Below are 288,358 nucleotides of genomic sequence, written 5' to 3'. Positions count from 1 at the left end.
ACGACGCAAACTGCAGCACATTGAATAGCTTGAAATGCAAACTAAGACGAAAATAATCAATGACTGTATGGATCTCGATATTTCCGTTCTTCTTGTTTGATTTTCGTTCTCGTCGTCGGTCAGCTGCGCAACTGTTTAAAACATAAACACGTGCGGGACGACATTACTGCACTACGAGATATTTTTTTTTTAACGTGCGTTTCGAATACGTTTTATCACAACAATAAACGTTGGCGGTGAACGCGGAGTGGTGAATATACGTCACAAGATACGTCGTACGCTCGTACCTCCGCGCGTATTTACGACATTGTTCCGTTAAAGATTTCACGAATAGCAGCAGCGCTCGTCCGACGTTATGAATGACTGTTATTCATCACGAGAAGACTGTTTTGGGCCCACAACGAACGTCTGTTGTATTTTTTTTCCCCCGTCAGAAACTGTCAATTGAAATATTTGATGATACCACGCTAGTTTCGATTATAAATAGCTCATCGTTGTATGTTCTAGAGAATGGCTCTACGTGTCTACAACAATAATATATTTATAATATTTATCGTACGTACTGCGCAATGATGACCGCCGACCCACGACATTGTGCAGTATCGTCGAAAACAATTGAATAACCAACAATTATGCAGCGTGTAGGAAGCGTGTAGAAAACGCCGTGCTCGAAGTCCCACCACGTATCAAGTCGTCGATTTAGTGTACCTACGTGTGTCGTCGTCGGACTCATCACTGCAGGAAACGTATGGGATTCGCCGCGGAAAAGTTCGAAACCATTGTCTGCGCAATGACGCGCTTTGTATTGCAAACGTCAATGTTTTTAACCCACGCCATAGCGTTGGATAGAAAGAATTCCTGTTGTAAACGTTTTATTTTTACATGTAGATCATAATCGCTGGTCGATTCGACCAACTTTCTGATCGCAAACGACGAGGAATGCGAACTTGTGCCGCACGCGATGTGGGCTCGAGCAAATCGCGAGGAGAACTCACTGGTGGAAATGTGGGCGGACCATGGAGGTGAAAACTTATATTGTGGTTATTTCGTTTGATACAGATATAAATTGTGTACGTATTGTCTCCGAACTCGTGAACTTGTCGTGCCGGTGCACTATACCCGTAGATTGATATAGAGATGCCCTTAGATTTATTTTTGAGGCGAAAATTGCCTACTTGTGATCATATAACACGGAATTATTGTTGAATTTGGTTTTTTACGATTTTTTTCAAAATTGTTTGTATTAATTTTTCGAAAGTGCCCACATCACCCTTTTTTAATTTTTAAGTCATATGGGAAAGGGGGCTCCAATGTACACGTTTCTGACGAGGGATGAAACTGGTCACTGTTGATCGTTTTAATATAGTTGTTGAATATTTTTGAAACAGTGATCTTATTAGACGCTTCATCAGTTTGACCGTAATCCATTGTCATGTAGTGTCTATTTGCAGTGGCGGCACAATGCGAGTTTTTTTGAAACAGTTTTTTCATGACTAAAATGGGGTGGATAGGTAATGTTGTGTGACAGAAAATTATAATATATAGTTTGCACGTTTGACATAAAATATTATTATATACTGTTTTGTTTGGACCTGTTAATTTTAGTATTTATGGATAGAATATTACTTGTGATAGGTACTCGATACGCATTTCACGCCGCTACTGTCCATTTGTATTCTGTTTTTTTCGGATTGTATTTATGATTAGAAAATATTAAACTATTAATTAATCATATAAATGAATAGACAAACTAAATCGTATTATGCGGGCAGTACAATATTTTCGTCGCACATGTGTTTTGTGCAATTTTTACGGTGAAAACGTTTAAAAGTATCCGCATTGCACCACCCGGAAACCCTTAACATACCTATGCTCGCGATTGTGTATTGTTTTGCCCTAGAAACAAGCACACATATTTCTGAACACTTGTTCGATTCGTCGAGCGCATTGAGTTGCTCGGGCGCTTTAAATGTTGACGCGTTAAGGTAGTAGCCGTTCGCCACCGATCCTTGGCCGTTCGTTTTTGCGCGCGTGTACTACATTTTTATTATACAGGTAGTCGATGTACTCACGGCGATACGATGTTCTATTCTTCGCGGGACGCCTTGTATCGTTTTCACGCGAATTCGTGTTATGGAATATTTTTTTTCAAATATTTTTTTTTTTATTCAAGAGCGCAATGTAATGCAACGATCGTTGGGCTCGACGCATAACCGGACCGAGTGGAAAGTCTAATATAAGTATTACGGATCGGCGGCGCCACCCGTGCGGACCGAGATGACCCGGAAGGACGGTCGCGAAATCGGGTTAGCGCGTACGGTATCGGCGGAGGGCGTGTACCGCGGATCGACGCTCGGGCCGTAGCCGCCGGGCGCCTACGCGACTTTGGACCGCCGGACCGGACTGCCGGCGCGACCTTGAACCCTGTCCACATCGCCGTCCGTCCATCGCGAGCGTACGGAGTCGCGTACTTTATAATACACACCTTGTACAAGAAGGACCCATTATCAATATCATGATAATTTTCAGGAGTAAAAGCATTAAATTGGCCAGTTTTTACATAACATTTTTTAATTCAATGTAGGAACTCAAAAAATGATGTTGATTGATTAAAATTGGGTTTTTCTTTTTTTATTGTAAGACTCATTTTGCGTTTGACTACAATAACATTGGCCCAACAATCTCGATCACGTTAAAACGTGACATCAACCCTTCAACATCGTTGGTAAAGCGCAATTTTCACAGTTTTTTTTTTCGAACGTACGAGATGATTTTCGTAACGGTTCGGTTTGGTCATTCGACGAACGCGATTGCGAGTCCCTGCGATACGAGAACGAAGAAGAATCATTTATTTCTGAATCCTAGCGACCGACGCGTTTAAAGTATTCGTACATCATCTATATCGTTGCTATATTATTTACGCTTTTTAAACATTTTTAACGGTTTACGAGTATTCTCGTACACGGATCGGTTGGTAAAAAGTGTTCAGCTCGTTTTACCATAACAATACTCGTAGGAGACGAACAAGTACCGTCTGTTAATTATACACGAATTCTACTATAACGTGCGCGCCTATAAAAACAGCAATACGCCCGCGTGCAAGTACAAATATTTGTGTATATTTTTTAAATGTACGCTTTTACAACACCAACACGAACATTTTGTAACGTTCGATTCGAGTGGTGTACACTAATAATAATATATAATATAATTTCAACAACCGTCGTCGTCGTATAATAATAATAAAACGTTGTTGAGTGTATAAAAATAAAACTGCTACTTGTTTGAGTCTTCTTGCTTCTTCTCGACTCCGCGTGCACCTAATAGAAAAATAAAAGAAAACAACACGCGGAATGTTCGGATGATGGTTATCGTGTGCAGTGTGACACGAAATTATAATTATTAATTTTTTTTTAACTACATACGTATATAAAAACGTATAGTGTCCTATAATGTTACGTTCGCAACGTTCCACGGTACCTATTCTATCCCGCTTTTACTGTACGGCGAACCAAACAATTACAATAACATGTACACGCCCATATCATATCGTATTTACTCGTTGTAGACAAAAAAAATAATAATAACGACAAAACATTAAAAAAATTACACAAAGATGTTTTTATTAAATTTTTATGAAATCTAATATACCAACAATACGCATACATTATTCGTGTATTCGCACGCGCACACGCAAAAACAGGCATGCAAATTGAACTGGAACTCGTGCATCGTATGTATAATAATAACAACGTACACTCGTTATATATTTATTTAGGTTAACCAATGACGCTAATGTCATGATTCGTTCATATTTACGGTAAAACGTTACACATGATCGAAATGTGATTCGACGCCGCGTGTATAGTTTATGTGCGCCTCCCATACGTCATACTACTATTATCGTATGCATTACAAGTGTAAAAACGTGTAATTTAATGACCCATATACGTTTTTAGAGTATTTCCAGTTGCCTTTAAAATCAAATAAATTGACGTACATATCGTCTGACAATATATATATCACCGGTATGGACCAGTATATATACTTTCACGTTTTATTTGATATTAAATCATTATCATTATCTGTAGCGCGGAAACACTTTTATCTAAAAATATTATTTTACACGCCAACCAATGGAATTATTTCGAAGGGCGATTCTGGAATCGAATTCTTATACTAGCGATAGTAATCAAAAACACACCGAGGCTCATAGGCGCAATTTCAGTTTTTAACTTAGAGGGGCTTAACATATTTAAATGAAACAAACCCGTGGGGGGCTCTGCCCTCCACCCCCTCCCCCCATTCACTACCGACTACCGATATAATATAATATATTTTTTTATTAAGTATATTATTATAATTGGAACCTTCGGTTAGAAATTGCAAATTTATTTAATATTTTTTCGTTAGACAATTCATTCGATAAATCTCGTTCTATATAAATTAATGACAAATCTGTAAATCTATCTTGATTCATAGATGTTTGAAGCCAATTTTTAATCTTTTTTATTGCTGAAAATAATCTTTCACATGTTGCAGAGCTAATTGAAATTGTTAAAGATAATGATAACAGTTTATATAAATTAGAACAAAGCTCTGCATCCACGATTGATTTGATATCTTCCAAAGTGAAACTGGGGTTTCTACGAGTCACACAGTTTTTTACCACAAGCATTTCTGATTGAAGTGTATTTATATCCACATTTAATAGGTCCTAAAAATTAAATCATAAAAATTGATTGATCTCGTTTGCTGTATTATGTAGATTAGACAACTAATGAAGAATTTAATACTTTAATTTAAATATAAATTTTTAGAGAAGTTGATTTTAACATTGGAGGGGCTAAGCCCCTCCAAGTCCCCCCCCCAAATTGCGCTTATGCCGAGGCTACAAATAATTATCGTAACGATTTCAACTATATTTTGAGAAAACGCAAGTCCTACTGTAACCACGCCAACTCTTATGTCAATTGTATCTGATATCCAGTAAGCGGTGTCCAACTTTAGAAATACTTCAAGTTATCAGTTTTGAAATTTTCTTTAATTTTTAATTACTGTGTAAAATAAAAGTACAAATTTGTTCTTATAATATTCGAGTAAACTCCGTTGTTGCTCTTGTTCTATAAAAAGTTATAACGTTAGAAACCATCGGCGAAATACCGAAATATTGTAGTCATACATTTTTTGATTATGCAAATGTATACGGACTCGATGGTAAATAAAATAGCAAACCAATCGGTGTACACCAACACACGACTACTGTTATTTATACCTTTATAATATTAAAATCAATCTCGAACTTAACACACTAATGCTTTCACGTTTGTGTTCAGAAGTACATAAAATCGTACTCGCCGCGCACGTGTAGGTCGTACGACGAAGCGAATTCGATTAATCCGCTCGTATTACGCGTGTGTACGATAATATATTATAATTTGTAGGTAAGGTATTACCTCTCTATTCCAGATTTTATTCCCTACCGTCAGACAGTCACCTATATAATATACGTTAACATATTCAATGTTATAATAACTGGCATTACGTACCGGCCCACCCCAAGTACCTAGCTATACGTATTTAGTTAATGAAACGCTTTTACGAAAGGATTTTGCGAATAATGAGAAAATCGACCAACGCGAACGCCGCTCGTTCCTCCGGAAAATTCAGGCCAACTGTCGTCTCGAACTCACTCGCGTGTACGTTTCGTCCGTCAAAGTCCGGTGACTCACTGTATTATATTACATGTATTTATCCATAGTACTATGTTCATATAACGTACGCATGCACACGCATATACGCATAGTTGACCACTACTAAACAAGTCGTGTGAATCAAAAAATATAAAAAAAAAAACGAAACATCCGTAACGAATGGTAACGTAGCGTGTGTGCGTGCATGAGTTTGTGCGAGGTTTGCGAGTGCGGAGACTAAGATGTACATTCTGCGCCATGCGATGTGTGTCCATTCATCCGCAGTGACACAATAATATTACACGCACATATACGAATTTTGGCGAGAAATACTTACACCTGTGTATAGCTGTTATATAGATGTATATATATTATATAAGTAATGGTACGCGGGCAAACGACCTATCTACTGCGCGACAGTGATGTATCCAGGAGCAGGACAAAGGAGGAATCTAACATCTCCTCTCCCCCCCTCCCACTCATCAAAAAAAACGCTCAATCGTCGTCGGTCCTTAACCGATTTTTGTTTATAATTATCGTGCGCTTTCCGAAGGCTTGTTTCCGAGGTACTTTTTATATGGGAATACCTAAGCCTCAAGAGTGAAAGAATTCGAAAAAATGATTGAAACAAATACGTCCATGTAATAGTATTATAACGACTGATAATAAAATTATCTTTACCGCGGTTATGTGTGTCGATATAATTTTAGAATTACTATACTCCACATTTTTTTTTTTTTTGACGAACGACAAACTCCAGACAGAATAAATGACGATTTCTAAATTATATTTACTTTATTTAGTATAATATTTAATTATACTCGTAATATTTTTTTTTGGATACCAATATTTAATATAATATATAATATATCTTTTTTTTATTGCTTTTATCTTAACGACATTATAGCATAACAATCATTAAGTATTTAAGATACAAAGAGAAAAATAATGGTGATTAATTTGATAACAATTAATAGTAAATACAATATTTTAAATGCGGAAATCAGCGTTGGAAATAAAATTAATGATGAGTGCGATGATGATGGGAGATTGAGAATTTAGGTGATGGATTACATCAGAAGAGGAGTAACCTAAAGAAGAGAGTTGTGAGAGTGTATCATTATAATGAATACGATATGATATGTAAGAGTAATCAATACGATTTAAAAGCCACAATTTGATAATGAACAATTTCAGATACTTGAAAATCCATATCAGCAGTAGGTACTTAACAATAATGTTAATGTTAGTTAAATTAGTCAAAATTAAATATTTCAGTTAAATATTACTTTTGAAAAACCACGAATCGAACGGCAGTGGTTCTTTCATCTCTAAGTTTCTTAGACCTATCCGGGTTAATTAAGACGATGAACGAATACTGAGCGTCTGATACGTGAATATTCCAACTTTTACCTGACGCCGTATGACGGTGTATAGTACACACTGTATACTATACAATAGCAATCATCAAACCATCCATAGTATCAGTAGCCATAGTAGAGTCAACAATCGTATTGTTAAAATTACCTCGCAATATTTTCGTAAATAAAAACTACAATATAAAAGCTATAATCGCCTGGCTTTATTTTTCGATTTTTCTTAAGCCAGCAGATTAGAAAGCATCGTAGTATAAACTGCTACCACAACGTAATTGTTGTAACGCTGAATAATGATTCTTGCCTTAATCCTTATTTGAATACTATATACGGAAAATTATAAATACCAATATAACTATTAAAGGTAAGAGTTTTTTAAGTCATGGCCTAGTTGATCTGGGCCGCTATTTCACTTGTGTTAATTCTTATTGCATACAATGATGGTTTACTACCCTATTAAGACAATAGATACGAACATATGTACGTAAATGTTTAACACGAAGTTTGTTATGAGCGCAAAACAGTAAGTGGCCCGCATATAAACGTCCTTAAAAAGGAATTCTTGAAATATTAATTGCAAAATTGTTCAACCCCTCTCTCTCTCAGACGTTCAAAATCGTAATCTGGGTTCAATCACTATAATACAGCTGTAAGATAACTGTACGTTTCACAGTTTTCATCGTAATGAGAACATTACATATAACAAATGTAAACAAAAAAAATACGTTTATTAAAATAGGATTTACATATTGAAGCGTTCGGGGTTGATCCTAATCGATGTCTTTATTATACACACGTAGTTCTTTCATTTTCGTTTTTTCGGGCGTGTAGTCGTATTGTTTTGATGAACGGCGCGTTTCACCACACGATACGACGCTTCTTCGTCGCCCACGCGAAGATTGCACTAGAAAAAAAAACAATCCAATAGTTTAGTATTTCATTATTATTATTTATTTAGCATAATGTACTCCAACGTCGTCAGATCACGACTCTTATACCATTTCGTGTGCGATTGGGTAACATACATGACAGTATATATAATTGCTTGCGCACACCGCGCGGTTGTATGATGTAATCGTGTTCTTTGCGCGCGAATTATTGTTTTCCACTCCTTCCCTCACGAAGAGCTATATAATATGTGTGTGTATGTGATACATATATATTATCATATATAATACAAGATATATGCTCGAGCGTCCGTGTCAGAGTTTGCTCATCGTATATTATTACATGAAATTATTGTAATACACTTTTAGGCGCGTTCACTTATGAACCTGCGATTTTGTATAGGCCATCGAAAGAGTGTAAACCGAAGCGGTTGAAACAATCGCGCGGAGAATGGCCGGATTTCCGTTTTATTCGAAAGAAAAGTAACGCGCTCGATTCCATCGAAATCGCTTTGCCGCGCCCATTTCATGACCGTCTAAAAACCGATTATAAAATATAATTGGTGATTCCCCGTGTGCATGCATGTATCATAATATAATATGAGATATGTTTATCGTGTCATCAATTACTGTTGACTTTGAATATGTCCGCGTTTTGTATCCGACGCGATGGACGCACATTTTTTAACGTTATCGTAATCAGCTTATTTATACGTGTTTCTATACAATAAATATGTCATAGGATTACTTACTATGCTTAATATTTCTTATATTTCTTAAATGACGCGCGGTTACGAGGTGGAAAATCGAAAACATATTTTATTTTTTCCACGTGCAGTACCATCCAATGATGTTCTATACATTTTGTATTCAAATTGTATTCATATTCAAAATAATTTGAACGTTCAAAATGCTCTTACAGTTGAATTGCACAGTGCATTAGGAGACGTACGGGCGGGATGTGAGATCGATCACGCGAGATCCGAACGCTGTGCCGTAGGAGGGGAGGGGGTGCTATTCGTGGTGTTGGTCTGCCGCACGGTGTCCGTCACGCAGTCCAACCGGTCTGAGAAATCTGACAGTACGCGCGCGAGTCCTTCGGCCGCGAGCGTCAACCCCCGAAATCGTGGAGCCGAAACGCCCCGGGTTACCCGTACGCCGGCCATCGCACCACGAATGCTGTCGGTGTACGCAAGGCCGGCGTTAGGGGGAGGCAAAACGGGGACCTGTCCAGGACCTCGCCCTTAAAATTTTTATTGAAAATCATTTTGTACGGAAATCTGATAAAATAAAACGTGAAATGTGTGGATCGCCTGGTCTTACCACCGAACACTTATGATACTGGTTCGTTCGTCCGAGGAAAAAGTATAAGCGCAGCACTTAACACTTTTCATGACAAGTTCCGCTTGTCGGTATCAAGGAGGCCACTTTATGATCATAAACTTCCATCAGTCCTTCGGAAAATACAATGCTGAACATTGTACGCGTGTGAATAGACGATATTAAAATCATTTGTTCTAACACTGATTGAAACGCACTTACGTAGTTGCTGCAATACTCGATTAAAATAAATAATTCGTCGAGAAAATGCGAGAACGACCGGCTCATGGTTCGGATTCGTCCAGCTGTGCAAAACACGTATAGTTTTATATTTATATTCTCAGGTTTCCTCTACCACAGGGGGATTCACAGGTTCGCACCGTACAAAATAACGTGCAGTTTCCAGTCGACTCCGCTGTCGACGATCGCGTATACGGTCCACGTCAACAAATAATATATTTACCGTGCGAAAGAGCAATGCGTACGCCCAATCGAGATTAACGTATCGAATAACCGTGAAAATAAAAATGCTGAGAATGTAGTGCGTTATTTTTTATTTTATTCGTCGACATAACTGTCGAAAGTGTTTGGTTTTATTGGCATAAGACTTTAATATTCACTTCGTCAAATTTGTGGTCGTGAGACTTAGGTTAAGAGTGCTGTGTCGTTTGTTATTGACTCTTTTGCCGTAAACTTTATACTACGCGTACAAAATGAACACACGTTAACGACTACAGTAATTTATTTTAATTTCATTGAGCGAGATTGGCTGGAAAAAAACGAGTATTGGTTATTTCTAACCGTGTTTTGTCGAAAGAAAAAAAACTTGTACACTTTGTTTTTATTATCCGACGTCGCGACGCATTGTCTTAGAACTGCGTTAGAGTTACTATACATATAAACCACTGTTGTTTGAACGCCATCCCGCAGAGTTTTCGACTTGAAGTAACACACGTAAAACTCATATATACTTATATACTCGTATATATATATACATGTGATATCACAATTAGTCACTGCACGTCGTTAACTACGTTATAAACATTGTGTTATAATTATTATAGTATTCTGATATATCACGTGTAACCGTCATTTTTCTTTTTTTTTTTGTTTCAGGTGAGTTATTCGAAAATCATGTACGCATATTATATTATGTAGATATAAATTCTAGCTGTAAAAATAAAAAATAAAAATCGACAAACAATAGAGAAAGAAAAAAGTCGAACCCGGTATTCGGTACGTACCTACTATTTATATTATTTATTATTAACATATCGACCGCATATGGGCATTGTATAGGTGCATACATTATGTATTGTTGACGATCGTGATGGAACGATCATCAGAAACTAGATCGTACTAGAGCCAAGTGCAGTTGTGGTGATGTAATCTTCTTACACTCATACACCCGCACTCCTCCGCACTTGATCTTAGGGTGTGTGTGCGCGCGCGTGTGTGTGTATGTGTGTATGCGTGCGTGTGCCTGTTATAGATCACCGGCCATTGATCGCGATCGCTCGCGCGGGACATTGGAATAATAACAATTAAACAATCGGATTCTATACACACTGGTGCACTCGGCAGCGGCGGCAGTGATGATGATGATGATAATAATGTAATCCCATTAATAACGACCAACGGTCGTCGTCTTTGGCCAAGGTCGTTAGCCGCCGACAACCGCGGTGTTACGCAACGGCCCCCGATGGCTATTTTCGAAAAAAAAAACAAATCCCGTGCCTACAATGTATACCTACGTGTACAACATTAGTATATTGTACGACGAAAAATTAGTTGTGACGGGAATTTGACACGCACGCGTAAATCGAAATGGGTTTACGGTGAAATTTCCAACAGGACAGACGGCGGGTCTTGTGTGACAATCGAATTTCCGGACACGTAAGCATACACACACCTATAATACGATATTGTGTGCACGTAAGTAGTGTGCGATCCGCGAGAGAAAGCGCGTAACGCGACGACGAATTCGGCTATCGCGCGGTTAAAATGCAAACGGTCCGATGCCGATTCCGCAGACTTTAGAATCGATCCGTGAACTGCATTTGAACATAGTACTGCTACGACGTACCGGGGTATGAAATGTTGTGTATTGCGACACTGCATTTGGTGTTGTACAAGAAGTAAAACATAATACTTGAAATTTTGAAAGTGTGTAATAAGATAACTTGTTTGTCATCAGAGTCACGAAAACGGTTGCTTCCGTTAAGATATACCGTGGAGTATTCCAAATGGTCAAGTAGTACACAAATAATCACATAATTCCTAGATTTTTTAGTTGTTATTTTTATTTGGTTTGTTATTCGACCTATTACTTTCAAACCGATTTTTAAAAGTTCATATTAAACTGCTGATACATATCACTGGACACATTTATTTAACATTTAGTTTGTGTTGCACAAAGAAATAAGAACCGCAAATTCTAGGCCCTGCGGGGTACCAATAACCCTGCTTACAACTGTATATGTACATGTGTGTGAATTTATACGTACCTATAAGGTACCTTCACGTACGTAGTCCATTATCTAATATGTCATTGCGGTAACAATCATGGTATGAGTGCAAATCCACCTGCAGGGGTTGTAATGATGATCGAGTGCCGGCCAAAATATTGGTGTGTATAGAATCGTGAGAAAGAAAAGTTGATCGTACTCCATCTATACATTATATACTACGGGTTCCGATACAACCTGTTGGCTGCAAAACGATATTCAACCTAAAGAAAAAAAATAACAATGTAAGTGACTTTTGTTTCAAAAAATGTTACCAAAACAAGATGATATCAAAATCATAAGCGTCTTCTTTTGAACCAAACAACTCCTTCTATCTGAGTCCTCCTGTTCTGTGGAATGCCATGTTGTTGTGGCCTACTTGTAAACAAATCCTCGTACCTACGTATTTAGTCAGTACACACTATCATAATATCCGATGAAAGAGCGACGTGATTAGGCACGACTCAAATAGGGGTCGAGGCTGATTATTTAATATTCTTAAAAACTGCTTCCCCGGCACAAGCTTTGCTTATCGAGTGTGCTGCAAAAATTGTATTTTCGTTTGTATATTTTGATGTAAAATCTAAGATGTTGCAAAAAATAAAAATAAATATAAAATACATAAATAAATGATGATAAAGATGCGGGCCGCACGGTTATCTGCGGTGCGCAGCGTAGGTTAGGTTAGTAAAACGTGTAACAATGGCGTACAATGCGTGTAAAAACGAGAAATCTGTACCCCCGCGTGGAGTTCGCGAAACAGGTCTAATAACACTACCCGTATGAGTACGTAATAAATATACGGGTTTGCCTCTCAAATCTGACGTAGTGTCCAGAACAGGCTCGGGACGTTTCGGAAAACTGTATTATTTTTTCATTAATTTTTTTTTTTTAATGGACAAGTCGACTCGGCGATAATCCATGGTATTATTAAACACTCTACGAGAGAGAACCGTAACGGCCTCCTCCGCTGCTTCCTTTTCGACAGGTTTCGCGGCTAACACGTTTTTTAATCGTCCAAAAATCGCGAACAGTGCAACAGCTTTGACGGCTACTAATTGTTGTTGTTGGGTTAGTGTTATGTGCGTGAAAATACTTTTGCGTAGTGTTTGTAAAGCAATTTTCATTGTTAACAGTACTCGTTTATGTATATATACATTATGTACCGTAAAGTAGGGGACGAGTAGCGGTTGAGTGCACTAAACATGCGTTTCTTTCTTTGGGTATAGTCGACTGTCCAAGGTAAATAAATCGCTATCCTCTTCCGTGGCAGTGCAGAAGGTACTATTAAAAAAAAAAAAATGTCTAGGTGATCGACATGGACAAAAATATTAAAAAAATATGCATTCCATAATATCGTTATGACTTAACGGATTGCTGGTTTTATTGTTATTACAATAAATACAGTGTAGACATGGACAGATAGTCCATGGATAGATAAGTACCTCGGCCGAATTTATTTTCGAAGCGATCGCATTCTGTTTTGACTGCATTGCGGTTTCGGTAAACATATTATCGTAATAAATATTTTTCGAACAATTATCTATAACAACTGCACGGTGAACACGGCACAGTAATGTTATTGCGGATTTTCGGGAAAAAGTGATTTTTATTTATTTCCACAACGATTCCAATCGTCTATTGCTATTGGAGCGAAACATAATCGACATTACAAATCGTTCGGAGGAATTGCATTTATTGTCATTATACGATTGGATTACTTAAATGTTGCACAAAAATGAACGCGTAATGTTGCGCTTCCGGGTTCTTATGGTTTTCTATACTTCTGTTATTGGAGTAATATCGCGTCCTGATGAAGTGGTCTTCCGTGATAATACATGATATAATATCGTCGTGTCGTCGAAGATTTAAACTGATTTGAATCTTTTCCCGAACGCGCCGTTCTACGTATCATTTTTCACGTAATATATACGTTACGCGAGCGACGTTCAAACACTGTTCTCGGTTCCCGACGGTTTTTGACGTGTACGCAGGAAGTACCTTGAGGTGTCGAGCAGAGGATACGACGTGGACACAAAAAAAAACGTGGCGAGAACAAAAACTATTCGACGGACACGACGCTTTTGTTCGGAGCGTTTTCTCGTTGCACGTGCGCGTTCAATAAGGGCTCCAAATAAAACAATATTGTACTATTACGACGTAACCGCGGCCGCTGGAAATGAAAACAATCCGCTGCCATCTCCCTCGGACAGACGTGCCCTCCATGCTGGAGACCCGATGACGACCTTCTTCGTTCTGGCCGCAAGGACTTCGCTGCATGATTACGATTATCGTTCTCTCTTCCTCCCCATCGTTGACTGCGATTTTTCCGCCAGTCATTACTGTTTTTTCGGGGACACCCGTAGCGCGATCGGCTCCCAGTTTCTACTCCGACGACCACTTGTCCGCGTACCGAGACTGTATCCGTCGAGATGGTGACAGCGCATTTTCGGCCCCGTTACAATACACGCGTGTGACCGGCCGCGGGGCCGTGGTGCGTGAGCCGTCAAGGAATTCCGTACCGCCGAGGTCTCTCCCGAAACCGTCGACAAACGTTCTGTTATTAATTATCCATTCGCTACGTGGTGCGTGCGCGCACAGTAGTAGTAGTAGTAGTAGTAGTATGTCGACCACCTTGACCGGCGGACCGAGCGGATTCCGCGCGTTATTGAACGGATATTACACGCGCGTTTGTCGGATCCGAAAGTCCGCGGCCTTAACGTCGTGTTCGCCGTACGATGTTGTTATTATTCACATCTTCGCAACAACAATAAGGACACGCGTGTAAACACGACGGAATTGCACTAACGTATATATGTGTATGTGTACCATATTACTCCTTGCGATTCGTACACACACATAGCATTCGACTCGTGTGTTCGTTACGTAATAATAAAGTAACTCCCGTAATAATTGACATTGATGTGCGTGCGCGTGCGTATAGTAAGTAAAGATAGTGCCTCGACCGGTTGGTGACGGGGTGTAAAGCCGTAGGCATGAAATGAGATCAACGTAGAGCAACTAAATAGTGAAGTTAGTGTTTTTAGTACGTGTAAAAAATTACTTGCGAAAAACGGACTGAACGCAATCACTTACGGGCGTCGACGTTAACGTGTACGTTTCTGACTTGTGAAAGAAAACACGTGCACAATTAGTATCACGAAGATATTATGATCAATGATTTCGGACGCTAGAAATAATGATAAATAAATAAAACGTTCGTGATACGAATTTTAATGATTTTTTATTGTACAAGCTTCGCGATTCGGACCTCATTGACTAAAATGTCGATTACTTTCATCAGTAGTTGAAGTCTAAACGCATTGGGCCTCGTAGGTAAAAAAAATTGTTCAACACGTCACCGTGTGTGCGCGTGCGTTAACGAAAAACGTGTCTGTTCACTTTCGTTTGTGCGACGGGACCACGCGTGTACAATAATAACAGTGTTGGTGAAACGTGGATTTCCGGTCGAGCATTCCGTTGCAGTGGTCGTCAGGCAATAAAGCGTGCGCTAACGCGTGTTTGGTTGCGTCCACTTACGCGTGTTATCTTTAGGAGCAAACGTTATGACGTAGACCATGTTTAAACGCCCGTGTACGAAGTTTGCAATGTTTGCGTTCGACGGCGTTAAAACCGTTTGTTACCATATCGTTTATCTGTCCATCGTTGAAATGTAAAGAAAATTTTTGTTGTACGGTCCATAGACGACGGGACAACCGCTAATTGTTTTGAAGACCGAAACACGATGTCCGGTACCGCCTTTAACCGTGGTCACAGTTGCTACGATGTTCTCGGTCGAAATGTTGGCGTCACGCACGTATATCAAGTTCTTCCCGACAGTTTGGAAAAATGTAACGATTTCCTGTTGAATGAACAGGTCGTCGTAATCGACGCCGCGTTTTGCCGTAAAAAAACCAACAACTAGGCGTGGTTTCAGAGAGTAACCAGGGGGAGCATTTTAAGTTTTAACTGATACTAGTTGTTTCCTCAAATTAGTACTGAAACATAGAGTACGGCTACGTTTCTATATTATGATACACACCTCATATTAATGTCATAATATGGTTTTTTGGGCAAAATAAAATTATTAGGTAGGTATCTACTAAAATAATCTGGTTTTTACAGTTCACAAAAACAAAAATGTATTAAAAATTTGAAAAGCCCAGTGCCCTCCTCTCTTGGAGACGCGCCTGCCCAGAACGCACGCGTTTCGAACGTTGACGAGAAAATATTTCTTATACCACTGCAGTGGTATTTTTGGTTATTCGCGTGATGTTTTGGCACTTCGATCCCGTTCCGTTATTGGCCCTGTCGTCCGTGAGCTTTTCACGTTTTTATTTAAGGACTAAGCGGCGACCGCGTATCGGTTGGAAATGGTTTCTTGCCGGACGACGACGGGCAACACGCGAATTTATTTCAACAAATCGTTCAACCGTCGTCCGACCGCCACGTTTTCGCATGCGTATTACACGTCGGTGAAATATTACTCGACCGATAATACCATACCGTTTCCGCAATAATTTTTCGTTTTATTTAGTGTATTTTTTTTTTTTCATTTTCCGGCTCGTCAGCAATTAAACGCTTTCCGTGGTGCACGCTGGTGCAAGTGCAATACGGATTACGCAACCGTTTTTCTGCTGATTAATCGCATTGCTTGGGCTCGGAAACGAAACGCAATATTCGACACGTATATTCAAATTGACTGCAGTGGGCAGTAAAACGCTACGTGCTTCGCTCGACGAACACGATAAAAATGTACAGAGTGGATCCACGGTTAGAGAACTGTGGGTCAAGCTATTTTCAAGAGGCTACTTATTAGGGTTGAAACTGGATTATAACAGTATACCTTGTAACAAAAAAAAAAGATCATTTAATATTTGTTTTTAAGTTTATTCATAATTTTCATTGAATACATTCATAATTATTTTATTTTACGGAGTCTTACATGGCTTAGAGATGTTTTACTGATTATATAATTAAATTTGTGGCGTCATTTGGGGGATGACAACTGGGGCATTTGTCTCAGTCTAGTATTAATATCGACCTATAGTCGGCGCATTTAAAGAAAAATTAAAAGTCTTTAAGAAGCCGATTTTGCCAACTAATATTAACTGTGGGTCAACTAACTTCCTAAACCCCCATATAGATCCGCCCCTGAATGTACACCGATACGCAATGTACCTGTTGCGTTTCGTTGATCAGTGTAAGCGAATTATTTTTCAGTCGAGAACGAATCAACGATCATGTCGCTTCCACCATAATATATTATTATATATTATTATTACATAGGTATATTATATATGTATATGTCTACCGATGTTTCTGTGCGATATTACCATTTTAAACACATTTAACCGAGTGTTAAAGTATAAACATGTTAATTTAATTAAGCTATTGGCGAACGGCCGTAATAAATTCCGGTCCGTTCCGTGTGCATCTCGGACGCGCTGCAATTATAATAAAACGCGAACGCTAACTCGTATCGTAAATTCGCGCGTTACGTTCTGGCCGTGCAATGCACACACCCTGTGTAATGTATGATTTTTCGTTAAACGTTCGACGACTAATTAAACACGCGGTCAAAACGGTCGAACGATTGTGTTGTTGTGAACGTGTAACGTATACATAATTTATGTCCGTACGCAGTCGACGTCGTATTTAAATTCTTTACGTCGGTTATTTTTATTTTTTTTTTTTATACCTTTCACTCGCGAATCGACGGCGGAAAATATTTTCTCGACGGAGAACAAACAATCGTACAGAAATTTACCATTACCGTTCGATTTCGTTTTATGGGTTTCGTCAACCGGAGAAACACGTGCAGCGTATTCAAGTGTACGCTCGAGTGTACAAGAGGCTCCGTTGTGCCCGTTTAACGATTTAACGAACGCGGCCGCGTGTAATCGAGTGGCAGAACGATCGAAGAACGCGGAAACAACGACGTAACAATGCTCTTCGGAATACGACAACGACGATAACTAGTAGTATTCTACAGCCGGTATATGTGTGACCGAAAATCTCGTCGAGGTCGAGATGCTGCCGTACCGTTAATCGCGCAAGATTTGCGGAAGGATAACAATACGTTGTCGTACGTGTGTGCTGCTCGGGGCTCATCGATTGATTCGTATACAATATGTTTGTTGCACTGTTTTGCTGTTGTCGGTTTTGTTGTTAACGTCGTCGTGTGCGTGCGTGGTTTTCGATTACAAGTCTGACCTTGGCATTGGTATGAACACGAGTGCGTGGTGCCGAATACGCGCGTTCTGTAAATAATGTTATTGTATTACACGGGTGTTTGCGGCGACAGCGATCGTTTCACGCGGTACACGAGAAATCGAATGACCGCGACGGAGGCGCAGATAATTCACTGAACGCGGTCGGGACGCCGAACGAAGCCGCACCGCGACGCGATGGCTATCTGTTATACTCCGAATGGGATAGGCTCCCATTACCGTTCAAAGTGTATTTATACATCGGAGCTACGAGCGCGTGTGTGTTTCGTGGAGTATTACGATATGACACGAGAAGTGGAGAGAGGAAGAAAGAAAAAAGATTGTTTTATTTTTCGATTACGACGTTCGCCACGCGAGTCCTGGCGTGTGCGCGCATTCTCTCGCCACCGACACCATCGCCGCACTCGACCCGTGACCAAAAGTAGCCGTGCCCAAAGCCCGTTTCAACGCGCACCGGGTTAAGATGCGACAGTCGAAAACTCGACTGAAAATCAACACGTATTTGTGTATCACATACGTGCGCGCGCGGTACGCACTACGCGTCGGCAATGCACCACAATGCGACTAACGTGCGTGTGTGGTACGTGTCGGGCGTGTGGAATCGAAATAGAATATCAACATCGGTGATACGATGTCCTTCCGACAGGGTGGACGAGGTTTTTTTTTACACTCACCCTTATCTGGACGGCTTTCGGCCCATCACGTTTCGTTCCGATACAACTACCTCCTCCCGGGGTCATCCGGACGATTAGGCGACATTTTCGAAAAGGTCTTTTGTGTACGCGCGTTCATTGTACGCTTCGCGTAGTGAATTAAATTTATATCCATGTACCTTCACGCGCCTAGACGGTACGGCGGCCGATAAATGTAGGTCAAAATCGGTGAATAGAAATACAACCCTCGCGTTTTTGTGAACGAACAAAGGCTCGGTGGAACACAACAAACACGTTGTATAATAAACTCGTGAGTATCGCACAAACGACATTTCTTCGTCCATAACATCATATTTTCAACACCGCGTGGGCGTCACTTTAATTTTTCTCCGATTATAAAGCGAGCTCTTAATGATCGATCCAATGCGTCCCCGTTCGGTAGTCATGTTTTATAAAAATATATAATTCACAAAGCCAATTAGTGGTCGTACACAAAAGAAATAATCGGATAAATTGCTACGTAGGTTTTGTGCAATATTATTATATATCATGGTAAACATCGATATCAGAATTGGATTTACTATACATGAAGAACCGCCTTCGCAAAACTATACATCTCATTGCCAGAGTAGGTTTATAAATAAAAATGTAAAATCGTGTACATAATTTTATTTTTAACAAGAACACTATCTCAATTTTACTACGATATACAATGTTTTTTTATAAAATCACACGATTTAAACAATACTAATATGATTCACAATAGCGTGCTCTGTGTCCAACATAAAACGAAAGCGTTTGTTTGTGCACGCGCACATAGAACGCGAAACATGAGGGCTGAAACTGCAATCGCATTACATTTTTACAAATAACATGTGCAGATTTCACGTCGGCAGCGGCGACGGTTAGGAATAGGCGGGATTTATTATGCCCTGTTCTACTGCCCTCTCCCCTTTGGATCCACTCCACTCGCTGACACTTTGAGACGCGCAGATAAAAAGACGACGGAAGACAGCGTATACGTATTTTTCATTATAATATATTCTACACGAGCGCCTGCATACAGTATATTCCTAAATGTACACATATAAACCGTGTACGTTTATATTATGAACATACTGAGGGACTTGTCGCGGCGGTGTTTGTCTGCATAATGACGATTAAAAACAAAGAACGCATTCGGAGAGCATCATAATTCACCGATTACCATCGACCGATGTTGTGCTCGGGTGCGTGCGTGAGTGCTGTCTTGTCGAAAAGATAACAATCGTTATTCAAACCGATTAATTCGATATATTGGAATTTGACCCAGACCTTGACAGGAGTCAACAGCTCGGACGTGGGTGGTTCGATGGCACGTTTTATAAATGATCCGGCGGCGGTGTGCACTATTATTATTATTATTTATCCACCCGCTGCGTGCAAGCGCGCAGCGACATCACGTCCTCTGGATGCTGCTCGCACCTCGATGGATACGACAACCGCTGTACATAACATTCAGCAGTCTATCAATATACGTCGTATTATTATTATAATAGATACTTGTCACACACACCGTTCTCCGATACAAATAGTAGTTCGTCGATGCAGTCGATTATTATATTACTGTTGTTGCGCCGTCGTTGCCATTCCGCACGGCAACGTTGTATCGGTCCGTATATCGGTGCGAAATTCGTCGCACGAGATTTACGGACCGCGAACTCATATACTACACTCATTGCTCCGGGTCGTCGAATAAGCTCCTAACCTAACCTGTACGGCGACAAAACCGATAAAACGAACGGACCAACAAAATCGTTAACGATTTAATCGCGATTACTTCACGAATACGTAAGTATGTACATTAGCAAGACGCAGTGCAACAGCACACGTAAAAATGTTTATTACACTTACGAAATGTGAACACACGAGCGTAATTTATCTGAAAAATGTTTAGGATTATTATGTGCACCAGATAGGTTTAACAAATAAAACTGGTTCCTTGTAAACGTATGGTGTGATGAACAGATGTATGGGATTCGGCGAAACACTGATTTCAAATACATTTAAATCCGAAACAACGAAACGCGATTCAGTGGAAACTCAAACAATACGATAGTTGTGTTGGTGCATGTGATTTATTTTTAAAACATACGCACCGAACAGAATAATATTTATACGTTTTTTGAACACCCCGAGTTCGTCGGTATTCGTTGTGCGTACGAAAGAAAAAAAAACAACCATGACAATCCTACGGACACGTTGTATCGACACCAATCAATGAAATCGGAATCTGAGGATTATCTACCGATTATGAGAACACATCGAGAGATATCGAATAATATCGGTTGTTGTATACGAAATAATATTTAATAATTATAATAATAACGTGTATTATATTTCGTGTGCGTGTACGTGTGCGGCGCGCGGTTTACGTATAATAGAAATAAATTCGACGATAACGTTTTCGTGGCTAATGGCCACCGGTCTATGGGAAACATTCGTTTTAACACATGTCTGTCATATTAGAGTGCGTCGGCATCACGAGTTTAACAGTCGGTCGGAAACTCGTTCACATAAACACTGCCGTCCGAAAGCGACGTTGCCTTGTAAAACGGTCCGTAAATATTTTTCCCGGTCGCATATACAGACGATGATAATAATATGTGCGTAATAACAATATATTATATTGCGTTTCCGCGGCGGCGCTGCTGCTACGTGTAATGTTGTTACGTGGCTCCGACGCGTTCGGAAAGATTTCGTTTAATCGACGCGTTTATCAGGTGTCACGTCGACGACGCGAACTGAGTTGGAAGATGAAACGATACTGCTGCGTTTCTTGCGCACACGTAATACATGCATATTATACGGTTGGCCATCGGATGAGTAGAGAACGCGCAGTGTTTGATCCCGACGTCGTTACGAGCGCGCGCGGCCAATGTGGATTCTACCGGAACGATCGTGCGAGATAAATGTAAATCTTCCATGTATCCGTTTAGCCTGTAATGACAATAACGATATCATATCGTGTCGTACGCGCGATTTCAGACGAACAAACGTTAGTGCCGGTTGTGACGGCCACCATAAGGACGTAATCACAGTTCGAACTCAAACCAACTCGACCTACCCGAGTGTGTACTAGAAGCGAATACAACACTGTGAATATATATATATATATTATACGCACGCGGGCGGATTAAAAGCAATGCGTGGTCGTATGTCTTTGCGGACACGTATAATATTATATAAATGGTGTATACACCGAGGCACATATCGGGAACCCGGGTGAAAGACCGCCTTTATCGTTACTTTTTTCTCTCTCTGCCGCGCGCGCACACACATGCACTCTTCCGATTTCCCGTTGGCCGATAATTTATTCGAGTTTTACGTACGACGAGGATCTGAAGTAGGAACGGAGTAGGAGAAGGTCGGGCGGGCGGAGGCTTTCGTAATAAGACCGGCCAGCCGGAGGTTCGCCCGTAGGCCTAATCACGGTTATAACGTGTACCCGCAGCGGCGACCACATACCGACTTTGCACAGCACCGCGTGATTTATCGCACGAAAAGCTGCCAAACTATTTGTTACGAGCCTGCTGGTGCAACGTGCACGTGTATATGCTTACACGGATATTATATACGTATAAACTCGCGGTTGACGTGCAGACCAGCCGCCGACTTGAATGGCCGGTCGAGCTACGCGTGGCCGAAAGCGAAAACCGTGTAGTGGGATTTTCAATGCTCGTCTATGTCTCTTCCGGACCAGGGGTCCCGTGAACAAAAAAAAAAATCCGAGATTACTTAAACACTATTGCGTAACGACTCCGGTCACAATATTTATACGGTTTTTGGACCTGCGACGAGTGTCTTACGTATTAATTTTACGCTAGGCGAAGGTCGCGTTGACATTTTCTGGTAGCGAAAACGTGCAACCGTATCAAAGTGCATTTGTTTGTAAATCATGTGAATGGAACGCGAGTAGCAGTGTTATGAAAATGTATACTTTGGTTTCCAATAATCTTAATTAAAAATCATGATTCACACCTTCGAAGATAGAACAAATACTCATATTTTTTGTTCATTGCATTGCAATTCGATGTCGAAAACGGAAGAATTCTTTACGAAACACATGAGCAACAGTTGTTTTGAGATAAAATATATTCGGTATGTATATCAATCTAAACGTATACAGTTATGGACCTTTGTTCTTCAAATACTATGATAATTTGTCACATTTTTTACATAGTATAATACGTTTATCTCGCATTTTCCTGCGACCTACGCGAAAATTGAATTATGATTATGGCGCATGTACAGCAACAGCTTGTTGCAGTATTTGCTCATTTATCCACGGTATTTCGTGTCGGGATCGAAACTTCTATACTCAGGATCGCGAATACAACACCGGTCTCGTAGGTCCCTTTACTCGAATGACGTATACAGTTACCATCCAGCCAGATGAACTTTCGTTATACGTTCATCCGCGCGCTTCTTACCTAACTAATTTAAATAATTATGCGGTCTAGTGTACTAGCGTCTAGCGTAATCAAGGTTTGTTTTCCCAGGGGCGAAGGGCCGTAGCCCATGGGTGTTTCTCCCCCTCCCCTAATCTCTCGACCACAGTACGGATCGTGTTCACGTGTGTGCAATCGCTATCTCATATTGTGTACCGGGTTATTATTGCGTACGCGCGAAACTTGTACACAGACGATATCCGTCTTACGATCCCTTCGACAATGTGTACAACCCTCCGAGACTTGACGGACACGATAAACATATGACTACGAGTACGAGTCATGCACGGTAGGTGTACGCGGTACAGGTAAATTCGCATGTTTACGTGTGTGTCAATGAAGCGATTGTGAACGGACCCGTTAACCGCCTGTTAGGTAACTTTCTAAACAAATGTATCTCGCACACGCACGACCTTAACATATAATAACGCGAGCACGCGTACATGTCGAGACGCATTTGAATACATACGATGCGCGACCATTGCGATTCCTGCGGGGCCCTGTGCTTCAAGTGCCAGAGTAATGGGTGAGTATTTTAACTGATGGTTTTAAAATTAAATTAAATTTATTTTAAAATATTTGGTAGAAAAAATGAATGATGTTTAGTGTTAGAAAAAATAAAACTAAATGTTCACGTAAAAACTATTGAAAATTGTTGCCCGCGAATCGCCCGTTGTGCGACGACCGGTTTTTAAGTAGTGGCGTGGTTAATCTTAATCGTTCGAGTAACATCTATAACCCCGTCACCTCTATGTTTGTGGTCGGACCGAAAAAGGCTGCTATATTGCCTATCGCCCTTATTACAGTTTTCTGCGACATTCCTGTGGTGCACATTAGTTATGTTTATTTAATTATTTATAAATTATAGTTTATTAAATATATCTATACGTTTTGTTAAGATAGGGACTATAAGTATCGTGGGCACCCCCTGAATTCGTATGGACTCCTGCAGGGCTGGATTAAAAGTTTATCGGACCTGAAGCTTAGTAGTCCAAAGGGCCCTTAATCCTTATAATATTTATTACCAATAACTGAATTTTATTTCTTTAAAAAAATGATACAAAGTAATTGATTATACCGAAATATCTTTAACAATTTTTAATATTTGTCAATTCTCGTTACATGCAAATATACAATATTATTCTTTTAATGTAAAAATATAAATATAATATTTTAAAACTAACTTTATTCTCTTATTTTCTCTTCTCTTTTTAGAACTGCACAATATTTTCATCTGTATTTATTTCTTTTAGTAGAGATCTCAATTACAGATACAAATAATACTATTATGAAAATTAAAAAAATGTATAACCAAAATAAGATTTAAACTTAAAAGATTTTGAACTGGGTTAATGATAGATGGCCCCTTCGGGGCCTTAAATGTTTTAGGGCCTGGAGCCCGGACTCCTAGGCTCCATGCTTAATCCAGCCCTAGACTCCGGTCCTCTTCTGCGCGGTCGACTCCGCGGCAGACCTGTAGCCATAGGGGGGGCGTTCCCCCCTAGATCTGATTGTTGCCCCCCAACAAAAGTTAATAATGTCATGACATTTAGTAGTTAGCATGAACGTAGATAGTAGGTTTTTACTATCTACAAACGTGGTAGTTAAATATAATATAATTTATTGCTTGATAATAATTTCATCGGCAGTAGAAGCACTATTTAATATAAGAAATTATTTTTAGCAATATTGTATAGCATTTGCACTGGAAAATACGATGGCATCTGATTGATGTCTGACGACAACACCGAACAATAAATATAACATATCGAACCCATAACATTCACCATTTCATTAGATCCTAAAATTCTAAATTTGGATGTATTATTAATGGAATTCAACAAGCAAAAAGATAGAAAATTACAACTGTTTTAGTTTAAAAAAAAAACTGGTAAATTCAAAAAATAATATATTATAAAAATATTCAAAATGTAATTATATTCACTTTATTCTAATTCTTATTATTTTAATTTAAAGTACCTATTATAAAAATTATAGTATTAATAAATTAAAAATAGCATTAATATTGATTTTTTTCTAATGCCCCCCAACAATTTTGTTTGCCCCACCTGAAGATTTGGCCTGGCTACGGGCCTGCTTCGTGGTCTGTGTTCCGTCGGCGGTTCAGATGAATATTACTATTACGCATCGATGGTGTTCACGTGACAGCGAAAGTCGTCACCGGACTCGATGAGTGTATAATTATAATAACAATAATAACAGTATAGTAATGCGTTTTATGTATGGATTCTTAGTTTTCTTCTACTTTTAACTATTTCCCTCTAACATTCTTCCCGTTGTCGGCGAACATATTGATATTGTCAAAAATCTCTGACCTTCGAATGAAAATCGAATGTCGGGCTACAAACGCGTGTGAAAGTCCTGTACGATGGCTCACATAAACAATGCAGTGCATTATAATGTTTGACAATGACGATAATATTACGTGGACACATTAGGCACGTTCTGTACAAAATTAATATCGATATCAATATATCATAATTTAATTGTTTGAAACCAGTATTTTTTTTATTTTTTTTTTTTTAATAAAATAGCTATATTTAACCAACTTTTATTTATTTTAGTTTAACATATTTTAATATTTAATTTCACCATTATTTTTAATTGAAAATTCCAATATTTCTTATCAATTAATAATAAATATGTTAATGTATTTTTCAATTTTATGTTTTGGCGATTGACGGATGTTATAAACGTATAAGTGTATAAACTAGAATGGAAACTAAGTCAGAAAAAAATGGGTGTAAATGGATAATGGATCCCAATGGTATATGTCTATCTCTTAGGGATAATCCACAATAACTCTTCAAAAGTTTTTCATGATGGACGAGAGGTTTCAGTACAGCATTACGTTGCTGAAAGACAACAGAAACCGGGTGGTATCCAGTACCACGTCGTTTTCCTCATTCGTCGAACATAACTCGGAACGTCATGTCGAGTTGGACACGGTCAGCTTTTCTTCTGTTTTCAACATTTCTTTCATGATGTTCTTCAACTCCGTGCCCTCGTGGCTCATCCTGTATGACACAGTCACTTCTTCCAAACATTTCGTCAACAATTCATGGACATTTGAACGTTCAGTCACTGATCGTTTATTCTTCCTAAAGCCTACAAAAATATTCCTCATTGTATTGTGCTCGAATTGATATTCAATCATTTTTGGGAATACGCCAAACAAATATTGATAAAACGGTAGAATCTATGTAATATGAATCATAGAAGAGCTCTTATTCACTAAATCATGTCTAAACAAATAAATAATATTTATGTATTGCTGATTATCGCTTTTACTATCGCTCTAAATCGTTTTCTTATTAAATCGTTTCTTTGAGCGGTGAAACCATTGGGTTATCAGGAATGCACGTGAGACGCTAAAAATTGGAGTAGTTCAAGGTTTCCTCATTCCTTGTAATTTTCATATTTCCAGAAACAAGACTTATAGTATTTTGTGGGTTTCAGGCTGTATACTAATCCGGAATTCGCATTAGACTTGGTTTTAAATTCCAATTAAATGATATGTTATCAAATAAATTATCGTTTATCTTATCAAGGAAATTTCTAAATTACATATGACATATTATAATAATGAGCACATTTTCCCGCGTCAAAGAAAATAATTTTTATATTATAATCATTAAAAAAAGACGGAGATTGAACAAAGAGTGTGACCAAAACAAATAATTATCTAACGATTAGATATGTAATTTAAATATGAAACAAAATAATAGTTGGTAAATGTGAAATAATTTTTTCTAGCGTAATAAACAATTATAAAATAAATGTATTACGTGGACATGCAGTAGACAATTCGATAAATTTGGATAAATTATATAACATTTTTATTTCACTGTTTCTAATTGTATTAAAATCAAGCAGTTAAAATTAACTACAAGATCATATAAAAAATAAAAATTGTGACAAATTGCTGATCGACGAAAGTAAAAAAAAAAAAAAACTCAATTACTCAATAAATACTCGTTTACCGACAGAACTAAAACGTGATTTTGGTCAGTAAAATATTATTCAACGCTCGGTGTTGGTATGTATAGTATACGTTGTATATGTAAAAAAAAATTAAACTCGTAATACGTATATACATTATAACATAATCGTAAATAAACCAATTCACACTAGTATTTTATTCAATTCATACGTATATAATTTTTCTCGAATTGTCAAATATACAATTGGAAATGCAATAGTGAAATCAAAAGAGGCGGTTTTTTCGATAAAACGATCTTTTCATAAATTTTCATTATTTCAAGAGTACAGACTCATGGGATCTATTTGAGGATAGACCTCACACACAGTTAGTGTTTCCATGCATTCGATAAATTCACGTAAGATCCGATTAAAACGAAGAATAAACTGATTTTCTAATAAAATGCGCGTTATTATTATTTTTTTTTTCGATTTTAAGCATGAGTATTCTTTTGTAAGGACTTGTAGATACCGAAACATTACAAAAAAAAAAAAATGTACGAAATCTTTTATATTACATATGACTTAAAAATCTACATCAATGCAAACCGACAACTTTCCACAATCGATTTATTATTGTTGCGCGTGCATTATATTGTCAGAATACGGTGTTGGATATATTTGTGTATACATACGTACATACAAATATAGATATGTATATTATATCGTTTTAATCCTCTGGGTATACGCTCTGCAGTCTCTATTTCGGATACTTTTCAATATTCGTATTTATTATTTTTTCCTATGGATTTTAGAAACCACGGCAATCTATCAAATGCGAATTGACAATAACCTCTACCCGACAACGTTATTATATAACATAGGAGGTAGTCTTATACCTGCACATCATCTATTGCGAGGCAAACGGATGTATCCTTCGTATTATTCGTGTGAAAAAAAAATCCGTTGAAATTTCAAATGAAGACGTTCACCATTATATGGAATTGCGTTTCTTTAAGATCACCCACAAAAGGAAATTGCGCACATAATAATGGACGTGCGCTTTGGAGATGTTTATTTTACACATATTGCAGAATCGTATATACGCAAAACAAAATTAATTCGTTTGCAAAATGTAATAAATTCGTCAAGTAATATTCACATAACGTTTTTTGGGTCCACGACCTTAGAAAAAATACTGGTTTTGAATACAACGCAGTACATAATATTTGTATACACATGCATATTTATAATCCGTAAATTTTCCAATACCGATTAAACGTACCATGTTGATCGTTGTGATTTTACGAATGTCTGTGGATTTCTATCCCTTAAAACAATCCGCGCACCAACCGGTTTTTCGTAGGTACATATTTATTCGCCCGCGCATGCGTGTAAGAAAACGCATAATGTAAATAACGTATTATATTATTGTTCAAATAGTATATTCGTTGCGTAGTGCCGTAATGAAAAATTCTTCAAAACGTAGCACAGCGGCCCGAGCCGGGCATGACGGAAACGGTTAAAATTTATGATCGAAAACAAATGTAAAAAACAATCTTTCACGTATCGACTTCGTATCGGTTGGTCTCTGTCAATGGAATTTTTAACCAACACGAACGTACGTTGATTATTACGAGACGTATTGTTTTAAAATTTTACATACAAGCTTGTGTACGTACAAAGTAATTTTATTTTTTTTTTTATTCCATCGTGATTCGAATTGTTTTACTGGTCGTTTTCATCGCGAATATTAACAAAAAACCGCGCGACGTGTACAATTCTTCAATTAGCACAGGATGCACGGTGTTGTGTCGACGCGTGTCAGTCTCGAATACAGAGTGCGACCAACACATGACGTCAAACGGTTAAACATACCACCCCGCCAGTACCTCGCCATTTATCGCAATGTCCAACAAACGTACCTGCACTTTTAGCTACCTATCGGCCGCGTTACTTAGAAAGAAATAGTTCTACTTCGTTTTGTCTGTTTCGTTCTGTTCGCGCGTGCCGAATTAACAACATGTGATAAAATGTACAAGCACAGTATATTACTACAAGAATATAATGTTGTAGCTTAATTTTCTGAACTAATTTTCGTTCCGTATTCAAGATAACGCAGTAACGCACGTACGTTTCGAAGTATGCCCGTACGACCTAAAAAATTATTCATAATAATTATCAGAACTCGCGTTTTTAACCGTAATATCACCTCGCATCGGTTTAAAATCATTCGTGTTCGAGCGAAAATTCACATAGTTTATTGAATTCTCGAAATTCGGCTACATACTCTAAGAGAGAGAGAGAGAGTGAGAAAGAGAGAGATGGAAACGGAACACTTGACGTAAACACGATTACAACGAAAACGGATAACCAGTGAAAAACAATAGTTTATCGAAATCAGAGTGGTATTACGACAAAAACATTCTTTCGAACGCTAGAAATATTGTACTGAAAACGAAACGTTGTATTAAAACTGGTCGAAAGCGAATTTTCAGATAACTCCCAATAAACACGGTTATAATACGCTTAGCCAATATTATATTGCACTTTTAATTTCCGTTTTTCTATAAAACCGTAATGCGTTTGATGGTACGGCATGAACGCAATAATAGTATATAAACGTATTGTACCTTCATCGTATACGAGGACGCGTGTTACACAATGTCACTGATTTTACCATTTAAACGTAATTACTTTCTTGACTAACGACGAATATTTCACTGTCCGTAGAGGTCATTAAGGTCGAAAGCGTAATTAAAGAATTAATGTGAACGATTAAATAAAACTCCGCGAGAATACCTATGTGGCGAACGTGTAAAAATACTATTACAATGTATCGCATAGTGCATACGATTCCGACGGCTTTTAATATAAAAGGTACATCACGATTGACACGATACGTTATTATAAAATATGCGCGCACCGACTAGCGAGAGATGATTTATACTTTGTTCCAGTGGCGTAGTAATGGTACGGCGAACTGTGTCTACCGCCAGGGGCGCTAAATTGTGCTAAAGCCGTATTTTTATCCTACAATTAAATCGACATTTTTCCATTATACTTTTTGAAATACGTAGATTTTGTCTATTTGTACACACTACGTGCGAATTTTATGATGAAATTATGAAAATAATAAATTTCATATGAAGAAATTATCGATGAATTTGCCAATCATAAAGCGAGAAAAGCAAATTTTCAAAGTTGAAAACGAACACGCAGTAATAACTTATAAGTATAAATTGTGTACTTAAAAATATTAGTAAAATTAATGGTTCAAAAAGATATCATGACATCAAATTTTAATGGGTTAGAAAGTTAACTTATTCCAAGTTAGCTAGGAGCTAGCGAGTCTTCCTAAGCCACTACTTTGTTCTTGCGCATCGATACCGATGTCTTTAGTGCGATTACGCGTCCCGCGAATATCGTCGACGACCTGTCCGAGGTTGACTCGGAAACGATTTGGCACGCGTACCTTTTAATACCCGTAACATAAACATACCATCAATGTTTATCATTGGCATTCGTAATCGTACATACGAATCTTGAATTTCTTTCGAAGAAACACGCATGCGACATCCGTTCGGAATTCGTGGTGGACGGTAGAACAGCGGCAAACCCAATACCCGTCCACGAGGAGAGTGGAGCGGGAACATTTTACGTCTTAAGATACAAATTATGAGTATGTTTTGAGCGTATGATTAATTTTGGTAAATATTTTAACCGTAGAACGTTTTCGATAAAAAATTGCGGTTAAATTATCGTAAACATGTTTACTGCAGTAGACAACACGTCTTGTAAAAATAAGTATGAACGTTCAAACACGAAGAGTAACATCGTGTAGTAAGGATATTCAAGTTGCACCATCAGACGACGGTTTTGTTTGATTTCTGAGCATTATTTTCATTACAAATATCTTTTTGTCGACTATGGCCACTATACATCTGAAAATGCATTGGAACACGGGAAATTCGTCAGTACGTCTATCAATAATATTTCTACGTAATAACGTTCAATATGTATGTGTATATTTACTTGATACGAAACGCGCCGACATTGTAAACTAAATAACAACGCCGTTTGCGCACGTGAAGTTTCGAATAGTATTAATTAATGATTTAGTGATAAAAACGAATAAGCTCGAATTATATTCTTAATCAATTTGCGTTATGGCGTTTGTTTGCCAAGTAAATGGCTATTTGAGTTATCATTCACGATCAATATGCGAATATTCAGTAAATTGAAACATTACGTGATCATTTCATTAATTTAAATTAATAAAAATCATAAAAAAGTATACGCGTGTATAATAAAAATGTAATTTATTTTATTATTTGAACACTGTGTATAGTAATGAGGTGCATTGCGAGTCGTGTACAGTAAACGCTATTATACCTATGCACCTATATGCTTCTTTCATTGTTTCATGTTTTTTAAGAATTTAAAGCGCTCTCGATCGCGTACTCACCTAATGGTATAGTAATAACCAACAATTAATTATCTGTGATTTTCGATAAGGCATTTGACCCCGACCCGAACTGCACATATCTTACGCGCATATTATAAAGAAGGCGAATGTTTGATATTGTAATTACTGCTCTATAATATACTTATCTGCTATTTCGTAAACTATTTGATTTAATTAATCATTTCTAGGCGATGCGTGCTGACAAATTTTATGATATTAATAAAAATGCGCTTCACTAACCATTACGAAGCCGGGACGTATTTTTTCAATTTCGACGACGATGATGATGATGATGATGATGATGATGATAATGATGATGATGGTATTAACAGAACGCGGAACATATTATAAACTCGAAAGAATAAAAAATAAGCCCATAAAAAAAAAGAAGATATTCTGGCGATGAAATATTGATTACGTGCCACGGAGTTTATTGAATAATGAATATATTATACTACGTCGTGTACACGCATTACGGTTTTCGAGCAACGAAATATTAAAAACAATAATATTTCGTATTTTTTCTTCAACCGGCCACTTGAACGTTTCGTTCAAAAGTTATTATACACGTGTGTGTGTGTGTGTGTGTGTGCGTATATCGTATGTTATAATATGATTAATTCGTTTGGTCACGTCGTCCAATGCGTTCGTCTCGTAACATCAACGTTTCGGTACGTACACCGCGCGACATACAGGACGCGTAACGACAACGCGTGTTGAACGGAGTGGATATGATTTATCGGATTTTGAGTATTCCGGATACCCCCGCGCGGGAACACTGCCGTAGCACGACGGCATATTAATCGACCCCGAGTAATCGGTGTATTAATCGCATTCGTATTGGATTATGTTTACCCTGGAAAAATACTAGAAAAACCACGGTGACAATATGTGTTCGATGACAACGTGGACGGCAAGCAGAGTATGAGGGCACATGTGTTCTGTCATTTTTGTCGTTGTAAATTATGACCCGTCCGGTGCGTAACGAAAACCCGGACAGATGCAAACAACATTTCGGTGTATTTTTTAATAATGAAAAAAAAAAAAAAGCAATCGCGTGGACTGATTCGGGGACAAACGATGCACGTACTGCGAGACGACATTATTGTTTTATTTTAACGGGTCTCTTCGAAGAGTGTTTACACGTGTACAAACTGCACTGATATAGGCGCGTAGTACGAATGTGCAGTAGGTACGCACTGCGCACACACGTGCGAACACTAAATCGCTTCTGAATTGCTTTTTTCTTTGGTGCACGTGGAATCCGTTGTATTACCGTTTGGATTTTTTTTCTTCGATTTTCAATGGTTTTTACTGTACAATACCCTCGTTTGAACGTGTATGTTTAGAGGGGGCTTAACCATTCTAATATAGTGTTTTTATATGTACACTTATAAAAAAACATATTAAGTGCTTTCCGTCGGATGGAAATAAAAATCCATAAAGCGGAGCCCGGGCGACACGCGGACATCATCTTATACTCTTTACACACGATAAAAACCTCTCTGGCAACGGCATCGTAACGGTCCAAACGAACCACCAGACCTACGTGGCGCGCGATCATAGTCGAGATATCACTGACGTTTAAGAGATTTTTTTTTTTCATTTCACGAGTATCCGTATAGGTACACGCCTTTCCATTGACAACATACGCGTTTTAACGTGCACTTGTAGTGCATTTTATGTATAATACGACTGCTTAATAATGTACGCAGAACATATTATTATTATGTATATTATACGTTTAAACTTAGGTACTTGTACTGGTTGTATGCGCCTTGCTCCAGATATACATAATATGTGTGTCAGTATTTGCGCGCGTTATTATTACGATTATATACCGTTCGATATCGATAAACCTGAGTTTGTAAACGCACACGACGTAATGTATTCGCGATATTACGTATACACACAAAACCGTCCAGGTTTTAAATAGGCGTTTGTTTGCATTTACGCGTACATAATAAACGGAACAGATATGTAGAGTGCATAAAGTACATAACATCGATTACGGTTTTAAAGTCGTTTTCGAGTCGGCACTCATATATTGTCTCATATACATATATATTTGTCCGAGAATTAATTTACGTATTGTACTATTACCGAACACACATATTATCGTCGTACACCTGTACGTTTCTCGCAATTATTCTTATGGGAAATGAATGAGAAAAAATCGTGACATTTTCGAACGTTGCCAGTGTTGAACGAGTGCGCACGCTCACGCTAAATCATCGTTACGACGGTAATATCGCGAGAAGCGAAAGGTTAAGGCCGATTAGAAAAAAATACGATCTTATTAGACAAATAACCGGGTGCGATTTTTCGGTGCAAACGACCGTCCACTTATAAATATAAATATACAAATGTAAATACACACTCGAAAACCACCCGAAAAACATACGTATTTACGTGCACGCACGTTGTTCAAGACAATAATAATAATAATAATAATAACGAGAATTTGTACGCATAATATACAAGTATGGACGCGTGTGCGTTGTAACGAGCAAAGGTGGAGATGCAAAGGAGAGAAACAGGACGACGCAAGGCTGTAGTAGGACGAGGAGCGGCCGTCCGATCGTCAATCATCCGCTGTATAGAAGCACTTATTTTATGCGCGTGTGTATGTTATATTACACACGATATACCAAACGACTCGCGTGCCGTTTACACACCGCACCCATACCTATATTATACGCGTCGTACATAATATTTCTGCGCGTTTTTTCCCCTTCGTCTCTTCCCCCCCCCCCCATATTATTTTATTTTCTCGTCGTACTCGCAGTGTTTATATGTATATTATGCGTGCATTTATATTATAATATATTATGTGCGCATTATAATATAATATACGCGCGCGTACACATGCGGTGCACGTGTATCAATGATAAGGAAAAAAAAAATTAAATTAAATAAACGCACACGCCGGCACAAATTTCAAATATCTTTTGCGGCGGACTCGATAGCGGTTCGTCGCTATTCGTTTGTTCCGTCTCCGCCGAGCCGTACAATCGGATGCGTTTGTGCGGATAACTGCTGCTGCTGTTGCGGTTGCATGCAGACTTTTTGCCGTCTCTGGTAGATCGCAATCGTTTCACACGGCCACGCGACGACCGTTTACCCGGTGTGTTCATGAATAATATGATAATAATATTAATTAACGGAGTGCGTGCGCGTGCGCAAAAAAAAGATCGTCTATAGTATCGCCTAGGACTCGCATTATAATATATTGCAGTCAACAACGAGGCCCCCGTTATCCGCTACACCGTCGTCGCCGCGATATGCCTCGCGAACAGGATATTCTTCAAAGTTCATCGCAATCCGCAGCGGCTGCGTAAACGGTAAAAAATTCACGACATCGTTCGGCTCAAATACATGCGTCGATTGTCTACCCAAGTGCTGGTCATCTCGACCGTCGCTAATACAAATAGTAGTTTTGAACAATTTAAACGGGAATCATACGGCAGAGTAGACCGTTAACCGTGCGAAAGAGTTAGTAAATGAGACCTTTCTTTTCCAAATGCGTGCAGACGTGCGCGTACGTTTCGGTATCGTTGTGTCCAGTGGCGCCAAACAAAATTTTAAATAGTCTGGTCAATAGCCACCCAATCTACATCTTAAGACCCACCCCCTCTTTTTTAATGTATTTGTTTCACAATGACGATATTTAATAATAACCGTTGATGTATCATAATTTCCATAATACTTACCTTAGAAAAATAAACAGCTCAGTCCCAAGGGGGGGGGGATGCTATTGTCCCCTTAGCCACGCCCTTAAACCCACCCCTGGCACGCACCGTCCACTCCGCCCGTACAGCGCGCCGTCATCGTGACCCGCAGACGTTCGGCGTTGCACTGCGACTATTGCAAGAAAGCCCGACTCGTCGTGATCAATTCGTAACGTCGAATATGTTATCGAATAATATGTATCGAATATGCAACGCGCGGACGTGTACGATTGACAAACGTTTGATTTATTAACACTACGTACGTAAATATGTGTATGTAAATCGTATGATTTTCATCGATCAGAATTTGCGTAGTACCGATAAAACACTGCCTACGCTGTCGAAGTGAAATTTGCAATAATTATATGAAAAACCTTCGCGCTCGTATACATATATCGTACGTTAATGTACCGTTGCGTTTGGATTTACGTAATGTGATACATTTCACTACGAATTTAGGCGGTGCCATGACTGATATATTTTATGTGTAATAAATGTTTACATATTATATTCTTATCAAAGTTTCTCTATTAATGGTTGTGTATTGACTCGGTGTTGCAAAAACTGGTTGTTGCGGTTACATACTGGCCGCTATTAAGTAATTATGTACGTATACCGTACATAAAACAAGCTCGTAATGAGACTTGTACTTACTAACGGATTGGCAGCGGCATGGTTTAAGAATACGTTATTTCCAATATTCGGTCGTATAATATACATGAATCGGTTTTTAAGCCGTGAAAATATAAGCGTTTGCACACTAATCATATCTACTCAAAGTTACACGGATTATGTTGACACCATTTATTGTTGATAATTACTTTGACAAATTATTTTATTTTTTTATTTTTTAAACCTATCAAAGGTCTGCGACATGTTAAATACATATTGATCCCTGGACGTTGTTGACGTGTAATAATATATCAGTTTTATTAAAAAATAATAATAAAAGTCGTGGTAACAAATAACGTCATCAAATATCGGCTGCAATGATAACTGTACGAATACGACGTAGACCACATTATTATTACTTCGGTTTTGCGGCCATATATAGATGATAATAATAATATTAATTTACCAATTATTTACATGAGCTGGGGTATGAATGCTGATTCAGACAGCTGTAATAAGTAGCGTGTCGTTGTTTTTTCATTAGTTTTTAATTATTGTTTTCGTTTCACTATTATAGTATTTATAATATTTTTATTAGTCAGTGGCAAGTATATATAATACATACCTGCCACTGACTAATAAAATTTCAACAAATATTTTAGAAACGAATGAGTAAATAATATTTACTACAATATTCTATTGAATACTGATTTTCAGTAACCGTACGAATACATTTTTATCTAAACTAACCGCATTCCATTCTCGATAATTTACTATAATCTGCGTCATCGCCACGTCGTGTACCTCATATCATTTTATATCGTAAACAAAAACCCCATGATAATACGCCGTGTTAATTCTGTTATGATAACCATACTGTTTACTGCATGATCATTTATTTTCTCAAAAATATATGCACGTTAGCATCTCGGCGACAACTTAGCGGTGGCATTACGATCGTTTTCTGCAGATTTGTTCCTTACGCACAACAAGACGTCACCTGTACAAAGTTCATGTACACCATCTGATCCGATTGAAATCTTATACTTCTTACTCACGAAAACCGATCGCAAAATATTTGCCCGCCCGCTGTTTTCCTTTCCTCTTCGACGCGAACGATTAGAAAACGCGTAAAATAACGTACGTGAGTACCGCACCGCGACGACGCGTCGTCAGTTTCCCGACTGAATTGTCTGAATTTAACCCTGAACTTCTCCTCGGGCTACATGCTCGTGTCTTTGTGATGGTTCGACTGCATGTTTATAATAATAACAATAATAATAACTACGGATAACTTGAACGTAATGGACGTTATGAGCGTGTTGGTATATATACGAGTATATATATGCTTCAGTTTCGTGCGTATACGGTATTATACGTATAATTTTTTGTCGAGGGCCCCTTGTTATTAATATTATTACTTCTTAGACCAGTTTTCGCCTGCGTTCAAATCTGGTTTACACGCGCCTACCCGTCACTCTCACGCACATACACACACACACACACACACACACATACACACCCAATGCTGCTGCCGTTGTCGTCTACGTGCCACAACAGGAGGAAAACCAGTGAAGTATTATATAGTGTGTGTTTGTTTGCGGCGTAATTCCTGTCGGTATTTCATATTTCAATGTGGCGGTATGTTCGAGGGATTACACAGTCCACCGCCGTTTTGTATAAGGGGTGGAGGGTGAAAACCATAAAAAATAATTATACGCCTCTCTCTCTCGGGTCGCATTTATATATATAAGTATATACGATTCAGGGTGTAATACAAAGATTTTACGATTTATTTTACATCAAAATTACATTTAAATATGTCATTTCTACGTGATATACTTACTCCGCATGTATTGTTGTATAATATATATATATACAAAGTGCTTATATTATTATACACTTCTACATATAATGTGTGTATGATAATGCACAGGAGAGAATTTGATATCGAACACAGAAAGGATTGGGAATAAGCAATGACAAGGTCAAACAAGCATTTACAACATACTCGTATATATTCATAATCGTGTGCATCGTACAACAAGAGTTTGTGATTATCGTCCGGGCGTCTTTAAATGCGTCGTCGTTTTACCGAGCATTATCCTTTTTTTTTTTCGTAGATATATATGTAATAAGCGACCGGCGACCAATGTCCAGACGTCTGAATATCTCGAGGCACCAGACCCCATATGTATATTGTATATGATATTTCTTTTCTTCCGACTAACGCAGTCCCATCCCTCACGCCGCGCCGTCATTGTCGGTCTTATCCGTTTTGGGCATCGTCGCCGTTTCCGATATATTCGCTCGGCCGACACACCTTTGGCGTCAGCCCTGGGTGCCGTCCATCCGTCGTCGTCGTCTTTCTAGTTGCCATAAAACGGTTCGTTTTGCCGCTAAACAATATAGGTTTTATGGGGAAAAAAAAAATCCAAAACAAAACCTTCGTTCCTTCGAACGAATAGTCAATGTCAGTTTACTAATCGTTTGGTCGAACTCTTCTAATTCTTTATTTTTTCGAGAATTAATGATTTTTGTTGTGCTCGCGTTTTAAAGTATCAAAACGTATTGGTTAAAATTATATGCCATTGAAGTATAGCATTATATTACAACATATTATACAGTGTACACTGTACTCGTCGGATTAAAAATTTTAAGAAATTAATTTACTTCGACCAAATGTTGGACATGTGGATTTAATTTAGTTATTTGAATCGCTCGAAGGTTATATGTACGAGTATTCAAACTACCTACTACGCAATGATTCAGTAACCGATGGCAAAGAGTCAAAACCGTTTTACCGTTTATTGTAATAATTATTATTTTCATCTATATACACGTTCCTACAAATGACAGCTACACCAAATATAACCCACTCTCGACAATGAAAATCGTATAAAACTTGTAAAAGCCTACACCATTTACTAACTTTATCGATTTTGTTTATATTTTGAAAGTTACGGTTGGTACGGTCTCGAGGTTTTTTCTCAGATTTTAAATAATTTATAACATTCGAAATTCCATAAAAACAAATTTTAATCAAATTATTCCTTAAACTCTATGGACTGTAATATTATAACATAATTTATTGGTAATTTGTTTCGAAATTGATTTCAAATGTATAACTCTGTGTATCTCTATGCCATTATAGATATTAAATAACTTAACAATATATTTTTTTAAATAATTGTACAGTTAATGTAGGCTTGGGTAAATAAAAATATTACAAAATATACAATATATTACTTATTGAGTTGGAACTATGTTTACCTTGAACTGAATTCAGTGATGAGAATAGATATTCAATAGTAGGTTGTTATTTATATTTTCATTCATTATTAAACAACTATACATACATATATTATATTATATTTTAGTAATTTGTTTATGAAATAACAATTTACTATAAAATATACTCATAAATGAAATAAGCTAAAATTATATAAAATAATATTTCAGATAGTTTGTTGTGAAAATCTTGTTTGTCTTTTTGAATTTATTTATTGACACACCAATAATTATAAATACTCAATGATAAAATGTGTATAATTTTATACTTCATTAAATAAAAACCAAGAACCGACCCAACGATTGATATTGATATTTTAAAAAAATATAATTCCCAAGTGGCATTTCGATATTATTATTATTTATTATTAATATAATTTTTATCTCTATCAATCGGTTCAATGGTTATATTATATTTTGTGCGTGAACACGTCTGGAATGCAAATTAATTGTATTTGGACGCGAGCCGCATCGTCAATAATAAATATACAACCCTCCTTGTTTCTCTATCTCTCTCTCAATTTATATGTACACAAGAGATTTATATGATGCATATGGATCGATGGGTTGGTTAATATGCTTATGGAATATTGATAATCCTATCTCACTCTTTATCATCTATATGTGTACGTATACCTGCATATACTAAACATAAATTTGCGTATAAACAAGAAGCTCTGACGTGGTACGTGGTCGTAACCATAACCACTGAAAGTGAATATTAGAAACAACAGGTTGCGGTTAATTTAAAATATATACTTAAATATGTATAACATAATTTTATACTGAAATTATACACGATCTCGATATTTCTGTTCTTGCCCGTTTATCGTCTCGTCATAGTCGAAATACTCGATGTGCATGCCTAACTGTTATAATTGAAGGTACTAATATATTTATAATTTTGTCGAATTGTATATAGACGTTTTAACAATTAATCGTCTGTAGCCGATTTGGAATCCAATACGTACAAACAAACGATTTACCCCGAAAGAAGGACTATTAAAAACGAATCACCGACCAGGAGGTGAACTCCTCTGCGATGAGGGTATAGTGTATGTACACACAGCCAGACGATCGTTAAAATGTTATATCCTGGTGACCAATTACACTGTCATTAAATTTCAACTAATGCGGAGTACAAATAGTGATAAAAAATAAAAAAATAAACGTAGATTTTATGTTCACGGATGACCGTGAACTCGAGAGCTATCAAAGGGCAGGAGAATAGATTGATGTGTTGGTACATATATTATTGCTATACCGTGGTGTATTGGAACTTACTTCACATAATTTAAGGAAAAAGGAAAAAAAAAACGTTTAAGATCAGCTCCCGCGTTAAAAATTGTAATTTGAAATTTATTTCAACTCACCTGAATATTTCATTCTAATCCAGTTGAGTAAACACGCACACGCATTATCTAATTCGTTCTGATGCTGTCGAATCGTCCGTATAACTCTTACGTAGAAATTATTCTCTTGAAAATATCGTTGAACCGGTTGAGCTGTTGTTGCGCACGATAATAATATTTTAGGCACTTTGTCTCGTATGCGTTTGTACATATGTGTGTGTGTGCGATCTAGGTTTGGCTTGAACATATTTTTGCTGTTACTCGTACACGTCTTCGACTCGAGACGAACGAAAAATCAACCATGTAGTTCTGAGGTTAACGTTAAACACAGTCATTATGTAATGCCCGTGTACTTTTTGCCTATGCCTACTTTTTAAATAATCCCAGTTTCCGAAACATACATTACACACACAAACACATACATGCGCGCGCGTAACAGATTATCCTATTTTGTATAGTATGGTCATTACAACGTTTAACCACGGGAATTATTGTGTACTATATAAAACGTTTTTTTATAGTCGATGACGCGCGACGAATGCAATGGCTGAAGCGGATTCGAAATGAATAGAACTATAAAAACAATTAAAATGCCGTGAATCGTGTGTACGCTTGCATCGAAAACGGCTATTTTGCATAATAAACGCCCGCGTACACAGATACTTCAACAAATCGCCGCATTACTATTTGAAATATCCCTAACAATACCTACTTAAAATAGTTTTATTTTCCATTTAGATTAGAAATGTACGAAACGTCTGCGAAACGAAAGATAATGAGCCGGTCGTTGGCATATCTTATCTGTTTAATATTTAGTATACAATTTAATCTATTTTTCAAATCGATTGCCCTCGTTTGATCGTTGACTTTTCTAAGAACAGACTACCTGCACTATGCAGAGTACAATATTAACATGTGTGTTCGCTGATATACGTTCATAATATTTCACAAATGAAGTGACCAAGTATTTTCTACGTTTTATGTCGGAGGGACCAGATGATTCTCATAAGGGTGCTCTTTTATTTACTGTACGTGTAGTTAATATATTTATAAATATGTGTTTCATTTCCGGATTTTAGTGAAATTAATTTCGAAAAGAACCTACTGAGAACTCTTAAATTTACTTGAGAATTTTAATCTTGCAATGTTTGAATATCCTATGCGAGCGATTTGATGGTAAAAAATGTATGATATTTCAAAAACTTATGATTAACATATAGAAGGGATCGAGAGTTGTGCAACAGCAATTACATTATACAGTTATAATAAAATTGTATGTGTAAAGTGCGGACGGGCAAACACACATTCGTTGGGGATTGCTCACCTACATTAATATATGTGTGTGTGTGTGTGTGTGTATGACGAAAGACGATTTCGGTAACGTATAATAATAATAATACAATATTACGAGTGTGTTGATATTATTCAAGGGCAATCGGGCGTATTACGCCGCTAAGATAAATCGAATGCGTGTACGACGTCCAATACAAATACGCGCACGTCCTATAAACGTTGTGTTCTGAGACAATACATGAATTGTGGACCAAGACAAACACCGTTCTGCAGAAGTTCCGATCTCTTCAATACACACACAAATAGCGATGGCATGTATCGGTTATAAATATACGTATTATCGATTTCTTAATATAATTGAATACTTCATTACACGACTCCTACGTATAGCAGCGGTGGTGGATAAGTATTATACGTATATAAGATCAAGTCATATACAACATTCCACATTCCGCGTACGCAGAATCGATAGGTATATAAATATATGTGTGTGTGTGTGTGTGTGTGTGTGTGTGTGTGTGTACGTGAGAGAGAGAGTATAATATAATATTATATAGCAGGTAGCAGCCATAGTTCCCTCCGCGAGAGGTGCGCCTCACATTATAATATACGATGGGCCCCGAGCTACGACTCGCCGCTGTACCTACACTTCTTGTCTTCTCCAGAATAATTAAAAATTCGACCTGCTAGCCATCAAGGACGCGGAATTTTAGCGATTAAACGCATAATACGTGTGCACGTATGCATATATATATATATATAAGATGTCCATCTATATGATATGTAATAATGCTGTGGGCACGTGACGTGCATAAGTTATAACCCACTGTCAGATTGGCAAAACAAATGATGTGTGCGTGGTTCGGTGTTTATTCGCAGCAACTTCTGCAATAATATTCGTAAAATGTATTCGATTCGTTCGATTAATCGCTGTTAGTACGCAGTTCTCCTATGTATACACACATCGAACGATATGTGCCAGGTTCCGTCACACCCGCGACGGCAACAAGTCTCGAAATATCCGTCCCACTCGTCGTACGAATAACGATATGCGACTGCTTATGCTAATCTCGATGCGCCCAAAAACCACCCTGATCTTGTACATAATACGTATTAAATACTCGATAAATCGCGGATAGATACCATCTGCTCCGGAAATAGGGGAGGGTTTTTGCTCAAGATTTTCGACCGGAATCGCGGATTTTGCTTCTTTTGTGCATAATTCCACAGGAAGTCTTAGGCGTGCAGGAAAGAAGCTGCGTGCGCACGTACCCGATAAAATGCACATTATTTATTCCTTCTATGTATAATATTCTTATTTATATTACATGTATACGATAGTTATCTCCAATGCGTACACATATTATACGCGCGACTTCCACTCGTTTATTGCGTTTAGATTTGCCCGTCTTAGTCGTCGCATATTTGCATTGGAACCAGTAATCTTCAGAAACCCGTAATTATCGGCTCACCATATATAACATATTATACACTATCGTGGATATATTACATGTCTACAAAAGCACGTACATATATATTGTGCGCGCACGAGTTAGAAGGAAAAAATGATCTCGGCCTACGGAGTAAGCATTACGGGGCAACGCGCTAATAGATTCAGCTAATTCGTTTCGTACCGTGAGATTATTTATATATATATATATATAGGTATTTATTAAATCCTTCGTCGCTGCGGTTGTAGTTAAGTCGTTTTAGTCGGTCTTCGGGTGCACAGCGTTGCATAATTTCGTGTTTGTGAAGTGTATACCCCGTCGTATTCGGGCCAAGTTCATTCAAAACGCCGTACGTACGCTCGTAGATTCTCGTATTCATTCCGTCCATAGCACCATCTTATGAATACATAAATATTATAATTTTATAATAAATACATATACTACATAGTCATCGCACACGCACAATACTATAAATTATTTTGTTTTTGTAAACAAAACGCCCTCGGTTTTACATTAAAATATAAAAAACACGATGTGCATTCGTTTTTTCGAATCGTCGAACAATGTATCCATTGTCATACCGTACTATCATCATCGTCTACGCACCACACTTTTATTCGACGTACGCGCTCAACACAGTATATATAGGTATTTTCCCCGTCGGGTTAATTGTTTGACGCTCTTTTTATTGTTTACACCGTAAGATTATTATTAACCGAGTACTTTTTTTTTTTAATGTATCGTATAACCCTATTTTATACAGCTGGCATGATAATTTTTTCAAAACAATTATATAACTGAAAAACTTCATCGAACAACCATCGAGGGATATAAACTATTTGAACTCATATATGTATTATATAGGTATATTTTTGTTCAGATATAAAACGGTTAGCGAAGAACGTAACAATTATCTAATAAATTTATTACCGTGGAATATCTAATAATAGTAAACACTTACGTTAAACGTAGTTATAGCTCATTGTGTTTTTACATCCTACGGGCCGGTATTTATGACTCGGTAATTTTGTTAGCAAACCGGCGGTGTGCATTTCGGTTGGTCGAACTCTAAGTAAAAAAGTGAAATAACAAATAAAGGCGGCACCGGTTTGCAAACAACTGATGATTATCTACGCGTTGACCGTTCGAATAATAGTCGATTAACTACGAAATAAATGTCTTTAACTGAATCGCAAATTGTCCGCACTTGCGTCCGTTTAAAACACACAAGTGCATTGGGTACAACACAAACATGTCCTGTGCTGGGTGGCGGTAAATATCGCGGTGATGTAGAACATTAGGAAATGCATTCCAATTTTAGTGTATAAACGGTAACAACGGTGCAACGGTAAGGGTACAAGTACTGTATGTGAGTAAGTTATACGATACTTGGTGGGGGGGGGGGCGAGATGAGGCAGGAGAAGAACGTTTAACGAAAAACCTGTGTACATATATATTATGAAGTAATTCAACCCGATCCATTAATATCGTAACACTCTTATTACAATGAAACAGACATTATACATACAGTGCAGCGTACAAATGTTCGCTGGTGTAAAATATCGCAACGCGTTACTCGATTTTCGATATATCATATTTAACGTAACATAAATATATAACATTATTACGTGTATATATAATTACATCCGTTTGGAGTGTAGTGTTTCGGTCACGGCCGATGACGGTGTGCAAACATCATGTAAACGTACCGTGCGTTGCTCTACTGAGATTTAGGCCGTTTACATACACACACCGATTTTATCGGAAACGAATTCGACGATATGGGATACTGTAGTTTCACATACACTAAACCTACAATTTTCCGTTTACTGCCTATATCACGATTTTATTTTATTGTTGAACAGATTTGTTTTCATGATCTTTCTCTAAATACTTTTAAATCTCATTCCGTTCATTCCTTTTTTTGATCCTATCTTTATATACGTCCGTCGTCTTGTTCTGAAGGCATGTTCTTGACTCCACCAACTCAATAAGAGTACGTATGTTAGAAATAAAACTCATAATAATGATAATAATAATACTGCTAGAAATATTAAATAATAATATAATAAATAATAATAATCAGTTTTATTGAAGACTAGTATTCGACTTATATCGAAACGAACCAAAACGGTATTATCGGTTATGCGAGAAAACGAACTATTTATTGTTATTAGACAATGAAATCGGAACGATAAGCCACCGTATACGTCCGATTTACACATCTATATCGTCAAACGATATTTCCATCGTATCGGTAGCAATGTGAAAACTATTCCTTTAAAATTATACAAATTGAGTCTTTCCGACGCACGAGTCTAACCGGCACCGGTAACATCGGTGTGTGTGTGAAAACGGCCTTACCATCGAAAACGAGCACGTGACGACTGTGTGAGCAATGTAATTTTATAATAGAGCCGCGCGGACGGGGAGGTGGGTACTTGCAGCAGCAGCTGGACCAGGTGCGCTCGTCCGCGAGAAATCGAACCGTCCTACACGGTCGTGATTATCACACACGGTAGGCGCGTTCGGGCTACTAACTGTACACGATTATTATTATTATCTTCGTCATCGTAAGTAGTCTTATACAGTCTCGTATAAAAAATCGTTATTATAAACAGCGGGTCGCAATTACACGGTTTGTTTTGCATTCGCGCTCGATCCACCGGTTGGATACGAATCGGAGGAAAGGAAAAAAAAATTAAAACGCAACCGTTGTATACCTAAGCATGGTGATAATGATTATAATAATATTATTATAACTTCGGTCGCGCGTCGCTCGTCCGGCTTGCGAAAAAAAAAAAAATTATGAACATTGCATGATGTAGCTACTCAGCCCGAAGGCTGTTTTCCGTACCGGCAGATATTCACGGAGGAGCCCCCGCGGTAATCGGTCAATTTTACGAGTTGCATAATAATAGATACGACGTCGAGAAGACGACGATGACGGTGTATTTTATTATTACCATTATTAGTATTATAACTATTATTATTATACAACGAGGCGCGCAAAACGGACGGTTTTCGCGCATTCGTCTTGGTTGTTCGTATGTGCGCGTGTGCGTGTGCGCGCACACAGACGCGTACGAACGTGTGTGTGTGTGTGTGTGTGTGTGTGTGTGTGTGGAAAAAAGAGGCGTCGGATTACACGACAACGGTGCGGCGACGAGCGTTTACCCACGCGGACCGATAGGTAGCGCTGGTGGTGCCGAGGACACGGCGCGGTACAACGAGGAAGCGGCTGGAGTGTTCTGGACGACTGCCGCTGCCGCCCGGTCAGTTCAAGTTCGTGTGCCATATGTTGCGGTCCGCGCTCTGTCCGTCACGTTTGTCCGTCGCATTTACGTTTCGTTTTTTCGAGTGCGTACACCGTTGCCTCGTACATCTATACCGCTATCGTTACTGCTGTAACCCTATGTGCTCGCTCGTATCGTGCTGTGATCGTATTACGCGTGTCGTCGAAGTGGTCGAGTGATATCCTGAAAACACGTCCGTCCACGACCGTCATGCTTTTCGGATGGTTCTCCTAACGAATTCGGTACGTTTCTAAACCCTCGTACACTTTTTTCATCCTGTAACATATGCTTACATGATTATTTTAATATTCGCTCGTCTCGGCCGTACGTTCGATTGAGATTCACGATAAATCACTCTCGCGCATGGTCACTTTCAGGTAACCCTGTTATTGATTTATGCTGTCGTGATTAATACGTCCGTATTACCGTCGTTATTCGTACGGTGTGGGAATTGCGTACCGAGAAACATCTCGAAACCGATAAACACATGACACTTGTACGTTGGTTTTTTGGCCGCCGCGACATTGCAGATATACCCACCTGTTACTGGCCATTGTTATTCCTTAAGTACAAATACTACGAAAAATGTTTTCTGGATAACACATGGTCTGAGCCATCCGTTCCTAGAATAGAACATTACCAAGTGCTCGTTATTAGGCAGAAACCGGTCGGTATTTCGAGTTCAAAACGTTCGAGCAATCCTTAATCATAACATTAAAAATTCTACTGAGCGTTAATTCATTTTTCATACGTGAAGTTTATGACAGGGTTATCGGTTAGTGTTTTTAACCACTATGGTTCGGGAAAAGGGCTCAGCACCGAAAAGATTATGATCTTAATAATGCATCGCACGAATCGACGGATAAATAACCTAATTTCACGGGTACAACTATATAGTGATTTGTGTGACGACGCAATAACGTTTTATGAAATTCACTCTCGTTTTTATAAAGAATTCGTCATATTATTTATCTGTGTATTATACAGTTGTACGTTATTTGATATCTGATTGATTTCACTTTTTTTTTTTATATGGTCGAATACGATAATTTTTTTAGAGTGCTTGGGGGGAGGGTCAATCGTGCTCTAAAATACGTATACGTGTAACAATTTAGGTACGTGCCTTTACTGATTTCATTTTTACTTTCGATGGTAAACTAAATTATACATTTGGACCTTTTATTTTACCAATTTATCCGAAGCACGTATATAGGTTTACGATAGATAAACATTACTGTATGTATTGTATGGGAGGATGTTATTTTGACAGATTCCAAACACTCATTTTAAAGATTAAAAAATTAAATGTACACACATTGATGAGGGTTAGAAGACTAGAAGATTTACCGTAATTTACCTTAATTTACTACTTCATCAATAAATAAATCTACTTACCTCCTTTTTTTGACCTATAGATATTTTCGGTAAACGTATGAATAACGGTCCAAAAAAATAGTCTAGACGTACGCAACTAAATCACCATTATATTTGACAATCCAAAATTAGCAAATAAACTTCAAGGATATCACGAATAAAATTTGTATGTTCAATTTCAGAAGCATAATTATATGCTTACATAAGATGAAATTTAAAATCTTTCCATACGCCGAATCGTTCAAAAATATTAAAATGTTATAATTAATGAGAAATTAAATACGTTTTGGTAAGCGATGATTATGTCTTTTGTAAATCTGCTTACACCCGAAAATCGAAAATCAGTCCAATTCGTACTGTCGCACGATCATATGTTTCAAATAAAAACTTCCTGTTCATGTTCTGTGTGTGATAATATATGTGTTAAGATACGTAGCTGTCGGCATGTAAAACCGGTAAATAACAAGTATTTTGGCGTTTAAATGAAATTGTATTACATCATTTCCGACTCATAACCACGTTCGGCAATTGGCCGGTACCACTTTCCACCAGAGTTCATTCAGAAAAGCCCAGGGCTACATTAAATATGACATATTATTTTTAATTTCCGAGTTAATTTCGTTAATGAATGAAAACCTGAAATTTGTATGGCTAGGTGTTTAAGACTTATGGGTACTGCAATTCTGTTAAATGGACATTGACCTCATCTAAGTATCAGACGTCGGTGTACAATTTTGAAAAAACAAATGATAGGAATTATTATGTTTGTCGGGTAATAATCAGCGCAACGTAAATAATAACACTCGTATTTTTAGTTAGATGACCAACTACTGTTACCAAATCTGCACACACATGTTAAATTAACAACACGTATTTTTTTTGCGCATATTTGTGTACAATATTATCACTATATGTAGTGATTTAACCGTCCATGAAATGTCCGACTGACAATTGATTACATGATTTTGTTGTTATATATTATGCATTTAACAAACAACCAACAAATTGCGTAAAAATTATACATAGATCTTATAAAATATTAGTTATGGGTTTTTTTTTTTTTATAATTTTACTTTTTCGGTCCATCCATTTGTGAAATTCGAGAAAATTCTTCTACATCAACTCCATATTTGATTCTTAAGTCATTATTTCTTCATGGATATTTTAATGGGTAGCCCGTGGTAACATTTACACAACAAGTCACGTGAAAATTCACTTCCGAAATGATATTTTACCGAATGCTCATCGCCATATAATTAATTTGTTTCAATATGCTTTGATATATTCAAAATACTCAAACAAGTTTTAATACAATTTGACGAATGGAGATGTCCAAAGAAATGTTAAAAAATGTCCACGTGTGTTTTCTTTCAACTACTAATTTATATAATTTATATGATGTCGGGTGCGTCATCTGTTCAAAGAAAAACGCTAAAGTACATATAAAGTGACACCAATAACGACTGTTGAAGTCTCTACCGACCAGTTTCGATAGTTCTTGTTGGAAAAACACTGAAATGAAACGATAACTAAAATTATAAAATTACGACATTTTAAAAGATACTATGATTTATAGGAAATGTAAAAAGATAATAAAACTAATAGAAATACCTATAATATGTAAATGTTCTTACATTAAAATATTTTAGTGTATTTATTAAATGTATTTTAACGTTTATTCGAAATATGTACAAAATACGAAAAAATAATTAAAAAATTTAAATAAAATGTAAATACATACGCTTATATTTCATAGTTTTATATGTATTTTTGTTTAAGTCCTCACAATGACCTAATAACAATAATAATGAATGTAAATAGCATTATCGAATGAAAAGAAAAGTCAACTCATGCACTTGATTGATTTGCAATAGTAAAAATTCTTGGGAAATAAAAATGTGCCCCATATGTTGTGCGCGATTTACGTGCCGGAACAATGAATACATAGGAATTTTTTTTCATTATAAAGGGCAGCACACCTGCGACAATTATTCAGAACAACATTCCGTTGATGGAAGAAAATCATACGAAATATGAAAAAATGCCCTTAAATCACGTTTGATGGCTGAATAGACGAAATCAAATAGCTTTAATATGTAGGTACCTACTGAGTTGTAGAAACTCGTAAAGTATAAGTTTCTCAGCTATTTGTATTTTCTGTTTGTCATATTGTATTAAAATATACTGTGGAACAAATAATTTGCTTAGAAAATAAAATAAATTGGTACAGTAGGCCGTGTGTTCATCACTTTCCCGACTATATCATGTATCTGTATCGGAATCTTTCATATTGTATTATGTTTAATGTATGTAAGTATAAGTGTATATATGTATATATATATTAAAACATGTATTCATACTTAAACATTTGTATTTATATACATATATTTATTGGAAATAAATCTTGTTTCCGTTTTATTGTGAAGTTAAAGTAATCTACACTGAAAATCCTATTTAAACTGCATGGGCTATGGTGGAAATAATTGATTTCAACTAGATTTCAAGTAGGGGTATACGCATTGTGAACGAATAAACCACAAATGCAACTGCGGTTATAATGCAAAAAAGCAGTCCAATTCGGTTGCTTATAGTAATTATAAAACAAATAGCCAGATCAGCATCTGTTTTTATTTTGAAGTCGTTCCGTTTTTATAAGAGATGGGTTGGTCTTCTAACTATCCTCTGTTGACGTTAACCCTCTTTCGTTGCACGCATCGTCATCGTCGTTGTAGTTTCCCGACCGAGAGTTCCGGACGACCGACAATGACGACGTCCGGAGACCTGTAGAGAGCCGAACACGCCCAGACAAATGTTACGCTCCATTAACTTGGCGGCGGCAAACTATATGTACGATTATCGCTATCGTCGTCATAATAATAATAATATGTAATAATATATCGCGCGGGTGTGCGTGTGTGCATCATATCAACGACCTCGTTTGCTATAAAGGCGCGGGAGATGTGAGAACTGAAATCGAAAACCCATTGCGTAACATATAGACGGACTACGGTTTGTATGTAACACGGGAATAATTAACGTCGAAAACCACTCCGGGGTAAAAACGATCGCATCTATTGTTTGGGCGCGACACAGGGGAGTTTTTTCCTCTTTCTCCAAAAGGGTATTGCGTAAATCCCTCTTCGAGCGCTGTTATCTGAAGCTAGTTTGTGCATACGTGGGACATCAAAACGACAAAGAACCGAAAACTCTCGCACTAAATCATAATAACACAATATATAATAGCTGTTCATTATATTAAAAAAAAAGAAAACTTGAAAAAAAATGTATACGTCGTGTATAAGACGTGGTGTTGTATTTTCGTACCCATCATTATGATGATAATTTTTATTAGCTACATTATTAAAAAGTATTGTAAAATCTGATCTTATTGTGTATCGGTTCGTTTACATAATCAAAAAAATGTTGATAGTATTTTTTTATTTTATTTTTTTTCATATAAAAAGTACATAATTATCCACACTTGTTTGTAGCGTTATGTGTGTAAACATAATCAATCGGTCAAAGAAACGCCGCTTCTATACGGAACACATTTACGGACCGTCGTATACTACTCGGACGCCGCTGCTGCAGAATACGAGATAAGAGTTGTTTGATCCATCGCGCTCCTGCGAAATTACTAAGCAAATAAATTTATTGCGCTTGGAGCGAATTACATTTTTCAAATCAAGCTCGATCATTATGTAATGCGCGCGTAGTATATGCAAGAAACAGTCTTATATAATTTGACCGCCAACGAAGTCTTCGCCGATCGATGACCGGGCTTGTACACATCACGTTCCTTTTGTGCAACGATCTCGGTACGCTGTCCAGGAAGGCGCAGTGGTAGTGACACTGCGAGAGGACGAAGTCGGATATCCGATTTGGACCAGTCGTGTTAACGACGGTGACGTTTCCGATCGAAAAAAAATGAATGCCCGCGAGTGGATAGTATTATCGCGTATTTCTGCGGAACACGATGACGTGCGGCGACGACGATGATGACTCACGGCTGAACAGACTTTCCGGCGACTGGAAGTTTATAACCCCCACACAGGATTTTATGCTGCGAGGAGAGCAACAAGCTGCGCGCGAAAACTGGAACCGTCGAGTGCGTTCGTCGTACCGTACAATAGTTGTGCAGACGTTGCGACGTTGCACGTTCCTTGTGCGTATTTTATAGGACTACCACATCCGTTTCGCGTACATGGAAACGACTGGTTCCTTTTATGCCCCGGTTTCGTAGTCTAACCCCATGTGCACTCGTCGTATGCTCGCGCACACGCATCGGTCGGCCGTGCGCGTCCATGTCCTTTTTGTACGAGGCTCGCCGCGTTGTAATTAACAGGAAACGCGGGCAAATCGCGAGGATGAAAAAAATAAATAGAATCGTAGGAAAATACGCGTTGAACACGATACGTGTACAATACATGGGGATAACAATAAAATCTAAACGCGTTTTCAAAAACGTTTGTATGTACGTATCATACGGGTACCTATAATAATATTGCGTTGACCTTGGAGGGTAAATCACGTATCCGAAATGTGTATATACGCTATACATGTAATTATTCGGGCATACAGCCAGCAGGTGCCTAATAATAATAACAACAACAATAATCGCCGCAGCCGTCGCTGCCCGATACATGATGGGGGGTAGTAGGAGTACTCCTTTCGTGTGTGCACGTCTGCCGAATAACAAAAAAAAAAAAACTACCACCGCCTCAACTCTTCCCTACGCTACATGAATAATATTATAACGTTCGCACGGACGTTTTGAAGTTTTTATTCGTCAAACAGTCGATTTATGACCGTTTATAAATAGCTATATGGATACAAGTAAAATTATACGGCTCGATTTGTTTTGCTAACGCAACGTTTTTCAATTTTTCGTCTTGAGACCTCTCAACAAAAATATTATTTTTAGCCTTACGTCCAAATCGTTTAATCGAAAATACTCTTAAGATAATTATATTATTATGATTGGGATGCGCAGCATTGACTACACATTACAGTTGATTTATTTGAAAATATGATGATTTTTTATTTGATAAAAAAAACGGTTTTTGCTTATTATCCATTCACTCGTGCATTTACGTAATTTAATTAACCATTTAATTTCCGTAAAGAATAGTTTTCGTGATTAATATTCACCTACACATAATATACGTCTTGTATTCTATGAAGCTGTAGGATTTGGTTTCAGGTATATTGGCAGTTTTATACACACTCGATAAGGATTGTGTTTCGAATAGGTTTATTTGAGAACTCGAATCGGTAGGCGAAGTATGTATTATACATTCATTCATAATTATACCATTAGTATGTAGCGTTCGTGTATATTAATAAATACCGACCGTGTTCGGTCCGAAAAACACAGACTGGATTTTAATGCGATAATATATTTTAAACACGGCACAGTCGTTTATATCGTTCTTAGCATATTTTTTACACGTGCGTGTATGTGTGTGTGTATGCGTGCGTGTTAATTTTATAAAACCTATCGGTGTTTACGAACGAATCAGTGGAGTTTTTTGTTCAAAAAATCCCCCGCATTTACTCATTCTCGTTTCACAGCAAACTGTGATTTTACGACGCGAATGCCGATTATTATTAAGATTTTAATAATAAACATAATGTGTAGAAAAATATCGTACATGTGGCACACCACGGGCTACCACCTCCGTTACGATTATACCTCCACGAGATGCGTGTGCACGCGACAATTATAAAATATGTTTTGTATACCTCTTCTACGGTGTATACCTATACGGTATAATACGTATATTATATACAGTTACCGGGTTATGGTGCGTCCGAATTAGTTGTCTATTCATATAGGTAGATGTAGGTACATAATATAATGGCAGTGTGTATAACTGCGGCGTACATGTTCACCGGGCAATATGTATACAAGATCCGTAACAACCCAGCACAACGACGTTCATTAATTTACATGACGTAGAAATCCGCACGCGTTTTCGACACATATGACCCCGTTTATATTATTATATTATAATAATACGTAGCCGCAGATAGCCTCGTTTTCGCGCCATGTCGATTTTGGGCATCGTGCGTGTGTAACGGTGATCACACGTCGCTGTTATAGATATAGCATTATAATAATATATCTTAGTGCGCCGGGCCGTGAATAAATACATAAAAACTATGTGTAAAAACAACGCGTATAATCGCTATTAGAATATTACGTGTCGTCTTAATCGAGAAAGATGATACCGTTTTTCAACATGAACTCGAAACGCAGCCACCGCTCGACTTGAAACCCTTGGAAGTCGTAGACGACGGCAATTATGATCGTAATGCTAATGGTTAACGTTAATGATAAGTATATCATAATAACGTAGGCATGGCGCGCAGGGAATGCATTCCGCGAGAGGAGTGCGTTTGGTTGCGGAACGTCGCACTGAAAGCGTTTTGCTCGCGAGTGGAAAAATCTCGACACAGCAAACTGGTTCGCGACCCACAGGTGTTTCAACCAGCGAACACCGCGCACCTATACATACCGCCGGGAACCGTTACATATACATCGACGTATTTATAATATGCAAATATGCGCGACCTTTCCGTGTATGTGTAACATTTGATCGTTCTTTCCCGTAGACAACACGATAGTATTCCAGATAATAATCAATCGATATCCGACACGGGGTAGATGAAGCCTAGCCGTTTATCGTCGTCGTCGTTACCATCATCAGCTGTCTCTTCGATCCCGTTCGACCCTCCGTCGTACTTGTATTATTTATTCGACTGTGATATTACAATCTATTAGGGGTTCCGATCTACCGGTTTTATACATCACCATCTGAGGAAACGCCTACGCACTCATAATTACTTACACGGCGCGACGGTATATCCGATACAAGTGTAGAATAAAACGCGATACTGTGTAGAGATAGTCGTACGATGTACGCGCAGAACATGGCTTCGTATCGGGTGTATTCGACTTGTGCATCGCGAATAGCGAATAAATGGTTTTCGCTTTATATCCGGCGCACCCCTTCCCTTCCCAACACTTAGCAACAGCGCGCATGTTGATCCGTCGGGTGGTTTTTTTAAACGTTTGCTACACTATTTAAATAATATATGATTATATTATATACGTATAAAGTCGTATAATATCTTGAGAATTTTAATTCGATTCGTCGGGTTTTCTTTTATGACTACCGTATAAAATATAATGCAATGTACCGACGTGTGTCCAAGTATATATTATTATACACATACTTACCCTATCAAATAATAAAAACCTACGACATTCGAACGTTAAAAATATCGACTTGGATTTGACGTTGCTGCGGTTAAAACTTGGACGGTCTTCAAATTATTATTTTATGTAAATACGAGACGTAAATGATTTTATTTAAATTCACTGTTAATATTTCTGTTTTGAGTAATCGTTTTATTTAATATATAGGTTCGAGGAAATAAACAGATATATTTTAATGTTATAATAAATATTTCCAAACATTTTTCCACGTTTAACTACTAGGTTCACGCAGACACGTTTACAATAATATTCTGCGCGTACACTAAAACATTTCGTCGTAGTAATATTACAATTAAATGGACACTTTTCCTTATTTTGTTTACACGTTAACAATTTTAATTACACGTGATTATCGTTAACGAATTTAATTAATGACACGTTCAAGAATGCTTTGATTTATGACGAAATACATATTTTTTTTCTTTAAATAATTATTTATATCCACGCGTACATCGTATGTGTTGTCATTACATTATAATTAAACGTATATTGTATTGTAGTTAAAATTGAATTTTAATTTATAGATTTAAAATAGTTTTGAGTAATTATTTTGTATCCACAACATCGTATAGGTATAACGTACATATTATTGAAATAGACAGTTGCGACGCCCATTGACGATCTCGTCTTATTCGTGTGCTAATTATAAGCATACTTCCATAAGTTAGTATTAATCGCCTAATTTCATTGTTTGAATATTACATTGTCATCAAATTTTTATAATTTATTCAATATGAGCTTTTACTATCAATGAAACGAGATCGATTTTAAATTCTCTTCCGATAACCATGCGCATGAAACTTGATGTATTTTAAACCGTTTTTTCCCATCGTTGTCGGAACAATGAAAGAAGACTCATGCGTAAATAACAAAGGTGATGGTGTTTTTTATTTCACTTGTTTGCCATATTTTCCTCTGAAACGCGTTAATTGCAATAATTAAGATCAGTAATTTTTCCCCAGAAACAAGAGGGGATTACCTTGAAAAATTAATAGAAATTTTGCGGCGTCGATTTCGCAAGAAAATATATAAAAAAAAAAAAAAATTATACACGTTTATCGTATGACTCAAGGCCGATCAAATTATCTGTACTTACATAAACTACGATATTCGCGTGGATTAAAATGTATATCGCATCGGGATTTTATTGTGGATGTTTGTAAGTGTATAAAATGGGAGGAAAAAAGAGGGTTGTATGTGAAAACCCATTCTCCGGCAACGCGTAAAAAACACAACATGATCATCGTGGCGAATACGTTTGCCTTGTGGACGACACGTGATGTATGCGGGATGGCAGAGAATTTCCTGAATAATGCGCGACATGTACGAAGTACATCTTGTTTGACGCACAATGACGTCCGAGTGGTTGACCGACTTGTTGAAATCAAAAATGTTCACGTGTGTAACAATAATAAAATAATTATTGAATACATTATAATGTATCTAAAATATAACACGTTTGAAATACCGTACTCGAATACGGATGATGGGCCAGGTTAAACGAAAATCGTCGGGCAGGATGTACAAAAATCCAGGGACGGTATGTTCGCGAGATTTAGTGTCACGTTTCCGTCCGTTCGTCGATCTCTGTCCGTCCGTCTCTCTCTCGATCTCACCCACGGTGTCTCAGCAGGAAGCTCATAGGATATATCATGTTACCGTATATGCGTGTACGTGTGTATGGTGTGTATCCTATGTATGCAGACTATAGGTATCTTGTAGATTTCTGGGAACGCGCATGCCAGAATTCTACAGGTTTTTCGGGGTTATATTATTATTATTTAAAATGCATACGTGATGATATCGCACATCGACCGACGGGTCATGAAATAATTGTGTAACGTATACCGGACGACCGCTGGGCCGTAACCGTAACGCGTGTATCATTAAAATACGTTCGCGACCGTTTCCAATACAGCGTGTATCTGATAATTGTTTAGCTTTTACGATCGTTCATACGATCACGATATCGTATACGCACAAGCACATCCGTGAACCTTGGCGTGAAATCGCCCACGTTTTTTCGTTAAACGCCAAAAACGGTGTCCCTGTACACGGTAAAGTAGCTGGTCAATGATATAATTACAAATCGCAAACATCGATAGTTGTGTGTTATAATGTTGCGTGCGAACGAGCGTTTTGTTTTTCAACTTTACCCCTCGGGGTTGAACAAAAACACCCAAGTGTTACATTTGAAAATCCCTACGAATGTGTCCAACAGCAATAACGTCTTGTAACATCTCGTGCGCCTGCCATTGAAACGGCTCAACAACGGACGTGTGTGCAAATATGCATATTTATGTTTGTAGCGTTTAAACGCGGCGCGTTAGTAGTACCCATCATGTTAAATAATACGCGAAGTAGACAAAAATCATCCGTTTAATCGTGTATCACACGACTTGCGTTCATCGTATTGTGTTAGAATTACTCGCGCCGGTGCACACTCAGTGTCGGGCAGATTTATTACGCGCAAGTAATAATATATAATATGTACGTGAGAACGCAGCGTGCGCGTATATATACAGCCGGTGCTATGTACGTGTGTTATTATATTTAGTATACCATAGAGGAGCTGTGCAGCGCAAAGATAACAACAACAACTGCAGTGATTTATCAACGAAAATATTATAAAAATTACCATCCCGTATTATTACACTAGTAACGCATAATAAATAATGCTGCGATCGAGTTATAGGCGCGCAACCTTCGACGGTATAATTATTGCGATGATAATTCCTGTTCCGAAGTATGCGAATAACTATATGTCCGTCGCCGTTTTTTTTTTTGTAAATCCCTTGCGCGTCTGGGGTTTCCGTATCCGCATGGATCGCGAAGCGAAAACTCGATTGGCCGCTGCACAAAATCATCTCGTGTATCATTCGAATAATGTGTACGTTCTTAAATGCGGTGTAAGGCATAGCTTATTATCAGGGATTTAAAAACGCTAATACCTGGTTCTTGTTAAAGTAATCCGCTAGAACTCTGTCGACCGTCGTTGACTTGTTATTAGGAACGACCTAATCCAGCAAATGACTAACCCGTAGCTGCATTTAAGAACATCGCGTAGTGTAGGTAGTCGTACTGCGGGGTTCGACGTCGTCGTACGGTCTTGTAGGTTCACGGTCAAGTCGCGCGAGCCCTCCGACGATCGCCCAACAACGTCATGTGTTAACATATGTTCTATAACAATATCACACGAAGGTCACAAACTACGTCTTGTATTCATGTTCGGTTTCCCGTTTGATTCACAGGTGCAAAGACTGTCTCAATACGAAACGTATTTCCAAGATTTTTTGAACGAGACCAGACCGGAACATGGAAGAGGCGCCGAGTACCACGATCTGTGTATGGTGACCAGCGCTGTTAAACAAGTGAGTCTCTTCATTACTATTTGTGTTTTACATTCTAATAGTGTTGTTGTTTTTTGTTCCTTCTCGCTATGTATTTTTATTATTCGTTCAAACGTCCTCCGCCGCGCTGCAACGAGACTCGTAGGTGTGTAATCCTCCTGACGTTTGCATCGGATCTGCGTCACCGTCGTCGCCACCAATAACTTCGGCGCGTACACAACGTACAGCGGTTATTGTCCACGCCGCGTAATAGTGAGACCCACTTTCTTCGGTCACCGCCGCACAAAGAACCATATCACTTTTTCTCTCGCCTACTATAAAAATATTGTTTTCAATCGAGTATAATAACGTCTCATTGTGCGGACCTTTGAACCGATACGCGCGCTCATTTCTTCGATAAAAACGACCCACTTGTATTATATTTATTATTATTATTACTTCGTTTTTTTTTTTTTTGATATCCGCCACAATGGAAGCTGTCTCTCGTTCGAAACGGATCTGCTGCGGCACACGATATTTTTATAATATATGCGCGCGTCGTATACATACCGTACCATCATTTATTCCTTAAAATCTCCATTGATGGAACGCGTTTTATATATTGTTGCGTACACAACAAATATACGGTACGCGCACGTGCACATTGTGCTATTATACATCATCGTTATAATGTATGCGGTCCGCCCGTTTCGCCATTGCTCCGATTTAAACAATGTGTATGATATATAACAACAATATATGTATGATATATAACGTAGAGCGTATAATTAATTATCATTAGAACGCTGCACGCAGTGGTTTGTACGCTGTAGCACGCGAATTGATTTTCGAGTGTGAACGACACCCAACGGTCACCGTGGTCGAAACCACACCCAAACCCGATACGATAAATCACATACCGGCAACGTGTGTGAACGCGCACTATGGTAACGGGCTCGTACGGGGGCTAAATGTGCCAAGGAGAGACATCGGCACCGCGAATCTGTAGAATGACCATATCGGTGCGGTGCCCCCGCGTTTTCGCTGCACTCGGCTACGTTCGTATGGGCGAAGAGGCGTTGAGACTTGAGACACTTGCGCGCGCGCTCGGGATAAACATCGACGTTAACTTAATGAATCGGTTAGTTTTTGGTAAACTAAACGTATTCTATTTTACGCGTTGCTGCTAGTTTGTTGCACTCGTGCGGTACAATTAAAAAACGATTTGTTCGCGTGTTTTCGCGTTTTCCGGCGCCATAAGTCGTTCAAGTCACTGTACGACAGCTATTATTGAGATAGTGATGAAGGCTATTGCATTTGCGTTCGATAATTTCAATGTAAATTTACTTATGCGAGCGACCCGTCGAACATCGATACGACAAAACTGCCAGGAAAACGCCGCGAGACGAATATATATGTAATACTACTAATATTATGTTTCTCCGGAGTTCAGTTTGTGTATATATATACATTTCCAAATCATAAGTATATAATATGTATACGCACGCGTTATTATAATCATCGCAATATCTTTTTACGCGTATAATATCTATGACTGGCGATATTAATATCTCGTTTGCGTTTATCGTGGACACCGATACTTAACATTTGCATACAATGAATTATACCTTAGCACTGTGGTAGTGTACACACATACACACATACATATGTATATATATTTAATGTACAAATAATGTCGTAGCAATATAACACATGTGGTATTCAAAATTTTTTTAACTCTAAACGAAAACAGAACATACCAGTGAGCATATTGATAAGTTCTGTTTTGAGTGCTGCATCGTATTCGACACGAATGAAGTACACTCCACGACGATATGCTTCGACTGTGTCTGTTTTCGCTTTTAATTAACTTGAAAACGCGTCAAACCCATTGTACTCGCACGGACAGTTTAATAATCCTATAGGATTATATTATATATATATATTATATATATAATATATATTATATATATATATATATATTTACGCCTTTGAATCGGTTTAATGACATTTGTGTATGTACATATTATGAAAGTTAGCTCCCTGCAAACCTGCATATAACGCTACCTGCATGTACGACAATCGCCATAGAACCGTATTTTATCAATTTCACTTCTAATTAAATTAAAATTGAAAAAATAAACGATCGTCATTGTTTGCATTGCAAATGAAATATCCTGTTTGGAATAAAAAACATTACAATAAATTTGTTGAAAAAAATATGTATTAATAAAAACAATATATGTATTTTCTTTTGCGCAGACAATAAAACGTGTTCATGAACAAAGTGACTTAGAACGAATTCAAGATGTATTTCCCAACGATTTTCTCAGACTGTATGACAAAGAAGCTCTAACAATGGTAAGCAAATTGCGTATATTTTGTGCATAAACTACAGTAGTCCAAATAAGATACCTACACCATATTAACACTACATTTATATATATTAATAAGTGTATAATAAGTTTAATAGTTATTCATTAGAACAATAACACTTGGTGTCAACAACTTTCTTCTTGTTATGCAATACTTAAAATAAACCTTATCAGTACTTAACAATGTTTGTTATCAGATCAGATTTTTTTCAAACTATTTTAATATATATATATAAGTATATGGTATAATTTAGTAAGGTTTATAGTAGGAAGCATATTATTAACTACAGACATTATCATTTTTTAAAACATTTGGTTTGTATCTATTCAAGACAATAGATATAAATTGGTGTTAATGATTTCGTATTCCATGCTAAATTTTACTGTTGTTCAAAATGTGTACGCTTTTTTTCGTTGTATAGAAGATGAAAGGACTAATCCGGAAAAGAGGAGGAACCGGCACTGCCGCGTTGAGAAGAGCACTATCGTCAAAATCTCTGCGGTCGGAATCGCCTCCTTCGACTCCTAACAAAATCCGTAATGAAAGCCCGAGGAAGTTCATAATGGAAACTCCCGTTCAATTCGTCAATGTAAATAATTATAATAGTATAATACAAACGTTTTTATATATTATTAATGTTCGATATCGTGTAACGTTATCTCGTTGTTTGTAGGGTGTACACTGTCAAGAACGCCATTTGTTCTTGTTTGACGATCTGTTGCTGGTGGCCAAAGCAAAATCCGGTAGTAACTTCAAGCTTAAGGATAAGGTCAGAATATCGGAGATTTGGCTCAACGAATCGCCCGCGGTGATCGACGAAGTGGCTGAAATTCCCAAGTCTTCGGACACGTCTTTCGTCATCGGATGGCCGACTACCAATTACGTTGCCGTGTTCAGGTTAGTGCTTACACCACACATACATCACACATCTCGTAGGACGTCCGATGGTGTCCACAATTTGTTTACTGTTGTGTATACTTGGGATGTGGTCCCTCAGCGGGGGACGCTCTCGGGTCTTATCATTAGTGACAAGAGGTTCTTTGAACCGACCACATTGTACGACAACGTTCCAAAAAAAAAAAATCAAAAAAAAACATATACATTCACATGTGTGGATATTATAATCTCTTACGTGTGTAAGTTGATGTATATAATAGTCTTAATAATAATATGCTCATCACCAGAACTCATCACTGGGACAAACGGCATTGTATATCGGAAAAGGAGGTTCGCTAACGGTACATATTATGTATAGTAAAGCGTATGGTAGACGTATAGTTTGCCGGCATAAACGCAGCTCTTAATTAGACAAAAAAACGGCCTATTGTTACCCATAGGTATATAACAACTTTTAATACGATATATATATATATATATATGCCTACGATCATTATACGATGAACAATAATTTTTATTATTAAATTGTGTATGGGTCACGGATGACGTCATGATAAAAAAAAAAAAAACATCAAGTACCTTTAATATACCTACGCGTATTGTGCTCCGATATAATATTATGATTGTTGATAAATTAATAAATTTGATTTTACGGTATTAAGTGACTAATAATTATGTGTACAAAATACATGTCTCAGAGACTTTAGGATTATTTTGTTGTTTAACAATACGTACCTACATTCAAAGTTGTTATAAAATTACAATTATGAGTATTATGAATAAATGTTTTTAAAAAACGGTATAGTAATCTGTTAAAAATATATCCAGGCTGATTAGTTTAAACTATTTCATTCAAGTGATTCGAAATTAGAGATAGACTCCCCTCCTTATCTCAATAAAATATGAAAAACTAAAAAAATATTCCTTTACAAATAAGTAAAATTATTTTTTGTTCGTATAGTCGTCTCATATGGAGTAAAAATTTGATTGATTCCACAACAATAAAATTAACACATAAATATCAATAACCGTATTGTTTGTTTTTTCGCATTTTTTATGCTAAGGTCGCGTCCTTGACGATCGGTCGAAATAATTATAATGATAATTGTATGGAATTCCCACCTGGAGTATATTATAGTTTTTAGTATATACACATGAGAGCTTTGAAGAATTTCGTCTTCTTGCGTGTACACTTTTTAATTACACAATAAAATAAGAGGAACTGAATCAAAAAAATCGTTGCATTTATGATTTATATAAAAAAAAAATATTTTTACCATGTACCTTCGTATACTTATAACCTAACCGAAATATACTTGACATTCACCTTAACATACTCACACACACACATATATATATGTTATAGCAATTATATGGGTAATATTAGCGTTTATGGGTACACTGACACATTTTTAAGCCTGTATACTTTTATTTGGCTCTGTATCGTTGTACATTGAAGCGAAAAACATGCCGGATCATGATAAATCGATATTGACGTTGTCGACACACAAATAAAAATGGCATTTTCTAGGACGAGTTGAAAAACGGTCATTTGTCATTATATAACTCGCTCAAGCTTATCAGCTCCGATTTAAGTGTGTGCGTTTATATTAATAATATGTAGTTTAGTGTAGTATATACAAGACCGGTTAGCGCTGATATTTGACGAAGTCTGAAACCCCAGATCGTTCATGTATTTTGACGTTAGTATATATTTACATAACATATAATTGGATGAATTTATCTTTTTGTGCGTATAAATATGTGTTTACTGGAAGAGACTATATAAATAAATATACACATTATATACATATTGATATATGCATAGATTAATAAATTAATTAATAGTAGTTTGGTATTCATAAATCATCCGTATTCCGTAAGTAGGTTATATATACATATGTATAACTTATATCATTAAGCCATAACTCAAATTAAATCTATTAAATGAGCAATATTTTGATTAAATATTATACTCATTGAAGTCTTCTTAGACTATTAATATACCTATTTTTTTCTTTTCATTTGCTTTTATTAAAAAAAAAAAAAATTACATCATTTATATACCTATAATTCATATATATATATATATATATATTTGTGTAGATTTATATTAATAACGTGATGTTAGAATAATATTTTTTTAATAAAATGTTTTTTTGAACTATCGAAAACATTATTCCGATAGTGCCCCTCTTATTTTTATTTATTTGTTTTCGTATTCATGCATTGTTTACACAAATAATATTAGTAGCTGTAGAGGTAGTGTCAATAGTTATACAGGTAGTCCATATGTTCAGTCTTCAGAATGTAGTTAAAGAAGTTAGACGTGTTTGTGTGTTTGTGTTCTAATTAGTGTTGTAAATGTTTAGTTTAGTTATAATTTTGTACAAAAACTATGATAAGACCTCATTCAACTGGTCAATTATATTTCACGTACAAGATTAAAATGATCTTTAGGTATATAAAAAAGTTTTTAACATTTGTTGGTTTCAATTTGGGATATGATAAAAAACTTCGCGTTAAACTTTTACCACCCGGCGTGGAAAGTGGGTGGAATAATAACGGTAGTTTTAAATACAAAAACTTTGGTGGAGAAAGTTGTTCGTAAGTAATCTTTTATTTTTCATTAAAAAATATTAAAAATTAATAAAAATTATTATAGTCATAAAATATTAATATTCGTCAATAGGTGTTATAATTATTATATTTGCACTCTTTGCAAAAATATATAAATTAAACTCAATGATTATAATAATTTATGCACCATGGTGTATATAATATATACATCATGTCGTAAGAATTTAATTACAAAAAAATTGAAATAGTTTTTGATAAAAATTTGCACACGCATTCATATTATTATTCGTTTTAATTAGTTGTTAAATTTATGTAATACAAGAATTTACATTTTTATATGTAACTTAAAAAATGAATATTTTTTTTTAATACCAAGCAAACTTATTATTTATATTATTTAACGATTGATGTGAATTTACTTACCGTAATGAAATTAAATTCGTTTAGATTAATTTCTCGTATGTTCTTGTGCCAAGTAAATATTTTGTTTGGTCTATCATTACAAAAATAATGTATAAATATTAGAGTGTTTACGGGTGGTTAAACCAAATCTTTTATCAACTATAGACATAAAATGAATTTATATTCTCGTACATTTTTGTACTTATTATCTGAAAAAATGCAAGATGCTTGTGTTGCAATTTTTGATACTGCAATAAAGAGCATTATTATAATAAACGTCTGGCGCCTTTTTATTTACTATACGTGGAACGCGTCTATTTATCGAGTACGGATTAAAATAATATTAGTATTTATCTCAAAATATTGTACATAATATTAAAAAACTGCTCTCGTCTAGCGAATCATAGTATATGTTAATCTTGGATCGTTGTTGCGTACAATATAATACGTTCATATTCGCACTAATTTCATCTAATATCGATAAATAATAATAATATGTATTATGTGTTTTTATGTGCAGTACCCAAGCCACCAGAAACTTGTGGTGGTCGAAATTGACGGAAGAATCTCAGGAAGAAATCCGCAAAGAACCTCCGACGACCAATGTCCAAGTGTTTTACCAAGATCTCACTACTGGCATAGAATATGTAAGTTCATACAAATATTGTAACGTTGCATTACCAAGATTTTATTATCCCGACGTAAGAAATCCAAAAAAATTGCCCACCCTTCGAGAGACACATCACCAGCGTGTTAGAGTGTACATCCTGCGTATACTGGCTAATAAATCCATAACATTTCGAATTTCATTATAAATACTTGCGCTACAAATATACAGCCTAATAACGTTGTGTAATAAGCTGTTTATTATAACCATAACGGGTAAGATTTACACACTTTTGCATGTATGTAACATTTTGTCAGCTGTAATTAAGACAAGTTAAATCGTGTGCAGGAATTCCACAAAAAAAAAAAATTCCCGTTTCTAGAAGGGATGTCGTATCTCAATTCTGCATATGGTCACGCCGATGCGTATTTTCCATAGTTATATATTAAGCGATTTTTTGATCAACTCCTACTACCTATGCGAGGGTGGGAGATATCCGTGTAAATAATTTTGTCTTATCTTTACGTGTTATTACAATCGTGTTATTGTTTTAGTGCAAGACATTCGCCATAGGGCCGGACGAGAGTGCCAGAGACTGCGTTAAAATCGCTTTGGACCATTTGGAAATGAGAGATGCGGACCCGAGCCAATATCAGTTATGGGCCAAAACGCCGCGGGAAGAGCCGCCATATCCGTTGTTCGGTCACGAGAAACCGTACTCCGTCAAGTTGAGCTGTCTGCGAGACGGGATCAGCGCAGAAGAGGGATTCGACCTGGATCACTGCAACAATGTGCACGACAACCCGTTGGCGAGATGTCATTTCATTTTAAGGTACGTCGTCGTCGGATTATTGTAATATTTTAATAAGAAACAAAATATAACGCATAAATTATTATTATTAGACAATTGTTATAAATATCGTTGTTCCCTGCCAGTTAGTTCCCTATCAATGTATATCGTCTAATTACCACCCATATGGGTATACATTTTGTTTTTACCTGCACTTCGGGATTATTTTATCGTCGCGGTAGATTACGTAACGCAAGAAATTCCTGAATTTTAAAAATAAACATCCATATATGTACGGGCTCTTCATATCATATTTTTATTAGCGACATAATAATGTCGTATATTGTATGATCGCCGCACAAAGTTCACTGCGTGCACAGTACTGCGCACGTGTCTCTTGTATTTAGTTCAATTTTGTATGTGTGCGTGACGCACATGCGTGTGTATGTGTCCGGCGTGTATTTGTATTGTTGTTTGGAGCAACGTCCGTTTTTTTTTTTTTTGCAGCGGTTTTTTTTTTTTTTTTGTTCTCTAATTTTGTTTTATGTGACATAAATAAATAATATTTGTTAGGTATAGTCAATGATTTAACGATGTTAACGATCTGTAGTCAACGCAGGTGATAATTATTGTTTTCATTTTTATTTTATTTTTGTTATATTCCATAAGTCGATAATTAATTATTTACTACCCATCGGGGCTAAAGTGTAATAAAAAAAAAAACTAATACAAAACTAATACACGTAAATATGCGATTGTTAATGGTTTGGTCGCGGTTAGTTTTGTTATTAAAAATAATATCTCCTATAAAACCGAGAGAAAAAAATATACCGTACGCAAACAAAGAATCTTTCGGTTTGATAATGTTGAATTTATTTTTAAACGTCTGCAATGTTTTCTGTTTTCCAGGAGTGTAAAAGCCCAAGAGAATGAAACAAACAAAAAGACCCCGAAAAAATCTTCTGGCCGTATGAAAATTGGACAAGTTTTCAAGAAAACTCCAACCAAAGAAAATGGAGGCAACTTATTTGGAGTGCCACTGAATCGAATTTGTGATGGCGAAAACCTTCCGAAGCCAGTTATGGTTAGTATATAGTACTATATTTTACCAATTCGACCGTAGCGCATTCTCGAGACATTATCTTTTTCGCATTTACTTAAATGTAAATAACTTAATTATTTACGAGACATTATGTAACGTCATGTTTCTCACGCCAAGTATAAAACGTATGAATGTTAATAATTTATAAGTAACATGAATAGATCGACTATGATAATATTTGTGTACAAAAAGTGATTTCTTTTATCTTACTATTGAACAAATTGAGTACCTATGTGTGCGTACAGTTTAAATCCGATTCCTGGTTGTGAACGAATCTCGTGGTGTAACAATCATAGCTTATATCGACAATTAAAAACCAATAAAACCTATTTCGAAAGTTATATTTTTTTTATTTTTTGTTATAATTTATTTGTTCGAAAACATTACGGATAGTGCTTCTTTTTAATTTGAAGCATCATTAAGTGTTTAATTGAACATTTAATTATTAATATTTATAATGATATTGATAGTGCATCATCTTTCTTTTTTTCTCTTAAAATAATTTTGTTTACCAACTTTAATATCATTAAATAATGAGGCAGTGACATTCATAACTATATTTATTGACTGTATAAAATAAATACTTAGTATTGTAAAGATGCTATGATTATAAGCAGTGCTATCTTATGGTTCCATGTGCCTGTCTCTTATGATTCCGGCTAAATGATAATTTAATTATATTTTCTGATTAGCACGTCAGTTTTGAGATACTCGTGCAATCCTGAATAATAGTTTTATAATGGATTTAAAACACCTAATCAAATAATTAATTTTATCGCATGCATAACGATTACTAACTTAAACTTATACGGAAAAGTTTGGATCTCATGGTGCGTCCTTATGTTTACAGGCGATGTTGCATCAAATATTCTCCAAAGGTCCCTTTACCCAAGGAATATTTAGGAAGTCGGCTAACGCCAGGTTGGTGCGTGAACTGCGCGAGAAAATGGACATTTGCGAAGACGTTTGCCTGGAGAATGTACCAGTTCTCGTCACCGCTGCTCTGTTCAAAGACATGCTGCGCTCTTTGCCCGACCCTTTGCTGTGCACCAATTTGTTTCCGAAATGGAGGTCAGCTCTGGACAGCCCCAACCTGCACATGAAACTTTTCAGAATCAAAATGTAAGCATCTGATTTCGTGTAGTGTACTTAACAATTTTCGTCGGTGGCCTCGATTTATCGCTTGGCCGTATTATTATGTTTGACGGATTTTTCATTATAATATTGTCATTGTTTTCGTCTTAACAGGATTATTGATCAATTGCCCAAACCGAACTACCTTCTGCTGTGTCACTTTCTGTGCGTCTTGTACCACATATCTCGGCGTTCCACTCACAACCTCATGTCGGCCGCCAACCTGGGTGTATGTGTGGGACCGTCACTACTGTGGTCCGACTCACCGGCCATGTGTCCGACTGAAGACTTGCGCACCGTGCCCGCATTGGTCGAGATACTGATTGCTCACTGCGAACTGCTTTGCGGACCACATGTGCCAAACCTGTTGGGTGACCCCCGAGATTCCGGTACCGAGGAATCGGATTGTAAGTGTTGTTCGAGCCGGTATTCGTTAACGCCCACAGGTGTGATATTGATTTTTATCAGGGGGTAGAGACGATAGGGGTTGAAGAAGAAATGTGCTTCGAACACTTTCTGCACGCACGTAAAATACCATCTTGAAAATTTGAATACTGCGTTCGTTACTTTCGCCTGTCAGATAAAAATATGAATTAATCGCAATTTTTTTTTTTTTTATTGATATTATTCATGTACGCCACTTAAACTTAATTCGTTGGCAAAAATTGTTAGTTTATCGTTATCGTCGATGTAAAAATAATATCACTTATAAGAATAATGGAACGATTTTATGGATTGCGATGGTATATTTATATTTACGTCCTATCGGTAAAACTATATTCGCACCCGTGGTACGGTCGATCCCTTGTATCGTACTAATTTTACCCATATCCGTGGTTGTACTTTAACAACGGTCGTTTTTGCCCTCGCAGCGATGAGACGGGACGACAGCTCCATAGACAGCCTGGAAGTGAGCCCGCCGCCCAGGAAGGATCAGATATCGTTGAGCCGGGACTCGGGGCTGACGCTGTCTGACTCGCAGCTGTACACACCGGACGAGGAGGAGAGCGGGTCAACCAGTTCCAGCGGATACGATCCGGCGTTCGACCAGGCCCACTCAACCAAGGCAGTGCCGCAGCCGCCTCCGCCGGTGACACCGACAACGACACCGACGACACCGACAACGGCGGCAGTCGCGGTGCCTACGATGACGGGTGATTACGTGCGCGTATACCCGGGCTGGGAGGACCGGAAGAACGTAAGCTTCCAACGGCAGGCGTGGTTCCGGCAGCGGTCCAAGCGGCTGACGGCCACGGCCAGCAAGGAGGCGGTGCGCCGCAGCGCCTCGGAGGAGTCCGTACTGGACGGCGGCAACGTACCGCCGCCGCCCACGCCACCCAGGCGCAGCAAACCGGCTACGGCCGCGGTTGTGCAGACCAACAGCGGCAACCTGGTGCCGGCCCCGCAACAAGACCACCAGTACCGGAAGATGAGCGCGGCCGACTATTATAACGTGGTGGTGGTCAAGTCGGAGGTGGTGGTCGACTCGTTGTACCCGAACAATTACAGCACGGAGCTTACCATCAAGCCCGTGACCGCGTACGATGACGACGAGCCCACCCCTTCGCCGCCGCCCCCGTCGTCGACGGTGCGGCGTCCCTCCGAAGCGGTCGAATTCCAGAGTAGATACCGGCATCGCGTACAGACTGCAGCCCGGGAAGACTGCCGCGGCGACGATAACGAAGAGGACTCCAGCACGCTGTCCGACGAAGACTGTACGCCGCACGTGTCTCGGAGTAACTCGCGCGGCAACGAGGTGGTCGCCGACTCGCTAAAGCTCAGGCAACATCAACCATCGCAGCCGTCGTCGTCGGCCGTACAGCAGCAGCAGCAGCAGCAAACGCCTCCCGCGCACGTGGACGGCACCGTGGTGCGGCTCCGAGGGCGGTTGAAGCGCAAGGAAGAAAAAGCCGTGGTCTCCGCCTCCCGTTCCCGGTCCCTTCCGCCGCCTCCGCCGTACCGCCCGCCGCCGCCAGCCAACCGTCGCGCGCCCATCACCTCGTATTACCTGGGCGAGTGCAGTCAGGCGCAGCAGCAACGGTTCGTCGTCACCCGCACGTACGCGGACGAAGAGTCTTACGTTTAACGCCGGCCAACAGTCGTGCTCTGTGTGTGGGTACTCGCGTTTTGTAAATAATATTTTTATCATTTTTTTTTTCCCCCATCATCATTATTATTATTATTATTATTATTATTATTATAATTATTTACCCTTGACAATAAAATATAAAACTACTTAAGTTACCTGTCGACTTAAAAAGATAGATGGGCGCCAAGCTGCTGATATTACCGAAGTTTTTTTTTTTATAATAAAATGTTCCTGATCCATATATTAATATTATTATTATTATTATTATTATTATTATATGATGTTAAGTCTACGCGCCTACGCGTTTAATTATTATTATTATTATTATTTTTTTTTTTTATTATTATTATTATTACTTTTCATATGGAGTATAATTTTATTTTATTTTAAGTTTTTTTTTTTATTACACTTATATGTGTAGCATGATAAGCAAAATGTATTCAAAACGCTCATTGTAACGATCAAATAATCTAATGTTAAGAAAGTTGCACGAGTACAAACGTCGTCGTACCTACACACAACAAATATCAGTGTTGTTGAAACTAAGATGTTAATTATGTCACATCTTCACTCAACACAATGCCATAGTTCAATACTTATTGTTATTTTTTAAGTTGACTGTAATAACATTGTGAAGCACTGTGATCTAAAATATGTACAGTACTGCATATGTTATTATAAAATTTTAATTTATATGGCTATTTAATAATTTATCGTATCACATAAGGGTAAAACAAGAAAAATTAAATTAAAAAAATAAACCCCCCACAAAAATTTCTATGCAAACTATTATACTGAAGTAACATTTAATATTTTTATTTATATGTATTTAATTATATAATGAATTGAAATTTAGTATTCAACATTTACTAAATTTGTGTATCCTTAAAGACTAGTTTTAATTTTTACCGAACGCTATTATATATTTTATATATATATGAATGTGACAAATAATTTTTTAAACTATATTTTTTGATGTAACATTAAAATGTTGAAACGTTAAGTTTTCTAAGTGTTTATTTATTTTTGTTTGTACATTTCCATTGGTTTTTATAAAACATAATTAATAATGTTTACTCAAAATCATGTCATATTATATTATCGTGTAAAAATATAAATATAAAAGAAACACTATATTTTCCGATGTTCATATAAAATGAAAATAATAAACTTTATGTAATTTTGTTTAAAACGTGTCATTTATTAATAATTAATTTAAGATGTCCATGGTCTGACTTAATTTAGTGCCAAAAAATAATATCAAGTTTTAGTGGTTTTTCTAACTGATTAAATTCAAATACATGTAAAAATGTATAGTACTATGTTTACAAATGTTAATAGTTCAGTAATTAATCAGTATATATTAAGGGTTTAACAGTTTCTAAAATGTCTAAATCTCAAACTGTATTTTTTACTTTTGTCATTTTAATAAAAATATAAAAAAATAAATGTATTACAAGAATTGACTTAATAGTTTCATCGTTATAAATTGTAATTTTACCTCTGTGCACATGTGTTCAACCAATTAGATTTTAAATAAACCGTCATCCACAGTTATAACTCAAGTTCAATTATTGGTCAGCCTCAAATTACTAAAACCAAATTGATTTATTCTGTGTTGAATACAACTAATCTAAATTTCATATTTATTTTAATGGAATGAAAACCTAACAATATAAATTAAATTATATTATTGTACAAAACTTTACACTTAAATTTAAATTAATTTAATTTTTAACTTATTATATTATTATATATTAATTAATTAACTTTAAATTAAAGATAAATTAATTAATTTGAAATTACTAAAAATGCTCAAGTGTAGTGCTCACCATTATCAATAGTGATTTAGAGACCTTTGTCTAATCCTACCTACCTAAAATGTTATTTTCGCTATCTAAATAAACAAAATATTTCTTTAAGTCGTTATGATTCATGAGCTCTTGGTTTTTTAAATTGTAATAAATAATATGAACTTTCATGCTTAGTTATTTATAATATTTTCGGGTTCGCCTGTTAAATATAATCTGACTAATTATCTCTAAAAAACTCTTATGTAATCAAAATAAATAGCTATGTAGATAACTTGCATTGATAATATATTTTTATTTATTAATAATTTGACTCATAAATAATTTATATTGTATAAAATCTAATACAAATTATTCTAATGTTAAAAAAAAATTATAAAAGAACAATACTAAAAACATAAATTATAGATACTTAGTAATTTTTTTTAAATTATTTAGAAATTAATTACTATGACATAAAGTTGTTAAAACTGCAGACATAGTGGTAGGTAGTTTGAATAAATTATTAGGCCCTTATATTTAATGTCACAAATTTGAGCACAAAAAGTATTTGATATTTTTTCTGTGTAAACAATAAATATTTTTATAACTATGTACAATGATATGATACAGAGCCTCTGCTATCCCCTTCCATATGATTATAAATGTTAGTAATAATTATTAGTCATTGTTCTATTTTATTAATTAAATTGCACATAATAATTAGGTATTAACTACCAACTTGTTATTATTTTTTATACTAAAAATATACTTTTGTCTGGTATAAATCTGAAGACTATTTACAAATTATATAAAATAAGTTATTCAGTTATTTATATTCTTTGATGAAATATAGATTTGTGAATTATATTATATTGAATCATATAAATCAATTACAATAAGCAAACGTAATTTACAGTACATTATAAATATTATTTAAAATCTATTCTGTTGACTTACATCAAATTTTTAAAAATAATTTTATCATTTGCTATTATGTATGTACATAGAATATTAAATTAAATAAGCATTATTATTTTTATTTTATAGAAAGTATTGATTGAAAACATTTTTTTGTGATAAAACAACAATTGTATTTGGTGCAATAAGTGTGACATTAAAGAAACGTTAATAATTAACGTATTATTATTTGTTAATGTTTCAATTATAGAATAAAATAAATGTCTAAAAAATGGTTGAAAAAATTAAAAAACTGTTTAACCCTTTCAGTCCCTATGGCCCCCACAGAGGACATTCTTTTGAAATAATTCTGATATGGTTAGAAAAAGGTTATAATAAATAAATAATATTTGTTTGCCATGCTAATAATGTAAGGAATACAAAAAACATAATATTTATAATGTGAGTCTTATAATGTATATTTTATAGTAAAAAATGTCTCCAAAAATTTTTGTCATGAGTTTTTGAAATAAATAGATAACAGAAATATTTTTTTCTAGTGGATGAAATGGTTTTAAAAATCTGAAATTTTTTCTTTGATAAGATAACATCATAGTCAATATGTACGAATGACCATTATTTCCCCAAAACTAGTATCAGTGAAGTTATAACAGCTATTATGTATGTCCCTCGTAAGAGACATTGGGCTGTTATGGAGTCAAATTATGATAAAATATTATCATTTCTATATATTATCAAAATACGAAATAAGTACATATTAATTTTTTTTTTACTCATTTTTGATGCAAAAATGCCCCATGTACATTCAGAACACATGTTTATTGTGACAAATGTAATATACATTTATGTGTCATTCCTGGGAGAGAATGTTACCGTCAAAAACATAGAAAGTAAAAAACTAAAACAATTTTTTATTATTTTTATAACTATTTTTAATTTTTATTATTATACATGACCTAGTCAAAAGGGATAAGACTGTTATGTTAATTTTTTATAATTTAAATACATAATAAATAATAGCATATAATATTTGTTTTTATTCTAATTATGACTGCGTAAGAACCCAATGTCCCTCACAGAGGACAATCCAATATCTCATTAGGATATAACCAAAAAAATTTTTTAAGAATTTTTTTAGTATATTTATACCCCGTTTACTACATATTTAGTAAAAAAAAAATTCTTACTTGAAATATTTAATTCTGGGTCTGAAAGGGTTAATCCCTCTAAATTAATTAAATCTGAATAATATTTTAGTATTTGGTTGAAATTAAAATATTATTAACAGTCAATAATCGCGAATTGTCCACAGCAATGGATTAATTTCATTGTTTATTATTCTTTTGATACTTCACTCCTGTTTTAGCCCTCAACATAAAAGGTACACACTATTTTTTTATGAAAAAAAATCAAAAACACATACTATGGATTGATTTTTTGGATATCAAATTTTAAGTATTAACTTGTTTAATAAAGTGTTATTATATCAATGTTCTGAAATTGCATTTTGTAAAACACAAATACAGTGCAACTTTCCTAAATTTATGTCTAAGATGGAGTATAGATAATACAGAAGTCGATGCTGAATGTTCAACTTTGAACCAGACTCAAATTGTGTATTGCACTGTTTTAGGAAATTAATTAATTAACTGAATATTCATTTTTTTTAGCACATTCAAATTTTAAATAAATATATTTCAACATTTTTTCCATAAATTTAACTTATTTTTATTAAGTTTATTCATGCTTTGTCCATTTTTGATAAATTTTAAATTTCCATTAAATAAAATATTATTTCATATTATATTTATAACTAAAATATTTTTTTCAATCATTATTTTATAAGATAAATTTTTTACATCTAATAAAAGTCAAAAATATTAAAATATCTTTTAAATATTATAACAGTGTAAAATTAAAATATGAAAAATATTTTATCTTTCTATTTTGAGTGTTTAATAATTAGTTGAATATACATGAAATTACAAAACGAGTTATGTAAAAATTCTATGTTGAAATCTCATACTCAAATCAGTATTAAATATATTTTCTATAGCTTGTATATCATAATTTTATTTTTAGTTTTTATAAATTCTATCATTTATAGAAATACCAATCAATTATTATTTCAATAATTATAAATAATTTTAAATGAATCTTCTATTCACGATTATTCACAAAAGTAACTTAAATATTAATTGATTTTTTCCTCGAACGATAAAGTATTGAAACTATTCGTAAATAGTAAAAAACCTATTATATGGTATTTTTGCATTTCTAAAATTTTTTTCTAAATAAAATGATAAATCACCGGAACTTATACATATAGTATGATAACAACAGATAATTGTGTAATAAATAACATTCAATGCAATTATTTAAACAATGATAATAATGAGTTGATTATAATTTTTAATAAGTTATAATTTTATCTCATAGATAATGACGGACTATGACGTAATTACAGCGGTACGTCGTTTAATGTCGCGAGTCCAATCTTACTGTCAATCAATACTGTAAATAATACGTGGATTATTCTTGCCGCTCCCTCCGCTTTAGGATGAGGCTATATACGACGTTCGCCGTCATGAATCGTTCACCGCGTGTTCCGTTGCCTCTAAATTATATTATTTTAGATCAAAGTGGCAATTACGATTCTTCGCGATTTTGATCGTTGCGGAAACGCTGTTCAGACAGCGTTTTATGTCGGAACGCCGAAGCAATAAAAACGCAAACCTTCAATTTTCTATTATTTTAAATGACTCCTGGCTATACAGACGGCGGAAAAAATATTAAAAAATAATAATTATAGTAATAATAATATTTACGAATGATTCTAATGATTCTATATTTTAATTATAATTTATATAATTTAACTTTATTTTTGAACATTTATAAATGATTCTATACTGAGTTACTAATTTCTAAAATGACTCAAGTCAAAACCTCTTGGTATATCACATTCAGAGTTTTATTTTGTGGTGTATAAAAGCATATATGGTCAGGTCTTCCAACTCTAGAAAAAGTTACAAACAATTTTCCATGTGAGAAATAGTTATTTTCCATGTATTATTATCACGATAAGTTTAAGTCCATTCTTGTACTTTGTTTATTGTCAAAACAAAACTTATAGGTTATAACATATAGGTTTTAATATCAAGAGACTATTAGAGTATGGCACTGCAGGCTTGACCCCGATCTTCTATACTTGCGAAAAAAAATCTTTACCACAATACTTAGGTTTAGAACGTATTTTATTATGAGGTAATTTACCATTAAAAGCCTTAATCATCCAAAGTTCCCATTTTTGGTTTATTACACTAGACCTATAACATAACCTCGGAGAATTCAAAATTCTCATAATATGATTGAAACTCCATCTTCAGTTATATTTTATGAGGAGATACACCAGAATGTTTGTGAATTTAAGAACTCCGAAGGAAAATGTACCGATTCTTCATTATCAACAACTGTATCGATAGAAAAGTAATCTATAACGATTATAACTGAAATGAAACAGTAGTAATACACTGTTGCGTGCCAACCGTTTGACCATTGATTTCAGTTCTAGTAATCTAGTCAACCGCTTGGATGTAGATGTAATGGAGAAATAATTAATACTCTTTAAGATATGTTAGTTTATTAAACTGTTAACAATTATCCTAAGTACAATAAATTTAAGTTAGTTGTAAATATTCTAAGTTCAAATATTTAAACTATAGAAAATATTCTAAGTCCTACTGTTTAACTATAAAAATTATTCAAAATATTTCCAAGTCCAGACCATGACATACACTGACGTGAAGGTGCTCAGTGCCGCATAGTCAAAATTCGTCTGATTTGCCCTTGTTTTCGGGTCTCTTTTATATTTGCTATATACAAGTGTGTGTGTGTAAATCCCAAGTGTGTGTGTATATATGAAAAATGATAATGAAAATATGATAATTTCCTGTAATATCTTTATTTGTGAACTATCTCTCGATCAGCTCATATTTAATGACGCAAAGATCCAGGATGTGGTCACTATTGTTTTTATTATTTATTTTAATTTCCTGTCCAATAACCATGTGAATTTAATAATCTAACTTGTCCACAGTTGTGGTTTTGATTAATTAAATAATTGTAATAGAATATGTGTAGTTTTGATTAGCTAAGTTATTGTGATAGAATATGTGTAGTTTTGATTAACTAAATTATTGTAAATAGAATATGTATTATTTATTATATATTATTAATTATTTTTATAGGTACTACATTAGTTGGGTTCTGAATTATTTTAGGTATACATTAGTTCCTGAATATTTTTTGGTAAGTACTACATTATATTAATATTTTCCTTCCCATTTTAACAGACTTAGAACTATCTATAATCTATTTAGATCACAGGTATGGTTAAAAATGTTTTTTATAGTTTTTTTTTGTTTTTTAGTTTCTTTTCCATTAATTTTTATTTATATTATATAATGATTTTAACATTTTTAATATTTTTTCATTTACCTATATGGCTATTATTATATTATATAATATGTATTTTTATATTTGATTTTTAACATTTTTAATATTTTTATCAACATAATTCTAATAATTCATATTTTAATGGCAAAGAAACTAAAAAACAAAAAAAAACTATAAAATTTTTTTTAACCATACCTGTGATCTAAATAGATCATAGACAGTCCTTAGTCTGTTAAAATGGGATGGAAAATGTTAGCATAATGTAGTAGGTAGGTACTTACCAAAAAATATTTAGGGACTAGTGTAATACCTAAAATAATTCAGGACCCAACTAGTGTAGTGCCTATAAAAATCCGGGACCCAACTAGTATAGTACCTATAAAAATCCGGGACCCAACTCAGATGCTCCGATTTTTTCATATTCAGCCACGATTTTATTAGCTCTGTATATACATGAAGATGATTTTTTAATTCCAAACCGGTCGTACTTTACAAATATAATATTCCAGGCTAAGCATTTATTTATTCTATATGTATATAAATTATTTTTTTTTATGCAAAAAAATATTGTTGAATATGCACATATATATGTACATGAAAATTCAAAAATATGAAAATTTTTTTATTATGTGCTATAAAAATAATTCCAAATATATTACAAATAATTAAACAATTAAAATTTTCTATTATTTATAAATTACGAAATAAGTAATTCTTAATCAATTATTTAAATTCAGAATTTACAAAAAAAATATTAATTTTGGAATAAATGCATATATAAAGTTACGAAATATGATTACAGATTTTTTTTAAATAAACCTTTTACGGTTATCACGTAGCATAGATTTATATTTAAAAATACTTCATTATACATCACTAGACACTATTAGCGCATATTTAAAACAAGATATGTCTTCTAGTAATAATTCTGTAATGCCTTAAGTTTTATCATTTATTTCTCAACTTAATGTTACACAAATTGTTTTGATTTGATAATACCCTGGATATTTGGAAAATACCTGCGATAGCTTAAGTTTAACAAATTACACGCCTATTTACCTTTTTTTTTTTTTTTAATAAACAAAATGTTTGATTCGAAACAGAAAAAATATAGATAGAATATTACAGTATAACACCACTGTCATTAAGAATATGAAAGTACAGTCGTCGTCACCTAATTTGTTGTAATTTGTTTCCGTGTTATCGCGTTGCACCACCGACTTGTGCCAAGTTATATGAACATTGGGTTATCAATTGGCCTCAGTGCCGACAATAATCGTCAAGAATAATTATTATTCCTTTAAATAATTTTTACAAGAGTAATACTGCAGATAATATGAATTTGTAGATTGTTAAAAATAAAAATATACATTTATGAATTTGCATAAAAAACCGAATACAAATTATAATATATACTGTGAAACGCACTACGGTTAACTAAGGACCATAACGGTTTAAATTAAACACATGCCTTTATTATGATGCTCATTAAAAATATAAGCGAGACTACAATTATCATTAACACATAACATTCACTGAAATATGTGCAAATTTATTAATTATGTGCAATTTTTTTAAAAAACATTATTAATTAAAATGTAATTAATTATATTTTGAAAAAAAAAACAGCAAATCTGCAGTTTTAAATGACGAAAACAAACTAGGGAATAGCGTGAAAATAATTAGTACTTTAAACACACACTATAAGAATCATAAATTTGATTAATGATCAAAGATAATATAAGATATCAGGGATGTCCAAGGGGAGGGGAACGAATGGGTCAGTCACACCTTCTCATAACCTTATTATATTTATTATTTATATTATATTAAGAAAATACATAAATATAAATACATGTATGAAGACTAGGGACGCTACTGTATGATATAATATATCCATCGTAAGTTTTATCAAAATAAATCAGTATACACAGCCCATATTATAAATATAAATTTCGAATGTGGCCTGTAAATTGAAAAAGAATGACTGCTTTTATAGGATGAATATTACAATATTTTTCTTCCCAATGTACCACAAAAGAGCGGTTTGTAAGATAGGATTTTAAAGTGATGTTTAATGGAGTGGTTTAAAAAAAGTGTTTATACAGGAGCACATGATAAATAATAATGCCAGATACGATAAAATATTTAATATGTCTGAGAAACGTCATAAAATACACTTGAACAAAAGTATTTTTGTGCAAGGGATAAGACTATAATCAAGATAGTATATTGTCCTGTTACGGACTATCGAGTGATAATGCCGTGCACAAATAAACAAACACTCTCGAACTAGTTTTACTTTTATATTTGTACTTGAAAAGAAACTTACATTAAATAAAATACATTAAATGTTCTGAAGGCTCCGTTATATTAATGCTCTGCACCAAAATTACGACTGACTGCTACGTGTGTGAGCCCTTGTGTACGAGCTGGTCGTCCGGTCGAAAGGGTTTATTCAGCAGATTCCTTAGACCAGTCGTATGGGTAGGGAGTCTCACTCGCCTTTCGTCGCACACGCATCAGTTTACAATATTTAACATAATATATTTAAAAACACAAAGTGTTTCCCAACAAATACAATATAATATAGTGGTTCTTAACACCCCTACCCTTAAATGGAACATGGGGGCTTAATAGTCCCCATTTTCCACTAACATAAATAGTTTAGTTAAACATAAATTTAAATATAATTAATTGATTGATTTCTGAAAGCTCAGTTTCTCCAAGATCTGGCTTGTACAATTTTATTTTTTTGTTTCTTAATCTTAATACAATAAATATACTTAGACTAATTAGAATAGTTATAGACATATACAATATCACTATGTGTACATGCATTATAACGAATATTTGAGGTTCTGAAAATGAATGACTTTCTAAAGTCTTCAGTTCCTGTAGGTTATGTGTAAATTCATTTAAATCTTTTATGATTTGTACATTTGTAATATTCTGAGGTTTAAAGGAATTTAACAGATTCTTGAGAGACTTTTTAATACTAAATTTAGGATTTTCTGGAATTAAATCAGTATGAATATTTGCTCTTAGATAATTGGAGGGTGTTAACAATATCTTGTCAGTATGTATGTTACTAGTTGTGGAAATAGTCAATCGGCCTACTCCAGAAATCTCAATACTAAATTTTCTGGCTGGATTTTCACAAAAAATTGTTATAGTCTTAGACTGTGTATAAAATATCCAAGAGTTTAAACGTGGAAGTCGATTCTAAACACATGCGTTTGTCGATACCATTTTGATTTCACAATTATCTGGGAGATTCTGGGGTTTTGATAAAAGCATATTACCTCGCATAAATCGGTTTTGGATTTATGATGAGTAGGTTGACTATTTATACAAAGTGTATATGATTGTAATTCCTTACACATCTCCCATTGTTTGTTGGTCATAGAGAAAAATTTTTCTGTATCATAACTTATTGCTAAAACTTCCATGTTGGATTCAATGAGGACAAGGTTTTGACTATCGTATGTGATAGGTAAAGGTATTACATTATTTGCATTAAAATCAATGGTCTGCGCTAATGGAATTTTGACTACAAAAATAAGGTATTTATCTTTATGAACAATGGTTATTTCAGAAATTTTTATAAAATCAGGGATAGATTCTGCCGATATCTCAAGTGGAAGAGTTGTTCCTACTGGGATGATCGCTTTAATTTCACGAAGTTCGGTTAACCAACGTTGAGTGTGTAAAATGCTGGAGTGAACTTTCCCTTGTAGAGCGGAGTCTACGATCGCTAAAAGGTTCTGGGTTTCATAAGCGTATTGATTTAGTAATACTTCAAAGAAAAGGGTTTGTTCTAATAGCATCGTTCTGATCTTTAATTGATCAATGTTCTGTGAATTAAGCTTGGCTTGTTCACCTAATGACTGTATGTTCTGTTCAAGCTTCTGTTGATATGTTAATATCTGATTTAAAGTGTGGTTAGTTTCATTAATCATTGTTTTTACGATTCGGGTTTGCTCAGGTATCACATCGATATTATCTAGTCGACTTTTTGCTAGCTGAGTTATTTTATTGAAAATAGATATAAAGTCAATGTTGTCAACACTACCAAAGAGTACGTTTGCCAGGCGACTAACAGCGTTACTAAGCCCACGACGATTCCTGTTTTTAATCCGATCGTTACTTCCTATAGTTGATAAAATGCTCTGATGGTTTTGGTCAATTTCGTGTAGATGTGGAATAGTTGCCTGCGCGAACTGTTGACAACTGTACGTAGATTCCGGATTATTGATTTTTTTTCTTAATTCACTACAGAGTTGAAACGTTTCGTTGTACAAGTTAAATAGTGTTAAATATTTCGTTGTATAATCGCTCAAATCGAGATAATTTATCAACTTCCAGTCAGAATTTGTGACTTTCACTTTATCTAGGAATTTGTAATAGAGTCCTTCCGTGTTGTTGAAATACGTTATCTTGACTAAATCTGTGGGTGGAAGATTCTGACATTCCATATTCCTTATTTGTAGGAATATTGAAATGATAAGCAAACATTTCATGATTATCGTCATTCTGTAGTTTTTTGGGTGTCTGGAAAATAGTTATTTATAGATTAGTATTATTCATAGAATGGTTTTAAAAGATTCGGGTGAATCTTTTGCCTTTTCCCTCTTCTTTTTATTGTTACATTCTTATTGTTAAGATCAATTTCCAGTACTTCAAAAGGGCCTACCCATTTAGGGCATAATTTATTGTGTGAGGTTTTGTCCTGTAGTAGTACTTTCTGTCCTACCTCAAAGGTTCTGTGGTTAGCATTTTTATCATATCGCTCTTTGGACTTATGTTTAGCTTCTAATAAATTTTCTCTAGCAATTGCGTGTGACTCTTGCAACTGCTTCTTAATTTCGAAATGATAGTCCTCATAATTATATTGAGGTTCAGGGTCTTTCGTTAGAGATGAAGGAATGCTAACTGGATTTCCATAAACTAATTGATATGGTTGGAATTTAATTGCCTGCCAGGCGTTCCCGGTGAGTCGTACTGAAATTCCCTGAAGGAGACGGGTTTGTACCTTTCTACTTGTGCATGACAGTGCGAATTCGCACTTTTCCAGAAAGATTTCCATTTCTTCCTGATTTTCTCCATTAAACGAGTTTGGGAGTAACCGTAGTGCTGCTTCCAAACTAATAGTGTCCGATCCCAAACTGTTGTCTTCCGAAATGCTCTGGGTTGCATCTGGAAGGTTTTTTTCTGCCGACGCTACGTCGATCAACGGTGATCGTCCATCTTCTTCACTCGTGTTTTCGTTAATAGTTTGATCGAAAATGTTCTGCGTTCTTCCAACGAATTGGTCTACTTCTTCTAATGTGGTAGAAACGTTTCGTATTAAGTCTGTGGTAGCTGTGACGGACTCGCCAGTCGTCACAAATATTTCGTCCGATTCGACTTCGTCCACGGGGCGTTCGGAATCAGAATCTGAAGGATTTGAGTACCTAACAGGTAAGATAATCCTAGGAGATGGAGTAGGAGAATTTGGATTCGTTGTATCCCCCTCCCCCCCGAGGATTTGACTATTATCCGTATTTTGGCACATTAATTTCTACTCGGAATTTCGGACTTAATGGAAACAAAACGATGAGAGACATGCATTCACAATATTGTGGGGTATTCTACTACTAAGTACTTATTATTAATTATTTTATGTATGTATATAATAATAAAATTAATAGATTAGAAAGTTATGCTATATACTCACGACACTACTACGGTTTGATGATTGGTAAGTGTTGAAAATGTTTGGTAATGCTCTGAATAAAATCGTGTAGATGGGTAGATGGTTGGTCGGCTCGCTCGCGAAAATGTCATACGTCGGTCGTCCTTTTCGACTGCTAGAGTAGGTTGACACGAATTTCTACGCCCCGAAACAGCTGGCGCAGGGACCAATATGATTATTGGGTTTCGATTTGGAGAATATAATGACACCACGTTAATTGTGTATGGAACAATGTAAACACTATATGTAGGTCAATAGTACGGCGGCGTCGTGTTTATTATGTTGACGTCGGCTCCGGCGTTGATTACGGATCATTCACGGTCAAGGTCGTATACGACGGCGTGTGTTAATACGACGAATTTGTTTTGTGACTTAATCACGATGTAGCGTCAGTGTCGCCACAATCGGTTCATACTTTAAATTTACGGCACTAGATGTCATCGCGTTCACGAGAAACAGGGTGCTGTCGACAGCGGCTTCGAACTGGGCGTTGGCCGATGACGTAATTGAAATGTTCGGACGGCAAACAAACCACTGCGCGTGTGTGTGACGAAAAAATACGAGTGACGCTTCCTGCTACGAGTATATCGCTCTTGGAAATTTGCTGAGCACACTATTCGCGCGTCGCGTCGTTGCGTTGTCGCGTCGTATTCAATGTATACGGTATACGATATAATAATATAAAATGTTATATTACCGTATTTAACGCTCGGATAAATGTTCTGTTTTAATGGTCTGCTTCCTTTTTGACAAATATTTCTTTTTGAAAGTCTCTGTTCGTTGAACGTCTGTAGTAACGAGATACTGGTATTTGGCATATCCCACCGCTGCCACTAAAAATGTTACGGACTATCGAGTGATAATGCCGTGCACAAATAAACAAACACTCTCGAACTAGTTTTACTTTTATATTTGTACTTGAAAAGAAACTTACATTAAATAAAATACATTAAATGTTCTGAATGTTCTGAAGGCTCTGTTATACATTAAATAAAATACATTAAATGTTCTGAAGGCTCTGTTATATTAATGCTCTGCACCAAAATTACGACTGACTGCTACGTGTGTGAGCCCTTGTGTACGAGCTGGTCGTCCGGTCGAAAGGGTTTATTCAGCAGATTCCTTAGACCAGTCGTATGGGTAGGGAGTCTCACTCGCCTTTCGTCGCACACGCATCAGTTTACAATATTTAACATAATATATTTAAAAACACAAAGTGTTTCCCAACAAATACAATATAATATAGTGGTTCTTAACAGTCCGCTATCCTGTGCATTTGATGGAAAGATAAGTGATTGTATCTAAACCCAAAATGGGCATTAGGAATTATTTTTGTATTATTTAACATTGAATTTATTCTTTTTTGGATGATTTTTTCAAAGATTTTGAAAACGTAGGGAGAAATATTTTTCGCCTAAAAAAAAGGCGTCTCTGGAGCAGAGTTACCTTAAATGTTAATTTTTGGTTTAGTTCCATAATTTGTTTTTGAACTTTATTTGTGATAAACGTTAAATCAAGCTATGTTCAACAAACGGTTTTAGATTGTAACGATATAAATTAAATGGTTCACCGAACATTTTACTATAAAAACGTTAAAATTGTTTATGTTTTTTAAAATGTTCGCAAAAAAAAAAAACGTAAAAAAAATGCTATATACATATTAAAGAGAAGAGGTGATAAGACTGAGCCCAGTAGAAAATCATTTTGTATAATTTTTTTATAATATTATATTATATAATCAATAGATTGTATATAATACCATAGATATTATACAATCCATAGATTGTTTATAATTCCATAGATATTATATAATTCATAGGTTGTATATAATTCCATAGATAAAACGAGAGGGTGCGTTGTGGAACTCTAAAATCAATAAATGAGAGTAAAGTCGGGGAATCGGAGAATCTACACTACCAGCTAATAATACTTTTAAGAAACTTGCACCCATATTACGCTTGCGCTCCGCTAATAAAACAAGGCCAAATCGATAAGCAACTAGAGTGAAGTCTTGTGGTGCACAATTAATGCCCCAAAAAGTAGTTGAAAGTAGCTCTTACTCAAGAACCTACGCTGCACTCTTTCTACCTGGCAAGAATTGTCAGAAGTATGGGGATCCCAAACTATAGAATAATATTCAATAATTGGCCGGACTAATGAATAGTATAATACTTTAGATGAGGTAGTTAGCTTAAGATCCTTTGACAATCACATTATAATACCCAAGACTCTTAGGGCTTTACAACAAACCAACTCTATATGAAGACCCGGGTCAAGGTTACTGGAAATCTTTAAACCAAGATCCAACACGAATCCATCATAACAAGAAATTCTAAAATCAAGAAGATGATAAGAAAACATTCTAGGGGAGCGGATCCTATTAAATGTCATGACTTTACACTTATCGAAATTCAGGGATAAACCTAATCCATCGAAAAATGCCACAAAACTATTCACATCATGTTGCAGCTTAAGACAATCGTCCATTGAGTTAATTTGCATAAAAAGTTTGATATCATCAGCAAAACATAGAAAATTGCAATGATGTAGTGCTTTACTTAGACCATTGATGAATATAGAGAACAATAATGGAGAAAGATGATCACCTTGAGATAAACCAGAAGTGGTAAAGAACATGTCAGATTTAGAGTTTGATAGTTTTACCCAACGGTATCTATTTTCCAGGTAGGATTTGAACCAAGATAGCAGCAACTCACCAATACCATTTTCTTATAAAATTTTTATTAAGACTACATGGTTCACAGTATCGAAGGCATTATAGAAGTCTGTGTAAATAACATCAACCTGTGAATGATATTAGAAAGTGTTGAAAATAAAATTATCAAAAATTAAACTGTTTGTTGTTGTTGAACAACCGGGTCAAAAACCGTGATGCTTTTCCACAATAATATTATTGATGGATCTATGTACATCTTTTAATAACAGTGACTCGAATAATTTGGCGATATGAGATTGAATAACAATGGGTCTAAAAGTAAATACAGCATACGGGTCGCCAGACTTCAAAACAAGTGTAATAGATCCCAATTTGAGTATTGACGGTAAAATGCCTTCATCAAGTGATCGTCTTAAAAGGACCCAAAAAGGGTATGATATAATAGATCTTAAGTTAAGAAGAAACATGCCAAATTTGTTTTTTACGTTACCGAAGTTGAGACGTATGCAAATCCAACGGAAGATGTGGTGTTTAGTTTGTTTGAAAACAATTCTTACTGTCGATAATTCAGTCTTTGAATAAAAAATAGGTGGAGTAATTTTAATGGGAATAGAAAAAATACGTAGACTAGAACGAATAGTATTGGCATATGCACATGACATCGTGGTAATGTGAGAGACGAGAGAATAAAACATAAATACTACGTCTAAGCTATTGAGAGCAAGTAAAACAATAGGTCTGTGTGTGAACGAAGAAAATACGAAATATAGGATGATGGCAAGAAGCCTAGCCATATATCATATAATATTGGATTATTATAGTTTCAAGAAGTTTAAGGTATTTAATATCTAGGCGTTAACATACATAGCAACAACAATATCCACGAATAAATCAATGATCGAATAACATGTGGTAATCAATGCTACTATAGTATAATGAAATTACTTAAATCAAAATCCCGCAACTCAAAGATACTATTGTACCACAACTATTTATTTGTATGATCAATAATCACATATGCCAGCGAAACTTGTCACTGATCAAAGGAGATATCAAACGCCTAATTATCTTCGAAACAAAGGTACCTAGGAACATACACAGCCCAATATATAACGCAGAGTCACAAACATATGAATAAAGAAAAAATTTACGAATTACAGAAGCTATATCACAGGCCAAGTATTATATAATTTATAAAAAGCAAACGTTTAGAATGGTTTGGTCACGCATAGAGGGTAGACGGACAAGTGATAAAAGAAGTTCTAGTTAACAAAATAAGCAAAAAACGTTCATTAGGATGACCAAGGACCCAACCAAGGATCCACAATGGGTGGATGTCATGGCTCAAGACATCAAAAATATAAAAGAGGACTAGATTTTCGACGACGTTTATGATAGAAAAAAAGTGGAGAGATAGCAGTGATGACCCTTAATAGGCTGGAAGCTGATGAAGAAGAAAAAATACGTAGTAGAAAACGATGTTTTATGGTCAACGTTCGCCTTGAGAGTGTAGTAGAAATTCAAAATTTGGTTCGCAAATGATAAATCACCCAAAAAAATGGGTCTTATAAGTTTTTGTTCAGATGAGGATCTTGCACCCATTTTGCATATCGTCAGTAGACTCAGAAGTTAAGTTCCATCATCATTCGATGTCGACTAAACTGTCTCATGCACAGGGTATCATTAAAATATTAGTAGTACGAAAATGTACGTGAAAATAATCAAGGGATTTGAATAACCACAGAAGATGAGCCCGCTGCGATGCCAGTAAACAATCACACATTTAAGAAATAGGTAACATAAATGAACTAACATTTTTATTTGTATGTGCTACTGGAGTCTCTGCCATCCGCCATATATGGAAAGTACAGAAATGAAAATTATGTGATATTACGTATTTGCCATCCAAAAAACTAGATCGGTATCGCTCATGATGGTGATCAAACATAATTAAATTTTGTAAAATATGAAAATACAATTTCAATTTCAATAAATATATTTTTATATTTTTTAACAAAAAAGCTTTGATAAATAAGATCATTATTGACAATAATACATAATTTACAATTACATAACCTATTTAATTTACATTACATTTTATTATGTTTATGTTTATTTGGTGTATTATTGCGATATGATCATTGTTCATAGTTGTAATTTTAAGTGGTTAAGAATTTGGTAATCCAATATGCTGAGTTCATTCTCCTTATATTCACAATATTGCTTAAATAATTTGTCATTAATCTTGATTTGAAGATTCAAATAATCTAGTGTGACTTGCATTAATATTTTTCCTTACAGCTTTTAAGTGTCCATGACATTTTTCAGGCATCCCTTATATATAAAACTTAATAATTTTTATTAACACATAGGCACAATTTTCTGTCCTTGTTAAGAATACATTTACATTTATTTTTTAACTCTTTACATTTTAAACATTATATATAAATATTCGAATATATAGAAATAATAATACTAATAAATACTAAATATTCAATAATTTGTTTAAAATATTACTATTTTATTTTTTTAACAATCAGAAGATTGTTTAAATGATTACTGATGTCTCTCTCCATTTTCTCTGTTGCTTATATTTCTCTTCAATTCCCAATATGTTCTTATTTTGGTATAAATAGTATAACTGTAAATTAATATTTGAGTATTAGGAAAATAATAAGACTTATATCACGAAACTTTTTTATTTGTTACAAATATTACAATGCTTATGATTATTTTCAATAACATAACAATATTTATTTTTAAAATTTATTTTTTCTGCTATTCTAAAATTAATTTTTTAAAAATTAAAAAAAACTTAATATACTATTTCAATTACAAAAAATATTTACAGTAACTATAAAAAATATTACAAAATATTAAAAATGCTGAATTTTTTTTTCCCTACTTTATGTAATTAATTTTCAACTACATAGTTATCACTAACATACTTATGGTATTTATGTACTTTGCCTATAGTTATATAATTCAAAAATTACTTAACTATGGTTTTAAATCTTAATTTAAAATATTTTGTTTATTTTTGATGAAATGTATCTTAAATTGGATTGCTGTCGGATGTATTATTTTAAACCCCTAATTAATGTCAAACATTAACTTAATAAAATTCCTGAGAAATTATTTTCATAGCCTTTAAGACTACAGGATACAAATTATCATTGATGAATACTTCAAATAGTTGACTTATTTACTAAACTTTGTTATTCTTTTTTTCTTGGATTGAAAAATTTAACTATATAACTATAATCATTTTTTTGGACTTAAAAATTACAATTTGTAATCAAATTTTGTACAGAACTTTGATTATTCCATCGTGTCATTTTAAGTTATTCTTTCTGACTGTATATCATTGGTAGTTAAGATTTGTATTTGCTCATAAAATATACCTCAATCTTGAAAGGCTAGTTGTTGTTATAAATAACAATCGCTTAGATTTCACAATGTACCAACTTCCAAAAAAGTAAATAAAATAATACAATTTATTTAAATTATTACATATATTATAAAAATTTATTATTTTAATTTAAAAACATTTTTAATGCATATAATATTAGAGGAATTGACAGATTATACAATGTGATATTAATATTTTAAAAACACTAGTATAACATATTTAAATAATTAAAAACAATATATTTTAAAAGTACAGTACTCTTGCTCTAAATTGATTAATGCGATAAACTTTTTCTATTTTTGAATTAAATTAATTGATACCTAAAACAGTTTACAGCACTATTTTTTGCTATATCGTCAATACATTGATAAATAAGAAATGTACATGATTATAAATAAACCCTTATCTAGGCTGAAATGTTAAACTTAAATCTAGATTCAAGGTTGTAAAATCTTGAATCAGAGTTTAAAAAAATTATTTTGCAAATAATAAATCATTAAACCGGTATCCAGGATAAATTTATTAAATAGATTTGGTAATTATTAATTAAACTTAATTTTCTCAAAAACTTTAGTTTACTTATATATTTTATAGTGTACATTATATAAAATATATATTTAATTTTGTTGTAAAATCAAAACTTTTTGTAATAGTTATAATATTAATAGTTATATAATATTATATAAAAATATAGTTATATAATAGTTTTAATAATAATAATTATTACTAAAAAATTATTAAATGCATTTTTCATTTAATTCTGATTTTTAATATAGGTTTTCTTGATGGTGTTTGTAACATAATTATTGTAATAATTATACTGTAACATATTATTATTAATTTGAGGTTAATTCTATGTATATCGAAATCAACTTGTACGTTGTATTGTACACCTAGTAATTGTGATTTGTGACTTGTCATTTGTAATAATTATAATAATTAAAGTTCACTTTGATATTTTATTGTAATTAATAAATTAATAAAAATAAATAAAGTAATACAACTATCATAAATTATTATAATTTTATCATACATGTAGTATTTAAATATAGTTTAAAATATAATTCAAATTGTCATGTATATTACTATAGTGAGCAAATATGACAATATACTAACAATTCAAGGGCCAACAGGTCTGATATTGTTATTAATCATATTGTTAAAAACTTCCAATTATAATTATGAATAAATAAGTAGGTAAATAAGAGCTCAATTATAAAACTTATTAACCTGTTAGAAAATTAAAGTAACTATTTTACTTTTAGTTTAAATACTTTAATATGTTAAACATTTAAAATATATTATCTTTGTTTAAATCTATACATTTATTTCTATTTTTTTTTATAAAATTTTAAATGATTTTTGGAATAATATTTATATAAATACATTAATTAATTAATTAATTAACTGAACAAAAAATATAAATATAAAAATATATTATATATAATTATTTATTTATAAAAAATTATATTATGTATTAAATATTTATTTATAAATAAACAAGTTTTCTCATTAAGTATATTTAGTGTGTTTATTAATTTAATCAAATAATAATTGTATATAATTTTAGTTTGATATCATTGATCATCAAATGTATCAACATACTACATATTAATAACAGTATTTAAAATCATAAGAGCTAATTAATATACCTATTTTGCTAAAGACGCTAGAATCTAATAAACCACAGGCAATAGATTAATTAATGAAAACTCAAGTATATTTTAAAAGAATAACATAAAACAAAGCAAAAATATTTTGACCTCTGAGTATCAGAATCAGAATTCTACGATTTTTTTACTATTTTCAACAATTTAAATCCTTCATATATGTTCCATTTGTAAACATAACTTTAAATTTCTATAACAGAAGTTTTATCCTGATTTCTTATAACAATACTTCTGAATTAATTTGTTAAACGTAAGTTATGAACATATTCTTTTATAAGAAAACATACTTTGATAAATATTACATCTTATTTTTTCAAAATTATAAGAACTTACCACTTCTTTTAATTACTGTCTTACATTTTCTATAGTATCACATTGAAAAATCATGAGAATAAAAAAATATTATTTTCTTGAGCATATATGCTCCAAAATATATTAATACAAATATGTATCCATCTCATAAAGATTTAATTAAAGAATAAACTATAATTATTATTTTTAAATTAGTTTAATCATTTATTTTAAAAATAAATACGTTTTTCTACTTTTGCAATAAAATGGAATATATATATCCTAATAGTGTTTTAACATGTTTGAAATGATTAATACTCCACAAAATTAATATACAACTAAAATATTTTTTCATACAGTTCTTCAAACATTATCAAAAAAGAAAATAAATAGTTTAAAAAAATTATGCTATTTTTTGTATGCAGAAAATAAGACTATGTTTAAAAGTAATAAAAATGATACGTACATTTATAAAAAACTGAAAAACAACAGCAAATATTAACTTAAATTTCAAAATATACATTTAAATCTTTACTAAGAACTTTAAATTAAATAATATTCATAATAAGTAAATATGTAATAATATGTTCATAATATGTAAACAATTTTTATAAAAATTGATTACAAATGAATGATCTGAAATATTCTTCTAATAAACTTATATTTTTATTATAATTTAATGTGAAGATATTGTGTAGATAATAAATTACATTTTATTTGATTAAATATAAATTACCATTTAATAATACATTTTATATGTATTGATGAATGTTTGAATCAGTAACTGTATGTGTAAATAATATATGTGCAATTAAGAGTAATCGAGTGATTGGCAAACAAAAGCCTTAAAAAATTTTATTTGCCATTCATAAATTAATTAAATTTTAAAAATAAATTGTAAAACTAGTAAAAATAAAATGCATTTCAATTCTGAAAATAATATATTAGTAGATAAAATAAGCGATTAAATATTATTTGGTAACCAAAATGTTTGTTTTTTTTAAAATTTAAATAATATATATATTTAATATATTATTTAATAAATTGTAGAATTGTATTTATTAATTGTTATTTAAAAAAAGTAGTTAGTTTCAGATGTTTACAAGTTTTTAAAAAATTATCAGTAATTTAAAGACATTTTTAATGATAATATTTTTGTAGAAAATTTTTATTTCACTATTATATAATAATTTTCTTTTTACCTTTAATTTTTATAAATTTCAAAATAAGAATTTTAAACGTATTAATGTATTACGAAGAAGTATAATTGGGTATGTTTTTATTAATGTTACAATTTTTATAGGCAGCACAAAAATTGGTATTAATATCAACATAATAAATTTAAACAAAAATACTAATTATATATTACTTAAAATTTAAAATATGAATAATAATTATTGTTCAATGTGCAATAATCAAAAAGTTATTGTTAATCATGTGATACAATTTTAAACAATAAAATATAATATCTGCATATATACGTGCTTATTATTTATTCATGTGGATAATTTTATCAACTAAAATATAAATACTTACTTGAAGGAATATTAATTTCAAGTTTTTTTTTTTTAGTTTTTAAAATATATTGAAAAAATTACATGTAAAATAAAAATAATTATCTGTTTCAATTCTTCAAATAGATATTGTAAGATATTTTAATGCAGTTATACAATCAAAAGTTTAGAAATCAAATAAAAAAAAAGATAATAATACAAATTTTATACTTCAAGTAATTTATATCTAACCTTAAGCACACCAAGTGTGCGTAAAAATGTTTTTATTCTTTTGATTGTTTTTCAGCATTTGATTAAAATTCTCAATATATTTATAAGATACTACACTTGTGATAGTCTACTTAATTCACTGATAATTTATTAAAAGTTGAAAACAATTACAAACATAAATTACCAAGCTTGCTTGAAGAAATATATATAAAAAAAATATAATTCCAATTTTTTTAACGATTATTCTTTTACCCTTCTTTCCAATCTGAAGTTTAATTCTTAAACATGTTGAAATGATTTTGGAGTTATTGATGCTTCGCTTTATGGTTTCAATTAAATTCTAAGAATGAATCTTTTCGAATTATATAAATTATATTGAATATTATAATATTAAATCCATAGTGATAGTCGATTTACTGTCGAATGAAATGAACATAAAAAAAAGTATTTAATCGGAATAAGCTATTTAATAGAAATAAATATTAAATTAATTAAAATTATAACTTAAGAAATACAAGTCACAAGTTAAAAAAAAAACCATAGGTTACATATTATAATAATGTCATTTTCAAAAGAATTTTTTAATTCCATTTTTATCAATTGTTGTTGATAAGAAATCAATTTTGTGATAAATACATTTTACCTCCATAATATTATTGCTTGATTTTATTTTTACGTGTCTCAAATGCTCATCAACGAATATCATAATCGTATTCAAATGATTTCAATCAGTTTTTGTTCGATAAACATTAATATCATAATGTTCTATTACATATGAGAATTATTATAAAAAGACTTATGAGAATTATATTTAAATTCCAATCCTACTGTATGTGATAAATCCCTTACAATATGAAACATTGCCAAATTTGTGAACCTATCATTTGTTATAGTATTTCTAGTTCAATTATTTATTTGCCTCATTACAGAAGATGAGCGTTTACGTGAGGTAGATATTAGTATAGTTAGTACAGTTTGTACAAGTTTATAATAATTTGGAAAAATATTGTTTTTTACATTGGGTATTATGTCATATATTTCAAAGTTTTTTTTATTTATCATATATTTTAGGACCATTATTTCAGCCTTCAAATTTTCTAGACTTCACTGACTTAATTGGATTAATATTTTCTAGAAAATTACAATTTTATTAATCTAATATTAATCTTAATATAATTTTATTTCAAACTTTTTAACAAATTTAATACTCTATCTTCATGTTTTAATTGTATAAAATTATCCACTCCAATTTTTGGTATCGGGTCACTTCCCCGTCGCCATTTCCCCGTCGAACATTTCCCCGTAAACACTTCCCCGTCCAATACGTTTTCTCGTGCGACATTTCCCCGTCTAATACACTACAATACAATCTTTATATGTATAAAATAACAGGCCTTTTTTATTTACCAATTTTTGGACGACGCTATTTAACTTTTTTCCAATTTTTTTTCACAGAGTTGTTCCAAATACCTTCCTGAGTATCACCACGTCGCCCTATTTTAAAGGTTTGAAATCGGCAAAAATAAATTTTTAAATGTAAACTTTTTCATTCTTTGGTGACCTAGGAAATATGTTGATGTGTTTAATAAAGTTAAGTTTAATACATATTTTAACTAGTTAACTAAGCGAAACATGTCGCCCAGTAATTATACTCTGTCAATAATATTTTGAAAGATTGATAAAGTGAAATAATGCGAAATAAACATGTAATACTATAATCGTACTATGGTATTATATATTGACTATTTTGAGAAAAACATTTTTTTGTCGTCCAGTGAAAATTCCATATAAAATGCACTGGTTTAATATGTTGATTTTAATAATTATTGATTGAGATTTATGTAAATTTATGTTAAATTTAATATTAAATAATTTACACTTAAAAAGACATTGCTTCCACAGCGTCTTACAACTAAAATGAGTTTTTCCGGGCTACGCCGGGTAATATAGCTAATAATATAAACATATAATACATATATAAACATAATAAAATGTTAATCTCAATAAAAAAATAAAAAAAAAGTAAAAATAATAAAATTTTGTTTAATTATAATAAAAAAAATAATAACTATAAGAATAAATATATATCTACGTTAATTTGTCCGTACCTATACAGAGTACAATTATAAGCTATATAAACCTATTATACAGCGTGGAATTAAAATAAATTGTTTTATACTATCGTTACTTGTATATCATATATCAAATCGCTAGATGGGGTAGTATCGGACGGGGAAACGGTGACGGGGAAAATCGCTAGACAGGGAAATATTAGACGGGGAAACGGTGACGGGGAAATGTCTGACGGGGAAATGTATTACGGGGATCAGTCCATGACTCCCAATTTTTAGGCTTTCTACAGAACCCCTATTTCTTATGTCATTTATTAACACAGTCTATTATTTTAAAATTAGCATTTATTTTCCAGTATTTAAAATTTGCTTCTTCGTTAGACACATAATAATCATTTTTAATGATATAATATTATTATATATATAATAATAATAATATTCATGTCCTTCCCCAGTTTTAGAACTGACACAATAGCTATTTAAGTATATTGGCTATTTATTTTTACGCTTTGAAACTATAAATATAAATATTTGAATTTAAATTGATAAACAATAAATGAATAAAGAAAAGTTTTTAAAATATACTTATAAAGATGTCCAATGAAGTGTCCAAATTTTGGAAAATTCTTTTATATCTTTCCAAATTATTTTGAATTGATCAAAACAACGATTAGTTTCAATAGTTTTTTAAACACAATTTATGAAATAACTGAATTTCCTAGCATTTTTTAGATAGAAGTTGAGAACATAAAAAAATTCATTTTTAAAGTATATTTTGGAATAAAAATAATAAGACTACAAATGTTCCTTTTTTCATCATACTTTGAATCCCTATTAAAAAATTATTTACATACTTAATTATTTTAATTATTAAAATAAATTAGGTTAATTTATCTATTGATTATGCTATGTGATTGTTAATGTCAATTTCTTCATTTAAAATTTTAAGAATGAGTGTATAATTGTCTTTAACGGACTAACAAAAGTTTTATCTGCACACTCAAGTACTACTTATTCGAATAATAATTGATGTATTTGTGTCTATTATTTGGTGTATATTTTGTAGTTTTTTATTATTTGAAATCCAAGCAAAATAAATATTTAGAAATTCAATGGTATTTAAGAAAATTTTTGAGTACTTAAAAGTATAATGTAATTATATAAGCATTTTAATTTATTTTAATTATTTGTTTTAAAAAATGCAATATTTTTTTATATAAATCTAAGACAACTAAATTCAATTCTGTATAAATTGCAAATGGATATTTTGATTGTATTTTAACTCTTACACAATTTTTATAACCTGACATCACTCTATCACATACATGATTTTGCTGGTATAGGCACATTATGCAAATTTAATTGACTAAGAAAATTTAAAATAGTTTCAGCAAGTGTTTGATAATCTTGTTTCTCAGAAACGTCTACAAATCCTAAAAATTCTTTCGAATACATTTAAGCCTCTTACATAACTTACACATTAAAGACATGTATTCCAACTTATGACATCTAAATGTAAAAAAGAATTATATCATATTTTAGACTTTAAAGTCACAAATTAAATTTACCTTGCATCATCCACCATTAATGCAAAAACTCTTACTTTTTTAATTTGAGAGACAATGCTTTGTTTTTATAATATCACAACATACAGAAATTATTTCATTTTGTACGTCTGGACTTGTAAAATTAAAGGATTACCTATATTATAATTTATAAATATTAATATTTATTTATCAATTTTAACTATTTTATAAAAAATATATATATATATATATGATTGCTTAACTTACTAATTATTTATTTCATTCCTAAATTATCAAGTTATAATACTTAGGTACGGAAACATACCTTGATTCAATGTATGTTTTGCCTCCAAATGGAATTCCTTGGCGGGAGATGTATAAAATAATATCAATTATATTCGGCGTATGTTGACCTATTCTTATGAGTCGGCGGTGTGCATTGTCAACAATATGTGCGTCGTGGCGATCACCACTAGCGCTCCGATGACGCGGCGGTACGTGCGGCCGCGTCATCGGAGCGCTAGTGGTGATCGCAACGACGCACATGTTGTTGACAAGGCACACCGCCGACCAATCACAGACCGCCGATCTCTGACCGAGGGGACTGAACATTTCAGCTTGGTGTGCATACGCGTAAGTGGGTCAAAAACTAAGGAAAACAGAATGTATATAGTGAATGAGTTGATTCAATGAGTCGACTCTTTTAGGTGAACTGAATGATTTTGTGCACCACGTATTTTTATCATACGATGTTTTCATGGGTGCGTGATAATGCGACGAACATCCACGTCGTTATGTTGTTAACAATGACAATTGAAGACGGCACGCCCGGAGGCATATTAGCATTCTGGGGTCGGTCTCGACACCGGTTATCATTTTAGCTTTCTGATTGGTCGTTTGGTTTTACCGCGCTTTTTAAAAACTGTTACCTATAACCTTGTTATCTAGTATTATGTGTTATTTAATATTATCGAATGCAATGTCTATTTATTATTTATGATACTATTATGAAGTACGAGTATAAATAATCTTTAAAAGGGTTTTCACTTTTGAATTTTTGTAGATAGCTTTTTAAGTAAAATATTATTAGTCAAAAAGTATCTTAAAATGATTTTTTGACTTTTTGTTGAATATAATATAATATAATATTTTAATAATTTTCTAATTTGATTTCTAACTTTTGACTTTTAGTTGGTAGCTTTTTAAATAAAATATTATAAGTCAAAAAGTATCTTAAAATGTTTAAATTAATGGAATTTGATAATAATTAATTACGTTCTAATATGTTTTCCGAACAAGATATTTGTAACTGGATTAGTATTCATGGTAAAAATACTAATACAAGCTGGTGTGTGAAAACATATTAAAACGAAATGAATTATCATTAAATTCCACTAATTCAAATATTTTAAGAAACTTTTCGATTTATAATATTTTACTTAAAAAGCTACCTACAAAAAGTAAAAAGTAAAAACCCTTTTTAAGATTATTTATATTCACACTTTATAAAAAAAAAATAGTAAATATGTATTGCAATGTGATAATATTAAACAACACATAATACTAGATAACAGTTTTTAAAAAGCGTGGCAAAATCAAACGACCAATCAGAAAGCTAAAATGATAACCGGTGCCGAGATCGACCCCAGAATGTTAATATGCCGCCCAGAGACGGCGTCGGGACGAGACGACAACCACACTTTTGTTTGTTATGCGTTGTTACCGTTCTGTTCGTTGTAGTTATTTTGTTGTTATTCTAGTTTAATATTGACTTTGGTGTGCGACGTATTTCCATCGTTCAATTTGTATCCGGTTGAATCGTGAACTAGATTACAGCTGTGAGTGGATAAAATCAACATACAGATAAAAAGTATCAGTAATTGATGACATCAGACAATTATAAAACTTTAGATTCAGAAAAAAAAACACTTCAGCTCGAGCAATCGTACAGCGCATACGTGTAGTTCATTGTTCCCGAGCTATGTTTATACATTATTCGTTAATTTTATCGGTTTACGATCTAATTTGTTTCAAATTATTTTTCACCAATCTTGCTCCCGAAACTATAAGTAAGGAAATATTTAATATAATTCCTCTACTAAATACAAAAATCAAAGTAGAAGAACCTCACAAGCGCCGCAAAATTCCTTAACGACTAAACTGTCAGACCTTCGGCCACACAAGGAGCTACTGTTCTAATTCTCCTTGCTATGTTAAATGTGGCGGGAATCATCCTACCACAAGTTGCACCAAATCATTTGACTTGCCGACAAAAAGCGCCTTCTGCAATGACAAACATCCCGCAAGCTACAAAGGTTGTACTGTATACAAAGAGCTTAAACAGCGTCGCCGCCAACCTTACAACTAAAGAAATAATAATCAGCAGCAACAACCACCACCTACCAATTACCAAACACAATCTATCAACCAGCCAACATCACATCCATCGATGCAAATTCCAAGAACTCAACATCACTTATACGCAAAAGCGGCAGCTACTAATACAGGTAACGCACCACCGCCCAACTTCCCCGACACCTAACAAACATCTAGCATTGATAACAATGTACTAACTTAATTTTTAGAATTAACTTAATTTTTATATTTTTATAATAAACCCACTTTATCTCTCTCCTCACAACAGTCATGACCAATCTTTTAAATGTCAAACACAACATATAACTCATACGCTAATAACTCCGTCACAATCCTCTCATGGAACGCAAATGGCCTAAAAATCACAAAGATGAATTCTTAACCACACTCCAAGAAAAAAGAATTGATATTGCACTAATATCTGAAACGCACTTTACAAACAACTACTCACTTAACCTACCACATTTCCGCTCATATCAGACTAACCATCCAGATAGAACTGCACATGCAGGTGCTGCTATTTATGTTAGATCATCAATCGTATCGCACCAACTTTTTAATTTCCAAACAAATTACATCCAGTCTTGCTTAGTATCTATATCAATTTGTTCGGTCCTGTTACATATCAACCATAAGGCGTAGTTGGTAACACTACCTCGTGTCCTGGCGTGGACGAGTTGGCAACGCGTATAGTGATCGTATACGTTTTCTCCTTCTTCGCCGCCAACACAGGAGTGTAAAAACACAATCTAAACTGCGTTTTATTTTATTCACTTTTTCGTGGGTGTGTGTGTTTTGTGGTTGTATTCCGGATGTACGTGCGCCTTCGTCGCCATTTTTCTATCGCCTTCGTTTTTTGAACAAGTAATACGTGCGCCTTCGTCGCCGTTAGTGAAGTGCGCCTTCGTCGCCCTTTTTGGTTTATAATACGGCGCCTCCGTCGTCGTATACTCAATACGTGCGCCTTCGTCGCCGTTAGTTTAAATGCGCCTTCGTCGTCTTTTTGGATTATAATACGACGCCTTCGTCGTCGTATACGCAATACGTGCGCCTTCGTCGCCGTACAAGTGATACATACGCCTTCGTCGTGTTAATAAGTGAACTACACTTGGTGAAACTTAGTTTTAGTGTGGGCGTGGATAATTTCGGATACCAGTCATCGTGGCGCCGTTTGGAGACAGGTCAACCTTTTAATTATTTTATGAAACCAAATATATTTGTCCTGTGCGCCCATTGGGGATATTTATTTTATATTTATTTTATGCATTATACGTTGCTTCTCCCCCCTTTGCCTTTAGTTAATAAGCTTATTCAATGTTTATTTAATTTAATATAATAAGATTTTGTATTTGATAAACCAATAGCTGATCATTTTATTATATCCCTCCTCCTTCATCCTTTAATTTTCCATCTATACGTGTGGCAATCGACCGGATTCTGCCGTGGCGATAAGCTCTCGTAATATACACCTGCGAGAATTTCGCGCGCACACAATTAATAGTATTCCCATCTCAATAGAAGCTATATACTGTCCTTCCAAACACACCATATATTCAAATCAATTCGATATTTTTTTTTCATTCACTTGGCCATAATTTCTAACTAACCAATACAATACACCACCGTTACATTCTCAAATCAACTGGGAAAATTTTCAAAAATCAATCCTACAAAAAAAACTAGTCTAAAAGTCCGGCTAAATACCACAGCTGATATTGATGACGCAGTGAATCTCTTAACATCCATTATACAAACCTTTGCATGGGAATCAGTACTACTATCGAAACCACACACACCCACCACAATCCCTCCTTCATATATACGTACCCTTATAGTACAAAAACGTCACGCTCGCTGTTTATGGCAAAGAACTAAATATCTGGCTGATAAATGTCACTATAATGCACTCGCATAAAATTTCAAACGCATCCTAGCAAATTATCGAAATTAATCTTACATTTAACATTTAAAATCACTTACGATAAAAGACGGTTCTCTCTGGAAGGCACCGAAACCACTTCTTCGCGTGCAGTACCCTTCAGCTATCCTACGCGACGCAAGTGGTGAGTGATCATGCTACTAACTAACATTTTTATAACGACCGTAGTGACAGAAGTTGATTTTCCCTGTATGTTCCTTTGCAGAAGAACCCCCACGTCTATGAATTACGATGGTAGACAATTTTATTGAAGTGCAACTTAGTGAAAATTACTTAAAATATGTTCTGCTACTACATCTCGTTCTATGTAAACTTTTTTTAAAAATATCAGTTGATCATTTCTCTATATATTATTATGATGTTTCAAATAATTATTCAAATTAAGTTAAAATTTTATTTATTGTAAATATTCTAAGTTCAAAATATTAATTTCTTTAGATAAGTTAATTGGCGTGAAAGTGCTTGCTAAGATCGGACTATAACACATCTGACTCTTGGTCTTTTCCATATTCTGTTCTTTAATGGTTTTGTGATACAGTGGCACCGAACCGCCCTAACAATTATTGTTAAAACAATAGCTTAAATAGGGTGGGTGGTCCTAGGGGTTTTGCCCCAAATAGTCATTAGGACCTTGAGGCTGCTCATATAACGTATCATAAAGTAATATTGTAATAGTATAATAATAACATTAACTTAATAACTAATTCATTAAGAAATAGTGGCTGCCAGTAGGTTAGTTTGCGCACGGCGATCCCAATAGCTACCGAGTTACAAAAATATATATACATATACACTATACACGGCAGTTGTGACCAGCGTAGGGTATGCAACATACTTGTTCGCGTAACTTGTTGGCAACACCATTAGTAACATGTTGCCAACAAAATGTTACTTTGTCTGTACCTACCTTAAAACCGACCTTGGTGATCTGATGTGGAGTCTTGTTCATCAGCTGTTCGATGGTCAAAAGTGTAATGCGATAAAAATCCAAGAATGTTTAAATTCGTCGTCGTTATACGTTCATTTTTTTTTCATTTAAATTTTGATGACTCGAAAACTCCTACATACTCGACGGCGCTCGATCGGAAGGCGGTTATTTGTACCCTAGTCAAAGGACACGAGGCCAGTCGTGCCTGTAACCCAAGAATGTACTGCTCGCCCAAATTCTTGCCAAGACTGTCTCGACGGATGTCTATTGTCGGTATTAAAACGTGAAGGCAAAAACTAAACTGGGCAAGTACCCCCTGTTTTTTCTGCCCTTGAGCGGCACTGCGATTACAATATAATACTACAAAAATGATCTGCCAATATTATCTATAATTTAAGAAAAAATAATTACGAAAATTTTATTTAATTTTACCTTCAAATGTATAATAAATAAATAAACAGATTACCTTCAGTAGGCGCCTTAGTATTTGTAACACGAATTAGGTGCGTATGAACACGGTTAGTGCTAACGGCACTTTTCGAATTTTCATTATTAAAAGTGTTTATTCGAACTGTAAGTGAGAATTCCAGAATGAATAATTTATTAAGATCACTATAATTATTTATTATTAGTTTGTTTATATTAAAAAATTCATATACAGGTATTTACTCTGAATCTAATTTTGTTTCTGAAACCGATTGATAGAATTTACATATAGCATTTGTATGTTCTTTGCAAATACGGTTATTACATAACTTACAGCATACCTAAATATGACATACTATTTACGGGAAAAATATCTTTCAACAATCAATAATAGATTTTGCGTCTCGAGCCACTCTTTTTACACGGAGTTAATGTAGTACTTATCCTTGATGAAGATGGATTTATGTTTACTTCAACATCTGTATGGGACTCTGAATCAATCGTTTCGCCTGTATTTGTACGTACAAAATTTGGATCAGCGTTAGTACCCTTAGAATCATATATTTTCTTCTTCTGTTTCATCTAACCAATTACATACATTTTGCATACCTACTTTCAGCCATTATGATGTGAAATAATCAAAAATAAAATGCGAGAAAAATGCATAAACAATAGCTCACTTTGTCGGAAGTTCCGACTAGGAACTGACAATTTTAATCTATTATCATTTCAACACAATACTATGAATTGGGTTATTTTATTTATAAAAAAATGGCAAGGTATGATAACATAAGGTATAAATATATGTCAACAATATAAGAATTAAATAATAGACAATGTTGTCAAAAATAGTATTCCAGTGAGCGTCGCGCTCAAACGCGACTACTGACGGGTTAAGACTTTAAACTTCAGAATATATCAATATGTATATATTATTGTAAGTGTTGTATAATTTATGTACCTCTATTATAATTAGTATTTTAGATAATATATATATATATATATATTATGGTTTTCACTAAGTTTCGGCCTAAATAAATTTAATTAATTTATAATTTGATATTGCAGACAAATTAAATTTATTTGTTATCTTTATTCTAGCCACAGTAAAATAAAACACTTTTATACAGAGCTAAAAACTTTTTATTGTTTTATTAATACATCTATTTTTTTTTATAACAATTATCAATTAAATCGTTTTAATCACGGTAATTATTACAATTATATATTTGGTTAATGCTAATATTTTAAATACTAATCAAGGTGATTTGACAATGATAAAATATTTTCCCTCTCCAACCACTAATAATTATTGAGCAACAGACACATTATTCTCAATAAAATTTATTTATTGAACGTTTTTTAAACATAATTCATCAAGTACATCAAAGTTAAATATTATTTTTAAATCCAGATTACACAATAAAAAAAAAAAAATTAAATAATTCTAATTCTTACATATTATAATTCAAATTGTTTTAACAACTACAATGAAATGCAAATTCAAAACATAAACTTTCACATACTATCGGAAGTTTTCATATGAATTTTCATATGATTACGAATTGACCATTTTCGAGAAAATGACTTGTTACAAATATTACACATAAAATATTTTTCTTCAGTATGAAATTTCATGTGTAATTTCAAGTATGATCGACATGAAAACGATTTATGACATACTTCACACAAATAAGTCATTGTACGGGAATGAATTTTTGCGTGATTTTGTAATGTTCCTAAAAGAGTAAATGATTTATCGCAAATATTGCATACGTGAGGCTTCTCTCCAGTGTGAATTCTTAAATGTAATTTCAAGCATGATTTGTACAAAAATGATTTGTTACACACATTGCACGAATAAGAAGATTTTACAGATTCAACAGCATCATTGTTCTGTTCTACTTCTTCATTATTTGCTGATTTTTGAGTTATGATTACTTGCGTATTATGACTTTTCATGTGTAAGTTCAGGCATGATTTATATAAATAAGATTTATTACACACATCACACGAATAATGCTCTTCAGCTGTATGAATTATCATGTGTGATTGCAGTTGTAATTTCAGATTAAATGATTCAGAACAAACGTCACATAAATAAGGCTTTTCTCGTGTATGTGTCAGCATATGTTGATTAATGTGCGATTTTTGAGAGAACAATTTGTCACAAACATTGCATAAGTAAGGACTTTCCCCGATATGATCCACCATATGTGTTTGCAATTGCACTTTTTGAGTAAAAGATTTGTCACAAACGATACACAAATAAGGGTTCTCCCGAGTATGGGTCATCATGTGTAAAAGTAAAGTACCTTTTTTAGTAAACGCTATATTGCATATTTTGCATTGGTAAGACTTTTTTCCAACATGATTTTTCATGTGCGACTGTATACCTCCTTTTTGTGTAAATGAATCGTTACAAACATTGCATATGTATGACTTTTCTCCAATGTGAATTCTTAAATGAAATTTTAAAGCTATGGGGGAAGTAAAATATTTATTACACTCGTGACACTTCAACTCTACATTTTTGGTATTTTTTTGTTGGTCTTTAAATGCAGTATCTTTAATAACTATACTTTTGTATTCATATTCATCAATTATATCACGCTCAGTTTTTATTTCACAGTTCTTTGCTTCCAACATTGATTCAGTGTTAACCTTTTTCCTGAAAAAATTATTAAAATAATTAATTTTAAGAGACCGACAATTATCTATATTTGATAATCTAGTTCATTAAATGTAATTTAAATATAAATATATATATATATATATATAATTAGAATACAAAAATAAACTTTGTTACTAACTCCATACATATAATAATAATAATAATAATAATAATAATAATACTATATTAATCAATACATAATACACGGATCCCAAAGAGAACCATCAATAACATTTAAAGAAAATAATACTAACATTGAAATATATTAGCAAATAACGTGCTATTTAAATTGAGAACGCAAAAATACCTATTTGGTGAAACTAACTTTACATTCCATCCTACAAACAACAAGCAACATCGTTGGTCAATAATAATAAATTGGTACTAGTAACTGTTGTACTGAAATTGAAGATCGAAAATTAACTCGAAGATTTTTAAACTAATAACGGAAATGTACCAATGATAAACTAATAAAATGTATTACTCAAATACAGTGCTGACTTGGTAAAATTAAAGAAGGGGGACTCTGTTTGCTTTAAAAAAAAGAGCGTTCCCAAAACTTTTTAAGCGTTATAATTATAATGTAATAATAGTAGGGAGACACTAAATTTTTTGAAAATTAGTTAGGGGTACTCCGTCCACTTGCGTCCCCCCACAAGTCGAGTACTGCTCAATTATTGATATCGTATAGAATAAAAGTCATGTGCGATGACAATAAAAATGTATTAAAAGAAAATTATTCGGTTATTTTCAGTTCATTATCATGGGGAATTATTTCAATAAATAGAATAACCAATATGTATGTAATATATGATTACAAATAACCCAAAAATGGAATTTAAGTATTCTGGTTAGGTTAGGATATTTTGATTATTTTTTGTCCGTATGCGTATTCAAAAAAATTGAAAACAACAATTTATCTATGGACAAAGGATATATGATTAAAAAACTCCAATTTTTATAGACATGCTCAAAATACCGTTTCAACAAAATTTTAACTAGACAATACTACACAATATTTACTGCGATGCACTATAAAAAATAAAATATAAGATAAGCATCTGAAGCAAAGACTTGATCTTTATACAGCCCTAAATGAAATAAAGATCTTACTAATCTAATTTGAGCTAAACCCGGTGATGTGTATGAGAGTCTATTCATATGGAACCTTGGTTATTTTGGTAATCGAGCAAATTAGATCACCAAATACATATGAATATAGTGGTCTATTGCTCGATACATATATATATAGTTAAATATATAACAATTTTGATAAAATACAAAATAATGATGTCGTATACAACCATAGGTGTTTCTAATACACATTCAATGAATGACTTATAACCAAGACCATTCAGTAGATATTCAACAATTTATTTAAATGAAGTTAAAGAAAATATTATTATTATGTTATTATAATAATGTACATATTTTGATAATTTAAATTTTTTCTGGAATATTACAGTACATAATTTCTTGATAATATTAATCAATTGAATAATTTTTTACTGATTTTGAGCAATTGGTCAGGAATTATTAATACTAATAATTTAACAATTGCGTTTGATCACTAACTACGTGAGATTATATTTTACGGTTAGGCATCAAATCTGTCACGATTATGTTTTCTCCTTGATCGTATTATTCTGACCAAGAGATGCATCAAAACTAAATATCACTTCAGTGACTCAATGTATGTAAGTCATCCGCCTTTGGCGTTTAGATTCATGGACTTATACATTTCGCACCGTAAGATCACATGATTTATTAAACCAATATACTTTGCTAAAACCAACCACGAAGAATCTGTGATGGCCGAAGATTTTAAACTGCAATAAAAAAAAAGTTAACATTTTATTAACATTTTCGAGAAGACAGTAGCGCGCCAATGAGGATTTTTTAGAAGTAGCTTCTTTATGACAAAAATTAATTGGCATGTGGTGTCGTGCAACAACTTTTATACGAAATTTTACCATTCGAAACAGGAAATACGACTACGTCAATACGAGTAAAAATATTAAACTTGAAATTTATTTAATTAAATTAGTACTAGTATATTACAGTAAAATCTCGATAAGACGGAAATCCCAGTATTACTGAACATTTTTTTTTTAGTTTCCTTTCAAATTACATATAATTAACTAATCCCTTCAAGATGGAAACCCCGTTAACACGGAAAAATATCATGGTCCCAAGGGGTTCGGTCTTATCGAGGTTTTACTAAATAATCAAAAATAATAACAAATTTAAATTATAAAAATTGTTAATTTAAGATGAATATACACGTATATGTTATATTATTTTATCAGAATCAGTTCGATTAGTATTTAAGTATTTAATAAAGCTTCGTAATAATTGAGTTTTTAATTGAGATATTTTTTAAATTTTTGTAATTATATAACTTAGCTTAAATTTCTTAAGACCGTATAAAATTGATCTCAAATATAAGTTCCAAAAATCGATTATTGAAACAAAAATATCAACTGAGATTTCTACAGAAATATAAGAAACAAATGACATTTTATAATAGTTTTTTCTAATGCACTTGAAGGAATCAATTATCTAGTTACTATAGTATAATTAATAGTTATACGTAGGGCTAGGGACTTCATGCCCTTAAAAACCTTAAAATATTTATGCATTTATACCCTAAAGAATCAATAAATATGCTATTAAAGTATGTATTTAAAAAAATTATATTTGTAATAATTTTTTTTTTTTTATAATTTTAACAAAATATATACAATCTGTACCCATTAGGCACAATTAGAATATGTGATATAATATTTTGTACATGAAATCGTGAGGGAAGAAGCCAACCAGTGAAGATACTACCTAATTGTATATATATATATATATATATATATATATATATTTTAAATTATTTGGATTATTCATTTAGTAAACCACGACACCAATTTCTTTTTAGTCGACCTGTGGGGTTGCCTGGAATTGTACGAGAAGCTAAATTGGATATAAGGGGATTAGGATAATATGGAAGTCTGTTATGGAATCTTTTGTAATATGTTATGGCTTCAGCATGAACAGTTTTTATGTTTAGATCTGTGTGCAGAGAGTAGTTGGAGACATATGGTGGGGCTTTAGTGATTAATCTTAAAATTTTATTTTGAACGGTTTGAACTTTATTTACATTAGTTACTTTTGCATTGCCCCACAATTGTAGGCCATAAGTCCACATGGGCTTGATTAATGATTTATATATGAGAAGTTTGGTGTTTAATTTAGTGTGCTTGTTAGATATTAGTGGTTTTACTGAGCGTAGTCGTTCGTTTAGGGCGAGTTTTTTTAGCTTTAATATGAGGTCCCTAGATCAGGCGACGATCAAAGATTAAGCCTAAGTATTTAACAAATTGGGATGAAGGGATTGGTATGTTATTAAGACTTCTGGGCAGGGAGGGAGACGAAGAATGAATGTAGTATGAATTGATTTTGTTTGGTTGACTTTAACTCGCCATTTATCATACCAGACAGACATTAGGTTAAGGTGGTTTTGAAGGATTAAAGAAGCAATGTGAGGGTCTTCATGTACTGATATAATTGCCTTATCATCCGCAAATTCAGCTACAGATGTTGTTGGAGAGGTAGGTTGGTCTGCTATACATTGTATAGCATAGGTGAAAGAATGCCACCCTGAGGGACTCCTGCGCTAATTTTTTCAATATTTGAAAAGGAAGAGCCAAACATGACTTGGAAGTGACGATCCGTAAGGTAAGACTTAATGAGTAAGAAATATTTTGTGGGAAGAAAAGCTTTTAGCTTAATTAGTAGCCATTCATGCCAAACCCTGTCAAAGGTTTATGAGACATCAAGGAACACGCACGAGCAGTATTTTTTCTTTTCAAAAGAACGAAAGCCAAATTGCGTGTTCGGAATTATGTTGTTTGAAAAAATGTATGGCAAAATTCTTTTAAGAATAAGCCTTTCAACAATTTTTGCGAAAAGAGCAAAAGACTCATAGGTCGATATAAAGAGAGAATATCAGGTGGTTTTTTTGGTTTTGGAAATACAATTATTATTGAAAATTTCCAAAGTTGCGGGAAGTAAGCTAGTCTTAGGGAGGCATTTATCAGAACTGTTAGCAAGACAATTGCTCTTTTTGGGAGGCATTTGGCAACTTCCGCAGTTATTAGATCATAACCAGGGGATTTTTTAAGACTGTAGTTTTGAATTGCATTTTTAATATCATTGGGAGTAAAATATTTCGATGGGAGAGTAGGTGGAAGAGGGCTGTCAAGAAATCTGTTAACTAAAGCTGTGTGATGGGGAATGTGGGGTGAAGATTTTTGCTAGGTGATTTTTCAACAATTCAGCTTTAACAGCGTCTGTAGAAGCTAATCCACCGAATGGATTTATAAGCGGAGTATTCGGAGCTTGGTATTGCAGGGACTTTTTTGTGGCTTGCCAAAGGCAATTGTCTTTCGATGACAAATTTGCAAGGTAGTTGGTTTGTGCTTGATTTTTGTGACTAGAAAGAATTTTTTTTAGAGAGTTTGCCAGGTTGTTGAAATTACGCTTGAGAGATAGGAGGCGATATCGTTGATATAGGGCCCTTGCTCTGCGTTTGTTAGCTATTAATATGCGAATGTATTCAGAGATCGAAGGGGAGTGGTTAAAGTGTTGCCTGTGTGAAGTCCTAGCATCCCATGCTGCAGTTTGAATAACATTCGTGAAATTATTAATGGCATCATTAATTTCTTGGGTGGTTTTAAGACTAATTTTAAGGTTAATGTTTCGATCAACCAAGTCATGGAATTTTTGCTTATCAGTGGTCGAGTGGAAAAACTTTGGTGGACAAGAATGAATTGGAGGAGCAGCACTAACAGTTATATTTATAATAATTAATTAAATAAAAAAAATTTAACTAGTAATAAATTATAATAATATTTTTATATATGATAGGTATGATGATCTGAGATAATTTTTTTCTTTTTTTTCAAATTTTTTTTCGTCTTATATTGAGTTTTTATCTAAAACAAAATACTTAAAATGGTTTTAAAAGTAATGCAACGATTATCACAAAATAAGAAATTAATGAAATCTAGTTGATAAATTCAAAGGGAGGTCATTTTTTAAATTTCTTTACAGTTTTCTCAATAAATAAAAAACAATTTTGGATGCCTATATTTTTTTCTTTCTTTGAAAGGTAGAACATTATACCTAAATAAGTAACCTACGTTATTAAGAAATTTAGTTTATCTACTATAACAACCATATTTAGAAATACAGTCGAGTCGCGATAACTCGAAGTTGAAGGGGGATAAAAATTCACTTCGAGATATGTATATATTATTCGAGATATCTAACTAATTTATATGGGAAGAATTTTCTAGAGGAATAAAACACAATTCAAGCTATAAGTTTTTTGAGTTATCTCGACTCAACTGTATTAAACTAATTTATCAGTCCTCTTTTACTCAAAATTGTTTTAAACATAGCAATGGTACAATTTTAAGAGATCCATACCATACCACTTTCATCCATTCATCCCACACAAGAGTAATAACTCACCTGCTCTAGGCTCTAATTTATACACACAGTATAACTTTATAACATCAAAATAATCCGCTAAAATTATCAAAACAATTATCTATAAATACTATGGTAAAGTAGACTTTATTAAAATAAAAAAGTAATATAAAACAGTAGGCAAGGAAAAAAATGGATTATTGTGGGACAGGCTTAAAAAAATGAAACATAATACGTCTCGTAGAACTTTTGTCGAGACAACGGAACCCAAAGCTAAAATAAATATAATCCTGTGTAATAAATCATCCTAAATAGAAAGAGTTATAATATAATGAGAATCTATTATTCACTTAATATTATAGGAAGACATTTCACAAATAAGTTAACATATTATGGGTATTGTCTGGACGTTGTCAGATACGACTAAAAAACTGAGAATCAATAATATACAAAAAGTTATCCAATTATCCAGATGACCGGAAATTGTATAGGATATCCGAAAATTTTTAAAATAAAAATATATAGCTTACATACGTGGTTCATTTTACTAATAATTTTAAAAACAAAATTGCAAGCAAATAACCTCCAAAAAAAAAAAAAAAAAATAAAAAAATAATAAATTTAAACTTGTATATGCGCAATTGTATAAGTTGACTTATATAACATAAGTTTTATGTTTCTTAGACAATATTAATAATTTAAGGATAATTTACTGACATCATTAAAAACAATCATATTCCAAAGTTTTATGCAGATTTCATAAAAATTTACAAGCATAACGACTACCTAAAATTCAACTTAGACTTGGTTAATATTTATTGAAAATAATGTTTCTTATATCTAAGTCATGTTTAAATAATTTTTTTTCTTTCAAATAAATAGTTATAACAACAATCATAATGTAAATTATTACATTGAAACCCCATATACTCAAAATCTTTACTATAAAAACAATAAATTAAAAGTGACACTTGTTAAATAAAAATGGCTAATTGGAAAAAAATGTAAAAAATCGAAAATATCTAGGAAGTGGAGATAAGATTGTGAGTACAATGGAAAAAATTAATTAATTTGATCAAATAATGAAATTATAAAACATAATACAAAGTTTTGTATTTTTTAAATTCAAAAATGAAAAATTACTTTTTTTAGTTCTCATTTTTAATGGGAGTGCGTTATATATTTTTTCTATCCTTGTGTACTTCACTCTTGATCCTCCTAAACGGCTAGACTGATTTTTATTAATTTTAGTGTGCGCGATTCAGTTGATTCAAGAATAGTTAAAATTCACAATTTGATCCGAATGTTATACGCTCACACAAAACAGGTTAACATGTTTTTTAGAACAGGACAACGTTTTTCAGTCCTCTAGATATTTTTATAAAATGTTACAATGATTTCAGTGAAATTGGATTTTTTTTTAGATTTTTTAGATTTTTAGATTCCATCAAAATTGTTCAAAACATACAGTATATATATATACTTCATCAACTACAAAATCACACAAATGTAGTCTTCAGAGAGTTGTATAAAGAACTAATATTTAAATTTAAATATCTTAAATACTATTTTGACAATATTAAAATAGGCTTAGCCATACTTTTTTTGTATAGTCAATAACAATACTATAATAAATTATTGAGTTTTATTTAAAAAGAGTTATTGATTAATATTTAATAACATAATACTCACTCTGTTTGCAATAACTTATTGTCGTCATCAATAATATGTATTTTTTCATCTTTGATTTCCTCTTTTATGGGTAAGTTAAGTAAATCCTTATCACATCTATTAAGTGGAACAATCAATACTTTAGAATTTTCAAGTACATAGTTATATCTAAAAGTAAAAACAAGATACAAGTTAGATAAATTATTTCATTACTCATTTTTACCAAAATCATAAAATAGGTAAATTTTCTAGCAATGATTTATTTATTCATTTCAAACAGTTAATTAAGCTAATAAAAACAAATAGGATTGCAAAAGATTTATTAGAAATTCAACAATAGGAATAAATTAACAGTTAAAATATTTTTTTTTTTTTATTTTTTTTTTTTAGAACCTTTAGTTATTAACTATTACAGTTCAACAATTACAGATAGTGATTACATAAACCAATTAAGAAATTAAAATAACATTGAGGCAATAGCAATTGGTGATAACTAAACGTTAAGTATACAAAAGGTGTTGATAAGAAATAATGATTATTAATTTGGATTCGGGAAGATATAATTAAGGAGAGACGGTATTATTAGATAAGTAATGAGTTTAAGAGTGTGAATAAAAGTGAAATTAATGAAGTAATGAGGGAATGTAATTGTGTAACAAATTGAGATAAAATATTTAATATAGATTCATCATTAGAATTGTTTGAAGTTGCTTCTGTGTATGTCTTGGCCCTGGATTTTTCTTTGTGTCGGGTGTGCGTGGACAGGGACTCCACTGTGACTGGCAAGATCTTCTTTGAGGGCACTAATGGTGGTACAGGTGGTGTGGTCTTGAGGTGACCATTCTTATGATTTTTACGATAAGTGTTCATAAATTTCTTTAATGAAGGACAACCTTTAAAGTTCGCGGTATGTGCGCCAGAACATAACGCACACTTTGCAGGTAGTTCCGAAGATTTGACACAGTCCTTGGTGAATTGGTTGTTGCCGCATTTGACACAACGTGGTGATTCGCTACAGTAGGAGCGAGTGTGACCGTATCGCTGACATTGTTTATATTGAGGAAGGTAACGGGATTGATGGGGATTTTCGACAACTATTTTGGAGTTAAGGAGAGAGGATATTTGGAAGATACTCTGGTTAAAATCCCTTGCTTCTAGGACAACGGTGAATAGAGATAGAGCTTGTTTACTAATTCTGTGGCGGACGTTTAGCACACTTAAGATTGAGAAGCCCAAATCCCGGAGGGCCTTCTCTATATTTCAACAGGAATAGTAGAATGCAGATTACGGATAAAAACTTTGAAAGGGCGGATATGACGGGGTGCCCACGTATGGCATTCTAAATCCGATTCGTTGCAGTAATCGACTAGTTTATTGTAACCATCAAAATTATGAGGTTTGATAATAAGAGAGGAACCCTTGGCGGTAGCCGTAAAGAACAGTTAAAATATAATTAACATAACTGGTTTCTATATTAATCTCAAGGACTTATTTTTATGATATTATTAAATATACTCACTTAGATTTTATAGAAGAATTTTCAATATCTTGATATTTTTCCATATTAGAAAGTACAGCCTCTTTGATTGCCATTGATTACTGTGAACATAAAATAATTTATAATAATTAAAAAAATTGTTATTAAGTACACATTTATTTTGTTAATAATTGTTTTAAAAAAAATTTGTATATAAATATTAAACAATGTATAAGGAATTTTCTAGAGCAAAAGCAAGTAAAAATACAAAAATAAAAAACAATCTAAATTAAAAAAAATGTGTAGAGTTAAAAATCAAAATCTATTATAAAATAATAAATAAAAATATATTGTATTCACATGTCAATAATTTCTATCTTAAAGTAAAGGTTACAGTTATTTAATATTGTGACAATATTCAAATTATATATAGGTATTAAATTAATGTGTTAAATTATACTATGTAAAATATACAGTTGTACCTATAATCTAAAAAAACACAAAAATCCAACTACAGAAAAAAGCTATTAAAATAGATATTAAAACATTTGTACAAAAGCAATGAAAATTAAATTATTTTGAGGTTTTAAAGAGTATTTTAAAATAAAATTTGAAATTCTCTTTTTACCCTCTATCAAATATATGTACTACAAACTTCTAATAAAAATAATTTTAGTATTCTTATTTTATAAAAGATCTTGTAAGTATATGACCATATAATATAATTTTTGTACTATAAACTTAAATTAGTAAAATATGTGAGGAAGTGGTAGAAACCTCCAAGTGGTGTCCCTGGAAACAGCGAATTTATCATATACTAAGATTCCAACAGAATATTTATACAATGCAAAATTCGCTAGCCAATTCTACTATCCACAGTGAAGTGGTAAAACATTGCTTTTCAGGACCAAGTTTGACGTTGGTACCGACACGAGAAGAAGAAGAAATAAAATATGTATATTTTAAATTTTAATGATTAAAAAAAAATTTCTTATTTTCTCGTATTTCTTTTTTTTTATAAAATATTAAATAATTTAAGTGTCATATTTCACTAAAACTACAATACTATTCTAATAGCTTTCAAATTTTTAAACATGCATTAATTAACTAAAATTAATAAATACAAAATTAAACAAAAAGCCATTAAACATTTCATACGAATCATATTAGTTATTCATTAGACTATATAAAGGAAACAAATGTTTATAAAATCTGTACTCTCATTATGCGTTTTACATTACGTTTTTTTTTGTAACTTTTTGTAAGTATTGCTTTCTCCTTCTAATTGTAGATTGTTAAGATCTCTTGGTTTGATAATAGTTTTATTCGAAGCCATTTCTTTATATATTTTTCTTTTTTAAAAAAAAAAAAAAAATTGATAAATAATTATGGGAAAATGTTGTGGAAGTATTGTAGTCCACAGTTAATTCTCTAATGATAATTTAGTATACAAATTCAAACATTTTAAACTTTTAAATAACATCAAGTAAAATATTTTATGTCAATAAATACAATCAAAATCAATATCAAAACTTATTTTTGACTCTCTAGCATTTTTTATACTGATTTTCACCAATATGATCAAGCAATATACACAAAATACAAAAACATATTTTATTATTTTTAAATTATAAACATGATAAGTACTCATAATACTCAAAAACTAAAAGCATATTATATATGAACATTAAAATATATTCATATTTATTTTTTTATATACGTTCAATTATTATTCCCAGCAATTTTATCAGAAAATAGTAAAATTCCTAATACAATTTATTTTAAATATAATTCAATATTTTTTTTTCAGTTCTGTGCGGACAGTCCAATAGTGCGCACACAATATACTCACTCCCGAGTTATGTTCAATTTGTACTTCGGTTCCATGTGGAAATACTTATATTCAACGCCGATTGATTCAACAACCTCATTAATTCTGTCAATTCTGTTTTCTTTTTCTTTTAATAACCCAGGACTTCAAACAATAAATCAGCAAAATTAAGTAATATTATTCATTTTAATATAATTATAATTAATATTAGCAAAACACAGTGTCGCGAAATCTAATAAATACACAGACAAGGCACCGCCACGTGCGGTGACCTTTGGACTGCAGATAACACTGTAATTATGCCATCTAATCAAACAACTGTAAAAGCATAATTGTAACTATACCAAAGAAAAGTGGAGCAAATTCCTGTGAGCAGTTTAGAACATTGAGCTTACTGACACATGTCTCAAAAATCCTAATAAAAATAATAAATCGAGGAATAGAAGAAAAAGTGGAACAATACTTAAAAAATGATCAATATGGATTCAGAAGACAAAAAGGTACACGAGAAGCAATTTTAGGATTGTGAGTGCTAATTGATAAACAGATCGATAGAAATAAAATCACATATTTGGCCTCCATAGACCTGGAAAAGGCCTTCAATAAAATAAATTGGAATAAGATGCTGCATATATTACGAGAAATAGGTATTGAACAACAAGACCTACGAATCATTCACAATCTGTACAAGAACCAGACAGCCTGCATTAAAAAAGGAAAAATCACAACTAACGCTCAAATAAAAAAAGGAGTCCGACAAGTGTGTACGCTATCACCACCACACTTTAACTGCTACATCGAAAAAGCTATATATATAGTGAAAGCAAAGCTAACAAGATTAAATATTGGGATCAAAATTGGTGGAAAAATCGTTTCAATGATACGATTTGCTGACGACATTGTGGTAATAGCTGAGAGTGAAGGTGACATACAGCGTGCAGTTGAAGAAATGGATGAAATACTCAGAACATCAGAAATGAAAATAAATAGTACAAAAACGAAGATCTTATTCTGTGCCAGAAACCCAAAAGTAAAAGATGATGTATATATTGGTAATCAAAAACTGGAACAGATAGAAGAAATGGTATACCTTGGAAGTAAAATCACATCTGATGGCAATAGTGTCCACGAGATTAAACAATGCATAGCATTAGCAAAAATTGCCTTTAGTAAAAAACATAAGTTGCTCACTTCAAAAAAGATACATCTTAATATCAAAAAGAGACTCATAAAAACATATGTATGGAGTATTGCAACATATGGATGTGAAACTAGGGTAATAAATGATACAGAAAAGAAAAAAATAGAAGCGTTCAAAATGTGGTGCTGGATGCGTACGGAAAGGATAAGTTGGATAGAGCGGAAAACGAATGAAGTACTTAGAACAGTGGGAGAAAAACGTACACTCATAGATGCGATTAGAGGAAGATGCTGGAAAATGGTTGGACATGCCCTGAGACACCTGGAAAAATTGCATAATGTAATATTGGAGGGTATGATAGAAGGAAAGAAAACTGCAGGACGTCGGCGGAACTCGTATATAGGACAAATTAAAATCGATGCAAAAGTCAAAACCTTCAAAAAACTCAAAGAAAAGGCGAGGAATCGGTTTGAATGGAGAATTGGAGTTGTAAACCAACCTTCGGATTGAAAAAAAAAAAAAAAAATGAAACAACTCTAAATCGCACCGTACTGACAATTAAAATCAAAAATAATTAAATTATTAAAGATAACAAAACAAATTCAACAAACGAAAATAAACGTATCTTTTAGACCACTTCTTCCCCACTGCAATCACCTTCTGCCATAAACATAAAGAAATCTTAGTTATTAGTCACGCCAAACCGCTTCTCTATCCTTTTTACCGAACAATCTAAAATCGACGATAATAATGATAATGACAATATTACCGATTCAAAAGAAACTTTTAATCAGGAGCACTCGAACACCACTAACCATACACCAAAAACCATTCTTCCTCTAACCATCTTTATTAAAGGTGTTCTCGACTTCATAGCATTAAGAAATTATGTAAAGAACATCATTGAACCAGACAGCTTCTCATGCAAATAAAATTCGATACACCTAAAAATTTAGAATTCAGACACCCCAGACAGTTATAGAAAATTAATCCATTATTTAAAAAATATCAATGCTCAGTATCATACTTACCAATTACAATCTGATATATTCCTAAGAGTTGTTATCAGAAACCTACACCCAACCACACCAGAAGCTGATATTGTCCATGCGATAGAAGAAAACGATCATTCAATAAGAAATGTTACCAATGTTAAACATCACCTAACAAAAACTCCACTGCCCTTGTTCTTTATTGACATCGATCCAAAAGGAAATGATAATGATATTTTCGCTATTACTTTTTTGCTACATACCAAAGTTAAAATCGAAGAGCCCTTCAACACAATACAAAAACCACAATGTCAAAATTACCAGAGCTATGGCCATACCTGAATTTACTGCGAGCATCTACCTTTGTGCGTCAAGTATGGAGAAGATCACCACTTCTCCACTTGCCTAAAATCAAATGACTTTCCAGCAAAATGCGCCCTATGCAAAGGGACACACCCAAGCAATTATAAAGGCTGCACAATATGCAAGCAACTCAGGTGTAAACAATGTAAATAAAATAACATCTCAAATAAATCATCTCAACAAACACCACCATCCAACTTCTCAAGAAACCCAGAACACCACCACTAACAACAGTCAGCCAACGAAAATTCGACTATACCACGTTTGTATGCCAAAGTAACTGAGGGTCACCAATCTCCTAATTTAAAAAATACTCCAACTAACAACAATGAAATCTCTCTTCTCAAATTTATTGCTGAATTTAAATTGATTATTAACCCCCTCATATCTTTCCTTACCACTGTCCTCTCAAGTCACATAAAACCAAATAATGTCAACTAATAAAATAACATCAAACTCACTCCTCATCTCAACTTGGAACTCAAATAGTCTAATGAAACATAAAAATGAGCTATTAACCGCCCTCCAAAATAATAGGATTGACATTGCACTCATTTCTGAAATGCATTTCACTCACTCATCACATTTTAGCTCACCCGATTTCCAAACTTTCAAAACCAATCACCCAGAAAATACAGCACACGCAGGAGCTGCAGTCATTATAAGATCAACGCTATTATTCTTACCTCTACCACCTTATCAAACGGATCATATACAGTCTTGCGGTATATCCCTAATATTAAACAATATTCCTATAAATATTTATGCAGTATATTGTCCACCACCCCACGCAATCTCTATAAACCAATTAAATGACATCTTCGACGTTATTGGAAATAAATTTATAATAGAAGGTGATATAAACGCAAAAAATACGCAGTGGGGCTGTCGTGTAAATAACCCTCACGGAAACACCCTCAAAACTCTAATGAACTCTCTAAACTTTAAAATACATGCTCCTTCTTTGCTGACCTATAGGCCCACTTTACCCAGGAAAAGACCAGACATTCTTGATATATTTATAACCAAAATTCCAAACAGTCTTCATATTTTGACTATAAATCTAGATGATTTTTGTTCTGACCATTCATGCGTCCTCTTAACTATCGATAATGCTCCTTTATTTAAATCTAAAAAACCCAGTCTCGACTAAGGCCGTAAAGACTGGGAAAATTTTTAACTAATTCCTGAAAGTAAAACAAATCTTAAAATAAGTTTGAAATCTATTGATGATATAGATGAAGCAGTAAATATTCTAACGAAATCAATTCAGGAGTCAGCATGGTTTAGCTCTACTCCTACTCCCCATATAAATTATAACAGAAATCTTCCCGCACATGTTAGAATTCTGATCGCGGAAAAACGCAGAGCACGCGCTACCTGGAAAGCTACTAAATATCCGTCTAAATTTAACAACTTAACAAATAAACTTAAAAGACTTCTGGCTTCAATCAGGTCAGAAGACTACACAAAATATCTTAAATCTCTCAATAAATAATTACATTGATATTTTATATAAATATAAATGATATGAGTGTGTAATCTTCAGATACAAACATACAATTTTAGAATTTATCTAAATTGGAATGATGCATAATGCATGTGGAAAAATATAATAATTGCAAACCATCATCCACACTTCTACAAAAAAAAAAAATGAGATAATTTATAATAAGTGGTCAAACTAAATTTAATAAAATAATAATAAAATTCAAATTATTAATTGGTAAATACTCGTATATTAATATATATAAACAAACAGATTATAAATAAAAATAAATAAATAAAAGCTTAGCCTGGAATATTATTATATTTGTTTTTAAATTTGATCTTTAGTAAACTTTTACGTTAACTATATAATTTTTAAAGTTTTACTATTTTTATGAGTACACAAGTATATTGATAATTTTTATTGTAATTATTAATAGATATTAAAATGGATGAAATATTTAAAAAAACAAGTACAAACATCACTATTCTCTGTCTTAACATAATTAAGATGTAGAGCATGGTACATCACAAAATTAGAAATTATGGAATGGATTTCATAGAGAACCAGAAAAAACAACAAATGCCCTGCGGTTTATTATAGCAGACACATTTACAACATGAATACTGGATTCAATCCACATGTCATACTACTCGCTCCTCCCGACTTCGGTTGTGCATCTCCCTATTTCAAAACTAAACAAAAATGTGTTTAATCGAAAATGACTGCATTGCCAAAATATCTCGTACAATACATTAATTCATAGGTCTATTAGAACACAAAAATTAACCAGTGAAGAATTAATGACTTCACCCATGCCAATTGAAGTGACTTAGGTATTTATTAAGCCTAGGTATTTATAATGTTGGATATTTATTCTTCGGATTCGTTCTTCCTTTTGGCACATCATAATTTTAGTTTTTTGCCAGTTGATAATTAGATGATATTTTTGGAAACATCTCGTCATTTCTTCCAGAACTTTTTCCAAATCATGCTCATTACTTGTTAGTAATACAATATCACCAGCAAATCTTAAGAAGGATATTATTTCTGTGCAGTGTTTCTCTCATTTTTTTAATAGGCTGTTCGATATAGATACTAAATAAAATTGGTGAGAGTGGATAACCTTGTCTTACACCCTTCCGAATTATCGGTGTCTCTTTTTTGTCCATTACTTTTATTGTAAACGATTGGTCTTTATATAAATTATATTTTTTCATTCTATAACTATAGTCAGCTCCATTTCTTTCTAAAGTATAAAATAGTTCTTTCCACGACACCTTATCAAAAGCCTTTTCCAGATATATAAACGCTATAAATATGTCTCTATTAAATTTTATTTATTTTTCTAACAATATTCTCAACCTTAAGATTGCCTCTCTAGTACTTTTGTTCTTTCTGAACCCGAATTGATCACCGCTTATCTCTTTTTCTACTATATTCATAATTCTGGTGCAAATTATTTTTATTAGGATTTTGGCTGCGTGTGCCATTAAACTTATCGTTCTAAATTTATTAAATTTATCAACCGTTACTTTTTTAGGTATAGGAATTATAATGCTCTCCTTGAAATCTTTGGGGAACTCTTCCGTAGTATATATATCATTCACTAATTTAAATAGCTCATCTTGTAATTCTGTACTCTCATTTTGGATTAGTTTCATTACTATGTCGTCTATACCTGCTGTTTTATGTTTTCATAAGCTTCAAAGTTTTATTGAACTCGACTCTTAAGATGATTCCCCCTGCATATCTGGGTTTTTATTATTACTGAGATTGGCTGTGTCTTCTTCTTGGTATAGAACTTCAAGATATTGTTTCCACCTTGTTGCTAATTTGTCGTTGTCTAGTATTAAATTTCCATCCATATATCTTATATTACTATTTAGTTACGTTTTCTCCCCGAAAAATGCCTTAATTATGTTAAAAGCTTGATCCATTCTATTATTTCTAAGTAATTGTTCCACTTATTGGCCATGTTTATTAACCAATTACCTCTTGTAAATTTTGCTTAGAAATTAATTTTATTCTTTAGCTCTTTATACCTCCGTATTCCATGATTATTCATGGCACTTTTACTTTCTTTTAAGTTACAGATCGAGATTTTAACGCCCAAATAGGGAGAGAGGTGATGTTTAGACCGACCATTGGAAAAGAAAGCCTACATGATATATCCAACGATAATGGAAGCAAATTAATCAATCTCGCAATCTCCAGAGAGCTACTCATAAGAAGTACATATTTCCCGAAGAAAAATATACACAAGCATACGTGGTCAGCACCTGATGGAAGAATAAAAACTTAGATCGACCATGTCATTATAGATAAACGTCATTAGTCAAGCATTACAAATGTGAGAACATACAGGGGTGCAGATGGCGATCGGGCCACTATCTGGTGGTAGCAAAATTCTCCTTCAAGCTTTCAGCTAAATTGAAAAGACACCAACAAAAAAGTAAGAAGGCTAAATTAGACAGTGACAAGATTAAAAGTGATACTGAAATTAAAACATTTAAACAAAAAGTAACAATGGAACTCGCTAAACACAATACAACACAACTTGAAGATGGAAAAACCTCAACCTCAACTTGGGAAAAAATCAAAAAATCACTAACAAAAACAGTGGAAAACCTAAGAGTAAAAAAAAAAGAAGGAAAAACCACTGGTTCAACGATGAATGCCAAGAAGCGATTAAAAAACGCCAGGAAGCTAGGACAATAATGACACAAGAACCCACTAATGATTATGTAGAAAATTATAAAAGATTACGTAATGCAGCAAATAAAATATTAAGATTACAGAAAAGAATTGTCGAGAACAGGAAGTTAGATGAAATAGAAATGTACAAAAGAGACCCAAAATTATTTTTTGAAAAGTGTAAATCCGTTAAGGAAGGATTTAAAGCACGGACGACTATTGTGAAAGATAGAAACGGCAAACTGGTCTCTGACCCGAAGATGATTATAGAAAATTTCAAAAAGTATTTCGACAATCTATTTAACGACAGCGCAGAACAAAATATCAGTTACAGTTCATATGAAAAAATAGTGTACCGAACGGCCGAACTAGAATTATCCGAGCCCAACAAGAGTGAAATTGAACTAATAGTAAAATCCTTAAAAAATAACGCCATTCAAAAAATAATAGCGCCAGGGGAAAATAATATCAATTCGGAACTACTCAAATTACAGGAAAAGACCTTTTAAAAACCCTTCATATCCTTATTTCGAATATATAGAAGAGTGAAAAAATAAAAAATGACTGGAATACAGCTATGTCCCATCATTATAAAGGTGACCCAACAAATACGGAGAATTATAGAGGAATAAGTTTGCTGGATACTACTTATAAGGTACTCACCACTGATTTATTAAACAGGATTGAAAAATATGCCTCAGAGATAATTGGTGAATACCAATGTGGTTTCCGAAAAGGAAAATCGACCAGTGATCATATATTTATCATACGACAAACAATGGAAAAATATTATGAATATGACAAGGACTTATATATGATTTTTATTGATTTTAAGCAGGCTTATGATAGTATTAACAGAAATCAACTATGGATAGCACTTGAAGATTATGGTTTCCCAAGAAAACCTGTAAGACTTATTAGAAATTGTAACTCGAACACTTTCTGTAGGGTGCGTTACCTAGGAGAAACGTCAACACAGTTTGAGGTTAGGAATAGACTAAGACAAGGGGATTCGTTGTCTCCTACACTGTTTAACCAAGCCTTAGAAAGAGTAATTAGAGAAATGCAAAATAGTAGGGAAATGGAGATGCTTGGAAGGAATACTTGGTTGGCATACGTTGATGACATCGTTATCCTTGGATAATCTAAACCTGAGTTAACGAAAAGTACTTTGTTAAAAAAATTAGTTAAAAAATAGTGAAAAAATGGGACTCTGACTTTATGAAAGCAAAACAAAATTTATGATTGTTAAGAGAAAGCCGACAGTTATGCAAAGTCTCAAGGTTGGACAATACTTATTTGGACAAGTTGAAGACTTTAAATATACGGGGATTAATATAAACCAAAGAAATGACATGCATAATGAAATTAAACTGAGACTTGTTACGGCAAATAGAGGATATCACACTATGAGAAGCATGTTGTCATCAAGGTTACTATCAATAGAAACTAAAACAAAGCTGTATATAGCCTATCTACGCCCTATTGCGATATACGCTTGCGAGACTTGGTCGACAATAAGAGGCAATGAACTAAAACTCCTAATATTCGAAAGGAAAATATTAAGGAAGATATATGGTCCCATTATAAACCCGGAGACAGGAAGTTATGAAAGAAGAAAAAATGAGGATATCGAAAGCATCCTCAATAAACCATATATACAAGCATGTCTGAAAGCTAAAAGACTAGAGTGGGCTGGCCATGTATGCAGGGCAAAGGATAAGCTAATTCATAATGTACTAATCAATAAACCCAACGGCAAGAGGAAGGGCATCGCCAGCGATGGCTTGATAAAGTAAATAAAGATATATTGATAGATATATTGATATATATAAGATAGCTTGGGAACGACTAAAATTGAGGATGCGGATGATCGGGAAAACGTGTAAATGTGGGGAAACGTGGTAAAAGCAGCAAAAGGCCTTAAGACTTGTAAAACGCTAAAAAGAAAAAAAAAATTCGTTTTTGATTTCGATATCGATATTCATTTTTTCAATTTCGGTTTCAGAAATCGGTATTTATTTTTTTTTGATTTTGGGTTCACAACAGAATGTTATCCATGACTTATAATTTCTCAAATTTTAGTACATCATCAGTGTAGATAAGTGTTATAGGTAGTAGCAACAAGCTACTGATGTAGGTAGTATATATTTAAATCCATTTTATATTACCTATGTTATAAAACATTTCGTACAAACTACAATTATTATTAGTGTCTCAAAAATGAAAAAACATAATATGAAAGTAAAACTAAAATGAAGTAAACTAGGGATACATCCATGTGAAATGATTAAAATGTAAAATAAAGATTTTTATTCATAGACTCAGACATAATTTAACTAAATATGTGAACAATGTTTTAAATTATAAGTGGGACAAATATGACGACGCTTTGCAAAACTGTAAAAGTATAAAATAAAACTATTTTAGGTTATTTCATTGAATACTATTGGTTAAAAATATAACTCATGGGTGACAGCCAATGGAGCATTATAAATTAATATCTTATCCATAATAATACACCACAAAATGTCTATATATAGTATAATACGGAATAAATCGTGTGTATAAAATTAATAATTGCTCATCGAATGCTGATTCCTTATCGTAAATATTCTAAGAAAACAAAATAGGTATTAGTTGTTTATTATTATGTATAATCGAAATTATTACCAAATAAGGCAATGCCTATGAATTGACAATATTAATAAACCTGTTGGCTGTTGAATTAAATATTAAATTAATTTGATTTAAAATCGTTTTAATTATTAAAATGATTTTGATTTTGATATAAAATATCGATTTTAACTTTTTTCAATTTCAAAATAAATTTTGAAAATCGTTACTACGATTTTCTAAAAGTTTTTTTTAACAATTTATGTCGTTAGGAACGATAGTAAAGTGTTTGTTCATGTGTTGTAGTACTACTATTTCGAAATCTGGTTTGAGTATTACGAGTTCTACTAGTTTGTGATGTTTTGTGAATGGCTCTTAAATGAGTATGATGTCTATGTCATTAATTTGACTAAAGTGTAGGGTTCTTCGTTGACTTTGTGGTTTATCGCTGTATTTATTTTGATTACTTTTAATTTAATTATTTATTAAATATCACTACAATTTGTTATACATTGATTGCCACTTATAGTGATCACATTCGTTCAAGAGAACTGTGATCATATAACCGGAAATCATTATAAGCGGCGCTCGAAAATACATTTTTTTTCACCAATTGAAAGCGTGTTCCTACTAGCCATAATACAGTATACCACTACATAATATACTAATAGTACACTGAATGACGGACGAAAACAAACAGGGTATAAAGTGTAAAAATATCGAAGCTTGTGAGAACAAAAACGGTTTCAAACATGTACAAATGTACGATATGAAGTGTCGCTTATTGCGTGGGTTACATTAGATAAGATTAGCTTAATTAAAGTTCACGATTAAGATAATTGTCATTCGTAATAGTTTTCCCTATACACAAAAAGAGGTGATATTATTGTAAATTATACTTATATTTTATATTTCTGATGATTATTTCTGATCACAATAACCGAAAACCTGAACACTGTAAGCGACGAAAAATGCACTTATAATGGCTGTTTGTTCCGTTTCTGGCATTTTTGATCACTATAAGGGACTGATTCTTATAACCAGTGAACACTATAAGCGGATACCACTGTATTATCAAAAATTAAAACCGAATCTTGTAAACCTGACCAACGTCATTTCTCACCAGCACCTTTCTGATGTGTTAATATTATTTGTTTTATATACAAGCCATAGTACATAATGGGCAATTTTGATGCAGGACAAACTATTTTAAATTTATATATGATATACTTTTTTTTTCACTTTCAAAATCGACGACCGCCACGGACCGTTCATCACATTGCTTCGGGGGCTGCCACCATTAGATATAATTAAACTGCATTATGATTTTTCGTGATGACAAATGCGAATGACCAAATTTTATTAACCCATTAACTTTTATTATAGTTAATAGTTCAAAAAATAATACTTTTCTTGATAAAAAAATTCTTACAAATCTAAATGCCTTTTCTATAATAATTTTCTTATTAATTAACAAAATACCAAGGGAGACATTACACCATTAATTTTTTAAAGAGGGCAGCTGTATCTATCTCATCCCAGTTTATGTCTATGCAAGCCAGATACCTATATAATAGTGATACATAGTTTATAATAAGTATATACAAATAAAAAATTCCTTAACTAGGTAAACAAAAATGATTAAAAACAGTTAACAAATTCATTAAAAATAAAAATTACGAAGACATTCAGTGGCATCCATGTAGAGTACCTACCAAGTGGTGCAATTGCACTTATTTTTCGTGGGTCCAATGGCCCACATACATTTGATGGCCCCACTCTGATATCTGGACCAAACACTATAAATGCATAACTATTCATCTGGATTTTCAGATCGTTGAATAAAACGTTAAGAGTTGGCAGTGCCAAATATGCAAACAAATAAAATTATATAATAACTAATATAGATAACTATAATAATGTTGATTGTGTTTGTAATTAGTGTCAGGGCTCAGGAAGCTGCTCCAATATTTATATGCTATTATGTAAAAATGTTATGTAAAACAAATCAACACTTATTCAATTCTTTAAATTAAATCACAGATCAAAATCATTATGTATGTTGTAGTATTATCTATGAAATGTTCAATAATCAATAAGTTATTGTAGTTATAAAACTACCCTGAGCAATACCACACGGTGAAGATTTTTTTTTTTTTAATTTTAATTCAATCAAATGAATATGGTCATATGTATGTATTAAAATTAATTTGGAAGCCCTATAATTATAACTGCACTGATTCATGGAAAACCTATGGGCGTCACTGAAGGCATTTATATTTTATATTTTGAATTATTAAAATAATAGTAAAAAAAATCTGCAATTAGCATAAACTTTTCTAGTAGCACAATTTTTTTTTTTTTTTGTTCAATAAATAAAATATTTAACCAATACACTCACAATTTTTTTTTTTTACGGACAATACCAAATAGCTATAATTTATAAAAGTTTTTAATGGATAAAACAATGTTTGCCAGGCCAGCTAGTATAATATATAATACTTACTAAGTCAGCTAATATCAGGCCCATATACAAGGGGGGGGGGTTTGGTGTTCAAACCTACCCTACATCTTTAAAGTAGGTATATATTTATAAGATAACAAAAACTAACTACATACCATGTATAAATGTAATATGTATAATTTTACAACTATAATTTAAGTATTTATACATTTTCCTCTAGTCACTATACGTTATCTAAACTATTACCTTAAGTTCGTTTGTAATTTCATAGTACATTACAGAAATACTATTTGCTATAGCATTGCTTTTATGTAAATCTCTACAACAAATAAATGTAGATGTATCCGAGTGTTGAGAATATGTCAATAACTGTGTGCAAGTTATTTATTCAATTGGTGAAAATAGTGAGGAAGAATTCTACAAATTATTTTTAGATGTCAAAAACGTATTGAGTTTAGTAGACAAAACGATTAAAACGCTACAATTAATTAGGTAATCTATCTATTGTAACAATATACCAGCAGATTTGCCAGAACAGAACTATAAGAGATCAATATTTTTGCTGTTTTGTTGTTAACTACTCCAAAAATAATTGAATTGAAAGATTTATAAAACACAATTACATTATTTCTGGTTTGCAAAATTTGATTCCAAATTTTTTAATTAAATTAAATCCAAGTGGCAATGAGTTTAAAAAAGTGCATTGATTTTTACAAAAACTTTTTACCAACTTATGACACTTTTAAATCAGAATTGAAGGTGTGAATGGAAAAATGGAAATCGGTACCCAATAATGAACTTCCTAAATCTGCAATTGATATTTTAGGCGTCATGTTGAAACTTTATCGAAACATTTGGTGTTTAATATCCATAATTGCAACACTCCTGGTGTAGACTTTGCAGAACATTCTTTCTCAACTTTAAGAGGATAAAAAACCTATTTGATGAATAGCTACAGTGAATATCGTCTAACAGATTTAGCTTTATTGACATTTCATTGAAGTTCCCAAATACATATTGAAGAAATAATAATTACATTTTCCAGAATGCCACATAAATTTGATATTCTTTTATGAATTAAAATTGTATTCAAATATTTTTTTAAAGTATTTATAATTTGTATACATTATTTTGTAGTGTATAATATTATAAATCAAATTATAATATAATTATGTATTTTTAGTTCATGTATTAAAAATATTTTAAAAACCCCCCTCCCCTGAAAATTGATCCTAGATATATGCTTGGCTAATATCATATATAATATTTACTAAGTTAACTACATTTATACATATTTACACAAATACAAATTATTTTATCTGGTTTTCTTGACTTCGAATATTCTAGGATTCATTATTGTGAATATTAAGTTCTAGATATAAAAATTACACTTGGGAATTTTTATTTAATATGTTTAATAGTTTAATGTTTAATATTACTTGTTTTTTCAATTATGTATAGTAGGTATGCAAGATCAATATTATTTTTTTAAAATTATTTTTTATGAAGATTAATGTCCCATGAAATTTAGTAATCCAGCAAGTGCAAAATGTAATCAATTACTTATTAGAATTTTTAGCAGAAAAAAAGAAACACTAAAAATAAATGAATACCTACTTGTAATTAAAAAGTACATATTTTATTTCGTAAAATATAATAAATTTACTGTTCTTTAAAAAAAATATGTATGAGTTAATCAACAGTAGAGAACATACTTACTTAATCCTCATTATAAAAAGAAAAATAACAATGTTGAAATGTATCCAGACTTAATTCTTATACTAAAATCATTAACATTAGACATTAAATGAGTTTTAATAAAATTTATTTTTTATGGATTGATATGTTACAAAATAAACATAGATGTATACATTTTAATGATTATTAAATATTATTATTATTTTTATGATTATTACAATTTCATAAGTATCAACCAAAAAATATAGTAAACCAGTTAATTTTATAAATAAAGAATAATGGAGTGCATTCCATAACAAAATAAAAAGCCGATTCTCATGGAAATTGTTCGAATAATATCACTCAGCAAACTACTAACTTATGACACAAGTGAACACAGACAACAATAAATTAATGAACATAATCGCAAAATGGCACTTCAAAAATATATAAAAAAAAATGAAAATGAATTTCTGATTTCATTATTGTACCCATGATAGTTATCAAATTAGCCAAAGGCGTACTCAAGGGGAGGTTTGAGTCCAGACCCCCCATTGAAATTTCTACATACTCAATGATTTAATAGTAAATAGTATAATAATAGTATAGGTATAATGTATTTTAATTTCCTATTATCTTTAATATACAAAGTTTATAGATTATATAATATACCTATAATGTATAAACCATACTATAGTATATTAACAGTAATTTGTTGGTATTGAGTTAAACTATAATTATAATTAGTGAACAGATAAAATAAAAATTTTGGACGCCTCCTCCATCAAAAATTCTTAGGTACGGTTCTGAAATTACCTTTATTCGTTGTCCCGACTTGTGGCATTTAAGTGCGTACGTGTTCAACGACAAATACAGGTAATGTTATACTGTACGTATTAGAGATTTCTTCGTCCTGGATGATAGAAAAAAAATAAGTTTCTCGACGAAGTTAAATAGCAAAAAATAATTAAAATAACAGCGATAATTTATAATACGATTCAACGAAAATAAATTATTATTTCGACTGCTAACACGAAGTACGAAGCGGATCGGAACGCTGAAAACTACTATAATAATTCAAGACTGCCATCAGCATGAACGCCATGAACATTTTTTTTTAATAATATTGTTTGATGTTTCCTATTAGTCTGACATATGAATAATATATTACATAGTATTTTATACAATACACATTATATATATATATATATATATATATATATTAGTTGCGGTCTCACGAGCACGACTGATAAACTGGTACCTACTCATAGGTAGCGCTCCTTGCTTTATTCTTCATTCCGAACTACTGCAACAGCTAATACACGCCATCACGTCACATGTTATTTGTCCACACTCTACACCACAAGCACATGTCTTTAAATGCATAAAATACAGCTAACATTGCAAGAACTGGTATTGTAACTTTATTGATTTTACGGCTGACGCATGACATTTTGAAAGATAAAAAATAAAAAACCAATGATTTGAAGTAATGTTTATATATTAATAATATACATACTTATATCACTATTTCACACAATCCTAAAAAATTGATGAATGTTCAAATATTGAAATATGAAATCGTTAAATGATTTCGAGATTATATTATTGTGCGAGATGTATCCCACTATACGTTCTTATTGCCAAATGAAACTGTAAAACAATAGATGATAGTTATTACATTGAAATTTAAAACGCAACAATAGTGAATGTCTTATAAGATTTTTGTTTTTAATTTTATTAATTTTTAATTAATAATGTATTTAATTTTATTTTTAATGCAACTTAATTTAACGTGTTAATATTAAGAACACAAAATTAATACATTCAAATAAACAAAAATTACACCTTAAAACAAACACATACCTATAATGTTGCATTTAATAATAATAATCCAATGCGTCTATATTTTCGAGAAAAAATGTGTGAAATAAAAACTCGTCGAACGAAAGGTCAATATTAGATTATACATACAAGATATTTAAATCAATGATGTAAGTAACTAGATTATGCAGGTAAAAGAATATCCAACTATAAATGTTAAAAATAACCAAATACACATAGGATTTCGTATACAAAACGCATATTGATAGATAAAGAATTAATCAATTAATGAAAAACAAAGAAATTATTGTGGTTGCTATAGTTGTAAATATTAACATTTTGTCGAAGGACTTAAAACAGTCAACACTTATCTAATACAATATTGACCCGGAATAAGCGAAATCGTTTTTAAATGTATTAATACTGTGAAATATTTGAATAATTTGAATAATTAATTCGGATTAATAGTTACATTTCAATTTTAAGATGTAAATAAAAATAACTTTTTACGGTTAAATATATAATTTACTTTTTAGGTCCCAATGTCCCTTACAGTAAACATTCTTTTGAATTAATTCTGATATCGTTACAAATTGGTTACATTGTTTTAATCATAACTATTAGCCATGATAATGATATAATGAATATAAAAACTATAATATTCAAAATGTGAATCTTATATTATATAATTACAGTATGAAATGTGTCCAAACAGATAGCTTTGTTCTAGAGTTTTTTGACTATAATAAATAACAAAATAATTTTTTTCATGGTTATAACACCATAGTCAATATGTACGAATGATCAATAGTCCCCCAAAACCAGTATCAGTAAGGTAATAACAGCTGTTAAGAATATCCTTCACAATGGACATTTAGCACTTATGGAGTCACATGATAATAAAATAATATAATTTTAGTAATTTATCAATAAGATTAAAATACAAAACACTATTTAATATTAGTAGAAAATGTGTATGTGTCGTTATTTGTAACATTTTTTGGGTAGTTAAGTAGTTATTTCATACGTTGTTTAGGCAGTTTAATAATTATTTGTTTTGGTTAAAGTTTTTAATTTGTTATACCTCTAATAATGACAATATAGGACTTAACTTATGTTTTATTATTATATACAATATATTTATGTTGATCGGTTATTTATTAAATGCATAAGTAATGTTGCAATAGTAATTTTATTGTTACTTAGTCAAAGACTTGCATGTTGACAAATAGTTCCTCGATATGTTGTATGGTATAAACTCAGAATAGAAGTATCTGATAAAGTTGATAATGAAGGTGACTTTGATATATTTATTCCTGATAATCTACCAATATAGACAATATCTACTAATGAATTATGCATACTAAATATTATCCTAGTTTTAAATACAAGCATACCACGAATACATTATCAATTTTCAACAATTGCTAAAATATAAATAAATAAAAGCTTAGCCTAAAGTATTATTATAATTATATACTAGGACCGGTTTCGAATTAAAAATTCATCATCAGATTAATAAAAAGTTAATAAAATTGCGACTGAATATGAAAAAATAAAATCATAATTTAAATGTAAAAATTTATTTCAGAAAAATATTGATCAGATATCCCCAATACTATACAACTACTAATTTCTTATTATATGAAATATTTTCTTGAAAAATCATCCAGTAAAGTTGTCATTTTCTCTAATATTAATTATATGATATAAAATGACAAATAATAATGAAGAAATTTCCCAGACAAACAGGAAAAATTCATAAAATTAAGAATTCTTTAGCATCATATGAAAAATTAATTTTATCAACTACCAATTGGATAAAATTCAAGTATAGATAAAAAGATGGTTCCAATCAAATATATACTTGTTTCAAAATAGTATAGGATGGATAAACCTCATCTGTGGGATATTAATTTTTTTCTAATGTGTGATTCAATTGGAATTATGTTTAATTTCATCATATTTCAAGGCATTAGTACTGATTAAGACACTGTTATTCAAAATATATTTGACTAAGGTATAGCAATAATTATGCAATTTATATATAGTCTAAATAGAAATAGATATGATGTATATTCAGATTACATTTTACTTCTTATACTTTGTTGTATATAATAGCTGACTGATCTACATGGACGCCCCATAGGAAATTTATCAGGAGGAGACATAATTAAATCAAACACTAAAAAGTGAATTAAAAAATGTATTCTAAGCAAACAATAAAATATATCAAAATTATTATGTACACTTTAGTCGTTATTAAATAAAAATTGGCATCTTCACAGTTGTTCAATTGCAAACTTTGTTATAAACTGTTCAATTAATTTTTTCCAGAGGGGACAAATGCCCCGTCTTCCCCCCCCCCCACTGGGTACCCAAGCTAATCTATATATGCAGCTGGTATAAATAGAGTCGATCAATCAAAAAAAATTGGTTTAAATTTCCATTGTTAATGTATAAATGTATATTTATTTAAGCCGAGGTATAATAAATAAAAATCATACTTCAAAAATTTAATTTTGGGTCTAAAGGGTTAAAATATATTTTGTCAAAATAAATTTTATTGTTAGAAAAAAGTATTTATTTTCTTTTTAAACTTTTTTAAGATATAAATCTAAAAGCTTATCTTTAAATAGGTTGGTATTTAACAGAAATAACCATTATGTGAATACAAACAAATAATAACTAATCAAAAATCTATAAGTTCTTAAGTATTTAATATAAGTATATTTCATAGGTGGATACAACAAAATTACTTAATTCTCAGTATATTGAAAAATTTAGATTCATATTGACTGAATACAAAAAAATCATTATTACAATTAGGTAAAAATCATGGAAATTAAAATATATATATAGATGGTGAATAGGGTGTTATTGATATGAGTCAATTTCATTAGAAAATTGATCCAAACCGTTTAATTTCTAAGTAGATACGTAATATGTAATAATTGTACCTTATAAATTATAAGTTGATCATTTTATTTGAATGTTAAAATCCTGAAATTCAAAACTAATGGAAATAAAGAAGAAAAAACTTTTAACCATAAGTATTTTTTAAATTGATGTTTCATTGGTTATAAATTGAAAAAATAACTAACAATTTTTTAACTAGGCAATTGTTTACTATGACATGTATATTATATACATTTTCTCATATGTCAATACTATTATACTATAAAATTATTAAAAAATTATATATTATTTTGAAGTTTATAGATAATAGAATAGTATAACAAAATAATAATAATAATAACAATGATAATATTCTATTATGTTTAAGTCCTTTGTAATAAATTACCATTAAAATTCGTATTTTTTGATATTTGTTACATAACCTCAATATATACTTCACGCTTAAAAGAGATCCTTTCTGATAATTACTTTTCTCTTCTTCAAAAAAGACCCCATGTATAGACGTATATGTATAAACCATATGTATAGTTCATGTAAGTGTGTCCTATCCATTATTCTATTATTTATGGTTGTCCTGTCCTGACTCTTTGTATGATTAGATATATTGATCGATGCATGAAAGTAAAAAAAATAATGTTAACCTTTAAAATAAATTTACTTAACATCAAACGAAAACTGTGTAAAAATGCTATAAATAACAATTAAATTGCCAACATTTATCAAACATACATTTTGCTCAGAAAACGGCGAAATATGTGAAATGTTAATTAGACTTTTCTGCAATCATCATTAAATAATATACAAATGCAACAAGACCGGAACCCTAGTAATGAAATAATATGGGGTTATATAATATATTATATAATATTTTACAGTTGACGATTTCAAGTAATCACATTTTTTACTTCTGGTGCGTTACTAAACGCCCATCGCCTACAGCCAAACAGATCTCACGTAACAGTACCGCATTGCTTGATACCACGAATCAACATAATTAATACATAATATTGCGTTAATTCGTAGAATTATTTATAGTCTTAAGGCAAAAATAATTATTTTCGAACTAATTTTCAATATATTCCATTGAGATTGAAATAAATGATTAATCCTTAAAATTATAAAACAAGGAAATAAATACCATGGATAAGAGTATGAAAGATGACCTATAACTATATTTTACTCTTAATAATCTACTTTCGTAGTATTGAATTCGTGTTTGCAGGACACTCACTGTTGAGTCATAAATGGTCAATCATAATAATTATATTGAATAACATCAAAGCATATAGATAAATAAAAATACTTTTAAATTTAACTGAAATAAAACAGTCTTTTATTTTATACTTTTATTTAAATTCACAAAATTTGGGTAGAAACCTAAAATTGGGGGTCTGGATCCCCCATATCCCAAATTTAAGCTGTGATACATATTTTGTTCGTGGCGTTCGGATTTTGAGTAGCTGTTAATATGCGAGTATACATGCTTACTTATACATAATTTTGATGATTTCATCATAATTATTCCGTATATTAGAATATTTGCTACTGCTATTTACCTAAAAATATATTTAAATATATTTACCTAAATACCTATTTATATTTCTCTGAAATTGTGACGTTAACGATATATATTATTTGTGATAATAATAGCGTTCGACCGTTCGAAGCGGTATTCGTCAATTGCGCCGAATTTGGGACACTACCTTTATAGTAAACATCTATTGCGCCGGTATAACAACTATACCATACAAGTAAAAAACATAATGGCTAAATTATATAAAACTAATAGTATTTAATATATATCGCTTGTTTGCTACAACAATGACATAACACGAAAAACATTATTTTACACAAAACGCATTTGAAAATTTTATTTGCAATGTGATGACAACGCAATAACGCCACAACTGCCATCAAGCGGCTAATTTTTGTATATTCACTTATCTCGTTCTTGCAGTATAAAGAAAAGCACTAAAATTATTATTATTTGCAAACACCTCAAAAATGACGATTTTTGTATTATGTCGTTGTTGTAGTAAACAAGCGATATATATATATTTACACTAATCCTACAAATTTTGAAAACTTCTTAGGTCTAATATTAAAATTAGTTATGTCTATTTTATTATTTGTTTGTCATAAATGTAGGATTTGGTCTATTTGTGATAACTAAAAGAACACGTATCTATTATGGTATCACGTATTATGGTTGTTACGTTACATTATTTTTAAAACTTCATAAAAAAACAAAAATTGAATTTAAAAAAATAATAATAATTATAAACAATTAATTAAAAAAATTATTTGAATAGGGCGAATAAAAGTATTTCCCAAACCCTATGTAAAATGCCTCACAGAAACTTGTTCTATCGCCTGATATGTTACACGATGACCAATGATACGGGGGAAAAGTTTCATTTTCATCAATATATGTATAAATGAGGTAATCAATAAATGTATGTAGCTCGAATATCGATCAGCGCAATACATGTATATCTATAAATTATACCCTTTTAATACCGGCGCAATGTATACCCTTTTTCCATCCCATAATTTTTCTTTCTTTACGTGCGATTATCGGCGTAATTGATGTAATGCGGTTCGAAGAATGGACATTAGCGTATTAGCACAGTGATAAACTGACAATCGCTTTTAACTTTTCAACAGACCGCGACGCGCCCGTTGAACGTATAAATTGTAAACTTTTAATCTTGTATAAATAAAATACCAATTACTATTTACAATTATCATTTTAATCTAAGGACTAAAACTACCATTTAATTTGATTTAAACTTGAAAAGTATTTAAAATTCAGGTTAGTAAAATTTATAACAATTTTAAATTGTTTTGATTTTTAATTCACTAAGTGTTTATCCATACTATTTGACTCATAATAATATGTAGTTAATTTTTAATGTTTTTTTATATAAATTATTTTCACCCCATGCCAGTCAGCGATTTTAAAACTTCCAGCCTTCTTCACCGAAAATTAATAAATATAATAAAGTACATTTTTTTTATCAAAATATTATTATATTTTCCTACCAGTTACCACAGTAAATATTGAATATTATTAATGGTTTAAACTTTATTTGTATATATTATATAAGATAATGTTTAAGGACCCCCCCAGAAAAAAATCAAAAAACCGCCACTGGTCGGAATTAGGTCCGAGTTTAATGACCATTAAATTATTTAGACTTACTTCTGGGGGGGAGGAACATAAACTTTTTCTTTAATTCTGGCTTGAAATTTACAAATAAAATTTTTGGTAACATTTAAATCAGGTGAATCCTTAATATTTGTGGTTTTTTTTTTAAATCTAATATCGGATCCACTTAGAATCGACTTTTGTGTAGTTCGTTTTTAACAACTGTCTGTGTTTTGAAAGTTACGCTATGTTTTATTTGATTTTTCACCATGTATGGACCCGAAAAAAAATTCAGTATTCACGGCCATGCATTATTTGATTTCGTTATAAAATTATCCACATTAAAACATTTTGAAACGTGTATCACACATAATCATTTAAACGGATTCAGGGGGGGGGGGGGGATCACCCCTGATAAGCTAGTTTTAGTCAAAACATCAAATTATCAATTTGCTCTTGGATAATAAATAATTAATGGTATCATAGAAAACAACTTGGCTAAAATTTAAAGGAGGTATCCACCCATCATCCTCTCCTCGCTAACTTCAAATACTCCACTGATAAATTATTATTAATAGATTAACTGGTGTAAATATCATTAAAGGTTCTAATTAATCACACTAAGTTTTAAAATATAGTTTAATTTAAAACTTAGCAAAATTAATTTTATAGTAAACCAACACATTCACTACACTAAATACCATGAGTCTATTCAGTGTAGAGAACGTGTTGGTTTCAAAAAAATATATACACGTCATATTTTTGTTTTTATTATATTACTGGTTTTAATACATTTAATTTATTTGTTTATAATTTAAAACGTATTGTTAAATTACAAAGGGTTATTGTAAAAACACTTAAGGTGAGACACATAATACACACGACCTACAGTATTACAATCCGTGTAAGAGTATTTAAAAAAATAGTTTTTTAATACCAAATTATATGAAAGTGTATAGCTTTAAAGTGAATTGATAGTGATTTGTGATTCAAATCAAAGTGATTTGAAAGTGTATAAAATGTTTTATTCCATAAAAGATAAAAAAAATATATGATATATTAAAAACTAACATTTTTTCAAGTATTGTAAACAGGCACGTCGTCAAGGGGGGAGCCTTAGGGGGCCTGGCCCCCTAAGAAAAATCAGTGGTCCTGAACTGGCTCCCTTGATTTTGATTTTTAAATATTATAGTGTTTAGTTGTCCCAAACCGACTAAATTCTGAATGTATATTCCATATGGGCGATTGTAAACTCCGCTAAAATATCGGTTAAGATAAAAAGATAATAAAAGGTCTAGTGTAAACTCCGCCAGTTTTTTTTTTTTGTTTACCTGCTCAGTGCTCACATTGCCACGTGACTTCTCACATTAAATTCGTTGACATCTATTTCGATGATGTATGTCGAAATTGATAAAATTATTATCATGGTTCCATTCATTTCAAGGTAGATATATATTTACATTGATTCGTTTATTAATAATTTTATCTACATATTATTAGAAATTAATATTTCCATTGATGATGTCGGCAGTAGGTAAGGTATACATAAAGTATACTTTGACGAACATAATCATTCATAGCTGCGTGTCTTCGTGTATATTTTATATTGAACGAAATATGTTGCAACAAATAATATAAAATTAATTACTGGTCAACGAGGCAATTTATTGGTTTTATTTAACAACTACAAATATAACCAAAATATAAAATACGCGTCTGATGAAATAAAATGGAGATGTGATATTATATAATATTATAATAATAATATTCACTTATTATTACTTATTACGTATTACTTTTAATAATATATCATATTAATTTTATACCACTACTCGATTTTCTTCACTGGCAGTGTTTACATATATTAAATTTTACATGATTTTTTTTAGTGGCGGAGTTTATATGAACTCAATTTTTCTTATTTTATTTTTCTAGTTAACAGTAGTAGGAGTTAACAGTAAAAAATGGTACTTGTGGAGGAGTTAACATGCGCCCATTCTATATAATTAACGATCATATAACAAAAATTAAATACTGAGATTCTATTTTATAAATATTCGTCATTTAATAATTTGAGATAAGACAATAGTACGTGTATTAATAAATTGAAAACCAGGAATTCCAAATACGGATATCGAACGCACATTTGATAAATACAACTACAAAAAGGGGCCAAAAAATGTTGGCCCCCCTTATAGAAATATGTCTGGTTACGTGCCTGATTGTAAAGACACTTAGGGTGTGCCACATAATACACACGACCTACAGTATTACAATCCGTGTAAGAGTATTTAAAAAATAGTTTTTTTAATACCAAATTATATGAAAGTGTATGGTTAAGAAAATGTTTTATTGCTTTGATTCGTTTTATTCCATAAAAGATAAAAAAAATATATGATATATTAAAAACCAACATTTTTTTTTCAATCAATCAACGTTTTACTACAAGCCTTTCAGTTTTCCCTAGGGTATCTTAAGAAAATTAAATACCATTTACATTGTTTTATATCTTTCATAGTACCTTAATTTTAACATATAATTTATTTCACCCAACCACCTAAAAAAACAGAAGTTCTTTCATTATTCTTAAAAACCTTAAAAGGTATAATCTTGAAAGTAAAAATATTATTAAATTACAATTTTAACATATACATTTCTATGACATAGTTTTTTTATTTTTAATACCCACTGATTTCGAACAAATTTTTCATAAGGCAACATTTAAAAATTTGCTATCAGTTATTGTTTTCAATCCAAACTATGAAGGTACAAATACTTCAATGTTGTCCTTGATGATAAAAACTAGGGATAGGTCGAACTGAAGTTTTCACAAACTCGAAACCGAACATAATTTTTTTCTCGAACTGTTCAAACTTTGAAAAATTAAAAAATTTAAAACCTAAAATTTAAAAATTTGAGTTTTAACTAACTAGGTATGACAAACTAAAAAGTTTAATATTATAATAGAAGTAAAATTATTAAGTAATGCTATTATTTAAAACTTATTTCTAAATACTATAGAACTTATTAGTTATTAATTTATATTTTTTTATTAAACTAACTTTATGTATTGTGTTCGAATTCGAACTTGCATTTTTTTCGAACTTCGAACTGTTCGAATTTCTTAAAGTTCGAGGTGTTTGAGGGTTCAGTGTGAGAGAACCCATCCCTAATAAAAACCATTCCTAAACTTCAATTGTAATTTAAAAACCCCGGAAAGGCACTATTGAATTTCAATTTTAGAGGAACTTCGGACTGGTGCGAAGAATAGGAAAACGCGAGGCTCAGAAATAGTAAAATTATCTTTTATCCCACTATTCCGTTAGAGGGTTTTTCTCTTCCACGCCATGATCGTGTAACTCTTAACAGGCTAAGAATAGGAGTCGTTAGATACGGACAACTTATGTACAGATAGCATCTGAAAAATAACCCAGCATGTGATTGTGACGAGAATTAGCAAACAGTTAATCACATTATCATAGACTGTCCCAAAAGGAAATTCGAAGGAAACATGAGACAATAAATAGACTTAACAGAGAATTCTGTAGAGTGGCTAACCAAATTAGACATTAAATTGTAGCGATTTATTTTATTTATAATTATATTATTATTTGTTGATTATATATATATTTTTAAGACGTTATATTTTTATCTGTATTAATATATATTTATTTAGCTGTATTAATGTTATGTGTTAAATTAGTGCAATATTTAGTAGCTATACGATAAATAAATAAATAAAATATGAACTGTCAACTTATCATTTTGAAATCATCAAGTTTTAAAAAAGTAAATAATTAAGTATAAGTTCCACATTCAATGCTTAACTTAGTCATTAAAAATCTAAAGCAAATATATTTTATAACTAGAATTTTAAGAAGGTAAATATGTAACTGTTGTTTATTAATATTGTTTTATGTTTGACCTTGCAGTACAATACCAGTAACATCCACAAAATATATTCATTATGCCAACTATTATTCGATACGTTTAATGGAGGACCGTACTTAAGGTATTATTGTAAAATGCTTATGTATGAAATACCAAAAAAAAAACAGGTGCCATTTCGGTATGCGCTTTAACGACAAGTTTCTGATTCGGTGTGCGTTCTACCATACGTTGGTTTATTTCTGTTTAATTTTATTGTTAATACACCTTCTGAGTGTCTTCCAACAAGACGAGAAAAATATTAGGACTGTCTTGATGGTAAAGTCGCTAGCAATAGTAAACAAGATGGGACTGCAAACGATGAAAAGGAATTGCCCTCATTTTCTTTAATAATTTAATTTTCGCGTCCAACCATGACCTCTCAATGGCTTGAGTGTAGGCTCCTGTATTTTCATCGATATATGAGATTTAATGATTTACCATTTTATGCATACAATCTTGACTTGTGAGACACCTATCTTCAGCTCATTCATCGGAATGAATTTCTGATCCTGTCTCGCACTCATGTTATATAATCGATAAAAAATTCAGTTGTTGTTCAATATAGAACTGGTTTATAACTGACGTAGAACAGGCAAACTCGTAGAGCGCATACTGAAGTGGCACCAAAAAACAATTAACATAGAAAATCTACAGATTAAAATTTATTATATAGTAGACAATTGTCTTATTGAAATCTATCGCTGTGATATCAGTCAAAACTTTTTGATGTGTTAATAATTTGAGCACGCGGTTTCGGTAATAATTTTTATTTTAAAATTAAAGGACGATTTAATAGAGAAATAATATATTTATATTTGTACACAAACGTTAAAAGGCTTTACTTAGATGCTCTTTGTAATTATTTTATCCCATCAGATCAATTATATTTACCATTTAAAAATAATTAAAATTCAAAAACAGCAATAATTACTCAGAATCTAAAACAAATAGCCTAGAAAGGATTTTGGATACTCATTTAATTACATGTAACATTGGCTATTTCCAATCACTAATGGCACACCAAGCATTCGATTAATTAACTACTAAATGTTAGGAGGGAGCGAATAACTAGGACAAGGATGATGCACAGCACCTCATGGGTGGGAATAAGAATTAGTGTATAATAGTACGTCCCCCTTAATTCATAGGCTTCAACTCACAAAACAAACTCATGCATTATAATTTCTAGTTAAGAAAAATCAAAAAACCATGTTTACATGCTTCTATTAACAAGATAAATATTAAAATTTAGTTTAAGACTAGTAATTTTAATATTATGATAGCGTAAAATTTCTATATAGTGCTTTTGAAATTACAATTATTTAATTATGAAAAATATTTAGTATTTGACGATACAGCCGATAAAATAGAAAATAATTCGAATGGACATCTTTGAATTTTCTTCACTGAATAGACTTGAGAAATATTTATAATGTAGACAGAAAGCCTGAATTTTTATACTACCTGATTAAAAAACATGTTGTTTACGTAACGAATACTAAGTACACCAAAAACATAAACAGCAAATATGAAACAAAAATTAGATAAATCTTATTTGATATTTTCGATTTAATACTGTATTATCAAAATACTTTTATTAATATAAACAAGTGATAGTAATCAAATTTTAATTGTAATACACATATCCAATCAATTACAAAAACGCAAAAGCATTTCCACAATTTAAAAAATACAAAAATATATTACACTGTATAGTTACCGAGAAAGTTTAAATTTAGCGGACAACCGTTCAAGTAGATTGATATATTTAAAATGGAAGACGATAACAAATATAATTATCAACGTTTAATAAGCACTGTTCACAACATACTTATTAATAACTGATCGTCCACACGCAAATATAATTTTTTTTTTATTATAAGTATATAAAATGATAAATCTGTAGTTCGACTATCCCTACCACCAAAACTATCACCTTGACTACGGTTTCCAAGGAGATACCTAGTCGAGTTGACGCATGTTCCCACCAGGCCTACACTGACTATCGATATAAAAATGTAAGACTTCTGTGAGTGATCGAACAATGAAAAAATTAAAGGGGAAGAGTTATCGACTATTGTCGGTCATCTGGTTACATAATACATTTTATCTTTTGATAATAAATACATCTAATCAGGAGTCGGCAACCTTTTTACCTCCACATACTATAATTTTTTTCAGTTTCTCACTGAGGGTTACTTACAAAATTAAAATATTAAAAAATATAATTTTAATATATAATACTAATATATTTACGGATAGCAACAATCATATAATGCAGCGTTTCTCAAACTGTGGGTCACGACCCCTTAGGGGGTCGCGAGTCAATTTTTGGGGAGCCACGAGAAGTTTTTTTTTAATTATATAGATTGTAAGAAACAAGCACATTCATCACATACGCCTAATTAATAATAAAGTATTATATTATTATTATTATAAAGAAGTAAATAAGAAATAAAATAGAATACATTTGTTTTTTGAAATTATTTTTATTGATTCTGTAAATGTAAAACTATGGCGTCGTGATAGATTTTTGGAAAAAAATTTGGGTCGCGGTCCTAAAAAGATTGAGAACCACTGATATAATGAGTTAAACATTGCGGTTGTCCTTATTAACTACTTTTTAATAAATACATTAGGAGGAAAAATTTAAAAATAATTATTAACTCATTTTTGGAGTGCAAAAATATAAAAATATTTCATTAATTGTTTCTAGTGTGACTTTTGAGGTTGAATTTTTACCGCCAATTTGTTTATATCCGCTTTTATATTGGATATTCTCAAAATTGCATTCAAGTGTTCATTGCTTAATCGTGAAAAACATTTATTTTTTCAAAATTTAAATATTGAAAATTTCTGCTCACAAATATAAGTGTTATCGAAAGCAGTAATCATTTTTTTTTAACAAAACTTTAAATGCCTTTAAAATTTATTTCAGAAAGACCCGAATAAAATATTTTAGGCATTTACTTTCCTTAAAAGCATTTATAAGAACATTGTAGTTTTGCAATTCTATGACTTCCATCTGTAAATTACATTCAGCATCATCAATGTAAACAGAACAACTTGATTATATTCTCTTGTATGTAAAAACCAAAAAATCGTTTTGAAAATTCATTTTTTAGGTTATCAGTTATATTAAATTTTTTTTTTTAAATTTTTAAAAAAAAAACTATTTTTATACGATGTCTTCACGCTAAGACCATAACCAGATAAGTATTTGTCGTAATCGACGATATATACAATATATTATACGATTAGATTACGTTCTTGAACATAGTTTATCTTACATTATTATATCGATAGTCAAAAGGTCAAGTGTCATAAACCATAAAAAAATAATTTTACAATAGACACTTTAAATATTTTATTTACCTATATAATCATTTTTGATCGTACTAGATAATTATTTTTTTTTTCTATGATACCTGAGAATCAGTTTTTTTAAGAATTGAAAGTTTATAATAGTTATTTGCATAGTTAGTTTAGTTTTATTTATGACCTAGTCGAGGGTTACAGCGTTTGACCACATAATATTTATGATTGCATTATTAATAGTATAGCTTTGTATTAGAGTTACTGCATTTGACATTAGTACATTTTGGTTACAGTACGTAATAGTTATTTAAATTTAGATCAAACCTTATTGTTTCGTAAAAATGTTTGCGATACATATTTTTAAAATGATAAGGTAGTGGATAAAGTAAATTAAAATGTAATAATAATATTATTTTGATACGGCTATTCAATATGCGAAATCATCAACCAAAGAATAAAACTATTCCCGAAAAGCTTGCTAACGTTGATAACTTCATTAAAAATTTGACACTAATTTTTTAATTGTCACACTACTGCAGAGCCAATAAAACTGCCCGTAAATATTTGTTACCAGAAATGAAAAATCTTACGTAAAAATTAAGTTTTTATAAATATTATAATTTATAATAGAGAAGAATGGGAAAGGATTTGTTCTATGGCAAGATGGTCTCAAAGGCCTTAAAAAAAAAAAAAAAAATTATAATTTATAATATTACATATTTGTGTTTAATTATTCAATAATATCATATTAACATTATGTTATTGGTGTACCTATTTCATATACGAACAAATTTTGAATATTAATTGATTAACACTTAAGGTTTCAGCATGTGGGTTACAATGTGGCATAATGTAGAAAAAAATCTTGAGGCTTACGTTTTCTTTTTATAACATTTTTATGTGGCTTACAGCATTTGTCACTATTTATCACTATGGGTTACGACGTTAAAATAAAAGATAAATATTAAAATTATAGTAGTTAAATAATATAGTGAATTACGACCATTGGTTAATCACAAGAAAATTATATGAAATTTAATATTTCACGATAATCTCATTTTCGACCAAAGTGAGGGTTACGACAATTGGCTTTTTGATCATCGATATAACAATCATAATTCAATTTTATTTATAACAATTTCAAATATAAAATTAAAGTTTTAAACATCATGAAATATATTTGGACTTTAGAGGACCGCAGCAAAAAGTTCCAAAGGCCGCGGGTTGTCGGTGCTTGCATTAGTTGCTGTCGCGTTAGGCCTTCCGCGCACGTGATACTGTGGTGCGCGATGTATACAATACGAGCGTCCGTGCGATTGCGAATCAAGTAATATTACAGGAAGTAATTTTGCTATTATTTCTATCATAGTTTATGGAAAATTCGATTATTAATCATTAACTGAAAACACAGTTTTTGGTACTTTTTTCTATAATGTATTATCTAATGTCGGGTTCATGCAGTGACGGAGAAGCAATTGTTACGCACTATTTGTACAAAAAAAAAAAAAAATTAGTAGAGAAAAGCAAGAAGGAAATCAAAGAAGGATGTTTTGAATTCAAAGAAACCACCACTGTCGGCTTTTAGTTTCGACTAGAGAACATCTAAAAACCGACGTAAATGTGTAGCATTCTATAAAATGTAAAAGGAACTTTACACAAGAATTGTGAACATAATCTCTCCTTCCTGCCATTGATCAGAAGAATACTATCAAGAATAGAATACTATCAGTAGTGTGAGTATAGAAGAACGAATTGAACAAACTTATTTAATGTTGAACGCCTCTATCATTAATAATACCATTTATTATAGAATATTCTAAAATCAATGATAATATTAATATGTAGTCTATTTAATATAATATGATATATTAATAATGTACATTATATACGACTAAGGGCGTAGGAAAAGATTATTTATGAGGAAGTCAATATATTTAGGTAGGTAATAATTGAGGCGTATAGAACCAGAACGGCCTAAACCACAAAAAATCAAATTTTGTTTTATGCGATAAAACATTTCACATTTATTATATTTGAAATCCACAATAGCCTATCCCACAAAAAAATATATTTACTAGATAGCAGCTTTGTAATTATGATATATAATTTTAGAACCGAAGTGGCCCAACTCTATGCTAGTAATATGCTTATGCCTAATAAGAAAAAAAAAATGAAAAATAGTCAAAACTTGAAATGCCCGTCCTGCAACAATTACACTTTTGTGGGTTAGGCTGTTCTGGTTCTATGCGCCTCAATTATTTTTATCATTACCTATTTATTTACTAGCTGAGATTTTGGTAATGGGGGGAGGTTGAACCCACAAACCCCTCTTTCCTACACCATTTTATGTGATCCATGTGACACGACAGTCAAGCGAACAGGATTGCCAATCACGCGTGTACAGTCACGTTGCAATTGCGTTGTTGTCAAACCGTGTTATTAATGACCATTCACTTTGCTAGGAAATTGCGTCACGTGTCAATATCCTCGTGTACGGAGGACTATAATATCGCGCACTATACCTCAAATTTTTACAGTTTAGATATAGGTCCTGTGCCCTTTCACTCCCATCCACGACTTGGACACACACATTTATAAGTTTTTTAAATTTATACAATTAAAATTAATCGTTAAGAAATTCGATAACAGCTTTACAGTTGATATACAAACATTCTAAATCTGTAAATTAGATATGAAAATGATGAATATAAAAATGATAATAATAATTTCAATTCAATTAAAATTATATTAAAATAATTCGAAGTGAATCACTGAATCAATTAAATAAACTAAACTGAATTAGGAGAATTAATTCATTCATCTGAATCATATTCCTCTAGTCACTAGATAACACATAACTACGTGAATATTAATATGATAAAAGAAATTATAATTGCTCATTTAATAGGTTTACAAACAAACTTTAATGTACGGTTTGAAGATTTTCCAGAAGAAAATCTAGGTTGGATAAAAAAATCCATTTCATTTTAATATAAATGAAATAAAATTAGAAAATTTAAAAATAAGCGAAGAACTTACTGACTTGTCACCAGATGAAAATCTACATATCAAATTTCAAGAAAATGCATATGATACATTTTAGATTTCTATCAAATATGAATATCCAGAATTATCAAAACAAGCCATATCAATTTTACTAACTTTTGCATCAACTTACTTATACAAAATAGCATTTTCAACTCTTGCGATAAAACAAATATCGCTCCAGATTAAATGTTGAAGCTGATTTAAGAGTAGCAGTATCAAATATAAAACCAAACATAGAATCAATCATATCTATAATGCAAGCTCAGGTTTCTCATTAAAATAATTTCAGTAGTTTTTTTAATTTTAGATTTTATCTTATTCTATTTTTGTATTTTTTTTTTTTTCATTTTTTGGATTAATTAAATTAAAGAAATGTTAAATGACACATGATAAATTGATGATTTTATTTATATGAATAATTTGTTTGTATTCATTAAGACTATTAAGTAAATATATATTATTATTAAGAAAAATTAAAAGTGAAGTAAAAAATATCAAAATGACTATTACTTCAACTGTCAAACCTTCATAATTTTAAAACTTGACAATATGTATTTATATAACATAGGTTCAATAAAATGTAATAATAATTAAAAAACTATTTAAAATGTGTTAAATAAAGTATCGATGAACCGGGGTTTTCATTTATGTGTATACTTCTTTTTCACCATTATACCCGGATTATCGAAGTTCTATTCTATTTGATGGCCTTGATGTCACTAAAATTTGCATAGAGTTAGTAAACTTATACATTTTGAATTTGATTTTACAAACCATTTGTGTAAATTTATTTTTACAAATAATTTACATATTATTTAAATTAGGATTGTTTACAATGAGAATTTACATTAGTATTAACCCTATTTCACAAAGAAACTCTGTAACAAAAATTAAAAATATTATGATTCAGGAAAAAAATCATCCAAATATTTAATGAAAAAATTTAAAAATATCTAATTTGACATATACTTTTTTCCAAAGTTAGACTCAATAAGCAATTATAAATGAAATTGTATAAAATTAGAAAAATATTGTTCATTTATTAAATAAAAGTTTCTCTGAACTAATTAGCAAATCATTTTGGTCACTTTGCCCCATTTTATAGGAACATATTCTACATTATATTGATATTCATTTGTAGTGAACTAAAAATTTTAAAGTTATAATTGTAATACAAAAATGATTAGTCTATAAAAAGTTTGTCTTAAGATAAATTCAGATATGCCATGACTTAAAGAGGTAAATGAAATAAAGGAAACATAGGTACTAACAATGTCTGTTTCATTGGTTTTCCATCATTAATACTTACATTATAAATATTTAGTTTTTTTCTATTTCCAATGTTTCAATTCATCATCAGTTGATAATATAAGGAGTTGGAAAATTGATTTGAATTTTTCATAAAATAGGGTTACCATAAATTTATAAGGTAAAACCGGGACAACACAAACACAATATTGAGTAATATACTTTTTATATAACTTTTAATACATTAAGAAGACCAGTGGCGTATACAAGGAGGAGATATGGAAGTCAGATCTCCCATTCGCCTTTTTTTAAATGTTATAAAATAATGTTCTTAGAGTGATTGCGTTAGAAACGTAAAAAAAAAATGATAAAATAAAAATAATTATTTGTTCGCAAATGATCCCCCCATACAAAAGTTATGTATACACCACTAAAGAGGATCATTAATGGCTGGCAATATAATATTTAAAAAAAATATATTATATATTATAAGTGTAAATTATAAATTATGTTTTTATTATATATTGTAAAACGGTTATGATTAAAAATGTACTTTGAGATAAAATGGTCAAAATTAAAAATTAAACAATACTAAATTTTCTCTAAACGTCTAAGCTGGGTTATATAGACATCCCGAAAATATTTTTTGGGACACTGTGACGCAAATTCCAAAACTGGTGATAATCCTGGTTTTACGGGACGTATGGCAACCCTATCATAAAATCTACTTTAGCTTGAATTTCTTACATTTTTAAATTTTTTACTTAAAATACCAAAAATTAAAAATAAAATACTTTTGATAATTTTAATGCGACCAGTTTGTTTAAATCTGGGAAACAAAATCTAAAAACTTGGAAAGTTGATCTATAGAAAACTTTTTGACAAATTCAAATTGATTTTCAAAATTCTAACCCATAAAACTATCAATGTATAGGAAATGGAAAATATCTATATTTCTATAATGTGAGGGCCAAACAATCCCCTTGGGATCAATAAATTCAAATGTATAAGGAATTTAAATACCTTATTTTAAACAATGATATTATTTATTTTAACAATATTAATGTAAATGGTATTAGTGTCACCTAGAAATAGTTCCAAAATAAAAAAAAAAACCATAATTTTTATTAAATTTTGCAATAAGAAAATTTAATTTCCTAAAAAATTAGCTCTACGATAAAATTATATCTTAAAGCAGGGATGACCAACCCTCGGCCTGCATGTGGCCCACCTTGGAATGTTTGAGGACCGCGAGATTATCAATTATTTACAAAAAAAATTATTTGTGTCCTGATAAAATATTCTGAAAAGCCAGCACAACGCAGAAGCTGTGTTATTAATAACATAATCACAACAATGTTAGATTCATCAACTAAATCTTTGTTTCCAAGTATTGTCAAAAAACCATGTTATTCTAGTAGTCATAAAAACAGTGAATTACATTCGATCACATGCGCTTTCACATTGATAATTTAAAGAGTTCTTGAAAGAATTAGATTCAGAATTCGGTTATAAAAACAATAATAATTCATTCTTTTTCATTCATTTCATTCTTTCATTCATTCATTTCAAACAAATAATACACCAACGCTTATTTTATAATAATAATTAATCCTGTTTAAAATGTTTACTCCAAATTTTTTTGTATTGGAACAAAATACAAATATAATTTTATATATGGCCAGCAGTTTTGTATTGTATTTCTAAAATGACCCTCAAGATCATTGGCCACCTCTGCCTTAAAGTTTATTCCTACTAATTATGTTTATTATAAAATATGGAAATCATAATTTACTTAGCTAAACTTATTATTCTATCATGTGATTCTAACTGTTGCTTATTTCTAACCAACAAATACTATTTGCGTCATTTTCAAATGACTAACTTGATGTTATACAAATAATGCTACTTTTGTAATACTTAGTTTTGTAGTATAAAAGGGATACCTGAATCACATACATAGTTCTAAACAGCTACAAACTGACATTTATAAATTATTATTTTGTAACAAGGATTAATGGTAGCATTCTTACTGATTTAATAATATGACAAGTCTTAATTCTCGTATAAAAATACATTTTATTTCATTATTTTATAAAGTAAGCGATCAGTTATAATATCTACTTGCATTTGTGTAATAACTCATAACCATATTGGTCATTACAATAGTATAATTATGACTGGTTGACTTCAATAATTTGATTCATTTTAAGAATGTAAAGAAGATGTCATATAGTTCTCAAAGCCAAACATTTGGATACGGCATTTACTAGAAAAATTAAATTAAAGTAATCAGAACATGGCTACACTAAATAGTATTTAAAAAACAAACTTACACTTTAAGTTGATATAGTAAATACCAAGGATTAAGTTGATACAAGATTCTATAAAGGTACCTATTTCCACAAAAAATAAAATAACAAATATTTAATAAATTAATATTAAAAAATATTTATAAATTAACAAATTATAAAATACTTTTAATCATGACCGATGATTGACAACTGAATGTTGTTTCAAAACACTTTGACGTACTACACTACTCTTGATAACTAAATATTCAATACTGTTTATGAATTAATAATTGCTGAACAATGATACTTCAGAATTCAAAACCAATTTATAAAATTAGTGATATTGATTAACACCAAATAAAGAAATGATAAAACACAAACAATTAAAATTAATTATGAAAAATAATAAAAATTAAATGTAAATGATATTTTATCTAGGCATAACTAAACACTGAAAAAGCCACACACCTCACTTTAAAATTCATCTTATGAAGTGAACTGTCTGTTAACATTTATCATAAACACTTATTTAGTTTTAAATCAATTTCTTATTTACATCCCACGATATATATGATAATTAATATTGTAATATTTACCTTTCAATATCTTGATACGATTAGCTTCATATGATTTTAAATGAAAATTCCTATAAAAAAAGGGTACAAATAAACGCGGCCAGTGTAACACACTATACTATTATTATGTTAGCGGTTGATCGGTAATTCAGAAAGTTCAAAAGTATTCCGACCGAATTAATTCACCCAATCAATGTAAGCCTGTATGATCATAACCATAGAAAAGATTATGTTCAAAAACCTTCAGGATAACCATGGTGTGACGTTTTCACGTTGATAACGTAGTCTTACAACTATACGTTTTTGATTGGCTGTTCGGACAGTTATCCGTTATAGCTGATAACGAGATTTTAAAAGTTGTGACTGTTCGTATTTCCCATACATAACTGTAGTTTTGGTTGCATTATTTCGGAGTAAATTAAAAATTCCAAAACTAATTCAGGAGATGCATAGCACAACTCAATAGCCGGCTTATTTATGCGTCGAAACGTGCAAGAAAACATATACCAACCACCAACATTCATTGTACAGTATTAAAACACTGCAATGCAACTGAAGAGGATCCTAGGAAATAAATCTCTAACCTAACATACCTAAGGCCGTTGGTATTTAAAATATTTCAAAGATTACCTTAATTTTCAGTTTAATAATTAAAGTGGAGTACTACTTATACTGCTCATTAACATTTAGTATCGATTGATAATCGTAATTATTCATAATAGCCTTAAGCTGAAGCCACACAGAACGCTATGCGTGCTATGTTCGCTATACGAATAAAAAATAATTTTCTATATTGATCACGTAAATGGCCATACAGAAAAAGCGTACGCTACGTTTTGTTCTTAGTCAAGTTGCGACGCGTCGTCGAGTGTTTGATTTGTAGCAATATTTTTGAGCGATGTGTCGCGTTTGCAGGTTATTTGCAGGGACGTATTTTAGGGGGATGAAGAGGCGATCGCCCCCCTTGAATCCGTATTTAAGGAATTGATTATGTGTGAGATACACATTTCAAATTTTTTTAATGTGGATTATTTAATAACGAAATAAAATTACGCATGGCTGTGAATACTGAATTGGGCTTTTTGTCGGATCCATACTTAGTAAAAAATACAAATAAAACACAAGCGTAACTTTCAAAACATAGACATGTGTTAAAAAAGAACTACACAAAACTCGATTCTAAGTGGATCCGGCATTAGATAAAAAAAAAAAAGATTCACCTAATAACATAAATAAAAATATTTAATTATGATGAAAAATTTGTATTTATTATACGTACATATTATTAGTATTCGTCATTTGGGTAAGTATACATTATTTTCTATGAAAGTAAAAAGTCTGTAATTTTTGTTGATTTTTGGTTAGTATTAGAAGAATTTTCATTAAAACTACCTAAACCATTATGTGTAGGAAAAATGTTGTCAGAAACTCTAGACTGCTGTTGAACGTATCTTCAAAGTTCACGAATATAAGTTTGTGTAACTTTAACACCGTTAAAGCTTTGTCATTTACTTATACATTGTATTTTATAGTTTCAGCATTTTATACTTTATCTAATCTGTCATATATTCGAGTTAATGAATCGTAATAGGCGGTGGTTACCGAATAATGACTTCAATATACCGAAATACCTTAACACATAAGTCCAATACTGAATGATCGGGACTGAAAAAATAAAAATTCAACATACAGAAACTTTGAGATAGCGAGATTCCACTGTTTCTCTACACGCAAAAACATGATACAAGAAAGAATTTGTTGTCCAATAATCCAATTAAACTCGCAAATATGCCGGTGTACCATAAAAATATATTTTAATGCAATCAATACAAACTTGGTCGTTTTTCCAAAGAAAGTTATGTTTAAAAATATTTAGTCAGTTGCGGTTATAGAAAGCGGCTCACAAAATAAATATTCTTCAAAATAATTGTTAAGACTTCTATAATGTATAGATGCTATTATGCGTTATTTTAGACATTTATCAATTTGAATTGAACATTTTATTTGCTAAAATCACTTAATGTATTAGCTGTTTTAAAATATTTTCAGATGTAAAAAAAATCTATCTTTTCTTTAATAGTGTTATCCAAAAACAGAATTAATTATAACTTATTAGCTTTATCATCTAAACAGACGGTTCTAATTAGTGAAATAGCTGCTATTTTCATAAGTTATTTTCTTATGTTATGGAATTTTTTGACTGTGTCATTTTTATGATATTATAGGTTCAACAATAATGGGTTAGTAAATTTGGTTTTAAATAAATGAATAAGACATATATAAACACACAAGATGTGACATTTATAAAATGATTACCTTACGATAAGCCTTTTGTGTTCTAAAATGCAAAAGAATACGGATATAACATAACATAACTCAAGCCCCCCGAATAATTATAATATTGCAAGAAATTGTTTGAAAGAATTTACTTTCGATGGGGCTATGCCGGGGTCGGAAAATTTGTCCGTTATTGAGAAGTGTCCGTTAAGAGAGGTTTCACTGTACCACTAAATTAGGCTTGAGTTATGTTATGTTATATCCGTATATCCGTTATGTTATATCACACTTTGATTGTTATTTATTAAACAAAAATTGAAATCTTCGCAATTGTTCGATTGCAAACCTTGTTATTACTGTTTAATTAATTTTTTCCCGGGGGGGGGGGCAAATGCCCCGTCTGGCCTCCCCCCTTTGGGCGCCCATGCCTCTAAGTATAATCATTACGCTGCTTTATTTATTGGAATGCAATGTTAAATAAAATTGGTACATGATTATTTATTTGATATTTGTGTAGATAACTACACTTCTGGTGTTCATTTTTATACCCACAGCCTAAGTACAACGAAATCAATAAAAAATATTTTATTTCACTTATTAACATGATATTCATTAATTATTAAGTTAAGGTTCTAAATAATTTTACAGTCTTAAAATTAAATATTTTTTATTTAATACTAAGTTTCAAACATTTTTATTATTTTTAATCGAGTTTCAATAATATAAGCTAATAGTTTGAAATTTTAGTTTTACATTTTTTGTTTAATATTTTAGTACACAAGTTTTTTTTTTTACTAAGCAGTAAAAAATGAAAATCAATATACTAAAATATAAAAATAAAAATTCAAAAATATTATACCTAAAAAATTGAGTTTAAAAAAACTCGTAAGTTTATATCTTTTAATACCACAAACTCAAAACATATATATATGTTTTTTTATATATTAGTTAGGAAATGATGGAATGAATACAGGTGTAGGTGTTCAAAACTATTATATAGTGAAACTTGATACCTAAAATATTACCTGACATCCTCTACTAACACCTGTTGGAGCAAAAAGCGCACAAAATTAAGAAAAGCTACCTTTCTGTAGCTCACTATAAAGCAATCAATGTAATTGGATGATTTGGTTTGATTTCCTTGTCTCATAACTGGAAACTTATAACCAGGGCTCGGAAGTTCTATCAAATGCATATTTTTATTGGTTTATCCTAGAACATCCAAAGTATAATACAAATATGTTTCACACTTCTCTGATGTCATACACGAAATTTTATTTTGCTATTTTTTGCATATTTACGATTTTTACTGCTATTTTGCTAATTTTAGGTTTTTAGTGCTATTTTTGGGTATATTTTCACATAAATACATATTATAGGAGGTATTTTGCTAATTTGGAGTTATAAATGCTGTTAATGGGCATATTTAAGGAAATAAACACAAATTGTGCATGGACTGCACAGAGTCGCAGATGAAGTTAGAAATCAATTTCACATAGTTATTATGTGAATAAAGTAGTATAAAGTTATATAAATAACTTAATAAAACAGTAAATAAAGTTATTTCAAGTGTAAAAAAAATCTTTAGAAAAGCCCCAAGTCATTTACTTGTATTTAAATCGGAAGCACCAAACTTACCCTTACCTCCGGAGCCAATTATCACACGTTAGGGAAGTTAGATTAATGCAGCAATTTATTATTGTGAGAATTTCGGGATAATCCACCGTGTTATTTTTATGCTAGACAGAAACGATGCAGTTAGTATTAAAGATGCTCAAGATAACATCATAAAACCTGGATTGGAAAACAACTTAACGTATATTAAGTCGAACTTTGCCAAATTAACTTTGGCTATTGAACAATTACAACGGCAACATATGCCTTTATCGGATTTACTAAAAATAGTTCAAGATATTCAAAAATCATTTGAAACATTAAGTGGTCCAAATGGAAAATCTGTTCAAAATAAATTTAATCAGGTACAGGAAAAAAATCGTGGTCTCTTGGCGTTGGTAAAAATATCACAAGTTCTAACGAGTGAAGAGACACTCCGAAATTTAGATGGTCTTCCCGAAGACTTAAATTGTAACGACTTAACATTTTTTAAGTACGCACCCGTGACGTCTGTCGATGTAGAGCGGTCATTCTCGGCATACAAAACTCTACTATCAAATAATCGTAGATCATTCAAATTTGAAAATATAAGAAAACATCTTATTATTCAGTGCAATTCTTAAGGTAAATAAAATTAATACACTATACTATTCATTTATTAATAAATTTTTTTATATGTTTATGTTAACAGAAAATGTTCCAGAGCCTTACTTCTCAAATATTTACTGTTCATATTTTATAAAAAAAACTTGTATAATTTAAAAAAATTTTAAATAAAACATTTTTGTTAATGAAATTTAATTTTGCATATTTTCCAATTTTTAGTGCTATTTATAGCGCTTATATTAATGTTTTTATGTGCATATTTAAGCACTAAAAATGATTTTTTTTAGTGCTTTAACTTCCGAGTCCTGCTTATAACCTACCACAGGACTTCAAGTATTTTTACAATAATTACATTTTTTTTCATCAGTTACTTCTTTATCAATACATTGTCCAACATCATATGCATTCATATTAAGCTCATATACATTTTTTTAGCTACACATTAAAAGTAAATACATATAATTACAATAAAATATGATAATTTATATGCAAATATTATTAACTATAAATTTCAATTTGTTACTTTATTTTTATTCAAATTTAAGCAAAATCATGTCATCAATATAGCAAGCATACCATATACTATGTTATACACTAGTAAATTTGTACAAATCGTATTTCAATAATAATACAAAATACCTATAGGAAAATAATTTGTATATAAAAATAGTAATAATTAAATTAAAGTAGTAAGCACTTACTTTTGGTAAATGTATAATGACATACGCATTTTTAGAATCTTCTAAATTATGTAGATCATGAGGATACTTATTGATTTTTAGTTTTATTATTAAACAATTTAAACAATGTCTCATTTCTTTTTTCCCGCTTATAGTATTAATATGTGATCAAATACATAGTATTTCAAAATAATATATAATAATAATTATAATATTTTTTTAAATTATGTTGTCAATTTGTTTCTTATTCAGAGGGCTATCGTAAAGTTTAGTGGGGCATAGAGAAACTTAAAGAATGGGGCCTTTACAGTTGCAAACCAGTGGGGGTTATGGGATTAACAAAAAAAAGCAATGAATGTTGTGGCCACCTAAAGTTTGAGGCCTGAGGCAAAATAGTCCCAATGTCCCTCCTCTCAACGACACTGCTCATTCAAAAGTAAGTAAACACGAATAATAATAACATATTTACACACAAGCAACTGATAATGTTAACGAAAACAATCCTTTTGTAAACCGATATTAATCCCCTCCTAACAATCAATCGACCGATGATGAGTTATGTCCATGAGTATGTAAATTTCAACTAAACCGCTACGATTAAGCTAATTTTGCTGATACCACACAAAACGCTATGATATATATGCTTTGTACGATATGTTCTCTATACAGTGGGGCCACACAGATTAATACGCTACGTATACTACGTACAATTTTTACTACTACCCCAGCAGTGGCGGCTCATGAGATTCACATAAGGCAGTGCACAAATATTTTGTATGATACCTACCTGAATAAGTGGGTAAAAAATAAAAATATTAATTTTATCATAGGTATGAGTACATATAATGTAATTATCAACATACAATGGCGTATGCGTGGGTTTTCATTTCGGAGGAGGCCGATTATGTATTTTATTTTTGGGAGGAAGGGAAGGAGGAAAAAATCTATTACGAAAAAAATTACTTTAATACTATAAGATTTCTCGACTGTTTTTAAAAAAAATGTCTTATATATAAAGATAAAAATGATAAGTATATCATTTTAAAATACAAGTCTTAGGAGGAATGCGTTATTCTAAACAAAATAAATAGAGAGATGAAAACTGTAAATACAAAATAGTAGAGGGATGCCATCACTCCGTATCCCCTCCCCCACTTCAAGCATTGCGTATATAGACAATTTTATACTCAGTCTGTGGTCGTGGCTAATCGATATAGTTGTAATAAACCTCTGAATACAGCTAGTATAATTAATACATAATTTCAATGTATCAATCTAGTTGAATAATTAAAATATTGTGTATGTGCAATAGGATCATAGTCACAACTTGGGGGGAGCTTGGGTGTGCTTAACACCCCCATTTTCGAAATTAGCACCCCCAAATATATTCATGATAATTTAAATTAAAATACTCACTATTCATTATATATAGAAATATAGTTTTTATTGTATAAATAAATAAATTTATTATTAAAATAATGGTGTTGGAAGTTTGTCCTTCGTCTCTTCAGTCCTAAAACTAAATAATGATAATGGGTAGAGTTACCAGATTTTGAAATCCCTAAACCGGGTCATCATATTGAATGACCTTATTTTTATTTAGATATGAAAACAAAATAATTATATAATTTTGTAATTTAAATACTTTTATTGGCTAATATACTCGTAAAGATACATTATTATTGTATGTTTTATTACGTATACGTATTTTAGGGGGGGGGGGGGAAGGGGGGGGGACCCCCCCCCCCCCCATGAATCCGTATTTAAGGAATCGATCATATGTGAGATAAACATTTCAAATTGTTTTAATGTGGATCATTTTATAGTGATATTTAGTGTCCATACCAGGATACCAAAACTTATTTAAAACGTTATAAGTATAACGTTAAACTATTCAAAAAGCGATTGAAATCAATAACAGATAACGAAACATAAACAAAAAACTATTAAAATTAATATCGAATAACATAACAGAAAACGATTAACGATTGAAACATAATAAAAATTGCCATAGAAAAATATTTATAACTATCAGTAAAATAGATTTGAACATAGTTATTTTTGTAAAATTAACTTAAATTACTAGGTAATGTAAAAAAGATGTTTAAAACTGTAATAAATGTATCAACTAATAAAATACAAATAAGCATTACCAATTATAATTTATAAATATGCTTCTGAATGTCGGATATTGTCGGCGCAGAACCCGTATAACCTGCTTCATCAAAAATAATTTCGGTGAACACCGATGAGCATTAGTAGTAATACACCTTACATAAGTTATAATATTACGTATATATATTATACGTGGTAAGTGCATTTTTTTGTTGTTATACAACAAATATGATTGCTTTATTTATAAGTTATGAATAGAGCCCGGATATTATGCAGTTGAATGTTTGTACTAAGTGTATGCACGTCTATGGAGGTTTAAAATGTCTACGATTCATATCATACCGAATTTAAACACCAAATTTTATATTACATATTTTGCATATTTCTAAGGTTATTGCATATTTATTCATAAATGTATATAACAAGCATATTTAATGGGTTTTTAATAAATTTAATTTTTTTGTATTTTTTTTAAGTTTTCCATTCCTTTTTTTGAGAATAGGTAACTTCAAATAATTTAAAATATTTATTTTTAGTTTTTTTTTATTTTTATTCTCGTTTTCAAGTTTCTTAAAGTTTAAGATTGGTTTAAATTATTTGAAATACAAAGCAGTGGATATTATCATTTATTTTGTTTTTGATAAAATATTTAGAATTTTATTTGGTGTAAAAGTGTGGTTTTTTAAAAAAAAAACACATTTTATAAAGTGTAACATAATGGATATATTAGCATATTTAGATACTTTTTCTTTGCATATTTGCATCATATTTGACACTTTTTTAAGGTGTATAATTCTGGGCTCTAGTTATGTACATAGAATTATGAGAATAACAAAAATAAAATATCGTTTAAGGCAGGGGTGTATTGGTACGTATACGCGGGTATACGGCGTATACCAGTGGCGTATATAGGTTTTCATTTCGGAGGGGGCCGATTATGTATTTGATTTTTGGGTAGAAAAGAAGGAGGTAGCACAATATTACGAAAAAAATTACTTTATCACTAAAAGATTTCGCGACTGTCTTTACACCATTAGAGAAATAAGAAACTCAATATTTTTAATGATTTATTATTTTTTAAAAATATAAAAACTACATTGTAATAAACAAATTTTTTATTAGAGTCACAATTTACCACATATTTTTTTAAAAGAATAAACATACTTCATAAGTATAAAATTTTAAATTATCGCATAAGCAACATTCTCAGTGTCACGACAAATTTTCGGAAACCCCCAGCATTAAGACATATCCATGTTAAAAATAATAATCTTTAAAAATGGCCATCTCGGCCCTCCCCATAAATACGCCCCTGGCGTATACACATCAGCAGATTTTCGATTTTCGGCGTATACCTAATGTAAAATATTATTTTACGAGTATACGCTTCTAAAATAACTCGAAAACAAAAAAACTAATAATAATTTAATAATAAATTAGAAAAAATTGTTATGAACCATAAAACTGATTGAAATATTTAGCTGTTGCAGATTACAGTGTACGCTGTGTTTAATGTATTTTGTTAACTGTAGTGAATAACATTGAATAAAATATTATGGAGTGTGAACATTTAGCCCATGGTTCTTAAATCTGCATCATGCAATTTATAACGCGCTGCAAATGTATATCTTATGGTGTTTTATTTTATAGTCTTAATAGAATTTAAAAACATGTAGTTACAAAGGATTAATTAAATGTTTTCGAACGTATCAAGAGCAAACAATTGTCTATGAATTATGACTAATTCATGTTAATTTTTTATTATGCTTTATTTTTGCTTTTTTTTAAAAAATAAATATGCTTCATTTTTGCTTTTTTTAAACAATTATGTGCTTTTTTTGTTATTTATTATACTTTAAAATCCTAGCCATAATTATAACGTTTAAATGTCCCATAACGGTAAACAATATATATTATTTTGATTTAAGCCCTGGTCCATACTTAGTGAAAAATCAAATAAAACACAAGCGAAACTTTCAGAACGCAGATAGGTGTTAAAAAAATAACTACACAACCGGTATATTTTATGGAATACATAAGTTTTGTCCTCGTTTATTTTATGGAGTACATAAGTAGTCTATTAGCATTACCCAAGAAACACCACGTGGAGGTTGGCTAGTATGTCTCGCAACAATTTTTGTTTTTTGTTACGTTAACAGTCTGATGTAAAAATCATCATAATATTAATTAAATGTACTATTGAATTAGCTTAATTTAACTTAAAATATTGTTTTATAGTTAATAATAAGTTTAAGCTAGGAAATAAGTTTTTAAGACACGTATTTTACAAAATTTAACAGGGTCAATTCTCCATTAGTAAAACAAAGCATCTTTTCTCTTAAATATTTTATTTTATTATTTTTTTTTTTTTTTTCATTTTTGGAGCATTTTTAGTATTATTGGGTTATTTTATTGGTTTTTAATGAATATTTGTTTAATATACTAAACAAATTTAGCCTATTCAAAATAAAATCAAAAGATAAATTATTTTCTTGATATTTAAATAGGTTTATCGGATTTTTCCATACATACTGTCAATCTTTATTCTTCTTTATAGTTTTTATCTTTTCTTAATTTATTATTGACTGTGGAACTTCACCAGTATTTAGTCAAATAACAAATAATCAGTCAGTTCGTGTTACATCGCAGACGCAACGATCGTATTACGTGTGTTTGTGATTTTAATTTATTAAATAGTATGTTAAATAATGTTAAATAAAATTTAATAATGTCATTTTATAATTTATAAGGTCATCTTTGTGGTAAAATGCATTTTTTGAAGGACATTTTTAGCTATATTTTAGAGAATATTTGTATGATTTTAAGTGCATTTAAATCCGGACACTAGTTATAAGGAAACATAATAACAAAATCATAGTATATTGTTAAACACCTTGATTTAAAACTTGATATTTATTTTATTTTATTTTGTTGCATATTCGAGTGTCCTTATTACAAAACAACATTATGCATACAAATGACAATACAGTGTACAACAGAAAGATTAAAAAATATTAAAATAATATGTAAAAACATTTTATAAATAATAATAAAAAACAAAATAATCACATAATTTCATTAATTTATAAATTATTTATTAAATATATACTTAGAATTATAAGCTGATGTGCGTGATGTTTTGATTATTCAAAACTAATTTATTATTATATGTACAATTATTTTTTGGTTCCATTTTTAAATAATAAATTAGTATTCATATGCTACCTAGACAAATATATAATAATATCTTTGGTGGCCAAAGCAAAAAATTATTTTTCAATGCAGCAATTGTCTTGGAAGTGGATTCTGTTTTGTTTTTTTATTAATCTGGGCATCAGCTACTGAATATAAGATACAATGAATTTATCATTAATCAGTGAACTCTTAAACATCAAAGAAAATCTTGAACCAAGTTCGTATTATCTACTATTACGATTAATTCGAAAACACAATTTAATAATGCAAAAATGTATAATGAAAAAAAAACCACAGTAGGTAAATTAATTTTTCGGAATATGATTACAGTTAAATAGTTTACATTTGTACATATTGTTATAAGTTCGATATTTAATTATAATATTTACATAATCTGACGAAAGAAGTTTCAATAAGTGTTCTTAAAACAAATTAATACAAACCCAATCAGAATAGTAAGCATGGACACAAGTTCGATGATGAACTGTTCTAGTTTTATTTTCGATTGTTTAATAAGTAAGAAAATGAACCGTTTTTTTGTAATGATGGTGGCGCAATTTGATCCAGCAATTGAAAGTAATTAGTGTGGCGAGCGGCTACTCGACATATATTTCGTATCTATTGATAACAGAATAAGTTTAATAACCGAAACAATTAGGTTCCAATGATTACTAATAATAAAAATCATTATACAGTTTATATTTAATAATATTCTGTGTATATAATTTTAAAAACTACATTACAATTTTACTGAAATTGAGTAAGTATAATAGTAAATTATTCAAATTACTACTCGAAGAGCGGTTAAGACGTACAAGCCACGTGACCCGAAAACATGAAGCTTGGTAAAAATCTCGAAACATACAGTTACAGTTAATACATATTTAAATTTATCCCAGCTCAATATAAAAAATGTCCTGAATTTGATTTCATCTTGCCATAAATGTTTTTCTATTAGGACACTGAAAAATCTTTCAGTTTTTTTGGCTAAGAACATTTCATGCACTTCATTTTTTTCATTTGACAATAAATATTTTATGACGCCTTGTTCTTCATCTACTTCTTGCAAAAAAAGTAGTTTTGCAATTCATTTTTGTTTTTTTATCGATAATAATTCGACACATTTTAAATTAAATAATTGCATAATGTAGTAACTTCCTAAACATTGAAGCCAGCGATCGAGAATAAAGCTACTAATATTTTACTTTACCCACTTTATAAGATGAACCTTCGTAGCTCCAATGTATAAATACAAATTGAACATAAATTTCAATTTTAATTTCAATCAATAACTATAAAAAAATAATATTTTATTATTCTATAATAATATATATTATTATTCTAGTTTTAGGTTTACAAAATATGAAGTTTTAATGTAAGGGATGCTCATTTAAGATTATTTAGATTATGGAACAATTGCGGAATTATTTAAAGGCAATGGGCAATAAGCTATACATCATAAGTATAAGAATTTTTACATAAGAATATTTTTACCTCGGCAGCACAACGCGCGAAAACTCTTCAAGGTAAAATTAAAGAAAGCATTATTATTTGCGAAAAAAATTAAGTAAATTTAGTAGTTATATAATTAAGCTCAAACTTATGAGATAATGATTTTTGTATACATAACCTTTAAGGTGCATTTTCACTAGGTCATACGTAGACACGTACACTAATCGTTCGGTTTCATTTCATACTACAGCGTAAATATCAATTTAGAATTTTCACAAAAACAAAACATTTTGTATCGCTATTTAGTATGTTCCACCCAGATATTGTGAAAACTTGTGGTACTAACATATACATTTAGTTATTTTAATTTTAATTATATATACGACAAGCCATAATGTCGATGTAGCTATCGAGTGTGCTGAATACTTCGTCATTCGTTATATTTTACAAAAAAATTGTAAAGAACAAAGAAAGTTTCCACGTTGGTGGATATCTTAAGGGCATAGAAATGGAACAAATTTATTAAATAATTTGAACAAAGAAGATTAGCGAATTTTCAAAACATTTTTAGAATTAATCAACAATTTTTAACTCTTTCAAATGATTGTACCTAGTATTAAAATACAAAGATACTTATTTCAGAAAAGCTATTCCACCAAATACGTCAATACTACTTCGTTACTTAGCTACTGGTGCGTATATAAATTTAGCTCATATATTAAACCATTATATGTTTATTTATACATTTTTATGCACATTTGTATTTAAATTGCAAACAATTAATTACATTTATAATGCACTACGGCATTTACACCAAATCGCATGCACACACGGAAATCTGAATGCCGTTAAGTTATCACGCGTCAAACTAAAATTTCTTCTGATATACCGTCTCCAAGTAGAAAAAGTCCATAGGCCTATTATTAGGGTTGACAAAGGCGTGTTTAAACTTATTTCTAGGGAAGGACTCAAATTTTTTCTTTAAATCAGTCTCAAAATTTACAAGTCAAATTTTGATAATATTTAAATCTGGTGAATCCTAAGTATTTGAGGTTTTTTTTTAATCTAATGTCGGATCCACTTAGAATTGACTTTTATGTAGTTTTTTTTTAACATCTGCCAGTGTTTTGAAAGTTACGCTTATGTTTTATTTGATTTTTCACTAAGTATGGACCCGACAAAAAGCCCAATTCAGTATTCACAGCCATGCGTAATTTGATTTCGTTATAAAATGATCCACATTAAAAAAATTTGTAATATTTTATTATTATCTATTTAGATGATAGACAACTATTCGAAAGAATGAAAAAAAAAATTTTAAATACATTTATTTTATTTTTTATATTATATTCATAGGCGTGCGCAGGAATTTTGTGTGTGGTGAGCTATGAAGAAAATTTGACCACTTTCCTTTATATGTACCTTTCCAAATCTCACCTAACCCTTCCTCCTAAAAAAAGGATACATTTGGGTCAACCCATGGGTTAGAATTTTGCCATTTTTAATAGAGATCCTAATAACAAAAAAAGCACAAAATTGTTTTAAAAAGCAAAAATGAAGCATATTTATTTTTAAAAAAAAAGCATAAAAAAAATTAACATGAATTAGTCATAATTTTATAAAACTGAATAAAAAAAAAATTGAAAAATTAATTTAAATTAAAAAAAAGAATTTACCATCATATATTTGGCAAGATTTTCAGAAGTGAAACTGACTCTATTATCTGATAGGATGTTTTTTTCATACATAGAAAATGACCGCTCTATATCCACAGAAGTAATCGGTGCATACTTCGATATCGATGTTATACGATTAGTGAGTACTGAAAGTAGTTTCTACAAGCTTTATAAGCTGTGTCTGTAAATCGATAATCTATACGACCTTAAGGTCGTTCCACACTAATGGTACGGTCACGGTCCGGCGATAGGTAAAATATAATATCTATATTTCTATTAATTTTATAATTATTATTGTGGGTTTTCACATTTCTTATAAATTATGTACACATTTTTTTCATTACTATAGCATAACAAACAAATAAAAATTTCACAGCTAGAATAACTGAAAAAAGCAATAAAAAGCAAAAAAAGCATTTATACTAAAAAAAGGAAAAATAAATTCGTTTATTTCGAATCAGATTAACGTGAAACGAATTAATGTATAAAAATTAGATTTCTATCTTATATATATAAAAAGAAGCATTTGCTTTAAAATCCGAGCCCTAGTAATAAATTTTAATTTGTATTACATAATCGGATCAACAAACAATAATGAATCGATTCGCATAAAATATCGTATCAACGATTCGATTCACAAAAATTAATCGATCTTTTAAAAAATCAGACCAAGGAAATCAATTCAAATAATCAATTCATCGCAAGAAAAAGATCAATTCAATTCGCCTATCACTAACTGTTATAGACAACTGCTGCTGTTTAATCACTGATATCGGATGATAAAATGAAAATTAATATTAAATAATAATATATTATACAACTAATGGTCATAGATTTTATTCGATAGTTCATATTTCATAGTTACCATAGGTGCGTATTGAATCTCTGCGCGGGCCTGAATATTAAAGCCCAAGCCCGTTCAATATTTTTTGCATAAAAATATAGCCTGACCCGGCCCGATTTATTTAAGTTAAATTAATGCCCTATTTATTTTATTAATATAAACGGTCCGGCCTAACCTTAGGCCGCACCTACACTAGATCCGTATTTTATCCGATCCGACGTTGTCCGATGGTCGGACGACGTCGAAAGAAAAACAAATATCTTGATCTCAATGTTAGTACCTACAATTTAAACGAAGTTCCCGAATTCTCAATTCCCGACACTATTCAATTTGACGGCCGATCAATCATGTTTGTTTCTAGTCTGACGTGTAGTTAGTAAAGTTAAAACTTGCCGAGTTAAAAAAGTTAAAAAGTTAAAAATTAAACGAATGGAATGGAAAAATTGACAAGGAGTTGTTAATACAACTTGTGAAAGATGAACCTCGTCTGTGGGACCAAAGAGTGAAAGCTTACCACAATCGTGATATAAAATTCTTGTATATATCGATCTAAATTAAATTCATGGACCCATGTCTTAGTTATACGTCTCTTTAGAAAAACGTTGTTTTCTAGCAAAAACCAGCACAAAAAATCATCATCAGAATCACTTATTTGCTATCACGTGTTTACTGCATTAGCATTAGAAATTAAAATTTCTATTAATAACTATAATAATGTTCAACAAAGCAATGTTAATAGCATAAACAGAATTTTTTTGTGTAGTTTTGATGATAAAAATGTGTTCTAATATTACAAGATTTGATTTTAAAAATTAAATTGATACTTTATAACTGATTTAAGTTAATATACTATTAAAAATTTAAATAAAAAAAGAAATATGTAATATAATAGTAAAAATATTTGACAATAAAACATTTATTTCATTTTATCCAGTCAAATCATTGTAAACATTTAGGTGAGGTATTTGAAAATGTATATTTCAAATTCTGATAATCTAATTATAATTATTTTTTTTTTTAGCTACAGCTGATTCGTAAGAAATTTTTTTTTGGTTATGGTTGACCATAAACAGTCTTGTAAAGTACTCGTGTAAAATTATTCAAATACTTTTCATGTAATATTTTAAATACCTATTTCAGACAATTTCAATACGAATAACAGAACTGTTAAAAACCCTTTTTATAATCTTTAACACTATGCACTATTATGACTGTAATATACTAAATGACTATCCATATCAATTAACCGTTTCATAACAAAATTGGAAATTTGTTTTATTTTCATTTTCCAATTACATTTTATTTCTAATTAAGAATTATGGAAACTGAACTATTTAATTTGTTGCAGCCATTTAAGTCATGAATATACTTCAAAAACAGGTACCTATATTTGCATTTGAATACTTTTAAAAAATATATTTTACAAGACCAACCTTAAATATGATTTCAAACATTTTAATGTCAGAATATTTTTTCTGATAAAATTAATATAAAATATATTTTTTCATATTTATTTAATTTAAAATTTTCAGTAAATTAATAATCTTACAAGTTTTTTTAACATTCAATTAAATATAGCATATGATATTCATGTAGTTGATGATATAACACTAATGTTTACAAAATATACATAGATATTTAGTTATTTAATATACAATATAGCTATAACTAAATACAGATAATGATAATTTTAATAAGGTTTATGGAAAAGTGATTTAATATCAAAATTACTCACAATTGTGGGAAATTTATGGTGAGTTTCTTTAAAATGATAGTAAATAGAGAGATTAAAAGGTTTAATAAATATTTTGAAAATTCTTAACATTGATTTGGAAGTATTGAATGATGGTTTAGATACTCAATATTGAATAGTAAATATTAGTTTAAAATATCATAAGAATCATGTATAGGTTGATATTTAGAATATTTTTAAGTCCATAATCAAACTGTTATTATACCTCCTGTGATATAACTATAACTGATTAAAATGTTGTAAAAATCTAAAATTGTATGTACCTATATTAACACAAATTTCATTAAAATATATAAAAAATTATCATGTCTATAAAATGCTATATAATATAATTGTTTAATAAATGTTTTGAATAATCGAAATTCATTAAAATAATTACATTTTTTATTGGTTACAAATAAAACCTTATGAAAAAATCTTGTATCCAATTTTCAAATTTTTACTATAAAAATATTTTATGAAAATAACAACAAACTTATTGAGTACTTTCTTGACTTTTGTCATTTTAAAATTCAAACAATCATTAATTTTTTTTATTAACCAATAAGATATGTGTATGAGAAAATGATTATAAATTATTAAGTATTTTTGTTAACTAAAATTATTTTATTGAAATTTCACAAAAAAAGATAAACACTTTTTAATATCCATAGATAGTCCAAAAAAAGTAAAAATACAACAAATTTAAGTTTATATATCTATGATAATAGTTTTTTGGATAGTAACAAAAAAAAATAAAATCAATTTATATGCCACTTTTATTTATTACTTTTTGTTAGTTTTAATTCTTGAAAACTAATGGATATTTTGTAATTAATCTTCCATGTAACAAAGTGCACCAAATTGTAGTTCACCAGAATCAAATATAATTTTTTTAATCTCTTAAAAAAATTTAAATAATCTATTTGTCTTTCGTTTTCTTAATAATGAAAGATTTACACAATGACATATATGTGGAATGGGTAATGGGTGAATCGCCCCATAAATTTGATATATCCTACATGTAATATTAATATATATATATTGTATTGACTATTGCCATGGTATTTATAATTTATTATTTATTGGGTATTTTTTATCAGCGTATCCAAACAGTAATGATAAAATTATACAATATGGCACTCTTATCTTTTCGTGGCCTATAAACTATAATAATAAAATCATCTGTGTATCTGTAACATTTTATGTTGACATCACAAATATATATATTTAATATATCTGTGGTTAACATGATCATATTTTTTTTTCACGACTATTATCAAAAAAGTTCACTTCCTATGTTTATATTCTATTTCATTTGTATGAACTGTAAATTATTTGTTTAAATTTTAATTGTAAAATAAAAATTTATTGTTATTATGAAGAGAATAAATTAAAATTTTACTTCATGGGTAAATGGATATATATTAATTTTATAGATAGATTTAAGGTTGACGTAAAACAAATATAACTGATCATTACTCAATTGTTTTAGAAATTCCATTGGTTCATTATATTTAATTGGTTCTACAACAAATAATAAAAATGAACTTTAGAATCTTAATAAAAAAATGAACATTAGACAGATTTTATATCAGTTACAATATATATAAATGCTATTTGGAATTCTCTATGATAAATAAAATAAAACTATGGTTGCTAACCTGGTAACTGAATTTAAAATACAAGTTTTAAGAATAAACATAGATTAAAGGAATGAATTATAGGAATTACTATGCTCAGCATATTGAAAACAAAAACTCTCATTGATAATCAAAAAACACAAACTTGATAAAAGAATACTAAATCACAACACTAACAATACAAAATAACTTCTCAATAATAAATTATACAATATTTATGTTAAATATTAATACATTGAAATTGTCTGTACATGTAAAAGGGGTATCGTGAATTAAAAATAAAAACTACAATTTTAATAATATAAAGATTAAAATTACAGAGCTATCGATCTATTAGACTGCTATATAACCAGTTAAGAATGTATAAATAATGTAATTATACACTTAAAATTGTGTAAAAAATGATACATTCAAAATTAATTTGATATTAATAAATTTATGTAAATGGGCATCTACCACCAATAAAAAAAATATATATAATATATAGGTAATAATTATAATAATCAGGTTTGATAATGTATTATATTCCTATTTGGACATATTGGACAAAATCATAATTTTTATCATGGATAAATAAATAAACTGAATAATTTTAATTAATACTTAATACTTAAATAATAGTACTTATAAGTTCTACAGGTATAACAATTTTAAATGTCTAACTTGACTTATTAACATAGGCATAAACTGTGGGGGGCAAAGGGGGAAATTTCCCCCAAGAATAAATTAGGAGGTACAGTGCCCCCTCTGATATTTAACATACCTTGTTTTAAAATAAGTACAAAAAACCTGGTTAGAACTATTACTATAACATTTTTTTTTTTTTTTTTTAAATCTTAATTTTAAATTTTCGCTTATCTAACATAATGTTAGAAAATGAATAATTTTAAACAATAATATATAGGAAGTAAAGCGACATTTAGCTTCAGACAACCTTTTCGTTAGATATGTAATTATATTTTTGCCCCCTTATATACTAAGTAGTTTCGCCTATGCTTATTAACAAACTTAAAATATATTAAAATAGTTTTAAACTGACATTTTATATTTTAATTTTAAAAATGTATTGCAAAAATAAAGACTTAATTAGATAGAAAATATTGGATAATATTATAAATTTATAAAACTTATCCAGTAGATGGATCTGTTTAAGTCAGGCGTACATTGGGGCACAGGTGACGCAGCACAGGAAAAACTGTGTGACTTATGTGAGCGCATATTACTATGCAGTTCTGTGTCACAATTCACTTAATCATAAGCAAAATTATAGCAAAAAATTTAATTAATTGAAGTTCTGAATCAGTTTCTGATGATAAGTTTGATGAACTTTTTTTATTATATTCGTTAAGTACACATAAAAAATTATATAAAAGTAATTTTATAAAATATATTTAATTTTTTAATTTTGTCTTCATATAGTTGACATGACTAGTGTCATTTAAGACAGTGCAATTTCAGATGGCTTTAGTCACAGACTTTTCCGTAATAAAATTAAAATATAAAACAATATTGAATTAAAATTAAAAGTATTGAAATTATGTTAAGCTTGCATAGCTGGAAAATGTTCCAAATACATGTGGCACGTGAACAGTAAACAGTTCAGGTCTGTCCTGACTCTCAATATGCACTAGTACGTTCTAATAGATTACAAAAAACTATGCTGTGCTGCACCGCTATGTCTCTATGTACGCCCAACCTTATAGTTGGCACATAACTGTTAAGTGTAGGTCTGCTAGTTAAACATCAACTGATAACTATTCACTAATGACTGGTAAATATTGATAACATTAGTACACATATATAAAATTGAACAATTTAAAATCAACATTAAGTGTATTTTATTAGAACCAGTTAAAACCTTTCAAAACCATTTGTAATTTTGCAAAGTTTTATATTGTGTTATAATATTAAAAGTTACAAAGGTTTTGTACATTATGTCCAATTTGTTCACTTTTGGACAGAGTGCAGGTCAAAATCAAAAATAATGGAATAAATTATACCACTAATAATAATTAATAGACCTAAATATTTTTATAATACAAAATTAAAAAAAATAAAAAATTAAAATATTCATAATATTTAAAACTCTTGATATGTTATGAGAAGATACTTTAGATACATCTCAGCCTCTTGGGGAACAAAAAAATGCATTTCTAGTAAAATAAGTACAAAAATCAAAAATGTTAACAAATCAAGATAAACTCTTTTAAAGGATTGCAATTTGCACTAACCTTTTAAGATGTAACACGCTTACAATTTCAGTATAATAATTTTAAAGAATGGATATAATTAAAATCATATTTACCTCTCAATATCCAAGTGTTATGATATCTTGAAAAGAAAATCGATTTCAAAAAATGGCATCAACGACTTTTGTGCAACAAGTTGCATGCGTACGTACACACAAAACAAAAAATAATAATACGAATTTATAAATAGTTTAAATGAAAACACTCTTAACTTTAATAGAATACATCTTAAACTACATACGAGTAATTATGAACATGCTTAAGTGAAGGATGTCAACTGTCTGATTATTTGGTTATGTGATAATACGAAATACGATGGTACAATGCAATGAACGTTTTTGATTGGTTTTCAGCGCCTATGGTGTTTAGTGATACCAAATGAAATATTTCCATTATACATTTTTATTGTTAACACCGGTTTTGAGTACTTCAAAAATCTGAACGGAAAATATTTTATTAGATAAAGAATTAGATATAAATGAAAGGCGGCAAGTTATCAATTTCTCAATAGTTATTCCAATATAGACCAAATGTTGTAAAAAAAAAAAAACTTCAACTAATTAGACCAATACAAAAAAAGACACTCCGGTATCTAAGCGACTTTTTAAAACAGTTAATTCAAAATTGTATTTTTAGACTACTATTTTTAATGTACTGTCGAAGTAATTCTGAACAGGTTTTGAAAAATAACTTTTATTTGTATTAAATAATAAAATACATAACTACTAATATGTGTCGTAACTGGGTCCAAGTCTAATGACCCTAATCAATAGAAACATACAAAAATTCCATTCATGTATATTTTTTTTATTTTAATACTTTGTGTATAACATTAATGTAAACATTTAAAATTGTCAACTCTAATAACAATTGAAAATTTTTAATGTCCTTCGCTGTTAGGTTTTTCTGATAAATTTTTTAGTTTTTAGTCACTTGGTATAAAACAATAAATCAAAACCAGAAGTGTAATTTTTATCAAATATTATTTATCATAAATAATTATTTTTTTCATCTCATCTCCACTCTTACAGCTTACCTATTGTCTAATCTATTAGCTATTATAAAATTACAATCAACAAACCATAGTATTGGTGAAAGATTTCGAAATTGGAAAGTATTCGTAAATTATGAAATTTATCATTGTACTGCATTTTATTAAAAACAATTAACTTCAGACAGGGGCGTATTTAGACTTACTTATAGGGGAGGACTCTAATTTTTTCTTTAACTCAGGCTCAAAATTTACAAATAAAGTTCTTGGTAATATTTAAATCAAGTGAATCCTTATAGTTATATAATATATATAATTCTCCCTTGGTAAATTGCTTACATGTTTTTAGTCAGGCTTGCATTATATACCTTTTATGTGATCCATTTTAAATTGATTGCCCAATTTCACTTAATTTCACTTTATCAACCCCCACTTCGTTTTTCATATTTTTCAATAATTTCCAAATTAATGGATTCTTATGCCCAACCAAATGACTAAACCTATTTTTCCACAACCTCGCACACGTTATTGGTTTAACTGCAATTTAGTAAGGTACTTTGGTGTAATTTCCACATTGGAGGCGAGAATTGAGGAAGTCGACGAAACCTATTACTTAAATTATCATCAATTTTTATTTCACTTGTTATTTTATAGGCGCGGTATAATCATTTATTCAGATGGTACGGCATACACAAAGAATTAGATAAAATAAAAATATAATGTTTATAACGTCTATTCCGTATACTACCCATGTTGAAATCAACGGGGACTTTTTTCGGTGTACTTTTAAAACATGCTCTTAATTATATTGAAATTTTAAAATTGCATTAGCTAAGATAATTCTCCGACAAATTTCTATGCTTCGATTTTATTTGAAATATGATTCTCCATAAGAAGTTTTAAACAAATAATCGCTTTCCGATGAATATTTGAATAATAGGTCAATATTTGGAATACTGTCACCAAGAAAATTAAGGTTGGACATGATAAAAAAAACACTTAAGTTACATTCAGAAATATTCCAGAGAAAATTGAGTTACGGTATTATAACTTTTAAAGGGAATGGCGAAAATTTTAAAACGTATAACTGGTATTTACTTTGAATTCGGAAAACACGGTTACCATAGGCAGTAAAAAGCTTACGGATGCACAGTGTCGGTGATGGAGGAACACTGTTATTTACCAGTCGCGGTCGTACACTCGTACAATATTGCAGTCCACAACACCAGCGGATCAAAACTACCCTGATCCATGCACATTATTATCAATTCTCCGTTATCACTATATCATATAACATTTTTCGGTTGATGCTATTATAATTTTACTATATTATATACAAAAAATAATTATTATTGTTGTGTTACTGTTTAGTACTATTTTATATAATTATTATCTTTTTATTGTGCAATATGGATAAAAAAAACAAAACGGTGAAAACTGTTGTCATAGGGTCAGGTGGGGTAATTGTGAATAGGGGTAATTGTAAATGATTCTTGTATCTTAATAAGACAAATGAATTATAATCGTAAAACTTGTTAATATTACTGTTTAATATATTTTCTTCCACAAAATACATTTATTACAGCAGTTTAGAGATGCATCTTTAGAGTTATCAAAAACAAAAAGTTCGTTGAAAAGATGCCTTACACACATTAATTTGTGTATTTTCTCTTTCTTCTCAACTCGTTCAAAATGTAAGTAATGATTTGTTTTAAACTTCAATTACATGATTTTATCCATAAAAAGCCATTTTTCATGGTCAATATTTAGTATTTCAAGTATTAGTACACTTTTAAGCATGTTTACATTTCCCCCTGTGAATTTATACAAAGTGGGAATTGTAAATATGTAATTAGGGCAATTGTAAATTTGAAAATGAATAGGTGGTAATATGCCTAACATCTAAAACACTACCAATTGTATTTATCTTTGGGCTTCGAACCTACAAAAGAAAGAAGAAGCCACCAGTGTACACAACTATTGACCTAGAAAAAGCAGTTTTAGCAATAACTTCAGAAAATAAAACATACAAACAGGTTTCAGAAGAGTTCAAGATTCCTGCTTCTGTGATATTCAATAGAATAAGTGGTAAGTATATTTACCACTGCTCATGTACATACAACAACTCGTACAACAAAGTAAGGTGGTATATTTATTTACCATAGACCATTGACAACAAACATAAAGGTGGTATATATATTAAATATTTACCAAAGGCCAACTTTTTATATATTATTTTATACTAAATAAATAAATACCTTAACAAATTATAAATATTTATTATTTATTAAAAACAACCAAATCAACAAAATCATTAAAAATAAAATAACAAAATTAAAATTCAGACTCAAATAAAATACTTTAAAATTTAAACATAATAAAAAATAAGGTAAAACATAATAATACAACTTTGAACTAATTAACAAAATATTAATGTTTTAAAATTTAAAAAAAAAATGAAAGTTACAAGATTAAATAAAATAGTCAAACGTGAACCAATAAATGTATAAAGAAAATATAAAATACATATAAATATAAACTTAAAAGATATTCAGACTTTATGAATTCAATGTTTAGACAATAAATCATTAAAATTAACAAAGTCTTTAAATACATAACAAAATATTACAATTTTAAAATTTAAAAAAATTAAAGCTTCAAAAAAATTATATAAATATTCCAAGCACACTTTTATAACAAATAGGTGTACAAAGTATACAATAAAGTAGTAAAACTTGAACTAATAAATGAAAGAAAATAGCAAAAATGTATTATAAACTAATAAGTCAAACTTATAGTTTACTTAATGTATCAACATATTTTAATGTCCAGATTTAAAAAGTACTTTTAAGTCATACAAATTTAATGTTATTAATTAGTGTGGGTTTTTGTGAAAAGGTGCAAAACATTCTAAGCAAAGTGCAATATCATATTTTTTCCAAATAATGTTAGAACGTTTCTGTATCTCTTTTGTACTACAATATCCACACCGACGATATGTACCTTTGGTTGGTAAATGATCACCAATATTTTGAAGATAATAATGGTTTCAAATAATCAATTTTCCAGTTTTTTTTTTGTAGAATAATCACCGATTAATTGATTAGCTAATGTTGATCTAAAAGCAAGGTGTGTAAATTTTGATATTTTAGGGTCATGGAGATTACTTGTTGTTCGATAGAGTATAAACGAATTTACTATAGAAGCATCTAGAAGATAATAAAATATTTTTAGCCACCATCTTCTAAACTTCCATACCACATTGTAGTATGAATGAAAATGATTAAAGTGATTGACACCGCCCATGTACTTATTATAGTTTACAATAGCCATTGGAGCTTTTATTACTTGTTTATCTCTTCTATTATCCCTTCTAGAAACAGAACCAATACAATTGCCATTATGCATGTTACTTATTACATTTACACACTTTTATCCTCTATCTTTCCAATTTACTTATAGTTATTTCATTAGAACTAACTATATCAAACTATCCTTATTTTAGTTCTTTATCATCTTTTAGAACACAAGATGGAAAATATTTTTTATTTAATTTGATAGTACCACGTGCAAAATTATTTTTTTTAATCATACCATTCACCATGAAAATATTACTGAAAAACCCATCGAAATAAAAACAATATCCTTTATTGTCATAAAGATTAGCTAAATGTGTCACAACTTTTTCTCCAAGACCAATTTCTGGATCTCCTTGCTTACCAGTGGCGTACCGATAAAGTGGCATGACGTGCAATGGGCCACGGGCCACGACTCTAGAGGGCCCATCAAGAATAATTATAGCAAATTCAAAAACAAATCACCATTATAGTTATATACAGGGCTCGGGAATTAAAGCATTTGCTTATTTTTATGGATTGACTTAAAATGTAGCAGAGTGCTATTGAAGTGTATATCAAGTTATAACACGTACAATTATGAAATTTAAAAGTGCCTTTTTTTGCTTTTTTCAGCATTTTTTCAAAAGAATATTTATTTCCAGTTTTTCTGATTATTTTTGCTTATTTAACCAGTTTTTTTAAATGTTTTTATAGTTTTCTCCAGCAAAGTCGTTTTTGATAGAATTAAAAATAAAAATAATTCTTCTTATGTACGTTGTCACTTAGTTTTTCGCCGCCCGAAGCATTGTTGTAGGGTTAACAAAGATATTCCAACGCTGAAAATAGAACCAAGTGTCAAACGTCAGAATGATCAAAAACAGAAAGAACAGTTTACATTTTATTTTTCAGAAAAAACCCTTAGAAAATCTATAAAATCCATAAAGTCTTGAAAGTGAAGGTTTATTTTAATTTGATTTGATTTTTTTAGTTATAATTTTATAGTTTTTTTTTTTTTTTTTGAATTAATATTTTTGCTTGATTTTAAAATTTTTAAATGCTTATTTTATTGCTTATAACTATGTTTTTAAGCGCTTATTTTAATGATTTTAAGTGCGTTAAGTCCCAAGCACTGGTTATATATAGCTGGTCGTTATTATGCAGTTTTTGGGCTTAAAATTAGATTTGTTGAAACTCAAAAAGCATAACAAAATGTATACTTTGCAGCTCGAAGTTAGATGTACGAAATGAAGCAGAAGGGATTAAAAAACAAATTGAAAATTATAATTTTATTTGCACTTTAGTTTTTAATGTAAAAATTTTAAAATTATAAAAATAATATTACACTAAACATGTTTTTAATCGATTGTAACTTTAAAGAGCAGAATTTTGTAGGTGGTTATTTTTTGTAGGCAATTCATCATAACTCCTTTTTCCAAATTTGTAAAACTAAGAGCCAGTTCTATTATTTAGCCACGGGCATTAAAAGTTCTAATTACGCCACTGTTGCTTACCTTGATATACTTTAAACCAGTGTTTCCCAAACTTTTTCGACTCACGGCGCCCATATTGATTTAAGGTTTTTTCAGGGCGCTGCTCTCCAAGTCATAGCATGACTAATCATAAAGAAAACGTTAGACCCAATAGTATTTCATGACGGCGCGGCGCCCTTATACATACATCGTGGACACTTTGGACACTTCGCACACTTTGGGAACATATGCTTCAAACTGTAGTAAGTATCCAGTCTTAGAGCATGCAGCTGCCCAAATTTTTATTCCCCTTTTGATTGGCTTAAGTGGCATATATTGTTTAAGTGTGGTTCTTCCCTTGAAAGCAACCATACTTTCATCTATAGCAATATTTCTTGATGGGTTGAAATTTGAAAAAAACTTTTCATTTAGTTTGTTGATCAATGGTCACACTTAGTATAGTTTATCATAATTAACATGTCCTCGTTAGGCATAGCCAAATTATTATTTAAATGAAGATATCTTAACAAACATAGAAATCTTTTTAATGGCATAACAGATGATATCCTTGAAAATTGGTATCAGAAGACCAGTAAGAACGAATAGTAGGTAATTTATGAAATCCCATTATGATCAGACAGCCAAAAAATGCTTTTAATTCTTCAACTGAAGTAACAAAATGTTGATTACATCGAGCAGCATATAATTCAGATTGAGTCTTGAAAGTATATAAAATATTATCATCAAAAAACAATTTGAAAATATCAATTGGACTATTTATAACAACAGGTACATTAGGTCCAAAAGGTTGTGTGAATTTAAATCTCCTAAATGTTTTTGATCTATTACCTTGTTTTTTCCATTTGAAAGTCAATATTGGTTGAGGAATTCTTCTTTTTTTGGCAATGGGTGAATTGTTGCTTATTGACGGTATGTTAGGAAAAATGCCCGAAGAAACATTATTTAAATTTATTTCAGTAAATACATCATTATTTTCAATTATTTCTACAGGCATATTCATAATGTTAAAATCATTAGCTAACACATTGAGAGTAGATGGTGTTGGTATGATAATATATATATATATCTAATACTGGTGATGGTGTGTTAGTATACATATCTAATACTGGTGTCACTGGTAAATTATTTTCATCTGATTCATATGACATGGAATCAGATTTGCTGGATAATTGTGATAAAGTACTTCTTGTAATTTTGTGCTGTGGACTAATAATTAATAATTCGTCTTCATAATCTGAATCACCGCCAATATCCGAATATTCAGCTTGCCCATCAGTGATTGAAAACAAATAGTCCTTTATATTATCTTCGTCCATACTAAAATCATAAAAATAAATTACTTATCTATTTTGATGTAAATACCATTTATTATTTATTTGAAATAGGTACCTGTTTACTAATAAAGCAATATTAATATAAATTTAAAACATACTTTTATGCTTGGTTGAACGTTAAAAAATCAGTTCATTTTCACATTTCACGATCCTATCATATTTGAATTGGAATATTATTTTTTCGAAAAGGAGCGAAAAATAATTGATAACTTCATATTGTGTTAAATTTTCCCGTGATTTAGAATATACAATTATCGTCGGTGTGGCTACACTGGTTACTTGAATAATGTTAAGAACAATTTTGCGGGACCAACATGTGAGTAGTGGTAAATATACTTACCTCCTTTTTTCCAAAAGTTATATCCACTGATCAATGATGTCTTAGTTGAACATTTTCATAATAATATAATTTATATACCAATTTTACTATATAAATACATATTTAAAATAATTTTCCTGAATTTCGGGAGGGGTTTGATTATTCGAGCCACAACTCACCTATAGCTAAAATATTGTCGGGCCGCAACTAACCTACGGCTAAAATATTATCGGTCCGGAATTCACCGGTCTCCAACACCGGAAACGACACGCCGCACAGTGGTCTGAAGTGTATATTTAGCTTACATAAAATACTAATTTTAAAGTATGATAAAATATTATCTAAATAATAAATTTGCACTATATGTTACCCGTATAAGTTTATACAATTTATAATTTGATAAAATATTGTCATGTACATTACCGGTGGTGATTTACGAGGGGGGGCCCAGGGTATTGGACCCCCCCCAAAACCTCTCAAAAAAATAAAATAAAGTAAATAAAATAAATAAATATTAATTATGTATAAACTGTGGACCCCCCCCCCTGAAAAAATTGAAAATACGCCACTGCACATTACTTAAGTCAATTTATTTATAAAATTATACAAATATTTGTCTGTATTATTTGTCACTATCGAACATTCATTTATTTTATGTTCGACTGTGGTTGAAAGTATACCAATCATTTTAAAATTATTTTGCAATAGACATTGTATAGAATGGAAACTGTAGATGGAGGTAAACATAAATAAAATTATTTCAATATCAATATTCAAATCGATACCTAAGAGCACACATGTGCTATGTCCAAATGTCCGACTTTTAAGGTTATTTAATTGATTTTGATAGCATAAGTATCTAAAACCGCCTTTTTTAATTCAAATACTTCATAATTAATATTTTATTTTAGATAATTATTATAAAAAAAGGAATATTTGTTCTAGTTTTATAGTTATTCAAACAACTAAACTTCTTTAGTGATTTGCCAAAAATTAGAAAAATGGACATGGAACATGTGTGCTCTAAGGTATCGAAATGAACATTTATATTCTAAAACTTAAAATATTAATAAAAAAAAGGTTTTGTACATTAAAAATACTTTAACATAAAAGTAACAAATAGTAACACTTGTACCAAATATTTTTCATTTAATATATACAGTAATCAATCAATTCTAATAACTTTCGCTTGTCTTTAACTGCCCATCTGGGTTTTATTTGATTTTTAGTATGTTCTAGTAGTGGTATGCAAACAATCAATTTTACATATGAAGATCTGTTTAATATGGTACGAGAAATAAGCACATTAAATCCTCATTCTATTAGGTCAAGGACATTTTTATTTAGTAAAATTTGTGAAAAATATAATGGGCAACAATAGGATTTAAAATACGAAGACTGAATTTCGGCATTAATACGTTCTTATGCAGTAGATTTAAATTGAAAATGATCTCAATGCAATAGAACGACTTAAATTATTATGAAAAAATATTCCATTTGGATCTAAAGATAATTTATTCTACCTACTTATGAGTCTCAAATATGTAGTAATCATGCTGGGCGCACGAAAAAAGATTTCAATTCTTGTTCTGAAAGAGTAAAAAAAACAAAAGTACAGGATATTGTAAAAACTTTTACTTCTCCGGAATTAAAATATGCTGTGACATCTAAATTGTTTAAATCTGGAAATAGAAGTGCAGCATTAATTAAAAAAGAGATTACATCAACTACTAAACGTGCTAAGAAAATTCGAAATTCATTACAAAGTAATAATATATCTATTTTCGTTCATTACACAGCTAATGAAGCCATAACATTTCTTATTGGTAATCGCCTAACAAAAAAACAATATTTTAGCATTAGAATTGGTTCTAAAAATCGGAAGTCTAATATTTATCCACCATATGAAAAAGTTCTTATTGCTAAAAAACAATTTTATCTGAAAAATATTACCATACAGAAAACAGCGCAGAAATACTTCTCCAGGATTTGTTGAATCACATTGTTGAACGGCTTTTTAAAATACCAACATTAAATGATATTAATATAATAATAGGCGAATATGAATTGTTGTGTAAATGGGGATGTGATGGGAGTAGTGGCCAGGCTCACTATAGGATTAATTTTTCTACATCACAATCAGTAACAGACAGTGATCTGTTTATTTTCTCATTCGTACCACTGCAAATAAATTGTACTGCTAATGATCAAAAAAACATTATATGGCAAATTAAGATTTATCAAAATTAAAATGTCTACACCCAGTGCCGTATAGATATAATGTTTGTGTTATAATAATAATATCATTGGCTTGCCATACTCTATAATGTTTGGTATCCAAGTTATCCAATTATATACCCACCAACCCATCCCCGACGAGACCACAAGTAATTGCAACCCTTGGTAACCTGTCTGTGTGCCACTGGTTATAACTATAATAAATATAGTTATAATGCAAAAAATAATTTTATGTAAGCTAAATATACATTTCAAACCACTGTGCGCCGGGCCGCAACTCACCCACACCCAAAAATCCAAACCAAAATATCCAAATTTATCTGTTTTTCCGAAAATTAGTACATTACACTAAACTTCCTAATACAACTAGCTCAAATATAAAATTATTTAATTATAAAAAAAACCTAAATTATCTGAAAATATTAGCTTAAATATTAAATTATAAAAATTAGCTCATAAAATTAAGTCAACCTATATACGCTATATATTACTAAAAGTATAATAAATTAAGTGAATCGTTATAATATCACAAAATACAGGGTGATTTTTTTATCGTGAACCAGTTAATATCTCGGGAAATAAGGAATTTTAAAATGATTTTTTTTTTTAAATTTCTAGGTTTTACTATTTTACACTGTGTTACAATTTTGATAATTTTAACTTCCTCCCTTATTTGATAAAACATTATCAACTTTTGATTTTCAAATGGCAATACCTATTTTCAATAGCGAAAGTTTATAAACATACTGAAAAAAATAATTTTAACGTTTACAGAATTTAATTTCAGTAATCCATTTGCGACCATTTAAATATTCGTTCAATTTAATGAGCAATTTATCAAACCCAACAGTAAAAACCAGAAGTCAAAACGGAATGATACCTCAATTTAACAATACCCATAACGGTCATAATCGATAATAACTGTGATATTATTGCTACTAACAAGTCAATTAAATAATTTGATACTAATATTTGGAAAAACAGATAAATTTGGATATTTTGACCAATTACTGTTTAGGTAAGTATATGATATGCCCATGCAGTCTGATTTTAAAAAGTTCAAAAAGTTATCATATAACAATAATCTATAATACATAGTTTAATTTGAGTACAATTTATTAATAGAAGTTCCTCAAATTCCATAATGACAAGGCTCACATTAGGTTAAAACTAAAAATAAAGAATGACTCCTTAAGGAGGTTCAACATTTATTATTTAACTCAATTTTGTTGTAAAATTGCATCGTTTAATAATCATATTTTATTGAAATTTATTTTGTGTCATATCAGTTTGTACGCGAGATTTCTCTCACTGAGATGAACCCAGATTAATAAAAGTATTTGATCCATCGATAGGAAATGTTCTCCAATCGAATTGACAAAAATTCGAAAAGTTAAATTAATAAATGTAAAAATATTGTATTATATTCAAATGTATTCTATGTTTACCTAATTGTTTGTTTTTACACAAGTCTTAAAACTCATTTTATGGTTTAGAAATAAATTGCGTTATGTTACATATGCCCTCCCTCATAATTACGCTACTGCTAATATTAATGATCTGATGACCTGATGTATACAACTTAAACAATTATTATGTTATTATCTTATGCATGTAAATATTCCTTTAAACAGTGGTGACGTGGCGGCAGTAAAATATTTCGCGCTGCCACTGCCTTTAAATAATTTATAACTTAAACATGTTTTAAATTATGGCAAAGTTAGTATTGATAATCTGTAGTTATAATCGATAAGCGATAGTTAGGTTTTATATTTTATTTACTATATAAGGATTTTTGTAATTTTACGTTGGTTACGTCGGCTGGGTAAAAAAAACTTTTTTTAATTATTATTATAATTAAAGACTGGATTTAATTGCATTAAAAATGTCTTAAAATTGCACTAAAAAGATGCCAAAATTGCAATGAAAATGTATCAAAATAGCAGTATAAATATGTTAAAATTGAAATGAAATACATTAAAATTACATAGTAAAATTATATCAAATATATAATCATTAATTACTTACTTAAATAATATTATGGACATGAATATAATATTTACAAAATATATCATTTTTCTGAATTAAAATTTATAATATATATCTCTAAATTGTGTTCTTGAAAATTGCATCGTCTGTTACTTAAATTATGTTTATATAATGAAAAAGTATGTTCAACGTCGACACTTGTTATCAATGCATATTTGAAATAGTTTAAAAAATTGGGTTTATAAAAATATTAAATAATATCTAAATAAACATTTTAATTTCCTGTCATAATCTCAGAGTAAGTTTTAATAGCTTTATACCCTTCATTTTTTCTAAGATATATTTTAATTTATCTTTAACTATTTTTCCATTGGGACCGGGAATATTTATAGAAATATTTTTATTTAGTTAGTATTTGTTTAGTATTTATTTATTTATTTATGTAGTATTTATACTAATATGTTTAAACTATTAAGTAATTGACTATTTGATTCTTCTAAACTTGTGAGTTTTATGGATAACTCAGAAAAATATAATAAAAATCCTAAACTATATTTAACTACATGTAAAAATTTACATCGTAGTTATATTTTTTTTTGTAAAATCACTTTGGAAATAATAATTTGTATATTTTATCACGTAAAGTATATAAAAATTGCAATAATTGCAAAATCGTAGAAAATTGCAAAAAATTGCATTATTAAATTCAATAGGAAGACTGTAATTAATCTGAGTCGTAAACATATTTGATCAGATTCGATTTATTGGGTATCAATAAAAAGTTGCAATATCAATTAAATCCGCTCTTTAATCATAATACAAGAAATTTATTTTTCTAAGGCTGGCACAACCGATCTCTCGAAATTCAATTTTGGTGATAACTCGTTGTTATCAAAATCGGGAGAAGTTTACCAGCCACTTATGGGAGTCAGGGGACAGATATTATTTAATAATTGCTATTCACAAGTATTCACAGCCTGCTTGTAGAATAATAATAATAGTTGGAAAAATTCTGTGACGCTACAAGCTACTATGAAACGAGCATGGCGGGATGAAGATGATGAAACAGATTCAAGGTATGAAAGATAAATACCAAATATATTTTTAAAAGAAAATACTCTGTGATCATTATGAGCTGTTATTTTGAACATTATTTATTGATAACATGTATAACTTTCAAATGTTTTTTTTTTCAATTATGATTTGATTATCTAGCAAACAATATAAAAAGCTCTTGCATCAGAAATATGTTGGAATTGTTGGTAAACCAAAATGGGCTAAAATTACTGCAAAAGATTCTGAAAAAGTATTATCCAATAATGACGAAGACTTAGATTTACTAAAAGTATATATTAATAAAAAATACTTTCTAAATTATTGTATTTTAACATGAACACATGTATTTTGTTTGAAATTATTCCAGTACAGTGGAAATTTGGCTCGAACAAAAAAAGGTGTCAACTTGGCTAAAGGTTTGATTGGTATAAAAAAATTACACAATTTAAATTTGTCCACGTCGACATGTGGTAAAATTGTTAAAACTGTAGAATTCCACCCTACATCAAGTTTGGCGTTAATTGCTGGAATCTCAGGAAGAGCTTCAATAGTTCAAGTATAAATTTATACACAAATTAAAATCTATATAACATTTAATTAGTGTAATTTAAAAATACTTACAGGTTGACGGATTTAACAATGAAAAAACTACAATCTATTAAGTTCCAAAAGTTTGCTATTGATTGTGCTCATTTTACTGTTGATGGTAAACAGTTTATTGCGGGTTCAAGGACTCAAAGAAATTTTTATTGTTACGATTTATTGGAAGGGAAATCAATGTTCATTCCTGTTCACCATAGTATTGGACAAACTAAAATGGATGTAAGTTCATAGTTTTCTTTTGTCACTTTGGATTTTTTATCTAATTGAATTTTGGTAGAATTTTTGCATGTCGCCTGATGGAAAACTAATAGCTTCTAGCGGCAAGTATGGAGAAATTCATCTGTTTACTGCTAAAAGCAAAGAATGGATTACTACATTAAAGATGAATGGCACAGTTAATGCTCTAACATTTAATAGTGATGGAAAGAGAATGTATTCCTTTGGAGGTAATATTTTATATGTTGTTTGTTTTATACTTAACTTTACGAATTATTATATGCAAGAAAATGATCTTTGATAGAGAATATTCTTAACCATACCTACAAAGTATATCATGATTTGTCAGTAAAAAAATGTATTTTTGTATTCTAGAAAATGGTGAAATTTATGAATGGGATATGAACAGTCGACTGTGTATAAAAAAGTTTATGGACGATGGCTGTCTCCAAGGCTCTAGTTTAGCTGTATCAGGTGATGATCAGTATCTGGCAGCTGGTTCATCGTCAGGTGTAGTCAACTTATATAAATTACCGTGTGATGTAAATCCAAAACCTGAGAAAACCATCTTGAACTTAGTGACAACAGTTACAAAATTAAGCTTCAACAAAAGTTCAGATATTCTAGCAATGGCTTCTAACCAGAAAAAATGATGCTGTTAAATTGGTAAATACTTACAGCTTTCCTATGAATATATTACAATTCAATTCTATATGAATTCAAACTTTTTTTTTTTCTAGTTACATGTGCCATCCAAAACAGTATTCTCTAATTTTCCTACAACATCTGATAATGTTGGAAAAGTGAATTGTATAGATTTCTCTCCAAATGGTGGATATCTAGGATTATCCAATAATAAAGCTGAAGCTCTTTTGTACAGGTAATTTAAGTTATTACAAATGTGTGCTTGTAATACATATTATGATATCCTAGAAAACTAAAAATTCCAGTATTTATATGATTTTAATTATCATTATAATATTATAGAATGAAAATCATATTAATTACTTAATATAAATTGTTATTTTATAACATTAGTCTTACCATCTAAGAATAAAAATTAAATAATTCATATCAATTTGATACTGACTGAACACATTTATTTCTGTTACAGGTTGACACATTTCCAAAACTACTAAAATTACCTAGTTTAAGCAATTATAAAAAAAAAATTTCATCGGTTATTTAATATAATAAAATGATCACAGTTACTTTTTAACGTTTGTTTCTATGCATAATACAATTATGTAAAAAAAAAAAAAATTAATAAAACAATATTGATGGTTAAGTGACACTTTAGATAAAATAAAAGAAATGTTAAGTAGTGAGCCTGTTTTACAGTATTATGATTGTAAGCTACCCTTAATATTATCTGTAGATGCATCAAAGGATGGGTTAGGTGCTGTACTATTACAAAATAATTTATCTATTATTTATGCATCAAAGTCACTAACTGATACACAGAAAAAATATGCTCAAATTGAGAAGGAAGCTCTAAGGATTGCATTTGGGTGTCGTAGATTTCATCAATATATCTATGGTAGAAAAGTATATGTAGAAACTGATCATCGCCCTTTATAGTTTATATTTAAAAAACCCCTAGCATTGTGCCCGTTGAGGTTACAAAGCATTTTAATAAAATTACAACAATATGAATTAATTGTAAAATACAAACCTGGTAAAGAACTATTGATAGTTGATACATTAAGTAGAATAAAGTCTAATGGTGACAGTATATTTGATGATTGGGAGAAAAGAGAAGTTGAAATAACAATAGAGGAAGTAAATAAATATTCACTAATAAGTGAAAGTAAACGTGAAGAATTTAAACTGGCTACAGAATCTGATAAAGAACTGAACACATTAAAAAATTATGTTATTGAAGGCTGGCCAGAAAGAAGAGAACAATTGAATGAAGAAATTAAAAAGTATTGGGATTCTAAAGAATTAATAACAGTACATGAAGGTGTGCTATATAAATCTAATAGGATAATTGTACCAAATAGTTTTGAAAAAAGAAATGTTAGAAAAGATTCATTTTAATTACATGGGAATTGAGAAGTGTAGATATAGAGCAAGAACTTGTTTATATTGAGTTGGAATGAATAAAGACATAGAAGAAGTGGTAAATAGGTGTCAAATTTGTTTAAAATATAGAAAAACTAACACAAAAGAGCCACTTGAGTGTTCTGATGTACCAGAGAAACCATGGCAGGTGGTAGGAACAGATCTGTTCTATTTTCAAGGAAAAAACTATGTTATGTTAGTGGATTATTTCTCTAAATTCGTAGAATTTGTAATGATACCTAAGTTAACTAGTCTAAACACTATTAATGCCATTAAAAGTAATTTTTCTAGGCATGGTATCCCTGAAATTATTAGATCCGATGGGGGTACTCAGTTTACATCAGAAGAGTTTCAACATTTTTTAAAAGAATGGCATATAGAACACATAGTGTCAAGTCCTACAAATGCACAATCAAATGGAATGGTAGAAAGACATATTCAAACAGTAAAAAAAAAATGTTGATCAAAGGTGATGAGGATAACAAAGATATATATATTACTTGAGTATAGAAATACACCTATAAGTAAAGATTTAGAATCTCCAGCAGAAATATTAATGGGTAGGAAAATTAAGGGATTGTTACCTATAGAAGAGGAAAAAGTGAAATATGTTGGAGTCTGAGAAAAATTGATAGAATTACAAATTAAACAAAAACAGTATTATGATAAAAGCACTAAAGAATTAAAAGAGTTAAAAGAAGGAGATAAGGTTTACCTGCAAAAAGAAAGAAAAGGGAAACAGTGGAAACCAGGAGTTATAAAAAATAAGGTAAAGACAGAAGATCATACATAGTAAAATTGGATGATGGGAGAGAATTGTGGAGAAATAGGAGACTATTACATAAAACACCAGAAGTACAGAGCATAAATGCAGAAAAAAATGTTATAGATAAAGAAGTTAGTAATCGCTCTAAAAGGATACCAGGAAGGTATAAGGATTTTAAAATGTAGTGAAAAAAAAAAATGTATTATTATTTTTTAAATGTTATTAATTATATAAGGATAAAAATCATGTTTGTTATCAATATAACTAGTTAAGATTTGATGTATAGTAATTAACCTAATATTGTACAACTTGTTTTATGTTTTTATAGGATATTTTGTAATTTGTTATGTTATATTTCTATTATGTTATCGAATTGAATTGTATACTTAAATTATAAGAAATAGAAAAAAAAGGGAAGATGTAATGTTAATACTGATAAGTGATAACTGATATTATATACTAATGTATTTTTTAAGGTTAATTTATATATAGAGTACCTAGTAACTGTATATTTAATGGTATTTTTTAATATGTATTAGTTGTAATTAATAAATGATTAATTAATAAATAAATAAAGTAATACACCGACACTCGCAGAAATTCTAGAGAAAGAGCTTAATATGAAGAATTAAAAAATATTCTTACTTCAGAAAAATTTGTGTATAATCTTGGTATATTATATGATTCATTAATAGAACTATCTGATTTATCCAAACAATTACAAAAAAAAGATATGACATTACCTGTTGCTCATAGAACTATTCAATATTCAATTAGAGTTCTAGAATCGATGGCGAATATTCCCGGTCCCAAAAGTCAAGAGGTAATATCTGCTTATGAAATAAACAAATTTAAAGCAATACCACTCTATTCTAAATCGTCAATAGTAAAAATACAAATAGCACAATTTTTCATTAGCTTAAGTAATTATATGAAAGAAAGACTCATGACCATTCAAGCTAGCAATGTTTCGTCATGTGAAATTTATAATGAATTTCAAATAAATTTTAAAAACTTAATTGAAGACTTTGAAGTGTTTTCACCAGAAAATTGGTCTGACAATATGGACATTCAATATGGAGATACAAATATTTGTCGCTTGTCACAATTGTTTCAAATTGACCAAGTTTTAGCTGTTCGGGGTTTTCGTGAATACAAAGAAAACAAAATACTAAACAGTGACATAAAACCACTTTTAACTATAATTAATTCAGTTCGTGTTCGACTCCCGTCAGAGCAAAACGTATGTTTTCCGTATCGCTCCCGTATTTTTAGCTTCGATAGCGTAAAGACGAGTCTCCCATAGCAGCCTGCAGGTATTATGATTATTACTTTTCCTATATCACACAACGTCCAAATTTAATTATCACGACATCGCACTAGATAACGGCCGCCGCCGCACGCAGCCAATGCCTGCCAAGGTCACTTGCTTGCTTATCAAATCTATTTCTAATGAGTCCGAAATTATCTCTGTTAATTATCTCCAAAGTCCATACACCTTCACAGTCCGACGATAAATCACCGTCGGTATGCACCAACAATGAACCTAATTAACAAATAGTACACAACAACCGCAACCGATCACCACAACAAAATTCCCCTCCCACTAAAAAAAAAAAACAAACTCTAATATTTTTTTTGCATCCAAAAACCGCTACGCACCGCTCTCGTCGTCTACAAAGACAAATGAAAATGAAAATGATCCTCAACATATGGAAATCTCATCTGAACAGCCCACCGAAATCAATAATGATACGAATACTATCAAAATAAATCTTTCACCCCCTATCTTCGTTGAAGCGAACTTAAATTTCAATACCTTATGTCTCAATCTTAAGGAATTGACCGACACCTCCAGTTTTGTTTGCAAAAGAACCACAAAAGGTGTTAAAATATAAACATTTAGCTCCGATTCCTACAGATCAATAATCAAATTTCTTAAAGAGGAAGCTGTCTCCTTCCACTCTTATCAATCGAAAGAAAACAAACCGTTCAGAATCGTTAACCGTAATCTTTATCCTTCTACCGAAAAAAACCATATCTCCAAGGAACTATCGGAACTTGGGATTCAAGTTAAAAATATAACAAACATACTCGATAAATCCACAAAAACTCCGTTGCCCCAATTCTTAGTCGACCTAGAACAATCCGAGTCAAATCAAGACATCTTTAAAGTAACACTTCCCTATTACTTCAAAGTCAAAGTCGAGACTCCCCATATCAAAAAAGAAATCCCCTAATGCCAGTCTTACGGCCACACTCGCAGTTATTGTTTTCATAACCCAAGATGTGTCCGGTGTGGTAACAACCACGAATCAACTCAATGTCAAAAAGACCGCACTGAACCAGCCATACTAAACAATATAAACGAACTACATTTATCATTAACTGAAAATCAAGTCGACATAGCCATAATTTCAGAAACACATCTTACAAATAAATCGACCCTAAAAATATAATGAGAGCAAACCACCCAGACGGCACCGCTCATGGTGGGGCAGCGTTAATCATCTCTAATAAAATAGCGCACACTTCTTCTCTACCATGTACATCACTCGATATGCAAGTAATTGACATTTCTCTGATTATTAACTCTATTCCGGTTTCCATTGCATCTGCTTATCTCCCCCAAGGCCGAAAATTCCCTGATAATGAAATCTTATTATATCTAACCGAGATTAATCATTCATTCCTACTTGGAGCCAATTTTAACGCTAAACACCATTGTTGGGGCTGCTCAACAATCAACACTCGAGGCCGCTCTCTACAGAATCTCATCATAACCAAAAACGCCAAAGTTCTTGCACTACGCGCACCAACCTACTGGCCTTCTCACCAACACCGCAACCCTGATTTTCTCGACTTCTTCATCTCTTACCTCCCTAATCATCTTCAGACAAAGCTAACCAACCTAAACGATCCAGCATCGGACCACACTCCAATATTGATTCAAATAAATTCCCCAATTTCATCGTACAACAATAATAATTCTTCCAAAATAATCTGGCTAAGGGTTTCGTACCATTATGACTTGCAACACTAATCTCAACATCAAGCTAAAATCCCACGCAGACATTGACATTGCCATAAGCACTTTTACAGAAACTATTTTCAATGCAAAAAAATGCTTACTCTCCATTACACGGATCGAAGTCTGACCATCTTATCACACCGGAAATCAGACAACTTATAACTGAAAAACGCAGAGCCCGCAATCCCTGGCAACATTCCCACTACCCTGAGGACAGGCATAATTATAACTCACTATCAAATGAACTTAAATCTGTCCTCAAGACTCACAAAAAAGAACTTTATAAATCTCACCTTGCTTCTCTTTTTCCAAACAATGGCACACTCTGGAAAAAAATCAAATCTCTTCTACAACATAAGGAAACACTTCCATCACTACTCCGAGATGACAACTCATTAGCAGTCGACGATCAAGATAAAGCCGATCTATTAGCTTCTCACCTCGTTGACTCATTCAAACCACACTCTTCTCTTCCTAGTCAAAATCACATTGACTTAGTTTAAACATACCTCATCTCTCCATTACCAATGGCCCTACCAGCCAAACACACAACTCCTGCTTAAGTCTCCAACATTATCAAAAACCTGAAAAACAACAAGTCACCCGGACACGATAAAATCTCAAATAAAATCATCAAAAACCTCCCTTCTAAATCAATTATTTGACTGACTTATATATTCAATGCCCCACTTCGTCTATCTTATTTCCTCCCTACTTGGAAGAATTCAATCATCATAGCAATATTGAAGCCTGGAAAATCTTCTAGCAGCCCTTCCTCATACAGACCAATCAGTCTCCTGATGGCATTTGGTAAAATGTTTGAAAAAATAATACTAAAAAGGCTTATGCCAATAGTTCAAAATGAAAATATTCTGCCTGACATTCAGTTTGGCTTCCGTTCTAAACACTCCACCACCCATCAACTTCACCGCGTAACAGATTTTTTTCCCTCGGCACTCGAATCAAAAAAATACTGTTCAGGAGTTTTTCTAGACGTTGCGAAGGCTTTTGATACCGTTTGGCACCGTGAACTATTGTTTAAACTTAAAAAAATATTCCCAGTCCCCTACAATCTACTCTTAAAGTCATACCTCGAAAACAGATCGTTCAGAGTCAGAACAAACACCAGACTATCAACTCATCATGAAGTTCAAGCTGGCGTTCCGCAAGGCAGCGACATCGCCTCATTTCTCTACATTTTTTACACTGTTGATATCCTAGTTAGTCAGTTCACTCTCATTGGAACTTACGCTGATGACAGCCATACTTGCCTCAAGTGTTGACCCTATCCTTGCCAGCCATCAAATCCAAACACACCTAAACATCCTTATGCCTTGGTTCAATAAATAGGGAATTATAATCAACCAAACCAAGTCTTCGCATATAACCTTTTCCTTACGACCACATGACTGTCCGCCGATCATCATGAATAATTGCACTATTCTTCATTGCACGAGTGTCAAATATCTCGGTCTCACATTCGACAGAAAACTTACATGGGGTCCTCATCTCAAGGACAAACGAAAACAATTAAATAGTAGACTTCACCTACTTAGACCCTAACTAAGATCAAACATCAACATTCAAAACAAAATCCTTATATACAAATGACTTCTCCGACCCCTATGGACCGATGGCATTATACTATGGGGCCCAACCAAAAAATCAAATGCAAAAACGATCCAAGCATTCCAATCAATTTTTCTGCGTATCATTGCCAAAGCTCCTTGGTACGTAACGAACAAATTACTCCACGATGACCTCCAAATCAAAACCGTCCACGACACAGCCACCATTTTCTATAATAGATTTCATGAGAAACTCCTCATGAACCACAACCACCTCATCTCTCAACTGGCCTCAAACACACTTCCAGACAACCCCGCAAGACGTCTCCAACGCAACTGGTGCAGAGATCTGCTTATCCTTTAAAATACATTTATATAAGTCATAAAAATTTTTGTTTTCTTTTTTTTTCTATTAATTCTTTGTAAAAGGTGACTCGACTGCGAGTCTTCCTTCATGTCACTCAAAGTCATTTTATATTATTCTTATATCATATTTACTTATTGTATATAATGTACAGATTGTAAATTTTCAATAAATGCCATTTAATTTAAAAAAAAAAAAAAAAAACTATAATTAATTCAATAGCAATTTCATCATCAGAATGTGAGCGTACGTTAAGTTTGATGAATTTAATTGTGTCTCCTATAAGAAATATATTAACGTCTAATCATATTTCTTCACTAATATTTATTCATTGTGTTGGACCACCTTTAGATAATTTTAATCCTAAGCTCTTTGTTGAATCATGGATTGGAAAGAGAAAACGTTCTGCTTCTGAATCTATATGTTTAAAAAGAAACAAAAAAGACTTAAACAAAGAATCTCATTCGTATTATCCCATATGAAAATGTCTTAATGCTTAATTTTCTATAACTTTAGTTAGTACAGGAGGTAGATAAAATATTTATTATGTTTACATTATAATATTGAAATATTCTTAAAATATAATTTATGTTACTGTTGATAATATTGATTTCATCGTGTTATTTTTATTATTGTCCATGTCAAATTTAATTTCTTGTACTTCATTTAATTTACAAACATTTAAAAATATTATTTATTTTTTATAATTTATAAATATCATAACACGAATAACATTTTTGAGGTAAGTAATATTTAATAAAACAGTTGAAAAATATAATTTGTAATTTAGTTGATGTCACTAAATGTTAAACAGTATTTTTTAAACAAAAACTAACTAACTAAATGCGGGACGCACCTCTGAAAAACAGGACAATTTCCTCTAATGGGGGACATCTGGTCACACAAGTCATACTGGATTAACTGAAGAACAGAGACAAAGAATGACGGAACCGTATGTTGGCTGAGGAAAGGAGACAAGCTAAGATTAAAGTTCGTCAAGAACAGGAACTAAATGCGTCTCTTAATGCTAATCCTGCTGTTAATAATTCGTATTAATTTAAATAATTTCGTATCTTTATATTCATTATTAAAATTTTTATCAAATTGATTTCATGTTCTTTCTAATTTTAGAACATTTTATTTTGTATGATTTATCAATTAAGAAATAATAAATTTTTATTTTTTAATATTTTAATTTTCAGATATTTATGTTTTTCCCTCTTAAATAAAATATAAATAATAAAAGTAAAGTTTTTACACGTACAAATAGAATTGCATTGGGCAAAATAGTATACTGTAGAAACCAAAATTGTATGAAACAGTAAATAATATTGTCCAATTGGCATTTACAATGAAATTCTCATATATGTTTGTCATATTAACAGATTTATTGTTTAAGACGGTTATAATTCTTTTTAATAAAATAAAGACAATTTTTTTAAGTTTAAATTGAAATTTTATAATTTAATGAGATGGTTATTGTTTGTTTAACATTTCAAATGTTTGTCTATTCGTAGATCAAAATTGAAAACATATGACATTAAATTATTTTCTAGTGATATCAAGTAATTATCAAAAATTATTATGAATAATAAACATACACATTCAGAATATTTTATTTATATACATAGTTACTTAAAGTATGATCAACAGTTGGAGTTGATGTTACGGGAAATATATCTGGAGTGTTGGCAATTCGATCAAATATATCTTCCTTAGGAGGAGGTAATTCAGCTTCATTATAGTCCTCTGATTGTGTTACAAAATCACCATCATCCAAATCCAATCTAATTCGCTTCAATATCACCTTCATTTCATTTTTCTTGCCTAATTTCTCCAACTTATCAATAGTGTCATCAAATGTATACCTGGGAAACAGTCTATGTGTCCATTGTTCAAGGCGATTCATGACAACGTTAAGATCTTCAGATTCATATCCTTTACCTTTCAACTGAATACCCTCAAACCACGTAGGAAGCACTGATAAACCACGGGGGCCTTTCAATCTGAAAACAATAATAAACAATACAAATTCAAAAATTATTTTATCATATTAATTAATTAATATTGAAGGTTTGACATAGAAAAATAATAAATTTGAAATGTTTTCCCAATTTTTTTGTTGGAACTTTTTTAATTTTCTTAACTTTTCTGATAATTGAAAACGTAATATAAATAGGATATTTTTAAATTTAATAAATATACCTCCATTGGATTTTTTACATTAATACTTGTGATTGAAATGGAAGCATTCATTTTAATACATAATAAATTTGAGTAACAGTAATTCTGTCCATGTACTATGAACACAAATTAAACCAAACTTACCAAAAAAAGTCAGAATAAGACAAAACCTTTGCTTAAGGGAGATGCAGGTATTGCTACCTATCGGGTAACACAGCCCACTCCAATATTTTGATAACTGATAAAGAATTTAAGTGGATATGAATTAGTGTTGCCAGATCTATAATAACTGCGGTAATATGATAAGGAATAATAATAGAAATATGATTAAAATGTCCGTATCGGATGTGTAATTACTGTACTCACCTATATTTTTTTCACCAAGAAACAAAAACATTTATATAATAACATTAGTTCATAAAAATTTTCCAATATTTATTTTTGTAAATTGTCCAAATTACCTTGAATGTCTGTTTCTTTGGTAATTTTTTGTTTTTCATAAATACTTTTAGTCATTGAGCTTATTGCTCTAGTTGGTTCAAATTTTACTCAACTAGTTCTTTGGTTCATGTGTTCACTTGCTAAGACCAAACTGTTAACTGTTTCAGTACTTAGTTTATTTTTAACTTTGGTTTTTATTAAATTAATTTATGAAAACACCCTCTCGCTATCAAGTGAAGAGTGAGATAAGCTTAGTACTTTTAATATAAAACTAGCAAAATTTTTAAATGGTTTTTATTTTTTTTACTTTTTTTTTATAGGTAGTAATTGGAAACAATTCAAATTATCGTATCTTGCATCATCGTTTTTATTCATCCTCCCACATACTGTACACATTATAGAATTACCATATGTCCCCGAACGCGTCCGTACGTCTGGCAACACTGATGTTATTACTTAATTTGTAACTGGAGCTAGAATATATCTCTTCTGTATATATAAAACAGTAAGCTGATTGACTGCTATCAACGCACAGCTCAAACCATTGGACGGATCTGGCTGAAATTTGGCATACAGATAGCTATTATGATGTAGACGTGCGCTAAGAAAGGATTTTTCGAAATTTTGAATTTAAAGGGTTGAAATCGGTTTAATATTTTTTGACCAGGTCGATAACTGCGCTACTGAAAATGAATTATCTGTAAATATAAAAGCTGATTGACTGCTATCAACGCACAGCTCAAACCATTGGACGGATCTGGCTGAAATTTGGCATACAGATAGCTATTATGATGTAGACGTGCGCTAAGAAGGTTACATACATTTATATACTTAAACCCGGCAACGACGGGTAATTCAGCTAGTAATATATAAAATTATAGTATCAAAAAACCATGTTTACAGTAATATTTCACTTATAATATTCTACCTAATGGAAAATACGATCCAGATTTACACAATAGACTTATAAAATGATTTTGAGAAAAAATGGAGCTACAACTTTTAGCCTCTTAGCCATCGATATGTATTAGTACGTTTGCAACTTATTACTGCTACTTTTGTTAGTTATTTTCAATCAAGTTCTTACAAAGAAAATCACTCCTTTTAAATTATTTAGAGCATGAAGCAGATACTGTCCAACCGTTGGTACCCTTGATAGCGAGCCGAACGGTTGGACCGTGCCGTCGTCCGACCACATGGTTACTTTTTAACGTTCATTCCGCTACTACGCGACGTGCGTGCATCGGTCACTTAATTTATCACTCAATCGCGCCCTCTATCACGGCTCATGACACGTAATGTTAGTAATATAGGCAAGGCTGGTCTATGAAAAAATCTTATCAATCGGTAGGTTAGTAGTTATATTATTATATTATACATATACATAATAAATTTAATTTTAATATTTCTTAAAAATAAACCAATTAATTATTATAAATCGTTTGTTGTATGTTCAAACATCTTGCTTCTATGGCCAAGAGTGCCTTATTGACAGTCATTGTCCGTCAAAGAAAATCATAAGATCTAAGTTTTATTTTAACCTGTATTGGGGTGACAACCGTACTTAAGGATTACCTTGATACATCATCATATCTTCAAAAATAAATAATAATAAAATTTGAATTAAATGTTTTTAAAAATAACTTACTTTATTTACTCATGAATGTTTCTCAGCTCAAAAACTGTATAAGCCTACTTTTGTGGAAGAAATAAAAATATTTTTGGGAATATACAATATATATATATTAGTGTTCTTAATACCATAGTACCCGGGTATCTTTTTTCTACGGGTATTACAAAATGTTCGGATACCCATTAGTAGGGCACGGATGTTGTAGTAGTAAAAAACTAGTAAAATTAATTGCAGTATTGCACTAAAAAATACCAAAAAATTCCATTTAAAATATTAAAAATTGCACTAAAAAATAACAACGTTTCGTTACAATTTATAGACGTTTTATTTTAATTCTACCGAAAAAATATTTTTTACATTTTATGATAATAATTAATAAATTATTAATTGGAGACCCAACTTTTATTTCCCTTTATATTGTCTCCTATTTTATTTAAAGTATCGGAGTACACTTCATTTACGTAATTTTTGGGTAACGTAGATTCATTTGGAATGTCTCTTCGTATACGTTTCCAAAAATAAAGAAAATTCTGGGTTATTGATTTTATGCAACGTAATATTGGCAGATAATATGGTCTTACCCAAGTCTTTAGAAAATAATGATTTTTTTTGTAAATGTTGTTGCCTGAAGTTGTGATATAGACGTTTTGATGGTATTTTGTCAATTAACCGACCGTCGAAGCTTTGCAATTTCAATATAGTGTGTACCTCCGTTCAGCATTTACTTTTGTTTCGCACAATTTACAGAAAAGTACGGATTCATCACATGAAAACACATTCTCGCCATATTCTAATACGTATTTTTTTAAAACAGTGGAAATTGTTGGCTTAATTTTCGGCATATTTACAGAAAAATAACAGAACACGATAGCTTAAAATTCACGGTGTGACTGAAGAACCGATTATAACTGTCAAACTTAGTCACATTTCACAAATTATTTTTGTATTGTATTGAATACCAACTGACTTAATATTATCGAAATAAAGATAAGATACCATTATTACTAAATATTATACTACTTATTAAATTTTATAGCTGAAGATATTAAAGTATAATTGTATTTAAACAATTGTCGAGTTTCGATTACAACTAAAATAGTTCTATAAATGAGTAAATTCAACAAAATTGCACTAAAATTCCACAAATTGCAAAAAATTGCACTTAAAACTTTTATATTTGAATTCGTACTTACATAAAACGTATTTAAAACTTACTTAGCAATAAATTGGAAAGGTAGAAGAAAAGTTGCAAATGCAACAATATCCGTGCCCTACCCATTAGGCCGTGTTCTCACCAAAAGAAAATGTCAACGGCAATACAATAGCAATGCGACTGTAATTTCAGTTGAGTTACCCTTACGTTATCATAAAAAAAACTAAAAATAAACTTAATTTACCTTTAACTTATACCTACCAATTGCATATTAATTATTATTATTTTAATTTGATTTATTTAAGTATTATATGATGTATTTAATATTATAAGTATGTCGAATACATCGAATACTCGTATGTAATAGATAAATTAGTTATTATATCGTAATAAAAAGGACATCAATAATTTACTAGAATTATTTTTTTAATTGAAATTTCATTCCACTTCCTTTTATATCTTGTCGGGTATAATTATATGATTTTATTTCATAAAGACATATAAGACTTTCTATAAGTTGTATAAAAGTCACATTTTTTTTTTGTTCGTTTGCCATTTTAAATAAATAATTAAAAAATATAATATTTTATCTTATTAAAATAAACTATGACACAATAACCACGAGCAACTGGTGGAAAGAGACTGACATGTCGAGATGCTTAAAAATAGTTTTTAATCAGTTGAGTTGCTTTACAGTTGCTACTGGTAAAAACATGTCGCGTCGCGTCGAAGTTGCATTACCATCGACAGTTGCTTTTAGTGAGAACACGGCCTTATGGTTTGTGTACTCGTTACTTCACCAATAGGCTACAGTAATATTAAAAATGTGTACAAAAGATGATGACCAGCTGTCTGATAACAATGTAATATTGTCGCATATATATATATATATATGATTACCAGTAGGTACTTATTATCTGAGTAGCTATATACATACAAGGTATAATTAAAGCCACTTAGCCGTTACCTACAAGATTTTAATATAGGATTTAGAATAGCTTTTAACATGGTATTAAACATTTTATATTTGAACAAAGTTTTTATTTAATTAAAAGAGGAAATATTTCTTATTTTTATAGTTGTATAATTATAATACAATACTAATTTCGTCCTAGCAGCTAGACCTTAGCTTGACCATATACGTGTATTATAAGCTTTCAGGTACCCGACATTTTGGGTAATGGGTACCCACTACCCAAAAACATTGGTTACCTACAAAATTGGGTATTATCCGGATATAATGGTACCCAGGTACCCCAGGTATTACCCACAATAAAACAAAGTAAAAATATATATGAACATATTAACTGTTAAAGAAAAAAAAAATGAAAACAAAAAGCTACCATCTATTTAAGATACCTTATTAACATTTACCGCCCTGTGCTGGAAAGAGTTATACTCTTGATAGTTGGTCCTACCTAATTACTGTCCTAATAAAGTTATAGTTCTTTTGGATTTAATTAACCGTCCAGATAATTACCAAGAAAATATAAATAAGAAAAAGCAATTTAATCATTAAAATTTTTGCACCTACTAACAATTGCTTAAAGAGAAATAATATTCACCTTTCAGGATTTAGCTTTGGTTGCGGTTTCTTCACACGAATCTTTACGGGGACTATTCTCTTTTCATCATTTTCTTCCTTATTTTCCTCCTCTTGTTCCGGATTTTCATCGTTATCCTCGTCCAGATGCCGTTCCACCATGTTGTCTAAATCGTCACCATAGAACTCCTCCATCATCAATCAGAAAACGTTTCTTCCGATCGGGTAACGATTGGATTCTCTGCGTCGTCTCGGACTTCCAATAGACGGTTTGTTTGGTCGTCACTGCAGCAACCACGATCCTCTTCGTTCAACCGGTTCAAATAGGCGCACAACAAATATTTATTCAGGCGATCAGTCAAAGTGGGCGAACGATTTTGATTATCGGCTTGTTCTTCGGATCGATCACCGGGACGTCCGGGCATGACAAAGTGGAGGCAAAAAAAAAAAAAAAATAACTGATAGCCGACAGAAAATGGAATGCGTGCCAAGAAAAACTACAATGAGCGCGAAAGTTTTGTCCAAAACTTATGATAAATATGGCGCTTATCATAATAATTGTTGCTACTAAATATCAAGTAGATAACGGCTACATCGAACGAGCCGTAAGGATCACGATCATTGGGATCTGTTGTAATGGTAAAAATGTAACTATTCGATTTCTTAAACATTAAAATGACCATAAACGATCAATCTAAATCAATTTGACAATCGTGTGGTCAGAAAACTGATGGATAAACACTTGGTAAAGTCTAAACAGTGTTAATTAAATGAAAATATGGAAACATCGAAACGTGATAGTAAACAACATCGATAGTTTGACGCCATTGTTATCAATCGAAAACTTATCATACTGTGCACATGTTCAAATCAGCGTTCATCACTGTGGTTGCTAAAAAGAGTACTGGAATCACCAATCTCAAAGGAAAATAATTTAAGATGACTGACTAAATTATAGGGATGGGAATTCCAACTCATTCTGCTTTACTGAAACTTTCAACTCAGTTCAGTGTAATGAGTTGAATCAATGAGTCGACTCTCAACTCTTCATTCAACTCTTTGTTTGAATCAAATTACCACTACTCTGATCAACTCTTCTAATCAAGACTCGACTCTTGATCCGACTCACAAATCACAGTCCATATTCGTGAATAGCTTATCGCATATGAAATTAATTATGACTATAAGAATACGTTACGAATTTTTCTCAGAAAGTTGGAAATCTATTAATTCCTTCGATCGTGATTGGTTGGAATTCTTATTAAATCCCGCCGTCTCTTTTCGCTTTTGATCTTGAATGTTTCCCGTAGACTTTTGTTCCGTCTTTCCATTTCAGCGGTTCGTTTGATTTTCCGACTGACCGTTTTCCCGATGCGGCCGGATGAAAATTCAAAATGTCTGACCATTAAGCATCAGCCCAATCGGAACGATTGGTACCTATTGCTCTCGCGCCGCCAAGACGTTTCGCTCACTCGTGACGTCACCGATTGGCGATCGTGATATGAGTCTGACAGTATCAGCACAGTATATACAATATATATTTAATCAACGGTATTAGCCGTTACACTTGGACGAAAGGAAATTAAAACTTTTATGATATTATGAAAATAAGAAGAACCAGTAAGTTTTACCTTTTTGGTAAATTATTTTTTTTATACCATATATTGCTTAAATATGTTTTTAATATTTGTTAAATAATTATAAATTTGTTTTTTAAATATGTTAAATACATTCAATTTGATTTATTATTCCAAATAGGGAGAAAGGTGTTGTATGTTTTCATTGTACTTTTTTATTGGAATGGAATTGAATTTAACGTGTCATTGGTGCTAATGATACTATTCAAAACAAACAGCTATAAAATAAAGAAAACATTGTATGGATTACAATTTTTAACGTTCTTATTCCACTATGATATAAATGTCATTTTAAAATATCTTGAACTATATTGTTTACTTTGCTCATAGTGGGTTGCAGAGTAATAGATTAACAAATGCTCGAACATGAGTATAGTACTATTGTACCAAAGAGCTTGGTTATTAATACACTTTTCTCCTAATGTTGTAAGAAAATATAGTCTTTTATGGTTTATTTACTTAAACCGTATCTTACTGGAATGTTGTATAATAATAAAAATATTTGTTTTGATTTTGTTATGTTTCATATTTTTATACATTATCTTCATATATTTTTTAGTCTTAAAAGCACATATATAATCTGATAACAAAAAACTTCCACACTCTTTCATAAATTATTTATATTTTATATTTTTATATATTACCATTGTATAACTTTTAATTATTGACGATGAGTACTTTTATGTACTCTGAATGTGAGAAAGACGTTGGCGACCTCCACGTGGTCTTTCTTGGATGCGCTTTTCACTATGAATGTTTAGAGTGTGAAACGTAACTAACGCCAACATTTATAAATACACACCTATTATAAAGTAATCACTTACGTATGAATTTTTTTTTTCAGACAACATCAAAAAAGAACCATCTCCATTTTTATAGTATTTTGGGTGCAGACTTACGTTGTATACATATATATATTCATTAATTATTAATGAAAAAATATGTTATGGCTTATGTTTTTTTTTCTTTGAACCGACTATACTGTATTTGAATGTTTTTTTACTTTGATAATTCCATATTTCAAAAAATGTCAAGTTGTCTAGCGTTTATGAGACTTAAAAATTGTTGTATTTAACACACTTTTAATGTTTTTTAATCATAAATATATATTTCATTCTGTAATTGAAATATCAAGATTTATATGCATATTTATACATATTTATACATTTTTTTAAATTCTATGTCCGTCTTTTAAATATAATAAATAATACACATATTTAACCTTTAACTATAGTTGAGAAGACACATAAGGTTCTACAGGTATTATTATTATTTCAAATACACTGCGGTTTGCCCTCTGTTATTTGATTTTTTTTATATATAATATATATATATTGGTTTTTATATGTTTGACACCACATATCGATTGTAAGTACAGTACCGTAGTACTTTAAAAAAAAAAATTAGGTGGAGGTCTGCTAGTTAGGGAACGCTTTTAAAGCTGAAAGCGTCTTAGTTTTCGACCCGTATATTACCCCTAATTAGAGGGTATCCACACTGGTGGACCTCCCTCCTCACGTCATTTCACGTTATGTTTCAAATTATAATCAAATTTACTTATTGTATGTATATAAAAATTACAGATTGTAAATATTCTATTATAATCAAAAAAAAAAATATATATATATATATTATCAATAGTAATAGTTACCAAGAATGATAACTGTGATAGTATTACATGATAAATTATGCATAAAAATGTTTTTGATATTATAAATTCATATGATTAATATTAATTACTAATATAAAATATATTAAGCGAATTTCACCTGAAGCGAGGAACGTAGAAACTAGTCTTGTTTTAAGAAACAATAGAAATATTAATAAAGGGATCTATTGTTTTAGTTGGTATTACATATTCCGTTTGGATTCGCAAACCGTTATCAAAGAAGCGCGAGTCGTGTATCTAAATCATAGAATAATGTTACTCTTTGATCTACATTATATAGTGCAGTTGTGAGTTTAACTGAGTCGCCAACTCATGTAAAACTGATTAGACTCGTCCAATTAAGAGTCGACTAGACCATAAACTACATGTTCCTACTAAATTATAACTTAAGAAATCACTTCATAAACATTGTTTGCGCAACAATCAATCATAACACGTGCTTCAGAGAACCGTTGTGAGTTAACAGCTGTGGACAAAACCAATGATGTGTATATCTTAAACATTTTTTTGACTAATTATGTACACTTGTGATGTAGAATGTTCCAGAAAAAAAAAAAAGATGATGAGGTATTGTATACATAACTATCAAGTGTTTTTGATCATATTAAATTTATAATAATATAATTTATTTATATTATAATTGTAAACATGTTAAGCTGAGAATAATTCTTATAAATATAATTGTTATCATCTAATAGGGATTGTTCAGAAGAAAATAATAAAATCAAAAATAAAGGTACTATGAAACGAGCGTGGCGGGATGAAGATGATGAAACAGATTCAAGGTATGAAAGATAAATACCAAATATATTTTTAAAAGAAAATACTCTGTGATCATTATGAGCTGTTATTTTGAACATTATTTATTGATAACATGTATAACTTTCAAATGTTTTTTTTTCAATTATGATTTGATTATCTAGCAAACAATATAAAAAGCTCTTGCATCAGAAATATGTTGGAATTGTTGGTAAACCAAAATGGGCTAAAATTACTGCAAAAGATTCTGAAAAAGTATTATCCAATAATGACGAAGACTTAGATTTACTAAAAGTATATATTAATAAAAAATACTTTCTAAATTATTGTATTTTAACATGAACACATGTATTTTGTTTGAAATTATTCCAGTACAGTGGAAATTTGGCTCGAACAAAAAAAGGTGTCAACTTGGCTAAAGGTTTGATTGGTATAAAAAAATTACACAATTTAAATTTGTCCACGTCGACATGTGGTAAAATTGTTAAAACTGTAGAATTCCACCCTACATCAAGTTTGGCGTTAATTGCTGGAATCTCAGGAAGAGCTTCAATAGTTCAAGTATAAATTTATACACAAATTAAAATCTATATAACATTTAATTAGTGTAATTTAAAAAATACTTACAGGTTGACGGATTTAACAATGAAAAACTACAATCTATTAAGTTCCAAAAGTTTGCTATTGATTGTGCTCATTTTACTGTTGATGGTAAACAGTTTATTGCGGGTTCAAGGACTCAAAGAAATTTTTATTGTTACGATTTATTGGAAGGGAAATCAATGTTCATTCCTGTTCACCATAGTATTGGACAAACTAAAATGGATGTAAGTTCATAGTTTTCTTTTGTCACTTTGGATTTTTTTATCTAATTGAATTTTGGTAGAATTTTTGCATGTCGCCTGATGGAAAACTAATAGCTTCTAGCGGCAAGTATGGAGAAATTCATCTGTTTACTGCTAAAAGCAAAGAATGGATTACTACATTAAAGATGAATGGCACAGTTAATGCTCTAACATTTAATAGTGATGGAAAGAGAATGTATTCCTTTGGAGGTAATATTTTATATGTTGTTTGTTTTATACTTAACTTTACGAATTATTATATGCAAGAAAATGATCTTTGATAGAGAATATTCTTAACCATACCTACAAAGTATATCATGATTTGTCAGTAAAAAATGTATTTTTGTATTCTAGAAAATGGTGAAATTTATGAATGGGATATGAACAGTCGACTGTGTATAAAAAAGTTTATGGACGATGGCTGTCTCCAAGGCTCTAGTTTAGCTGTATCAGGTGATGATCAGTATCTGGCAGCTGGTTCATCGTCAGGTGTAGTCAACTTATATAAATTACCGTGTGATGTAAATCCAAAACCTGAGAAAACCATCTTGAACTTAGTGACAACAGTTACAAAATTAAGCTTCAACAAAAGTTCAGATATTCTAGCAATGGCTTCTAACCAGAAAAATGATGCTGTTAAATTGGTAAATACTTACAGCTTTCCTATGAATATATTACAATTCAATTCTATATGAATTCAAACTTTTTTTTTTCTAGTTACATGTGCCATCCAAAACAGTATTCTCTAATTTTCCTACAACATCTGATAATGTTGGAAAAGTGAATTGTATAGATTTCTCTCCAAATGGTGGATATCTAGGATTATCCAATAATAAAGCTGAAGCTCTTTTGTACAGGTAATTTAAGTTATTACAAATGTGTGCTTGTAATACATATTATGATATCCTAGAAAACTAAAAATTCCAGTATTTATATGATTTTAATTATCATTATAATATTATAGAATGAAAATCATATTAATTACTTAATATAAATTGTTATTTTATAACATTAGTCTTACCATCTAAGAATAAAAATTAAATAATTCATATCAATTTGATACTGACTGAACACATTTATTTCTGTTACAGGTTGACACATTTCCAAAACTACTAAAATTACCTAGTTTAAGCAATTATAAAAAAAAAATTTCATCGGTTATTTAATATAATAAAATGATCACAGTTACTTTTTAACGTTTGTTTCTATGCATAATACAATTATGTAAAAAAAAAAAAAAAAAATATAATAAAATGTAAAATGTTATTTAACAATATTTAATACATTTTACATAGTTAAGAAACTATGTATTAAGAAAAGAAGACAAACATGGGACGGCCAATATGAAAACAATTAATGCCAAAAATTATGTATGTTTAATCTTAGTTTGTCAATATTTTATACCTAAACTGCTGCCGAGTGCACTCTCCCATTGGGAATTGTCCCAACTAATTGAACCACAACAATTACAAATATTGAATACCCGATTTTTGTCACCAAACATATCAGCTGACAATGGTTTGATCTGAAATAATGTTTAAAAATAATTATTTTTATTTTATTTAAGATTGCATTTGGTTTATTTACATCTATTTCCACATTTTCATTAGTATAACCAGTCAATAATTTGCTGTATGGTTCTTCAAGCTGGGTTGTAGCTGTTGTAGTAGAGGTGTTGGTAAAAAATGTTGTGTCAATTGGAGCAGCTGTCCCTTCATCATCTGAGTAATCATAATCATCATAATAATCTTCATAATCTTCATCAATAGAAGGTGGTCTATATTGGCTAACAGGTGGTTTATTTTGAATAGTTTTGATGGAGTCATAAATATTTTTCATATCTGAACTGCTAACCGTCTCATACTTGTCACTGTTACAATTCTGAAGAAAACAAAAGTATACTTTTATTTTAATCTTTATGTATTTATGATTTATCTTTCAATGTAGTAATGTACCATGAATATTTTCTATCGAAAAGTATTATAAGAATCAATAGGACAATTTTAAAGTAAATAATATTAGAATTAATTAAAAATGTTAACTATACATAAATATTTTACCTTGCAACGACTATTCAGATCTTCTTTTTTTACAACAATTTTGAAGTAATTCAAAACTTCTTGTATTTGGTCATCTAAGTTATGATTTTGAACACAATAACATTGGCCGATCCGTAATTGTTTTGCTACCTACATTATTATTTTAGATAATTATTCATAAATTTTGTTTCAAAAAGTTATTTTATATATTTTACCTTTGAGAATGCATGTCCAAAGGCAATAAAATATAAATTGTTTGCTTTAATTTGGTTTATTATGTACTGGCAGTCATTGATTTTAGATCTATCAATTATGGAAGTATCAATACCACATTTTCGTAAACGTTCAGCTAACTTCTCTAATGTATTTGGTACCAACAATTTAAAATCCTTAACACTAGAAACTAGGGTATGAGGAGACTTTGATTTTATATTGGTTTTTGGCACACTCTAAAAATAAAAAATTTTATTTAATAAATTTATACAAACATTTAAAGCAAATATTTTTTGTAAATTACATGTCTGTTTTTTCTATTCCTTGGTTTAGGTTTCATTGTATCAGGATTATTATTATTTGATATTTTTTGACACACTTCATCAAATGGTATATTACTGGTCTTACATTTCTTTTTTAATATATTGTAAATTTCTAATAAACAATAAGCGTCCAATGCTGAAAATTAAATTAGAATTACAAATAAGAATATCTAAGTGAATAAAAGATAATATTAAACATAGCTAAAATAATTTCTTAATGATAATGACATATCAACTTTTTATTTAACATCTAACCCAATGCTTGTTTTTCGTTATAGTCTATATACTTGTAAAATAAGGTAATTACCAGCATATTTAATTTGATTATATCGCAATGGTATTTTTTCCCAATTTGAAAATTGTTCAATCTTATTTAATGGTTTTCCAAGACTTAATTTGACTAAATCTGAAAGACTATTATAGGCTATATCTTCATTTGGATCTATGACAATTAATTAATAATATTATTTAAGGAACACTGATATAATATTATTTTTACTCGAATATAAATATATTTAAAATTTAAAATTAATTAATACTTTGGAAAGGTAGCTGGAAATTCCACTTAGATTCTAGTTCTTTCCATAACAATTTTAAATCAACAAATCCAGGCCCATTCAGTTGTAGACAATCAATTGGTAATGTTGATCTAATCATTGATGCATCTCCTTTCCATTCAAAACCTAAAACCAATAATCTAGCTTTAGACAATAAATTAATTTTGGTTAATAAAAATTGATAAATATTTCATGCACTTGCCTAATTTTAATATATTTGTATTGCTAAATATATTCATTGAAAATTCTTCCCAGTGAAGCTTGAAATGTTCTGCTGGTTGCAATTGAGGTAAATGAAATATATAAATAGCATTTCTGGTAGCTAGTTGAATACAAGCTAAATCACTCTTATCACATGTCAACTCAGGTTTCCACTCACAGTCCAAGCCCAAAATATCAAAATTTGCATCATATAATTCAACATTGATTTTATCTAAAAATTCATCAAACTTTGATACCGAGTCAATTATATGTATTTGATGGTCAGGCAATGATAGTTCATGGTATTCCATAAACTTGTAATCTTCCATTGGTATTGATCTATCTATAGTTGCACTCCTATTAACCAACAGCATTACATACAATAACACATAATTTATAAATAAAAACCAATTTTTAACATACGCATTTTCGCTGAATAATAATTCTTGTTGTGTGTTCAGTGGCAATATTGCTGGATCAATAGAAAACAGTCGTGAAAAATAAATAGCCTCTTGAATATCACCATAGTTGTCTAGCATTTTAACAACTTCCAACATCATATCCACATTGTTACCAACGGATTCCAAAACCATTTCTCTCCAACCATCAATACCTTTAAAATATTAGTTATGATAATAATTCTGTATACCTATAAACCAATACTTGAGATTTACCAGTGACACCAGATTGATAACGATGAAACATGAACTTTAGAGCTCCTTTTTTTTTCTGTTTAGTTATGTTGGGTGCAAGTCCATTTGGGATACTATATTTCTTCATAATCCTCGTTAGATTCGTTTTAATTTGACTTTTGGTAGAAAAATTATTGTTGGCTGGAGTAACATTCAAACGTCTAAAATAACAGTTTACTATTTATTTTAAAAGAGTAAAAAAAATAGCTGAGACATTTATCAAAAGTAATACACATTAATATTTAAAAATAAAAATGTAATTAACGTAAAAGAGAAATATTAAATTTCTAAAATAATAACTACTTTAAAAATTAAAAAAAGTATTAGACTTACTTGGCTAATATGTATAAACAATCATCATTTTGGGCTAATAAATCATCAAAATATTTCACCAAAGCTTCTTGTTGAAATTTAGAAGTGACTAGATATTCTTCTGTTACAGACACCATGTTCAAGAAAAATAAGGGAAGTAAAAAATCTTCTACGGTAAATCGATCTTGTATATTTAAACTGATAGTAGCATAACATGCCTAAAAATTAAAATTAAAAAAATATTTAATGATGCTATAATATTCATAAAATATATTGATTTTATTGAGTACCAATAATTCACCTCTTTAAATTTTTTTTGTCTTATCGATTCTCTAATTAATCCTTCCATAAAGTCTAAATTTGTGTTACACTTAAAAATGTTTACAATGGTGTTAATTGTGTTTAAACACATTCTCTTCTCAAGTATCATTTTAAACGCTCGAATTTTCAACTCATCAGTTAACATTGATTCATATTCACTTTCATTCATTGTTATCCATTTGTAAAATTCTTCTGTTACTGCATTACAATTTAACATTATGATATTGCAACAGTAATACAAATAAGATCCACTTACTTGTATGAACCATGGTATTAGCTTTGCCCTTAATTCTATCTTCTGACACAACACTTACCAATTGCAATAAAGAATCATAAGGATTCAGACTGGTTTCAAAAAATTTCCTCAGTGTGTCTGTTAAGACTTTACTTTGTTTCCCTAGACAATACAAAATGATTAAATATGACGATTCAAGTAGAAATTGTTTTTGAAAAAAATTAATGCAATTAACACAAAAATAATAATAATACAAATACTGTAAACTTACAAGTAGCCCAAATATTCTGAATATGCTTGGCAATTTGTTGAACTTCTGGCTTGAATAATTGCGAAGATGACTGAAAACTTACAGAGGAAGATGTATAACTATTAATATTTCTCGATGGTTGGTCAGCAGTAACGATTGGGACGTACAATGGCTGAATTTCTGAAGACAAATAAAAATAATAATTCTTAGCTAAGGACTTAATAGTAAAATAGACTACATAAAAAACTATTTCATTGGGCAAACAAGCAAGACACAAGTGTGCTAACAATATCTATACAAGGGGTGAAATGCAATGTGTAAGTAGGATGTTACCATGAGACCGGTGATAGTGTCCACCTGGTGGCATCCCGCTGCTAGGTACTGTGCAATGCGTATCCGTAATAAGGTCTGTTTTGGCTACTCTCCTAGGCGATTGGTTCACAGAAGATGAACTACCTGCTCTATGGAAGTAACCAGATGTGGCACGGTATTGGCTGTTGTCTTCTTGACGGCCGGCCATGTTTTGTCTGGCGGATGGGAAATCGGTTGAACGTCAGCGAATGGGTCGGTCGGTGGTCATACGGCTACGTCAAGAAACAGTGGTGACAGTCAACTGGAACCAGGTCATGGCGAATTGCGAGGGTGTTCGGCGCCAACGCAAAATAGACGATCCGTATCAGAAATGGTGCAACTCTTCAGGTGACGAGTCGATGCCACAACAGAGCACGACCGACCGGGACGGTAAAAGGTCGGTGATATTTTGAGGACACGAGGAGGAATATCGCAAGTGCCGCAAGGCAAGCAAGGAATCAAATCGAACGACGACTAATATTCCTATATTTTTGTTATCGATCGTGACGAGCGGATACGAGCTATGAAGTAACGGTAATTATGACGAACGCATGATGGGTATCATCAATAATAACAAATAATACTATTATTGATATGCTATATGCTTTATGATGATATGCTATTATTATAATAGTGAATTGTGTTTGTTATCACGGGACAGCGATTCGTACGGCAGACCGCGCATAAAATATAAATACGTAACAGTGCGTTCAGACTTGTGCGTAACAATGTGCCATAAACGGCGTAAACCACTGACGGCCCCAGTTGATGTTTGCGATAAGTTTCTTTTTTTTTTTTTTCTCTCTTTCATAGATCCACTGTATTTTTCATGCTCGTTAACGGATGGTACTATCGATATAAATTATTATTCTTAATTAATAATATTAATATCATCAACAGAAACAACAGCACCAGCAGTTGACCATAGGCGCAAATAGGGTGGGGCTTGGAAGGGGGCTAAGCCCCCTAATGTGAGTTCAGCCCCTCGGATTTATTATCGTTTTATATCGTAAAAATGTATTATTTTATATAATTGGGATTTTTTTTTTTATTTAATTAAACTTTTATCTCGCAACATTACAGCTGTTAGTGATTATAACTAATAATAATATTTTAATGCTTATTTTAGATAATTGAATGCCGGCACTACACTTGCATAAGCAACGCGAGCATGGGAGTAGTTGTGTCGTCTCGCCTCACCACGCCTCGTGCGTGCTCCGTTCAGTGTCAGTTTTTTGGTCGCTAGTAAAAGAACATGAGACACGAAGCGAAGCATATCAACTACATTCTTGCGCTGTCTCGTGCTTGTCTAGTTTTTAAACAGCCGTTTGATTTTGCCTTGATTGTTTATTATTAAGTCGTTTACGTGATTAATTTTTTTTTTACGTTTAATAATTTATTAAAATGTCTGACTGGACTAACGAAAAAGCAATTTAATTTATGGAGTTTTATCAATCAAAGCTTATTTTATGGGATCCAAAAAATAGTTGGCATTAAGATAAGACCAAAGTGAATGATGCTTAGATCGCAACTAATAATCTGTTAATATACCAATTAATGAACTGAAAAATAAAAAAAATTCCATCATGCCAATGTTTCGTAAGCATTTAAGGAGAAAAAAAGCGTCGATCAACTGAATAAAACGAGAAAGTAGATGGTTGCTTTGCGTCGGTTCGGTGAGAGTATAGAGGCAAACTCTGGATAATGTAGAGGAAGCATAAAAGTATGGGGACATATCCTCAACTAATAATTGTTGGTTAAAACTTGAAGCGCTGAAGCCCCTCCCCCCCCCCAATTAAATTCCAATAATAATTATTGTTATGACTAAGGCTCGGAAATTGTAGAAGTTAAAAAGGCAAAATATACATTAAAAATTTTAAATCTGCAAAAAAATTATTTTGAAAAAATATTAATTTTAAATTAAATTTGAATTTTAATTCCAAAAAAAGTATAAATATAATAATAATGTGACGGACGACGGTGGAATATTGCGGTGGTGTTATGTCATATCTTATGTAAAACATATTACATAGAAGTAGGTACACGATTTTTAATAATGTAGTATGGTAGTAATATTTTATGATTGTTTTTATTTCAATTAATAATTATTGTTCTGAATCTGCGGAAATGGGGGGGTATGGAGGGCGAAGCCCCTCATAGTTCACATTGACTATATTTATTTATAGGGCTTCAGCCCTCCCAATATTTTAGACCTAGTTGCGCCAATGTATTTAACCCTGTCAGAGTATACAGGAAATCTTCTTACGAGTTGCTATTTTATCAATGAAATTAAATCACACTCCAATTACTATTGTAGCAACTTACTGTCCACCCAAACATAAAATCACGCCACTACAATATGAAAACTTTTTTAATTCTTTAGGTCACTATTTTATAGTGGGTGACGACCTAAATGCAAAAAACCAATCCTGGGGCTGCCACACTTCTATCCCAAAAGGACGCACTTTACTCCAAATAGTTTACCGCAAAAATTATTCCATTTTAGCTCCCCCTGACCCAACTTACTGCCTAACGTCTATAAATAAACGCCCACATATCTTAGATATATTTGTAGTTAATATCCCTACTAGATTAAAAAACGTCATAAATAATTGCTTAGATCTATGCTCAAACCATACTTCAGTCCTTTCTCTGGATGTTCAACCTCCTTCCCGGCCCCGTTAAGCTTGCCTTACGGATGGTATTACTGACTGGAATGAATTCCGCGAAATAATTGACCAAAACATCGACCTAATTTCGTGAACCAACCAGCCACCAAATACACAGACTGACTGACTGCATATCTAATTCCTTGGAAAAAAAAGAATACTGCATAGCAGCCCTCCTTGATATAGCCCAAGCGTTTGATAAAGTGTGGCATCCTAGTCTCTTGTACAAATTAAAAAAAAAACTTAACTTTACCTTACTACCTATTTTACAAATCTTGTCTTCAAGACCGTTATTTTGTGACGAAAATTGGATCAGAAATGTCGTCCTTGGTCAGAATATCTGCTGGGGTACCAAAAGGAGCCGTTTCATCTCCCATTCTTTACAACCTGTATTCAGCTGATCAACCGACAACACCTTACACCTCAGTTGCAGATTTTGCTGATGACAAAATTATCTACTCCTCGCACAAAGACCCAACAATTGTTAGCATGAATCTACAAAACCACCTAGACCTTATGTCTTCCTGGTACGATAAGTGGAAAATAAAAATAAATCACGGAAAATCTACCCATCTAACTTTTACATTAAATCGTGGAACCGTGCCACCTATAAACTTAAATAACCAAATTATTCCAAAATCCTCTAACTCCCGTTACATGGGCCTATTTCTAGATCAACGATTAATCTGGGCTGACCACATAAAAAAGAAAAAATCCTCCTAGACTCTAGACAAAAATCACTACAATTCTTACTCGGCAAACATTCTAAACTTAATATAAAAACAAAATTACTTCTATACAAAACTCTATTAATGCCCATTTGGACTTACGGGATTCAGCTATGGGGCATAGCTAAAAAATCAAATACAAATAAAATTCAAACCTTCCAATCTACAACTCTCCTTATATTCACAAATGCCCCTTTTTATGTTTCTAATCATACCCTTCATACAGATTTAAATATTAATACAATAGAAAAAACTGCCAAAATTTATTATAAACTTTATCACTCCCGACTGATGAACCACTCCAATCCACTTATCTCTGCTCTAGGTTCCGACACCATATCTAGTAATCCTAATTGAAGAGAAATGGTGTAGAGACTTAAATATTAATTAAATAAAAAAAAAAAAAAAATATGTATATATATATATATAGGCAAATTTTAATTTAACCTACTCTTAATATAAAATGTCGCCATTGGGTGGCTGCTTTTATCACTTACCTATGTCGAGCTATTATATAATTCCACATGTATACTTATTGTAATAATAACTTTCAGATTGCACGCTTTAAATAAAAGTTAAAAAAAAAATAAATAAAAATTAAAATGAAAACCAATGGTTTCCAAACTTTTTTTTGGAGGAAACAGAAATCGTACCTTTTTCGTTTTTGGCAGAAACGGGTAACTCCCATATAAACTGCTGTGGACCGTAAACGGCGAGATACCGGGCCGCGGGATGCTTAAAGTGCGGTTCTCGTGAAACCTACCTAGATGTCTCTCTTAGCTCCAGGGCTAGTGCCGTCATTAGCGGATAGACAATTTAGGCAACTGCAGGGCCGTAACTGAAAATTAATTTCGGAGATGGGTTTGACCACAGCTGTCGTTCTTATAGGCACGAGACTACGGGAGTGCATGAAGCCATAATGACTGTCCATGTACCTAGCAGTAATGTTTATAATTAACTATATTAATTACAGTTTAATTACTCCAAATATCCCACAAAAACATAATAATATTATATTTATTTAAACGTTAACTTACAGTCAAAGGTGGAACTAGGAATTTTTACGTCCGGGGAAAATGTTAAAATTATGCTCTATCACAGACTAATAATTAAATAATTCTCTAGAGAATTTTTTTCTGATAATTAATATACAACCAAATTTATTCAAATTTAATCTAATAATCGCTATTTATTTAGAATTTAGATATTAATAGTATTAAAGAATGATTTAAAATAAAATGACTACTATTTATATGGGGAGGAGCTCATTTTTGTTTATTCATCCAAAGTGTCAATGACTCTATTGTAGGCAGTGACGTAACTGAGAAAAAACCTAGGGGGGACAATATAATATATTTATTATTACCAAAACCCTGACACCCCTCCCCCTCACCAGTTAAAACATATTTTTATTGTATGTATTTTATACACTATATCTAATTGTTTGATTTTACATAAGTCTTTTAACTCATTTTATGGTTTAGATAAACATAAATTGTAGGTAGCATGTACTAGGTACCAATATTGTTAAATAATATCCGTAAGAGTTCATTAATAAAAAGTGCTATTTGTACTGTTGGATTATCTGGGGAGGGGGGAGCAAAATTATACCTCTATCAAGGGCAATTGCACCCCCCCACAATTACGCCACTGATTGTAGAGGCACCGCTTAGGAATAAGAAAATTTTATTATTTTTGGTTAGGGCCTCGAAAAAACTGCACTGCTTCTGGCAGTCTATTGTGACTTTATTTGAACCTTATAACTATTGTCGAGATGTCAATAATATTAAAAATCATTGGTCAAATTGAATATACATTCATAATTGAGTTTTATTATAATACGAATGAAGAAATTGAAAAAAAAAAAGATGTTGGTTTTTTTGTCCAAATAATCTATAATTGATTGCGATGTTAGGTATTTTATTAGTAGCTTTTGTAGCTCAACAACTGTTAAAAATTATGCTATATTATGTACAAAGCTTTTATAGTCTCGGGATAGTTAAACAACTTCCGTTTTATATACGTATTAAAACACTTCTTGGGACTGCAGTCCCCATAAATTTGATAAAAATCATACCCCACAGATTTTATCAACAAAAATGTATCCAATTCTAATGGTTGAAATTTAATTAAAAAATTTAAATTAAATTTAATATTGGTTCTAAATAAATGGAATTATTGACTGTAGTTAGACAAAATGACTATTTTTAATGTTTTGCTCACTGAATTTACAAACATAAAATGTTAATTATTTAAAATAGTAAAAAAAAATGTAATTACATATTTATTAGGTTTTTGTTTTTGATTTATACTGTAAATACACTAAGATATGAAATCAATAATTGACATTTTTAACTTGAACAATAATATAATATTCAAATACATAATTTTGTATAAATTGTCATGAAGGTGATTTATTTATTTCATTAAATTAATTGATTGAAAACAAAACAATTTAAACACATAATTATTAATGCTATATTGTACTTTATTTAGAATCAAAGCTAGGATGAGTGATAAACATAACTATTAATTATAATAACACTAAAATAATTAAAAACTATTTGAAATCGGTTTATAAATTTCTAACAAGAGTATTTAATATTAACAATAATTTATTTGTTAATTGTATTACAATCAACGGCACTCGAAATATTTTAGGAATAAAAAGTGCATTAGCTTATCTGGACAACTGGCACACAATAGTAAATTAAAAATATTTTTTAATTTCCATGTCTTATTATACACATGATAGGGAATGTAGCTACATAATTCAAATTTACATAGTTAAATACAAACAAAATATAATTACACAATGAAATTATGTCAATAGGTATGTTCCTAAAGTATGAATTATTTATTTACAAATACAATTAGGAATCTTTTAGTATTTATAATGTATTAGTATTTTAATCTTAATTGTAAGATATATAAATAAGTGCAGTCTTTAAAACATTTTGAATTTGAATAAAGAATTGCAGGATAAGTCAAAACAAACAGAAAGAATTTTCAAAATTTTAAATGACATTACACACTACATTAGTAGTTACTCATTGATCACAGATTATAGATTTAAGAATTTTATGCAATACAAATCTGTAAAATCACTTTAGTTAAGTATTTTTAAACCACTATTATTCTCCTTATTTTCACATAGTAAAAATGCAATTTATGAAAATACATAATTACATACATCTAATAATATTTTTTATAAAAGACTAATAAACAAATCAATGATTTTGAATTGACTATTAGTTTTATTAAAAATTAGTTGGTACCATAAAATGTTTTCTCGTTTTGTATTCATTAACAATTTGAATAAAAAATAAAATACATAATAGTAAAACAATAAAAAACTTTCATTGTTTTAATATTCAACAATCTAGTTTGTTAATTACTAATGACTTAGTTTAAGTATTTTCTGTAATTTGTTGCAAAATACATAAATATAATTACATTACAATTTATAGATTAATTAATATACAGCAACAAATCAAATAGCTATGATATACATTGAGGTTTAAAATTGGATACTTGTATGTACAATACAAATATTTATGATCTAAAACTACAATATATACTAAAATATGGGGCAAGTTGATCAATATATTAATACAATAACTTAATTAAGTCATGAACGATAAAAAAAAAACATAAAACTGAATACACATGTAAAATAAAAGGAATTATTAAGAATTAAAATACTTAAACAAATTATTTTAACCACCAGAATTGGTAGTTTCTTCATCATCTTCATCATCAAAACCAAAACAATTTTCAACACCATCACCACATTCTTCTTTCACATCTGATAATGATGCCGTTTTTAAAATTGTTAGATCTTTTTGACTTGGAGCTAAATAATAAATTGTTTAGTTATAACCTAATTAACTATTTTAAGTATAATTTTACTTACAAGATTGGTCAACTTGTTGTATTGATACATTATTAGAAGAATAATTATCCACCTGTTCTCGACCATCTAGTTGAATCACTTCAAGTACAACATATTGCTGCCCATCTTCACCTTCTACTGCTACAACTCCAGTTTCCCTTGTCGGAATACTTGTATCCTCTTCAGATTCATCATCATTGGGTGAATCTGTATACTGCATTAATTTTTTTTTTTACAATTTACAATAATTTATATAAATATAGGCCTGTGTATATTGTTACTTAATAAGTCAGTAATTGTTGATATCATTATTAAAAATAACTTCTTTCAAGACTTTTTTATAATTTTGAGATTTTAGACATTTGTTAATTTGTAAATTAGGATAAATGAAAATCTAAAATGTTTTAAGTATTTTCAATTTTCAACCATTTACTGTATATATATATATATATATATATATATTTTTTTTAAAAGATATCAATAATCTGTACCCATGGATACAATAAGAATATATGCTAATAGAATGTAAGTAAGAAAATGTAAAGAAAGAAGTCACCTAGTGGTGGCACTACCAGTTGAAACCATATGATATATTAGTTTTCAATATATTTAAGATATATTGATACATGTTCATAACTACATATGTATTCAGACGAGTTAAAAAAAAAAAAACAATTTAATTAATGAGTATTTATTTTCTTTATAAGAGACTGAAACATTTTAATTACATAGATGCACTAGTCTATAATATAATATACATACTTCTAGTCTTTGTTTAATTGCTATATTTCGATCATTTCCAGTTGATTCTTGCATATGAACTTCCATATGTCTCAATAAATTTCCTTTATGTCTAAAAGATCGTTGACAAGTATTACACTGATGTGGTTTTTCATGTGGTAGGGGTGGTATATATGCTGGATTATGATATAAATTATGATGTCGACGTAGTAATTGTTTTTGTCTGAATGACTATAAAATTTTTTTAAAAAATATGTTATATATTTTTTAATTAATATCTAGTATATATATATATATTATACATATAACTTTTTTTACACATGTATATACAATAATCATAATATAAGTGAGATATCATAGTTTTCATAAACATGCACATTCCAAAATCAACAACTAGTATTCTAATAAGACTCAGGTTTTCAAAAATCATACTTATAATTAAATTATATGCATACATGTTATATATATATGGTCAAGATTTATATTCTCATTTACTATTAATATTATTACGCAATTGTTGCACATTTTTTCATTTTATTAACAAAACAAAATATTTAGATATTTGATAATCAACTATGACATACACTGTACTTATCAGTATAAAACAGCTTTCAGTATTGAAAGTCAGCTACCACGTTGGTGAACATGCTTGGGGTGATAACTTAATAATACCATTCATTATATTATAGAATTAGTTATAAATCGGAAAATTTAAAAATAAACTTTTAATTTGCGTTTAATAATTTTAGCCTGTCCTTTATATTGTTTATTATAAATTATTATATTATTTATATATACTGCCCATAATTTATGAGGAAAATAATCCCAGTGGAGTAACACTTTGAATAATATCCACAATTTATGAAATTGGATAGTAAACATACATATGATATAACACTGCTCAATATTTTGCTCTATTACAAAATTGAACTGATGTATAATAATCAATAAAGTGATTACCAATTTATACTAAATATTATCAATAAATAAAATTATTTCAAATTTTATGTATTAAAATAAATTAAATTTTGAATACAGCTAACACTGACAATTACAGCCATTGTTACATATTTTATACTTTAATTTATATTAAGCTACATTAAATTAATAAATTATATATATATATATATATATATAATACATACGGTATATAATTTTTAATAAAAATAAAATTGTAATGGATATCATTCTTGCGCATTTCTCCATGTTTTTAATGTGTTTAAATCTGGACTCTAATAAATTGTACAGTACGTTTGATTTTTAATATACTATTTAGTATTACATTTTAAAACGTTTAATAATTCAAATTTAATAATAGTACTACTATGAGCTCTATTGGATGATTTTAAATTGAATATGAAATTATTTGTCTATGTGGTTATTTAAAAATGATTCATTTCATTGCTATTATTTTTCTCTACAATTTAATTAGGATAATAAAACAAATTTACCTGATCACAAAGCTTGCAATGGAATGGTTTTTCATCAGTATGAATTAACATATGAGTTTCAAGATGACGTTGAGACATGGAAGCATAAGGACACAATTCACATTTATAACATTTTTCCCCTTCGTGTGATTTGCAATGTACCTGAAGTAAATAATTATTAAGTAATATATTTAAGGATACTTGATTTATTTCAATACCTTATATTGGTAACGATCAGGAAATGCTTCACTACATCGTTTGCACTTAATTGGTTTATCTGAGGTATGAAGCTTTTGAACATGTATACGTAAATCAGTTCTTCGGCCACAAGTGGCTGGACAATGTTCACATTTAAATACAGGTTTTTCTCCTAAAATCATAATATATCATTAAAATTACCATTAATTTCACATTGTAAAATTTAAAATTTACCGCTATGTATTAATCTATGGGTTTTCAAACTATTAGACTGTGTAAATCTAGAAAAACAAATGTCACATTCATAAGGCTTTTCGCCAGTATGTATACGTAAATGACGTTTTAATTTAAATGTATCTGGACTTGCATATGTACAATGAGGACACTAGAAAAAATAAATAAATAATTAAAAAAAAAAACCAGACTACATTTATAAATTAATACTTGGTATGGTCGTTCACCAGTATGACATCTCATGTGATTTCTCATTTTACTAAGTTCTACACTAGCATAATCACATATTGTACATTTATGTGGTTTTTCATGGGTGTGCTTATATCGAACATGTCTTACAAGTTCTCCTGCAATTTAATCAATAATTAATAAAATATTTGAGAAGTATAAAAAGATATTAACTATTAAATAAAAAACATAACAAATAATATATAATAAAAAAAATAAAAATAAGTAAATACTTGTAAATTAATGCATAAATAAATAAATTCTTAGTTATAAGTATTATTATATTTGTGATGTACAACAGGTTTCAAATTAAAAATTCATTATTAGCTATATACAAAATAAATAAAATAAAGTTAGTCTTTAATAAAACATTAATATTTCATATTTCAATCATTAATAATATACAATCAATAAAATTTGTAATTAGGTACACTGAGTGTCAATGATTGAAATAAAAAATGTAAATGTATTACTAAAGACCAAAATAAAGTGTGGTAAATTTTATCATAATGCAACTAACACCAGGTTAACTTTGTATATACGCTTGATATATTAACCTATCTGATGATGAATTTTTAAATCGAAAATGGTTATACATTATAAATATAATAATACTCCAGGCAAAGTATTTATTTACTTTCTATATATTTTCTATATATAAACTATTTATTTATATATTAATAATATTTATTGTTAATTAATATTATAGTTAACAAACCTGATGTTGTAAAAGCACTAGGACAACTCCGACATTGATATGGTTTTGTTCCAGTATGGGTGTTAACATGATTTTGCAATGAAGTAAGAGTTTTAAAACCACGTTCACATACAGTACACTTATGTGGACGTTCTTTGGAATGCGATTTCATATGGCGAGAAAGTAGGTATCTAAAAAAAATAAATAAATAATGAAGAATTTTACAGTCAATTTTTAAAGAGTTCAAAAAGGATGAGAAATATAAAATAAATTTATAAGTAGAAAGATTAAAAAATATTTTTTATAGAAATATACTAGTAATTTCTTTTAAATAACATTATTACCTATTGCTTATTACACAAGTTTAATAACTATATAATAGGTATGTTTTTTATATAAGTGCGGTAGAATCAATCAATTTCTCTTTCAAATAAAGTGAATAAGGTATACATTAATTTCCTTTTAGGTTCAATATTTAGAATAAAAACTGTTTAATATTGAATTTAAAACGTTTATTTAAAAATTTGAAAAAAATGTCATTGCGAAAAAAAAATAAATATATACATATATATTACCTTTTTCCAGTTGTATAATTACAATAATTACACATATGTGCTTGAGTCACAGTTTGTGACTTTTTTGGTGCTAATTTGGGTATTTTTGATTTGTCATCTTCTTCACCAGATTCCTAAATATAACTTTTAATAGTAATAATAACTTTCAATATTTGTCAAACTTACAATAACATCTAATTTTTTGGCATTAGTTGGATCTTCACCATCATTGAAATCATATACATTGCTAACATCTGGATCATCTGGATCAGGATCATCTTGAGAAATCTCCATGCTGATATTGGAAGTTTCCTCATTTTTTTCATTAGGTTGTTTGACAACATAAAGTACATAATTGTTTGGTTCAGTTTCAGTTTGAACAAGAGTAACCGTTTGATATCCAGTACCATCTGCCAAAGCCACAATCTAAAATTATAAAATATTATTATTACAAATAACTTAATGAAAACATATAAATAAATTTACTTGTGGTATTTCTTTTTTAATTTTATCTTGTTGACTAGGAAGAACAATTTGGGTAACATTATCTATATTATTTTCATTTGTATCAGCCATCATTTGTGCATCATGTTCAGAAAGTCCTAACAAAATATATTTTTTAATTTAAAATTTACAAATAAATTAGAAGAACATTAAATTAATTCACCTCCAACCATAACCATTTGACCATCTCCTGTGGTTGTTTGATAATAATATTGGACATTTTGATCAATGAAATATGTATGCTCTACAGAATCACCATCTAAATATATTTTTATTTTTTTTGTATAAAATATAATTATTTAATAGAGAAAAAAAATGAAATGAAAATAACACATACCAGTAGTAACTTGTGTCACTTCATTACCCTCTATCTCTTTATTAAATGAATCTAAGTAATTTTGTATATCAGTAATATTTTCAGTTCCTGAGGTAGATGGCTCCAACTTAATTCCATCAATAGTCATTGTATTTTCAGATGACCCACTATCTAATACTAATAAAAATAAAAATTGTTAAACTAATAATAAAACAAAATATTATGAAAATCATTAGTACTGAAAATAATAAATACAATAAGAACTAATTTGTAAAAAATAATAACAATAAAAAAATATTTGATAAAAATCACTAGACAAAAATGATATAAAAATATCTAAATATAAAGTATAAATTATTGTTACACAATAAATTAGGCTTGTTTGATATTTTTCAACCATATTCCATAATTAAGAGTTAAAATAAAATATTTTATGTTTAAATAATCATTAAGTAAGCCATGATTTTTTAATAACAGCATAATGTAAAGCTATTAAATACTATATAAATTTACTAGAGATGAAAAATTAAATAAAAAAATCTAATACAAAAATAATACTATATTTATGTTGGAATCTAGATGGTCATCAGTTTTTATCAACAGCAAACAGATCACCCATTTAATTATACAACTTAAAACAGCAATTATACTCCATTATTAAACAGACAGTAGAAAATATGTTATACTGGCATAAAAATTTTTCACCAAATATCTTTTTAAAAAGGAAAAATTAGAAAAGTTTGGAAGCATAGATAGGTACTTGTGTACTGTAACAAAAAACTTTTAAAGTGGCATATATCATCAATTATTAATGATGCAATTAAAAATGTAAATGTAAACAATTAAATACTAAAAAAAAAATTTTTTTTAATTTAAAATACAAATTTAAAAAATACATTTAAATAGAACTGATATTATCTAGATTATTTTACTATTAATAGAAATAATTTATTGTATGATGTTAAATAAATGAAATCTTAGAGCATCAAATAAATTTACTAAGTTGTTTTTTTAAATAAAATAAATCGATTAAAACATAAAAATAATTAAATTTAATAATAATACTAAAAGACTAAATATGTACTTAATTATTTTAATTAATTTTTATCTGCATAAAAATATTTTCATAATGGTAATTTTAACTATCAACAGTACAAATTTAAAAAAATTGTAACTAAGAGTAGTGTATTACAGTAATTGAAAAATTAAATTACCTATAGTTGTTCCTTCAGGTATTGCATCATTTTCAGACATTGTTGGTTTATCGTCAATCAAATACCTATAAAAAAATTAAAAATTACTATTTGAATCATTATTCTATATCACTAGAATGTACATGGTATACTTAAAGGTTTAACTACAATTAGTTCAATTAATGTTTACAATAAAGCGCACGAGTTTAGGTGCTCAATGAACGAAATTCATCAATATCTCTACAGTAAATTTTACGTATACTTGATAAAAATATGAAATCATCACAGTTCTTTGACAAAAACTGTTACGATTTAAATGTAATATTTTACTTAATAATAAAAATAAAAAACAAGAATAAAACATGGTATATATATTATAAAATCGAAATGTACAATAAGTTTGGCTGATTGAAAATAATTAAAATAATTTGAAAAAAAATATAATCGACTTTAAGTAAATAGAAGTATAAACGTTATCCAAGTCACCAGGAGGGCATAAAAAACCAGATTAAATTATTATATCATGTACGGACAACGGGTATACGCCGCTGTGAATGACGTTAGAACAAAGGGGGAAAATGTGTACGATATTCCGTTGTTGCTGAATATTATTATTGATTAAATCCAAAACGCCGAGTTTGGGGCAGCAGTAGCAGCAGCAGCAGCCGCTGCTGATAACGATTCCACAATAAAAGAAAAAATGAAAACATCGATCGGGGCTCTGTAATGTTTATTTATTCTGCCCGTATCGTATATTGTATATATATATACATATATATATATATGTATATATTTTTTTATATAGCCTATGAACAGATTAAATTTCGAGAAAACATCCGTTCAATCCGTAAACTAATACCAACTCAAAACGCGTCGTTTGTGTAATATTATATATGTATACGTATTTTTTCTCCAATCTTAATTAGCATTAGTCTGGCAACTAATGTCTTACGGGACCACAACCATAATGATGATAATGAAAAATAATAAAATAGTAATAATAAGTATTATTATTATTGTAATAATGATAAGTATGGAGATCGACCGCCGGCCAATAGATGAGACTGACAATAATCAACGTTCGTCAAGACTGAGGAACAGCAGTGGACGGTGGTCGTAGCGACTATACAGTGGACACCTAACAGCAAGAGGCGACTGCGGCGACAATGGACGTAGCAATAACAACTATAGCAATCGCAACAGTTGTTGAAACAGTCGCAGAGATTTAATGAATAATAATAATAATAATAATATAAATCATGGACGGATATATAGATAAGACGGAAGGAAACAACCAAACGTTTGCGGAACGCTGCCTATCGGGAATTGAAAAAAAAAAAAAGACACTTTTAGTATTCTACTTACACGTTTTGTACACGGGGGGCATTAACAGCGAAATATATATAATTCTATGAAAGCGCCGCCACACGGCAACCGTACATTGCGACGTGTCGTTGGTCGCTGTCGCCACCGCCGCGCTGCTCATGAACGCGCGCCGCAATAACAACAAACGGGACACGGGAACGACGCGGCGCGCTCGAGTTTCCGTTATCACTGCGGTACACAGTCACACGACGCAGCAAGACGGATTACGTGCGACAACGGCGTTGTGGCCACTATTTGAGTAGTAGACGGCGACGGCGACGGCGACGGCAACGACGACGAACCCGCGGTGGTCGTGCGGAGACGCGACGGCTTTACACAAAAATATTGTTGCGTTCGACAGAATACTCGAACGACCGGTGGGTAATATCGTCGTTGCCGTCGTACTTACGTTATGTTCGCGGCGGTCATGCGTGCCTTGTCGATCGGCTGCGGGTGCGTATACGTCACGGCGTCGGTGGCGTCGTCGTCTTTGTCTCTATGCTTCTCCCGAGTTCGTTGGACGCGACGCGTTGTGCACTGATATTATCATCCGTTTATATCTGTCGCTAGCAATCGTGGAGTACGGTTGATCGGTTACGGCGGCCGTCCGTGCGCGCGACGGTTTCAGGGACGGCGTCACGCTGACGACGCTTGGTGACGGGGATGGTGGCGGAAGCGGATCGGTTACGAGTGTCGAAAAAAACGGTCGCCATTTTTTTCCATTCTAGTTTTTTTTATGTATATATAATCATATATAAATATATATAAAAATATACCTCGTTACGTACACTGAACGGGCTATTGTTTTGCTACACCCGATGTTGACGGGTATTACGGGTTCCCGCCTGCCAGCAGCTGCTTTCCGCCGTCCGACATTCGTGAGTCGCGGTCGCTACCGCCCGTTTCTATACCACGGTTGGCGATACCGACCGGTCGTCCAATAACTCGCTATCAAAGACGTTCTTAATATTCGCGGGTTTCCGCCTTTGTTTCTATTTCATTACAGAATAAAGTTTTATCATTACAAGTAGTCACTACCAATGGACTCCAAGAAACTGTATGAAACTGCTAGTTCATTTATAAAACACGATACATCATATATCAAATTTTAGGTATCCGCTGATGGCGCGGATACAAGGGGGGCTGAAGCCCCCTCCTTAGATATTAGGTAGAACTTTATCAGATGTAGATACTTAAAATATTTAAAAAATTAAACGTAAGAAATAATGTACAAATCGACATACCTACGCAATAAATCATGGCAGTAACTCACTTTACCAGCACCCTTTTTTTTAATTTTTAGATCCGCGCCTGTCCACCGAGACTATCGCAGATTCCTATTCCCAGTTCCAGTACCGGCCTATGCATATACTTAATTATTTTAATTTTACTTGAGCAAATTTAAACATAAATTGTATTATACAAATGGGCATTAATAGATATTATATATAGTTAGCAAATATTGAATAAATATTGTACAATAATATATAATTAATTACAGGATCAATAGAATTTATAGAATTATTTTTAGAAATTATTGGAGAATTTATCGTTAATACTTAAATATAAAAAAAATATCGAACTTTTAGGTCTTTAGTCCCAGATTATAATTTATCTTCGATTCATATCATTGAAAAACTTCATTACGTATGAAAATCGTGTGAACTATCATTAAGTATACAGGGGCGGGTCTAGGGGGGTTCAGGAGGTCAGCTGACCCACAGTTAATATTTGTTGACAAAATTGGCCTTTTAGAATTTTTTTTCTCTTTTTAGGCCTTGATTTGGACTTTTGGACAGTTGGGCCATCGGAGTTACTTGAAAAATAAATGCCATGTATATTAAAAATTTTAAATTTTTCAATTCATAATTTATATTTTAAATTATATCGTTTTAGTAGAAAGTTAAGCAAATTATATTTTATTCAGTGACATATATAGGAATTAATTTCGGGGAGGGGGGGGTAAAAAATATATACTAAATGAAGGTTATAAATTAACTTATTTTTAATAACTATGAAAATTAGAATACATAAATTTAATTACAGGACAAAGTCTAATTTTCGAGGTAGATTTGCAAAATTATTTATCACTTCTTCAGTGTTTATTGAAATACTTCGATGAATTGACATGAGATAATCCTGTTAGTCGATTTTCGCTTGTACTTTTTCTCAAGCACGATTTCAATCTTTTCAAAATCGAAAACGATCTTTCTGATGACGCTGTTGAGACTGGTAAAGTTATTAATATTGACATTAAGTACCATATATTTGGAAAAAAAATCAACGGATAGTTTATTCAAAGTATCAATAGCAGATTTGGATTTCTGACAAACCACGGAACATTTGCAATTATTCTAAGGACTTTGTATTGGACAATTTGCATTTTTTTGATGTGCGAGGATGCACAATTACCTCATACCGGGCAAGCGTAGGTAAGAATTGGGCGTATAATTTGCTTAAAAATTAGGAGAAAGCATTTTTTTCCCATACTAGACAGTTTGGTTTTAATTAATACATAGATTAAAGAAATGCACTTGTGGGTCGTACTAACCATAAATTTCGAGGGAGGTTTGAACCCCCAAACCCCCCCCTATACCTATACGCCACTGATTTTATTCCGTACGTTTGTTGCGCTGTTAAAATTAGATTATATTTATTAATCGTAAATAAGTCATTATCGGTGGTAATACTAATTCTAAAATGTAAATAAATATATATACTTATACACTTTTATGAGCATATTGTGTTTTTTTTTTTTTACAAGACATTAATTTCTAATTCAGTTTCATCCCTAATAAATGGCCTCTTGAAATGGCTTGACTCATAGTTCCCCGACTCTGGATCCGCCCCTGTAAGTTTATCGACTTATATTCATTTCAGGTGGCAATAAATATAAATATTATCGTCATCAGTGGCAGTCAACCGTGTGGGGGTTTGAGGGGGGATATATCCCCCGTGACCTTTCTTTCGATATTTATATTTCATGCATGTTATACCTGATATAATATAGGTATTCATTTTTTTTCTAAAAACAAATATTATCCTTGGTAAATAGTAGATCTTATATCTTACTACTATATTATTTAGTGTAATTTATACATTGTCACTGTATACGGTATAATAATTATTATACAACCTATCTGGGCTCATGTCTATGAATTAGGCTACTATTATTATTTGTATTTATTATTTAGTTGTCTATACAAAATATACGAGAAGTACCTCGCCGATAATCAAGAATACTTAATATCAAATAAGAATTATCACCCTCCTCTCCTTGCATACCGATATCGATACGGACGAGTTAAAATCACTGAGTTATAGATGTTATAATTATTATAGTTATAATAGTTATAACTGTCATTCAGCCACAAGTAATATTAACATCATTCGTTATAAGTGCTAAAAGAAAAGATGGCTCAATATTGAGTTTTTTCAAAAAAGTTTAACAATTAGATGATGTCAATGTTGATACCTTTGAATCAGATGTTCCTTTACCACAAAAAGACAGACGAGACAGTAGACATATTGAGACAGACATATTTTACCATAACTTATATACTGAGTGAAATAATTGTTGCATAGTAAATATTTTTTGTCGTCTAGAAGATGATATCTTTAATTACTGGACGACAATGATGTTTCGGCAAAAATTAAAATACTTTTAGTGATTTCATTAATTAATTTGGTACCTAGTTATTTGTTCATTATTATCAATATTTCAATCAATATCAATATCGATATTAAAATATCTACAATGGAAAACCGATAAAAACCATATGATATTATAATATATGTATAAATAATATAATATATATACCATTACGAATTTGGATAGTACTATTAGAGTTTCAAAAGTTTGACAAACTTTCTTACACTGAAATTTTTTTTTCTTATAGATTTTTCATACTTGGTTGTGTAAACTCCAGTTAATTTATCAATTTTGTTATTTGTTATTATATGTGTGGACATTCTTAAAATATTCACTGGACCGGTCACAAAACCTAAATTTGGTTAGTTTCTACACGAATACTTAGCCACTATGTTTGTTCATTGAGGGATTGTCAATATAACCGCAGACGAAGTACTGGACAAATTTGCAAAAAAAAACAGAAAAATAGATTTAAGAATATGATGAAACTTTGTGTTGTTAATTAATTTTATGTTTAAAAATACAAATTTTTATAAATAGTATTTGTTAAAAAATCAGCTACAACCCCTCATTACAAAATCATAAGACTGCTACTGATCGTCAATGGCGTATTTTCAAATGTTTATGGGAGAGAAGGGCATAGGCGCAACTAGGGTAAACATTCTAGGGGGGGGGGGCTACAGCCCTCCTACCAAAACATAAAATAACCTGTAGATTACCCCTACTCTTATATACTATGTTCATATATTTTAGATTCTGAGCTAAGTTAAACTTACTGCAATATGTCTTTTTTTGCATGTGACACTATTGTGAGTTAAGTATGCCATTGTAATAACATGGAATATTTATGAGGAGGATAAATCATGGTCCGGGGGGTAAGCCCCTCAAGTTGCGCCTACGGAGAAGGGGAGGGTTAAAGTTTTTCAATAAAATAAGTGGTTTTATAATATTACAAAAGAATACATATAAGGTAGGTTAGTTACTACTACATTAGTAAATATATTACTATTATTATTAAAAACTCAAATCAAGACTTATTTACAACATTATAATGTTATTTTTCTCTCTACCTTTGTAGGAAGTCATTTATGACTTTTAAACCTTTTTTTCTTATTGGAGGAGAAGGATCGGCACTCGTGAAGCTCCCTCCCCTTTCCTAAAAATACGCCAATGATTGAAGTATTTCTTAAAAACCTCGTTTTTTCTTTCTTTAATACAATTGGTAATGTTTAGATTTTAAAGTAAACAATATATTATAAATTCATATTATTTATTACTTATTTTTAAAATTTACAAATCACCAAGAAGCATAAATTTTCATCACTTGAAAATTTTAAGTAATTACATTAACATTTTCAACAAACAAAAATTATTGACACAATTTTTTTTTTTTTTTTTTGTACCGTACTGCAAGAAAAATGAGTCACAATTGATACATAGGAACTTTGTCTTTAATTTTAATATTAATTAATAAATAATATGAGAGTTAAAGCAAAAATATAATACTAATGTTTTATCGTTGAAGATATTTACCTGTATGGATACAAATGAGTACACAATAATTAACTTATCAATTCTATCAATTTGGTCAACTTTTAATACAGTAAAAAACTATAATTAAAAACGTGGTTTTTCAAACATTTTCACATTATAATCTATCATCTCTTAAACATTTATATATAAACTAATATATATTTAGATTAAATAGTTAAATTACTATTTTTAATGCTTCTAAGATTTTACATGAAATTAACACTAAACCAATAATATTATATGTATATTAATATACATATAATAAACTATATTATAAACTAAATTTTTTTTTTTTTTTAGTAATTAATTAAATATGAAGATTTGCTTAGATGTAGTTTGTGCTATTGGTGTACTATAAAATGCAAGAATTACTGATATTTTTAGTATTAAAGTTCAGTGCAAAAATATTACAATTACTAAATTATATATCAATACATTTTATTCAATTATTTAATACATATATACAATTATATTGTTTGAAATAAATAATTTGTTTTATAATATATAATAATTAATATGAACGAATACAATAATATTCAAAACTTTACTAATAAATAACAATATCAAATGGTATTTTTTAAATAATAAACAATAATCAGTCTTTTATAATTAACAGCATACACAAATAAAAACTTTTATTTTATAAATTAAATAAATATAATCATATAAGTTGGCTGTTTTTTATTTTTTATTTATAATAAAAAATAGCCCAAAAAAATCCTATAGCAAACAAACATACTAACAGTACAAAATATAATGAATATTTAATGTATTGTATTTGTTGACCAAGTATACTACTAGATTTTTCCAGATTAGCAACCTGAAAAAAATTTAAATTTTAAGTACTATCAATGTATAATTATATGTAATTTAGGATTATTTATAATTTTATTTTATAATTCAAAATAATATTTAATAATACCATTAAATTTTTATCAATACAATATGCATACAATACATAAAAAATATAAATATCCTTAGATAACTTAGTCAGAAGCACTGTTTCCAATCATAGCTAACCAATCTCACTAAGTTCCAGTATTTTACAATATTGATATATTTTTACTATTTATTTAAATTAATAATGATGAATGAATACATGAAACATTAAATAAAATTAAAACTTGCATTAACTATAATTCCACCATTTTTTTTTTTTTTTATATAATTATAAATTTGAAATTTAAAATTTAGATTTTTCTTATAACTGTTTCATACATTTTTGAATTACCATGGTGAAATATTTGAAAACTATTGAAATTTATTTATTCATCAATAAACATTATTAAAAAAAAATAATTTCAACTAAAGGACACAATACATTTAATATAAATATTATATCCTTACAAAAATAAATGGGCCATAAGGAGAAACCTAAATTTGTTATGAATAAGTTGTATGATGCAAAGAAAATCTAAAATGTTGGGTACTTAGAGAACTTATTGGTGCTAAGTGAGTGTGGCGAAGAATAAACAATGGATCACCTACATAAATGCAGTAAATGTTCATTCCATCTGCAAAGACGTCACAGAAGCAAACCAGAATGTTTTAAATATGGCTTAGTACTAGTCAAATGAGATATGACAATTTAGATAGCAAAGATTGAATCTACTCGTACCAAAGCAACGAAGAGTTACCAATATATATTTTATAAGTACTTTATTTCTATTTTATATTATTTTATTTGGATTTCATTAATTAATGTTTAATATTATTTTATTTCATATCATATATATATATATATTTCTTTATATTTCTAATTATGCTGTAGCTTAACACAGAATAATAATAGTTGCTCAATAATTATGTATTCATTTTGAAAATTTGAAATAAAAATAAATCTTAATTATTATAACTTTAAATTAATTGATTTTATAAATAATTAAGAAATAAAAATATTATACCACAAGAATTAATTTTTCAACTTTTTGTTCAAGTTCATCATTATGGTTCTGATGATCTTGATTACAAGAATCCCAAGCACCTCCTGCTTCATTTTCACTAACAATTTTGCACTTCAAAATGTGTTGTTCCTTAGATTCCCACTGCATCTATAACAAAAAATATATATTTCTTAGATTTCTAAATTGATTAATTATTTTTTGTTAATAATTAGTTATAAATGAAAGTAAATAAATGTAATATATTTAAGATTATCTTTTATCTAATTCTCCATTTAAACTCATAATTTATAAAATAAAAATATAGTTGACATAATTAGCATATAAGAAATATAAATTTAAATACCTTCCAAAATTCTGCAGTATTTTTTTCTTCTATAACAGGAATAACTAGTACTAAAAATTTATCTTTTATGACATCAGTTTGTTTTATAGAAGTTCCATTTAACACAAATGTAACTTTTATAGTCTCTTGAGGCTTAAGAGTACCTGTACTTGGACGTACTTTATATTTAACAAGACAAGTAGTTTTTATCTAAAAATAAAAATAAATAAAATATTAAATAATTAATTAATTAAACACTAAAATAGTTAATTTACTTTGAAAGCAATAGAATCTTTATAATCATTTGTAAACATAAGACTAGCAATTAATTCCTTGTTACCATTGCTATTATCTTTATTAAAGATAAGTACTTCACTAGGAACTATTTTTAATTTAAATTCTGAAATAAAATTAATAAAATTTAGTTTTCAATCAAAAATCTATCATTAAATATACCTTTAGGCATATACACTATATCTCTAATATCTCCTGAATCATTTTTTACTTCCATTGTCTCTGCAAAATGAACCTATAAAGTAAAATGTTATTTTTATATAAAACTAGTGATCAAACCCACATTATGTTAGAGTCTTATAAATAAATTATTTTTGAAACCAAATAGAATTAATATGTATAAAATGTATACCTTTTTCTTGGTTTCTTCAACTTTTTTTGTTTCTGGTTCAAAATTAAATTCATAACAGTCTTCACCACCCCAACTCACCATACATGATTCTTTTGGTACAAATTCATTTAAATTACTTTTACTTAAAAATTTAATTTTTTTCACAGCCCTAGCTGGTAACCATGTTTTGATTATTTTAAAAGCGGCTATTATTATAAAAAATATATTATTATTATGATTTCAACAGTAAATACATTTGTAATAAAAACTTACCATTTAAAACCCATGGCATTTCAAAAATTATGATATAGTTTAAAAATGCTGGATAATACATTTTTAGTAAATTAATTAAGTAGTTAGTAAATTCCATATCAAGATTACTTAAACCAGAACCCATCATATCAAAAAATATTGTAATTTGATCACCATTAGTTAATCTATAACATCACACTGTTAATTTAATACAATTTAAAAATAAAAATATCATACCTTTCCATTCTTTCAAACCAATATACTGCACACTTTTTACATTCCTCTGGATCTTTTGAATTTTTAAAATGTAATTTACATCTAATAATAAACATAAGTTTACCATCATTATCAACCCCATGAGGGAACATTATACCTTCTTCTAAATAATCGATCTTAACTGTACCATTTGACTCACTTATTTCTAAGAAGAAAATAATAATTTCATTGAAACACGAAGCTGATACAATTTGAAACAAAATACAATTTTGTTTTAAGTTACTGAAGCAAAATTAAAGAAGTATTAGTTACCATTAACACCAAATGATTTTCTCCATTCACATACATTCCATAACATTGATAACGCCTCTGCTTGGTTACCATCATTATGAATCAAAAATCGCTTGAGCCATAAATCTGTATTATTTATTTTAGCAAGGTCCATAGGATGAAATATTTCTAGTGATAAATGGAAACACAAACGTACATTATCACTTTTAATTAAAATAATACAGAAAAAAAGAATATCAGTTTTAAAAAAAAAAAAAATTTAACTAAAAAATTATATAAATTTTAAACATGATATACATATTAGCCATTTTGTTTGAAACACACAAATTATAATGAACAATGTTTGTTTACCCTTTTCCTTTTCGAGTTTATCTAAAAAAGACTGTCTTAAAGCCGAAATGATTTCTGTTGAAATATCCATATTTACTGATACTATATTTATCGTAAACGAATGATCTGGTAACTGTATTAGTGTAATATTGAATTGGTGGATTATACTTTCATTTACTTCTGAAACTAGCAAAGTAGTAAAGAAATAAAAACAAATACCCTAGGTAGTTTACTGAGTACTAAACTACAAAATTGAAATTGAAAATTCACATTTTCATCGTTAGTCCACTGATCAGTGCTTACATTTGTGTGGGTTTGTTATCACATAGCACTTATACATTCAAATAGATAGAATCACAGAGCGCAGTATACGTGAAATAGTTACCTATATCAGTGGTTACTATGGCAAAAGTAAATAAAAATGTTGTTACAGCTTTGTACATGTTCCCGGTGATGTGTATAATCATGGCATTTTATATAATGATTAGGATTTCATGAAATACCAAACATGATCGACGATCTATAAAATGATTTAAACGACCATTATTTTAGTCGATGAGGCATTATTTGAAGTGCCAAACATTGTATAGGTAATGTGTTAAATGCATTTTATTGATATTGATAATGTTATATCGAAAAATTATGATAGCTTCCGTTGATCGATAATTATTTACAGCCACATCACTCTTTATTTGTAATAATGTAAAATGTCATGCGTGGATAATCGAGAACGCAATTTAAAATATCGTTTCAATAAAGAGTTATTAAAGTAACAATATGATACAAAAAACAGTGTGTCTTTTAACTAATGAACGATATCGTCAATTATTAAAAGATGTTGCTAGTGCTAAATTGAAAACTAAAATAATGAACCACGTGACTATTGATTAACTAAAAAATATAATATTTTGGTCTTTAATAATAATAATACACTAATTTATCATCTAAATATAAAAAATTATCTTTTTGCAATAATAAAATAAATTGTCTTTGTTTTCATTTTTTAATATCATGATAAAAAATAAATGGATTTTCCTATTCTACGCATTGTCAATATTTTGTTCGTTATTTTATAAAATGCCTGGTTATTTTATAAAATATCTAAGAAATGTATGTAAAAATATAAATATTATATACCTACTTCTTTAAAAATGGCTAGGTATAACATAAAATTCCTAATCATTATACATATTGCCGCTCAAATATATATATTTTGATATTTCATTCCACCATTCCAAAAATTCAACCATCCTAATAATCATATAGGTATTCTTAATCAGTGATAAAAATAATAACAATGGTACTGCAAATTATTCAGACATATAACATGCAGAGCTGGCTCAAGGTGTAGGCAAGCTAGGCATTTGCCTAGAGCGGCACTTTTGTAGAGGCGGTATTTTCAAAATTAACTCGTACATTTTTTCTAATTCTATAGATGTTTTATAAGAAAAATATTTAAATTAATTCATTCGTGAAAACCACTTATCTATATAGTAAAATAATATTGTCTTAAGTTATTATATTATTTTATATTATGGTCGGGCGTTTTCAATTATTCCAAAAATATAAATAACCGCACAATCACTTCTGCGATTTCCGATAGTAAATAGGAGGAGGGGAAAAGTTAAAATAAGAACTCAATTTTTTTTTAGAGGCAGCAAAATTTAATTTTGCCTAATGCACTATTTTTGCTTGGGCCGGCCCTAATAATATGTCGGACAGATAGGTATGCCGTAAGCTAACGTATGCGCGTCGCAAGATACACTGAGTTTAATTTTCATTATTTTTAACGTCTGTGAATTAGAAATTTAAGTTGGTAGGTGCAGATATTTAAATATTTAATATACGTACCATTTCATAACATGACACACTGGCATTTAACTTTTTAACCCTTTTAATTTTAAATGTCAAAATAATGTAAATCACGCGCATTGAGGTACCTACCTATATACTATAGACTATATCAAAATATTTTTATACTCAGGATTTACTAATAAAGAACTATTATTTTTTTTATTACGGAAATGACTGAGACGACGTTGGACACGCAACGATCAATGATTTCCTGCAGTAATATCCGGATATTCAGAAAATTCAGATCTTTGAATTTCATACCTATACTTATACAAATCATACATTACAATTATTGATTTGTAACAAGTTTTTACAAGAAATTATAACCGATTCCATACGATGTAAATTGTTTATATTATTTTATAAGTGGATAAAAAGTTTAGGGTTTTTAAATGACCGATAAAAAATAATTTTATAGTTTTATTTCGCCATTTATGAATTCAACTTTTGTGGAGGATTTGGGGGGCGCGTAATATCTTCATATGTGTGCGTAATTTAGATAATGGCGCCAATTCTTGGTATATTGGGGTTGAAAATTTAGTATGGGCCATAGGCGTGCGCACGGGGGTGGCCGGGTGGGCCGCGGCCCCCCCCCCCTGCGGACTCTGGTTTTTTCTTTAATAAATTTATATCTATAGTATATAAGACAGCGAACATTTTTACATTTTACATGAATAAAGTAAAGCCAGTTTTAATCTTATAGTATAGAATTGATATCTGTGAATAAATGTAATAAAGTTATTAGTTATTAATCAGACTAATCAGAACTTGCATATAATATAAAAATTGAAGATGTAATTGATACATTCAAAAACCTTACTCCCGTGGACAGAAGGATGGAGCTGTAAATAGTATAATAATAAGTAAATAAGGATTTCTTAGATATAAATTGTGCAAGTTTAAATAGTATTTATTTTTATATTTGCATATTGAATTAAATAAATAATTTTTAAATTTAAAATATTTAATTATACTAGTAGCCTTTAGTACAAGAATCTTTGGTCCACTTTTTCAAGGGGCCCCCCCCTGCGGACAAAGTTTGCGCACGCCTATAAGTATGGGGGCGCTTCATATTTAAAAATATTATATCACAAAGCTAGGCTATTTCCAACTAGGACTTTATACTCAGAAAACAAAATACAATATTTTTTTTATTTTTTTTTTTGTATTTTAAATACTAATGGTAAAACAATTATATTTTAAAAAAAATTTTATATTATACATCACAGAAACAATTGATACAACTCTTTAGTACTCTCTAAATTCATACAAAACTGCTATATAAATTATTATAAACTATTATTATTAAACATGTTATATGGGGCCGAAGTTTGGCTGTCAAACCGTATGAAAGCTTCATTAAAAAATTAAAGCCTTACAATATTTTTTGTGTAAAAACCATTCTCCTACCCTCTCCTGACTCGCCATTAAGACTGATATTTAGATATCGTAGCTTTTTAAATATTTTCTGCTCGACTAAATTTTAAAGACTCCCCCCTCCCGAATTTTTAGTATTGTAGGTACTTGTACCCAAATAAAAAGGATGTAACTATGATCGTGGACTGTAATGTGTAAGTTACTTGTAGTTCACTTCATTCTGGATCAATTTATTAACTATAGTAGATACTGCTAAAACAATAACTATGTTATGAGAAATAAAAAACCAAATATTTTTAAGACTCAAGTATGCTAAGAAATAAGAACAAATAAAATACAATTTTACTTTCTTCTACACACACATATATATATAATATACTTGAGCATACATTTTAAAAAATGTAATTTGGTAAAGTAAAAATATTAATATAAGCGTAAATAGAATAATGCAATTATTAATTACAATAATTACAATTAGGTAGCTGGTAATATTAGATATTTCAATAGTAATACTGGTGCGGTATACCATAAAAAATAAATACATTTTAAACATACATATTATTTATTTGCAAAAACTGATTTGAATAAAACAAATCATGGCCAATAAAATATTGAAATTTCAAAATAAGTTTTAGAAAATAATTTTCTATAACATGTGTAAATACTCGTATTAAATTTTTTTTTTTTTTTTAGTCATTGAGAACATATTGTCAAACAATTTTTTCTCCATCCAACTTTATCTTCTGCCGTTACTCTTCATAGTGCCACTGGTTGGATCTTTAAATGCGTCACTCTCTTAAATGTGTGCCCCATAACATTCATACATTGTTCTTGTTGGTATTTTCTGTCCTGGTGACTCATTACCATGTACTCTGTTTTTTCATCATTTATATCTAGTCCTACCTTCCTTGTCATCGTAATGAGATTCATACACAGTTATTTAACTAAGAATTTTGGTTTGTAAATTGTTAAAATCAACTTGCAATCATTTGCAATTAATTTACAAAATATTGTTACTTTGAAATTATTAATTAATTTAGGTGAGCCAATTTCATGAACAATTTCTTTAGTTTCCCTAATACCATTGATTTTATTCTCTGAAACGCATATTGAAATGTTTAAATTTTCAAAGCCAAATATACAGCAAGGATTCGACTTTCATTTAGTTCAGTACAATTATTTTCTTTTACTACTATTAATTATTTATTTTCTTTCACACTTTAATATCAATTGAATTATCAGTTCCTTTATTCTTCAACAATCCACGTACGTACTTTATTATTAATTAAACCTTTTTGGTTTAGCCTACCTCAACAGATACTTGAACTTTGATCTATAGTACCTATTTGATCTGTGCAACATAAATAAAATAAACTTTAATTTTTGTAATTTTTGATCCAATTTCTATCCATAGATTCTGTTATTTTAACCAACATGAAAAATAATATTTATAAATATTGACAATTGTGTTATCTTTGGAAATTTACTATATTATATTACTTTATTATATTATTGAAAATTATAATTTTTGAACAAATAAATTTGAGCTGTTAGTTTTCCTATAATGAATACTTCATTAATATATTAATATAATATATTTTTTGGTTTCAATAATTTGATATTAAATTATTTTAATATTAGTTAAGATTAATTAGAATATGTCAATAAAATCAGTAACTAAAATATAATAATTAAAGTTTTAAAGATTATGATAGACAAATTGCCTTTGGTTACTTAGTTATAAACTGTTATCAAGATTTGCTAATTATTCTTTAAGATCTGGAGTGGCTTTAAATATAACTTCAATCAAACTTCCTTATAAGATTAATACATGTGATTCATACTGTCATTCTTATAAAGTCTTACAGTTTGGGGTTGGCATTACATTTAACCATAGTCTCATCCTGTCAGTGAAATGGAGTATTTATTTCAAGTCCTTTGCCTTACAGCAAATTGTGTAGTGTTAGTGTGATACCTTTTGGATCTTAACTAAATATTTTCTCTGAACTGATAAATAATGAAATAACAAAAAATATCATATTATACATTTTAGAAGAAAAAAGCTAGATGGATAATTTGAGTTTGAAGATCTAGTAGCCATTATTATTAATTACAATTTTAATGAAATTTCTGAAAAATCTAGGAACTTGCAAGAGTTTAAACTCTATGATAAGCTAAACTAAGATTAATTAAAACAATTCATAATTTGGTAGTAATGAGTCATAGTAAAAGTAAAATAATAAATCCTACGATTATAAATGATTATTTTCTTCATTGGTTACGATTTTTGAGATAAAATTCAGAATAGTATATTTTAGTATTAAATCAATACTATTTTTAATTAAATAATTTATATTTGTGCAAATTATAGGAATCAACAAATATTATTCACTTATATATATGAGCTAAAATATGAAACAAAAATAAATCACAATTTATACTAATACAATACTCTAAACTGTTCCAAAGATAAGGTTCTTAATATTAAGTCCTAGAATATACATATAAATAGAAATGAAGAAAAAGAACTGAAATAATTAAGTATAAGTTTTAAAAACGAATAATTAAAAATATAATATATTGGTGATGGTAATTTTACTAAAAAGTTAAATTTTCTAAGTATATCCTTGATACTTAAATTACATAATTATTTATTACTTGACTTAAACAAATAATAAAAATATTAAAACAATAAAGCTAACACAGGAACACCAGTAAAATATCATAATCCTAAATATATTATTACTTTTTTTGTTCTTCAATGTCAATAGTTTGCTCATCCATACTATAACCAGTAATACTATCAGGACTTTGTAATGAAGCATTATAAAGTGGATTTGCTATTTGTCTATCACTCACAGAAAAGCGAGTATTATTGTAAATATTATCCGTCTGTAAAAAAAAAAAGTAAAATTTAAGTTATTTACAATCAAATTAAAAACTACTCAATTTTAACTATCATATAAGCACACATTTTTTAAATATTTTAAAAATTCTATATAATTATAGTTATCAAAACAATTTTAAAAATATTTATTTACCTGATAAATATAGTCAGAGTCAGTTTTTAAAGATGAAAACGATGGCTGATGAGGTAATGATACAGTATCATCATCAACACGATCATCATTTTGTGCTTTATAAGAAAACATAATGCTTGATTGTGAAACACTAAAATAGAATAAATTATAATTAATAGAATGAATACGGATTTTTGTTTTTAAATTTTTACCTAAAGAATGTGCTTAAGAATGTTATGTAGACTAGAGGTGTGAATAATGTAAAATACAGGAATGTTGTTACATCAACGATACAAAGACCTTCTGTAATTTTTACAAGCAAAAATGTACAACCAATTGAACCAATACCATTTAAGAGTGCAAGAAGAGATACATATACATAAAATGACCGATTCACTGAAAATAAAAAACATAATAACAGAAGTTAATTTATTTTTCAATTACTTAGTAAGAGATACATAAATAATGGAGTGATATTTCATAATAACTAATACAATTAAAAATGTTATGTTTAGTTAAATTAATAATAAATTATAAATATAAGTTATATTAAAAATTTTAAATATTTATATTGTTTCGTTCACTAACTCAAATTAATATAAACGTATTACTTTTTAAATATTGAAATTATTAAACAGATTTAGTTGACTTATGTTTTAAATATGTTAATTTATATTTTTGACATAATTATCATATAATTAAAATAATGTTATGTTATTATTTAATGCTATAATTATAATAATCAATAGCAAATAAATAAAACATTTGTATTTTAATTTAAATAATTAAATTAAAATTAAATACTAATTAAGTTAGAACAGTACTATATATTACACATCAAAAATAAATTAAAATTTCAAATTAAATTAAATATGAAAAACAAATAGATTTTGTTCAAAATTAGTTAAAATTCTAAAAATTACAATCTAAAAAATCATTTCTCTTCAATTTTTATTAAATATTAAAACTGTATTAAGTTTATTGAATTATTTTTAATTAAAAATAACCATAAAAAAAAGATATAATAAAGAAATAAGTTTCTATTTATATGATCTTATATTGAGTAGTACAAGTTGATTGTTTACCCCATTTAGTTTTAAAAATTAAATCAAAATTTACCTGGTAATGCAAGTTTTTCTCGAAGTCTGGTCAAAGGCAATACCAATATGAGCAAGTACAGCTGCAATTAAAAACAAATGCATTTATATTTTATAAAGAATTAATCTTTTAAGATTCATATTAAAAATATTACCATAGTAAAAATAACAGAACTTATTAACCAAAATAAAACACCACCATGACCAAATAAATTTAAATCTTTTGAGTGAATTCTAAAAATGGAATCTGGCATATATATTTCTAAAGCTCCTTGACTAACTGAATAAGCTAATGATATAAATGAAGTTGTAATTAGTACATATCTTATGCTGCTTCTACTTTCCATATGACCTGAAATAAATAAAAAGTTATGACTACTCTAAATATTATTTAATATTTACATTGATAATTACTTATTAGTAATAATAAACAATTATTAAATACATTTATTTATTAGAAAACATTGAAAACACTACAATGTAATAGAGATAGGATATTTGTGTCAAGAGTAATTGCACTGGTCTATTTTAATTTAAAATTAAAAAAGTCATTCCATTTGAAAAATAATCCAAGTTTTTTTAAATAGATTTTATTATTTTGTAAGCTTTGTATAACTAAAGATCTAATGAACCAATCCAAAGTTTAATTTTTGTAGAGTAATTTATCGATCATCAAGATACTTTTATAATAAGTCATTAGATATACTTCACCGCCAATTTCTGAGAGGTTAATTTATGTTTTTAAGTAGAATTATTAAATTAAACTATTTTATTTATAAAACTTTAAAAATATTTGTGTTATTATATTACCAACCAAAAGCTAAAGCGAAGACTACTACACTCATTTCAGTGGCCAAGAAAAAACATTTGACCAAAATCCAAAGAAATATATTGATAGAATCAGCAGCCAGATTACTAAAATTGAGTGTCATTGAAATCAGGCATCTCATTATACTTGTAAATACATTGAACAAAACCTAGACAAATAATATTAATAATTAATGGTAAAATAAAAAATTGAACGAAAAACATAAAAATAATGTTTATACAAGTAAGAAATATTATTACATAGTTCTATAAGTAAAATATTAAGATTTACCAAACAGTAGAATGTAAAAAATATTGGGCTATTAGCAGCTCTGAGTTTTAATCTAGCACGGCTAAACTTTGAAACTAGATAAATCATGAATATCAAGTTAGGAATAAGAATAGCAACATCCCAAACACGAACACTAAAATAAATAATTAAATATATTAATTGTGTGTTACATATATTACAAAAAATGTATGTTAATTAAGATTCAAGGGTTATTCATTTAATATAATTATTTATAAAGAAAAACTAGTTTCGTTTATACACCTGATGCATTTCATATACATTTTTAGTTTCTACATAACAATTTTAAACGAGAAGTATAAACGATAATTATGTCATTCTTATATCAAATTCATTTTTTTAAAAAGTAGGTACTAAATTACATTATGATGTTTTTATGAATTTATATTTTGATTTAGCATGCAAGTATTTTTATATAAATATTGCGAAAATTATACGTCTTGCCAACATATCTAATACATCTCCAAATATTAAAGAATACAGAAATCTAAGAATTTTATCAAATACAAGTAGTAATTAACTTTTATAGACTGGTGTACATAAATACCAACAATAATACTAGATTATAGTACTAGATCAACTTTACATTAAAAACAAATTTAAACAATTAATTTAGGTTGATTTTTATCACTTAATTTTTATTGAAACTAAATTATAATAGCTTTTTTTATATTTGTAAAACAAAATAAAATAAAATTTTCAATTTATAATCAATAAAATATGATTTATATATATCCTAAAATGATTTTTAAAAATATTCTTACTTAATCCTTGGTATTTCCATGTAAAGAACCAGTTTACATACATGTTCTTCATTTGCAAGAGTATTGTTATCCATTATATAGATTGGAACTATTGGCAATCTATTTGTTTCTAAACTCTGATCTTCCATATTTATTAAATTTTTCATATGTTACATCAGTAACATAATTACACAATCACACATTTTAATAAAGTAAAACTGAAACAGTCTAGTAAATAATACTTAGGGTATAATTAAACACTGAAGAAGACTGATGTAGAGAAAACCTAACATTTTCTATTTAATTAACATGAGACCTAATATGACTTCATTCAATATTTTTTTATATCTTATTTCATTTCAACATGAGTACTTATTAAGATTATAATTATAATTTATAAAACAAAGATAATTATTTAATTTATTATTGGTTTTTCGTCACTTAAACCACCTACATTCAGAGCCTAAACAAATCATTAAATTATTTTTTTTAATTATTCACATCTTTCACTGTTCACAATTTCACATTCACAATGTAATCTATGCACATAAATACATTACAGAAGAGAAAAGAAATGTTATCTCTCTTTGATAAGAATTAGGAAGATACATTTTTTATTGTTATTAAAAAGTTGATAAGGAAATTATGAGTAGTATTGTAAAAAGCTTAAATTAAATTGATATATATGATCTATGGGCAAAATTTTAATCAAAATAAATGCATTTTTATTTTAAATTTTATTTATTTAATCTATTTTATTGGAAAATTCCGTAATTATTTATTGGATATTGAGCGTTTGAAATGATTGAACTATTCATATGATGTAGAGATCAAATTATTTGAATTTGAAGTGTTTAGACATCCATTATTTTCAATCGATTCATGTTTTGTTGTTAAATGTGCAGATGGAATGAACTACATATTTTCAATAACAAATGATTTAGAGTTAATTTTAATTCAAAGAAATCTCAATTTTATGTTGTATCATATGATGCGAGAATGCTATAGAAAAAAATAAATAGTGTTATATTTTTAGGTATAGAACTTGATCAAACCGGGTTTTGAAATCAAATATGTAATATATGATTTAAATATCAAATTTTTAATTTCCGTTCTACTACCAACCACCATGTAGTCTTTCGCGTACCATAGTTTGAGAACCGCTGGTCTAATGTATATTCATGTATTGTAATATTGTTAAAAAAAAGAAAAATTGAACGTTAGATTGACATACTTACAACCAATGGAGTACTTATGGGTGGGGGTTGGGGGTTCCATCCCCCCACAGAGAATTTCCAAACCTAAATTTTTAAATTTCGATCAATTTGAAGTTTGTTAATTTTGTAAATTCGTATAAAGGAAAAATATTAAAAATCCAGGTACGATAATATTGATGTTTTCGACTGTGCTAGTTACATACACTTACACACTTCACAGACTAATGCTTATTGCTGTAGTCTGTAGTTCGCAAAAAATTGTTGTCTACTAATTGTGGTGATAGTTGGATAAAGATTGCATTTTGTTTCAGGAAAGCCTTACCATGTTATTGATTCATCCGAATTTAAATGTTACTAATAATGATGTTATTGAAAAATTGGCTAATAAAAGAAGGAAGCTAGAATTTATCATATAGTTCATGATTAATGAAATTCCATTTTTCAATAAGAACAGTTGCTACTCGTGGCTTGAACGACGGGATGATCGCATTCCTTACTATTATTTATGAAAATAAGAAAACTAATTATGATTGTAATAGTATATCTCTTAATAATTTATTATTCATTATTTAAAATACTAATAAAGGGCGGTTTTTCAAATAATCAAAATAATAATTACATAAATGTTGTTGAACGCGATCACCATATGCCTAAGCGGATCAATCCATCACTGCTGACCGATAGCCGCCGCCCGCCGCTTTCGGACGAAAATCGTCTTTGCCTAGGCTACTTTATACAATATTGTATATGTCATGTTAGGCCTCGCAAATGTGTGCGTGCGGATACGATTAAGCTGTGATATCCCACAAGTAAAGGTTAAGCTAGGGCTAACATATTTTCCGATCTTATGGAAATTTTCCGTAATTGTCATGTTACCTAAGCCAAATAAACCTCCCGATTCTCCTGAGTCATACAGACCCATTAGCCTTCTTCCGCTATTTTCCAAAATTTTCGAAAAACTCGTTCTAAAACGCGTCCTGCCAGTAATTGAAGCAAACCTGCCAAACACCCAATTTGAATTTCGCCAAAATCATTCCACTATACACCAGGTTCATCGGTTAGTGGATCAAATTTCTTATTCGTTAGAAAAAAACTCATATGCACAGGTGCTTTCTTTGATCTAGCTCAAGCTTTCGATAGAGTTTGGCGCAAAGGCCTCCTCTATAAACTTAAGTCTATATTTCCCTCTTATTATTATCTAATATTTAAATCGTATTTAGAAAACAGGCATTGTACGCTCCGGATTTTCAATGTCTGACATATCTCCGATCTGTGCAGGGGTACCTCAAGGGGCTGTTGCGGCGCCAATACTATTTAATCTATTTATTGCAGATCAACCCACTACTCCTAACACTATCACCGACGACTTTGCAGACGATAAAGCTCTATTAGCTCACCAATCTAACCCTGAACTGGCTTCCCATTTCATTCAACAACACCTAAACCTCCTATCAATCTGGTACAAAGAATAGGAAATAAAAATAAATGAATTAAAATCCATACACTGTACGTTCACTCTCAAATTCAAAGACTGTCCCAACTATCCACCTCAATAATCTCCCTCTACCGCCTTCCCAAAGTGTTCACTACCTAGGTCTCCATCTTGATCGACGCCTAATCTGGGAAACCCATATCCAAACCAAGTGCCGCGCCCTAAATAGTCGTGCTCACCAGATACATCCTCTTCTCACATCTAAACATGTTAATGTCAAAAATAAATTACTTATATACAAACTTCTGCTTAAACCGATATGGACCTACGGTATACAACTTTGGGGAACATCTAAACCCTCCAACACTCATATAAAATTCAAACATTTCAGTCAAAATGCCTCCGCCAAATAGTTAAAGCTCCTTTTTATGTTTCTAATGACACTCTCCATAGAGATCTTAATATTCCAACCATCCAAAACGTAGCCATAATATTCTATAAACGCCTCCACTCCAACCTCTCCAATCACCAAAACCTTCTCATATCTGATTTATCAACTCACACAATTCCAGGTGATCCCGGAAGGCACCTAAAACGAAAATGATGTCGTGACCTCTTGGAGGACTAAACTTCAAACTCCATACCCGCCATGAAGTTCCATCAATGGATGGATCTTTCTCCTAAAACATAAACTGCCTTGATGCAATAGATATTGAATTGTTTACTTAATTTAATATTATTGTATTACTTGCTTAAATATCATTTGTGATTATTGTAAAAATAAAATATTTATAGATTATACAATTCAAAAAAAAAAAATTTGAACATTTTACCCGCGGATTACGGTTTCCGATTATGAGATAAGGAATTTTATCATTGTCGATTATGTGAGTATCATTTGTCGCGTGCGTTTTAAACCGCGAATGTATGCTACAATATAATAATAAAAAACATAGGCGGATGTTTGGTTTCATCTGTGAGGGAACTTAACATTTTTGTCTTATTCATTAGCGGAAACAAATATTTTTGGTCGTTTCCGACGCTTCAACCTACTAACTGCAGAGGCTACTCCTACTTGATTCTAGCTGAGGCACTAAATATATATATGCTTATAGGTAATAGGAACATAACAAAATAAAATATTGTATGGCTACTAAATTATTTTTATTTTAATTGTATGTATCTATTTTTTCGTGCAAATATATTAACAATTGTTTCAGTATTAATAGATTTAGAAATTTCTTTTTCAATACATAATATAGAGATGTTGTTGAACATTTACTGCAGCATATAACTTCGCAGCCAAGTTTTTATTCTACGCATGGGCGAAAAACTCCTTTCACAAGTGGAGGAACTTATAGGATTTGTTAAAGCAACATGAAATAGTTTATATAAATTAGGGAGTCTGTTTTGTTATAACCTTTTTCACATCGTTTAAAGTTATATAGTTTTTATCAATAGACTGCAATATACAATTCTTCGCCACTTCTATCTCTAGCTGTAATACATCTTTAGATACATTCATCAAATCCTGAAAAATATACAAAATACAGGTTCATTTTTAATAAAACTAGAAAACTAGAGCATAGGTAAAGTAAGTAAAAGTAAGTAGTAAGTAAAAATTAATTTTCAGAAATCGATACGATACTTATTTTATAACGATCTACAAAGAAGAGACTTTCCTCAAAGTTTAATTGAAAAAATTGATCAACAGCTGTAGCCATTTGGAGGCTTTCAGTAGAAAATCTATTTTTCAGATGTATCAAGATAACATCAAATACAGGAAAGAAAGCATTTTTTCTAAAATAATCTTCAACGGTTTCAATTGTGTCATTAATATTTTGTTCAGCACTTGTGGTTGCAGTAGTATCAAAATGTTTAAGATTGTCTGGCTCTTGTCTTTTTATTTTGCATCCTAGTTAAATAAATATTAATTTAAAATATTATTATTATAAATAAATATGTTTATTAAGTCTTACCTTTAGATGGCGTTTGTATTGATATTTCATTGTCTTTAGCAAAGATTTCTATTTCACACCAAAGCTTAGAAAAATACTCTTGTTCTAGAATTTTTAAGTCATCACCACCTTCAATAATTTTTAGATTCCCCTAAGTTTGCATTTTTTTCTTGAAATTTGTTAGAAACAATATTAATATTAATTAATACTTTATGTAAGATAAATAAATAAATTATAAATCGTCTACTTTTTAAATTTGTTAATATACCTAAAATCAGGGCTGGGAAAGTTAACGATTTTTTTTAACTCCTTAAGTTATTTTAAAATAATAAAGTTAAGTTAAATTAAAAGTTACTTATATTTTTTTCGTTAAGTTAACTTTGAAGAAAAGTAACTGAACTTAGTTTAAAGTTAAAATTTTATAATTTGCAAAAATAAAAAATTGCACACATAATATTAGTTTTTTACGCCCAAGAAAATTACTGGGGAAATTGAAAATAATACATAAAAGTATTAACTAGCTATCAAAAAACCAGAAATCAAAAAAAATGAACTTTTATAGAAATATAATAAGTTAATAAAGTAATAAACTAATAATAATATATTATAAACTTTAACGAGATGTGAACAAAACACATGCTAGTTGAATAATGAAATTAAATTGGAAATTATACCACAGTTGTTTTGTGATTAATCCCCCATCGACACTCGCTCTCATGGTATTTACTATTTTCAGAGAATATTCTTAAGATTTCCATGGATTTATAGTGTTTATACAATAACAATGTTATAAAAATATAATAATAAATATAACCCATATAATGACTATTAAAGTTATTTTTCATATTATTTTCGTCTACAGGAAATTCATACTAAAATAGTAAATTATAAATATACTAAAAACCTCATTTAATAATTTGCATCATTCTTTACACTAAAATTAACTTAATCTTAAATTAAGATAAAATAACTTAATTTAACTACTTTTAAATAAAATTAACTTAAAGTTAACACGTCAATCTTTAAAAAAAAGTAACTTATTAAGTTAAAAGTTAATTTGTAAAAAAAGTAACGAATTAATTAACTTAACGTTTTAACTTTTAACTCGTTAATGCTCAGCCTTGCCTAAAACAAAGTTATTGGAATTTAAATACTTTGAATCATTAATTATTACTTATTAGGTATATTATACCAATTGCTTCATTTACTCCTCTATCATCTTCATTTTTAATTTCTTCTAAAGCCTGAATAATTGCTTTAGAACTGTTTTTAGTAGATTCTATATTTCGATAACGGCAATTCCATCTAGTTATTATACAAGTACTAAGTCTAATCATTGTCGTTTGTCTTATTCCTAGTTTAGTTTGAATATCAGTTAATTTTTGATTTTTTGACAGATGAGAAAAATGTCCGTACAGGGATTCTAAAATCTTGAACACATGCCTTGTTTCCTAATATTAATATAAGTAATAAATAAAATCATGAAGATTTAAGATGTATATAAATATTCATTACCTTTACATATTTACACATACCGATTACAATGAGGTTCATTTTATGAGCCATACAATGGATATAAATAGCGTAAGGATTTTTTATTTTATTTTGTAGTCCGCTAAATTTCCCAGGCAGAAAATTTGCACCGTCATATGACTGAGCAACTATTTGTGGTTTAGAACTAAGTTTACACTTTTTCAGGTATCATAATATGTAATGATATACAATTTCAGCATCTTCATTCTTAGAACTATCTATAAAACCGAGAAATCTCTCAACAACATCTAGATTTTTAACATAGCTTACACATAATGTCATTTGTTCTTGTTTGTAACACCTATAAATTAACTTAATAAAAATAAATTAAGAAGTCCATATATAAAACATAATTTATATTTCCCCTTGATTATCACACATAATTCCAAACACTTCAATGTCTTCAATATCTTTCACAACAAAAGTTCATCTTGAATTATATGACTTAAGTAATTGGTTATAAGATTAATTTTGTTTTCAAATTCCTCATTACTTTTTGCTAACAATTTACATAACAATTTTTGTGTATTTACATAATTTGTGTGTGACTTGAGCAATCTATCTTTGTAGAAATTCTTTTTTGTCTAGTTACAAAAATATCAATGTTTTGATCACAAAATTTAACAGAATTTTTTTAAATAATATCATAATGTGAATCATTGTTTCTCAATGAATTTAGTGAATTTATTATTATTTGTTTATTATAATTGAATGATAAGTATCAATGTTATTTTTAACTTTTTCATGTTTTGATTTAAAAAATCAAAAACTTGAGACGCTCAAAGGGTGGGCCTCGACCCATCTGCCTCCTTTGTGTAAAGAGTGTATGTGTGTAAAGAGAAGGGTAAATTATATCTAAAAAATAAGTGATTTTATAGTATTACAAAAAAATACATAAAAGGTATGAATTAATAATTACATTATGCTATTATTATTATAAATACAAATACAAAGTTATTTACAACCACATAATATAAATTATTATTCCTCTGTACCTTTGTAGTAAGTAATATATGACTATTGAACTTATTTTCTTCTGGAAGATTTAAACCTGGGAACTCTTCTTGAAAATATGCTACTCAATATAGAGGTTCCCTGTGAAGCTCAAGGCATATATTTATTCCTTACAATAATTTAACATACATAGTTTATAATAATTTATGTTTTTAATTATAAGTAAATTATTTAGTATTTTTAAGTTTGCATACACTTAAATTGCTACTTTTAGAATTATATCTATGTTTATTTTAATTATTACACTGTACTTGAGCCTTTCAGTATTTATATTAAAAAATAAAGAAATAAATTTATATTGTATATACTACAATATATTAATTTTTAGGTCAAAAATAGTTTGCTTATATTTAAATAATAAAACATGTTAATTTTGCTATTCATAGGAGGTGTGATTCATTTTTTTTGTTTTGGGAATGCATGATCCAAAAAAATTTGGGAACCATTGGTATAATAATCAAATATGTTAGTTTCAGAATTTTTTAGAAGGAAAAAGTGTATTATATAAAATTAAAAACAAAGGTTTTCCAAACATTTTAATATTTACTATGACAAGTAGCCAAATTATTTTTTTTTATACGTTTATATATTATTGTATAAATAATATAACTTTCTCTACATTTATACTTCAATGAAATAATTAATAAAATGATAAAACAAAATCAACTGTTTCATTATTAAATTGGTGAGCTACTAAAACCTCGATCTGCATAATGTTTTGGTAAATGGCGGTCTGAAGTTCTTGGAAAATCTGGATCTCCTGGTACACACTGAGAACGAGATTCATGTACTCTCCATCCTGATTTTCTTTCCCAAGTCTTCATACAACAAATTATGAATATTAATTAATTTTAGAAAAGTGTTCATACAAAAACTAATATATTGATAAAGTGAAAACTTACATTAGTATTGTAAAGGAAATAGTACGTTATAACATAAGTAGCAACAATTCCCATCATCACTTTGCCTGTTACAAATCGCACATTAAAAGCAGTTCTTTCACCCTAAATAAAAAGTAAAGAATAATTAATTAAAATGTATATCATTAACAACGTAGAACAGTAAAATTGACAACAATTAAAATATCAAACAACTGCAAGATAAGTAACAGCCAATTTAGGTAACATCAATTAGTTAAGTTAAAAAACTTACAAATTTTTTTTTATAATTAAATATAATAAATTAGTCAATACTTTATGAGTAGGTAATTGAATAACTTACTATAATTTAAAGTATAAATAAATAATATTATTTTACAGTAATATTAGTTTCTAATATAATGATTCGAATCAAGTTGGTTTTTCTAATAACATTATTGTTTATGAATATTGAGCAAGTAATAATCAAGTATATTTTCAACAATCATTAATTTTCTATAATACCATATAATTAATAATACATGAATATTTTTGGATATTATCTTTCCTTATATAAATGTATTTAGATTATATGACAAAATCATAAATTATAAAAGTTATAATGTAGTATAAATTTTAGTTTTTTAGTTTTAATGTTATTTTTGTAAGATAAAACTATAAAGAAATTTCTTTTAGGTCTCTCTAACTATAACTAAATTAATGACATTTATACTTCATATATATTATATATAAATTTTTTAGTATTAATTATTTTATTAAAATAAAATCCCAAAAACTAATACCTACCTATAGTTAAATATAACATTTTTAAAATTAAAATTAATGAACATTGCAATTTATATTATCTCATTTTTATTGGGATATTAAAAATGGTTCAATAATTAATAAATGTATAGGATATACATATATTTTTATCTCTAGTTGAGAATTATTTGGATGTACCTGAATAAATACTTACAATTCTTGGAGCTAAAAATTCTTGAAATGCATCCATAGGCATTCTGTATGCTCGTCTAATAGGGTTATACAATTCTTGATATATTTCCGGAACTACCACTGGTTCATCTTCATGAATATGTTGGTCGTGCAAGAATTTCCTACGAAAAGCTCTTTCTTCATCGGTCATATTTGTAAGTCGCTGTCTTACAAATCGATGTCTTCCTTCCAAATCAATTGGTAAAACACCACCAGTTTCACTGGCCGGGCCACTAGAAGTAGTCACCTCAGATTTTTTACTATAGAATCTTCGAATGATATCCATTTTTCTTTAATTTGTACGATTACCGAATGAAACTTAATAAAATACAAGTGTTCGGAAATATATGTATTTCTTCAAATAGATAAGGATATGGAAAATAACGCAAAAAGGTTATCACAATAAATTTATCATGTGTTACCAATGTGACCAACATCGGATGATATTTAAATTTATTTTCAAGACATCCATCCGATTAATTATTCGAGTTTGCGACCGTTATGGTTAGTTATTTGTAAAAAGCGGATTTTTAGGTTCTTAAAAGTTTCAAATATGATGCTCATATGCTTTAAAAACCCCTAAAATTATTTCTAAATATTCCTTGAACTTGTAAATATGCGATAATATGACTTTTTTTTTCTTAAATAGTTCAATAAAAATATTAAATTACTGTTATGGGCCATTCCTTTGGTACCAGGTAAATTATTTAAATATAAAAATTTAAAACAGTTCATATGTAGGAGTATCAATATAATAAAATTATATATAAAAACAATGTAGTTAAATAAAAACAATGAACAACTTATATGCACTATTCCTTGATATATGATAAATTATTTAAATGGAAAAAATGGATAAATTCCATATATAGGAATATAAATATAACAAAGAAATTTTTTTTTCCTAGAAAAATCACAACTTGAGAAATTAATAAAACATGCTTCTTAATGAATAATAATTGAATATATTAAAAAATATGCAAAATAAATGTTTTCCTATGAACTCTATGATGGATAAATTGTCTACATTTTTTTTGGGTGAAATTAGAATTTCGCGCAAGAATTTAGTTTTGAAGTTATGGTTAATTAAAGTTTATTATTTTATACAAGGCCCTTAAATGCTTTTTATGCATCACTTATCATTTATTATTAGATTTGACATGCTGAATCAATGTCTTTTTTAGAATCAAAATGATGACATATATACAAGTTATGGTTAACAATTTAAGCTTTTTTTTATGTCCTATGTTTATTTATTAAATGTTTGTTGAAACCTGAAATAGAAGAAGCCGTTGTCACCCAAACTTGACAGAAAAAAATAATGAAATAAACATAAAAATTTAAAACACCAAAATTGATTTTAAATTCAAATTAAAAAAAAAAAAAAAAAACAATAAAACATTAATATCTTTGTCATCTCGTTGTCATGGTGTTATGGAGTATTATATCATGGATTCTACGAACAATTTTCCCTGCTAAGAGCCATTTTCGTCCCAATGTTACCTATGTAAAATCTTAACAATGACCATTCTGATTTAATATATTCTATAATGTAATTATTACAGATACGTTTCATAGACCAATGAGACCATCACTGCCATAAAAGCTTTATATATAACTTTTAACTTTCAAAAATAGGTATAACATTTAACTTAAATTTATACCTTAAAAATAAATTCAAGTTGAAAATAAAAAATATTTATTTTACAACAACTTTGATGAATGTGGAGCCATACAATTGGTAGTATAATATAAAAACTGTGTATTTGTCTTTAATGTAGTCAATCGTCTATAGTGTCGTTCACTGTATGCCATTAGCCCTTGTAACTTTTCTTGAGTAACAGTTAATTTTCCCGTCATAATATCTTCCAAAAGAATATTTAAAATAAGCTAAAATAAATCATTTATTAAAGAAAAAATCAAGTGGAAATAAATTAAATAAATAATTCTATAATATTGATAAAAACCTGGGCTGCAAGACAATGTTTTCCATTGGTATTCCAATCAGTTGTATAATCCAATAGTTTTTCTTTTTGTTCTAGGTTAATATTTTGAAATACCAATTTCAAATCATCTGCTTGGCCCTGTTTTGATAAAGCTGTAAAATATTTTTGAGATTTATTTTTAAAAATATATAATATATATTGTAACTACTAACTTTGTATTATTTTAAGTGCTGTGTGCGGTCTTTCTAATGTAATAGACATTTTGAGTGCAGGTAACAATTGTTCCTTTTGTAACAAATTTTTTAACTGTTGGTCTTGCAATTCTTTAGTTTGACGAGCAGCTGCTTCAGAAATTTTCACTTCTTCAGTACGATCATGCCAAACTACTAATCTTGAATCGGCACCACCAGTTATTAAGATAGAACCATCATCCACAACTTATAAATAATTATTAGATTAAAAATACTTATTAAAACTTATTAAAATGTGACTCTCACTTGATAAAGCCCACACTTTTGATGAATGTTTGTCAAGTGTGATAATACATTCACTTGTTTTTAAACACCAAATTTTAACAAGACCATCACCTCCACAACTAGCCACTTGAGTACCATGGTTAAAGAATCCACATTTTAATACGGATGATTCATGACTCTCTAATGTCTAAAATTTATTGTTAAATAAAAAATAAATAAATATAATTTTTAGCTTACTTACTTTAAGACAAGAGTAATCACTCATAGACCATATTTTTAAAGTGGTGTCTGCTGATGATGAAACCAATACTTGATCTATGGGTGAAAAACGCACACACCATACACTTCGTTTATGACCTCGACATACCCCAAGAACTGCTAAATCATTAGCTGACCATATCTATTACAATAAAAATAAATTAAATTTTAATCAAAACAGCATAGTGTAAAACATTGATTAATAAATACAAACAATAATTGAAAATAAAATTATTATTTTTTATAGCACTTAAATATTTACAGTGCTTAGATATTCAATATCAGTTACCTAATTTAAATGTTTATTATGTATATAATGTATAAGTTGTGCACAATATATGCTGATTTATAATAGTAGATTATTTATGATTATTATTTTTATTTTATGATTACATTTAATATTTAGTTCTATTAAATTTTTGAATACTCGATTTAAGAACTATATGGTTAATGATTAAAAAAATAAATACCTGATAGCTGAATTGATTTCAATAATTTTTATTTGTTATGACTTTAAAAAAAGTATTTATATTTTTAAAAACTGTTGATTAATAGGCTTATCATACATAGGTTCAATAAACTTATAAATTTTATTTTAAAATAATATTAACTATGATCAATTTTTTTATTTTTAAGCTTATTTATTTTCTCTATTGTCAGTAGATTTTTTATAACAAGATGTTTTAATGTATAATAATTATTTAAAAATCAATTACCTTGATTAACTTATCTTGTGATCCAGTGGCAATTGTCTGATAATTAGGTGCTATACAAATACTATTTATATCTTTTTCATGTCCAACTTCGGTTAATTTAACATTTAAGATATCATATCCACCTAAAATTTTAATTTAATAATTAAAGATTTGATTTTTACTATAGTTAATTCAGATTGTAACATTAATTCTTACTGGATTTAAAAGTTTTAGGAAGTTTCCAAAGTTTTAATGTAGTATCTGTACTAGCAGATACAATAAAATCTAAACTTTTAGAAATGGCCACTGCGTTTACTACACCAGTATGTCGGGATCCAATAGCAATGCAATTAGCTGTCCTGGTAGTATTACAATAGGACCATACTCTTATGCTGTGGTCCTAAGTATAAACATCGTATATAATAATCAAATTTAAATGGAATAACATAATCTAAATTTATTATCTTACTTTACTGCTAGATATTAGCAAGTTTTTTTGAGAAGCCAAACATAAAACTGTATCAGTATGGCCTCTTAATCGTTTACAACAAACTCCAAGCTCAATTTTATTAAGTTCTCCATTAACATTACATTCAATTTTCTTTTTCAGCCACGGAAATAAATAAATATCACAACTATTAATGGCTACTGCTAAACTAAGACTACTTTCATTACCTAAAAGTGTGATATCAAGAATTTCATCATTCGAACCTATTAACTAAAGAAAGATAAAAATTAATAATTTAAAATTATCAATTTGTTATTTAATTGTATAAACAAACCGTTTGTTCAGAAAAATGTTGACCAAAACTTTGTAAAGTAACTGTATTATCAGTATAACAAACAGCTAATGTTAACCGAGTTTCATTATAAATTAAATTGGTTATACTTTTAGTAGACTTTAGTGACTGATTATCAGCATCACATTCCTTATAAATGGGAATATTATTTTGAACATCCCAAATTTGTAATTTGCCTATTTTTTTCAATTAACTTAATTTTATTATCATAATTAATATTAGTAATTTTTATAGAGATTAAATAGTTACCATTTTCTCCACCAACAACAACACTAACTCCACTAGGTGTCATATAAGCACCAGTTTTATGTTCGGAAAATTGAAGATAAAAACCTTTTTTAGGTAATACTACCATTGATTCAATACAGTCATATAGTGCCACAGTTTTCAATTGTTTTCTTGTTTCTAAATCCCATAAAATGACAACTTTGTCTCGACCACAACTGTATTTTAGAGAAAACAAATATATGAAATTAAAATTTATTAATCAGTATATAAGCAATGAAATATAATTAATAGAGCTTGGATTAATAGCCATACAAACTACAAAAAAATCTTCTAGAAATAGCCAAAATGAAATAAAAAGCCAGATATTTATGAAATTGGTTTTAATGCTGATTGAATGAAATAATAAATTAAAAAAATATCGTTAGATAATATTACAAATAAGATAAATTTAAACTATTAAGCCGTAAAATGTACATTAAAATAAACAAAATACAAAATTACATAAAATTGATAAAATACTTTAAAAATGAAAAAAAAAAACACAAAATTTTAGTCTTGTCTTAGAAGTATTTGTTACATGAAACAAATTATGTATTTGAAAAGCATTGCCTAAAATACCTCCAAATACCTTTATATACCCTTTTTTTATATTGAAATCCAGACTCTAGAAATAACAATGAAAATAATTTATTTTCTAAATAACCTTATAAGATACTGATTTTCATAGAATGCTAATTCTGTAATAGTACTGAAATGTCCTTGCAATGCAAATAAATGATTGCCTTCTTCACAATTCCATACATGAATTTCACTTTTACTATCAGCAGCAAACAACCAATTTTTTGATTCGGATATTTCCAAAAATTTTAAAGAACTTATAACACCTTGTGACCCGTGCAGTGCATATAAACAATGCGCTTTGTCTGATTGCCACAACTTTATAATCGAATCAGTTCCTCCAGATGCAATGATTTGATTTTTATTAATAGCTAGTTGAACTACTGGACCTTTATGAAGATGACGCCATGATTTAATTAATTTCCTTTCTATAAATCAATATGTAATTATATGTATATGTATATATATATATATATATATATATATATTAATTAAATGAGTGATATATCTTACCATTCCAATCCCAAGAACACAACAATCCACTTTTATGCGATGTTATCAGACTTTTACTATTTTTATCTAAAGTAAATGTTAATACATTATCAGCAGTTTCATCTTCTTCATCTTCTTCTTCACCGGTTTTAGCTGTGTCAATGCGCCTAGGTATTGAATCAACTAACGTTGTTGTTTCAATATCTAATATAGATATTCGTGGGCCGCATTGACACAGTAAATAATTACCATCTGGGGTCCACTAAATAAAGATTTCAAAACTAGTTATTGAAATGAGATATTTATTAATTTTTCAATATTATTGGAATATTTGAAGTTGAAGCGAATAGTTTTAATATTCAAAAATGTTTAAGCTATCGAATAATTAAAAAATATTTGAAACATAGAATGTGTAAGATCATTACTATACAGCTAATTACACAGTGTTTATAATAGCTTATTTTCATTTACATAGATTTAGCCAATAATAAATTTAAAATTCTACTAACTTCAATATGACCTCCTGAATAAAATTCTTTTTGAACATACTCTGGTTTAAATCTGTAAAAAAAAAAGGTTATCAGAAAATTTTAAAAACATCAGTTTTTGATTGCATTTTTAATAAATTATTATACTTAAAGGATTTTAATAAAGTGCAACACTATAAAAAAATTAGGTACTGGCATATGCAAAATTAAATGCTATTTTAAAATTTTAGATTTTATTAAAATTTATAACTATCCAAAAAATAAGTTTTTTCTTATACATATAAGATATATATATATATTTATTTAAAAGAAATATTGAAATATTGGACAAACAAATTAGTTTTGAAATGTATTATTAGAAATATTAACAAATCTATCTTTATGATTATGATAACAAAGAATGTTGAAAATAGGAATAAAAGAATTAGATAGTTATGGTTCAGTTATAATATACCCTAGCAAACTGATTTATTGTAAGTAGGACAATAATACTTATCAAATGCAAAGATTTCTGACCAATTTCAAATTCCTTGGACATTAATTAAATTAATACTATTGAAAAAAAATTCTTAATTTTAACGATTATATACCAGAATACAGTGCATCAATATTAGTAACTGACATAATTTCATAAATATAACTTCAATATGATTAAAATAATACAAAGAAACAATTGATAATCATAAGTGAGTTAAAATATTTAAGTATTGACGGACAGTCAGAAATACAAGTTTGTTCTACAGACATGCTTTAAAATAACACAATATCATTACTGCCATAGTAGTAATGTCATAATAATATACCTAAAACTTGATGTTAATATCCTAAAATCATTAAATTACTGCTATAGCAGTATTAAAATTATTTATTAATATTTTCGGTTTTTGCTTTTTATTTTTGTTATAACATGCCAAGGTTATTAGAGTACTGCTATAGTAGTAATATTTTAAACTGCCATTATAGACACAAATAGACGATTACTGCTATAGCAGTAAAATTAATCGAGTGTCCATCAACGTGTTAAAAGTGGAAAAAAATGTACTTACATTTCTCTTATTTTAACAGACATTTTCGACGACATTAGACTTATAATTATTTTTTTTAAAGTACTAGGTAAATTTCTCTTCAATTGCATTCAGCTTACATATTGTAGTTTGTGAATCATTTTTTAAATTTTAGCACGTGTTTAAAAGTTGTTGACAATAAATGTATACTCTTATAAATATTATCATTAATCACGGAATGATTGCGTTTGGGCGGTTGCGGTATATGGTTACCGGTTCGTTGTATGTTTGTACTCTTTGGATGTACCAACGTACTGAACTACTTACAAAATGGCATTATGGCGTGTATACAGTATAATTATTATTGAATATTCAATATCGCGTACGGCTTGCTGAGACTACCGTCCCGTGAATTGTTATTTTTATTTATTAATTGTTACACTTACAAGTCATTTAGTATTGTAAATATATAATGGGCGAAGACAAAGGTTAGTTGATTCTGCAATATTATATTTAAATTTGATAAGATTTATACACTTTTATTTGCTTGTTGTATTATTTGTGAATGTTGTATAAAGAAAGAGAACGAGACAGGGACCGTGGAGAAAGAGACAGAGAGCGTGGTGAAAGAAGACGACGTTCTAGATCTAGGGATCGGGAACGTCATCGTCGACATAGATCAAGAAGTCGTGAAGGACGCAAACGTAGTCGATCTAAGTCACCTAAAAATAAGTCCAGACGTAGAAAGCCATCTCTTTATTGGGATGTTCCGCCACCGGGTTTTGAACATATTGCACCTCTTCAATATAAAGCCATGCAAGGTAAAATGTGTAATGTTATAATTAAAATTTTTTTTTTCTTTTCAATGTACTTTATTTTTTTTATTCTCTATGACTCAAATCTTAAGTATAATTTTGCTCATTTGGGATATTTACATTAATTATTAAATCAAAATATCTTAATGTTTTAAGGATTTTAACAACAATTATGCTTAAGGATTTATTAAGTTATAAAAATATTATTTGTAGATATATTTTAAAAATATTTAGTTCCTTATAAAAAAAAAAAAAATACAGTCGGTACATATTTAATTAAATTCATATTTTTTTTTCTTATAATTGATCTATTTGTAATTAATTTTTAATAGTTTTTGAAAGTAAATGAACCTTTCTCAAATTGTTATTTATTTGTAAAAATAATGTATTTGTATTATTAATACAAGCTCTTAAATTTTTAAAATTAAAGTTAATTTTTTTTACAATTTTTATTTAATTTTAGTTTTAAATTTAGAATATTATTAAAATATTGATTAAAATTATTATAATAATACAGATAAGACTTTCTAATGTAATTATAATATAAAGAAAAAAAAAATGTAATTATCAAATTCTGCAGTTTAGTAAATATTTCATTTAAATATTATTTGTGTTATCAAGTTGATTGATAAATATAACTTACATTTTAAAAATATATTTTTTAAAGTAATTTTTTTCAATACATTTTATAAGTATCAGATTTTTTTAATCTATTATAAATGATTTTATTTATTAATTTTAACTATCTTAACAGTCAAGTTTCTATTTACTTACTGACTGTATTTACTAAGCCCTAGTACATACAGTCAAATAAGTCATAAATTAGTAGCATTTGTCTTAAATTAAATATTTTAGAATTGTTCTCTTTTATGGTTTTTAACAAATATTTGTTTGAATTAAATAATAATATTAATGTATGTTTTAAATTATGGTTGAAGCATTTTATTTTAGATCAATATTAAATAATTTATATACATTTTGAATAAATTACTAATATAAAATATATTCTACCTACAATATTTTTGCAATTTTTGTTATATTAATAAGTATCTATAAAAAAAGTGTGTAGAATCAATGAAAATATTGAATAATTAATTAACTAAATTAACTGATTAAATTTTTTTTTTTAAATTTTCTATTGAATATATTTTAAATTAATAAAATTGAAATTATTATTCATGAATGCATTAAATATTTTCAATTATTGCTTATGTTTTAAAGATATAATTATTATTACAGATTTTTAGCTGTAGTAAAATATATATTATTTTTTTTGATTAGTTTTAATTTTTCTTTAAGTATATCATAAAATAGTAATTTTTTCTATATTTAAGTAAAGATATTATCACAAAACCATTAAAATGTTTTGTAGTATCAAAATTGAAAATATTTTAATAATAAGTTGTGTTCTTTCCATATGTCATAATTGGTTCCTTGATCATATGTGAATATCAATTACAGTTTTATTCATAAAGCTTGTTATTTTACTATTTTTAGTATTTTATTATTAGAGTTAAAAGTTCATACATTTAATGTTTTTCAATGCCTTTAATTTTTATCTTATATTTTATAGCTGCTGGACAAATACCGGCTAATACAATGCCAGACACCCCACAAACTGCTGTTCCTGTTGTTGGGTCCACAATAACACGCCAAGCTAGACGATTGTATGTTGGAAACATACCATTTGGTGTAACTGAGGTAATTTATTTTGTTCTAAATCAATACAAATAAAAAAATTGTTAATTTTTTTTTAGGATGAAATGATGGAGTTTTTCAATCAACAAATGCATCTCTCTGGATTGGCCCAAGCTGCTGGTAATCCTGTACTTGCTTGTCAAATTAATTTAGATAAAAATTTTGCATTTTTGGAGGTATTTTTTTTATAACTAAAATTAATATTATTCATTAAATTGTAATTCGCTATCTTTATTACTATAGTTTAGGTCTATAGATGAAACTACACAAGCAATGGCTTTTGATGGTATTAATTTCAAAGGCCAAAGTTTAAAAATAAGACGACCACATGATTATCAACCAACGCCAGGAATGACTGAGAGTAATCCAGTGACAAACTTTAATTCTGGAATGACATTAGACATGAGTATGAGAATAAAATTATTATTATTATTATTATTATTTATTTATTTGTTGACACAATTTAATTGTTTTTGTTATATTTTTTGTTTCAGTGAAATATGATTCTAGTTCTTTTGGCCTTGGGACAGTTCCAGGTTTGTATTATTTAGTAAATAGTGAAAAATTATGTTAAAATACACTAAAGATACATAATAAGGAAATATTTGAAGTAATATTGATCTTATAGCAGCTACTGCAATTATATTAAATATTTTTTTCTCTCAAAAATTACATAAATTCTACTGATGCAATAAAATATTTGATATAATGATACTTTTACCAAGCTTATATTTATAGGAAATAAAATTTTTATATATAACACTATTATATCTCAAACTTCCATAATACTAAATAAAAAAATCACTTAAACTGAATCAATAGAAATTGTTTTTAAAAAAATAAGTTTAATTTGAAAAATAAAAAATAAAAATATATTTATAATCAATAATTTTTCATTCCTTTGATTTTCAGATTCACCTCATAAAATATTTATTGGAGGATTACCAGCATACCTTAATGATGAACAGGTAAGATATTGGAATAGTAAAATATCTAGCCCTTTATTTTTAGCATTATGGTCCATCATTAGCATAGGTACATTAGGTCAATACAAAAACATGGAACGAGAAGAAGTCGAGCTAATATAGTGCTAATTTTTATTGATTTTCAGCACATAAATTTCAGGTTTTATTTTTTGTTTTTTTCAGAAAATATATTCTTGTTTTGTGTATTAAAATATAGCAGTTTAGATTTGCAGGGACCTGGGGTTTTTATTTAGGGTCGCCGTATGAACATGGACATGGCACTCCTTGCCAGCCTTTTATTGACTTTTCATTATGCTTGCGATACATTTACTTTTCTTTCTGTCTGAAAACAAATGTAAGTAAAAGTATTCAAAACAAAACAAAATAAAAAAAATCAAATTTATGAAATTCAACAAATCATTCAAAAGATAATAATTGTTCCTCTGCTATACCCCTTGCCCCTAGCTAGGATACTTGGTTGAAAATGAAACTCTGATACAACTGCTTCCTCGGTCGCCTTGTCCAATTCGACATACAGGCAAGTGGAGTTTCGGAATACTACATTGGTTAAATTGTTTATATTTCTTAGGAACTACTAAACCGTTCTATATGTTTTCTTGATTAAATAAATTCCTACTATGAATAAATAATAATCATCTATTTACTATTTATTTTATATATATAAACACTGAAAATATGCAACAACTTTGTACTAAATAATACTTTTACTATAAAAATATTAACATAAATAATTTTCTAGTTTTCACACTTGTGTGTTAAAACTAACACATGGTTTAAATAATATACTAATATTATCTTCATTGTGTATTAAATATAATTATTATAACTAAAACAATTTGTTTATACATTTTGAAGAAATATTTATCTATAATTTTTTTTATTGAAAATGAGTTAACGTTTTAAATTACATTTTTATTTATAAATAATATATTATTTCTATTTTTAGTAAATGAAATGTGGTAATCATGGTTAGTAAATTTTAGATTATCATTTTTTATATGTAATAATAATTTTTACTTAATTAAAGATTTTGTACGCATAACAAAGTATATAAATTAAAACTATACATTTAAATTGTTTTTTATTTTTAATATTTTACAATATTATTAATTAATCAATCATTTTTACATTACTATTAATCTATAAATTATTAATTTTATTACTGTACTTAAATAATTAAAAATTAATTAAATTAAAATTATTGAAATAGATTTTAAATTTGTTGACTATTGAAGATATTGTAAGTTTTGACGACATCATATAATTTATGTGATATTTACTAAATATAGTTAGTAAGTTATCTTTTTTTGTTGTGCAGGAAATATTGTTGATTAATTTTTTAAGAGATTGAATTTAAATCATAATTAAAAGTGAAATAAATAAATATACTATTAATTCGCAAGTTAAATATGTTTTGAGTAATTTTTCATATATATATATTATTTTGTTTAATTCAAAATATTGAAATTATATGATTAAACATAAAGAACGGTTAAAAGACAGGTAACATAAAAATTACTTAAAACCTAATATAATAATATATAATGTAAGTACCCATCTGTTTTTCAGATAAATTGTATAAATTTACTTTTATTTTACGGTAAAATTCAATATTAATTGTATGTACATGTTATAAAATGTCTAATGTAATTTAATAACATTCATTATAAGACTTAGATAATTTTGATTTACTGATGTGTCATATTATATATGTAATATGAGTAGGGATGAAAGTAGGAAATAGGCTATTGTAAAAAATGCTTTTATACATGTGTCATGTGAGCACTTTCTTACTGATCATTAAGAAAATATAATAGGGAAATAATCCTTTTCAACTTGTTCACCACAATATAAAATCAATGATAAATTAAATTCAATATCTTAATAATCATATGGAAGTGAAATTAAACTTGTATGTTAATATATTTTAAATAAATTAATACATTTTTAACAAAATATTTTTGTTAAAAATTAAATATAAGATTTATCATTAAAGACGTATAGCTCAATAAACAATGGCGATCTGCCAAATAAATCGATGTGTATATTGCCACTTTTTTCGAAAAAAAAAAAGGGTTTATCTTTAATAACTATTATAAACTTATAGAATTTAATAAACTATAATTAAAATATATAAATAAACTATTGATTAGTTTATTTGAAGTTATTCAGTTTTACTATAACTATGAAAGGAGGCATATTATTCTTGAATTCAATTTATATTAAAATATTTGATATACCCTATTTCTAGAATATTATATAATTGGTTAATTTTTACATTGAAAATTTCTGCTTATTTCTTAATGTTAAAATATTATTAATAATAATAATTAATTAATATTTTTATAATTATAGGTTCTTAATTACAATAGACATTTTTTTAATTTTAGAAATATTAACTCCTCATGGGTTGCTTTTTTTATTTTTAATTATATAATCCTTTGATTTATATTTTTAAATTACATTGAATTTTTCTATTGATTATAAAGTACATAAAATTTTTTATTTAAGTGAATGTCATTTCCACATGTCTTTTCTTAGTCTTATTAACCTACAATGTAGTAAATCTGCATTTAATAGGGTGTAGTTAAATTTAATATTAGAGCCAATGGTAAATATAACATTTTGAAAATTAAAATAATTAAAATATAAAAAGTGACTCACAATCATTAATATTTATTTTCATTTTGTTAATAGTAAGTTTTCTTTAATATTAAAGCTAATTAAACAATATTGGAATTACTAAACACAGATTTACTATGTTGTATGTTCATATTATAGACAATATATGCAGGTAAGACATTCACTAATAGTATATAACAAAGTTTGGGATCCAAAAACAAAGCATGGGAATATTATCAAATGCTATGTGAATTAGTATTCCATACAAAAAAAATAATTTTTTTATTAATTCTTCATATGGTAATAGGTGAAGGAATTACTTACATCATTTGGTCAGCTAAAAGCATTCAATTTGGTTAAAGATGCTGCTACTGGTTTAAGTAAAGGTTATGCTTTCTGCGAATATGCTGATGTTGTAATGACTGATCAGGTAAAATACATAACTGTTTAAATAATTTGTTTTTTGAATTTTTTTACCTTTTTTTAGTATAATAAAAATAATTTTAGTATTTTAATTGTAGGCCATTGCTGGTTTGAATGGTATGCAATTAGGAGAAAAGAAATTAATTGTACAAAGGGCAAGTATTGGAGCTAAAAATCCAGGGCTTGGACAAGTACCTGTTACAATTCAGGTTCCTGGACTTACAGTTGTTGGAACTGCAGGACCTCCAACTGAGGTATACATATATTTTAAAAATTTACTGTGAACTTAGAAATTTAATATACAATTTTTCCAGGTTTTATGTTTATTAAATATGGTTACACCTGATGAACTTAAAGATGAAGAAGAATATGAAGATATTTTAGAAGATATTCGTGAAGAGTGTAATAAATATGGTGTAGTTCGATCATTAGAAATTCCACGACCAATTGAAGGGATTGATGTGCCTGGTTGCGGAAAAGTATTTATTTTAAATTGTTTTATAAGAAAATAAATAACTATCAATCTTGTTTCTCAGGTATTCATTGAGTTTAATACTATTGTTGACTGTCAAAAAGCTCAACAAGCTTTAGCTGGGCGAAAGTTTAACAACAGAGTGGTAGTTACCTCATTCATGGATCCAGACAAATATCACAGAAGAGAATTTTAATTGCAATAAAATAATCAACCTATGAAATTATTTAAATTTTTTTCTAATTTTTTATGTTTTTTCCTCAACTCTTAATTGTGACTAAAATTAGATACATGCCTAAGATGTAATATGCCCTTAATTAAGCTTGAATTTATTTTATTTACATTGAATTATGTAGATAGTTAAATCTACCTGACCGAAATGTTTTTAAAAAGAGATTATAGATAATAATAAAGATACTCATAATTTGGTTTTAATTTGTTTAGTATGCTATCTTATTCAACGAGTTATACTAATTTTTCCTAATGTAATATGTTAAAAATATAATACATTATATATATTATGTCAGTAAATAGGATATTTTTTTACCATGTACAAATGTATATATTCTTTTATGTTCTTTTAGGTCCTGCTAAAGTACCTATATGCATTAATGCTTCTTACAATGTTATTTCATACATTTAATTATTTATGAAAAATAATTGAATATATTCAAAAATATGAAAAATAGGCTAAACATTCTCTAATGTCTAAAATATGCAAAATAAATGTTTTCTTACGAATTCTATAATGGATAAATCGTCCACATTTTTCATCCTCATATATCTGCATAAAGCCAATCAAAATATGTAAAAACCTAAAGATCTGCTTTCTAGTAATGACCATACTGAGTGTTTAAGGGCGTATTTGAAGGGGGCATTCGCTCTCCACATAGCTTCAATTTTTTATTTTTGAATAAAAAAGGGGGGCTTGGACCCCCAAATATCTTAATAGCCCCCCTAAAATCGAAACTTTGTTAGAAATATTATTCATTGCTTTTATAATTATTTGTTTGTTTTTTTAAAAATCGTAAAATAAGAAATAATAATACTAATTACATAGTTTGGCTACTTGCGAAAGAAGATTCAGTGCAATGAAAAAAATAAAAACTTGATTAAGGACATTGTTGGTTCAAGATAGGTTAGAAAAATATAAAAAGCGATGATATTTTGAATATATTTTTTAATACAAATAGATATTTTTCATTAAAATAAAATATTAACTATTTTTAAATATACATTATTTAGTGTTTTTTTAATACAATTTAAACATATCTATATTTTTAATGGTAATAGTTTTTACTTGTGCATGGGAAGAGGTTGTGGAGGCGAATCCGTTGCGGGTTATCTTACGTTGAATTATTATAGCCCCCCCCCCCCAAAAAAAAAAAAAATTCAACCAAATGTCCGCTTATGGATCAGCATACATTTTTTATGATTATGATTAAAAAATATAAACACCTATAAATCATAAAGGTACCTATTTATTAATTATAGTAGTATATTTATGTTAATATTAAATTCAATAAAAGTAAAAACGATAAAATAAGCAGAAATAATAAGATAAGATGAATAAAAGTTAAAGTTCCCCAACATCCAAATATACCAACAAATACTATATGAAGATATCATCCAAGTTCTTAAAAATAAGCTCCATTCCCTGTGGTAATCCCAATGGGAAAAACAAACATCAAACAAACTTTTCCAAATAAAACCCTCCATCAACACATGGCCGGAGCCGCAAACCAATAACTTCAACAGACAAGATGAAGTAATGATTACCAGAGTGCGCATAGGCTACACTAGGCTAACTCACTTTTACCTATTAAGTAAATACCCTGCAACCACTATGTGATACATGCCAATGTACTCTCTCGGTTAACTACATATATCTCGAGTGCCCAAATTTTAACTCCGCTAGATCATTGTCAAAACTCATAACAGCATCATCTAAAGAAGCCTTTGGCCACGGATAGGAAACCAATATCACCCACTTCGTTAAAACAGCAGAGCTATCCTCACTGGTTTAAGTCTGTAACTGTGATATATTAGATTTACCCCTTCAAAGAATAACCTTAAACACCATTATGCTATTACATCATATAATCATAAACACCACCTTTATAATCCCTATATTATAATTAATCTGTCTTTTTTTCTACTTTTTATTTACCATAGGCTAATGAACGTTTTTTTCATTCTGATAGTTGAAAACAATTAATTTTATACATGAGGGCCACGCGTAATGAGTACCCAGCAGTGCCGCAATTACAAAATAGGAGGCCCGTGTGCGATAGTTATATTAGGCCCCTTCCTAAGATTTAATTTTGTTCAAGTATAAACTTTTTTAAGTTTTAAAACACGTTTCACATCTATAAGTGTATGATTATATATATATATATGTGTGTGTGTGTGTATATCAAACTAAATACCTATAACTGTTGTTTATTATACTTCACTACAATATTTATGTAGTAAATTTATTTAAGTAGTTTAGGTAGGTATGTTGTATGCTTACTCAATGGACTCATTGTTAAATAAATATTATATTATTCTAAAATATTATAGCAACCTTACCTGAATTTTAAAAAATTTTCTTTTCATTATTAAATAATTGAGTGTTTGTAAATTGTAGTTTATTTCAGGCTGGGACTAGGGGGTTTCCATATTTATGTAAGCCTTGGGGCCCGTGTGCGCGGCACACTCTGCACGCACGGTTTTTGCGGCACTGGTACCCAGCTGGTTCAGGGGAAATGTGTAACCGAAGCCTTAGAATTACCACCATCCCAATGGCCCAGTACGATTATTACCCTATCACGTAGCATGCGGGTCAGGTCTACCACAGTGAAATAGAGTGCAGACATTTGTAATTTAGTTATCTATGAACGAGAATACACGAGAAAGTAAATTTCAATATAGCAGGTTAAGTTTGTATAAAACGAGAAAAAAATATTATCAAACCAACAACTGGAATGTGGGTGATTCCGTTTCGTGTCATATCAATCTGATTCGACGATTCAGAACCAAATCGTATGAATTTGGAAGTTGGAATACTTACGATCAGCAAATAAAACGTACAATATAACAATATAACTAAAAATATCGCCGTAACCATGGCTATCACATTAACATTTGTTTGCTCAAGCGCTGTTTCTTTTTACGATGTTTAAAGTTTATGGGTGCTGCGCGCTCCTAAACCACCGACCAATAGCATATATTATTTGGTTATGATTGTCTAGTTGTATAAAAAATGTACATAATCCACTGTACTTGACGTGTGTACACATTTCTAAATGCGTAAAACGATTAAAAAAAAGGCGACTGGTACTTTTCGCTCACAAGTCTATTTATTTCTACAAATATTTTTATTATTTACTCGATTATTTATCGCCGTAATAATCGAGAGACCCTTATAGATATATTATTTCATAGTCGGTTGATATTTCTAACAATTCTTTTGAAAATTATACGATCACTACTACCACTTGTCTCATATCTGTCAAAACTGCGCTCAGAAAAGTTTACGTCCACTGCGGATACTGTAAAAGTATCGAGTTACTAGCATTCGTAAAAAATATTCAACTCGTATTAATTTTCCTCTGGTGTTTTCTTTTATGAAATAATGTAGCATAAGATAAAAATTATAATAAAAATACTGATGAGAAAATTGGGGAAGTCTTTTCATAATAAATTTAAAATATGTTGTTTCTTTATAAAAAAAATAAATAAAATAAAAAACATTTCACAAGATTATGTACACCATCACGAGTGTATCTTTTATAAGAAATTCTTGGCGTTCAAATGAAAGCTAAGTTAGAGTTAAGCTCCGTTTTCATCTCCTATGTGTTTCACCATTTATATCGATGCAATGACGCCTGTTTATCTTGGATATATATATATTACATTTATACATATTTAAATTGTAGGTGTATATAATATAACGTACATAATTTAAGGTATTTATTGATGTTTATAAATAAAACGAATACTGTTAATAATTAATTTGTTACAATCAACAGAAAACATTTTTGTTTTTGGGGAACTTGTCATACATTTGTACTACGCGAGAAAACTCTTGAAATTGTAATTTTGTTCGGAAGTTTACGTAACAGCGTTGTGACTTAATGTACAACGATGTGTTTTATAATGTGATTACATTAAATTACATTGTTATTGAATTTTAGTCCACAAAATGTCCATAATCTATCGTTTTAATTTTATAACTTGTTGATTTATGATAAAAGTTTCAACAATGTTTTACAAGTGTTGTCTGCCACATCATTTTTGGTGTAGTAATGTAAAATCCATTGATTTAGTATACAACCGATATTTAATCATTAGTTTCACAAATAATTCAATAAGTAGTTCCACTATACACACCGCATGTGTATCATTTGAACATATTGCGTATTAGTTTACTTAGTTTTTTATCTCTATCTCAGTAGGTAATTTAATGCTCTGAGAAAATTACATAGCTGACGCCAGACAGTATTACGTCTTTACGTGATTATTGGTTTAAAATAATATTTTATGTCGAAACAAAACATTAAACCAGACCATTGACATATTTCAAAGATTGATAGATAAAAATATTAATAAACAATAATAATACAGTGGAATCAAGGATACATGCCTTGTATAGTATTTTATAATCTAAGAATCTTTGAATTTCGTAACTGCAGCGGGAAAACTAGGTGTATAAATAGACAAAACATTGATTTTCACTAATTACACTGTTTCCTCCTTCGGCAGATACAAATTTAAAAAAATAGTATTTTAACATTTCCCCTAGACCCATATGGATCTAAATATATATTCTGAGGTAGTATAGTTTTAAAAAAAACTTAAACGTTGTGATTTTCAATAATTCTTTACCAATTTCTTGCTAAATATTGAACTGTAAATTTTTTTTCTTGTTTGTATTTTATGAAATTGTCTACTTAAAATTTTAACTCTAAGACAGGAAAGTTTAAAATTAGAAAAACTATTAAACACAATAATTTAATTCAACTATAGAACTATGAAATCTAAAAAAATTATAAATCATTGTTGGATGTGTTAGTACCATATACGTATATTAACACATCATATACAAATACTATAACTATACAATGTCTACAGTATTCAGTAAATTAACTAAGCCGTAACATATATTTTTATAGTTTCGTTTGTCACACCCTTATGATACATGAAATATAACACTGATTGATCACGTTGTAACCATATAAATTTTATTCAAGAAACGAAAAAAAAAACAAAATAAATATATAAATAAACGTAAAGAATGTATTAGAATTGTTATTTTTACTATTTTTCATAATTTTTATCCATTATACTAAAAAAATTGATGGTATAATTATGTATTTATGTTCAGTCTAGTTACTAGTAAATTATAACAATAAATTGTGTCTATATTAATGTTTGGTTTCCGACAATAAGATGTATAAACGATATAATCTGTAATTTCTGTTTTTTTATACTAATTGTTATCAGCTGTGTATGGTGATGATCTAGGAAATTCGATTAATTGTATATTTATGATACATTATTAAATTGTGATCAATAAATCGATAATTGATAAAATATGAGTATATTAAAATAATAATACATGTTAAGTTTCCCAACATTTTTTTTTACTACTAAAAATAACCTATGAAAAATCTTGTATTCAATTTTCAAACCTTTATAATAAATATTAAAAGTTATATGAGTTTTAATTACAAACATTTTGCAAATTTTTTTGATCTTTATCGTTTTGTCAAAATTTAATATTCAAATACATGTATATATAAATTCAATTTTGAATTCAATTTTAAAGACTTTTTTTTAAAATAAATTTATTTTGTCGATCTTTTCGAAAAAAAGCTAAGAAAAAATGAAATTTTCAACTATCTATAAATAGTTCTAATTTTTTTTTTAAAAAATCTTATATATATATATATAGGAAATGGTTTAATAATATAAAATATAATATAATATATACATATTATGTATTCAGTGTAAATATCATGTCTGGAATTGTTATTTTATGAGTTATAATAAAAACAAAAATTCGATTATGTGAAAAACCAGTACGCAATTTTTAAAAACTTTTCCTCGTCAGTTTTTTACAATTATTATGAAAACTATTGGGGAATTCGTAAAATTGCTCAAGTACTTTCAAAGTACTAACTAAACCACATTTCCCATCAGATATATCTTATAATTGTGATGATCAGAGCAGTTTTTTTGGTCAAAATTGAGTACCATGACACACACGGAAAAAAAACACACATCATAGAAATAAACCAAATGCATTTTTCATGACACTCAAAATCTAAAATTGCAGTATTCAAAAAAAAGCATTTCATCAATAGCAGGTGTATTTAATGTACTTAACAGGTTTTCAATATTTTACTTGAAATATTACTTGTTTCTAAATTAGTATCATTGAAATGAGCATTTGTAGGTAATAAGATTCTTATAAGTGAGTTCAAATGTTCAACATAAGTTGAAGGAGTGGACGATTTTTGTTACAGATAAAATTTGTTACAAAAAAAATGCGAACAAAGATTATGGAAGGTTAACATCACGATTCCCTTACACAAGATTCATCCTTGATCTACAAACTGCAAGCTTTGTTATTCAGGTGATATTTTTTATTACGAGGGTGTGGGGAATAACCTATAGTAGCCTATAGTAACTAACCACTTTTGGAACAAATGTCTACATAATTGTGCCAGGGAAATAAACACGAATAGGCGTGTCGACGGGTCAACTATATACATACGACGTCATTAAAGCCTTTATTTTAAAGCGTGGCTCTTGGCGAATCGATACGTAAACGGGAACAGCCATAACGCGGTACCGACGCCAACGACTACTTTCATACATTGTACGGTAAATGTTTGCTAGTTTTTTGTTCCGGTTGGTTCGGGTTGGTATAACATATTCACGTGACGGGATTCACGAGAGCCTGTTCGAGATGACGCAACCGAGCGACGAAGACTGGAGAGTGTTCAACATTCTTTGCGGCCAAAAAGTAAACGACATTATTACGATTATTATTTTAGATTCTATATAGAACGAAGTACCTTCCCTTTATTATCCTTACTCTGATGCAGGGCTGAGGTGTTACAGTAATGACGTGTTCGTTCGCTAAAACGGAAAACGCTATTTTTTGATCTATTCGAAAACTCTCCGAATTTTAGTTTTTCGCGTAAGGGTTATCGATTGTTGAATAATGACATAAGACGTATGTCGGACGTGTCGAGCAGAATTTGATACAAAATATTTCGAAATATTTTTAATTAAGAAATAGTTGCTACACGTTTTAAACAATGTTGAATTAACATAATTATACGAAGAGAGTGAAGCGAAAATAATTTAATTTTTAGAAATTCAATTAATTAACCCTTAAAATATTACTTTCTAAAAATATTTTGTTGTGGCATTGGTAATCCGACACCAAAACGTAACTATATACATATTATTATGTTCACGCATCGATTTCTTCGTGTTTGTTGGTTGTATCTTCCATATTTTACACTGCAAGTCCAATTTATTCGTACGAATATTAGATTCTTAGAACAATAGGTACCCATGTATATTACTTATATAATATGACTTGAACTTTTATGTGTACAAATATATAAATCGTTGTTCCTATATTTTACACTAAAAAAATTATACAATTCAACGCGACGGTAAAATTCGATTAAATTATAACCGCGCATACATAATACGGGAAGCGGTATCATAGTTCGTGTCATGCAAAAAAAAAGTTGACATCATGTCACGTTGATTGATTTTCTTTTAAGTACGTTGAGGACATGTTCGCGAAACATAATGAGAGACACACGTATAACAATGCGCTGGCCCGAGGTGATCCACTGCTGGGTACCAGGCAAACAGTAGCGCCTGAATATACAATATATTTGCAATGTTGCCTATTCAAATAAATCATATTTTCGGTAGAACGTCACAGGGTTTTTGTGCAACACGCTAATATATACATACCTATACCATTATTGTTATTCCGGTAACTTGATTAAAATAAAACAATAATTGTATCCAATAATGTTGGTAGGTATATATCATGTGTTTGGAGAAACGTACTCCTCTAGTGGTATTAACCACTACTGTACATGTTAGAAAACGATCGTTATTTTTTATACATCGAAAAATAAACTCCAAATAAACGGAGTTAACCTACTTAACTGTACGATTCCACTACGAAAATGTTTCTGTACATAGTATATCGTGTGACACGCTAATCGATAAATTCCACTAGGTCTTGACACACGCACTATTGTTACTACGCACCCAATGTCATGTTGAATTCAGTGTTCGGTTGATCGACAAACATATCAGTAGGCACCAAGTCGTCATTTTAGTGATTACCCATTTGTTCTGTTTTTTTTTTTTTTTATATAAATATTTAGAAAATAAAAACATAATAACACAGTAGTGAATCATTAATACGAACAAATACAGATGGGCATTAATAGATAAAATAAATAAAGAAAAAACGCTGTACATTCCGATGTTGACGGGAAAAGAGGTAGTTCATTCTAACTGGGAAATAATGTGCGTGACTCTTGATAATCTATATGAGAGTCCTAAAACTCGTACGTGGTACCAGTGAAAAACGTTCGGGGTTTTTTTTCTATAAACAGTCCACCTTTCGCTTTTACGTTAACGCAAAATTCAACTGTTTCGCATTTAATTTTACACTCGTTTTTTGGTTTTTGCAGATGGATACCGAGGACACGATAAACAACCACGAAATGATATCAACGTTGAAAAGTGAATTAGCTGCGTTGCAGTTCAAAAGAGATCGACTCATGTCTGAGGTAAAGTAAATTTGGCGTAACACTATAATTTTTACAGTTACGTACTTAAATTAAAATACTCAACAATTCTGTACTATGCAGTTACAAGATACGAAAGGACAGTTACGGTCCAGGGATCAAAGAACGGTAGAACTAGAAGCTGAAACAGAAATGTTGAAAGAACAGCAAGTTCGACAGAATTCTATCATTGCAAGTCTAAGAAATAGAATAAAGGTATTGGTGGTAACATTTAGGAATGCGATTGTTTAATTCGGTTTATATTTAAATTATATTGTTCTAATAGACAGTATTTCAATAATTTGACGTGGTTTTTTAATATTAAGTTTCTCTTAATTTTTCTTTAGGAGTTAGAAGACCAAGAAAGATCGCTAACTACTTCGTTAGGAAGAGCAGACATGTCTTCCGAGTCGTTAGCAAGAGAAAATCGCCACCAGGCAGAAAAATGCTCTGAATTAGAGCGAAGAATCGATCAATTGGAATTGAATTGTACAAAAGCCGAAAATGCGAGAGACTCAGCAAGAAGATCAATGGCAGAGTTCGTGAGTAGAGCTTCGGTGGCATTGGGTTACGAATCTTTGAATTCAGATTCCCCTGCCGCCGTCGATGTGGTCTTATCGAAAGCGTCAGAAATGCACCAAGTAAATATAATAATAAATTATTATGTTATGGATAATACATTTCTGGAGAGCTAAGACGGACGAAATATTAAGTAGTATAATCAACATGAAATTTAATTTAACTATATTTTACTGAAAAAATTTGACAAAACCCACTCAAATTTCAATATTTTATAAAAATTAATTAATTAATAGTTTTACGTATAAGTATTTAGAAAATTGTTATACTTAAATACGATTCAATTCATAAATAACAATACCAATAAATAATAAATAATAATAAAATAATTTTACCAATAAAACAGTACACATTTTGCACAATGTATCCTCACCTTTAACTTAATTATTACTATGAAATGTATAGGAATTAAATAGATTACGACGTAAGAACATTTCGGCCAATGAAAATTTGTCCTCAATAGAAATTGAACTGAGAAATTGCAGAGAACAATTAGAAAGAGCTTTAGTAGATAAAGAAAATCTTCAAAGACAAGCCGCTGGTCACATTCTCGAAATAGATAAGTTGAAACAAGTATGATAATATTTCTCATACACTCATCTAATCACGTGCACGTATTAAACATTTAAAACATTTTATGTGATAAATATCATGACACGTATTTACACTTAATGTAATATATGTATATATTATATTTTTATGAAGCATATTATAAATAAACCATATACATTTTTAGGAAAAAGAACATTTAGAAATGCAACAAAGAGTTATGGAACGCGAACTATCCGAACTTAGAGATAAGCTAATGGCTACCAATAGGAGTTTAGGTCTTGCTTCCAGTAACATAGCCAGTCAAGAAGCCACTATATCCACCCTCCGAAGTAAATGTGGAACCGCAGATTCGATCGAAATTCTAACTAAATTGTTTGCCCGCCGTAGACGATCTGAGAGGGCATGACGAGAGGTGCCAAAAAATGCAGACCGATATGCAACACTTTCTGGAGTCTTTGGCCGTGTGCCTGACGTCAGCCGATGGGTACGTTCAGTCCACCGAGTGCGGTGTCAAAGACGCGGTCAAGAAGCTCGTACACGAGTTGGGCAACAAGAACACAGTAAATCGATGGTGTCCTCGAGATCAGACTCATTGAAAATCGTCTTTTATAAAAATTCTTAGTTGCACCAGGAGTCCAAAGACAGGATAATAAATTTGACGGACAAGATCGAACGGTTGCAAATCGATCAGGACAGGATGGCAACGGAAAATCGCGTGTTAGCGGACGAAAAACGTAACTTGGAGGCTCGACTGAACCATACAGAGAGTGAACTCAACGTGTGCGAGATGACAAAAGAACATTTACGTAACGATAAAACTATTGTGAGTATTGTATTCGAGAATGGCGATATAAAACTCGTTCTTTTTTTTTTTAAGCGTTTCAACGTTGTCGTAAAATATAATTTGTACATATGTAATTTTTACATATTTACGTTTCCAAACAACTACTTTTTGTTAGGCGATGAAAAATATTATGAAAGTTTCATTTCATTTGAACACCATATATAATTATTATGGTGGCTGATAACGCGGAAGACCAATAGTTATGTTTTAGTTTCCATTACTTGCTACGAGTACTCGATGTGCAGATTTAACATCGAAAAGAATACGATAGTACAATTCAATTAGTTTTTGAGGGAAACGGTTAGGAGTACTGAGTCACAAAGATGACATTTTTACGCGAATAAACGTCTTTCCAACCATATTTCTGTAGTTCGTCACGTTTCTCGACAAATTGTCAAGAGCAATGCACATGGACCAAATAGCCAAAGACGTCGGCGTCGACTTACACACGGAATCGCTACTGCTGCGTGCCGAACAGCTTGCCAAACTTGAATACGATAAGAACATCGACAAGGTAAGGGAATTTTTTCGTTTTCTAACGTCGTCGTTGCAATTATTTTTTTCTCATATTTTTTTATTTTCCGTGATGATAGTTACTGCTCGGTTATCCTACTTATTCGCCACCGTTATCCAGGCATCGTTTATATTGCGATTTTCCTTACAGAGAAGTATTTGATAAGCATCGTTTTATCTCTATAATTTTATTTTTATTTTTTTTACTTGTCGTTCACATTTTTACTACCGTAGTCTTGGCGATTATGATAAATTGTTATAATATTTTGATATTATACGTAGTAGGTGGTATTGTATGAATATTGATATATTGAGCTTTAAAACGTAGGTACATCATATTTTAATATTATACATAATTGTAGATATACCAGTGAGCGCTTCTAAATCTTTAATGCTGCGTAATTATTCTTCATGTTTACTATATTTTTTCTTTGGTGCAATTATATTAGGTATACTTTGTCCTATGATACATGTGTATATTTATGTACAACTTATAATATTAAATGTATAATTATTATTATTTTGTCCATCACAGTAACACTAAGGTACTTATGAATACTTATATAAAAAAAAACTTAGGAATATATTGTGTTTTTATACATTATACTATTGCGTAGTACGTAAAAATTTATCGTTAATTTTTAAGATACATTTATCATTACTTTGTTTCATTTTTGCAATTGCTTTGTTACTTGATGATCATATTTTATGTTCATGTATGTTTCATATATTTGAATCTGGTACAAAATATTTCGTTTTCGTTTTATATACTTCTGATTTTGAATTTTTTTCCTTTAGAGCGCCCTAGTTTATCAATTACAAAGACGTGTACGTACGCTGAGAGATCAGCTGCAAAGACGCGATCTTCATCTCGATTTGTTACGCCGCAAAATCAGCGTCCAAGATGAAAGTACAAAAATACGTTCGCTTTTGGAAACCGAAAGAGACGAAGCTAATTTACGGTAATATAATAGAAACTTTAAATTCAGAAAAATATTCAAACATAAATAACTTAAATACGTCTAAATAATAATAATTATTAATATTTTTATAATATGTACTGTAGAGCGAAAAAATTACAAAAACAATTGGACAAATCACAGCAACAGCTGACCGAGAGTAGAGCACAAATCCGGGACTTGAAGCTTCAACTCTCTGATGCCGGAGACTGTAAAGTTAGTACTTCACACCATATTTGTTTAGTTAAATTTAATTTTGTTTAAAATGTACCCGTACACACAGTTGACTTCGTTGGAAAGAGCGAAGAAAATTGATGATCTCGAGAAGCGTCTAGTTGAATCAGAGATGTTGCGAATGCGTTTCTCGCGAAAAGTCACAGTGCTCAAAGAACAAGTACGATTGCATACGAGGAGAAATGTTTTTACGTTATATCAATAGAAATATTCGTAAAACGTTTGATTCTCCTCGGAAAAGCCCATAAAGACTCTGGATTTATATATTTTCATTTTGATATTTAACACGCGTCATTTTATCTTAGTTAAAGTCGACTGCGGACTGCCATAATCAAGACAAAAACCTTAACGAGCACACCATACGAGTGCTACAGGACGATGTGTCGTCGTTGAAATTTCAACTGAGCGAAGTGAAACGCCGAGAGTCTTCTGTAAGTGTCCGTTTTACCAACTTAATATGGGAAAGGTATGGGGAAAGCAGCACGTGGATCTTCAAATGACGATTTATATAACTTTTTTTTTTAGTTTTTTTTCTTTTTTTCATTTAATCTGGTGTTTCAGCTCGAAGACCTACGTCGAACGGTGATCAGTCTGCTAGGACTGGATTCTTCATGTACCGATTATGAGATCACGTCAAAAATCACCAAATTGGTAGCTGCCCACCGAGAATTTTCTATTCTGTCGAAAAGGTACGACGACCCGTTACCGTCGTACGTTCACCATGTGCCACCACCCTCCGAGTCATCGGATCCGACAACCGTGGACGACTTTGAAATCCTGAACAACGCGTATAATAAACGGCCACACAGGAAGACATAAACGATCATCAACAACTCGAACTAAAAGTTCCATAATATGCAACATAATATAAAGAACGAAGATCGTGAAATTTTTCGTTCGCACATTGCATACGCCTATGTACATAAATCGTATAATCATTTTCGATATAATATGCACTCGTTACACGTCCTATGCGCTCCCAGGTACATATCGAATGTACATGTAACATATACATATATTGTTATTGTACATACGACATTTGATATTATTATTATAATACGCGTCCGGTTCGATTGTCTATACACGATGACGGCCACGCATGTTATACTTCCGAAACCGTGATCCGTCGACGCCTCCTTAATTTAAATCTATCGTACCCGAACTCCCGGTCACTTCCCGCCGTTCGTGTTATCGTTGTTCGTATGATTTAAATTGTCTTGTAAACCGGATGGATTACGCTTTATATTTTTGACCGTTTAATATTAAATATTATATACATACAGGTATGTTAGGCGTGTGAATTTTTTTTTTTCGTTTTTACTTGATTAAAATTAAATCAACATAAGTCATAATATACACACACGTACCATGTAAATGACGTTCAAAATAAATATAAAAATACACGTGGGTTCAAAGACGTTCAGATGTCTGTTCTACACAAAAGAAATTAATTTCCAAAGCCTGTTTAATTTTCGTTGGAACGAAACAATGGTGAATTTTTTCATAAACTAATTCCTATATGTTTACGTGTAATTATTCTCAATGTTTCGGATTATTTAGCGCGCATTGGTGAACGAAGTGTAATTAAGTAGTAATTAAACTAATCAAATCCCCGTGTATACCATGTACCAAAATATTTTAAACATATTGGTAGAAACTACCACTACGTATTACATTACATCACTTTTATAATTTATATCGTGTTCATCTAAGTCAATCGTTTCTATTTGTTTCATTTGTAGCCAATTAATTTATTATTTTAATGCATATCGTTGAAACCATGTGTTCATAGTTTATAATATTATAAGCAATATACTAAAGGTATAATTATTATAACTTGTAAATTATAATTTATTTTAACATATAAGTTGTTGAAATATATATATATATATATATATCAGAATCAAGAGAATCAACATTCGTTTTATTATTATTTCCAAACATTCATTATTTTGAAGAATATCAATAAGTAGTTAAAAAAAATAAAATTAACATTATGTATACATAAACTATTGTTTATGTGGTATTTTTTGTGAATTCAAATGATTCCCTGATACTTTCTTTCATAGCATTGTTTCACAGGCCGATATTATTAGTTGAACTAGGGATTTCTTCTTATCGTGTCCGGGCTATGATATAGATACTTTATTCATCATACTCCTTTTCTACTCCATTGATTGGCTACTTACTACTACACAACTAGGGATATGTGTGTATATCATATATGTATAACTAAAACTCGTACACATATATATATATGTTATATGTTTTGTATGGTTATAGTACCACGTTTTTGACCACATTGGGCCAAATCGAATCATTTTATACTATTACTTATTTTGCCAATGGCACTGTGACTAATACGGTGGTCTGAGAACAAATGAGGATAATGTCCGAGTACGTGAAATTAATAATAATTTTGTTTTCGTCAAGTAACATCCCTATTTCCTTATATTCGCGTATACGCGTATATATGTCCAAATATGTATGCGTATAAATCATATACTTTCTTCTACAACAACATCTTCCGTCGCCATTGTTGATTTGTTGACGAAATAGCAAGGATAATAAACGCGTGTTCCACTTTCTACATCATGATCGTGTGTGTTTTTACGGTACATCGTCTTCGTTCAGCAGAGGTGCGAATGGTTTAAACGGTCCCATCCACAAACACAACGTAAATAGACAATAGATCTCGACTCCCGAATAATCGCGTTTAGGTTTCTGCCGTCAAGACTTGTATCATATTGTTATGTCAAAATACTTCCGACACTGAGATCAATTCACGAGAGAGTAAACGCGTGCATGTAATGACGTTTTATATTAATATAATTTATGAATTACTACTGTGGCTATTAGACGACCGAATGAAACACATAACCGATAGAAAATCCTCACGCCGCAAATGAAGCATGTCAAAAACTGTCCTAACAACAAACAACTACTGCACTATAATACTAGTATATGCGTACAATCGAATATCTCAGTATTCCCTTTTCCCAAGTAAATACACGTTGCGTGTAATATCGTCGAATTACAATTTATATCATTATTTATAATGTTCAGTCTGTCGGCTGCAGACACAGTATCGTAACAATTGGATATAGATACATCATGGATAATAGTGCTTGATTCTCAATCAGTAAAAATGTATAACAGTATGTCTACCGGTTGGCTATTTTCGTTTGATAATGAATTTTTTTCTTCTATTAAACCATTGAGCCTATGTATAAATATTAAACATAAATAATTATATTTTATCCGTTCGATTTACAGTTCAGGAACTATAACTATGCCGATACATGTTATATGACTTATATTTTAATGAAAAAAATCACATAATCATTCATCAAAATTAATAGTTGTTATATTAGTATTTGATCCATTGATATTGAACATGATATGCAGTAAAATGTATTTTAACAGTACAACAATTTTTATGATCCTATAAACTTGTAAAACGTACAACATTCAAATAAAAATTCATTTTTAATAATACGTATCTACCTAAAATAATTTTAAGTTAATAATATCTCTGTTTTAATTCATTATACTCTAATACGTCGATAAAAATAAGACAGTTATTATGATATGAATTAGGTTAGGAGCTAACTAGCAGCTAATTTTATCTAATATTTTTTACATTTTATTAAAAAATAATTTAAATACAAATACTAAACTTGTAAATTCGAATACTATTACAAAATTTGTTAGTAGGTACACAGTTATATTTAAATATTCATCGAATTAAAAAAAAAAAGTTCGTTTTTAAATTCCAACAAAAACATTTATTTTAATAAATGTATTCGAATAATTTTAAATACTAAAAAAAGTTGTATGCATGATTTTTTCCCATTTTTAGTATATTATATATACTTTAATTTAATCGAAATGTATAATATACAAAATACATAAGATAAGATATACAATATATATTTTGTAATGATATGTTCCAAAACCATCATAAATATAATTTTAACGTAGTAATTATTAATAAATATAATCTCACGATAGAGAGTAACTAAAATATATTTATAAACGTTAATGGTAACCTTAACGAATTTTCGCTCATAGAAAACTATTGGTAAATAGGCCACACGAATGAGTTGTTTTCTTTTCAAATTTGAAAAATAATCATCTCATCATTCTTTACACTTCCTATAGAAAAATTGTTTTATCGAGTTCATAATAATTTGAAATTTTTAAGGTACGTAAAACGATATTTTATAAATAAACTAATAAGATATTTATTAATAATTCACGTTAAAATGTTCGAAGCATAAAACGTTTGGCAATAGAAAATAGAAACAAGCTAATTTAAAGCTTAATTAAATAACTAGATTAAACACAATACATGCACGATTGCTATTGTTGTAATAATTACCCGCTCATGAGTCATTACGGAAAGACGCAAACGACAGGAAAATATTTTGTCTATAAGATAATTATTGCAAATTTCAGTGTTTGAATGTAGATTATACACACACATTTGATACATTATATTTAAAATATTGTTTACGAACGTACGAACTGTATGGCTTCACTGTCCCGTATTAAATCACATCAACAACAATATTATTACACTCTGTAATATCACAATAATACGATTGTACACAATTTTTTAACGATGCATTTTCTGGACCTAACACTAGATTGATTTGAGACGCGAGACGATCATCAATACACATTCCAAGAATCGCATTTCAATATCGTACCTTCATAAATGACGAACGAATGAAATGCACACTTTCGACGTAAGGGAAGACTACCATACGTGTTGAAATGCAAAATCGGTTACGTTATGAAAAACGAATTACTTTTGCACGAGTACATGGGAAATAAACAATATATATTGGGAAGTACATGTTCTTCCGTAAGCGTGAAAAGGAGCGCCTACCATTATACGCGCGATAATAAATTACGCCGAACACGCGGTGACTGCAGCTCAGTAGCTCGTGAACGACAGTACTCGATTTTGATGTTATTTTGCGTTCACAGAACTGACACTTTTGGTTTCTCTTCTATTGTTACGCGTTTTGGTACCTATTTCAAATCAATTCCTTTACATTATACCGTTTCTAAATACTACATTATCGTTCTGTGCCGATACACGAGGCCGTACATGAAATTCGGTTATTGCCGGTCGTTCTCTCCAAACGAACGTACCATGTACAATACATGTGCACGCGTAGGCGACGATCCATGTGACCAAAATTTCCGCTGGAAAAGTTTAACCGTCACAACATTAGGTGCACTACGACTTAGGGGTAGATTTATGAAGAGGAGGAAGACGCATCGATCTGTCGTTCTTATTTTTTATTACAGATATTATTCGATATTTTCTATATACGTGTACAGTCATACGGATACACATAATACATTTTTATAAATATTTATTATCGAATACTTTATATATCTTTGAATAGGTAGCATGTTTATTGGTAGTAAATAATAGTATAATATATACGCCTATACGCCTCCCTCCTCCTACTCCTCTTAAACAAGCTTTGGATCTGTATCTTTGCTACGAGCACGATGACATGTATGCTGCAGATGTGAGCACAAAAATAAAATTCGAAAAACATATTAATGTATGCAACGTATATTTACGCGTGCGTATACATCTCGAGGTTAGAGTGAACCTCTCGACTTTGAATCGAAATAAAATATATTATAATATATGACACACGTGTGTAAACACGTTTAATGTCGTGCACACGAATATAATAATTCGGGTCGAACAATAAATCGGGCGAAGGCTTTTAAAATGTTTGCATTGAACGTGAAATGTATTGAGCGGGAGAGGGGAAATTATGAAAATAAAATATTATGCATGCCGCACAAAGATGACACAGTAACTCGAAAGAAAATTACATCACATTGCATTCTCGTTGATTACATTGTTACTATGCTGCAGTCGTTTGTCATCACGAAGAAAATTACTTGCGAATACCAAAAATAAACTGTTATATGATTGTATAAACCAGGGATTCCCAACCTTTTTTACTTAACGGCACACTTGATCATTTTAAAAATTTCCACAGCACACTTAAATAAATAATAATGAATATACATAATACAAATTGAATTTGACATTTAAGACTGGTGTTTTTTACATAATTCCTCTATTACGGGTGAAACAGTTAAAACGATACAAACTGTTAAAGGATAATCAATGTCACCATTCCACGTAAATCCAAAACATAAATAATTATCAACATATTTACGTTTAATTTTTAAATTTAAATTTTTATCACTTATTAAAGCTGATTGTTTAATATTAATTTCAATATTTAAATTGTTGTCATTTGCACTAACATCACTGTCATCTGTTAATTTATGCTTTTTTAAAAATCTATCCATTTTTTAATTTAACTTACAATATTTCTTGATCAAAATACCTATACAGTATAATGCGTAACAATTACACGCGCTCAATTTCATTATAATGAGCACCGGCTATGTTTTTATGTAGTAATTTTAGTATGTGGTAAAAGTCAACGCAACTGCTTGTAATACCCGTATCGTATCCCATATAATATTATAGCTGTTTTATCAGGACATTTTATCATTTTTTATTTTCAAGGGAATTTTGAAGTCAATGCTATCATAAATATAAATTATAATTTTGATTATCATATTTAGTTATGCTTAAAAAATTATAAAATTACAAAAATTATACGGCACACCTGAATAATTTCGCGACACAGTGGTTGGGAATCCCTGGTATAAACTATTGTATGATATTATTGCTCGAGACTACTGAGCTATTCTGACGACAAATAATACTTACTTTTACTGTACAATATGGATTTTAACTTAATGTTGTACGTTATTGTTATATGAGCACAGACCCGGCTCAAATATTTAATCACGCCTAGGCAAACTTAAGTCTTGCCGCCCCTCACATATAAATTCTGTATCAAATATTTTGTTTTCCATAAGCAATACTAAAATAGACTTCATTCTGAGTTTATTATATTTATTTATGTAAAGTTAACAATTGATTAGATAAATATATTTGAAGACAAGTAAACGACAACTAATTGATGAATCACAAATTATAATTATAAATAATAAATATATATATATATTAGTTAAATTTAAATTGTTACACATAGCTATAACTAATTAATATAAAATTATGACATAACAAAACAAAAATTATTTTAACAAATCTGACAAACAATTATATCCACAATGCGTTTTAATCTAAGTATAACGCCTATAATGGCTGTTAAAATTACAGATAATGTTAGGGCAGCAGTCATTAATTTCTATGATCAATAAAATAGAATACTATATAATTTACATTATTATTAAAATTTATAGTAAAAATATTTAGGATAAATATAATAACATCTCGTAATTTAAACATATTTGATTTAAATTTGTATAATTTTGTTTTTAATTTATTTTGAGAGAAAAATAGGTAGGTATTACGAATATTCTAATTGCTATTAGAATTAAATAAGTAATTATTGATAAAACTCATATAAATTAAGAATTTATTACAGTATTTTTTTTAAAAAATGTATTAAATAAGTTTAAGGTATCTCAATAAATTACTCATCAATTTGTATAATAAATATATTTATTTTTTAAAAAAACCAATTAAATGTAACCATCTATATTATATTAAAAATTAAAATACTTGAACTATAAAAGTAAAATCTATTTTGTTGACACAGATAAAAAAAATTAAAATAAAATACATAATGTGCATAAATTATAATATTTTAAAAATGAAGTACTATAGTAAAAAAAATTCAAGATAAAACATTTTATTTGTACTTTCGAAGAATTTTATGTTAAAATGTATTATCATTGAGCATGCAGAGCTCACCACATTTCAATAATACATGTGTGTAACAAATTTAATTCTATATATTTTTAAAATATAGTTTCTACATTTCTCAAATCATTATCTCTGAATTCATAACATTAACAGTGTAGTTATCTTAAATTAATTTAAATTATTTACAATTGTTCATAATTATCTACCTAGTGCCTTAACGATTGACTCTAAAGTATTAAGCTTTTCAGTGCCAAACTCATAAAAATCATGTTAAATAAAATATATTTATAATCATGTAATGGTACTTGTGTACTATGTAATACTTTAATGTAAAATAATGAGTAATAACAATTTGTTACATTTTTAAGATATTTAACATGAATATCAAATTCTTGTGTGTACTGTACATTAAAATCTAAATAAAATTAAAAAAATATTTGTTTCGAGGTAGCTTTAATGTATTCTTGAAATGTGTTAATGTACTTTGTATCATTTTAGTGTTTTATGTTTTCAATTTACAAGGATTCTTTAATTCCAAAAAAATCGAGTTTTCGAATGGTCACTCAGAAATAAAAACCTAACTGTGGTTACTTACCAGTAATGGAAACTAATGATTATTTTTTATAATTTTTTTCCTGAGCCGATAAAACACGTAAGTATATTTGTACATCAAATTACTAAATTAGTTGTTGTTGGTGTTGAAAAATTATAAAAAAAAAAAAAACAATTCGTATTTCACATTGTATAAGATCTCTATAATCCATCTATAATTTTCTTCGATGGACCTTGAGTTATTATTATTTTTTATTTTTTGTCATGTATGCGGCTGCGATAGCGAACACGGTAGAACGCGTGATATAAGATGCAATTCACATTGTATAAAACGTTTTCAAAACGATATTCGGGTCATCAAGTTCCCGATTTTTAAATCGTACACGCGCGTACGTTGATTCCGGCGCGGCAAGGAATGTTTGAAATTTCGTTATTCCCTTCCGAGATATTAAGAAAAAAAAACCGGCCTATACAGATGTTCAAGCGCTCACGGCACAGACTGGTTCAAGGATACGCTGAGGCACGCTGCACGCAAGTGTAAGTAGCCAAAATGCATAGTGTCAACAATAAAGTAATACAATATATATATATATATATATATATATATGTACGAATTAGATGTAGATGTTCGAGAGAAATATATAATATGCAACTCGTTGCAGGATTTTGTTGGTGACCGGTTTTGTATGTAGAAATGTTGTTTGAAAAAAAAAAAAATTCGAGAAATAGTATACGGACCAGGCTCGTAAATAAGTACTTATTTTTTATTTTTTTTCTGGGGGAGGGGCGATTAACTTTCTTCAAAATTATCGGGTTTAAATAATGTACGATAAAATGGTACCTATACCGTAAATCTTAATTCGTGATTACTTTAAAACAATCTTTTGTGGGGGGGGGTCGCTCCTAACATACCTCCTAAATTACGTGCCTGATACAGACCGATCGGTTAACACAAACCATAGGTGGATATTGGAGAGAACTTTGAGAATTTAAGCACCTCGGAAAATGTATAAGCCCCTCTCCAGAAGCACCATGTCCCTTCAAAATACGTGTTGTTTTTTTATTCATTTTCCTATATTGTCAAACCATAATTTATTCGTACGAATCATTTTATTAATAATAATAAAGTTGATTTAAGTGTAAAACTTGAATATTGAGTAAGTAAGGTTTAGGTGAATATCTTAA

At 30.3% G+C, this 288,358-nt stretch overlaps 18 protein-coding genes, 1 long non-coding RNA gene and 1 pseudogene across 39 annotated transcripts in view; 8 read left to right on the top strand and 12 right to left on the bottom strand.

Annotated features, from left to right (window-relative positions):
• The window catches only part of LOC112685899 (rho GTPase-activating protein 20-like), a 232,048-nt gene extending 161,211 nt beyond the window's left edge, over window positions 1-70,837 (top strand). For 2 of the 3 annotated variants that reach the window (XM_025557946.1, XM_025557945.1), the window contains 10 exons: window positions 58,506-58,625; window positions 60,846-60,944; window positions 61,381-61,548; window positions 61,633-61,856; window positions 65,359-65,485; window positions 66,000-66,277; window positions 67,145-67,319; window positions 68,188-68,459; window positions 68,586-68,878; window positions 69,344-70,835. In XM_025557946.1, coding sequence (XP_025413731.1) covers window positions 58,506-58,625; window positions 60,846-60,944; window positions 61,381-61,548; window positions 61,633-61,856; window positions 65,359-65,485; window positions 66,000-66,277; window positions 67,145-67,319; window positions 68,188-68,459; window positions 68,586-68,878; window positions 69,344-70,557 — 2,970 coding nt within the window. In that variant the 3' untranslated portion in view covers window positions 70,558-70,835. Of the gene's footprint in view, window positions 1-58,505; window positions 58,626-60,845; window positions 60,945-61,380; window positions 61,549-61,632; window positions 61,857-65,358; window positions 65,486-65,999; window positions 66,278-67,144; window positions 67,320-68,187; window positions 68,460-68,585; window positions 68,879-69,343 lie in introns of all 3 variants that reach the window. The other variant, XM_025557944.1, reaches the window with a different exon arrangement.
• On the bottom strand, window positions 7,770-35,803 carry LOC112685900. Of its 4 annotated transcripts, none has more exons than XR_003148844.1 (3): window positions 35,283-35,803; window positions 11,784-12,324; window positions 7,770-7,973 (listed from the first exon to the last, which is right to left on the bottom strand). It is a non-coding gene; the product is annotated as an uncharacterized LOC112685900 (long non-coding RNA). The 4 variants fall into 4 exon arrangements; XR_003148843.1 differs by lacking the exon at window positions 35,283-35,803 and adding an exon at window positions 29,735-30,119; XR_003148845.1 differs by lacking the exon at window positions 35,283-35,803 and having other exon boundaries at window positions 11,784-11,988; window positions 12,059-17,064.
• Window positions 70,838-80,016: 9,179 nt separating the features above from the next.
• Window positions 80,017-82,300, bottom strand: LOC112685913 (annotated as a pseudogene).
• A 21,612-nt stretch (window positions 82,301-103,912) lies between these two features.
• LOC112685898 (gastrula zinc finger protein XlCGF57.1-like) lies at window positions 103,913-171,770 on the bottom strand. 9 transcript variants are annotated; one of them, XM_025557936.1, is made up of 7 exons: window positions 171,530-171,770; window positions 130,603-130,736; window positions 130,349-130,522; window positions 129,900-129,996; window positions 113,856-113,935; window positions 112,358-112,504; window positions 103,913-105,175 (listed from the first exon to the last, which is right to left on the bottom strand). In XM_025557936.1, exons 5-7 carry the CDS (start codon window positions 113,927-113,929, stop codon window positions 104,023-104,025), a joined length of 1,374 nt encoding a protein of 457 aa, XP_025413721.1. In that variant the 5' UTR covers window positions 113,930-113,935; window positions 129,900-129,996; window positions 130,349-130,522; window positions 130,603-130,736; window positions 171,530-171,770; the 3' UTR covers window positions 103,913-104,022. The 9 variants fall into 9 exon arrangements, with proteins under 9 accessions (XP_025413721.1, XP_025413722.1, XP_025413719.1 ...); XM_025557937.1 differs by lacking the exon at window positions 171,530-171,770 and adding an exon at window positions 151,412-151,649; XM_025557934.1 differs by lacking the exon at window positions 171,530-171,770 and adding an exon at window positions 115,055-115,165.
• On the top strand, window positions 116,267-117,295 carry LOC112685915. The gene has a single exon (XM_025557964.1). The coding sequence runs from the start codon at window positions 116,267-116,269 to the stop codon at window positions 117,293-117,295; it is 1,029 nt and encodes a 342-aa protein (XP_025413749.1).
• LOC112685914 lies at window positions 155,404-155,904 on the top strand. Its single transcript, XM_025557963.1, has one exon. The coding sequence runs from the start codon at window positions 155,404-155,406 to the stop codon at window positions 155,902-155,904; it is 501 nt and encodes a 166-aa protein (XP_025413748.1).
• Window positions 171,771-175,512: 3,742 nt separating the features above from the next.
• On the bottom strand, window positions 175,513-175,887 carry LOC112685918 (piggyBac transposable element-derived protein 4-like). The gene has a single exon (XM_025557971.1). It carries the CDS (start codon window positions 175,870-175,872, stop codon window positions 175,522-175,524), a length of 351 nt encoding a protein of 116 aa, XP_025413756.1. The 5' UTR covers window positions 175,873-175,887; the 3' UTR covers window positions 175,513-175,521.
• Window positions 175,888-177,478: 1,591 nt separating this feature from the next.
• Window positions 177,479-179,469, bottom strand: LOC112685917. 4 transcript variants are annotated; one of them, XM_025557967.1, is made up of 2 exons: window positions 178,682-179,469; window positions 177,479-178,609 (listed from the first exon to the last, which is right to left on the bottom strand). In XM_025557967.1, the coding sequence occupies exon 2, from the start codon at window positions 178,290-178,292 to the stop codon at window positions 177,816-177,818; it is 477 nt and encodes a 158-aa protein (XP_025413752.1). In that variant the 5' UTR covers window positions 178,293-178,609; window positions 178,682-179,469; the 3' UTR covers window positions 177,479-177,815. The 4 variants fall into 4 exon arrangements, with proteins under 4 accessions (XP_025413752.1, XP_025413753.1, XP_025413754.1 ...); XM_025557968.1 differs by having other exon boundaries at window positions 178,725-179,469; XM_025557969.1 differs by having other exon boundaries at window positions 178,682-179,466.
• A 4,735-nt stretch (window positions 179,470-184,204) lies between these two features.
• Window positions 184,205-186,266, top strand: LOC112685916 (U3 small nucleolar RNA-associated protein 18 homolog). Its single transcript, XM_025557965.1, is given in 10 exon segments — window positions 184,205-184,248; window positions 184,388-184,517; window positions 184,596-184,784; window positions 184,852-184,872; window positions 184,874-185,050; window positions 185,109-185,277; window positions 185,423-185,691; window positions 185,693-185,713; window positions 185,788-185,927; window positions 186,162-186,266. Coding segments are annotated over 10 exon segments (1,185 nt in total). The 3' UTR covers window positions 186,187-186,266.
• Window positions 186,267-188,516: 2,250 nt separating this feature from the next.
• Window positions 188,517-193,012, top strand: LOC112685919. Its single transcript, XM_025557972.1, has one exon. The coding sequence runs from the start codon at window positions 188,614-188,616 to the stop codon at window positions 189,184-189,186; it is 573 nt and encodes a 190-aa protein (XP_025413757.1). The 5' UTR covers window positions 188,517-188,613; the 3' UTR covers window positions 189,187-193,012.
• Window positions 193,013-194,432: 1,420 nt separating this feature from the next.
• LOC112685912 (TIMELESS-interacting protein) lies at window positions 194,433-200,549 on the bottom strand. Its single transcript, XM_025557962.1, has 2 exons — window positions 199,820-200,549; window positions 194,433-194,849 (listed from the first exon to the last, which is right to left on the bottom strand). Exons 1-2 carry the CDS (start codon window positions 199,993-199,995, stop codon window positions 194,459-194,461), a joined length of 567 nt encoding a protein of 188 aa, XP_025413747.1. The 5' UTR covers window positions 199,996-200,549; the 3' UTR covers window positions 194,433-194,458.
• A 2,771-nt stretch (window positions 200,550-203,320) lies between these two features.
• Window positions 203,321-205,951, top strand: LOC112685903 (U3 small nucleolar RNA-associated protein 18 homolog). Its single transcript, XM_025557949.1, has 9 exons — window positions 203,321-203,670; window positions 203,802-203,888; window positions 204,027-204,156; window positions 204,235-204,423; window positions 204,492-204,689; window positions 204,749-204,917; window positions 205,062-205,351; window positions 205,425-205,564; window positions 205,799-205,951. Exons 1-9 carry the CDS (start codon window positions 203,621-203,623, stop codon window positions 205,821-205,823), a joined length of 1,278 nt encoding a protein of 425 aa, XP_025413734.1. The 5' UTR covers window positions 203,321-203,620; the 3' UTR covers window positions 205,824-205,951.
• Window positions 205,952-206,064: 113 nt separating this feature from the next.
• LOC112685902 (exonuclease mut-7 homolog) lies at window positions 206,065-210,790 on the bottom strand. Its single transcript, XM_025557948.1, has 15 exons — window positions 210,184-210,790; window positions 209,872-210,030; window positions 209,622-209,762; window positions 209,346-209,563; window positions 209,066-209,262; window positions 208,715-208,893; window positions 208,464-208,653; window positions 208,042-208,397; window positions 207,822-207,965; window positions 207,590-207,724; window positions 207,264-207,418; window positions 206,962-207,195; window positions 206,768-206,896; window positions 206,295-206,588; window positions 206,065-206,232 (listed from the first exon to the last, which is right to left on the bottom strand). Exons 1-15 carry the CDS (start codon window positions 210,368-210,370, stop codon window positions 206,098-206,100), a joined length of 2,853 nt encoding a protein of 950 aa, XP_025413733.1. The 5' UTR covers window positions 210,371-210,790; the 3' UTR covers window positions 206,065-206,097.
• Window positions 210,791-217,246: 6,456 nt separating this feature from the next.
• Window positions 217,247-225,723, bottom strand: LOC112685907 (transcriptional repressor CTCFL-like). 3 transcript variants are annotated; one of them, XM_025557953.1, is made up of 15 exons: window positions 225,363-225,723; window positions 223,610-223,674; window positions 222,417-222,572; window positions 222,243-222,338; window positions 222,062-222,177; window positions 221,762-222,001; window positions 221,597-221,709; window positions 221,043-221,212; window positions 220,307-220,443; window positions 220,097-220,247; window positions 219,883-220,034; window positions 219,686-219,826; window positions 218,256-218,465; window positions 217,515-217,707; window positions 217,247-217,454 (listed from the first exon to the last, which is right to left on the bottom strand). In XM_025557953.1, exons 1-15 carry the CDS (start codon window positions 225,380-225,382, stop codon window positions 217,318-217,320), a joined length of 2,097 nt encoding a protein of 698 aa, XP_025413738.1. In that variant the 5' UTR covers window positions 225,383-225,723; the 3' UTR covers window positions 217,247-217,317. The 3 variants fall into 3 exon arrangements, with proteins under 3 accessions (XP_025413738.1, XP_025413740.1, XP_025413739.1); XM_025557955.1 differs by lacking the exon at window positions 225,363-225,723 and adding an exon at window positions 224,954-225,356 and having other exon boundaries at window positions 217,318-217,454; XM_025557954.1 differs by lacking the exon at window positions 225,363-225,723 and adding an exon at window positions 223,732-224,292 and having other exon boundaries at window positions 217,318-217,454.
• A 5,094-nt stretch (window positions 225,724-230,817) lies between these two features.
• Window positions 230,818-234,409, bottom strand: LOC112685905 (motile sperm domain-containing protein 2-like). The gene is made up of 10 exons (XM_025557951.1): window positions 234,100-234,409; window positions 233,770-233,916; window positions 233,479-233,662; window positions 233,263-233,426; window positions 233,011-233,195; window positions 232,821-232,893; window positions 232,640-232,764; window positions 232,386-232,574; window positions 232,043-232,189; window positions 230,818-230,958 (listed from the first exon to the last, which is right to left on the bottom strand). Exons 1-10 carry the CDS (start codon window positions 234,167-234,169, stop codon window positions 230,827-230,829), a joined length of 1,416 nt encoding a protein of 471 aa, XP_025413736.1. The 5' UTR covers window positions 234,170-234,409; the 3' UTR covers window positions 230,818-230,826.
• Window positions 234,410-239,943: 5,534 nt separating this feature from the next.
• LOC112685904 (transmembrane protein adipocyte-associated 1 homolog) lies at window positions 239,944-243,653 on the bottom strand. Its single transcript, XM_025557950.1, has 8 exons — window positions 243,308-243,653; window positions 242,526-242,658; window positions 242,241-242,403; window positions 241,582-241,778; window positions 241,449-241,509; window positions 240,542-240,725; window positions 240,351-240,480; window positions 239,944-240,201 (listed from the first exon to the last, which is right to left on the bottom strand). The coding sequence occupies exons 1-8, from the start codon at window positions 243,451-243,453 to the stop codon at window positions 240,052-240,054; spliced, it is 1,164 nt and encodes a 387-aa protein (XP_025413735.1). The 5' UTR covers window positions 243,454-243,653; the 3' UTR covers window positions 239,944-240,051.
• Window positions 243,654-251,049: 7,396 nt separating this feature from the next.
• Window positions 251,050-252,579, bottom strand: LOC112685906. The gene is made up of 3 exons (XM_025557952.1): window positions 252,277-252,579; window positions 251,343-251,444; window positions 251,050-251,258 (listed from the first exon to the last, which is right to left on the bottom strand). Exons 1-3 carry the CDS (start codon window positions 252,577-252,579, stop codon window positions 251,118-251,120), a joined length of 546 nt encoding a protein of 181 aa, XP_025413737.1. The 3' UTR covers window positions 251,050-251,117.
• Window positions 252,580-253,975: 1,396 nt separating this feature from the next.
• Window positions 253,976-259,518, bottom strand: LOC112685895 (transducin beta-like protein 3). Its single transcript, XM_025557932.1, has 14 exons — window positions 259,341-259,518; window positions 258,316-258,367; window positions 257,828-258,068; window positions 257,400-257,742; window positions 256,718-256,911; window positions 256,451-256,644; window positions 256,138-256,386; window positions 255,885-256,068; window positions 255,690-255,811; window positions 254,957-255,115; window positions 254,737-254,902; window positions 254,452-254,676; window positions 254,261-254,391; window positions 253,976-254,183 (listed from the first exon to the last, which is right to left on the bottom strand). The coding sequence occupies exons 1-14, from the start codon at window positions 259,427-259,429 to the stop codon at window positions 253,998-254,000; spliced, it is 2,535 nt and encodes an 844-aa protein (XP_025413717.1). The 5' UTR covers window positions 259,430-259,518; the 3' UTR covers window positions 253,976-253,997.
• A 104-nt stretch (window positions 259,519-259,622) lies between these two features.
• On the top strand, window positions 259,623-266,546 carry LOC112685896 (splicing factor U2AF 50 kDa subunit). Its single transcript, XM_025557933.1, has 11 exons — window positions 259,623-259,786; window positions 259,877-260,119; window positions 261,687-261,814; window positions 261,871-261,987; window positions 262,055-262,217; window positions 262,306-262,347; window positions 262,724-262,779; window positions 265,727-265,849; window positions 265,941-266,096; window positions 266,157-266,321; window positions 266,379-266,546. The coding sequence occupies exons 1-11, from the start codon at window positions 259,771-259,773 to the stop codon at window positions 266,508-266,510; spliced, it is 1,341 nt and encodes a 446-aa protein (XP_025413718.1). The 5' UTR covers window positions 259,623-259,770; the 3' UTR covers window positions 266,511-266,546.
• A 6,563-nt stretch (window positions 266,547-273,109) lies between these two features.
• On the top strand, window positions 273,110-280,109 carry LOC112685911 (coiled-coil domain-containing protein 170). 3 transcript variants are annotated; one of them, XM_025557958.1, is made up of 15 exons: window positions 273,110-273,332; window positions 275,047-275,145; window positions 275,227-275,358; window positions 275,490-275,783; window positions 276,127-276,294; window positions 276,458-276,602; window positions 276,661-276,833; window positions 276,896-277,096; window positions 277,488-277,631; window positions 277,711-277,785; window positions 278,429-278,592; window positions 278,697-278,805; window positions 278,873-278,983; window positions 279,129-279,254; window positions 279,385-280,109. In XM_025557958.1, exons 1-15 carry the CDS (start codon window positions 273,195-273,197, stop codon window positions 279,640-279,642), a joined length of 2,337 nt encoding a protein of 778 aa, XP_025413743.1. In that variant the 5' UTR covers window positions 273,110-273,194; the 3' UTR covers window positions 279,643-280,109. The 3 variants fall into 3 exon arrangements, with proteins under 3 accessions (XP_025413743.1, XP_025413744.1, XP_025413746.1); XM_025557961.1 differs by lacking the exon at window positions 273,110-273,332 and adding an exon at window positions 274,632-274,853; XM_025557959.1 differs by lacking the exon at window positions 277,711-277,785 and having other exon boundaries at window positions 273,111-273,332.
• The last annotated feature ends 8,249 nt before the right edge of the window (window positions 280,110-288,358 follow it).

This window comes from Sipha flava, unplaced genomic scaffold (assembly GCF_003268045.1).
Source record: "Sipha flava isolate LNK unplaced genomic scaffold, YSA_version1 298_pilon_pilon, whole genome shotgun sequence".
NCBI lineage: Eukaryota > Metazoa > Arthropoda > Insecta > Hemiptera > Aphididae > Sipha > Sipha flava.
This window is presented reverse-complemented; position numbering and strand designations above follow the sequence as displayed.

Excerpts from the sequence above, each read along its gene's own strand:
- LOC112685898 (XM_025557943.1), bottom strand. The coding sequence starts at position 113,929 with ATGGCAATCAAAGAGGCTGTACTTTCTAATATGGAAAAATATCAAGAT. Across the intron at positions 112,505-113,855 it reads AATTCTTCTATAAAATCTAA|ATATAACTATGTACTTGAAA; the intron begins GTGAGTATATTT and ends TTTTACTTTTAG. Across the intron at positions 105,176-112,357 it reads AATAAGTTATTGCAAACAGA|GAAAAAGGTTAACACTGAAT; the intron begins GTGAGTATTATG and ends TAATTTTTTCAG.
- LOC112685915 (XM_025557964.1), top strand. The coding sequence starts at position 116,267 with ATGCTGCATATATTACGAGAAATAGGTATTGAACAACAAGACCTACGA.
- LOC112685914 (XM_025557963.1), top strand. The coding sequence starts at position 155,404 with ATGCTAGACAGAAACGATGCAGTTAGTATTAAAGATGCTCAAGATAAC.
- LOC112685918 (XM_025557971.1), bottom strand. The coding sequence starts at position 175,872 with ATGCATAATGGCAATTGTATTGGTTCTGTTTCTAGAAGGGATAATAGA.
- LOC112685917 (XM_025557967.1), bottom strand. The coding sequence starts at position 178,292 with ATGAATATGCCTGTAGAAATAATTGAAAATAATGATGTATTTACTGAA.
- LOC112685919 (XM_025557972.1), top strand. The coding sequence starts at position 188,614 with ATGACATTACCTGTTGCTCATAGAACTATTCAATATTCAATTAGAGTT.
- LOC112685912 (XM_025557962.1), bottom strand. The coding sequence starts at position 199,995 with ATGATGGAGGAGTTCTATGGTGACGATTTAGACAACATGGTGGAACGG. Across the intron at positions 194,850-199,819 it reads CCAAAGCTAAATCCTGAAAG|ATTGAAAGGCCCCCGTGGTT; the intron begins GTGAATATTATT and ends TATTGTTTTCAG.
- LOC112685903 (XM_025557949.1), top strand. The coding sequence starts at position 203,621 with ATGTACACTTGTGATGTAGAATGTTCCAGAAAAAAAAAAAAGATGATG. Across the intron at positions 204,157-204,234 it reads AAGACTTAGATTTACTAAAA|TACAGTGGAAATTTGGCTCG; the intron begins GTATATATTAAT and ends AAATTATTCCAG. Across the intron at positions 204,424-204,491 it reads GAAGAGCTTCAATAGTTCAA|GTTGACGGATTTAACAATGA; the intron begins GTATAAATTTAT and ends AAATACTTACAG.
- LOC112685902 (XM_025557948.1), bottom strand. The coding sequence starts at position 210,370 with ATGGCCGGCCGTCAAGAAGACAACAGCCAATACCGTGCCACATCTGGT. Across the intron at positions 209,263-209,345 it reads GACAAAAAAAATTTAAAGAG|GCATGTTATGCTACTATCAG; the intron begins GTGAATTATTGG and ends TTTAATTTTTAG. Across the intron at positions 207,966-208,041 it reads TACAAATATATTAAAATTAG|GTTTTGAATGGAAAGGAGAT; the intron begins GCAAGTGCATGA and ends TATTGGTTTTAG.
- LOC112685907 (XM_025557953.1), bottom strand. The coding sequence starts at position 225,382 with ATGACCGCCGCGAACATAAC. Across the intron at positions 222,002-222,061 it reads TTAAAAAAGAAATACCACAA|ATTGTGGCTTTGGCAGATGG; the intron begins GTAAATTTATTT and ends TTATAATTTTAG. Across the intron at positions 221,710-221,761 it reads CCAAAAAATTAGATGTTATT|GAATCTGGTGAAGAAGATGA; the intron begins GTAAGTTTGACA and ends AGTTATATTTAG.
- LOC112685905 (XM_025557951.1), bottom strand. The coding sequence starts at position 234,169 with ATGGATATTTCAACAGAAATCATTTCGGCTTTAAGACAGTCTTTTTTA. Across the intron at positions 232,894-233,010 it reads TTGAAGAAACCAAGAAAAAG|GTTCATTTTGCAGAGACAAT; the intron begins GTATACATTTTA and ends TTTACTTTATAG. Across the intron at positions 230,959-232,042 it reads TTGAAAAATTAATTCTTGTG|GTTGCTAATCTGGAAAAATC; the intron begins GTATAATATTTT and ends AATTTTTTTCAG.
- LOC112685904 (XM_025557950.1), bottom strand. The coding sequence starts at position 243,453 with ATGAAAAATTTAATAAATATGGAAGATCAGAGTTTAGAAACAAATAGA. Across the intron at positions 242,404-242,525 it reads TTTTTACATTCTACTGTTTG|GTTTTGTTCAATGTATTTAC; the intron begins GTAAATCTTAAT and ends TTATTTGTCTAG. Across the intron at positions 240,481-240,541 it reads TTCTTAAGCACATTCTTTAG|TGTTTCACAATCAAGCATTA; the intron begins GTAAAAATTTAA and ends ATTCTATTTTAG.
- LOC112685906 (XM_025557952.1), bottom strand. The coding sequence starts at position 252,579 with ATGGATATCATTCGAAGATTCTATAGTAAAAAATCTGAGGTGACTACT. Across the intron at positions 251,445-252,276 it reads AATTTTTAGCTCCAAGAATT|GGTGAAAGAACTGCTTTTAA; the intron begins GTAAGTATTTAT and ends CTTTTTATTTAG. Across the intron at positions 251,259-251,342 it reads ATTTCCTTTACAATACTAAT|ACTTGGGAAAGAAAATCAGG; the intron begins GTAAGTTTTCAC and ends TGTTGTATGAAG.
- LOC112685895 (XM_025557932.1), bottom strand. The coding sequence starts at position 259,429 with ATGCAATTGAAGAGAAATTTACCTAGTACTTTAAAAAAAATAATTATA. Across the intron at positions 258,069-258,315 it reads ATTCAGGAGGTCATATTGAA|TGGACCCCAGATGGTAATTA; the intron begins GTTAGTAGAATT and ends ATCTTTATTTAG. Across the intron at positions 256,912-257,399 it reads GAAAATCAGTATCTTATAAG|TTGTGGTCGAGACAAAGTTG; the intron begins GTTATTTAGAAA and ends TCTAAAATACAG.
- LOC112685896 (XM_025557933.1), top strand. Across the intron at positions 261,815-261,870 it reads TACCATTTGGTGTAACTGAG|GATGAAATGATGGAGTTTTT; the intron begins GTAATTTATTTT and ends ATTTTTTTTTAG. Across the intron at positions 265,850-265,940 it reads ATGTTGTAATGACTGATCAG|GCCATTGCTGGTTTGAATGG; the intron begins GTAAAATACATA and ends TTTTAATTGTAG.
- LOC112685911 (XM_025557958.1), top strand. The coding sequence starts at position 273,195 with ATGTTTGCTAGTTTTTTGTTCCGGTTGGTTCGGGTTGGTATAACATAT. Across the intron at positions 276,295-276,457 it reads AAATAGATAAGTTGAAACAA|GAAAAAGAACATTTAGAAAT; the intron begins GTATGATAATAT and ends ATACATTTTTAG. Across the intron at positions 276,603-276,660 it reads CACTATATCCACCCTCCGAA|ACGATCTGAGAGGGCATGAC; the intron begins GTAAATGTGGAA and ends TGCCCGCCGTAG.